The sequence below is a fragment of the Acomys russatus genome, chromosome 19 (assembly GCF_903995435.1).
Source record: "Acomys russatus chromosome 19, mAcoRus1.1, whole genome shotgun sequence".
Classification (NCBI taxonomy): Eukaryota; Metazoa; Chordata; class Mammalia; order Rodentia; family Muridae; genus Acomys; species Acomys russatus.
Genome location: NC_067155.1, coordinates 52,925,459 through 53,160,930, shown reverse-complemented (window position 1 = coordinate 53,160,930; position 235,472 = coordinate 52,925,459). Strand labels below are relative to the sequence as shown.

Below are 235,472 nucleotides of genomic sequence, written 5' to 3'. Positions count from 1 at the left end.
GGAGGGATGAGCTGTGCTGTTGGGGGTTGGCTGGAACCCAGCGATGATGGTAGTGCACGCCTTTAATTCCAGCACCTCGGGAGGCAGAGGCAGGTGGGTCTCTGAGTTCAAGGCCAGCCTGATCTACAGAGTGAGTCCAGGATAGCCAAGACTACACAGAGAAACCCTGTCTTAAAAAACAAAAACAAAAAACAGAAAAACAATGTCTGGAAGCAGATAAGATTCAAGTTTAGAATCAAACAGGCTAGAGTTTGGTTCTCTGTTCCCATCAGCTTGGTGACCTATAAGGCATGTTTGCTCCAACTCCACATCTGTGTGTGTGTGTGTGTATGTGTGTGTGTGTGTGAGTGTGTGTGGTAGTGAGAAGACAACCACAAGTGTTTTTCCTCAGGCACTGTCCATCCTGCTTTTTGAGAATAGAGTCTCTGACTGGCCTGGAATTCTTCCATGTTGACTAGGCTGGTTAGCCAGGGAGCACCAGGGAGCCTCCGCTCTCCATCTTCCCAGTGCTGGGATTAAAAGTGCACACCAGAAAAAAAAAGTACACACCAGGCCAGGCATGGTGGCACATGCCTTTAATCCCAGCACTCGGGAGGCAGAGGCGGGCAGATCACTGTGAGTTCAAGGCCAGCCTGGTCTACAAAGCGAGTCTAGGACAGCTAAGGCTACACAGAGAAATCCTGTCTCAAAAAACAAACAAACAAACAAACAAACAAAAAACAAAAAAAGTGCACCCCAACCGCCGGGCATGGTGGCACATGCCTTTAATCCCAGCACTCAGGAGGCAGAGGCAGGTAGATCACTGTGAGTTCGAGGCCATCCTGGGCTACAAAAGCAAGTCCAGGAGAGCCAGGACTGTTAAACAGAGAAATCTTGTCTCAAAAAAACCTAACAAAAAATAAGTACACACAACCATATACTTGTGGGTTCATGGGTTCAACTCAAGCCCTCATGTTTGCCAGGCAGTCACTTTGCCAACAGTTATCTCCCTGGCTGTCTCCCTGTTTTACTGGCAGGGTAACAGAATACCCCCTTTTATGGGTAGGCAGGTGTTGAGACAGGGTCTCACTATGTAGACCAACCCTCAAACCCACAGAGATCTGCCTACCTCTGTCTCCAGAGTGCTGGGATTAAAGGGAAACCCTCCTGGGGGGTGGTGGAGTGGGGGGAGGAGAAGTAGCCCATTTAAATATTTTCCTAGGCAATACTTCTAGAACCTACACCTTAGCAAAGGTGGCATCAAGAACAGCAATGGTCAAATCCAACCAGGACCAATCTGATGTCCAACTGCGCCCAGCTAGAGCAGTTAGCATGAAGAAGGCATGAGGGGCTCCAGAGTCTGAGTCCTGAGGGTTCCCTCCCAGGGCTCTGCCCAAAGATGGATGAGCATCTATCGTGTCTCTGGAACTAAAGTCCCGAGGGGAGGAGAGATACAGCGTCACCACCTGTGCCCAGCTGAGCCAGACACCTGCCACTCCAGCCTTCTGAGCCCCAAGGCTGCTCATGACGTGCTTGCTGGATTCGGGAAAGGCTGGCCTTATGCTTAGGACCCAGGCCAGGAGCCAGCAGCAGGGGGTTGAGTTGGGTCACAGCAAACAAAGAACAAGATGTTCCTGCTAGCCAGGGCAGCATCAAAGTGGATGGCCTTCTCCTGCAGTGTGACTTTCTGTGGGTAAGGGGAGCAGAGAGCCATCCTGCAGGGGCAGGAATAAGGGAGTGAGACCACCTATCCTGCCTCCATAACTGTCCCAAATACAGAGATTTAACAAAGGAGAAAAAAAAAAAGATGTCTGGGGGGCTGGGCTTGGTGGCGCACGCCTTTAATCCCAGCACTCCGGAGGCAGAGGTAGGCGGATCTCTGGGAGTTCGAGGCCAGCCTGGTCTACAAAGTGAGTCCAGGATAGCCAGGGCTCTGTTAGACAGAGAAACCCTATCTTGAAAAACAAAACAAACAAACAAACAAACAAACACAACACACACACATATATATATATTCACATATATTTATATTTAGGGGTTTTCTAGGGTGATTGTATGCACTGTTTTTTTGTCTTGTTTTTAAAGTGCAAGAAATTGGGGCTGGAGAGAGGGCTCATGGTTAAGAGTACTTACTGCTTTCCAGGTGGTGGTGCACACCTTTAATCCCAGCACTTAGGAGCCAGAGGCAGATGGATCTCTGTGAGTTCGAGGCCAGTCTGGTCTACAGAGTGAGTTCAAGGACAGGCAAGGCTACACAAAGAAACCCTGTCTCAAAACAAAAACAAAAACAACCCCTCCCCGAAAACAAAACAAAACAAAAAAAAAAAAAAAAAAAAAAAAAAAAAAGAGTACTTTCTGCTCTTTCAGAGAACCCTGGTTTGATTCCTCCTGCCTACTTTTTTTTTTGTTTTGTTTTGTTTTGTTTTGTTTTGTGAGACAGGGTTTCTCTGTGTAGCCTTGACTGTCCTAGACTCGCTTTTGTAGAGCAGGCTGGCCTCGAACTCACAGCGATCCGCCTGCCTCTGCCTTCCAAGTGCTGGAATTACAGGCATGCGCCACCACCACCTGGCCCACAACTACTTCTAATTCCAGTTCATAGGGACCTGGCACCATCCATGGCTTCTGAAATCTTCTGTGAGCACATGGTGCACACAGACTCACACTGGCTGACACATATACACATAAACAGAGTGTGAGGGAGAGAAACCAGGGCTTGGTGCCCCCCTGGGCAAGTCTTCCACCATTTTGAAAAACTGCTCATTTTTCCACAGTGGAGGCATTATTCAAAATTCTACCACTGGGCTGATGAGATGGTTTCTGGCTAAAGGAACTTGTCAGCAAACTTAATGACCTGAGTTTAATTTAAGGAAAGCACCTGCACCCACATGTTGTCCACTGACCTCTGCACTCATGCTGTGGCACGTGGGCACCCCCCTCCACACAAATAAGTTAATGAATGTAAGTATGTATGGTTAAAAAGAAAAATAAGGGAGGGAGGATGGGAATGGAAAATAAGAGCAAGGGGATGACAATCGGGATGTAATGCAAATAAATTATAATAAATAAAAAATTTTTTTGAAATAAAAAAAAAAGAAAAATGAGCCGGTCTTGGTGGCATACCTTTGTAATCCCAGCGCTCAGAGAGGCAGAGGCAGGCGGATCTCTGTGAGTTTAAGGCCAGCCTGGACCACAAAGCAAGTCCAGGACAGTGAGGGTTACACAGAGAAACCCTGTCTCGAAACAAATAAACAAACAAACAAAAAGGAAAAGAAGAAAGAAAATAAATTATAGTAATGAATTACATCCTCAGTCCTAATCAATGTTTTCCCTTTCTTCCTCCCTCCCTCCGTCCTCCCCCTCCCTCCCTCCCTCCCTCCCTCCCTCCCTCTCCCTTCATACCTCCCTCCCTCCCCCCCTTTTCATCTTCATGTGTGTGAGTGTGATGTCCCGTGGCTTGTGCATATGGTTAGAGGGTAACTTCTGGTGTTGGTTCTTGCCTTCCATCTTGTTTGGGGAAGACTCCTTTTCTAGGCTGCGTAAGCTGGGCTAGCTGGTCCATGAGTGGCTGTGGACTCTCCTCTCTTGCTGTAGCAGCACTGTGATTGGAGCTCCAAGATGGCTTCCCAGCAGGTGCTTTGCATCTGGAGGATCTCCCCAGCCATTGTCATTTATCTTGCTGAGCTGTCTCATTGCCAGTGCACCAGGGTTTGTAAATAGTGTGGTTCCCTTTTCAAAAATCAGCCTGTGGACACCAAGAAGACTGCATCTCGGGTATGAAATAAAATGTCAAAGCAGGGTTGGCTGGAGGTGGCTTACACCCTTCATCTCAGCACTCGGGAGGCAGAGGCAAGCAGATTTCTGTGAGTTCGAGGCCAGCCTGGTCTACAAAATGAGTCCATGACAGCCAAGGCTACACAGAGAAACCCTATCTCGAAAAACAAACAAACAAACAAACAACAACAACAACAAAATGTCAAAGCAGACTAGTAGACAGCACAGCAGGGAGCCACATCTACTTTAATCTTCATTTTACAAGGAAGAGAATTAGGCCTGGGCATGTGGCTCAGTTGGTAGAAGGCTTGCTTAGGTCGCATGGAGCCCTTGCTTTGAACCCCAGTGCTGCACAGTGATGGAGCATGCCTGTCATCCCAGAAATCCAGAAGCAGAGGCAGGAGGATGGGGGTTAAAGGTTAACTTCAGCCACATGAACCCTATCCCCTCATCCCCCTCGAAACAGGGTGATTGTGTGTCTGCAATCCTAGCTCTTGGGAGGCGAATGCAGGAAGATCTAAGTAAATTTGCAGCCAATCTGGGCCGTAAGATACCAAGATCTTACCTTTAAAAAAGAAATACTTTTATTTGAAGCAACAAAGAGAATCAATCAAAACCCACCTAAGGAATTGGGCATGGTGACATACACCTTTAGTCCCAGCACTCAGGAGGCAAAGGCAGGTGGATCTTTGTGAGTTCAAGGCCAGTCCGGTCTACAGAGTGAATTTCAGGACAGCCGGGACGCTGGAGAGAAACCCTGTCTCAGGAGATTGGGCCTGGGGAGAACCATCTGAGGGGCTAGAGAGATGGCTCTGTCTTCCAGAGGACCCAAGTTCAGTTCCCAGAACCCCTGATCAGCTGGTTCACAACCGCCTGCAACTCAAGCTCCAAGAGGACGGAGCATCTCTGGCCTCTATGAGAACCTGCACATATCCCCTGCATATTTGAAAAAAATTTTAAAAAATTGAAATAGAAACAAAACAAAACCCACTGAGCAGGTTGCATTATTGCAAGAACCAGAACAAGGGCAACAGCCTGCCCAAGGGTCTTTGCGCCTCCTTAACGCACCGCCAGTGAGCGGTTACATCTAGAGAGCAGGTGTGCCTGCCCAAGTGGCTGTGACCTCTAGACTAAGGGCTGTCAGGGTCTAAGTGTGTAGTCCAGGCTGGCTTCAAACTCACGTTCTCTCAGCTTCCTGAGAGCACAGCCCTTGCCCAGGCGGATGCCAGAGTCTCTGTGTCCCTCTCTCAGCAGCTGAGCAGCCGCAAGCCAGTCACTTACCATCCCTGAGCTCCCCTTCATTCCTGTAGAGTGGGAATGCCTACGGTGCCTCCGCCATAGCGTTGGGTTTGGGTATGAAACATCTCCCTGGTATATTCACAGACTGAAGGCTTTGGTCTTTGAGGCAAGCATCGTTCAGAGCTAAGGTTTTAGGGGAAACATTCTGATCACGAAGGAAATATCTTTTGAGTTATTCCCAGTGGATTAACACACTGATAAGAATCCACACCTTTAAAAAAAAAATACTTTATTTATTTGATGTTTATGAGTGCCCTGTCTGCATGTACATCTGCAGGTCAGAAGAGGGCATCAAATCTCATTATAGATGGTTGTGAGCCACCATGTGGTTGGCTGGGAATTGAACTCAGGACCTCTGGAAGAGCAGACAGTGCTCTTAACCTCTGAGCCGTCTCTCCAGGGCCCGCCCACCCCACTTTTTTTTTTTTTTTTTTTTTGAATCCACATCTTTTAAATTCTCTTGTTTTTGTCATAGTGGGTATACAGTACACAAGTACTCTGCCACTGAGCTGTATCCCCAGCTAGGAATTTAAAGTTCTATCTGTCTGTCTGTCTATCTGTGTGTGTGTGTGTGTGTGTGTGTACGTGTGTGTACGTGTGTGTACACAGGCGAGTGAGCGCAGGTATCCTTGGAGATCAGAAGAGGTCGTCAGATCTCCAGGAGCTGGAGCTACAGTCATTTGTGAGGTTCCTATCACAGGCTCTGGGAACAGAACCCCATAGGTAATGCTGCTAACCCCTGAGCCCTTTCTCCAGCCCTGGAATCTAGAATTTTCCTGGACTCAGGTCACAGTTGCAGATAGAGAAGGTGAAGTGTGCCCCGGTACTCAGGTCATCCTGTTATCTGCGCAGGCACAGCTGGGCGGGGCCACTTGGGTGGGGCTGCTTTTTATCTTTTGAGGCATTCAGTGCTTTAAGCCTGAACTTTGGGGTGGCAGACAACTGTATCCCCAAGCATCGGTGAGTTCCTGGAGAGTCCAGAAGGTTGATGGCATTGCGTACAAAAACTCTAGGCACTGTGTTCGGTCATCTTGAGCTGTTCTCAGCTTCTCTCTAGCTTTTAAGGCAGGGAGCCCTTAGATCCAGCAGGCTTGAAGGGTGTGGGGCACTGGGGACACTAAGGAGTCTCCCGGCTGTGTCACTCATGTCCCGGCAGCCTGCTCCCGGTAGCAGCTCCTCACTTTCCAGCCTCTCTGGCTAGTGTGTCACATATCAGATGGGGCTCTGGTGGCCATGTTGAAGTCTGAAGAGGGGAGGTCAGCACAGAGACAGCAGAGCTGAGCGGAGAGGGCTCAGAGTCCCAGTATCTTAGCATCGTGTGGCACGTGCGCCTCTCCCAGAGCCTAATGTTGTATCGTTTGCTTAAGCTTGAGCTGGCTTTCCGGCCTTCACAGCACAGCCCTGGCAAACACAAAGAGAATAACAATTACAGCACAAAGTGTTTCTTCACCTTCCTGGGGGCGGGGAAGAGAATTTGCTCCAGCAAGGAGAAGCATCTTTTTCTGATGATGATGATGATGTTTGATTTGGATTTCTTTCTTTCTTTCTTTCTTTTTGGTTTTTTTAAAGACAGGGTTTCTCTGTGTAGCCTTGGCTGTCCCGGACTCATTTTGTAGACCAGGCTGGCCTCGAACTCACAGTGATCCGCCTGCCTTTAGCCCCTGAATCTGGCTTTATGTGGGTCCTAGAGACCTGACCTCTGACCCTTATGCTTGTTTTGTAAGTGATTCACTCAGTCACCTCCCTGCCTCCCTCCCCCCTTTGTTTTAAAATTGTTTACTCTGTGGGGGGGGAGGGGATGTGTAGTGTGTGCACAAAGTCAACTTTTGGGGGTTGTCCTTCCAACGCAGGTTTGGGGGGATCAAACTTAAATTTCCAGGCTGGTGCAGCAAAAGCTTTTACCCACTTAGCCATCTCTGTGGCCCCTAGGTTTTTCTTTCTTTTTCTTTTTCTTTCTTTTGGTATTTCAAGACAAGGTTTCTCAGTGGACTCTCTTTGTAGACTGGGCTGGCCTTGAACTCAGAGATCTGCCTGCCTCTGCCTCTGCCTCTGGAGTGCTGGGATTAAAGGAGTGTGCCACCATGCCCAGCTTCCTTTTTTTCTTTAAGATTTACTTATTATTATGTAGCAGCGCTGTATCTGCACGTACAGCTGCAGGCCAGAAGAGGGCACCAGATCTCATTGTAGATGGTTGTGAGTCACCATGTGGTTGCTGGGACTTGAACTCAGGACCTCTGGAAGAGCAGACAGTGTGCCCTTAACCACTGAGCCATTTCTCCAGCCCCATTGCTTTTGTTTTTGTTTTGTAAACTTTATTTTATTTTTAAAGATTTATTTATTTATTATGTATACAGTGCTCTGCCTGCATGTGCACCTGCAGGCCAGAAGAGGGTGTCAGATCTCACTATAGATGGTTGTAAGCCAGCATGTGGGTGCCGGGAATTGAACTCAGGACCTCTGGGAAGAGCAGTGAGTGCTCTCAACCTCTGAGCCATTTCTCCAGGCCTGTTTTGTTTGTTTTTTCACCCAGTGTGTCACTATGGCACACAGGCTGGCCTCTAAAGCTTGTGTTCCTCCTATGTCAGTAGAGGCCTGGGATTACAGTTGGAAAACACCTTGCCCAATTTAACAGTGTTTTGTTTTGTATTTGAGAGAGGGCTTTGTAGATCCCAGGCTGCCCTTGAGCTTGTTTTGCCCATGACCTTGAATTTCTGACCCTCCAGCCATTCCCTTGAAGTACCGAGATTGCAGGGTGTTCACCACCAGGCCAGGTTTCCAAGGTAACCAGGATCTTAGAATTCTCCACGGATACCACACCTCATGATGGAGATTGGCTTCCTCAGGGAAGGATTTCCTACCCAATGTGGGGAGATTAGCCTGATGCCATCTTCCATTGGGTCCCTGTGGCCCGTTTTAGGCCGCCAGTGGGAGGCCACTGGACTTGGGATGGGGAAGCACACTTAGAAGGACTCATCACACACAGGTACAGAGGAGGGGACCGCGAGGGTCACACCAACATTAAAATGTTTATGGAGGGCTGAGATTTGAACATTTACTCTATCTATTCTTGTGTGTGTGTGTGTGTGTGTGTGTGTGTGTGTGTGTGTGTGTGTAGACCAAGCTGGCCTTGAACTCACAGAGATCCGCCTGCCTCTGCCTCCCAAGTGCTGGAATTAAAGACGTGTGTGTCACCACCACATAAATATCTCTATTCTGTGTGTGTGTGTGTGTGTGTGTGTGTGTGTGTGTGTGTGTGTCTGTCACAGGACTGGCTCTCTCCTTCCATACTGTGCGTTCTGTGGATTGAGCTCAGGTCATCAGGCTTGGCACCCAGTGCCACAAACCACTGAACCACCTTGCCAGCCCCTGTTAGCCTTGCCACCCAGTGTCCCTAGGCTTGCCAAAAATCTCCTAGGATTCCATCTGGAATGCTGACTTTCAGTTTTGTCAAGGGCAGTGGGGGAATTCAGTGCTGGCCTCTGATTTGCTGGGTTACCTTTAACATGTCGTTTAACCTTCCTTTATTTGCACAGATGCAGGCATTCACTGCTTTTAAACTTTAAAAAAAAAATTATTTATTTTTTTATTTTATGTGTGTTGGTGTTTCGTCTGCATGTATGTCTGTGTGAGGGCGTCAGATCTTGGGAGTTACAGACAGTTGTGAGCTGCCATGTGGGTGCTGGGAATTGAACTCAGGCCCTGACTTCCTTAGGGATCAACAGTGGACTCTGGGAGCCAACAGCACGTGTCCCTTTGCTTTGATTTCAGGGTGGGACACCCCGTGACTGGGGATCAGGCGTAATGAAACTGGTTGGGAAATCGGTCTAGCCTGGGGTACATCAAAGGAATTTTCTCTGCACTCTAACTACCTTGACATCAGTAGCCCCGTTGCTCCCACAAACTGAGGGTGAAGTTACTCAAAACCCAACTATTGATCCTTTCCAGGCTAAACCTGTGTCCTTGCCAGCTGCTGTCCCCAGGCTTGCAAAAATCTATGTTTACATCTGGAACGCTGACTTTCGGTTTTGTCAAGGGCAATGGGTGAGTTCACCGCTGGCCTCTGATTTGCTGTTGTGTTAACACATCGCTTAACCTTTCTTAACCTTTTTTCTTACTTTTGAATTTTCGTTGTTGTTGTTGTTTTTCTGAGCTAGGGTTTCTCTGTGAAACTGTGGCTGTCTTGGACTCTTTGTAGACAAGGCTGGAGTTGAACTCACAGCGAGCCACCTGCCTCTGGGATTCTAGGCATGGCCACCATGCCCTGCTTATTTTTTAATTTTTAAAGAGAACTGTAGGACTCCCTGTTGCCGACAGGGACGGCAGTGGTATGTGTCTAGTGCTCTGCGTTCACATAACATTATACTCACAGCACTGTTTGTCATCAAAGGAAGTCATGACAGGAATTCACACCAGGCAGGAACCTGGAGACAGGAGCTGAGGCCATGGAGGGCTGCTGCTTACTGGCTTGCTCAGCTTTTGCTTCCTTCCTTCCTTCCTTCCTTCCTTTCTTTCTGTGTGTGTGTGTGTGTGTGTGTGTGTGTGTGTGTGTGTGTGTGTTTTGAGACAGAGTTTCTCTTGGACTCACTTTGTAGATCAGGCTGGCCTCGAACTCACAGTGATCCACCTGCCTCTGCCTCCCGAGTGCTGGGATTAAAGGTGTGCGCCACCACGCCCGGCTCTTTCCTTTCTTTCTTAAAGCTTTATTTATTTATTATAATATGTACAGTGCTCTGCCTGTGTGTACACCTGCAGGCCAGAAGAGGGCATCAGATCACATTATAGATGGTTATAAGCCACCATGTAATTGCTGGGAATTGAACTCAGGACCTCTGGAAGAGTGGCCAGTGCTCTTAACCGCTGAGCCATCTCTCTAACCCCAACCTGTTTTTTTGTTTTGTTTTTGTTTTTTTTTTACAGAACTCAGGCCCAACAGCCCAGGGATAGTACCACCCACAATGGGCTGGGCCCTCCTCCATCAATCACTAATTAAGAAAATGGCCTATAGCCACGCCTTATGAAGGCATTTTCTCAATTGAGGCTTCTTTCTCTCTGATGAATCTAGGTTATAACAAGTTGACATAAAACTAGCGTATACACACTCATGCTCTCTACCTATTTTCTCCTCTTTCTAGTGGTCTCATTGCCTTGAGGGCAAAACAGAGAGGAGTATGAGAGGCCAGTACATCTGGATGTGAACTCAAAATACCCACAATGTCCAGAAGGTGACATGGAGGGCAGAGCCACTTGGGACCATGATGAGTTAGTTGTTGCCAACAAAGGCAATGACAGATCTAGCTGTGGGAACCTGGACCAAGCTCGGTTCCAGATGTGCAAGAGAAGATAGGAATGTGAGTGAGCCTATGACATCACTTGGCATAAAGTTACACTGGATTCAGGCATGGTAGCAGTGGCCTGTGGAAGCTGGGGCCGAAGGGTCGAGAGTTCAAAGCCACCTTGGGCTGCATAAACTCCCAAAAAAACAAGTTGCAACATTGTAAAAATCCATGGAATAGTTAAGACTGAAGTCAATAACTCGGGGTCTACAATCGCCCAGGAGACAGGCCTCAGGCATGCCTGACAGCTGTCTAGATTTGGCTGGCCTCTGGGTATATCTGTGAGGGATTACCAAGATTCGGTTTTCTGAGGTCGGAAGACCTGCCCTGCGTGTGGCAGCACCTTTCCATGCACAGAGAAAATAAGTCGAGCTGCAGCATCTGCATCCAGACTGCAGACACACTGTGGACTACAGCGTCTAGTTCTTGCAGCCTTGCCTTCTCTGCCACAGTGGATGCACAGCATCCTGAAACTGTAAGCCAAAGCAAGCCCTTCCTCCTGTAAGCTGCATCTGTTAGGAATTTTGTCGCAGCAATGGGGCAAGTAGCTAACACATTCCATTAAAAACAAAACAAAACAAAACAATCAGCTCGGTGTAGTGGCGCACACCTTTAATCCTAGCACTCAAGAGGCAGAAGCAGGCAGATATCTGTGAGTTCGAGTCCAGGACAGCCAAGGATACACAAAGAAACCCTATCTTGAAAAACCTAAAAAAAAAAAACCAACCAACCAACCAACCAGACAAAAACCAGACCAGACCAAACCAAAACCAGACCAACTATATCTAGAATAGACAAATTCACAGACTCAGGTCCTAGGATAAATGGCAAAGGGGGTCAGGCTTACCCAGGGAATACAGTGTTTCCTTCAGGGATGATGGAAAGAAATATTCTGGAACTAGAGGAAGGCTCTGGTTGCACTATAGTGCGAGCACACTGGATGCACTTACATTGCCCCCCCTCCCTTCCTTCCTTCTTTCTGAGACAGGGTCTCACTATGTGTCCCTGGCTGTCCTGGAACTCACTTTGTAGACCAGGCTGGCCTCAAATTCACAGAGATCTGCCTGTCTCTATCTCCCGAGTGCTGGGATTAATGATACTGTGTATGGCCTGTCCATTTTTAAATATTGGGGGATAGGATGGTATTTTTACTGAAGTTGACTAGACATGGAAAAGCACAAATCAGTATGTAGCCCTGAATTGTCCCTACCTGCTGAATAAGCTCAGAAATGTGTGCTTCCTTTCTCCTTTCCTCCTTTCCCTTCTCTGGTGTGTGTGTGTGTGTGTGAGTGTGTGTGTGTTTTAGACAAGCTGTTACCACATAGAGAAATTGATTTTCTTTTTATTTTGAGAAATGGTGTTTGTTTAAAACACAAATAATAGTTAATTTAAGAGACGAAAGAAAATATATATAATTAAGAGTAAAAGAGGAGGTCGGGTGTGGTGGCACACACCTTTAATCCCAGCACTAGGGAGGCAAAGGCAGGTGGATTGCTGTGAGTTTGAGACCAGTCTAGTCTCCAAAGTGAGTCTAGGACAACCAATGCTAGACAGAGAAACCCTGTCTTGAAAAAAAATAACAAAAAAGGAAAAGAAAACCCTGTGGAGTCAGTTTTCTCCTACTTTTGTTTGGGTTCTGGGGATTGAACTCAGGTTGTCAGGCATTATGTGGCAAGTAGTTTTATCTGCTGTTATTCCCTCTGACTTAGGTTTTTTTGTTTTGTTTGTTTATTTTTTTGTTTTTGTTTTTGTTTTTTGAGACAGAGTGTCTCTATGTTATCTTGGCTGTCCTGGACTGCCTTTGTGGACCAGGCTGGCATCGAACTCACAGCGATCTGCCTGCCTCTGCCTCCCGAGTGCTGGGATTAAAGGCGTGCACCACCACTCCCAGCTTAGCTCTGGTTTTAGATGGCTCCGGTGAGACTCTTCTCTTTGCCCTTGTTATTTGGATACACTCCAAAGCTCAGAAGATTGGCCAGACAGTGTCCATAGACACCAGCATACCTTTCTCCTGATTTACACATTGTGACATTTGCTTCTTCATACCTGCACCCTTTAAAACTCAACACCACTTGCAAGGTAGTTGCAGAAATCATGACACCCTCAATGCTGGGGGATGATTTATCGCTTTTCAGTAAGGAAATTCTCTTATGGAATTACAACACAATTATTTCAGTGAGGAAGCTACATTGACAGACTGTGGTATATATATACACATATATATGTATATGTGTATATACACACACACACACACACACACACACACACTGTGATTTTATTCATACAGGTCGTGTGTGTGTGTGTGTGTGTGTGTGTGTGTGTATGTCAAATAAGTGTTACGCCAACTAAAAAAACCTAAGCTCCCCTTACTTGGTTTTTTTGCTTGTTTGTTTTGTTTTTGTTTGTTTGTTTTTTAAAAGATTTATTTATTATGTATACAGAGTTCTACTTGCATGTGTGCCTGCAGGCCAGAAGAGGGCACCTGATCTCACTATAGATGGCTGTGGTTGCTGGGAATTGAACTCAGGATCTCTGGAAGAGCAGTCAGTGTTCTTAACCGCTGAGCCATCTCTCCAGCCCACTTGTTTGTTTGTTTGTTTGTTTGAGGCAGAATCTCTCACACTACGTAGCTCTGGTTGTCCTGGAGCTTACTATATAGACCAGGCTGGCCCTGAACACACAGAGATCCATCTGCTTCTGGCTCCTGAGTGCTGAGATTGCAGAGGTGTGCACCACCACACCTGGCTCCAATAGCATCTTTTAAAGCTGCTGTTTGAAAAGAGAGACTTTGGGTTTAAAAAGGTTTTTTTAGCTGGGCGTGGTGGCTCAGGCCTTTATTCCCAGCACTCAGGAGGCAGAGGCAGGTGGATCACTGTGATTTCGAGGCCAGCCTGGTCTACAAAGTCAGTCTAGGACAGCCAAGGCTACACAGAGAAACCCTGTCTTGAAAAACCAAACCCAAACCAAAACAAAAAAAACTTTAAAAAAAATTTATTTTGGTTTTTCAAGACAGTTTCTCTGTGTAGCCTTGGCTTTCCTGGACTCACTCTGTAGACCAGGCTGGCCTCGAACTCACAGCGATCCGCCTGCCTCTGCCTTCTGAGTGCTGGGATTAAAGGCATGTGCTACCGCACCCAGGTTATTTTCTTTCTTCTTAATCTAAGCCACTTGCCTAACTGACTCCACTCTGTGTGTGTGTGTGTGTGTGTGTGTTTCACAACACTGACCTGTTGGAAGACTTCAGGCCACCTGTTTTGAAGGACGTGTCTTAATCTGGAGGTGGTGCTGTCTGTGTCCTGAGTTTCAGAGCCTGAACAGCACCTCCATTATGGAGTCAGTTGTACTTGCTGAGGTCTGGGGGCCTCTTACACCGGCACCTCATGGCAGAAGTGAAATCCAACAAACGTTTGTACGCCCTTAAGGGAGCGATTGCTGTCAGTGCCACACAGGGAGGAGGTAAGAGATCAGAGGGTGAGAGTCTTTAAGGTCACATGGGCTACAGGCAGTGGCAGTAGTCCAGCTTTGAACACAGGCTTGCAGGGCCTGTTCCATGAGGGACGAGAAACGGGGGAGTGGCTGGGGAGGCAGCTCGGTTGGCAGAGCACTCCCCAGCATACACGAGACCCTGGCTTTGGTTCCCAATATCGCATAATCCATGCCTGGTGGCACACGCCTGTAATCCTTGCCCGCGGAGGGTGTTGTGGTTAAATAAATGTTTATTATTAGGCCTATAGTTATTATTAAGGCAGTATTTTTTAACCTGCTAGCAATCAATCAAAACACAGACACCTGTTATATTTTAAAATAGTCTTTGATAACCTGGGGCAGGGCAGATATTAATCCTCTAAACTACTTTCCATAGTGGGACACATATGGAATCCTTGCCCCATCCCATGTCATCTGCTTCTAATAATTTCTATCAAGCTACCTCCCATCCATAATCCCAAATACTTGCTAATGTTCTTCATCTGGGCCAAATCCCACATCCCCGCTGGCCATGTGCTTCTTTTCCATCTAACTCATGATGGCAGCCTTCCTTCCTTCTCCTCCAATCTCCCTTCTCCCCCAGATTCTCTCTGTCTACTCAAGCCCTGGAACCTTCCCATGCCTATCCCATTGGCCCTGCCCAGGTGTGATGGCCTTTTATTGGCCACACAGGTTGGGCCCTAAGCAAGGTACTGGTGGGTCAAGAGACAGAAAGCAGTAATTAGCATCAAAACACATCAGACCAACCTCCAACAGGAGGGAGAAGAGGGTCAGATGTTCAAGACCACTAGACTCCATGGTGGCACACGCCTTTAATCCCAGCATTTGGGAGGCAGAGGCAGGCAGGTCTCCGTGAGTTCAAGGCCAGCCTGATCTACAAAGTGAGTCCAGGACAGCCAGGACTACATGTAGGGGACTGGCTACATGGCCAATGTTCAGCCATCTTGTCAGAGCCTAGTTTCCTATTTCTCCAGAAGTCTGCCATTCACCAGAAACCAACTGACCTTGTCATAGGTTGGCAGTTAGGCACCTGTTGTGGTTTATTGTAGGGGCTGGTCATTCCAGACCCCCGAGCTACTCCTTTTCCGGTGGGACTACTGATAAGATCAGATTAAAGGCCAGCTGCCTGCGAGCAGCAGTTCTGGGAGCTTTTTCCTGACTAACCAGATCCTTCACGACTTTCCTGGAATTTCTCTCCTGCAATTATAGCAGCTGTAAAGGTAGATACCTACCTGCTGGAGCATTCCAGAGTTAGGTATTCATAGCAACCCTTGCTTACACAAAAACCCATGCCTCTGTGCCTATATAAGCTCTATGAAATTTTTCAGTAAATGGGGTTTGATCAGAATGCAGACTTGCCCCTTTCTTCGTGTCTTGTATTCTGTCCCTATACAGGAAAATTTTCCTCCCAAGTGTTAGTCGAACCCTGGCGGGCCGGGGCAACTACACAAAGAAACTCTGCCTCGGGGGTAAAAAAGATTACTGGACTCATTAGATTAGGAAAAAAAAAAAAAAAAAAAAAAAAAAAAAAAAAAGAGGATTTGAAGATGTGGGAGGTAGGAACTGGGCAGAATGGGGGGTGTGGGAGGTGAGAACTGGGCATAAGGTGGGGCGGTGAAGGTTGTATGTGATCAAGACACTTATTGGATACATATATGAAATTGTAGAACATTCTAAAAAACTTGAAAAAAAGTTTCAAGGTCATCTTCATCTACATAAAGAATTCCAGGCCAGCCTGAGAAAACACATGATCTTGTCAGAAAAACAGCAAAATGCTTGAAAGCATTTTGTTTAATTTTATTTATTTACTTTCAATGTTCAAGGGTTTCGTAGACATTTAGAATTGAACTGGAGCAGCAGGACAGAATCCTCTCGTATTCACACAGCTGGTGCACAATAAATGCTGAGTGAATAAAAATAAATAAATAAAAGTGTGAACTGGACGTGGTGGCTCCCAGCACTCAGGAGGCAGAGGCAGGTGGATCTCTGTGAGTTCGAGGCCAGCCTGGTCTACAAAGAGATTCCAGGACAGCCACAGCCAAGGCTACACAGAGAAACCCTGTCTCGAAAAACAAAACAAAACAAAACAAAAAAAAAGAAAAGAAAAGAAAAGCAACCAAAAAAAAAAAAAAAAAAAAAAAAGAAAAAAGAAAGAAAGAAAGAAAAAGAAAACAAAAAAAGTGAAAACGAGTCAACTATGAAGTGGGACTAGTAGCCTAGATTGTTTTGGCCTCCATTTATCTCTTCCGGGTCATATTAAAATGACGTTGTCTATCTAGCAGAAGCTTCCGGTGACTTCGCTGCGCTTCCAATGTCCACCCTTTACTGGCCCTCGTGCTCGTAATTTGTCTAGGATATTTTGGCCCTCAGGAGGACCCGTAGCCACACAGTCTCCGCAGGCGTCCGTAGCCGGGAAACCCGGCGTCTAGAGCATCCGCCTGAGATCCGCGATGTCGGGTGAGGAAGCCCGGCACAGGGCAGAGTCCTCCGAGGCCCGTGCGGCCGCGGTCAGCGACATTCAGGAACTGATGCGACGCAAGGAAGAGATCGAGGCGCAGATTAAGGCTAATTATGACGTCCTGGAGAGCGTGAGTGTGGTTAGGGCTCCGGGCGGAGAGGACGGGGAGGCCTTGCTGGTGAGGCTGCGGGGTTCCTGGCTAGCACTCTTCTGGAGTACGCTGATGAGTGCCAGGAGCCGTTTTAAGCGTTTTCCATTCGTTAACCCTCGCTAACCCCTTCACTTGTTTTAATTTTCTGAAGCACTAACTTTGTGTTGTTGTTGTTGTTGTTATTATTATTATTTTGGTTTTGCCTCTTTAACGCAGCCCAAGCTGGCCTCGAACTCGTGATCCTCGTGCCAGCCTTCCGCGTGCAGGAGGAATTCCAGGCCTGTGCCACCATGACAGGCCCGAAGCATTAGTTAAATTGCCTCACAAGGATAGAATATTTGCTGAGGCGCAGTGTTAGTCGCCTCTGTCGCTTTCTATGGTCAACGTGACTAGATTTGGTGAGCGTCTCGTTAGGACTTAATAAACGCCATCTGTGAGAATTAACTGGCCCTCTTGTTGAATGAAATACAGGTTGTGGCTAGGAGAGGCATCTTCACCCAGTTCCAGCACTTGGAAGGTGGAGGCTGGAGTATCAGGGGTTCAGGGTTATTTTTTGGCTACATAGTTAGCTGAGGCCAGCGTGGGCTATGTTAGACTCTATCTCAACAAACCAAAAGTAAAAATAAAATGCTTATTCTAATTGGGGTGGGAGAACAGACTTTGCATTTCAAAGAAACTTCAGCTGCGTTCCTAAGAACTGATTTGAGCCACAGATGGTAAAACGAATTATTCTTACTGTAAAGGGGAGACTGAGGCCCAGCGGAGCAAATGCTTGCCAAATTAGGAGGTGGCAGGCAGTAGTGGCTCAGGTTCGGTGATCTGTCTACCTCCAAAGCAGACATATTTTTCTTAAAACCAGAAGTCAGTGTGTAGAGGAAGGGAGGCTAAATCAATGTCAGATAGGCTGGGTGCAGTGACTTTTAGTTGATGGTTGTAAGATCATGTAGAGGTGGGGCTGGAGACGTGGCTCAGAGGTTGAGAGAGCACTGTCTTGCTCTTCCAGAGGTCCTGAGTTCAACTCCCAGCAACCACATGGTGGCTCACAACCATCTATAACATGATCTGATACCCTCTTCTGGTGTGCAGGTAAAACATTGTATATATAATAATAAATCTTTTAAAAAATCATGTAGAGGTACCACATGCCAGGGACCGTTTTACTAAGTGCTGATCATACCCCTGAAAGGTGCTGGCTTGTATGTGGGCTGTATTAGGAAGCTGTCACAACTACACTGTTTAAGTTGGTGCGGGCCCCTGAAGCTCAAAGAGTCAAAGTCAGGTGCTGGAGAGATGGCTCAGTGGTGGAGAGCACTGGCCCCACACTCATGAGAACTGGCGTTTGGATCCAGCACCTACTGTGTCACAATCCATGTGTCCCACAAGCACCTGTAACCCCACAGCTTGTGGATACATTTAAACAGACACAGTAACACACATCTCTCTAAAAACCCCATCTATATGGCTTAAAACAGATAAAAAGCAATTTTTGTTGTTGTTGTTTTTCTGAGACAGGTTTATCTCTGTGTAGCTCTGGCTGTCCTGGAACTTGATCTGTAGACCAAGCTGGCCTTAAACTCAGAGACCCACCAATGTCTGTCTCCTAGATGCTAGGATTAAAGGCATAAATACATCACCATTGCCCAGCAAAAAGCAGTTTCTTAAGCTGAAGTTACATGCCTACCTCCGGTAGAATCCAATATCTTGTGTACTCTAACTCTGTTGGTATTGGCCTACTATTTCCTATTTAGCTTGGTGTGGTGATACGTACCTGCCATCTCAGCACTTAGGACACAGAGGCATAGGGATGGCCACACATTCAGGACCAGTCTGTCCAACCCAGACAGTTCCAGGACTATATAGTGAAATGCAAAGACCCTGTCTGAAGAAAACAGTGGTCGGGGAGGGAGGAGATGCTGGGGATGTAGCTCAGTTTGTAAAGTGCATCCCTCACAAACCTGAAGACCTGAGTTCACTTCCTAGAACTCTGAGTACAGTGGTCCATGTTTGTAGTCCCAGCTGGACAGGCAGGGACAATAAGATTCATTCCCAGGGTTTCTGGCCAGCCAGTCTATCCTGATTGATGAGCTGGAGGCCAGTGAGACACCCTGTCTCAAAGGAGGTAGATGCTGTTCCTGAGGATGACACCTGTACCCGCCCCCATTATCCTCTGACCTGCATATGCATAGCATGCAAACACACACACACACACAGGTGTACCTGCATACATGTACATGCACACAAACACATGCATTAAAAACCAAATAAAAGCGGGGCACAGTGCCACACGCCTTTAATCCCAGCACTCGGGAGGCAGAGGCAAACACTGTGAGTTCGAGGCCAGCCTGGTCCACAAAGTGAGTCCAGGACGGCCAAGGCTACGCAGAGAGACCCTGTCTGGGAAAATAAAATAAAGAGAGGAGAACGTATGATCTCATTGCACATGGAATGTGAGGCTGTTCTCTCTGACATACAAAGTAATAGTACATGGTAATTGCCTTTGGCTAATTTGCTTCTTTAAACATAAAAGACTGCTCTGGTTTTTTTTTTTTTTTTTTTTGGTTTTTTGAGACAGGGTTTCTCTATGTAGCCTTGGCTGTCCTGGACTCGCTTTGTAGACCAGGCTGGCCTCGAGCTCACAGCGATCCGCCTGCCTCTGCCTCCCGAGTGCTGGGCTTAAAGGTGTGCGCCACCACGCCCGGCTAGATTTTTTATTTTTTTAAGGACAGGTTTTGAGTTGGGCAATACTCAGGAGGCAGAGGCAGGCAGTTCAGGGCCAGCCTGGTCTACAGAATGCATTCTAGGGCAGCCAGAGCTACCCTGAGAAACCCTGTTTCAAAAAAACAAAACACAAAAACAAAAACAAAAAAATGAAAAAACAAACAAATAGACGAGAAGACAGGCTCTGAGTATGCAGCCTGGACTACATAGTGAGACCCTGCCAGAAGAAAAAAAAAAAAAAAGGAAAAAATTATGAAAGGAAAATGATAAATTAGATATTGTATTTAAAAGCTCTCATTTCAAGCTGGGCGGTGGTGGCGCACACCTTTAATCCCAGCACTTGGGATTAAGAGGCAGGCGGATCATTGTGAGTTCGAGGCCAGCCTGGTCTACAAAGCGAGTCCAGGCAAATGTTGGGATTATAAGCGTGTCAGTGTGCCTGGTGTGGCATGGTTTCCTGTGTATGGAATGTCCCCTGAAGGCCTGCATGTTAAAAGTTTGGTGCCCATGGTGATGCTCTTGAGACATGGTGGGACTGGTCAGAGGTGGAGCTCTGCAGGTCATTGGAGGCGTGCCCTTGGTTACATCAGGCATTGGAGGCATGTTCCTGCTGGGGTGGCTACAGAGGGTCATGGAGGAGTGCAGGGGCAGCGAGCTGCAGGCGCCTTCTTGCCTTCTTTTTCTTTTCTTTTTCGTTCCCAGGATCATGATGGAAGCTGCTTCCTTCACCATATGCTTCCACAGTGATGTTCGGCCTCTCCACAGAGCTAAAAACAAAATCTCCGAAATTACATATACAGGCCTGCAGACAGACAGACAGGGAGACAGACAGCAATATGTCTGTCCAGTTCTGTACTGAGACTTCCCAATTATGAGCTCCAATAAACCTCTTGTCTCTATGTTCATTATAATTCTCAGACATATTCTTAAGTGTTTTTAGAACACCTTCAGGATAGGTAGTTTTGGGGTTTGTTTGTTTTGAGTTTTGTTTTTTGCTTGTTTGTTTGATTTTGGTTTTTTGAGACAGGGTTTCTCTATGTAGCCTTGACTGTCCTGAACTCCCTTCTGTAGACCAAGCTGGCCTTGAACTCACAGAGATCCTCCTGCCTCTGCCTCCTGAGTGCTGGGATTACATGTGTGCATTACAAACCTAGCTCGGGATAGGTAGCTTTATATGTAGTCATTAACGGTTGCCAGAGGTTTGTGGGAAAGACGGAAGTGTCCTCATATAGGTCCAAGGCAGGTCAGTTGGTCTCTCGATATCTGCCACACCCCCTTTCTTTAAGAAAAAACTTTTTTGGTTTTTCGAGACAGGGTTTCTCTGTGTAGCCCTGGCTGTCCTGAACTTGCTTTGTAGACCAGGCTGGCCTCGAACTCACAGCCTGCTTCTGCCTCCCGAGTGCTGGGATTAAAGGCGTCCGCCACCTTTCCTGGCTAAGAAAAAACATTTATTTTTGAGACAAGGTCTTGGTATGCAGTCAGATGGGTTTTAAATTCCTTATACCTTCTGCCTCAGCCTCCTGAATGCTGGGATTGTAGGTGCGGGCCTGTCCAGGCTTTCTTTTTTCTTAGGCGTTGTTGATGCAAATGCACTAGAGCTAATTGTGCTGGTGGGTGACTAACTCTTGAACACATTACAGACCCCTGAGCTGTATACTTTCAGTGGCTCAGTCTGTTGCATTACAGCTGTGTTAAACGAAGGGTCCCAGAGTTAGCATGGACCCCAGGCTAGCCCCAAATCAAAGTATTCTCCTTGACTGTTGGATAACTGACACACTCCTCTTGTTTCGACTTTTCTTGAGATACTTGGCTTGACCACATCACAAAGTTACGTCAGGTTCTGGGGAGTAGGATGTGGACATATTTGGGGGCCGTTTTTAGTCCACCATACCACACACATGCTTGGCTCTCCACTGAGCCCTCACTCAAGTTTATGTGTTGGACTTCCGTCAGGTGTGTCCTCTACCCACTGTGCAGTCACACAAGCTGAGGTTTGGGATGTGTCTTGGACAAACATGCCCAGCTTGTGTAAGGCAGAACTGGGATTGAGATAAAAGTCTGAGCAACTGGAGAGCTCCTGCCTGCTCCCTACCCCCCAGGGCCACACACTTTGTCCGCTGATTTATGTAGGAAACTGAAGAAAAAACTTGAAGTATGGTGCCTCAGACCTGTAATCCCAGGACTTGGAAGGCTGAAGCAGGAGGATTGCCATGAGTACAAGATCAGCCCGAGCTACAGTGTGAGAACTGGCCTCAAATAAACAGTTGCTAAGGCAGGCCCTAGCAGAGGTACTTCTAGTGCTAGTGACTCAGGAGGCTGAGGCAGGAGGATTGGTTGATCCAGTTCTCCCAATGTTTAGATTCAGAACCTGCTAAATGGGTATCAAATGCAAAAGCTCCCCCAGCCCTTTCCTTGGTGGTCGCCAGTGCCGTCCAGTGTCGCAAAGAATCTTGGTGTGCCTCTTCTGGCTTGTTATTAGGAGAGCTAACCGCTGGCCACAGCTGGATGCTCCAGCTTACTCCCTCCAGCTTTAGGCAGCCTTGATGTCAAGGCTTCAGCTGTCGGGAGGAGGAGCTGGAGGGTCAGGTCAGGGATGGGGCTGAGAGAGAGTGTCCCAAGGCTCTCTGAGTGTTTTGTTGTTGCTTTAATTAATTGGCTTTGGAGAGAAGATCTCATGTATCCAAGGCTAATCTTGAACTCACTGTGTAACAAGGATGACCTCGAACCTTTGCTCCTGCTGCCGCCAGTGCTGGGATGAGTGCAAGGTGTGCGCACACTAGGCAAGCACTCTACCAACGGCTGTGTCCTATATCTCCAGCCCTACTTGTTACATTTTTTTTATGCTGCAGAGAATAAAATCTACGGTCTTGTATATGCTAATCAAGTGCTCCACCACTGACCTACAGTCTGTTCCCATGCATTGCTTGCATCATCATCATCATCATCATTATTATTTGCTTGCATTATTTTTTAACGACTTCACTTTATTAATGTCTGTGTACTGTGTGTGTGTGTGTTGGAGGTGGGCTTTGGTGCACAGAGTGCATATAGAGATCAGAGGACAACCTTGTGGAGTCTGTGCTCCTTTTCCACTTTCATGTGGGTCCCAGGAATTGAACTCAGGTTGTGAGTCTTGGCGGCATCTTTATTCACTGATCCATCTCTGTGGCTTCATTACCTTCATTATTAACAATTACTTTAGTAAATAGTGCCCACTGCAGAGGGTAGCTGTAAAGACACAGGTGAAGAGCCTGGTGTATACTGAAGAGATCACTAGATAGCCCTTCTGTCACTTTTGTCATGAGTAAGAAGGAAAGGGGTCTAGGGAATTGCATCTTGATGTTCTTCCCATGAGATTTTTAACCACATGTCTTTCTTCCAGCAAAAAGGAATTGGCATGAACGAGCCGCTGGTGGACTGTGAGGGCTATCCCCGGGCAGATGTGGACTTGTACCAGGTCCGAACGGCAAGGCACAACATCATCTGTGAGTGACCATCGCCGGGGCTCTGTCTTAGCTGCGGTGGTGGGGACTGAGACACAGGGGAATGACAGGTGTGGGGGCATTACAAAGCTTTTCTGCTTTGACAGAATTATCTCGTCCCTGTTTTGGACCTGAGGACCAAGGGAGTAAGGTAGTCTGCAGAATGCCAAACCAGTGTCGCTCAGCAGCCCCATGAGTCCATGAAGTAGGTTCAGCTCGTCGGGGTAATGATGTGGCTGCCATTGCGGACAGAAAAGACCTGGCCTGGCTCTCAGCAGGGACCCTGGATGTATGTAGTACAGGGTCAGCAAAAGCCAGGCTCTGCCTCAGCCTTCAGGCTCTCAGTGTCCCACCCTCAATTCACTGTCATGGACATCTTCTTCTCACAGCACAGAGGCTGCCAAGAAGGCTGGGCAAACCTGCTGGCTGTAGGCCATCACTCTCCTAAACAAATCTTACATGTGTTAGTTTGTTTTAATGAAGTAGCCGGCAGAGCATGGCACTCAGAGAGAATAGTAGGTCTGTGTTTCTGCCGTGACAAGCTGCAGACATGTGTTTTCTCTGACGGTTTGGAGGTGAGAAGGCCAGATGGTGTTACTGACAAAATCAAGGTTTCATCAGGGCTGGCCCTCTACAGGGGCTGGTGGGAGGTGTATTATTTGTCTTTCCAGAGGCCACCTGTGTCTCCTGGCTCTTGGCCATCCTCTGTCTTTAGAGTAGTGATCTTATCTTTCTAGCCTTTGATTCTGTTATCGACTCTTCCTCTTGCCCTCAGCTTCCCTCTTTCACTTGTTAAACCCATGTGATGACATCGGGCCCTCCTGCAAAGTCAGGCTCGTCTATCCTCTCAAGGTCCTTAATTATGCCTGACCTGCACAGTCTGTTGTGTTGGGAGGTCACGTATGCACCAGCCTCAGGGGTGAGGGTGTGAGCGTTCTTCACTTAGCCCTGGTAGATAACCAGCCCTCCATCCCCGTTATACTAGGGATCATTCACCCAAGGTTTACATTGGTGATGTCCTCTGAGGATGCCCCAAGCCTGGCTTCATCTGCAGAGCGCATTAGTAATGAGGCTGCTTCTGTAAGTAGGAAGTAAAGTAAGATGCAGGGTCCTGCAGGGCCACGTAACGCCTCAGTGTGACGATAGAGCACCTCAGAGCATCCTCTTTCCCTGAATAGTCTGCATTAAAGTGGTTCAGTTTTACATTACAACAACCACAGGGAAGCAGAGAGTAGGAAAGCCATGTGACGGCAGCTAGGTGTGAGAGAACTTCTGGGCTCTACTCCCAACTCTCTAATCCCAGGGATGTGGTCCTCTCACTCCTGCAGTAGCAGCACCTGGGAAAGCTGGAGGACTGTGGACTTCAGGGTCCAGCACCATTCTTTTCCCACTAATTTGAAATGCAGTGGTATTCCTTTCTTTTTTTTTTTTTTCTTTCTTTCTTTTTTTTTTTCGAGACAGGGTTTCTCTGTGTAGCCTTGGCTATCCTGGATTCACTTTGTAGACCAGGCTGGCCTCAAACTCAACAGCCTGCCTCTGCCTCCGGAGTGCTGGGATTATAGGCGTGCACCACCACGCCCTGCGCCTTTCTCTTTTTTTTTATTTATTCACTTTACGTCTGGAATACATCCCCCTCCTTCTCTCCTCCTCACCGCCCCCATACCAACCTGCCCGAGCATATAAGGGCGCATCAGGACTAAGCACATCCTCTTCCACTGAGGTCAGACAAGGCAGCCCAGCTAGGGGCTAGTGATCTAAAAGTAGGCTACAGAGTCCATGTCAGAGACAGCCCCCTCTCTACTTGCTAGGGCAGCCACATGAAGACCAAGGTGCCCGTCAGTTACATATGTGTCAGGGGCCTAGGTTCAGTCCATGCCTGCTGTGTGCTTGGTGCTTCAGTCTCCGTAAGCCCCTGTGAAATGCAGCAGTATTAAATACTGTGTGTATGTGAGTGAGTGCGTGTGTGTGTGTGTGCGCGCCTCGAACTCACAGCGATCCACCTGCCTCTGCCTCCCAAGTGCTGGGATTAAAGGCGTGCACCACCATGCCCAGCTCGGATTTTTCTTTTCTTTTCTTTTTAAAGATTTATTTATTTATTTTATGTGTATGAGTGCTCTAATTTCATGGCCACCACAAGAGGGAATCAGATTCCATTACCAATGGTTGTGAGCCACCATGTGGTTGCTGGGAATTGAGCTCAGGACCCCTGGAAGAGCAGCCAGTGCTCTTAACCTCTGAGCCATCTCTCCAGCCCCCGCACTTTTCTTAAGAACAGTCCTAGGCTTACATTGAAATTGGGAAGATAACACGGAGAGGTCTCATATGCTGTGTGCTCCGTCTCCCCTAGGCACCAGTATGTAGGGACGGGCTACATGGTCAGTGTTCAGCCATCTTGTCAGAGCCTAGTTTCCTATTTCTCCAGAAGTCTGCCATTCACCAGAAACCAACTGACCTTGTCATAGGTTGGCAGTTAGACACCTGTTGTGGTTTATTGTGGGGCTGGTCATTCCAGACCCCGAGCTATTCCTTTTCCGGTGGGACTACTGATAAGATCAGATTAAGGGCCAGCTGCCTGCAAGCAGCAGTTCTGGGAGCTTTTTCCTGACTAACCAGATCCTTCACGACTTTCCTGGAATTTCTCTCCTGCAATTATAGCAGCTGTAAAGGTAGATACCTACCTGCTGGAGCATTCCAGAGTTAGGTATCCATAGCAACCCTTGCTTACGCAAATACCCATGCCTCTCTGCCTATATAAACTCTGTGAAAATTTTCAGTAAACAGGGTTTGATCAGAATGCAGACTTGCCCCCTTCTTCGTGTCTGGTGTTCTGTCCCTATACAGGAAAATTCTCCCGAGCGTTAGTCGAACCCCAGCGGGCTGGGGCACCAGCAAGTGTTAGCATGGCACATTTGCAACAGCTTAAACTTGGTTTTAAAGGAATTGCAGCAGAAGCCTTTTCCTTTTGAATTCTGATATGGATTTGTAGTGTATTAGCAGCCAGGCCACACCCCCTCTGCCCTACAGCAGTGTGCTGAATATAGGTTATGCAGGCATTTCTGGACGGTCTGGGGCTCCTCGGGGCTTTACCATTTAGGGTGGTTTTTCTAGTCACAGTGACCATATGTAACCTTGACTCTGCTTTAAACCTTCCTGGCCTGGTGTCTGGTTCCCTGCCCCCACCCCCACCCCCCCATCTGCTTCTGTGGGCTGAGTACCCGAGTCCTGTAATGCCTGAGGGCTTCACCTTTGCTCCACAGTGACAGGAATGTCAAACCAAACAGCCCACAGTCAAAGGCTCCTGTAGAGTTAGAGAGTCTGTGACCTATGGGTTTTATGTGGGGTTGGCAAACGGGTGACTGTACCAGGCTGCCTTGGAGACTACAGCTGTGTGATTGACCTGGGTTGAAATAGGAGTGGGATCCAGAGTAGTAGGGAAATCGTTTTTTAGGTTTAAAAAGGACATAAGATGTGAGCTGCTTGCAGGACTGGCCTCCAGACAGGACCCGTTGGACTAGCGTGGTGGTTCATTGTTTTATTTTAACTTTTATTTATGTGTATAGGTGTTTTGCCTGCATATGACATTATGCCTGGTACCTCCAACAAGAAGGCATTAGATCACCTATGACTAGAGTAACAGAAGGCTGTGAGCCCCTATGTGGGTGCTGGGAATCGAACCTGGGTCCTTTGGAAGAGAAGCCATTGCTCTTAACTGCTATCCATCTCTCTCGCCCCTGGTTCAACATTATGAGTTAGCTTTTAGCATTGAAAAATTAGAGGCCGTTCTCTCCTCAAAGCCCTCAGTTTCTAGCCTTTCTAGGAAAATCAAAGATTTGGCAGCACAAGCCAGGCACGGTGGTACATGTCTGTAATCCCAGCACTTGGGAGGCAGAGGCAGGCGGATCTGTGAGTTCGAGGCCAGCCTGGTCTACAGAGCCAGTCCAGGACAGCCAAGGCTATACAGAGAAACCCTGTCTTGAAAACCAAAAGGGAGAGAGCGAGATAGACAGACAAACAAACAGACTGATTTGGCAGCACTAGATGGGTTGGCAGGAGCCTCATAGTAGGGGCCTGTGCTACACTGAGCATTCCCACACACGAGTTTCTAGGCTCTTGTATCATTTTTACCCTGTACAAGAATTTAAGAGAAACAAATTGTTTTTGAGACAGGACCCTAGGCAAGCCTTAAATAAAATGTGTGGCTGAGCATGGCCTTGATCTTTGGTCCTTCTGCTTCCTCCTTCTGAGTGCTGGAATTACATCACCATGCCTGTTTTATGCAGGGCTGGGGATCAAACCCCCGGGTCTCATGGGTACTCAGCAAACACTACCAGTGGGGCTACATCTCCAACCCCAGTGAATCCTTTCAGCAGCCATCCGCCTGACTCTTGCTTTTTGTTTTGTTTTCCTTGAGACAGGGTCTTCTGTACCTTACACTGGCCTCCTGGTCCTCCTCACCTTTCAGGTCTCAGCAGGGCTGTGCTACCTTTGAGGGGCTTTCCTGTCCCGTATTATCCAGTCATCAGATGTGATTGTAGTCACCTGTCCTGTAGCCGCCTTCCTCTCTAGCCAGCTTGCTAACGAGGCGGGCCCTGTGTCTGGCTCACGGGTTTGTCTGTTCCTTGGACTCTGACTTTGTGTCGGGCAGCTAACAAGTGTTCATTAAATATTCTTGTATGACTGGGCGTGGTGGTGCACACCTTTAATCCCAGCACTTGGGAGGCAGAGGCAGGTGGATCTTTGGGAGTTTGTGCTTAGCCTGGTCTACAAAGTGAGTCCAGAACAGCTAAGGCTACACAGAGAAACCCTGTCTCAGAAAAAAAAAAATCTTGTGTGTTAGGTACAGTTTGGCTGCTGTGACAAAATGGCCCATAAGTGAAACTTAAGAAGGAAGGGTTTGCTTTGGTTCCCAGTCGGAGGGTGAGTCATCCTGGTGGAGAAGGCCAGTGGCCAGAGCCCTGGGTGGTGGGGATAGCCTGTCGGCAGCAGGAGGCAGAGGCCCTGTCTCGTGGGAGGGTGCTGCCCGAGGTCAGCGGGATGGTCTTCCCTCCTCAGTTAAACTTGTCTGGAAATGGTCTCAAGTGCACTTCCGGAGGCTTGTCTCGGAAGTTCACAAGATACGCCATGGACATGAGTGAGTTCAGGTGTGTCCTCTCCTCGTCTGTCCTGGGCCTGAGCTGGCTTCCCTTGCCCTGACTGGACGTTCTCCTCCCAGGTCTCCAGAACGATCACAAGGCAGTGATGAAGCAGGTGGAGGAGGCCCTGCACCAGCTACATGCGCGGGACAAGGAGAAGCAGGCCCGGGACATGGCTGAAGCCCAAGAAGAGGCCGTGAGCCGCAGACTGGGCTCCAGCAGCCCCGTCCTACCTCAGGCCTTCGCCAAAGTGAACAGCATCAGCCCTGGCTCCCCAGCCAGTATTGCGGTAATCTTGCCTGCTCCCCTAAACCCACTCCTCGGAGTGCGGGCTGCAGAGGCTTGCCAGGAGCCAAACCCACCCTCTCTTTTTGTGGCTCTGAGTTCCTTTCTGTTCCTTTAACATATGTTGGTCAGAGCTTGGCGTACATGGGTCACCCGCTGGACTAAGGGACAGACCTGTTGAGGGACAACTGGGACACAGTGTAGAAGGTGATGTATGACCCAAAGAGGGAAGGAGATGCTCTTCTTGGACACTGAAGGGCGGGGGGGGGGGGGGGGGGGGGGGGGGGGGGCGGGGGCGGAGACAAGAGCTTGAAATGAGTTCTGCCTTGAGAGAGATTCTAAGCAGATATCTCAGCAGCGTTACTGTGATGGCTCACTGAAGGATACAGGGAAGTCAGTCACAGAGCTGTGCATCCAGCACCACAGCCAATGTTAGGATATTTCCATCGGACCTCAAAAGAAGCTGTAAGGTCCCAGACAAGCCTCTGGGACTTTGTCTGGACAGATCTGCCTGTTCTGTGTGAGGGCAGTTTCACATGAAGGCAGTCATGTGATATGTGCTCTTCTGCTCAGTGCTGTGGTCAGGGTTTCCTCAGGGCTTAGTCAGCTGTCAAGGCTTCAGTACAGCCTATGGCTGAGTGATGCCTCATTGTGTGATAGGTGTGTCTTATTCGTTCTTTGTCAGTTAATGGGTACTTGGATCTCTTCTACTCCGGGGCTATTGTAAATAATGCTGCTGTGAACAGTCATGTGGACAGCATTCCAGGCGAACCCTGCGGCCACTCTCCCGGTAGTTGTGCTCTTCTTCCTATTTGACCCATGAGGAAAAGCCATACAAACTTGCAGCAGTGTGAGCCAGGACACAAAGCTCCTACGGGTCATCTTGTGACCATTAAACCCCAAGACTGGGGGCTGGAGAGAGGGCTCAGTGGTTTAGAGCACTGGCTACTCTTCCAGAGGACCCAGGCTCCATTCCCAGCACCCACATGGAGGCTCACAACCATCTGTAACTGTAGTACTAGGGGATTCCTCTTCTGGCCTCCAGGGGCACCTGGCATACAAGTGGTATAGAGACATACAAGCAGGCAAAACACCAATACACATTAAATAATAATAATAATAATAATAAAATAAAGCTAAAAAACCAAACTTAAAAAAAGAAAAGGTCACAATATTACTGGATGTGGCGGCATATATTCATATACCCGGCTACCCAGGCAGCGGAGGCAGGACTGTCACAAGTTTGGTCAACTTAGCAAAATCCTATTTTGAAATAAAAAATGAAATATGACTGAGAATATAGTTCTTTGGTAGAGCTCTTGCCTATGTTGGATTACCTAGTGCTGCAAACAATTTTTTAAAGCAAAATAAGTCACAAGATTGCAGGCCGCACATGTGCTCTGCTTAGTCACAGCTGGATCCGCAGCCCCTAGCGCCTAACTGCAGTCAGCCTGTGGTAGGTGTTTGCCAAACTGACCAGCAAGTAGATAGATGTCTGAAATAAAAGGACCATGCTGATTCTGGCTGGCCTTGGGCCTGCGGCTGCTCTTTAGAAACTTCTAGAGCAAATGTTTGTCTTGTAAAAATAATAATAATAGGCCTAGACTAGCCTTCCTCTTCTGCACTTGAACCTCCAAAACTCCAGAAAGCAGCTGGAGCTCTTTATGTGTTTCTCAAGGCCGCATTGGGCACACCTGGACAGCGCATTGCTAGCTGTGCCCTAGAAGGAACCTCCAAGATGAGGTGGCCTGCTCACTCACTGACCCTTCCTGCAGAGGAGTGGACTTGACAGCCTTGATGTCTTTGCTCTGAGCCTGCCGTTCCTTCCTTGTGGGAACTAAGCTCTTGACCTTGCCACCGAATTGTGAAGTGAGCAATGAAAATACCAGAAATTCGTTCAACCTCTTGTTGGTTTTTCATTTTCTCCTGTCTTTCAGGGCCTGCAAGTGGACGATGAAATTGTGGAGTTTGGCTCTGTGAACACTCAGAACTTCCAGTCTCTGCAGAATGTCGGCAGCGTGGTCCAGCATAGTGAGGGGGTAAGTTAGGGTGTCCTGGCATCTGGGTGCCTCACAAACCGCAGAGGCATGCTGCTCACAGTTGGGGGTAGGGTGGAAGTCCAGGAGCAGGTACCACAGCTCCAGGGTCTGGCCCATAGATGGCACAGCGTGCACAATGATGGACCGCTAATTCCAACACCAGGGCTCCAACCCCACAAACGACCTCTCTAAAATCCAGCCCCCTCCTCCCTCACACCAGGGTCAGCCTTGCCGTGGGAGAGCTTTCCAGAAAGAAGCAAATGTACAGCCCTTAGCACTGGGATTCTGTCTGGGATTTTTCAGCCCAGAAAGTGTTGGTGGGGTCCTCGCTGATGATTGTGCTGGTCCTTGGAGGAGTGTGTGCTGCGTCCCTCTACCTAGGATGCTTTTCCTCCCAGTGCCATCGTGTCTTTACATGACTGTGTCCCCAGAGTGGCCGTTTCCTGTCACCTGGTCTAAATCTCTTTTCTGTGTCCAGTGCCTGTTTCCAGTACTCTTCTAGAAGATCTCTTCACTTGGGCACGTGCTCTGTTCCCCCACAGCTGTTATTGGGGTACAGTTGTCTATCACTGCCTTCTCAAGACCTTGTGATGTTTCTGTGTGGACCTGTGTGTGCCTCTCTGGTGGGACCCGTAAAGAAGGGCTGCGGGCTCGGAGAGAGCCGCTGGAGACTGCTCCTTCCCCCACGGCACTGGAACTGCAGGCGTGCTCCACCATGCCTGCTTTCATGTAGTACTGAGCCATTGCCGACATGTTGTGATAACTCTGTGTAGTCACATCACAGTAAACACACAGAGCCGTGGACCCCAAGGTGACTCAGTCACTGATTGGTGCTCTGTCCTTAAATCTGTATTTTGCAGAATGTCACTGAACTACACCCACAGTCCAGGTTTTTTCCTCTTCAGGCAGCATCTCACTACATATTTTATGTTGGTCTCAAGCGTGACATACAGATTAGGCAGCTGCCCTTGAATTCATAGACATGCCTCTGCCTCCCAAGTACTAAGATTAAAGGTGTGCACCACTATAGCCAACACTACACCCAGCCTCAGTACTGCCTTCTGCACTTGGTTCCTTGCACTCAGGAGAACACATTAATAGAACACGTTGGGTGGCATGTCTGTTCATGTGTGTCATAGACTGCTTATCCACTTAAGAGTGAGGGACACTTGTGGTGTTTCCTGGTTTGGGTGATGATTGACAGTAGTTACTGGTTTTAATCTGCATTTTTCTAGCTAAATGTAGTTTTGGCTTTTTTTTTTAAATGTTTTGCCTGCATTTATATAATGCATACCACAGGCATTTCTAATACCCACCGAGGTCAGAAGAGGGCATTGGATCGCTGGGACTGGAATTAGAGTTGTGAGCTGCCATGTGGGTGTGGGGAATTGTGAAGCCAGTGCTCTTTTTTTTTTTTTTTTTTTTCCCTGAGACAGAGTTTCTCTGTGTAGCCTTGGCTGTCCTAGACTCACTTTGTAGACCAGGCTGGCCTTGAACTCACAGCAATCCACCTGCTTCTGCCTCCTGAGTGCTGGGATTAAAGGCGTGTGCCACCACACCTGGTGTGCTAGTGCTTTTTTTGTTTTGTTTTGTTTTTGTTTTTCGAGACAGGGTTTCTCTGTGTAGCCTTGGCTGTCCTGGACTCCTTTTGTAGACCAAGCTGGCCTCGAACTCACAGTGATCCGCCTGCCTCTGCCTCCCAAGTGCTGGGATTAAAGGCGTACACCACCACACCTGGCCAACCAGTGCTCTTAACCACTGAACCAAGCAACCCTCCATCCCCATGTCTCAGCTTCTTTGTTAGGACTAAAAATCCTCCTTTTAGAAGCTTTTTTTTTCAAAAGAATATTTTGGGGGAATTCCAATATGTCAAATGTTTTAAAGCCATGCTGCCATGGTTGGTTTGAAAGCCGCATGCCTGGCCTCATTCCTGACCCCCTGGCCCTGCCTGAGAGTCAAGAGTCTGGGTTCTCATCATCTCTTCTGGGATTTAAACAAAACCCCAACTGTGGCTGAGCTGCTAACATTTTGGTAGTTCCCAGTTTTATGAAGATTACGCTCTTTTTTTAAAAAAATATTTTAATTTAATTTTAATTTATGTGCATTGGTGTGAGGGTGTCAGATCTTGGAGTTACAGACAGTTGTGAGCTGCCATGTGGTTGCTGAGAATTGAACCTGGGACCTTTGGAAGAGCAGACAGTGCTCTTAACCACTGAGCCAACTCTCCAGCCCGAAGATTACGCTCTTAAAGAACAAACTCCTGCACCAGCTTTCCTCCCAGAAGTGCAGTGTTTGAATCATACACATATATTTTCAAGGAAAAGTAATCTTTTTTTGGCTTTCGAGACAGGCTTTCTCTGTCTATCCTTACCTGTCCTGGCCTCGCTTTGTGCACCAGGCTGGCCTCAAATTCAAAGAGATCCACCAGCTTCTGCTTCCTTGAGTGCTGGGATTACAGGCATGCACCACTGCACCCAGCTAAGAAAGGAAAAGTAATCTTTTTTGTTTTTGAGACAGGGTTTTTCTGTGTAGCCTTAGCTGTCCTAGACTCACTTTGTCGATCAGGCTGCCTCAAACTCAGAGATCCGCCTGCCTCTGCCTCCTGAGTCCTGGGATCAAGCGTGTGTGCCATCATGCCCGGCTGGAAAAGTAATCTTTTTTTTTTAAAAGATTTATATTTATTTATTATATATTATTATATATATTATATATATCATATATTATTATTTATTTATTATTATTTATTATTTATTTATTATTATGTATACAGTGTTTTACCTGTGTGTTTTGTATAACATGTATATAGACACACATATATTCATGTATATTTTACATATTGTATGTACATATTGCATGTACACCTGTAGGCCAGAAGAGGGCATCAGATCACATTACATATGATTGTGAACCACTGTGTGGTTGCTGGGAATTGAACTTAGGACCTTTGGAAGAGCAGGTGGCACTTCTAACCACTGAGCCATCTCTCCAGCCCCTGGAAAACTAATCTTAATTGAAGAAATTACTGTCTTGAGTGAGGGGTGTGCTGTTCAGTGGTAGATCTCTTTTCAAGTGCAAAGTCCTAATGATCTGCAAAACTGTTCTTGTTGTTTTGTTTCTGAGACAGGGTTTCTCTATGTAGTCCTGGCTGTCCTGGAGCTTATTGTGTAGAGCAGGCTGGCCTGGAACTACGAGAGATCCAATTAACCTCTGCTGTTAGCATTTTTTTTTTTTTTTTTTTTTTTTTTTTTTTTTTTTTTTTTTGCTATTTTATTTTGGTTCTTAAACCTCTACCTTTCAACCCTTATTCATTTCAGCCTCCCCCAACACTAATAAGGAGAAAAAGAAGGTTAAAGGGGAAAGGGGACATAGACCTCTTTAGACTACTTCCTGCCGACTAGGGACGTCAAGTTCCTTGGGGCAAGTTCAGTCTTTACCATCAGCAGATCTCCAGCTTCTTGTCAAACTGCAACAACAGCAGTCAGGAGCAGCAGGTGGGAATCAGCACCTTCTTCTTCAGAGCGTCCCACCCACCTCATTCTCCTTTGGGCTCTGGCATTTATACCCTCTCAAGAGTCCCCAGAATTCTAAATGTAAACTGTCAGCAGCTGGCAAAGATCAGGTCCCTGCCAGTGCACGAGGCAAATTATAATCACCTGCTGTGAAGTAGCCTCTTATTCCACACGTGGGATTAAAACAAAAACATATAGACATACATAACTGGATTTTTTTGGTTTTGTTTTTTCCCCCCCAAGGCAGTTTCTCCGTGTTGCCTCTTTGTAACTCACAGAGATCCGCCTACCTCTGCCTCCCAAGTCCTGGAATTAAAGGTGTGCACCACCACACCAGTGATAACTGGGTGTTTTGTTTTGTTTTCCAGAGCTGAGGACCAAACCCAAGGCCTTGCACTTGCTAGGCAAACACTCTACCACTGAGCTAAATCTCCAACCCCCTATAACTGGGTTTTTAAAGAAACCAAAACTCGATACATTTTGCCTCCTTGAGTGTTGGGATTAAAGGCATGTTCTGTCACCCAGCACACTTTTTTGTGTGTTTTGAATAACATATGTATATAGACACACATATATTCATGTATATTTTACATATTGCATCTATATGCACACAGCCTTTATTATAAAAACATTGCAAAGTTAGTTCATCCATAGGAATGCAGTAAATTCTCCATTACAGCATGGGCAACTAATACAAAGTGAAAGAGACTGAACACAAGGCCATATGATTCCTTAGTGAAGTTGTCTAACAAGCAGATGCAGAAAGATAGGAGGAGTTTGCTTGCTGGTTGCTGGTGCTGCAGGGATGAGGATGGAGACTGGCTGCTGACAGTCTTAGGATGAGGCAAACACTCTGCAGTTAGTAGTGATGACTCTGCGTACAGGAAACCTACTGAGCCTTGTTCTTTATTATATGCAAATTATATCTTAGTGATAAGAATAATGCATATTTATCTTATGCACAAAATCACTCTGCAGAAGTCTTCAAAGAGAATAGAGTCCCATGTCTCTCCCGCCCTAAGCGCGTCTCACTTCCGCTCACTTCTGGATCGGGGGCTGAGGCCCAGCAGGGAACAGAACAAAGAGGGGGTCCTTGCTTTGGGTGCTGTTGTGGCACAGGGGTGGGACGCAGACTAATTCAGTAACTCCAGGCATGCAGTTTCACACCCTGACCAGGGTTATGGAGGGCCTGATTTAGTTTGGGGTTGAAAGAGTGTTCCTAAGGACTGACCCTTGGTATGTATAGCAGTTGATCAGGTGTAGTGGCCACCAGAGAGAGCATTTGGCTGGTTTGCAGGCCTTGGAGGCAGAAGGAGCAAAGCAGCCAAAGGGTGTTGGTAGGAGCTCCGAACCAGGAGAATGGGGAGAAGGGGAGGAGGTGGGGCTGGGAGGTGACCTGGGCCAAGTCACTCAAGGCCAGTCTTAAGAGTCCCTCACAAAAAATTACCTTCTGGGCTGGAGAGATGGCTCAGTGGTTAAGAGCGCCGCCTGCTCTTCCAAAGGTCCTGAGTTCAATTCCCAGCAACCACATGGTGGCTCATAACCATCTGTAATGTGATATGGCGCCCTCTTTTGGCATGCAGGAGTACATGCAAGCAGAGCACTGTATACATGATAATAAATAAAAAATTACCTTCTTTTCCTGGGGAGCAGCAGAGAGCTGCTGTACCCTCCCAAGCTATGGAGAGTTTATCTTAAGAGATCTCACCGGTGCTCTAGAGACAGCAGCAGGTTTGGAGCTCGGTTTCCAGCGTCTGGGTCTATGTCCTAATAGGGTCCCAAATAGGAACCAAATGGTCAGATACCTGAAATGTTCTTCTACCTCACACCATTTTGAAATTTTTCATGGTCCCCAGCTGGGGGCCCAAAGCTCTGTCAATTTCACAGTCATCAGAAAGTGTTATTTCGCCATTTTACTCGAGTCCATTTTGAAAAGAATGTTGAGGCTGGAATGGCCTTGTTTGCCTTTCAGAAGCCGCTGAATGTGACAGTGATCCGCAGAGGGGAGAAACACCAGCTCAGGCTGACTCCAACACGCTGGGCAGGAAAAGGACTGCTGGGGTAATGAGACGGCTTGCTTCCTTTCCTTCTTTCCTCCCTCCTTCCCTCCTTCCCTCCCTCCCTTCCTCCCTTCCCCCCTTCCTTCTTTCCTTCCTTTCTGTGTTCCTTCCTTGACACCATAGTATTGATGGAGTGTTCTTAGAGAGAAGGCTGGGGAATGCTGGCAGGTCCATTAATGGATGGCAGTTTCCAGAGTGTGGAACCTGGTAGTTAAATGCTTTTATGAATGACGCTGCAGGCAAGAGGCCATGATTCCTCAGGTCATCTAGGAGACTCTGGTCTCTTGTTAACTGGGCATTGTCTTTAAGGGAAAGAAAAATGGCCTGTGAGTTGGCTCAGCAAGTAAAGGTGCTGTCTGCCAAACCCTATGCCCTGCGTTAGATCCTAGTGTCCACATGGTGGAACCAGAGAGCTGACTGCTGCAGGTTGTTCAGGGCACACACACATCCAGTCTCCTGGGATGGAGCAGCAGGCTTGAGGTGTCTCTGTTTTCTTTTGCAGCTGCAACATTCTTCCTGTTCAGAGATGACTGTGCCCAGGACCTGCAGGAAGGCTCCTCAGGCGGGCCCTGCCCGTGGGCCTGGGAGGGATTTCCTCGTTCTCTTTGCTCCCTGACGTGTAAGGACCTGAAGAGAGTGGGTGAAACCTGATCAACAAAGTGGAAGAGATGTGTGCTGCTGGTGTAATCTCTCTGCATTGAGGCATTATTAAAAATGTGATTTGTGCCTAGCTATGTCTTGTGCAAATTAGGCCATGGCCCTGTCCGGGAATTCTCTAAATTATGAGCCAGTGAGTGGGAATGGCTGGCAGGCAATGATGTGATGACGTTATTTTCTGTTTTTGAGCCAGGGTCTCAGTGTACCTCTGGCTATCCTGGAACTCACTGTGTAGAGCAGTCTGGCCTTGAGCTGACAGAGAGCCTCCTGCCTCTGCCTCAGGAGCGATGAGATTAGGGGCATTCACTACCATGCCTGGCTAGACTTTAGGGAATATTCGTTATATACTTTTTATTTTATTTTTTTAAATTTATACGTGCATATAAGATATTTCTATCATTAACTCCTACCTCCAGTTCCTCCCAGATCTCCCCTCGTGTCCACTTCCCAGCTTCGTGTCCCCCCCCTTAAATAAATAACCTATTCAGTGCAGTTCATGCTGCCCATATACCATGACTGTGGGGGCTTCACTGGAGGACTGTGGTCAGCCTTCCAGAGACCACACCCCAACAGCCACAGGGACTTGGGGTGTTCTCCTTTCTTTGAAGCTGGGTCTCGTGTAGCCCAGTCCGGCCTCAGATTTGCCATGTGATCAAGGCTAATTTTGAACTTCTCGCCCTTCTCCCTATAACTTCCAAAGGCAGCATCACCTTCTGTCTAGGTGTTTTCCCTTTTGGTGGGTGGGGCTTAGAGACAGCATCTCATGAGTTCAGAGTGGCCTGGAGCCACTGGCCGTAAACTTGGCGTCTTCTTGCCTCAATCTCCTAGCACTGCAGTGTGTCACCAAGCCTGGCTCCTTGTATACACTTCCTCTTTTTAAATAAACCGGTGTTGTGGTGGTGACTGTGACCATTGTGCCCTCCCACCTGGATTCCTTAGAAGCCTCAAACCAAGCGCAGAGGAATGGGATACAAAGTTGGGCAAAGCACAGAAGTTCCAGGCTGAAGTCAAGTTGATTCTTGTTCTGGAAGCTGAAACCTGGACCTCATACTCTAGGCAAGTGTTCCACTGTGGGGCTGCTCACCCTCCAGCCCCTCCAGTCAGCAGCTGATGCTGCCTTCCTGCTCTGAAGCCATGCTGCCTTAGGCAGAGAAGGTGCTAGAGTTTGATGCATCCTCCAAAGTTGGGTCTGTATCGCCACCAGAGCTCTATTAAAAGATCAGCGAAGGCTGGGTGGGGGTACATACCTTTAATCCCAACACTTGGGAGGCAGAGGCAGGTGGATCTCTGAGTTCTGGGCTAGCCTGATCTACAGAGCAAGTTCCAGGATAGCTAGAGCTACACAGAGAAACTCTGTTTAAAAAAAATTTTTGGCCTCACAGACTGCCTGGTGTGAAGTTGACTTCCTCTTCAGTACTGGAAAACTCCTGACTTGGCTTTTATAACTGAGCTTCCTGGCCATGCCCTGGCATCAGCAGCTTGGGCAGTTAACATGTGCTTGGTGATGTGGAGGTGAACATGTTTATGGATGCTGCTTTTACTGTCTGTCTCGTGATTGTAAAATGGGTGTGAGTGACTCCTAGTGACTCTACCTTTCTCCATGTGCCCCAGTTATGGCCCCAGTTGCCACCAGTTTCTGTTATGAAAGTCTGGCACTTTCTGCAGGAAGCCTGTGGCCTTGGATTTGCTCGGAATGGAGGCAGGTCCCTGCTTTCTCTGATGACAGTATTGGCCTTTGCTTCCTGCCTTGAATCCTCACACTGGGCTTGAAGGCCTCCCCCAAACTGCTTCAGCCAAACAGCCTCGTGTATTCCTCTCTTGTAGCCAGACTTGCTGTTTTTACCAGTGTTTGCTATTTAAATTGTAGGTTATAATTCCAAGTGTTTCCCAGCCTCGTTGTAAGCCCCACACTGCAATAAACACAGCTTGCACCGTTAAGTTCATCAGTTTCCAGATATGCATTTGATCACTAGCACTGGGGCATGGTGTGCTTGTCGGGGAGGCATTCATACTCTTCCAAAGTGGCAGCAGCACAGTGTTTTGAATCGGAGCCTTTGGCCGGTTTCCTGCAGGCCTCTCCTTGGACAGCTCAGGACAGCCACCTTTGGGCTCTTCTGTGCATCACTTTGACAAGAGTGGCCTGGATGGATTTAACCAAGCTGGGTTTGCAGAAGTGCTTTGCAATAACAGCAAGATTATGCATTCCACACACCCTCAATCCCAGTCAGCTAAACTGCACACTGTGCCCGAATGAGAAGTGGGCAGTTGTGTGTAACATCCACGAAGCCAGGAAATTGGGCTTAGTGCTGAGAGAATTTTATTAAATGCTGCATACCACGTTTTGCATGACTTCTGGAGAGACGGGAAACACCTACCTGTCCACCTTGCAGACAGCAAACTGAAGGAACAACCCACCCAAGTCAGCCGGGTGAACCAGTAAGCTTTCTGGCCTTAAAGGAGTGTCCAGCTACATCAGTGGTAGTCCCACTGCACTCTGAATACACAACATGCAGGCAGCTCCACGGAGGAGGCGCCTCTCCCCAACTAAAGTCGCTTGTAGCCCAGGCTGATTGTGAACTGCCCCTTCTGTCTTATCTCCCTAGTTCTGGGTTTGCAGGTGTGTGATGTCATACCTGGTTCATCCTCTAGCTTTTTAATTAATTATACTGCTTTTATGACCTCGGAAATGGCCTCCTGACCTTTGGGGTGGTTTTTTTTTCCCCCTTGAATTTAATCAGCACGCCCCCTTTCCCTCCACCAGCCTAATGTCCCAATCTGGAGCAAGTAACTGAAAGCACTTTGGTTTCATTTCGTCCAACTTTGGGAAAGTCAGAATTGCCAGTGTTGGGAGCAGCTCTTGCTAAGGAAAAAAACTAGAGAGTGAGCCATTGGCCCGGCAGGGGGCAGGCTGGTCCTGCCCAGGAGGCCGCTTTGTGGGCACGTGGTTACTATCCTGCTCTCTAGCTTTCCGGCCTGGCGTGCGTAGCAGTTGCCATAGGGACGGAGCTTGGTTGGCAACCGTCACTAGGGAGCGTGGACAGGAGATGCGGGCAGCAGATTGGGATTCCCGGAGGCAGGACGACCCAGGGCTTTTGAGGAAATAAGAACGTCCCTGTAAGTACGAAGTGGAGGGCACGGCTTGGGTAGGGGTCCCAGCCAGGCGAGGCAGGGATGTGGGACCTGGGACATCCAGGAAGAGAAGTGGTGGCTCCTGGACCTAGTACTAGGATAGACCTGCACGCCTGCCGCTGTCCCTGCCCCTGCTCTGCTTGGGTGCAGAGGTCTCCAGGCTAGTGCGCTGGCAAAGCTGACACTGGAATCATAGTGGCGTTTTTTTGTTATTGTTGTGTTTTGTTTTTCAAACAGAAGAATTAAATTCTAGCTCTGTCTTAAGTCACACTTCTCAGAGCCATAAACTTTTTTTTTCTTTTGTCTTAAAGAAAGATAGGAACCAGGTGTGGTGACACACGCCTGGTAATTCCAGCATCCTGGGAAGTAGAGGCAGGTGGATCTCTGTGAGTTCGAGGCCAGCTTGGTCTACAGAGGTGAGTCCAGGCCAGCCAAGGCTACACAGAGAAACCTTGTATCAAAACAAACAAAAAACAAGAGAGAGGTGGGGGGGGCGAGGAGAAAGGGGGGCATTGGGAAATTGGGCTGGCCTAGAAATCACACTGATCTTCCTGCCTCTGCTTCCTGAGTCCTGGGATTACAAACATGGGCCCAGCCCTCCTGCTCCTAAACTCTTGTTTGTTGTAGGTGCAAAATGAAAGAATGTATCAGAGGTATGTACTGGTGGGGCACATACCATGTTGTATGTGTTGAGGTTGCATGACCACCTTTGGGAGTTACTTTTCTTCTTCACCATGTGAGTCGTGAGGGTCTACCTTAGGTAGTCAGACTTGGGGGCCTCACCTACCCCAGAGGACTTTTAAACTATCAAGTTCTTTGCAACAACAGAGTTGCTTTTATCCCCATAATAATACCTGGCTTTATTTTCTGCAAGCTCTGTGGGCTGAATCTGTGTTGAGCCTCTGACACGTGTTGCCCCAGCCTAGAATTTAGGATTACCGTTTTTATTATTGCCTGTGAGCAAATGCGACCCAGAAGGGTAAAGTGACTTGTCTCCAGTCACAGAACAAGGATAATGGAAGTGGGCGGCGTGAGGGACCCTTTAACTGTGAAGTGCACACTTCTGTCACCAGTCTGCCTTGTTCTCCTGTTCCTTTTGTTGGGGTTTTTGATCATGCCTACCTTATACATGTGCTGCCTGTGGGAATATTAATTATTTAAAGTAAGTTGGAAGACTCTAAGATCAGTCCTAGAAAGATGAGGGCCCTGGATTTAAGCTTGGCTTTTCCAAGAAGATGGCATTCTTTTTACCCCCACAGAAAGGAGCCAGAGCTGCTGCTTCTCGCATTTCAGTATGTTAGCACGTGAGGAAGCTCAGGTGGAAAGCAGAGGGACCTGCTGAATCTACGTCAGGCGTTGTCTAGAGAAAACTACGGAAGAATGTCAGATGCAGAAGAAAACCCCCCAGAAGAAACAGGAGAAAATGGAGAAGCAGGAAAAGAAGAGGACGAATATAATCCAAGCAATGAGGAGGGACATGGGCAACAGAGCCTAGCTGAAGACACACTATCAGGGGAGAGGTCTTCGGGGGAGGAAGAGGGGCTGGAAGGAAGATGGGTGGAGGAGGAGGGACAAATAGAGGGAAAGGAAGCAAGAGAAGAAAAAGAAAAAGGGAATGAAGAGGAAAGGAGAGAGGAGGAAGAAGAAATGATAGGGGAGGAAGAAGAAATGATAGGGGAGGAAGAGGAAAGGAGAGAGGAGGAAGAGGAAATGATAGGGGAGGAAGAAGAAAGGAGAGAGGAGGAAGAGGAAATGAGAGGGGAGGAAGAAGAGAGGAGAGAGGAGGAAGAGGAAATGATAGGGAAGGAAGAGGAAAGGAGAGAGAGGACGAGGCACTAAGGGGGAAGAGAAAGGGAGAGGAGGAGAGGATGATAGGGGAAAAGGAGAGAGAGGAGAAGAGGAAATGATAGGGAAGGAAGAGGAAAAGGAAGAGGAGGAGAAGCCGAATGATAGGGGAGACAGGAGAGCGAGGAGGAAGAGGAAAAGAAAGCGGGAGCGAAATGATAGGGGGGGAGGAAAGGAGAGCGGCGGGAGCGGAGTGATACGGGGAGGAAGAAGAAATGAGAGAGGAGGAAGAGGAAATGAGAGGTGAGGAAGAAGAAATGAGAGAGGAGGAAGAAGAGAGGATAGAGGAAGAGAGAGATGAAGAAGGTGAGGAAAACGGAGTTGAGAAAGAGGGAAGTAAGGAAAAGGAAGTCGAGGAAGAGGACAAGGTGAAGGAAGAGGAGGTGAAGGAAGAGGAGGAGCATAAGGGGGAAAGTCAGGAGGGGAAAGAAGAGAAGAGTGGGGAGCAGGAGGCGGGGACAGTGGAAGGTATTGTCGTAAAAGAAACTGAAGAAAAAGTTGGAAAAGCCCAAGAGGAAATGGCAAAGACGCAGAAGAAACCATTCAAAGTGGATGGTATTTTCCTTAACTCTGAGTCGTCCTCATCAAGGTCTTCGCTGGTGAGTCCTAACTGTAATGCACCCTCCAATTCATTCAGAGTCACAGTTGCATGCTAGTGTATGTCAGGCTGCGGGGGTACAAAACCAACGTGAGGCACAGTCCTGAGGCTGGAGAGACAGCTTGGCGGTCAAGAGCCCTTGTGCTTACTGAGGGCATGAGTTGGGTTCCCAGCACTCATGATGAAGTGTCCTTTAACTCCAGGTCCAGGGAATCTGATGCCGCCTTCTGGACTCCTTGGGCACCCACATAATACACCCTCCCACACACACACACAGAACAAAAAGAAAACTATATGCTAAGTACAGTAACTGTGAGATGCCTAGGAGGGCAGTTAATCCAGCTTGGAGGCCAGTCAGTCAGTGCAAGCTCCACAAGCTGCCACCTGACTTGGAAAGGGCCAGCGGGTTAGCTGACAGTGAGACACACTCGTCTTGGGACCAAGTTCCTGTGGTGTAATATTGGTGTGGATTCCCCACAGTCTGCTCCCCAAGAAAGATCTCAGCACTGGTCCAAGGACGAGACTCCTGGTGCTGCTTACAGGGGCTTACTGTGTGGCCCTGTTGGAAGGCCAAGAGTTAACCTGAACGAAGCTATGATCCATTTCCTTAGTACAAGCACCTGATAGTCTGAGGCTGGCTGACTGGGAATAGAAAAAGCCAGTGAATGGGAGGATGTAGGCTTGAGTACCATATGCAGAGTCAGAATCTTGCGTTTCTTTTTAAAGGGGGCCTCAGACAGTAGCAAGCCGTCCTCCCTCTCCCAAAGTCCCGAAGTGAGCGAGATTTTCAAACCCAGCAGTTCAAGAACTGAAATTTCTGAGGCGGCACAGAGAAGACTGGCCAGAAGACAGAGAGGCACAGAACCAAAGCAGGAAGACACTGAAGCAAGATCCCGAGACCCATCCCTCACCCTGGGGGAGGGAGAAAGGCGAAAATCATCCCAGTCCAAAGCAGGGCGTCCCAGGGAGTCCCTGGTGCCCACCTCCTCAGAGGACACCTTGTTCCAGAAGGAAGGCTCCAAGGTATATCCTTTGGTAAGTGTCACAGCATGTCATCCCAGGTTTGGACAGTATTATGTCCGGGAAGTCCCAGTGTGTATGTGCATGAGTGTGTGCATGGTATGTGTGTGTGCACCCATGTGCGTGTGAAGGCCGGAGAATACCTTGGGTGTCTTTCTTCAAATTCTCTTCACCACTATTATTGTTGTTGTTTTGTTTAGTTTTTCAAGATAGGGCTTCTTGGTGTAGCCTTGGCTTTCCTGGAACTCACTTTGTAGGCCAGGCTGGTCTCAAACTCCGAGATCCTCCTGCCTCTGCCTCCCTAAGCGCTAAGATCACTAACAACCACGTCTGTCGTGCCTTTACCATTGTTTGGTTTGGTTTGGTTTTTTTAAACAGGTGTTTTGAGGATCAAACTCATTTCTCTCAATGGCTTCTCTCCAATTCCCTGGGGAGGGGGGCAGGTAATTGGTTTTTTTTTTTTTTTTTTTTTTTTGAGACAGGGTTACTCTGTATAGCCCTGGCTGTCCTAGAACTCTCTTTGTAGACCAGGCTGGCCTCAAACTCATAGCAGTCTGCCTGACTCTGCCTCCTGAGTGCTGGGATCAAAGGGGTGAGCCACCAAACCCGGCTTTAAAAAACAAAAAAACCCAAATCTTTTTTAACCTAAGCCTTTTCAGACAAACTATGTCTTTCAAAGTTCCCTCAAGAGCTGGGATGGGAGGGGGCCCCCACGTGTTAGGCCTAGAACTTGATGGTAACATCTGGGTTCCATAGCACTGTTCAGCAGGCCGGAAATTCCCGGCAGAGCTTGACTTGTTGCGTTCGGGTTCTTTCACGAGGGAGACTGCCAGTCCTCTTTCTCTGTTCCTCTTTCTTCTCCTTCTTTCTCTCCTCCTCCCCTTTTCTCTCTTCCATCCTTCATTTGTATGGCTCCTCCCCTCCCTCTCCTTTCCCGCCTTCAGAGCTCCTCCGACCCCAGTCAGAAAGAGATACAGCTCTGGCCTTGGGCTAGGAACCTGCCCTTGCTGCTGCTGACATGTCTCCCAGGGAGGCACCATCTGTGAGGTGCAAAAATATTGTCATTTACCCAGCGAAGGAAGAAGAGGCCCCTCCCCCAGCTTTTTCCCCATCTGCTGTTTTCTGCAAAGTGTTTACTGGGATATTCTCTCTCTCTCTCTGTCTCTCACTCTCTCTCTCTGTCTCTCTGTCTCTCTCTCTCTCTCTCTCTGTCTCTCGTTGTGGATTCATGCCTTTGGAAGACCAAGTCTATATAAGGAGCTTAGTCCTGACACAGAGTGAGCCTTTGAACACAGCTCACATTAGATTTTGGTTTTTCTGTTTTGTTTTGAGACACGGTTTTGCTCTCTGCAGCCCAGGCTGGCTTGGAAGTTACAAGTCTCTGAGCCCCCTGGATACTAAGTACAACTTTGCCAACATTCAGTGGCTTCCTCCATTACTCTCCACTTTATTTATTTTTATTTTTAAAAAATTATGGTACCTTTATTTGTGAGGGTCACACACGTGCTCCAATGTCCCTGTGAAGGTCAGTCAGAGTACAGCTTTGGGAAGTCAGTTTTTCTCCTTCCCATCATGCAGGTCTAGGGACTGAACAGATGTCCCCAGGCTTGGCAGCATGCGCCTTTACTCACTGAGCTATCTTGCCCAGGTCCCTCTTTAGTGTTTTGAGTCTGTGTGTCTCACAAAGCTGGAAGCTCATCCTTTCATTCAGACAGGCTGGCCAGCAACCCTCTGGGACCCTCCTGTCTCCACTCCCCCCTTTTGCTGAGGTGGCTTAAATGCTGTATTGCTGTGAAGAGACACCATGACCAAGGCAACTCTTGCAAAAATAAGGCATTTTATGGGGGGTTTGCTTACAGTTTCTGAGGGTTACTCTATGACCATCATGGCCAGGAGTATGGTAGGCAGGCAGGTAAGCAGGAAGGCATGTAGGCACAGTGCTGGAGCTAAGACCTCACTCCCAGATCCATCTGCAGGCAGCATATGAAACCGCAAAGCTAAGCAAGAAAATAGATGAAGTTACAGGGACCATTCTTTTTCAAACCACCCAATTGGTGTTACAAACAAGGCTACAGTGTCTGCCTAGCTTTTCTTTCCCTCTTTTTTTTTTTTTTTCCAGACAGGGTCTTACTGTTTATCCCTGGCTGTACTTGAACTCACTCTGTACACCAAGCTGGCCTTGAACTCATAGAGATCTGCCTGCTTCTGCCTCCCAGGTGCCGGGACTAAAGGTATATCTGTATCACACTTACTAATACCTAGATTTTTTTTTAAAAAAAGGCATTTATTTATGATTTATACAGTATCCTGCCTGCATGTACACCTGCATGCCAGAAGAGGGCACCAGATCTCATTATAGATGGTTGTGAGCCACCATTTGGTTGCTGGGAATTGAACTCAGGACCTTTGGGAGAACAGCCAGTGCTCTTAACCTCTGAGCCATCTCTATCTAGATTTTAAATGGGTTTTGGGGATCGGAACTCAGGTCAGTTCTTCCATGGCTTTGTTTTGTTTGTTATTTTTCGATTTAAAGACCACCGAGATATGCCACATTTCTGCAAAATGTGAACATCTGAGTAGGTCTTGGAAGCTCCCCTTTAACACATGCTCCAGCACCTGTGGTGCCTCCGACTCTTCCTCCCTCTCACTAATGGTGCTCTGGTGGGTGCGCTCTTGTGCCCCTCGTACACCCATACTCTCACCCTCTCCTTTGTCTTGGTCCAGCAGCCGTAGGGAAGCCACCGCACCGCTGATGAACAGGCTTCGCCATGGACCCTGTTCTTGTCGGAAACAGGTGGGCGAGAGTCAGGGCTGTGAGCTGTAGGAAACCCTAGACCTGCAGCTTTCATTTTCATGTCACAGTGTTTTAGAAAGATGCAAATGTACAAGGTGACTTATACTCCAGGTTCATTTGCAGAGAATGTTAGAAAGGACAGGAGATAGGAGATACAACTAACGCTTTGTTGGTAGTAACCGTCAGTCTGGTTCCAGAGTGGCCTTAGCATATAAGGGCAACTCTTTCGTTTGTTTGTTTGTTCTTTTTGTTTTATTTATTTTTGTTTGTTTGTTTTTTGTTTCTCAAGACAGGGTTTCTCTGTGTTAGCCTTGGCCGTCCTAGACTCACTTTGTAGACCAGGCTGGCCTCGAACTCACAGCCATCCGCTTGCCTCTGCCTCCCGAGTGCTGGGATTAAAGGTGTGTGCACCACCATGCCTAGTTAGGCAGCCCAGTTTTAATCTTGGAAGAGCATGATTCTTGTTCCCTTAAAAAAAAAAGGGGGGGGGTCTGGAGAGAAGGCTCAGCAGTTAAGAGTAGTTGTTGTTCTTGCAGAGGACCCAAGTTCAATTTCCAGAACCCAATGGCATCTCAGAACCATCTGTAACAACAGTTCTAAGGGATCCAGTGATCTCATCTGGTCTCTGTGGGCACCAGGAATGCATGTGACGCGCGCGCGCGCACACACACACACACACACACACACGCAGTCAACATATTCATATTTGTAAAATAAATCTAAATTTACAAATTAGTTTGTTTGTGTGTACACATGTATGTTATCCACACATATGCATGCATGTAAGAGGACAACTTGAACTCATGTCATTAGGCTTAGTGGCAAGCACCTTTATTGCTGAGCCATCTTGCCAGCCCATCTGTTTTTTTTTTTTAATTAACTGGTTATTATGTGTATATATACATGGTATTCATGTGTGGAAATCAGAGGACAACTCTGTGGAGTTGCTTCTCTTCTCTCTCTCTCTCTTTTTTTTTTTTTTTTTTTGAGATAGTTTCTCTGTGTAGCCCTGGCTGTTCTGTGGACTCCATTTGTAGACCAGTCTCGCCTCAAACTCACAGAGATCCACCTGCCTCTGCCTCCCAAGTGCTGGGATTAAATGTGTGCACCACCCCACAGACTTTCTCTCCACTTTTACATGGGTTCTGGACACTGAGCTCAGGTCACTGGCCTTGCACAGCAAGCTTCTTTACCCTAGGAGCCATTTTTACGACTCCTTGTTTTGTTTAAAAAAAAAAAAAAAAAAAAAAAAAAAACCCAAAGAACAAAAAAACTCCAAAAAACAAAAAACTGGTTCTCATATAGCCCAGGCTGGTTTCAAATGCACTATGTAGCCGAGGCTAATCCACTTACCTGCACTTCTCAAGTGCTGGCATGACAGACATGCACCTCCACATCCAGCTGGAGTCTTTCCTTTCTCATGACGAATTTTAAAATGACAAAATGAAATTTCAAGATGAACACAATGAACCTGTTAGGATTAGCAAATCTCCAAAGGAACAGTTTCATTTGCATAAATCGGCTTTTTTTTTTTTAGATCCAAGCCAAAGTATTTAGTAATTCTGTTCCTAGAAGGTGCATCTTGAGACAATTATGATCCCACAGCCCTACCATTCTTGCCTGCGCAATCCGAGATCTAAATAGAAACACAAATTCCAGGGAGCAGACAGGTGGAAACAGGAAGGGTGTGGAACGAACACTGCAGGAGAAAGAGGGGGGAGGGGGGAGGGAGGGAGGGAAGGAAGGAGGGAGAGAGAGGAGAGAGAGAGAGGAGAGAGTGAGTGTCACCATGCAGTTTACCTGCTGTGTCTGTCTCAGGAAGAAATGCAAGGTGTCTCCATTCAGCTTCCTCAAGTATTGTTCCAAGAAAAGAAAGACAACTTGGTGCTATATTCCAACAGAGTTCATTGATCTTCAGAAGTCTGTTAATCAGCCACCACCTCTTTTTTTTTTTTTTTTTTAGACAGGGTCTCTGTGCAGCCTTGGCTGTCCTGCACTCACTTTGCAGACCAGGCTGGCCTTGAACTCACAGTGATCCACCTGCCTCTGCCTCCCAAGTGCTGGGATTAAAGGCGTGCGCCACCATGCCCCGCTCGCCGCCACCACTTTCAACACTGATTTTAATTGATTGGATTTTGTGTGTGAGAGAGGGCAGCTCCAAGTTCACAGGAAATTTGAGTGGACAGTACATAGAGTTCCCATGGATCCGTTGGTGCCGCCACCTCCGGATTCTCTTCGCGTTACCAGCTTGCTTTATGCGGTGCATTTGCCAGCATCGACACGCCAAGGCCAACGTCACTATTAACAGACTGCATTATCAGGAGGCGCGCTGCACGTTCTGTGGGCTTTGGCAAGAGTGTGACTCTGTGTAGCATGTCGCCTCCCATGCACTCCTCGTCCTCTGGAGCCTGGGCAGCCACTGATCATTTTCAGCATTACGATAGGTTTTTTTTTTTTTTTTTTTTTGCCCTTTCCCAAATGTCTTAGTTTCTTCTCACTTCATAAAATTCTCATTTCGGCATTGCTCCCAGAAATGTAGATTTATTTCTTTCGCATCTGTGTGTGGTGCTGGTATTTGAGCTCAGGGCGTTGCCAATGCTACTGTAGGCAAGTACTCCACCATGGAGCTACATCCCAGCCAGGAACTCCACATAGAGAAACGCTGTCTGGGGGAAAGCAGCTGTGGTAGCAACAACAAAAACACAAGACAAAGCAGAAAAAGCAATGATCCGGGCGGAACACTTGCCTTTCTTATAAGCCTTTTTGGTGAGCTTACTATACCTTCTCCATCCTTCCTTTTCAGGGAGGAAGCACTGGCGTTCATCACATTAGGCGATCGTTCTATATTAGCACTGGGAGGTGGGAGAACAGAAAAGTGTCTTATATGGCATTAACGACCCTCCCGCCCTCTCCTCCCTGCCCTCTCCTTCCCTCCTTCTCTCCTTCCCTCCTTCCTTCCTTCCTTCCTTTCTTTCTTTTTGAGACAGGGTTTCTCTGTGTAGCCTTGGCTGTCCTAGACTCACTTCGTAGACCAGGCTGGCCTCGAACTCACAGTGATCCGCCTGCCTCTGCCTCCCGAGTGCTGGGATTAAAGGCGTGCACCACCACACATGGCATTCTTTCTTTCTTTCTTTTTTTTAAAGGAAAAGCAGGGCACTCAGGAGGACTAGGAGTAAAAGGCCACCCACCCTTTAACTATGGGGTGAGTTTACAGGCAGCCTGGGTTACAAGCCAACAAATAAAAAGGTTTCTTTTCTTTTTTTGTTTTTTTGTTTGTTTGTTTGTTTTTTGTTTTTTGTTTTTCAAGACAGGGTCTCTCTGTGTTAGCTTTGGCTGTCCTGGACTCGCTTTGTAGACCAGGCTGGCCTCGAACTCACAGCGATCCGCCTGCCTCTGCCTCCCGAGTGCTGGGATTAAAGGCGTGGGCCACCATGCCCAGCTCAAAAAGGTTCCTTGGGCTGTCAGAGTCCTTCTCCTCCAGGGACAGGTGGGCGGGGCACACAGGAGCCACAGCCCGGGCTCCCTAGCAGCTCCCAGTGTTTGCCTTTGCCCTGCAGACCATGACCTGGTCCTTTGGATGGAACAGTTTCCTCCCCGTCTGCTACCTCCGGGAGAACCAGAGAGTCCTCCTCTATGCCTGCGGTCACACGGCTGTCATCTACAGCGCCGACAGGAATACCCAGTACCACCTTCAGGTCTGTAGGCTTTGTGGGTTTTGTTTTTGTTGTCATTGGGCTGTTTTGTTTTTTGTTGACAAGGACTCAGATATGACGTCTAGACTGGCCCTGGCCTCTTAAACGTCCTGCCTCAGCCTCTGAAATGGTACAGATGACAGGCATGTGCCATTAGGCCAGGCTGCAAAAAGGCACCTGGAACTTGTATATAGAACTTTGCCTTGGATCCCAGCTTGGCTTCAGTGCCCACTGTCATCCTTGGTGGCATTCCCCTTTTCCTGCAGGTTTTCTCTTTAGAGAACAGTGAGATGGCTCCGTCTGCAAACACCAACCCTGATGGCCTATCTGAGTTTGATTCCCAGGACCTACATGGTGGAAGGAGAGAAACAGCCCCTTAGGCTGTCCTCTGACCTCTACATGTACACTGTGAGTGTGTACTCACACACACACACACACACACACATGCACGTACATACACATGCACTCACATATGCATGCATACATCTGGGGATACACAAATAAATGTAATAAATAAAAAGAAAAGAAAAGAAGCACATCCTGCCGCTGCCCACTGTCTGAGACTAGTCAGTGTCCATTGGAAAACAGTAGTTGATACTAATTTTTTCACTTCAAGAATTGGAAACATCAGCCGGGCATGGTGGCACATGCCTTTAATCCCAGCACTTGGGAGACAGAGGCAGGCAGATGCCTGTGAGTTGGAGGCCAGCCTGGTCTACAAAGGGAGTCCAGGACAGCCAAGGCTAACATAAAGAGACTCTGTCTTGAAAAACAAAAAACAAACAACAACAACAAAAGAATTGTAAACATCTGGATTTTGTATGTTTCTGAAACAAAACAAAACAAAACAACCCCCCCCAAAAAAACAAACCATACCAGAGCCTACCGTGGCAGCACAGATCATGTCCCAGGGTTTTGAAGGGTAGCTCTTCACTGGGCACTCAGACCCACAAACACTTAGAGTCAGGTTTTCGATAGTGTGCTGAGTGGTGGGTCTTAGCATCCCCATGTGACTGAAGAGGAAACTGAGGCTCGGCGTACTACAGTGACTAGCCCAGACTGCATTGCTATTCAGTGACTCTAGGCCTCAGGACTTGGAAGCACTCAGGAGGCATCCCATGCTTCTCTGGCTTTTGCAAAGTTTCTTATTATTTCACCCACTCTGCCCTCCCTGGGCATCCTCTATGCCACTTGCTTCCTCCTTCCCTGATAATTTGACCTCTTTCATTGTCATCAGTTCCTGCTGGAACGTCCTGTTCCTGGGTACCTGCTTTTTACTGCTGACTCAGCTCTGCGCTGCCTTTTTATGATTGTGTGACACTGTAGGACCCCCATTAGTCACCAGAGGACCCCCGTTAGTCACTGACAAGATCAAAAGGATCACAAAGTATTTCCCAAGCACCTAGGTGGTGCTCAGCATGGTACCGGGGATGCATCCAAAGGAGTTTCCTTTCTGAGAAAAGCTTCAACCTGTTGAAGCTGGGCTGAACAGGCATCACCAAGCACAGGAACCACGAAGGGAAGGTGGCCGGGTGGGCAGGCAGCTTGTATGGGTACAGCACAACCCGTAAGAGCCTAGCCATGCCGGTTCACAACTAGGATTGGCCCTGACCTTTTTGTCCACCCCATAACTGCATCCTGCCCATTGCTGAGTTTCAGAGTGTTTGTCAGTGGCCACAGACAAAAACTGATGTAACCCTATCCTCGAGGAATTCCCAGTCTATGATATAAATGATATTAAAGCAGGGAACCTATAGAGGTGAGCACAGAGCAACCAGCCCCCAGAGGTGCGCCAAGGAGGCCATGCTGAGAGAGACCTTAGGCTGGCTGAGCAGGGACCAAAAAGGTCTTGTCTCTGCTAAGACCTGAAGAATGAGAAAATGAGCCAGCAGGACTGCCTGGGGTAGAACCTACCAGATAGAAGCTGCTTCAAGGGCTAAGACCTTGTGTGTGAGGGCCAGAGAAGAGGCCAGTGTGGCCAATAAAGAGCAGATGGCAAGCTGGGCATGGTGGCACACGCCTTTAATCGCAGCACTTGGAGGCGGAGGCAGGTGGATCTCTGTGAGTTCGAGGCCAGCCTGGTCTACAAAGTGAGTCCAGGACAGTCAAAGCTGCTACACAGAGAAGCCTAGAAGAGAGGAATAAGGAGGGAGGGAGGAAAAATTTGGACCATGTCCTGCAAGAATGCTGTCATCTCTGAGAATGGTTCTGGAAGATTCTTCTGCTGTGTGGGTGCTAGGTCAGAGACCAGTGAGCTGCAGAGCTGTTCAGGGATCTAAGGTGAGCAGTGTTTGTGGAGGACAAGGCCAGCAGGGAATGCAGAGGTCCTGGTTGGCTCGGGGACTTCCCTCTATCCCTAGGGAGGCCCCAGTCCCTCAGGAAGTACAACTCCTTCAGGTTTGTGAAGAGAACTCAAGGCACCACCCCAACCCCAACAAGAGACGGGATAACCTCTGGGAGGGCCCATGGAAACCGCTTTCCAGGCATACAAGCTCTGCAGAGAGCTCAAGGCTATGTGGGCTCAGCCCATCCTGGGGTCCACACGCCCCTCCCCCCATCCCTCTATCCTTACTGATTCTAAGCATCTTCTCCATTTCCACAGGGCCACCCCAACGTCATCTCCTGCCTCTGTGTCAGTGAAGACAAGCGGTGGATTGCCACAGCAGACAAAGGGCCGGACTGTCTCATCATTATATGGGACTCCTTCACAGGGTAGGCTGTGGGCGCCCATCCTGCGCACTCTGGTTTCTGTAGAGGATCGGCCACCATGGCCAAGAAAGGGTTAAATAATGTTGTTGCCAAGAAACCTGGTTTGTTGATGGCCCAAAGTAGACTGGACTGAGGGAAGGTCACGAGAACCCAGTTCACCTAAGCATGGAGCATACACTGCGGGTCAAATCTGTCACCACCAGGAACCGGACTTGTACATCAGATTTTCATTAAAGTCTTTTTTTTTTTTTTTTTTCTTTTGAGACAGGGTCCTCTTCAGCCTCTACCTGTAGCCGTGGCACACTTTCACAGTCTGCCACTCTCTTTGTATGTGTGTATAGTTTTATATTTAGTCAACTAATTGATGCGTGTACGTGCACATGTGTGTTTAGTAGGCGTTTACTCTCTCACAGATCTGGAGGCCAGGAGTCTGAAACTGAAGTGTCAGCGGTCTGTTCCTTTGGGGCTCTGAGGGAGGCAGTGTCCCAGGCTGCTCCCTTTGCTTCTGCTGGCTGCCAAGGGTCCTTGGCGGTCTTTGGCATTTGGTCTCTGCCTCCATCTTCTCATGCCGTTCCTCCCCCTACTCCCCTACCCCTACCTCTGTAGAGCCTTCTTAATCCAGTATATGTCACCTTAACCACCAGCACCTGCAAAGACTTGATTTCTTTTTAAAATTACATTTTTACTGTGTGTATGTGTGTGTGTGCGTGTGCACGCACTTTGTGCGTGCGTGCGTGCGTGCGTGCGTGTGTGTGTGTGCGCGTGCATGCCTGCATGTGAGTGATAGGGCACAACTTTCCGAGTGTGTGCGCCTATGCTGTGGGTCCAGGGCATTGAACTCAAGTGGTCAGGCTTGGTGGGCAGCACCTTCACTCACTGAGCCATCGCCCCTTCCCCAAAATCTTTATTTTATTTTAATTTTTAATTTTTTGGTTGTGAGCCTAACCTTTAACGGCTGAGCCATCTCTCCAGCCCAAAGACTCTATTTTTATTTATTTATTTATTTATTTATTAAATTTTATTATGTATACAGTGCTCTGCCTGCATGGCAGAAAAGGGCATTAGATCACATTATGGATGGTTGTGAGCCACCAAGTGGATGCTGGGAATTGAACTCGGGACCTCTGGAAGAACAATCAGTGCTCTTAACCTCTGAGCCATCTCTCCAGCCCAAAGATTCTATTTTTAAATAGCATTACACTTTTAAGTTTTGAGTAGGCATGAATTTTCAGAGACCCTATTCAACCCATTATACCCACCATGGGGACTGACTCTAGACTCTGGTTTGGGGGTAAGATGAGTAAGACTGTTAGGCTGGATTATGAACTCAACTTTGTGTGCATTGCAGTCGCCAGAACCACTTTTTTTTTTTTTTCATTCCAGAAGAATCCAACACTTGCTACTCCTTTGTGATAGTGATTGTGAGTGTTTGGTTTCTCTCTTTCTAATGTTTTATTTTATTTTGCATGTGTGGGAGTGATTTGTCTGAATGTGTGTCTGTTCACCACAAGCATGCACTGCCTGCGAAGGCCAGAAGAGGGCGTCAGATCCTCTGGCTGTGAGCTGCCACATGCTGGGAGCCAAACCCAGGTCCCTCTGCCAGAGCAGCAAGTGCTTTTAACTGTGGAGCCATCTCGCCAGCTTTCTTTCAAATTCCATTGACCATCAATGCAACAGGAATGAGGCATGACTGGTCGCTAAAGACATTTGTCACAATTTTAATGAAAAACTAAATGAATTATTTCAGCTGAAAACTGGAGCCTGCCCTGACCGTCATCTCCAGTTACAGCGCCTTTCCCAGTGACAATCAGTCTGGTGCGCTTCCTTCCAGAGCATCTGCTGCTGATTTAAACACACAGAGGGCCTTCAGCGTGTGGTTTTTCTGCGCGATATTTGGTGCACTCATTTCTCGTTGTAGCTCTCCTACAGAGGTCATCCCCGTCAGCCCGGGTTACAGAGAGCACACACCCTAAAGGCTCTTTCCTCAGAAAGCGAACTGTCTCCACCTTCATGCCTGAGGTCCCTGTGGGCCGCGTGGCACCCCACATTTTCTTGCTACAGAGCCCTTGTTACAGCGACTGTGAACAGCCCTCTGTGTGTCACAGCTGGGTAAGTCTGCGCTCCTGCTGAAGGACGCTGGTTCTCTGTCTTCTGTGGAGCTTCGGCTAAAACGCAGCCACAAACACTCACCTCATGGCAGCCCTCGCATCGCCGGGCATGGCGGCCCGGATTGCAGTGGAAGAGTGAGGCTAGCCCTTGCATGTGATGGAACAACCAACTTGACCCTGAGGGAAAACCGACCCATGCAAGAGGATGTCCACAAAAATCAGAAAAAAAATCACAAAAAGCAGAAGAGGCCTCTTCATCTGTGCCTCTTCTTGGAAGCCACTGTCCACAGTGGCCTCCATGGCTAGACCCAATATAAACAGTATTGGCCCCTTAGTTTTTTTCTTGTTTATGACATGGCCTCCCAGATAGACTCAGAACATTTTTTTTTTTTTTTGAGACAGACTCACCGGGTAGCCCAGCTGGGTGCTTGGTATGAGTCCTATGATAGCCCTCCTGATAACTTATGGTTCATAAAAGATTATTTAGAGGTTTTGGTCTTAGTGACAAAACAGAAAAGAAAATCATTTTTCCTTAAGGTTTTATTCAACTTAAAAAATCCTCCTCAGAGCCAGACACGGTGGCGCACGCCTGTAATCCCAGCACTCATGAGGCAGATGCAGGCGGATCTCTGTGAGTTCGAGGGCAGCCTGGTCTACAAAGTGAGTCCAGGACAGCTAAGGCTACACAGAGAAACTCTGTTTCAAAAAACCAAAACCAAAACCAACCAAACAAACAAACAGCAACCAAAAAAAAAAATTTTTTTTTTCTCCTCAGGCCTAGGGGTGTAGTTCAGGGATGGAGCACCCACGGAACGTGCGTATGGCCCCTGGCTCAATCCCTACCACTGCAGCCACAAGGATAGCAAACGACTAGCTGAGTGTGGTGGCAAACATCTGTAACGCCAGCAGCTGGAGGCTGAGACAGGAGGATTGTGAGTGGCAGGCTAGTCTGGGCTGCATAGTGAATTTCAGGTCCTCCTGGACTAGGAGGTTGCTGTCTCAGACAGATCTTACTCTCTTTAGAAATGTAGCATACGTTTGCAGTCACTTTTGATGAGCCTTTGATTAATCTGTGGCTATGCAAATTTGGCTATTTACCTTAAAAAAAAAACCTGGGTGTAATATATTCAGTTTTATATTTAAGGTTTTTTTTTTTGTGGCCTAACCAAGAAGCAAATCTCTCACCAATACTTAAGTAATTCGTATACATCTAATACACTTGTTCATAAATGTGGTAAACCTTAAGCTTTCTTAAGGAATTCTAACACTGCTTATAAATCTAAAACGATTTCTATTTAAAATTGGAAGTCTAAATCAGCCACACATTTAAAATTAGAATCACAAATCTAATCTGCTAGAGACCCTGATACGTCAGATTCCCTTAAACTTTATATAGCCCTAAAATTACAAACAAGTTTTTTGGGTCATCCATATGTTAATACTACAGATCTGACTGACTTGCCTTCTGTGTATTTATTTGAAACCTCCCCGGAGCTGAGATACATTTTCCTCCCTCTGTGAGCGCCAGGCTACTATCCACAGCAATGCAAGGGCAGCCATGGAGGTGAGTGTTTGGGGTTGCATTTTAGCCGAAGCTCCACAGATGACAGAGAACCAGTGTCCTTCAGCAGACTTACCCAGCCATCTGACACTGCTGTGACACACAGAGGGCTGTTCACAGTCGCTGTAACAGGAACTCTAGACAGAAAATGTGGGGCGCCACACAGCCCACAGTCTCACTGCTACTTGATCTCCACTCCCAGCCTAAGTCAGAGGCCTCCCCACCCCAGGTACTCCCTCCTACAGTCTCCTGCACTCATTGCCTCCCATTGGTGTTGACATGTCAGATTATTGAATTCTCTGTGTGTCAAGGCTTTGAGTGAACTGCACTGTTGGGAAGTCTCAGCAGTGGCACAGAATGGGAGTATGAACATAGACACAGGACTGTGTCTCCTCACCCAAACGCAGTCTCCAACCAACCAGAGCCATCATGTAGGTGGCAATCTGTTCCAGGCTTTGAGTGTCCGAATGAGGTCTCATGCCCACAGGTGGGAGCAACTGTGTTTGCCTGTTTGCACATGTTTTGGTCACTTATTCAGATCAAACCTCATTTTTTTTTTTCTGTTTTGTTTTTTGAGACAGGGTTTCTCTGTGTAGCCTTGGCTGTCCTGGACTCGCTTTGTAGACCAGGAAGGCCTCGAACTCACGGCAATCCACCTGCCTCTGCCTCCCAAGTGCTGGGATTAAAGGCGTGCACCACCACTGCCCAGCCAGACCTCATTCTTTAAGAAGTGTTTTCATTGTGAGGTGGAGAGATGGCCTCTTTCAGAGGACGCAGGTTCGATTCCCGGCACCCTCATGGTGACTCATAATTGTTTGGAACTATAGTTCCAGGGTACCTAATGCTTTGGCCTCTGTGGGTGTCAGGCTCACATGTGGTGCACAGACATACATGCAGGCAAAAGAGCAGTACACATGAAAATAAAATAATTACAGGGGCTGGAGAGATGGCTCAGAGGTTAAGAGCACTATCTGTTTTTCCAAAGGTCCTGAGTTCAATTCCCAGCAACCACAGGGTGGCTCATAGCCATCTATGAGATCTGGTGTCCTCTTCTGGCATGCATGCAGAACACTGTAGACATAATAAATAAATAAATCTTTAAAAAATAAAAAATAAAACGATTACAGAAGCTTTCCTTCCCTCTCTACCAGCAATTGCTTTTTAAAACAGTACTTACTGTTACTACATCCACTTACTGGGGAGGCACACATGTGCCATGACTCAAGTGTGGGGCCAGGGGACAGTTGTGGGAGTCGGTTCTTTTCTTCCACCATATAAGACCCTGGGATCAAACTGGCCTCATCAGGTTTGGCAACAAGCACTCTTTGCCCTGAGCCTGCTGGGAGGCAGAGCATGGTGGCCAGAAGCCATAGTAGGTTCTTTGAAGCTATAGTAGGCTCTTTAAAGTCATAGTAGGCTCTGTAAGTCATAGTAGGCTCTTTAAGTCATAGTAGGCTCTTTAAGTCATAGTAGCCTCTTTGAAGCCATAGTAGGCTCTTTGAAGCCATAGTAGGCTCTTTAAGTCACAGTAGGCTCTTTAAGTCACAGTAGGCTCTTTGAAGCCATAGTAGGCTCTTTAAAGCCATAGTAGGCTTTTGAAGCCATAGTAGGCTCTTTAAAGCCACAGTAGGCTCTTTAAGTCATAGTAGGCTCTTTGAAATAAAACAGCTCACCACACACTAGCCAAGAAGGTCACAGGAAAGAGCTGGGGAAAGCTTTCTTTCCAGGACCATGCCGTCAGTGACTATTTCCTTAAACAGGATCCACTTACTTCCTACTCTTCCATCCCCCCAAATATATGAGAGAGAGAGAGAGAGGTATGTGTGCATGTATGTGGGTGTACATGTATGTGGCCAGAGGTTGATTTTGGGGAGCCATTTTCTACTACTCTACCTTATCCACTGAAAACAGGGGCTACCAGTTGAACCCCAGAGTTTGCCGATATGTCTAGTCTAGCTGGCCAGCGTGCTCTGGGGACCCCCATCTTCCCTTTTCAAGCACTAGATTAACTGGGGGGGGGCACCTCACCCAGCATTTACATGAGTGTTCTGGGGATCTAAGCCCTGGTCCCCCTGCTTGCATGGCATGTGCTGTAACCACTAGGCCATCTCCTTGTCCCCAAGTTCTAGTTTGTACCACCACCCAGTAACACCACCATATTGTGAGTGGATTCAGGGATCCATCCATTGATAGCGTTAAAGCCTTCAGGATTCTGTCACTTCCCCAAAGTCCATCAGCTGACAGCCAAGCCCTCGTGGACATTACAGGTTCGAGCCTTACAGCTGCCTTCATGTCTGGCAGAGTGCCCTGCATAGAATCAGCACCAGACACAAGTGAATGGGCGGCCAGGGGGCCCATGAAGAGCATCGACAGCATGCTTATCCTATGCTTCTAGCTAGCTCTGATGTTATTATTAAGACAAAGCGTGCATAACTTAAGACAGGACATGTGAAAGTGCACACAGAGGTTGGCATTTAGCACAGTGTTGTACAACCGTCACCTTTACCTTGTTCCAAAACATCATTCCCCAGGGAACGGTGGCTCTCTCCCTCCCCCCACCCAACACCCTGCAGTTACCAGTCTGTTCTCTGCTCACAGAATCTGTACGGTTCCTAGCTGTTGGCTCATGTATGTGAGCTTTTGTGTCTGGCTCCTTTCACTAGTGTCAAGTTCTCAGGGTGTGTCTTTGTTGTGGCATGTGTCTGTGACTCTCTTTGTGGAAGAAACAGAATAATAACGATGGTTTGCTCATGTATTATTAATGAATAAAATGAGTTAATTCAGCTGTGCCTACTAGCTCATAGCTGTAACCCCAGCACTCAGGAGGATCATAATTTTTAGGCCAGCCTGGGCTACAGAGCAAGACCCTGACTTAAAAAAAAAAAAAAAAAAAGGAAGCGGGGTTGGCAGCTGGAGCGATGGTTTAGGGTTTAGCAGTTAAGAGACTTGCTATTCTTGCTGAGTTCTATTTATTATTATTTTCTTTTGGTTTTTCGAGACAGGGTTCACTCTGTGTAGCCTTGGCTGTTCTGGACTCACTTTGTAGACCAGGCTGGCCTCGAACTCACAGAGATCCACTTGCCTCTGCCTCCCGAGTGCTGGGATTACAGGCGTGTGCCACCATGCCCGGCCCACTGCTTGTCTGGCGGCTCACCTGCTTGTAACTCCAGCTTCCTGGCTCCATCCATGGCTCTATCCAGCGCCCTCTTCTGGCCGCCACAGGCCCCTTGCATACATATATCTGTGCACACATTCATAATTTTAACGTAAATATTTTTAAAAGGATGAATTATTTGGGTACAAATGTTGATTAGACACAAATATTCCTTTGCGTAAACAGGTCATACTTGGTTATGTTTTCGAAAGGTTTGGCTGAGTTCAGCCTCAGTTGGACGCCAGACGTCTCTCTACAACAGCTGTCTCTCTCTCTCTGTCCTGTTTTCAGAATCCCTGTGCACACCATATTTGACAGCTGTCCAGAAGATAATGGTATAAGGTCGATTGCCATCTCCCGTGATGCCAAGTTCCTGGCCACCATCTCAGACGCTGAAACTCAGGTAAAGGGTCCTTTGGGTAGGCCTCTTGGAGCTGGCCAACGTGCCAGATGCCTCTGCAGCCACCTCTGCACAGATCGCCGGCTGTGTGTGTGATGCTCAGATGTCACAGTGTAGACTTGGGGCCCTGTGCTTAGGTCTTGAATCTAGGCCTCTGCTCAGTTCCATAGCCGTAGGCTCCTCCTGCATCCTCAGGGGCCTCTCATGTCCTTCACTGTGCTCTTCCCTGTAGAAAGTGTGCATCTGGAAGTGGACGTTGGCGGTGGAGACGCCTGCATGCACTCTTGAGCTCCCCAAAGAGTATGGTTTCCAGGTGAGCGCTGTTTACTTTACGCCTGTGAACACTAGCCTGTGCTTACACGACCTAATGGGGGTTCTCTGCTCCAGTGGGTGTTCGGCATGGTGCCGAAGAGCCTTTGAACAACGCTCTCCTGGCTCAGACCTCACTCTATCCTTCCTAATAACAGCTAATGTGTTTGACACACTTGCTACGGCCTAGACTCTGCTCAATTCTTCACTAAAATTATCTCTCATAATCTACACAAACATGCACGTGCAGAGTTATTAATATCTGTGGACTACTGCTATTATTCACTAATCTATCCAAAGTCACCCCCACAGCAGCCCTTCTTATTCTAGAAGCATGCACGTGGCTGCTTCCTACCTTGTGGTGAGCGGGTGAGGTATATGGACACGTTATTGTCAGTTGCGTGAGGAGGCTTGTCTAGAGCACCCTGGATGCTAACATCAGGCTTCTCTGCGCCCCACATCGTTGCTCTCTGCTTCTCCTGTTCTCACATTCTTCCTCTAATTAGTACATAGAGGACTGGTCGATGCCCAGTGCTGTGGTATGTGGGTCACGGGACCCGAGACTTAGAGGATTGAGTAATTAGACTCAGCAAGACCCAGGTCCCGATGCACTCTGCTGTCCAGCCCACCTCCACTACCCTGCCAATCACCCAGAAAAACAAATGGCTCTACTTGAAAAGTTTGCACTGATCCAACAGTCAATCATATGTGGCTATTCAGGGTTGGTGTGTGGATGTGTGCGTGTGCATGTGCGTAAATGTGTGTGTGTGTGTGTGTGTGTGTGTGTGTGTGTGTGAGATGCATATGTGGGCAAGGATGTCAGGAGGCCCCCCCAAGGGTTTATGTCTGGAATTATCCTCCATTGCTCTTCTACCTTACTCATTGGGGCAAGGTTTCTCAATCAAACACAGAGCCAACTGATTTGATTAGTCTTGTTAAGCCATTTTATCTGCGGATCCCCCATCTCTGCTTTGAGAGACTGGGATTACAGGCAAGCCAACCGTGCTCACCCAACATTTACATAGGTCCTAGAGATTCCAACTTCTGTCCTCAAGCTCCCATGGCAAGCGCCTTTAACCACAGAGCCACCTGCCCAGATGTGCTGGCCAGCTTTTGTTACCTTGACTCAAACCTAGGCATGTCTGGGAACACAGATCCTCAGTTGAGGAATCGCCTCCATCACATTGGCCTGTGGATATGCGAGGCATTTTCTTGATTGCTAATTAATGTGGAGGGGCACTCATCCCACTGTGGGCAGTCATCCTTAAAACAGGTATGCCTGGACTGTATAAAAAAGTAAGCTGGAAAGCCAGACATGGTGGCATATTCCTTTAGTCCCAGCACTCGGGAGGCAGAGGCAGGCGATCGCTGTGAGTTCAAGGCCAGCCTGGTTTACAAAGTGAGTCCAGGACAGCCAAGGATACACAGAGAAATCCTGTCTCAAAAAAAACAAAACAAAAAGTAAGCTGAGATGGAGAGATTGCTCAGAGGTTAGGAGCACTGGCTGCTCTTCCAAGGGTCCTGAATTCAATTCCTAGCAACCACATGATGACTCACAACCATCTATAATGAGATATGGTCCCCTCTTCTGGCCTTCAAGTGTACCTGCAGGCAGAACACTATGCATAATACATAAATAAATCTTAAAAAAAAAAACAAAAAGTAAAAGTAAAAGAAAAAGAAAGTAAGCTAAGGCAGCCATGAACAGCGTCCCTCTGTTGTCTTTGTTTGGTTCCTGCCTTGTGCCCCTGCCCTGGCCTTTTGAAACAATGGGCTGTTCCGTGGAAGCCAAACAAACCTCTCCCAGTTGCTTTTGGTCAGTATTTTATTACAGCAATAGAAGGAAAACTAGGACACCAGTCCCAGACTTGACACTTTTGAGGCAGGTCCCGGATATGTAGCCAGGTGGCCTTGAACACAGTGTTTTCCTGTCTTGGCCTCCCAAATGCAGGGATTACAAATATGTGCCACCACAAGTTTGTGCGTGTGTGTGTGTGTGTGTGTGTGTGTGTGTGTGAGTTTAAACTTTACCATACAAAAATGCCTTTAGGAGTTTCCCCCACTGAGTCTGTAGATTACTTTGTGAAATATTGTCATCTTAATTATATTGTTTTCCAGTCCCAGGGCACCAGGTATCTCTCTGCTTTTATGCCATCTTTGGTTCTTTTTTGGGCAGTGTTTTGTATTTTCGAGTGTACAAATCTTTTCGTTTCCCGAGTTAGATTTATTCCTGCAAAATGTTTCCCCCTTTCTGATGCTTCTGAAAGAAGAATTGCTCCTCTAATTCCCGCTTTCAGGTTGTTGACGGCTGCTGTGTAGAAACCCAGCTGGATTCTGCCGTGTGGCTCTGTGTGTCCTGCAACCTTGCCAAATGCACTGTTTAAATTTAAACTGATTACAGTGATGTCAAACGAAGAGTTTGGTTCTGCAGTTTTACAGGCCACGTTATCAGTTCCCCTGCCCCTCGCGGCCTGTAAGTAGGCTACAGCATTTGATACAGCAGAGATGTCAGGCTAGTCATTTCTACCGTCCCCCAGCCCTCCCTCTGGCTGACAAGATTCCTCATGTGTCATTGAGAAAACAGGGGCCACTAGGCTGTCCCACTCCCATGCCTCCAATCTGCCCCCAGCCTCTCTCTCTAACTGTCCCATGGAGGGTGCTAGCTCACTAGACCCACCGGCCTCTTCGGGTTACCTCCCCCTGCGGCCCTGCACCCTGTCTCCCCTTAACCCGGAACTTACAGTACAAAACAGATCTCCATACCACTTGTCTCCATCCAGTCCTGTGGGCCCTACAGCTCCTTCTAGCTTTTGCCCTCTGCGTCTCTTCACATAAAACATCTACAAGGGAGCTGGTGAGATGGCTTAGTAGATAAAAGCAGTTACCATGCAGGCCTCACGGCCTGAGTTCAACCCCTGGAACTCACAGCAGAGAGAGCAATCCAACTTCAGAGGTAGCCCTCTGACCTCCGCGTGAGGGCCTGCACTAACACACATATGCATAGTATTAAAAAAAAAAAATTAAAACCTTCTGGCAGAATTCTTATTACACTTTCCCTTTATTTTGAATTTCACCTTCACTTTCTCTTCTTTCAGACCACCCCTACAGTTCTGGCTGCTTCTTCTTTTTTTTTTTTTTTTCCTTAGTGTTTAATTTCATAATAATTGTCATTGTGCACATATGAGCTTGGGGGGAATCAGAAGAGGGCTCTGTGGGGTCAGTACTCTCATTCCACCTTTACGTGGCTTTCGAGGATCGATCTCGGGTCGTCAGGCTTGCATGCCGAGCACAAGGCATTTTTGCCCGCTGAACCATCTTGCCCACCTTGCTCCTTTCACTCAGTTTACTTTGTGGCACTGGTCACAGATTTCCTTAAGTCTCCTTTTTGGCTGGTGGTGCCTTGGGTGTGTCAGCTGCTTGCTTATTTGCTGTTCATGGGATCTGGAGTAGGGCAGAAACAGCTTGCCTCCGCCTCATCTTGTGCGCAGGCATCGCAGGCATCGCAGGCTGTGGCTCCCACTCCCTGCACAGGCTCATGCGATCCAGCCCCTAGGAGTTTCCATCTTGGTGGCCGTCGTTGCTGTTGCTTAGTTTCTGCAGAGCTGAGTTTTGGGAAGGGCGCCCACGGCTCTCGCCATTCGAGGTCTTGGCAGGAGTCAGAATTCCCTTCCAAAGCCTCATGTTCCAAGATGTCTTGTGGTCCTGTCAGTTTCAGAAGGGTGTGCTCATCAGCCTTTGTGTAAAAGCACACGGAATCAAGATTATCGTGATGGGTTGGGGGTGTTGTCCAAAGGGCGGAGTGCGTGCTTTTGGGTCACAAGGGGTTCATTGCCCAACTGGAAAAAAAAATGAATAACAACTAAGTGGTGAATGTGGTTTATGTTTTACTTGTTGTAGACGACAAGTTGTAATAAAACTTGTAAAATGAACACATTTTATGCTATTTACTTTACGGCCAATATTTAAATGCTATTCTTTTGTTTCCCAAGTTCCAAGTCTTTCTTTTGTCTTGTATGGAACTCTCCTCAGTTATTTATTTTAATTAAACTTACTCTTTAAGCCGAAGCAGTGAGGAACAAGTTTGTTTGTTTGTAACACATTTTCATGCCTTATGCTTCAGAACTACCTCATCTTCAACCCGGAGAACAACAAAGAACTGGTGAGCAACAGCAGCACACAGACCATCTATTACACCTGGGTACGTAGTGGCAGGGTCGTCTCAAAGTTTGGGTGGAAATACCTGTTTAGTTTTTGAATACAGATGTTCTGTAGTAATATTGCATCTATTTAGGAAACAACGGGCATATATTTAAACATTTTGATCTAATTATGATATTTATCTTGGTCTCATTGGAAATTAGCATATTAAATTAGAAGCCGATAATTACACCTCGTTTAAATTTTTTTTAAGTGATGAGACAAATATTTATTAGTCTGTATTTAACAGGCCTAAAAGGTGGATGGTTTTTTGTTTTGTTTTGTCTTGTTTTTAGACTTTGGATTCTATTCCAAATTTCAGAAAGGACTTTTCTTTTTTAAAGATTTATTTATTTATTATTATGTGTACAGTGCCCCTGTCTGCATGTATACCTGCAGGCCAGGAGAGGGCATCAGATCTCATTATGAATGGCTGTGAGCCACCATGTGGTTGCTCGGAATTGATCTTAGGACCTCTGGGAAAACAGACAATGCTCTTAGCCTCTGAGACATCTCTCCAGCCCCCCAAAATTGAAATCTGCTTTTGTTTGTTTGTTTGTTTTTTGAGACAAGGTTTCTCTGTATAGCCCTGGCTGTCTTGGACTCGCTCTCTAGACCAGGCAGTGGTGGCACACACCATTAATCCCAGCACTTGGAGGCAGAGGCGTGTGGATCTCTGTGAGTTCAAGGCCAGCTTGGTCTACAGAGTGATTCCAGGAGAGCCAGGCTACACACATGGAAATCTTGTCTTGAAAAACCACAATAATAATGATAATAAATACATAAACTATTTTCTATATTAAATAGTGAAAGTAGTTTATTTTTTGACAATTTTATACATCTTGATTATATGCACCCCAACTCCTCCCCTCAGTGACCCCCAAACTCCTTCCTCCTCCCTTCAGGAACTTCCAACTTCTTCTCCATCCCTACCCCTAAGTACCATAACAAATTCTCCTTCCCATTTTATCCATCTATCCATCTATCTACCTCCCTATCTATCCATCTCCCTATCTATCCATCTCCCTATCTATCCATCTCCCTATCTATCCATCTCCCTATCTATCCATCTCCCTATCTATCCATCTCCCTATCTATCCATCTCCCTATCTATCCATCTACCTATCTATTCATCTACCTATCTATTTTGTTTTGGTTTTTTTGAGACAGAGTTTCTCAGTGTAGTCCTGGCTGTCCTGGACTCACCCCTACAGACCAGGCTGGCCTCAAACTCAGAGAGATCCCCCTGCCTGTCTCCCGAGTGCTGGGGTTACAGGTGTATCACCACACTTATCTTTCCTTTCTTTGTCTTTTTTGTTGTTGTTTGTTTGTTTTTGTTTTGGTTTGGTTTGGTTTGGTTTTTTCTTTCCTGAGACAAGGTTTCTCTGTGTTACCTTGGCTGTCCTAGACTCACTTCGTAGACTAAGCTGGCGCTCCGCCTGCCTCTGCCTCCCCGGTGCTGGGATTAAAGGCTTGTGCCACCTGGCCCTTTCTTTGTCAATGACCCACTGAGTCCAGTTAGTGATGCCTGTTGGAATACTGACTTGATCTCGTGCAGTTGCCCATAGCTGTGGTGAGTATATGAGGGCAATGACCACACCCCGTGTGGTTTTTTTAAATTTAGATTTATTTTTATTGTTTTATGTGTATGAATGTTTTGCTTTCATGTGTGTCTGTGTACCACAGCATGCCTGGTGCCTTAGGAGATGGTGAGCCTCCAGGTGGGTGCTGGGAATCAACCCTTGGGCTTTAGCAAAAACAACAAGTGCTTTAACCACTGAGCCAACTCTCCAGCCCTCACGCCATATCTTGAAGACAGCATTTCACAGCACTCATCCCAATCCTCAGCTTTTCTTTCTTTCTTTCTTTCTTTCTTTCTTTCTTTCTTTCTTTCTTTCTGCCTCTCTTACAAGATATTCCTTAAGACTTGGTGAGTTGAGGTTGATGTCCATCTCCCATTTAGGGCTGAGAACTTTGGCCAGCTATGAGTCTTTGCTCACTGAAGAGAGAGGTTTCTCTGGCCAACGTTGAGAGCAGCACTAATTTATGGGTGGAAACAAATATTTGGAAGGCAGTTTGATGGCATGTTGTTTAGCAAAACTAGAGTAGCAGGTTCCTCTCTGAATCCCTGTGACCTCCAGAGCCTTGGTTTGTTGTTGTTTGGCTAGATTTTCAGTACCAGGCCTTATTTCCTTCCTGTAGAGCAGGCCTCGAGCTAATCCAAACGTGTTTGGTTTCCCCCATAACCTAGGTGCCACTCTTGCAGCAGTGAGCACATCTTGCCTGGCAGATTGCTATTGTAGCCTGCGAGGCTGGCTGCCAGGACCTCACTGGTATCTCTTCTTTCCCAGGACCATGAATAGCACCTTCTAACACTAGAAAGCCAGGCAGCAGGGAGGTTTTCAGGTCACTCCCAGCTGGATTTCTTTGTCCTATGATCATGGTGGGTGCTGTCTTTGGCAACAGAGTCCTCCTTTCTAGTTCTTGGGGGGTCACAAGAGCAGTAGCAATATCCAGTGTTGTCTTTGGAGCATCTGGGACCTCCCTGACCAACAGCTCATAGGGAGCCATCCTGTACCTGGCACAGAGATTGTCTTTTAACTAGCTGGGTCTCATAGAGGAATCACTGCCCACCTGAGCAGGCAAGGTATCAGTGTTCAAACTCCTTCTATTTTTTAAAATTATATATTTTCAATCAGCCTACAAAGTAGTGGGTGTCTATTAGGGGGTTTTCATAGGTGCTGGTTTTTGTTAACCCACCCTCACTCTTTCCTCTTCCCTTAGTTCCCACCCCATCCCTGCTTAAGCCCTTTCACTCCTGGTATTTTCTTTCACTAACCTCACACCATACAGTGTTCTACTATCCCCTCTCCCCTTAAGACCTCTTCTTTGCTCCTCTGAGAAAGCAATTAGCAAGCAGGTCAGCAATATACAACGTAGGTCAAATGAGCTTAGAGAAACACCCAAACAGCCCCAGCCCAATACAGACTGACCGTGACCCAGAGTTCCGGGGTGTTTGCCTTCACTGAACTGCAAACAGCTGCTCACACAAAGAGTTCTACATAAATATTCATGGCCACAGCACTATTCAAAATGGCCAAAATGCCCAGTATGTGGTGTGCATGTCTTTAATCCCAGCACTAGGGTAGTAAAGGCAAAAGGAGCTCTGTGAGTTCGAGGCCAGCCTGGTCTACATGGCAGGCTGTAGAACAGCCAGGCCCTCATAGAGAGACCCTGTTCCAAAAACAAATAAAGAAATGACAACAAAAAAGAAATGACCAATAGCTAGAACTCAGTGTCTGTGAGCCGATGAACAGATAAACAAAATGTGGTCCGTCCATACCGTGGGTGGTGCAATGAGTGCTCGTGCTTGCTATGATGCAGGTAAGCAATAGAACCTTGGACTTAAAAATAAAACCTAGGGGCCTTGAGAGATGGCTCAGAGGTTAAGAGCACTGCTTGCTCTTCCAAAGATCCTGAGTTCAGTTCCCAGCAACCACATGGTGGCTCACAACCATCTACAATGAGATCTCGTGCCCTCTTCTGGTGTACCTGCAGACAAAGTACTGTGTACATAATAAATAAATAAATCTTAAAAAAAAAAAAAAAAAAAAAAAAAAAAGGAAGAAGCTGGGTAGGTAAGATGGCTCAGTGGGTCACAGGCATGTGCAGCCACATCTGACAGCCTGAGTAAGTTCCGTCTCCAGACCCGTGTAAAGTTGGAAGAAGAGAACCAACTCCATGAAGATGTCCTTTGACTTCCACACGCATGTCATGGCACATGTATCCCTGTACACGCACTCACGCGTGTGTACGCACACACACACACAGACACGAACATGCACAACAAATAGATAAATACATAAAAATTTAAAATGCTATTAAAAAAAAAAAAAAGAATCCTAGTTGTAGTAACAAGGCCAGCCTGGTCAACACAGAAACCCTGCCTCAAAATTAAAAAAAATAAAATAAAAGAAATAAAAAGAAATGGAAAATGAAGAAGAAGCCACACATATTCGGTTATAAAGTGTATGTTTCCGTGTGCATAGACTGTGAGACTAGGCCAGTCCATAGAGACAGGGAGTAGATTCGTGGCCATCAGAGGCTGAGCAGAATGGGAAGGGAGTGATGGAGGTCTCCCTGGGGTGATGGGAATGGTCGCTATGCAGCACTGTGAATACCGGACACACCACAGACATGGACACCTAGCGCGTGGTTAATGGCTGATTTTACGTTAAGTGAAATGCACTTACCTTAAAAAAAAAAAAAAAAGCTGCCCCTCAGTGACATCTTTGGCTTTGGGTGTTTAGCCACCTGCCACATAGAGGCACAATCATGCCTGGCTTTTGAAGAGATTTGCATTTCTTTTCAAATGCTTTTAGATATTCCCTAGGTGACAGGTTTTCTTCCTGCAGGAGCTGCAGCCCTCCGACCCCATCTGGGCACGTTTGCTCTGTTTTAGCTAACACATGGTGCGCCTTGTTGGCAGCTTGGTCTTTAAATAGTAATGTCTTTTTCTGTGCTTTTCAGTTTGAAAAGGAGGGTATACTTGCTCACAGTGCCCCGCTTTTAACCGAGAAAGTGAGTATTCCTGATGTGTTTTTGTATGCTAGACACTGCTAAGGGTAATTACGGATGTGTAGACTTAGTGGGCGAGGGCTGAAGCCACTGGGAACATTTTTGCTTGGATCCTGTATCCATAACATATTGTCTGCTAAAAATAACAGAAATATTGTAAAAATAAAATGTTATGGAAAAGACATGCAGCCTGGCGGTGGTGGCGCACGCCTTTAATCCCAGCACCCGGGAAGCAGAGGCAGGTGGGCATGTCTAAGTTCCAGGCCAGCCTGGTCTACAAAGAGTTCCGAGACAGCTGAGGCTACGCAGAGAAACCCTGTCTTGGAAAACAAATCAAAACAAAAGCCAATAACAAAAAAGATATTATCGGTATGAGGAACTACCCAGAGAGTGGATAGATTTTTGTAATGTGTATGTGTATTGACAAAGAATAAGAGTTAGGTATGAAAGAGGGCATGCCAATGTGAGAAAATAAAGAAGAGATGAGTTTTCCTGGCTTCAACCCCAGGAACAACCAGCCAAACAAACACTTCTTAGGAAATTTTATTGTGTCTGTCTGCAGACCTTGTTTTTGCAAATGAAAATGTAAGAAATAGGGTCAAGGGTCATGACCCCTGGTGGTCAGGCCTTACAAAGTCTCTGTGAACAATGACTTGGGAAACAGTGAACCATTGCTTCTGAGGGGCTCTAAAGGTTGGTTCCAGTGAGCGGCAGCCATATTTGCAGCCATATTTGATGTGGGCTCTTGCTTCAGTGATATTTTTTCCCATGTGACATTGAGGGCCAGGTGTGGTGGTGCACGCCTTTAGTCCCAGCACTTGGGTGACAGAGGCAAGGGGATCTTTACATTCAAGGCCAGCCTGGTCTACAGAGTGAGTTCCAGGCCAGTGAGGGTTGCACAGTGTCTCAGACAAAACTAAACAAAACAAAACAACAACAACAACAACAAAATCCCAACAACATTTAGGGCTCAGGACATAGCTCAGCTGGCGCACTGCTTGTCCGCCAAGCACAAAGCCCTGGGTTCAGTCCCCAGCGACTCATGAAGTGCAAGTGATGGTGATGTATGTAATCCCAGGACAAGGGAGGGGGGGAGGCAGGAGGATCATGAGAGAGAGGGGGCATGGGAGAGGGAGAGAGATCTTATATTTTTTATTTACTCCCCCTCTCCTCTGATTGAGCCCGGGGTCTGGAGCAGCCTAGCACTTTGAGCTGCACATGAAGCTCCATTAATGATGCTCTCGCTCTCACAGCCAGCCGCACCCTGTACAGCTCGCAGGATGCAATAGTTCCTCCATCGGGCAGGTGCTGGCAGTGCCGTGACTGTGAAACCAGACAGCTCTGCTGCACCAGGAGCGGGTGATTTAAGTTAAAATAGAGAAATCCCCAACAAAACACACTGAAGGGGCCACGAAGGACATTCGCTTACAACGGGAGATTAAATAGAGAGGCAAAAACATCATCTTGTCCAATCTCAGCCGGAGAGGCTCACGGCAGCTAAGTGGGAGTGTTTGCCAGTCTACACACCCGCGTTTCCACAGATGACCGTGGTGGTCCTGGCTTGATTTTCAGGCTGCAGAAGGCAGGTAGGGGAACTACAGACACATAATCTGCCAAGAACAGATACCGATTACAGTCTGAAATGGTAAAAGCGCCTTGTGCGGGAACAGGCTGCCCTGAGACACACATGATGCTCTTGCTTGGCCCTCTGGACCCTTTTGTGTTCAAGTTCAGAGACAAACTGTGCTGACTAGTTTTATGTCAACTTGACACAAGCCACAGTTGTCTGAAAGGAGGGAACCTCAACTGAGAAGGTGCCCCCCTGAGATCCAGCTGTAGGGCATTTTCTTAATTAGTGATTGGTGGGGGATGGTCCAGCCCATTGTGGGTGGTGCCATCTCTGGGCTGGTGGTGCCAGGCATTGGTGGCACACGCCTGTAATCCCATCACTCGGGAGGCAGAGCCAGGTGGATCTCTGTGAGTTTGAGGCCAGCCTGGTGGGTTCCAGGACAGCCAAGGCTATACAGAGAAACCCCAACTTGAAGAAAAAAAAAAAAAAGGAAAAGAAAACAGCAAGCCATGAGGAACAAGCAGCAGCCGTCCATGGCCTCTGCATCAGCTCCTGCCCTGCCTCCCTTCAGTGATGGACAGGAGATACAAAAGTAAGCTGAAGAACCCCTTTCCTTCTCAAGTTGCTCTTGGTCATGGTGTTTCATCGCAGCAGTAGAAACCCTATCTGTGACACAAACCTAGGATCCCGTTGCAGAGGGCACTAGGCAGCAGCTTTGTTAAGTTTTCTTCCTTTCCCCTGCCCCCTTCATTTTAGAATTGTCTGTATACATATGTGCATGTATGTGTGTGTGTGTGTCCATTATGTGCCTGTGAGAGCTGGTGTCCTTGGAGGCCAGAGGTATCAGATTCCCTGGAGCTGGAATCACAGATGGTTGTGAGCTGCCCAACATGGGTGTTGGCAACCAAACTCGAGTCCTCTGGGAGAGCAGGATGTGCTCTGACTCACTGAGCCGTCTCTCCGGGCCTCTTTTCCCTATTGCTTCTCTGAAACATTATATAAGAAAGATGGCTGTGGGCTGGAGAGATGGCTCAGAGGGTAAGAGCATTGGCTGTTCTTCCAAGAAGTCCTGAGTTCAATTCCCAGCAACCACAGGTTGGCTCATAACCATCTATAATGAGATCTGGTGCCCTCTTCTGGCCTGCTGGCTCACATGTAGGCAGAACAGTGTATAAATAATAAAGAATAAATCTAAAAAGAAAGATGGCTGAATGCCTTATTCATTTCACAAAGCATATATTGAATAAGGGGAGTTACCAAAATATTTTGTTTGTCTGGGCATTTGTTTTGTTTCTGAGAAGAGGTTTTTCTGTATAACAGCCCTGGCTGTCCTAGACTTGCTTTGTAGACCAGTCTTGAACTCAGAGAGATCCACCTGGTTCAGCCTCCCAAGTGCTGGGATTAGAGTTGTGCACCACAGGCCCAGCCTGGTTTTTGTTTGTTTGTTTGTTTTGTTTTGTTTTGTTTTGTTTTTGAGACAGGGTTTCTCTGTGTAGCCTTGGCTGTCTTAGACTCACTTTGTAGACCAGGCTGGCCTCAAACTCACAGGGATCTGCCTGCCTCTGCCTCCTGAGTGCTGGGATTAAAGGCGTGAGCCACCCTGCCCCGCCTGTTTTTTTTTTTTTTTTTTTTTTTAGAGACAGGGTTTCTTTGTGTAGCCTTGGCTGTTTTGGATTTGCTTTGTTGACCAGGATGGCCTCAAACTTACAGAGATCTGCCTGCCAATGCTGGGATTACATGCATGTGCAACCACACCTGGCTTTACCAAAGTGTTCTTCCCCCCCACCCCCCCCACCCCGAGACAGGGTTTCTCTGTGTGTAGCCTTGACTGTCCTGGACTAGCTTTGTAGACCAGGCTGGCCTCTAACTCACAGAGATCCTCCTGCCTCTGCCTCCCAAATGCTGGGATTAAAAGCGTGCACCACCACTGCCCAGCACCAAAGATTCTTATGTTATGGACTAAAATAATGTCTTGTGATGGGACAGTACCTTACCATCAAAGGACATGAAAGATGTTATTTATAGTTTCACCTGTAGAATGTTCATGACAGACTATGGGTATAAAAGATTCCACGAGAGAATCTGAACAGATACAAGCATTGCTTACCCACCCTTTTGATCATGTTAAACAGTGTAATAGGAGGGCTGGAGAGATGGCTCAATGATTAAGAGCACTGGCTACTGTCTTCCAGGGGACCTGGGTTCAATCCTCAGTACCCACACGGCAGCTCACACCCTCACACAGACATGCATGCAGGCAAGACACATGAAATAAAAATAAGTAAATAATTTAAACAGGGTAGTTAATCACAGCACACAACCCTCGGTGAACCTATGGAGGGCAGGAGCAAACCACCCATGGGCTTTCAGTCATTTCTTTTTTCTGTCCTTTTTGTCTCATTGTATTTCATCCTAATGTAATCAAATGCCACACTGGTACATGCTTTGGCTCTCATCATCATCATGTCATCATCACTGACTGTGACTTATAACCTGTCTTTGAAACACAGACCTTCAACAAACTCGTGGGGAAATTCAGCCAGTCTGTTTTTCACCTGAAGTTAGGACAGATTCTGTCGGCAACGAAGGAAGGGAAGCTGGTTGTCTGGGATATACACTACCCGCCGCAGTCCTCCCCTGGTTTGGCCTTTCCCTTCCTCAAGCCTTGTAAACTGGTCCATTTGCAGAAGGAGGCCATCACGGTGCTCGCCACAGTGGACAGGTAATGAGCCTGATTAGGGAGGATCCCGGGGTGCTCACAAGCATATTTTAGACCTCATATCTATCTCTCTATCTGTCTATCTAAATTAAAATGTAATTACACTGTTTTCTCCATCTAATCCCTCTAACACACACTCCCTCTCAAAATTATGGCCTCTTTTTCTTTAGTTCCTGTTATATATTATGATATATATATATATATTTACATTCCTAAGTGTATAGCTACAACCCACACAGTCTGTATATCATTGCTTGTATCTATATGATTTTGGGGCTGAACACTCGGTGTTGGTCCCCAGGAAGACTCTTTCTCTGTACTCTCAGTGCTTGAGGCTCTTTGCTTAGCCCACTTTTGTGTGCACATTCACAGATGGGGAGAGTTGTAGTTAACCAGGGGCGTTAGCTGCCTTTTAGCAGAAGACCTGAGTGCGGTGACAGTCAGGACAGGCACGGGTTCTTTCTTCTTGCGTTCTTACTTACACAATCTAGATTTTATTTAGTTTATTTTTATTTTTATTTTTTGACAGAGTCTCACTGAGTGGCCCTGGCTATCCTGGAACTCAAAGAGATCTGCCTCTCTCTGCCTCTGCCTCCTGAATTCTGGAATTAAAGGCATGCACCACCATGCCCAAACCCTAACTAGACTTTTTAAACAAAATCTATGGACATACACTGTGTTTTAAAATTTGGGTTTAGGAACTAGAGAGATGACTCAGGGGTTAAGCGCACTGGCTGCTCTTCCGGAGGTCCTGAGTTCAATTTCCAGCAACCACATGGTGGCTCTCAACCATCTATAATGTGATCTGATGCCCTCTTCTGGCCTGCAGGTGTACATGCAGGCAGAGTACTGTATATATAATAAAGAAATAAATCTTTTTTTTTTTTTTGAAGTTGTGTACCACCATTGCCTGGCTTTTTAAAAAAATCTGTTTTAGTGAAACAAAAAGTGAATTTTTTCTTCTGTGCTCCTGAAACCTATTTCATATCCCCCAAATTTCATACTTTAAATCAAAAAAACCAAGAAAAATAAAACAAAACGAAACAAAACAAAAAACCTCAAGAGGCTGCAGAGGGGGCTCAGCTCTTAAGAATACTCACCGCTCTTGCAGAAGACCTAAGTTCAGTTCTCAGCACCCACATGGTAGTTGACAACCATCCATTACTTCATTTCTAGGGGATCCAACACCCTCTTCTGACCTCTGAGGTGCCAGGCATTTATGGGGCGCACATACATATACATGCAGGCACAACACTCGTGCACATAAAATAACTTAAATGTAAAATAATTTTTGAAAAGAGAACTCAGGTAGTTATACAATTTGGCTGCACCATAACATTTACACACCATGTAAAGATCAACTGTGCCGGAACTTTTCGTCTGCCTGGCTTCTGGAGACAAGGTCTCACTATGTGGCCTGGCATGGCCATAAGTATCTCGTCATGCCTCAGCCTTCCACGTGCTATAATTCCTTTAGTTCAGGTTCCACCACCCCAGCATTCCTATTGTGGGAAAATGTGCAGTTCTTCGGTTTGAGTAAAAGCATCTGTCATGAAAACCTGCTGGTTTGAATGCAATCCCTGGGACACCCGTAAAGGAGGAAGGACAGAACTGGCTTCTGAAGTTGTCCTTTGACCTGCACACACGCACTGTGGCACTCGTGCCCACTCCCCAATAACTTTATGATGGTTTCCTGTGCACTGCTTGGCACATGGGGAGCCCTAGGTTAAAACAACAACAACAACAACAACACAGCCATCATCAGTGTGAGAAGAGTGAGTATGTGGCAGCTTTTATCTGCACCAGTTGGCACCCTGGGGTGCCTTTACAAAGAGGTATGCAGTCATTATCTCAGAGCGTGAGGAGGTATGTTGGATTAGACTACAGATGGATGCTGCAGTGGAAGACTAGGCTCCCATACACCAGGCGAGCTTTGCCGCTTCTGCCCAGCAGAGGGCGGTAAAAGCGGACCTAGCCAATTACTCTGCCACCTACCTTGCTTATTAATCAGGAATCTCATTTACTCGCCCTGCATCACATCCGAGAAAATTCACTCTTTCTCCTCCTGTGATTAGAATTTTTTTTTAAGTCTTAAAAAAAAAAAAAAAAATCCAAAACAAAAAGTTCTCTTGGGATGGATTGGAGGCTGGAAATAAAAGCCCTTTTGCCATGGGCACTGCCTTTGCCTGTGGTGACTGGGTGTGGGTTTATGATGATCCTAACAGCAGTATTTTCTTATAAAGCAGCCTGTGTCCCACTGCCCAGCCTATGTGATGTGGAGGGCTGCTCAGTTGCTCTCCATTGTCATCTGTAGTCATATGTCAGAGACTGTAAATCACTGTCACCAAACCATGGTAAGGGGCTGACCTTGGAGCCAGAAGAGTGAGTGAATGAGAGAACATGCCATTTACTTTAGGCACACAGGGCTGCTGCGTCCTCTAGCCATGGAGCACAGATAGGTATAAGTGGTGTGTGTTGTATACTTACTGCAAAAGACTTTCATAGCCCTGGCTGTCCCGGAACTCCCTCTGTAGACCAGGCTGGCCTCAAACTCCTCTGGAGTGCTGGGATTAAAGGTGTCTGCCACCACCGCCGCCATCGCTGCCACCACCACCACCACTGCCACTGGGTTTTAAGCCAATTTTTCTCTATTACAGCTACATTGTCACAGGTGACATTAAGGGTAACATTAAGTTCTACGACCACACCCTGTCCATCATCAACTGGTACAGCAACTTCAAACTGAGCTCCATAAGGACTCTGTCCTTTTCAAAGACCCCAGCAAACCCACCCTCAGAGAAGTCTAACCTCCCCACAGACTGCACTTTAAAAGGCGACCTTTTCGTTGTCAGGTGAGTCACCAATGAATCTAAGTCATCTACAAGGCCAAAAAAATGACTGGTGTCTCCTTTCAGTTTGCGCACAGTGCAATGAGTGCTCCCTGTGATCCTAGGATACAGGACGGAGGGAACTCAGCTTTCTAGTGAGTCTTAAGAGACGGCTCCCTGGCTGGGCTGTGGTGGCACATGCCTTTAATCCCAGCACTCAGGAGGCAGAGGCAGGTGCTGTGAGTTCGAGGCCAGCCTGGTCTACAAAGCAAGTCCAGAACAGCCAAGGCTACACAGAGAGACCCTGTCTCGAAAAACCTAAAAAAAAAAAAAAAAAAAAAAAAAGAGAGAGAGAGAGAGATGGCTCCCTGGCTGGGCTGTGATTGCAATCAGAATTGTGTTTTTTATAATTAGTTGAAGATTTTACTATTTAGAAGCCCCGGGCTGGGCGTGGTGGCGCACGCCTTTAATCCCAGCACTTGGGAGGCAGAGGCAGGTGGATCGCTTTGAGTTCGAGGCCAGCCTGGTCTACAAAGTGAGTCTGGGACAGTCAAGGCTACACAGAGAAACCCTGTCTCAAAAAACCATAAAAAAAAAAAAAAAAAAAAAAAAGCCCCGGGTAACCAGAAGCTGGATGGCCTTTATCTCTGAGTTCCCACCTCCTCTGTGCCTGGAGTTCTTGGCCATGGGCTGGCCCCATCTCTTGAAGCTGAGCTTTTCCTAGCCACTGAGGTTAAAGGCATTGGGTAATTAATAGCCATAACATTTCAAGACTGAATTATCTGTGAGTCTGCTTAATTACCCTTGCAGTCTTTACAGGCACGTCTGTATGTGTGCACCCAACTCCATATTTGCATACACAAATGAATATTTGCATGCGTAGATTAGCTAATTGTGCAACTGACTGTCCATCTGCATACTTAATGGCTCAATTTACATGTGGAAAAGTGGGCTTTTTTTCACTTGCAAATGGAGGCTGCTGGATGTTGGCGGTATATTTTTGGAGATGTTGGGTTAATAATGTCACCAAATTATAGACGACAAAGGCAGTTCATGTGCAATTAGAAGCAGAATGGCTGGTGTGGCCATTCCCTGCAAACACTGATCCTGTTGGGTCTCTCCTCGGCAAACAGGAATTTTCTCATAGGAACGTTTGACGCCACCGTGTACCACATGACAGCAGATGGCACCAAGCTGGAGAAGCTCTTTGTGGAGCCCAGGGATGCTGTTTATGCCATATCCTGCCACCCGTACCAACCCCTCATCGCTGTTGGGAGTGTCTGTGGGATGATCAAGGTGTGGGACTACGAAAAGAAGGTCTATCTGTTCAGCAGGGCCTTTGAGAAGGGGCTCGGCGTCCAGAGTCTGACCTACAACCCTGAAGGTACACGCACCATCCAGTTGCCCCTCTCCCCAGCCGCACACACAGCTGTGCCTTAGCGCCCTGCCCAAGGCGGCTTGCTTGCCATTTCCCATGCGCAGGTCCGTCCATGTCATGCCCCCCCCCCCTGCCCTCCCCCCTCACCCCCCACCCCACCCCCCGCCGCTGCTTGTTGCTGCTGCGGACTCACTCCTAGAATGAAGGAAATCCCTGTCCCCTCCCGTCCCCTCCGGTCATCATTCTTGGGCTTGTCATTTCAGGAGCTCTGCTTGGAGCTGGATTCACCGAGGGGACAGTTTATATTCTTGACGCGATGTCTTTAGAAAATGAAAGTTCAGAGCCCTTCAAATATTCCAGAACCAGCGTGTCTCACGTCAGCTTCTCACACGACTCCAATTACATGGCGACTGCTGTGAGTACTTCCCTCTGCTCACAAAGGGGCAAGGAGCCTGAGGAAAGTGGGGCTCACATCCCAGTCACGCTGTGATACAAAGGGATGGGGAAGGGGTTGGTGAGGTAGGACAGGCAGACAGGAGCGGGGCCTCAGCACACCCCCAGGGGCTGGCTGGGCGTCCTGTTCCTGGAACCCATCGTTCATCCTTGCCATTTTGACAAGGCGGCCTCCTCACTGACCTCAGCGTCCCTCCTCAGGGCTTTGGACTCTTCCTTCTCTCTGTGACGAGGGCTTGTGATCTCAGGGAAGTGGTTCTGGCTGTCTCTTGGTCAGCCCTTCTCTCAGCGGTGGTGGTGTATGGTGGTAGTGGGGTGTGGTAGTGATACATGGTGGTGGTGGTAGGTGGGGTGGTGGGTGGTGGTGGGTGGTGTGGTTGTGCCGGTAGGTGGTGTGGTGGGCAGGGTGGTAGTAGGTGGTAGGGGTGTGGTGGTGGTGTAGGTGGTGTGGTGGGCGGGGTGGTAGTAGGTGGTAGGGGTGTGGTGGTGGTAGGTGGGGTGGTGGTAGCGGTGGTGTTAGGGTGGTGACAGTGTGGTGGTAGTTGTGAGGAAGGTTCTCATTGGTCCGCCCCCCTCTGGCATTTCACCCACATACAGCCTGGCCCCTGGTAAGGGACAGAGCTGTCCTGGCACCCAGCACGGACATCAGCATCCCCTGCAGGCTGCGCTCTGCCACTCTGGCCTGTATCAGACAAAGCGTAGGGAGGGCAAAAGCAAAAAGACTCAGCAGCCTGGGCTCATTGCTGTCCAGATCAACCCTGAGCAGGAGGCTTTCCCTGGGGAAGTGTGTACACACCAGGAAAGAGTGGGGCGGGTGTCACCCTGTGCTCTCTCCCCTTCCTGGTCTGCAGAATGGGCACCGCTTTCCCCACTTGTTCTGCTGTGCTAAGATGTATCTGGGTAACAGATTGTGAAGGCAAGTGAGTCTGAAAACCACCAAGGTGACTTCAGGCCCTAAAGTTAAGGGCACGACTTCTCCTCTTGCTCCCTTAGGATGACAACTTCACTGTGGCCGTGTATATGGTGGTGGTCAAAAATGGACAAAGGGTCTGGGAGTATTTGGCAAGACTTCGTTCCCACCACAACACCATCCGAAGCCTCCTGTTTGGGGTTCACCTGGACAGCAACGAGCCCAGGCTGCTGAGCCTTGGGAAGGACAGGTTCTTGGTGAGCTCTTCAGTTTGGTTTGCCTGACCCACCATCACCATGCCCTACCCCCTCTTTCCATCCCTGGCATCTTGTGAAGTCCCCACCTATAACCTGGAGAACATGAGTGTGTGGTGAGGTAGTCCAGACTGCTCCACATTGGCGCCTCTGAGGTGATACCTCACATGGCTTGTGTCTGGAAGCCGTGTTCCGGCAGGTGTGCAGCAGAGAGCGTGTGTTCCCACACAGCACAGAAGGTGCAGCTGTCTTCCCCTCCCAGAGAGGTCAGGATGAGACTGTGATTTATAATGGGAAAACAGCAGGAAGGTAGAGTAGGGGGCTGGGGGTGGGGAGCGGAAGAGGGTGGACACAGCTAAATGTCCTAGTTCACTCTCCATTGCTGTGATAAAACACTGACCAGAACCAACTTGGAGAGAAGAGAGTTTACTTGGTTTATAGTTTATAATCCAGCACATGGGGAAACTAAGGCAGGAGCTCAAGACAGGAACCCAGAGGCAGGAACTAAAGCAGAGGCCACGGAGGAGTGCTGCTTCCCGGCTTCCTTCCTGTGGCATGCTCAGCTCCTTTCTCATACAGCCCGTGCCATGAGCCCACGGACATGGCCTCAGGCCACTGTGATGGGGGGGGGTGCGATTCCTCCCCAGGTGAGACTATTTCCAATCAAGTTGACAACTAACCTGAGTGGTAGGGACAGTGGGTGGTCTTATCAAGCCTTGCCAACTCAGAAGCCAGCACTCATGGTGTCCCCCACCCACCTTCCCGCTTCCTTCGTCCCACCCTCCTTCCTGTGCTATTCTCCGTGCCGGCCTTCTTCCCTCTGTTTCCTCTGTAGCATCAGGCCAGTCTGAGCAGGCTGCTCATCTGAGACCATCAAGTGCTGAGATTTAGGTTTGAATTTGTTCCTAAAGGAGCTAGACACAGTGGTGCACTGGGAGGCAGGAGCAGGTGGATCTCTGAGTTCAAGGCCAGCCTGGTCTATAAAGCAGGTCTAAGTCTAGGACAGCCAAGGCTACACAGAGAAACCCTGTCTAACAACAACAACAACAACAACAACAACAAAATAATAATAGAGTGTGCAGCAGAAGTTCATTAATTGTCAGAGTTCAGGTTTGGGGTCAGTTAGGCTTAGACTTAAGGGTTTTTTTTGTTTTGTTTTTTGGAGACAGGGTTTCTCTGTGTGGCTTTGGCTGGTGAAATATTTTGATATTGATTCATATAATTATTAAGGTGGTAGTTACTCCTTAACCCACTATTATATAAATAAAAGACACAGAAACCTGTTAGATTTTTGATAAGCCTCAACACACTTGGGCTGGGTATATTAGCCCTCTAAGCCAGCTTATCTACTTTCTAGGCAAAGCCCCTGTAGTACTTGCACATGTACTTACCATCTGGGCTGCTTCTCTCCATCACGTCAATCATCAGAGCAAGCTCCTCCCAGCCACATGCTTCTAGTTCACGCTAACCCATGGTGCCTGCTCCTTTCTTCCTCTAAAAAAATTTTCTTTCCTTCAAAACAGGGTTTCTCTGTGTAACCTTGACTGTCCTGGACTCACTTTGTAGACCAGGCTGCCCTCGAACTCACAGTGATCCGCCTGCCTCTGCCTCTGCTGGGATTAAGGCATGCGCCACCACACCAGGCTCATTCCTTTCTTTCTCCTTCCTCCAGGTCTCTGCCACCCTCAAGCCTACAAACCTTGGCTCCGCCTACCTCTCTGAGGCCCAGTCCCTGCTGTGGGCAGCTTTATCTAACCAATCAGGGATCCTCTTAAGCATTAAGGGTCTTGAGGGGCAAGCAATTAACATTTGAATACATAGTAGCCCCAGACCAACCCTGGCACAGACCTGTAGACCAGGCTGGCTTTAAACTCAGAGATCCACCTGCTTCTGCCTCCCAAGTGCTGGGGTTAAAGGCATGTACCACCACCACCCAGTCTAGACGTAAAAGTTTTTGCTCCACACTTCTTAGCTGTGTGTCCCTGGGCAGGCCCCTCTTAATATCTTTGACACCTGCTCATGAGCCTGTGTGCCCTCGAGACACAGCACTACAGGGACTTGGGGTCCATGAGCACAATGGTTTAGGATGCTGAGCCCACCATCCTGCTCACTGTGAGTGCCTAGAGAAGGTAGCATGTGAGTGTAGGGTCAGGGGACTTCCCTTAGGGACACAGCCAGTTACGGTACAGCTAACACCCAGGCCTTGAAGCTTCTCAGCCAACCTCGTCCTCCAGCAGGGTCCTCACTTGTCCCTGTGCTCCTGTGTAGATAGAGTACAACCTTATCAAGAGCTACAAAGACCACCTGGAAGTCCTGGACATTCACCGGACAGACCAGGGCAACTACCCCACCTGCATGATCTGGTACCCACCGCTGACCAAGGAGCTGTTCCTGCTTATTTGCAACAGTGGCTACAAAGTGAAGCTTTTCAATTCCACCACCAAAATGTGCCGGTGAGCACCAGGGCACCCCGTTAATGCGCTGGCTAATCCATTTCTCACTCCTCCCCCCAGCCCCCAGCTGTTAACAGCTTGCTGGCAGCAGCATCCCTTTCCCTTCTCAGAGGGAGAAACTGAGTCACAGATAACATAAGTCATCTCACCCAAAAGCACACAGCCTGGCCGTGCCTGCAGAAGGATGCCAACCTGAGGTTCTCGCTCTGAGCCAGGTACCAGGGAGGTAAGGGACCCAGAGCTTGGTGTCTGTGAAGAACGCAGCCTGGAACCCAAAACCAGCCATCCTTTTCTATTTCCAAAAACCAGACTCAACCATTTTAAACAAAATACCCCAATTGTTTGATTGATTATTATTGTTGTTTTGGTTTTGAGAGAAGGTCCCGCTCTGCAGTCTGCCTCCTGACACCTGGGATTACAGGCGTGTGCCACCATGCCCAGCATGGTTGGCTCTTTTTACGTTGCTTCTCAGAGGAGTTGTAAGTCTAGCCTCTCACACTCATTTGCTCATTCCTTACATGGGCAGGTGTTGTGGAAGCTTTTAGATCTTTAAAAACTTTAAAGCACAGTAACTGGGCAGGTGTCAACCCTCTACGCTATTTCGCTATTTCCCAGCTCCATGCCCTAAGTTACCTGCCATACCTGTTGCTGCCTGGGCTGCTTCTGCTCCATCAGGCCAGCCCTCGTGGCCACACGCTCATGGTCCATGCTGCCCCATGGCGACCTCCTCCTCTCTGGCTTCCTTTCTTGCTTCGTGGTCCCCATCTGACCCTAAGCCCGGGAACCTAAGCTCCACCTACTTCTCTTCTGCCCAGCTATAGGCTGTCATCTATTTTATTTAACCAGTCAGAGAATATTGGCAAGCAAAGTTTACACATTACTTAGTGTACGTGAGACTGTGCTTGTCGGGACAGCAACCAGATGTTGGGGGCCAGTAATCAGCATTAGAGTACATAGCACCAGGCCAACCCCCCAACAGACCATCATGGGATGGACAACATGCTAGTAAGTAGGTGGGTGTGACAGTGCTGTGCACAGTGACTAGACAGGTGTTGAGAGGGAGTTCCTGGGGGCAAATGGGCTGCTGTCTTCAAAGAGTACCAGGGATGGGGAGGAGAGCTTAGGGAAGGCAGAGTAAACCGAGACATGGGACATGTTGGGGTGGAGGAGCCCGTAGATAGAGCTGAAAAGAACAAGGTGTTCGGGGCCCGAGGAGTTCTAAGAAAGTGGCTTGGTTGGAGTGGAACTGGGGAAAGGTGAGTGGAGAGGGTGGGCAAGGCAACCTGCAGAGGTCCTGGCATCCAGTTGCCATCCCAGGACTGGACTGTGGGCTGCAGAGTAAGGGGAACAGCTAGAGTAGGAGGCTGTTTGCGGAGATGGCAGCCGCCTGAAGGTGGCAGATTTTGGGTGCATTTGGAAATGAGGCCAGCAGTATTTGCTAGGGCGCGCACGCATGCGCACGCGCGGGGGTGGGGTGGGGGGGGAGCAGAGAGAGGGAAATTTCCCTACATACCTGAAGACTGAGGCCCATGTAGGCAGAAAAATGGAATTGGCCTTGAACGAGATGGGAAGATTGGGGAAGGATAGATTTGAGATCCATCATCACACCCAAGTCTGGACAAGGCAAGTTCGAGATCCACTGCATGTGAGAGCAACCACCTGAGTTAGACTCCTACTATGTGTGGAGGCCGAGCTGGGGTCAAGAGCAGAGGATGTTAAAGCCATGAGGCAGGAGACTGAAGAGAGAGTAGTTGGAGGTGGCAGCATATCTGTGGTGGAATGTGAGAGGGTGGTCTTCCTTCCTGCTCAAGTGACCTTTTGTTGAGGATAGCCATGGTTTTTTTTGTTTGTTTGGTTGTTTTTGTTTTTGTTTTTTCTCTCCCCCAAGATACGGTTTCCCTGTGAAGCCTTGGCTGTCCTGGACTCACTCTGTAGACCAGGCTGGCCTCAAACGTACAGAGATCCGCCTGCCTCTGCCTCCTGAGTGCTTAGATGGAAGGCACACGCCGCCGCCGCTACCAGGTTTCTCACCTTGGGCACTGACAATGTGTGCTGTCCCTGCAATCCGGCCACTTTGTCTTCAGCTGCCCACAGCCTTGCAAAGTATTGTCTCTCTGAGTTTTGTGGGGATTTCATGACTTCTGAGGAGCCAGTTAGGCGGGCAGGCCAAGACTCAGCCCTCAGCTCTGGGTCTGCCATCTACAGAGGGTCTGACCAGGCAGTGGCGGCAGCGGCGTGCTCAGGCTGCTGGAGGGGGTTTGAATTGGTTGACTGGTTTTAGTTTGCTGACATGGGGTCTTGCTGTGTAGCTCAGTCTCCCTGAGTGCTGGGTACACAGGCACGCACCATCATGCCTGGCCATGATCATACCTTGGAATGCATCTTAGATGAGATTTCCAAAGGCCCCAGGCCCCCAGGCTTTCCTCCTGTTTGGTTTGGTTTTGTGGGGGTTTGATTTTCTTTTTGAGTCACCATCTCATTCTGTAGCCCAGGCTGGCTTTAAACTTACAGCCAGCCTTCTGCCTTAGCCTCTCAAGCAAGGGATTACAAGCATGAACCATCACACTTGTCCACTCCCCCCAAACGAGTGACCGTTCTTTTCCAGAACGCAGGAGGAAGAATGACGGAGCCCTTACATCTTCTGACAGGAAGTCTGGCACAGTGTTTAAAATCCTTGAGAGACTGGGTAGAGAGCTTCAGGAGGCTCTTCACATGTGTGTGTGTGTGTGTGTGTGTGTGTGTGTGTGTGTGTGTGTGTGTGTTCTGCCTATTAATCATTCATCTGAAGTTAGCTCAAAGCATCTTTTAAATAAATAGTTACAGGGTTGGAGAGATGGCTCAGTGGTTAAGAGCACTGGCTGTTCTTCCAGAGGAAGAGTTTAATTCCCAGCAACCACATGGTGGCTCACAAGTATCTACAACTCCAGCTACAGGGGATCTGACACATAGGCATGCGCTTAGGCTAAACACCAATGTACATAAAATAAAAATAAATAATTTACATAAAAGAAATCTATTCAAAATAAAACAGTGTACATGTCTAAAAGATGCCTCTTCAGGTAAAAAGTACTTGTCCTCTGACTCCACGCCCATGCCACGGGCATGTATGCACCACCCACCCCCATCTACACAGTTACAAAAAGCAAAAATTAAAAAAAAAATTACTATCTCAGCATCTCAGCTAAACTAAAATATAGACAATAACTTAGCAAGGCTGGAAGCCAAAGTCATAAAGCATTCAAATAAAGGGCATATATAACTCTGTATAGCCACCACTCCCCCTCCTGCAGGTCCAGACCATTTCTTTCCTTCCAAAACAAGAGCCCCTTGCTTAAGGTATCTCTTAAGTCAGAGAAACAAGTCCAGTAACCACAGTTCAGTTGGGGAGGAGTCGCCTCTTCATGATGGACCCAAAAGAATTCTAAAGTGCATTTTAAAACGTTTGACAGAATGGAAAGGCGGCTCCTAGAGGAAGACCGGTAACCATAGGAGCAGATGCTCAGCGGCCCCTGCCCGTGATGCAGACGAAAGCAAGACATCGTCTTTTACAGATGGGATTAGTAAAGATAAAAGTGATTGATGGCACTGAGCATTGGCCAGGGTGTGAGGAAGCAGGCTCACCCGTCCAACCACTGTTGGGGGTGTAAATTGGCATAACCTTTGGGGAAAGCAATTTGTCACCCTCTGTTAAATTTTATATCCTCCGACTTCTAGGAATAGAGCCGGCAGAAGTGCCTGTGCGCCTATGCCAAGACATAAGTAAAAGGATCTCTTGTTTGGAAATATGCTGTGAAATGGAAGCAATCCAAATGTCCGTTAATAGGGCATTGGTTAAGGGATGTCTTGTCAGCACACCAGCACACAATGACGCTTTTAGCGAAGGGGAAGAATAAGCAATGAGATAGCTGTCTGCACAGTTACATGGCAGGCAGTACCTCCAAGATATAGTAAGAGACGAAGCAAGTTGCCAAATAAGTGTGAACAGTATCGTCCTCTCTTCATATGAAGTCACGTTCATGTAGTTTCTCGGTGAGTCACATGCACCAAACAATTACCCTTGTCTTTCTTGGGACAGGGTGCAGCACTGCAGAATGTGGGTGTTTTACTCTACACCTGCCTAAAGATTTGAACTTTTTTTTTTTCAATGACTATGAAGCGCCTTTCAGTCAGAATGAAGAAAGGGGAATTCTGTAAAATTGGTAGACAGGTTGACTGTTGCTGGCTGACAGTTACACACTGTGTGCCAGAAACAATTTTGAATGCTTATCGTCATTGTTGTTGTTGTTGTTATTATTATTATTATTATTATTAATATATTCGCTGCATTGTGCAGTTCAAGAAAGCATTCATCACACCCAAAAGGTAGCTGGTTCTTGGGCTGGGGATTTGGCTCCATTTGTAGAATGCCTGCCTACCATGTGTAAAGTCCTGGGTTCAGTCTCTACCAACCCAGTAAGCCAGCTGAAGACAAGAGGACCATTAGTTCAAGGCTATCCTCAGCTACATAGTGAGTCCACCTGGAAAAGCAAAAACCAAATCCAGACTCTGGTTCCCATCAGTGGACACTCCCCAACCCTGCCCCTCAGTGTCCCCAGAAGCTGCTGACCTGCTCCTGCCCAGAACTTACCTATTCAGCACATGTGCAGACAGCGTCATTTTCCTATAGGTGGAGCTCCGCAGCATGTGGCCTTACGTGTCTGGCTTCTTTCACTTAACATGTTCTTGAGCCTTTGTGACATGAGCTGGTGCCTCCTTACAGCCGAGGGTCAGCTCTGTCCTTTTCACCTGTGCATCTGCTGATGGCGCTAGACATTTGCACTGTTTCCATCGTGTAGTGGCCATAAGCACTAGGGTGTAGGGTTTGGTGTAGACAGACATACATATATCCTTGAATGGCCATAGGATTGGCATTTCTGGGTCATTTGAGTGGCTCTAAAACTATTTCCACAGCCCATGCCCTCCACGACTCCCCCAACCAGGGACAAAGATCCCAGTCTTTTCATGTCTTGTCTCTGGGCTCTTAGCTGTGTGCCTCTGCCTCTGTTCACTTGCCAGCATGTGGCAGGGCCTCAGGAAAAGACATTACCTGATTCAATGTGTACCTGGTGGGCACTGCAGTGTTCCAAAATGCTGAGCCTCCCACAGCCCAGCAGACAAAGCTCACCTTGGAAAACCGACCCTGCAGCTGGGTGTGGTGGTGCACACCTATAATCCCAGCACCCAGGGAGGCAGAGGCAGGAGGATCTTTGTGAATTCAAAGCCAGCCTGGTCTACAAAGTGAGTCTAGGACAGAGAAACCTTGACTAGGAGAAAAAAGAAAAAAGCCGGGGGGTGGTGGCACACACCTTTAATCCCAGCACTCAGGAGGCAGAGGCAGGTGGATCACAGTGAGTTTGAGGCCAACCTGGTCTACAAAGTGAGTCCAGGACAGCCAGAGCTACACAGGGAAACCCTGTCTTGAAGAAGAAGAAGAAGGAGAAGAAGGAGGAGGAGGAGAAGGAGAAGAAGAAGGAGGAGGAGGAAGAGGAGGAGGAGGAGGAGGAGAAGAAGAAGGAAAAGAAAAAAACCTGCCCTGCCCCTGTGTCCCTTGCTCTACCTCCCTTCTCTCTCCCATCACTTAGATACATGTCTCTTAGATCCATGTCCTCTGCCTTCTCTGTCTTTTCCTGATGCCCAGTCCTGCTACCCATGCCGTCGGGTCTCTGATCTATCATTCTGAACACAGCTGATCACCCCTTTAGGAATGCTTCACTCTCCAGACCCTGGGGCTCAGCGCCATCTCCGCACTTCTTACTTCATATCAGCTCTGTGTTTCTTGTCCCTGCCAGGCTGTGGCCACAGTAACAGGGGTCACACCATGCACATTTCTGCATCCTGACTGCCTTACCTCAAGCCTGTTATGGGGAGGGACTCTCACAGGCTGGTGTGGTAAATCCAGTGCTTACATCCCGCAAAGGGACCAGGGGTTCAAGGCCAGCAAAACACCAGGATTCTTATTTAAAAAAAAAAAAAAAAAAAAAAAAAAAAAAAAAAGTAGAGCCGGGTGGTGGTGGTGCACACCTGTAATCCCAGCACTCGGGAGGCAGAGGCAGGCAGATCACTCTGAGTTTGAAGCCAGTCTGGTCTACAGAGAGAGACCAGGGTAGTCAAGGCTACACAGAGGAACGATGTTTGGAGGCAGGGCAGGGAGAAAGTGCAGCCAATGAGATATGGTTAATCACTGAGACCCTCAAGATGGAAGGAGAGGACCACCTGCCATAAATTGTCCCCTGATGTCCACCTGCGCATGCCCCCACACATGAACACAAAGATGTAATAAGAAGTCTTAAAGTCAAATTAAAGAGGCCTGGCCAGTGTCATCACAATGTGATGCACCAATGTTTTAGCAACATGCATGTCACACAGACCTGTTGTTAGGGATGTCTGGAACAGAGGGTGGCGTCTCATTCCAGCCTGTGGGCCTCCCATCCCGCCAAAGCATGCCACTCCCTTGCATAGACGAATTCTCTGGCATCAAGAGGGAAAGTCAGCACCAGGCCGCTGTTCTTCACGTCAGAGTCTCCTTCCAGTCCCCCGGAGCATTTGCTGTTGGGAGCCGGCTGGCAGTGCTTGAATGAGAGGCCCTATTGGAGGGATTAGTGGAGCAGCAGGACAGGAAATTCAGAATTACAAATGGATAAGGAGTCCAGTGTCTGTAATCCCAGCACTGTGGAGGCTGGGGCAAGGAGGATGGTCAGTTCTAGGCTGGCCTGGACCTCATAGCAAGCCCCCAAACAACAACAAAAGTATGCCGGTGTCAGTTCCAACCTTAAAAAATACGTTGAAGTTTATGAAGTTTACACACTCTTTTTTTTTTTTTTTCTCTTTCCCCTTTACAGAAAGACGCTTCTTGGACCGGCTTATGGGTCACCTATTGAGCACACCCAAGTGCTCCCGGTAAAATCCACGCTGGAGCTGCAGAAGCGCCACCTGGTGTTTATCAACAAAGACAAGGTATAGCCCGGCCTCCTCTACCCCTGCAAGAAAGTACAGTGAGTCCAAAGAGCACAAGGCCCTGTGCAGGCGAGATGGCTCAGCCAGGAAAGGCACTTACAGGCCTGAGTTAGAGCCCCCCCGGACCCAGTAAGAGGAGAGGCTAGCATGGAAAAGCTGTTCTTTGACTTCCAAACACGCACCGAGCACCAGCGTCCCTTCCCAAACAAATACATTTAATAATAAAACAGACGACAAAACCCCGTGGGCCCTCAGCTTATCTGTGGCACAGAATTACCTCCGTTATGGGCCACTGGCCATACTGGGATTTACCACAGATTAGTGCGAATGGCTTCTGGCTTCTGGCTGGTATTTCTTTCTTTCTGTTTTAATTTTCAAGTGTGTACGTATGTAGATGCACATGTGTCATAGTGTGTTTGGAGGTCAAAGGACAACTTTTAGGAGTCCGCTTTCTCCTTCTACCATGTGGGTCCTTGGGGTAGAACCCAGTCAGGCTTGACAGCAAGCGCCTTACTGAGCCATCTCACCAGTCCCTACAAGACATTTCTGAGCTGAGTTCTCAATGTTTCCCAGGGAAAACTCACAGCCTTCCAAAGGATGCTCTTCTTTCTTTCTTTCTTTCTTTCTTTCTTTCTTTCTTTCTTTCAAAAAGGTTTATTTATTTATTATTTGCAGTGTTCTGCCCACATGTGTGCCTGCATGCCAGAAGAGGGCACCAGATCTTGTTATAGATGGTTGTGAACCACCATGTGGGTGCTGGGAATTGAACTCAGGACCTTTGGAAGAACAGACAGTGCTCTTAACCTCTGAGCCATCTCTCCAGCCCTCTTCTTTCTTTCTTATTGACCTGAAAAAAGTATAGTCTTCATGGAAGATACGCAAACCCATTGCACCTAGTTATATGTTAAACTTGACTCTGACGGATGGCTCCAGCCATGTGCCTGGGGCACAAGGGTCTGGATGTAAGCTGGAGTACGCTAGGCTAGCTTGAGCCTCGGGAAGCCAACTCTGAATATCTAATTGCACTTGCTTCTCTAGGTTGGACTCCAGATCTTACCAATTGACGGCAACCCACACAAAACATGTGCCATCGTTTGCCACCCAAACGGGGTGGCTGGGATGGCTCTTTCCTATGATGGGCGCTATGCCTTCACAGCAGGGGGCCAAGATCACTCCGTGGTGAAGTGGAGAATCAACTTAAGGTACGTGAGGGGACATACATAAGGAAATGTAGACACCTATTTGTTTGTTTGTTTGTTTTGTTCTTTGCTTTTTTGAGACAGGGTTTCTCTGTGTAGCCTTGACTGTCCTGGACTTCTTCTGTAGATCAGGCTGGCCTCCAGCTCACAGAGATCCTCCTGCCTCTGCCTCCTAAGTGCTGAGATTACACATGTGCGCTACTACGCCCGCTCTATGCCTTTTTAAAAGATGTATTTGTATGTGTGTGTGCACACATGTGCATGCATGCTTGCATGTGCACTCACTCTCATGCATGTTAAGTCTATACATATGCATGGGGAGGACAGAAGAGAGCATTGGATCCCCTGGAGATGCAGTAAATGTGGTTGTGAGCCGCCCACTAGAGCGCAAGCACTTCCAACCCCAGAGCCGTTGCTCCAGCCCTTAGATCCTTTCTTTTCATCCAATTACAACAGACACTTGCTAAGTGCCTGCTGCATGTCCCCTGCTGTACTAGGACAAACCATACCTGTCTCTCAGGATGTTTCTTGTTGACAGTGATGTGCAGACCACAGGCCGTGGTGCAGTCTCATGGCCAAGGGGCTACACTTCCATCTTGGGTGGTGAGTGCCCCTGGCTCTACCTAGCTCCCTGAAATGTCTGCACATACTCAATGCTGGCCAGAGAAACCAAGGCCAAGTCTCCAAAGTGGACATTACAGAAACAGTAAGGATGAGTTAAGAGTCAGCTGGGCGGTGGAGGCATACACCTTTAATCCCAGCACTCAAGAGGCAGAGGCAGGTGGATCACTGTGAGTTCGAGGCCAGCGTGGTCTACAAAGGGAGTCCAGGACAGCCAAGACTACACAGAGAAACCCTGCCTCAAAAAACAAAACAAAACAAAACAAAACAAACAAACAAACAAAAAACCATACACAGACACAACCCCCAAGAATCTGTTGTCTGTTGCCACCTCTACCCCTCCCTGCCCTGAGAGGAGACCCACTCTGCCCAAAGTGAGCCTGGAAAATTCTAGAGTTGTACACCAAAGAATATAGGGACTTTGATGTCAGAGAGATAGCTTGTAGTCTCTGCTCTGGAATCTAGGCAGTTTTCTTAGTGTCTCTGATCCTTAGATGCCGTCTGTGAAGTGGGAGTAACAACTCTTACAGGGTCGTGTATGGACCAGGCTGGTTTACGTGTATGAACGTGGTAACCAACCTAGAGTTAAGTCATCTATAAATTCATCCTTCCTGCCTTTTCTTCCTGAAAAGGGCATTTGCGTATGAAATGGGACAGGCACTTCAGGTGACCCTTCGTCCATCCAAATGCAGTGATCTGAGTGAACCAGGGCAGAGCAAATGAGTGGGCAGCAGGGTCCTATTTTGGTGGACCTGTCCACTCGAGCTTTAGGGGCAGACTGAACTCCTCAGAGGCACCTCCCTCCATAGGCAGCCTGATTCATGGCTCCCAGGAACGTCTGCCCCTGCCATCTGCCAAGCGCACATCTTTCTCTTTATGGCAGATGTTCACGCTTTCCTTCTTATCCAGAACTTGAGAGAAAAGAGCTGGCAAAATCTGTTCTGGTGCCATGATGGCTTTAAATCGCAGTTGCAACTCTGCCTTTTGCCTCTGCTGTCCTACATGAGCTGATCTGGGCGGGGGGGGGGGGGGGGGGGAGACACTCAGAAATTGCAAGTGAGCTAGCTCTTCACCCAGAAGCATTTCCCTACCTGGCCCCCAACATAAGCTGTCCAAAGTGTCACCCATTTGCCACCTGCAACCCTTGGGGCCACTGGTAAGGGTTCCCCTTTTTTGTTTTTGTCCCCAGTCATTCTGGGATCTGGTAGGGATTCCCAGGAGCGTCCCTATGCTTTGGCTAGAATCCAGACTTCTAAGAATTTCAATTTAATCTGTTGTAGGGACAAAGGATCATTATAAACTAATTAGCACTTTATTGCTGCTTCTGGTGACTTAATATGTTCAGCATTTCACTAATGGAAAGAAATGTAAAAACCCCAAACAAGTAAACAATAGAATTGTCTACCAGGGACAAGGCTGTAACTCAGTTTGGTAGAGTGCCTGCCTAGCATGTAGGAAGTTCTGGGTTCCATTTCTAGTACCATACAAGCGTGCGTGCGTTTTATATCAGCTTGATAAAGGCATCTGAGAGAAGGGAACCCAGGAAGTTGGGGTGTCCTAGGGAGCCAAGTGTATGTGCAGCCTAACCCTTGGGGGTTCCTAGTGGTGACAGGCTCCCACGTCACTTCCGGCCCTGGCCCCCTGCTCTACAACAGCATGTCTGAAAGTGACTTTGTTACGCCTTGAGTCAGGGTCAGGCAAGTTTTGGCCTGGAGAAACGGCTAGCTGGTCACCTGCCTTCATAGTCTCCTGTCAGTGCCAAGTATGGAGAAGACTGGGCCCTGCTGGAGAGCACCTCAGGCTCACGTGGTGAGCAAATGCATCAGGCCCTCCCCTGGCCCCAGCTACAGGGCAGGGGACATTTTGTGGCTTGGAGTGGTGGAATGGTTCCTGAAGGGGAGAGGGGGAAGGCCTGTGGCAAATCCTTAACACGTGTTCACCTATCTAGTTCTTATGGCAGCCCTGTATGACCCTACCCATTTCGCAGATGAGGAAACTGAGCCGAGGTGGGTGTTTCTCATGGTCACGCAGCTTTTGTGCATGCCCCTGTGTTCTCAGTCCTGGCTGCTTCAGTTCCTCACCACGAGTCTTCACTGAAGTGGGTTCTAATTCACCGAATTAGCAGAAATCCAGTGAATGGTTTTGTTTTGTTTTGTTTTTTATATACAGTGATTTTAGATTATTTGCCTTTTTGTGTGAGGAAAATTTGGTTGGTCTCATGCAAAAGTAGGTTTTCTTCCCATTCAAAGGGCCTATTTTTGGAAAAATCTGACCCTGTGTTAGAGAGCGGAGGGCTATTTTTATCCGCTTGGCATGGGTCCCTGTGATCTCCTGGGCTTTTCTGGAAGCAATTAGCGTTGGTGACAGCGCACCTGCACAGCAGCTCTCAGTTTAAGAGGGTTCAGGTCTCAAACTGGAGCCCCCACCCACCCCCAGGGGAGATGTGGTCCCCAAAGCTTTCAGACAAATTGCCAAGCGTCTGCCCTGTCATCAGAGTGAGAGCATCACCATAATTAAGGTGGTGCCCTGTGCGGCTGCACTCCACACTTGAAATTGAATTTTCTGTCATAGGCTTCATCACCAAGGGGCTTTCCTAGGCAAGTTGCAGAGACCCTGACGACAGACGCCTCAGAGGGCCCTTCAGAGGCCACCATCTGTGCGGGGCCCCACAACTTCGTGCATGAGTACCCCCTAATGGTGATGTTTTCTATTGTTCCAGTGCCCTGGAGGCGGCCGTTTCTCTTGGGGGTGAAGACTTGACCCCATTCTATGGTCTGGTGTCTGGTGGCAGGCAAGGAAAATTCTACAGGGTAATTGCCATCAGGGTAAACACTTCCTGGGAGCCTAGTCAAGGGTGTAGAGCCAGTGCTGGGGATTAACCCTCTATGCTTTCCTACAAAGCTCCCTTAGAATATACTTTCTAGAAAATGTCCCCTTCATGGCCGTTTCTGACATCAGGCGGACTGTGTGCTGTTTCTGTTTCATTTGACACAGGAGCTGGAGGACTATTTTTACTACTCTCAGATCCGCAGTCAAGGGATCGACACAATGGAGACCAGGCAGGTGTCTGAGCATATTTGCCTGTCGGAGCTTCCTTTCGTCATGAGAGCAATTGGCTTTTACCCATCGGAGGAGAAGGTAGGTAGAAGGCAAACGAGAACAGTGCTGAGACGGGCTATTTATAACGAGTGCCTCTGGGAGCAGTCATTGCGGGCCAGCCTGGAAACATGCCATTTTTTTCTGAAGCAAATAGATCAGCAAGAAGGTTCTGAGAACTCGCGATGAACTCCTGAGTAACTGAGTGGAGGTAAAGATGTGTCCTGTTTTCAAAGACGGGTTCCTTGTGAGTACGTGGTCTTAGATGCAGCGAGGCCTCCTAAACATTTGCTGCTGCCTGGTCTCTCTGGCCAGCATGAGTATGTGCAGATAGGGAGCCAGGATCTCTGTGCAGCCCTGGCTGTACTCAAACTCACTCTGTAGACCAGGCTGGCCTCAAACTCACAGAGATCTGCCTGCCACTGCCTCCTGAGTGTTGGGATTAAAGGCGTGCACCACCATCGCCTGGCCTGCAACCCCTTTTTTGTCCAAGAAAGTTTTACACAACCCTGGGTATGTTGGTGTACACAAATCAAAGATTTGCTGATAATAAACTATGAAGAAACCTATTTAAAAAAAAAACAAGTCTTGCTTTTCATACAGTGGTACTATTTGTTAAAGACAAAACAAATTTGCACACCAGTGAGGTGGTTGTGCTTATTTATTTTTACATAAGACTGAAATCTTAGCTGCATGCCTGATGCTGCAGGAGATGAAACACCTTCAGCGGTTTTCAGAGGTGGCCGAGGTTTGGTTTTGTAATCCTTAATACTAAGAATACTGCTTTACCTGTAATCCCAGCACTTCAGACACAGAGGCAGGGGCTTCAGAAGTTCAAGGTCAACTTCAGACACATAACAAATTTGAGGCTAGTCTGTCCTGTCTCAAAAAACAAAACAACAAAATTAGAACCTTGTAGTAGAGATAATCACTTAATATTTTGATGAATTTTGACGAATTCCCTTCTATTGTTTATATGTGATGTAGTCATATCTGTATTTTAAATTATAATTAAATATAAGTATAATTATAATGCCAATAAAGAACTGGCTGGGGCCAGGTGTAGTGGTGTACACTTTTAATCCAAGCACTTGGGAGGCAGAGGCAGGTGGATGTCTGTGAGTTCAAGGCCAGCCTGATCTACAAAATCAAGTCCAGGACAGCCAAGGCTACACCGAGAAACCCTGTCTTGGAAAAAAAAAATTTTTTTTTTTTGGCATTATGGTATATTTACATATACAATATATCAGTGTTAAGCTGTGTGTATACATGTGTATTTTAGTGAGGGTATGTTTGTGAGTATAGCACCAACACCCTAAGTGTCCATTGTTTTGTGAGCTTGATGTGCCTTTAAGAGGCATGAGCCCAACTGACTCCTTCCCTAGCTGACTGATGCCGGGGGTGTCTGGAGCGTCTGGCTGTGTCTCTACAGCTGCACTGAACACCTCTGTTCCCATCGTTCAGAGTCCAAGCAGAACTTGGACCACGTCAGAGAACAGGAGCTTTAAGGCCCTATTGCCAGCCAGGTGTGGTAGCACTCACCTGTGGTCAGTGGCCAAGAAAGCATGCACAGCCCACATGAAGGTGTTCCTTGAGCTGCTGCTGTGTTGTCCTGACAGTCTGGAGCCCGAGCCCAGGAGTTCAGTTCTTTCTCAGAGAAATGTTTGTTTTGTTTTGGCTTTGGTCTTCTGATATAGGGTCACCCCATGTAACCCTGGCCTGGAACTTACTATGTAGACCAGGCCGTATTCAAACCAATAAGCGATCCACCACCTGGTAACAGTGGGCCTGACCTCATCACAGTCTAGAAGCATACACTGCCCAGGCTACCAGGCCTGGCCACCCACCCTTCCTAGCGTCTGAGACAGGCTCAGTCCACCCTCATGGGACGGACTTGAGCCGAGTGGCATGGTTCCCAATTGAGACTGTGCTTGGGCTCTGGATGTGGCTCAGCGGTGGAGCTCTTGCCTAGCTCTGTCTGGGACAGCGGTGGCACCCACCTCCTGGGCTTCTGGGAAGATTTTGTGGGCAGCTAGCTGTTTAGCTTAGTCCATGGGACATGGTAAGTGTCTGAAAAGTACCCAGTGTAGCTGCCTTTTTCATACTTCTGGCCCATGGGTTGCCCATTGCGGGCTCTGACATTCAAGGTTCCACACCCTTCTTTGTGCTGGGGATAGAACCCAGGGCTTGACATATGCTAAGCAAGCACTCTGACACTTAGCTGTCTTTCCAGCCCTCGGAAGTTCAAGGTTATTCTCAGCTGTGCAAGCAAGTCCTAGGCTAGCCTGGGCTACATAAGACCCTGCCTCACCAGACACAGTGCTAGGCATCTGTAATCTCAGAACTTGGAGGGCAGAGACAGGTAGATCTCTGTGAGTTCGAGGCCAGCCTGCTCTATAAAGCAAGTCCAGGACAGCCTGGGCTACACAGAGAAACCCTGTCTTGGGGGGGAAAAAAAGTGAAATAAAACAAAAAAACTCTGCCTCAAAAAACCCCAAATGACAAAAACCATTTACTTGGGCGGGAGTGGCAGTTCTCAACAGTGGATCAAGATCCCGTTGGCAAACCAGTATCTCCAAAAATATTTACACTGTGATTCCTAACAGTAGCAAAACTACACTTATGAAGTAGCAACCAAAATAATGTTATGGTTGTGGTCACCACAGCATGAGGAGCTATGTTAATGGGTCTCGGCATTGGGAAGGCTGAGAACCACTGGGGTAGAAGCATAGCTCAGTATAATGGGTCTTGTCTGACCAAGGTCCAAGTTCCATTGCAGCATCCAACCCCCCACTCCTCACTGTGCACACAAGTGCACTTACTCTTTGGAGATGTTGTCTGAAGTTCCCATGATCCAGTGTGCAGATTTTGTTAACTCATGCACCTGTATGTCAGGAGCTGCACAAGATATTTCTGATCTTCTTCTTCTTCTTCTTCTTCTTCTTCTTCTTCTTCTTCTTCTTCTTCTTCTTCTTCTTCTTCTTCTTCTTCTGTTTGTTTGTTTTCTGAAACTTCTGTGTAGCCTTGACTGTCCCAGAACTCACTCTGTAGACCACCAGGCTGGCCTCAAACTCACAGAGATCTGCCTGCCTCTGCCTCCTGGGATTAAAGTGCTGGGGTTACAGGCATGCAACCCCCATACCTGAATGATCTGTTGTTCTTATGTCAGATTTATAGTAATTAAAAACAAAATCTCTTCAGGGCTTGTAAATCTCTGACCCTGGCTCTGCTGACGTTCATGGAACACTTCCTATGAGAACACAACTGTGCCTCCACCCCTCCACCCGACTTCCCTAAGAAGTTGTGCGGAGAAGTTGGCCTAGCCAGCTTGGGGATACACAAGACTCCAGTGCAGAGCCGATCCAGCCCCGACCCAAAACTATGCAGTGTTCATAATTTTCTTACATCATCACAGCCATCTCTGGATTTGAAGATAATACAGTACATTGAAGTCAAATTTCACAAGAGTACAACCTTCCCCAAAGAATTTCCTAGCCCCCCTTTCTTCTACAGAAAGGTGCACATACACAGAGTGTTGCCTAGGGTGGCTGATTGAAGAGAGGGATTTCCCAAGTCTTCGTGTTGTCCGTTTGTTTGTTTTGAGTCCCTGCGTGGCACAGGCTGGCAGCTCTCCAGCCCCTCCTTGGCGTAGTATAGATAGATGCATGGTAGGCGTGCACCACACCCTATTTTAGATTAACAAGGTGTGTAACGTCATAGAAGGGGCCAGAAGGAAGTGTCCAGTCTCTACCACTGGCAGAGTCAGGAAGTCGCCTCTACTATCCATCTGACTGGGGGGATCGTCTGCGTGCTGCTGGCTCCCTCCTCTCCTGCAGCCCTCATTTGCCTCACACAGCATTGAGTAATCTGGGCTGTTTCGTAGTGACTTAAGATCAGTGCGACCTCTCAGTTCAATAAATCTAAGGCTAATCCTGGTAGAAACATATGTGCCCCCAGCAAGCGCCCCAATAGCAGGCGCTCAGCACATGTTAATCGAATGAGTGAGTAAATGAGCAAATGGCGCCCAGTGGCCTCATTCAACTGCAAGGACGAAGAGAAAAGCAGGAAAGCCTGGCATTACTGTTTGATCTCAGATAATTACCAAGTTCCTTAATGTACTGGCAATCTCGGGAGTGGAAGAGTTCTACCCAAGTATGTGCGCGCTCTCTCTCTCTCTCTGTCTCTCTGTCTCTGTCTCTGTCTCTCCCTGTCTCTCTGTCTCTGTCTGTCTGTCTGTCTGTCTCTGTCTCTCTCTGTCTCTGTCTGTCTGTCTGTCTGTCTGTCTGTCTCTCTCGCTCCATGATGCATATGTGAAGGTCAAAGGGCGAGTTGCTGGAGTTGGTTCTTTCCTACCTACCATGCGGGGCCCAGGAATTGAACCCAGGTTATCACTCCCGGTAGCAAGCACCTTAACCACCTCGTCAGCCCTGACACATCTCATTTTAAGAATATATACTGGAGGCTGGAAAGATGCCTAGAAGGTAAGATCACTGACTACACTTCTTGAATACCTAGGTTCAATTCCGGGCACCCACATGGTAGTTCACAAACATCTGGTAACGCTAACTCCAAGAGATTTGATACCCCTTTCTTCCTCTGCACACACAAAGCATGTGTGTGGTGCACAGACATACATGCTGGGCAAAAACCCATACACATTAAAAATATTTATTTATTTCTATTTTTCTGGTTTTTTTGATAAAAGGTTTCTCTGTGTAGCCTTGGCTCTCCTGGACTCGCTTTGTAGACCAGGCTGGTCTTGAACTTACAGAGGTTCTCCCGCCTCTGCCTCCTAAGTGCTGGGATTACAGGCATGCACCACCACGCCTGGCTTATAATAAGTTTTTTAAAAATTAAGAAAAGGATATATCCTTCAGAGAAAACATCACACATGTAAGATGGTACTCCTAGGGAAAGAACAGTTATTGCAGGATTGTTAACTGTAGCAACAACTGAGGAAACTGGCCCGGAGAGACGCCTCAGCAGTTAAGAGCACTGGCCACTTTTCTGGAGGGCCCAGGCTCAATTCCTAACACCCACATAGCTGCACAGCTGTCTGTAACTTCAGTCCCGGGGGACCTAACACCCTCTCCTGGCCTTTGAGGACACTAGGCACACACGTAAAATACAGATATTCATGCACGCAAAACACCCATACACATAAAACAAAGTTTTAAAAAATTGAAACAGTTCTAACGCCCAATGATGGGAGATAGGATCAATAAAATAAGGCAGGCCTGTACTCAGGAGCCATTGAAAGTGAGATTGACGGGCTAGCCTGGGCTCAGTGGAGTGCTCAGCTCGCCAAAGCTCTGGATTCTCAGTACCCAGCACTACATAAAATCAAGTGCATCTCTGTAACCCCAGCATTTTGTCTTGGGGGAGAGTGAGATCAAGGGTAGAGGTCTCTAGTTACACAGATAATTACTTATACGGCCAGACCTGGTGACGGTGCACGCCTGTCCTCCGACTACTCAGGAGGCTGCGGCGGGCGGGAGAATGACAAGTTTAAGGCCTGTCTGGGCAGCAGTGTAAGACCTTGTCTCAAAACGAACTTAGTGGCATCTCAGTGGTAGTGCGTGTGTGAGGGTCCTGGGTTGCGTCCTCCGTACCACCCAATAATCGTGTGTATTTGTGTGCCTAACCTGAAGGAACAGGTTCCAAGCCTGTAATGACACTCATTCCTGGGGGGCTGCAAGTTGGGCGATCGCTCTCTTCCTACTTCCTACATACAGTCTGAGGTGACCTGGGACCTCCGGGATCAACTGAAATCTGACTGTGGTCTCCTTCAGCAGGCTCAGGCCTGCCCAGTCTCCGCATGTGACATCACCCTGGGCCTGATGTTCATCTCTCCCTCGATTTGCACACAAACACGAAGCCTGCTCCCTCAGGAACATTCTTGAGGTGCCAGAAAGGGTCACACATAACCGTACTTCACTGCATGTGACCACCCTCCATGAGCTTCCTGGCACATTTCCATCCCGCTGGGATCTCTCCTGCTACCACCCCTAGCTCTTCCTACCTCCTGCCTCGGGAGCCCTGGGAACACCCACATTCCCCTTGGCTCTTCTCAGTTTCTATCTCCTGGGCAGGTGTGTCGGCCCATCAAGGGTCTAAAAGTGAAAAGCCTGCTTGCTTGACAGCTTTTCTGTCCCCTCAGCAGGCAGCGTGTTTGTGAAGGGGCAGGGGCTACTACTAGGTTTTCATGCAATTTTTTTAAACTACTAGCATATAGTTTGCATTGCTTTTGTATTCAGAACAACAACAACAAACCAAAAAACAAAAGACAAACACACAAGAGCCTCTCAAAGCTGTCCATGCTAGTCTGTTAGACTGTGGTCCCAGCAGGGCTAGGGATCGTAGCTAATTGGTGCAAGCTCACCCATATAGAGGGGCTGTCATGAGTACAGCTCCACCTCTGGAAAAGCCCCCAGGGCTCCTAGTAGGTTGGAACCTACTCTGAAAAGTAATGCCAGGAGGTTATTTCCACCTTAAGGTAAGAGAAATGGCCCAGTGTTCTAGGGGAGGCCTGACTGGGAGAGGCTTGCAGCAGGACAGTCACCCAGCTAGTTTCCTGCAGAAAGGTGGCAAGGCAAAAGTATTTATCATTAACACTGAAGTAAATCCCAGAATACCCATGAGCCACTGGATAAAGCAAGCAGGAAATGACACTGTTACCACAAGTGTGAAGCAGATGGGACGGTGGGGGGGGGGTGCATGCTTTTCTCTTGCACACTCAGTGTGCACCTGATTCCATGAAGGATGTCCTGGAACTCTCAGTGGCCCCAGGAAGCATGCAGGCCCTTGCTTTCTCTATCCTACTCATTTTATAGGTGGTGAAAGTAAGGCTTGGAGCAGGGAGGGAGTTTGCACTGCCACTCTGTTACTGAGGGCGGAGCCAGAACCCAGGAAGTGCCTGGTGCAAAGAAGGGGAGATGTTGATCCCCACATGTCGCTGGATTTCCGGGGTTTTGTTTGTTTCTGTGCCAGGCAAGCACCTGACCACTGAACTGCACCCTGCCCAAGGCATGTACTCTTTCTTGTGCTCCACTGTTGGGAGCTTTCACAGCAAGTGTGCGCCGATCTCTGCCTTCATGATTATAAAAGACTGGATGGAGAACAGCGATGTTGGGGAAAATATATTTCTTCTTTTTCTCTTCTTTCTCTTTTCTTTTTTTGGTTTTTTGAGACAGGGTCTCTCTGTGTAGCCTTGGCTGTCCTGGACTCACTTTGTAGACCAGGCTGGCCTCGAACTCACAGAGATCCACCTGCCTCTGCCTCCCGAGTGCTGGGATTAAATGCATGCACCACCATGCCTGGCTCTGCCTACTTTCTTAAAAAACTACTATAGAATAACACAAGGCATACAATGTGCCTATTTAGAGAGTGCAGTTCAGTAGGTTTTGGGTTGTTTACAGAACTGTGCAGTCATCAACCCTGTGCATCCCCAGAATATTGTCATCATCCAAAAAAGCCCCATACCCATTATCAGCCACTTTCTGCCCCTCCTCCCCGTGCCTTGGCAACTGCCAATCTGTCCTCTGTCTGTGCAGCCTTGTCTATTTTTGATTGCATAAAAATAGATCATACAGTATGCGATATGTCTGGCTTAGTTCATTCGGCTTGGCGTGTTCAAGATTCATTCAAAATGTAGCATGCATCAGGCCTTCATCTTTTTATTTTTTAATATTTAAGTTTTTAACTTGTTTGTTCTTGTTTGTTTGAGACAAGGTCTTTCTAGATAGCCCTAGCTGTCCTGGAACTCACTATGTAGACCAGGCTGGCCCTGAACTCACAGATATTCACGTGCCTTTGTCCCCCAGTGTGCTGGGATCAAAGCCACCACACCTGGCTAATATTTTTATTCTTTAAATTTTTCATTTTTGACCTATTTTTATGTGTATGAATATTTGCCTGCTACACTAAGAAAATGGGGTCAGATCCCCTGGAACTGGGACTGTGGATGGTTGTGAGTCACTGTGTGGAAGCTGGGAACTGAACCTGGATCCTCTGGAAGAACAAGAAATGTTCTCTCTTTTTTTTTTTTTTTTTTTTTTTACTATTTATTTATTATTATGTACACAGTGTTCTGCCTGCATGTACACCTGCAGGCCAGAAGAGGGCGCCAGATCTCATTGTGGATGACTGTGAGCCACCATATGGTTGCTGGGAATCGAACTCAGGACCTCTGGAAGAGCAGTCAGTGCTCTTAACCGCTGAGCCATCTCTCCAGTCCAAGAAATGTTCTTAACTGCTATTTATTATTTTTTGGTTTTGCTTTTTTTTTTTTCAAGACAGGGTTTCCCTGTGTAGCCTTGGCTGTCCTTTGTAGGCCAGGCTGGCCTCAAATTCACAAAGATATGCCTCCCTCTGAGATTACAGGCATGCGCCACCGCACCCAGCTCACTTTATTATTTTTTAATTATGTACTTGCGTGTGTCTCTGCATATAATTTGAACACAAAAGCACATGTAACACTCTTTCTTTTTAACTCTACTTTATTTGGGGCATTTAGGCCTCAACCTCCCTTCCAACCTCCCAACCTTACCTAGGAGAAAGGTGGTGGGTGTTTTGGTTTTTGTTTTTTTCTTGAGACAGGGTCTCTCTATGTTAGCCTTGTCTGTCCTGGACTCGCTTTGTAGACTGGGTTGGCCTTGAAATCACAGTGATCCACCTGCCTCTGCCTCCCGAGTGCTGGGATTAAAGGTGTGTGCCACCACGCTTGGCCCGAGAGAGACGGTTAGTGGAGAGAGGAGGCCCCTTCACTTCTCCCTGCTATTTAGGGTCAACTGGGTTCTTTTTTTTATTTTTATTTTTTTAAGATTTATTTATTTATACAGTATTCTGCCTATGTGTGTGCCTGCACGCCAGAAGAGGGCACCAGATCTTTTTATAGATGGTTGTGAGCCACCATGTAGTTGCTGGGAATTGAACTCGCAACCTTTGGAAGAACAGACAGTGCTCTTAACCTCTGAGCCATCTCTCCAGCCCCAGCTAGGTTCTTTTACAATATACCTGTCTCTGCCAAGCCACTGCTCTCTGAAGTGTTGCTCTCCATCTGTCTGTTCCAAACCTCGACACTGTCCACCTCTGATCTCTTCCAGCTACTGCAGGAACACACCAACACCACACGCCACACAATGCTCTCTCTGTGTTCTTACTTATAGCCTCAGAGGCCACACCCCTCTCCATGCTGCGTCACCAGCTGGCAAAGGCCACACCCCTCAGGAGACAATTAACAAGTGTGGATAAGCTAAGGCTCAAACTAAAATCCCACATTTGAGATTAGAACAAAAACATATTTACATATCAGAACTGATACAAAAAAACACAAGACTTCCATTACAAGTGCAGTTACTTACAGGGGCCAGAAGAGTACCCCGACAGAGTAGCAACTACTTTTTTTTACGTATACATTGCTCTGCCTGCTTGTACCCTGCAGGCCAGAAGAGGGCACCACATCACATTATAGATGGTTGTGAGCCACCATGTGGTTGCTGGGAATTGAACTCAGGACCTCTGGAAGAGCAGTCAGTGCTTTTAACCACTGAGCCATCTCTCCAGCCCCTGTAGCAACTACTTTTAACTGCAGTGATGAGGATGAGGATGGTGGTGGTGATGATGTCATCATGATGATGATGGAGATATCTCTCTCTCTCTCTCTCTCTCTCTCTCTCTCTCTCTCTCTCTCTCATTTTTTCAAGACAGGTTTCTCTATGTAGCCTTGGCTGTCCTGGGCTCGCTCTGTAGGCCAGGCTAGCCTTGAACTCACAGTGATCTGCCTGCCTCTGCCTCCTAAATGCTAGGATTAATGGCATGTGCCACCACACCTGGCTGATGATGGGCCTTTTTTTTTTTTTTTTACCCAAATGAGTATTTTACCTACATGTATGTTGGTGCACGGAGTCCATGCCTGATGCATGTGGAGGTCAGAAGAGGTTAGACCTGCTGAAGCTGTAGTTCTGCATTAGACCTGCTGAAGCTGTAGTCCTGCATGGTTTTGAGCCATTCACAGGTGCTGGAATCCAGATCCTTCACAAGGGCAGTCAGTGCTCCCAACAGCTGAGTCATCTTTTTGATCCCCTTTCGTTCCTTTTACTGCTGAATAATATTCTATTGGTGAATTTGCCACATTGTATTTGTCTGCACATGGGCTGATGGGCCTTTGGGTTGTTTCTAGCATGGCACTATCATGAGTGATGCTGTCCTGTGCACTGCTTGTGTGGGTGGCTCTCCATTTCTCCTGTGCGTGTGCTAACGAGTGGAATCGCCTCGCCTTGTGGGAATTCTGTGTGTGTCTGTTGGGGGATTTTTATCCATGTTGTTTCTTGACTGGAAACCAGCATGCATCCGGGTGCCTCAGTGTGCCCAGGACCCGATCAGAATTTCTGACAGTGGGTGGGCACCTTGCCAACCTATTCTCGTGGTTTTGGGAAAAGCTACAGGACTTGGCATTCAGAGCAAGACCATCTTTTTTAAAACCTTTAGAAGGACGCATGCTACATACGCTCTCCCATTAGCCACTCACTAGCTGCGTCTGTTGTCTGATAGACTGTTGCAATTCCACAATGTAATCTGTCACTTTCAAGTTACTGAAAGGCCCCATAGGGCAGACATAATGCTGCCAAGAAGTGGCCCTGCCATAGAAGCCATAAAGTGCTCCTTTTAACTGGGAAGGTAAAAGTTCTCTGCTTAAAAAGGAACAAAGGGGGATATGACTTTCTCACATACTCTGGTGCTTCACATTTGACCATGTCCCCTGGAGGGGGAGACCTGGTGGCACTCAGAGGAAGGACAGCAGGTTACCAAGAAGAGACTTGATACCCTATGAGCAGATACAGGGGGAGATAATCCCCCTCAGGAACAGTATAGGGGAGGGGAGTAAGGGAAAAAAGGGAGGGAGGGAAGAATGGGAGGATACAAGGGCTGGGATAGCCATTGAGATGTAACAAGAATTAAAAAAAAAAAAAAAAAAGGAACAAAGGGTCAGGCTGAGTGCTCACTGAGCACATGCAGTTCCATAGGTTCCATACCTAGGACCACAAAACAGTGACAATAACAACAAAGAAAGAAGTGTTCTAATACCTATGGTGAGAACAAAGCAAACCTGTAAGAAAATGCTGGGGTGGGCAACCAGGAGAGGGCAGGAGGAGTGGGCGATGAGCTGCTGCAAAGGACGGACTTGCCATATATCCTTTAATCCCAGCGCTCAGGAGCCAGAGGCCGGCAGATCTCTGTGAGTTCGAGGCCAGCATGGCCTACAAAGTGAGTCAGGGCAGCCAAGGCTACACAGAGAAACCCTGTGAGGCAGGAAGAGGGTGTGGGCAGTGTGGAGAGTCTTCTGTCCCCCTGACCCCATGATAGTCTCATGGAAGGACGCATGCCGGTCCCCCAGAGCCACCTCCTAAAAAGGAAAATGGCCTCGGTTCACGTATATCATGTTGCTCTCCATTTAATAGGGAGCTTATAAAACTTAATTATGAAACGGGATTCAGAAGCCCTCTGTGACTTCCTGTGGCTGACAACAGGGATTGCAAACCAAAAGGCCTTCAGGGTTCAGTAAAGGGCTGAAGGAAAATCGATCTGCGGGAGGGACTCAGGCCACCGGGATCAGCTCACCCTTGTGTCGCAGGGCCTGAGGTGGCAGCGCCAACAAGAGGCAACCTGCTGTATGTCTAAATGTTTAAAATTATTGGTCAGGTAAGAAATCATTCAGTAAATATTCTACCTCAATTAAGCCAGGGCTGAGGCCATTCTAGAAGCCGAGTCACATGAGCTAGGGCAGGAAGTGGTTACTCCAAATAAGGCTTTTGAGGGGATTTTTTTTTTCTTTTTTCTTTTTTTGAGATGGTATCTTACTATCCCTGGCTATTGTGAAACTCATGTAGACCAGGCTGGCCAGAAACTCACAGAGATCCTCCTGCATCTGCCTCCTGAGTGCTGGGATGAAAGGTGTGCACCACCAGGGTCAGTACGGATTTTTGTTTTTGTTTTGTTCCAAAAGGCTTTATCAGTACAGATTTTTTAAAAGAGTTTTTTTGTTTTTGTTTTTTGCTTGCTTATTATTTATCGGAAACAAGGTCTCTCTGTGTGTAGTCCTGGCTGTCCTAGAGCTTGCTGTGAAAGCAGGCTGGCTTCTTCAAACTCAGAGAGAGCCTCCTGTCTCTGCCCTCCCTAGTGCTGGGATTAAAGGCAAGTGCCACCAGGTCAGACTGATCTTTACTTTTAGTTTTGTGTGTGTGAACGCAGGTGCTCCCGGAAGCCAAAAAGGGAGTATCAAGTCCTTTGAGGCTGGAGTGACAGGCGGCTGCGAGCGGCTGAACTTGGGTCCTCCACAAGAGTTCTTTTAACAAGAGCCATCTCTCCAGCCCCGCTCTTGCAAACTTTAAAGAACCCCTCCATGGCCCATCACTGTTCAGTCCCTTCATTCACTCACGTCTTCATTCCTGTTTCTCTGAGCGACTAAGCAGTCAGGCTCTGTGCAGCCCCAGCACAGAGGAAGTAGAGTTGGGAGTAGCTGCTGCAGAGTCCCAGGAGAACAGACCGACCCAAACCGGGAGCTCTCTGCCCGGCAGCTGCCACCTGTCCTAGCTCTGCTGAAAGCCACAGCTTTAGTCTGCATGAATGTTGCCCCTGTGAACCCTCTCCCCTCCCCGAGGCAAGTGTAGAGCCTCCTGAGGACTTGTAAACGAAGCTCGTTTTCGGGCCCCCCCCCACACACACACACTTGTTAAAAAGCCCTCGGGGCCATTTTAGCCTGAACAGTTTGAGAACCGTCGCCTTGAAGCCAGGCTTCTCAACCTCGGCCATGCTTCAAATCACCTGGGGAACTTTTAAATAGTATGATTGACGCTGCGCCCCAAACTAATGAAATCAGGATCGATGGGCAAGGGAGCTGCCCTCAGGACTATGGCATCTCTCCAGGTGGAAGGAACAGACCACGCCTCAGAGGATGACGGCCTAGGATGAGAATACCATAGATAGCTTGGCAGATGACTACCAGAGCATTCTATGCTGGGCATCTGGGCCTCCCGGATCTCCAGAGTCACGGTCACACCAGGGCATTCAGAAGGCACTGGGAGGACCAGGTCCATCACCACAGTTCTCCCCCTAAGAACGAACTTTATCTAGTCATGCGGCAGAACCTGTCTCTTGTCGCTAACACTTGCAGACAGGCTCAAGAGGGGGTTTCCGGGGATGCCAAGCTGCCAACTCATCACTTACCACTATTATTATGGGTGGCCTGTACATGTGGAGGTCAGAGGGCAGCTTTGAGGAGTCCGTCTCTCACCGGGGATGGAACTGAAGTAGCCAGGCTTGTGCGGCAAGCCCTTTTCCCCACTGAGCCATTTTGCCAGTCCCTGCAATGATCTTAGTGAAGAAGAGGCAAATGACCTACTAAGTGGCACTCGCCAAGATCTTGGGACTCTGGGTATGACAAATGCAAGCATTTCAGTTCCCTTTGTCACCACAGCCCCCTACTTAGGAATCTAGTGAAATCACATATTATGTCAGTAACATATATATATATATATATATTATAATTTATATACTTATTACTTATAAATTTGATCATATGTCATTAACACAGAATTATAATTTATATTGTAATTACATGAATTCTAACAATCACAGTATGATTACTGTCGGTTCAGTCCCTACCCTGTGCAGACACTTTACTTGCATGCTTCAAAACAGCCCAGTGCAGGGTGGGGATTGTAGCTAAGATGGCAGAGTACTCACCTAGCGTGCAGGCAGGCCTGGATTCAATCTGCAGCACCACATAAACCAAGCATGCCAGCACACATCTATGAGATCAGAAGTTCAAGGTCATCCTCAGCTGCATAGCAAGTTTGAGGCCAACACGGGCTACATGAGACTCTGTCTCAAAAAGCAATTCACAATAATGGAGCCCAGGGTAAATGCAGCAAAAACCAGCCCAGGGCTTACGCGTTATACTTTGCCCCCCTCTCTCGAGATGAGAAGGCTGAAGATAAGGAATATTAAATAATGCACCGAAGATCCCATACACAGAAAATGGCAGTGTTAGAATTTGAAGAAAAGCCAGATGGTGGTGGCACACCCCTTTAATCCCAACGCGGGAGGCAGAGGCAGGTGGATCCCTGAGTTTGAGGCCAGGCTGGTCTACAGAGTGAGCTCCAGGACAGCCAAGGCCACACAGAGAAAACAAAAACAAAATATTTGAACATGTATATATGCTATCTGAAACTATGACTTTACTAAGTAAGTAATGGTGTGTATATATCTTAAGTGTTACAATTGTCAAATTTTTAAATATTTTTGTCATTTTTAAAAATGTTTAGCTGGGTGGTGGTGACACACATATTTAAGGCAGAGGCAGGTGGATCTCTGTAAGTTTGAGGACAGCCTGGTCTACAAAGAGAGTTCCAGAATAGCCAGGGCTATCCATGGAAAATCCCTGTCTTGAAATAAACCAAAAGAAAAAAAATGTTTGTGTATGGGTGTTTTACACGTATGTGCGTTTGTACACCACCTGTGTGTCTGGGGCCCCCAGAGCTTGGAAAAGGGTATTTAGATCCCCTAGAACTGGAGTTACAGTTGGTAGTGAGCCACCAGGTGGGTGGTAGGAATCAAACCTGGGTCTTCCGCAAGGGCAGCCAGTGCTCTTAGCCACCTAGTCCTCTCTCCAGCCCAATATGATTACAGTTATTAAAACTGGACCCAAGACATGGCTTAGAGGTTAGGAGCTTACAGTGAAAGTTACTATTCTTGAAGAGGATCCAGGCTCAGTTCCCAGCACCCACATGGCAGCTCACAACCATCCAGGGGAATCTAACACCTCTTTCTGGTCCCCTCAGGCACCAGGCACATACATAATGCAAGCAAACACTCATATACATAAACTAAAAAGAAGTCAGTTTTTTGTTATTAAAATTAAAAGTTTCTCTTACGGTATACGCATTTTGCCTTGTACTATTAAAATTATATAGCATAACATGTTACTATTATACCAGTTTTTTTTTTTTTTTTCTAAAGACAGGGTCTCTCTGTGAAGCCTTGACTGTCCTGGACTTGCTTTGTAGACCAGGCTGGCCTCGAACTCACAGCGATCCACCTGCCTCTGCCTCCCCAGTGCTGGGATTAAAGGTGTGCGCCACCACGCCCGGCGATACCAGTTTTTAATGTGCATAAAATTCATCTATAATCTAGTGCACAGTTGTGCAGCTGTGTGGGATGGAAATGCTATGTAGATGCTGACTGTGAAATAGCGTCCTCACACACAGTGTGTACACACTTTTGGTCACAGCTCCTCGTAACCAGCAATGCAATTTCCCAAGAGCTCGGCGGGCTGCCAGCATCTGGCAGTTCTCTTTCACACATGAGGAAAAATGGTCACACCTTCCTTCTCCCTCCAACCTGACACATGTATCTTAATGCAGCACAATTCTGCAAGGGGGAAGAAGGAAAACGAAGGCCCCAGCAGGCTCGAACGCTGCAGGGAACAGCTTGAGAGCAACAGGTTTTAAGCGGTCTCATTTTTTAGTATCTTTAAAGTGAAAGTAAATAATCCCTGGTTTAGAGACACATGCTCAAATAACAGAACCCCATAAGCCAGTGAGGTAGCAAGAAAAGGAAAATTCGTGTAGTGTTTCCATGCAGTGTGGAGGTTTATAGTGTCTCAAGAAAGTGGCACATGAGGAAATAGAGAGGTGGGGGTCTTCTTTTTCTTCTTCCTTCGTTTTTTGTTTTTTTGTTTTTTTGTTTTTTTTTTTTTTTACTTCCTTTTCTTTCTTTTTGTTTGTTTCAAGGCAGGGTTTCTCTGTGTAGCCTGGCTGCCCTGGACTCACTTTGTAAACCAGGCTGGCCTTGAACTCACACAGATCCACCTGCCTCTGCCTCCCAAGTGCTGGGATTAAAGGCATGTGCCACCATAACTGGCTTTTCTCTACAATTTTGTCAGTTCTCACAGTATTAATCTCAGAATCAGCTTGCCAGTTTCCACAATAACAGAAAGGCCAGCTGGGCTTAGGGATTTCATTCTGTTGTTTTCTGGTGGTCCTGAGAGTGGAAACCCTGTCCCCCCCCCCCCCTGGTAACCTTAGTACTCTTTTTTTTTTTTTCCCAAGATAGGGTTTCTCTGTGTAGCCTTGGCTGTCCTGGACTCACATTGTAGACCAGGCTGGCCTCGAATTCACAGGGATCCACCTGCCTCTGCCTCCTGAGTGCTGGGATTAAAGGTGTGCAACACTACTGCCTGGCTGGGAAGGTACTTTTTTGTTTGTTTATTGAAATAGCATCTTGCTGGGCGGTGGTGGCAGAGGCAGGTGGATCTCTGTGAGTTCGAGGCCAGCCTGGTTTACAAGTGAGTCCAGGACAGCCAGGGCTACACAGAAGAAACCCTGTCTTGGGAAAGAAAGAAAAAAAAAAAAAAAAAAAAAAAAAAAAAAAAAGAAAGAAAAGAAAGAAAGAAAATGAAAAAGAAACCACATCTCACTATCTAGCCCTGGCTAACTTAGAACTTCCTATGTCCTACAGATTAACTTGGAATGTAAGACAATATTGGTGCCTGTTTCCTGACCATAAGGAAACCGGCATATACCACTATGCCTGGTGTGTACCACTATGCCTAGCTAGATTCTGCCTTTAAAACAAACTAATGCATATGTCTCAGAGTGAGGAAGTGGCTGATATAGTGTAAGATCCTTAGGGTGAAAAGTGACACAGTAGAATAGTATTTGTGATAGTCTGCATGGTATGGACAGTGTGACAACTATCAAGGCAGAACAAACGCCACAGACTGGGTGGCTTAAGACAAAATAAGTCAGGGCTGCATGGCTCAGGGGTTAAGAGTGCTTGCTGTGCCCGCAGAAGACCACAGTTTGGTTCCTGCACCCACACATTAGGTGGCTCATAACCACCTGTGACTCTAGCTCCAGGGGATTCAACGCCCTCTTCTGGCACACATAGGCACCTACACTCGCATGTGTATATACAGAGAGATGCACATATATAGATGTAATTTTAAAAAATAAGTCTATTAAAAATATTTTATCACCTTTAATCCCAAAACTCTGGAGGCAGAAGCAGGAGGATCACTGTGAGTTCAAGGCCAGCCTGGTCTACAAAGCAAGACCAGGACAGCCAAGGCTGCACAGAGAAACCTTGTCTTAAAAAATATTTTTTATTTTATTTTATTTCAACACTAAGCACTGAATCTTCTGTCCTCTGTCCTCTGACAGAATGCAAAATCGGTGTCAGCAGGGCCATATGCTCCCTGTGTCAGCTGTCAGGTTGGCTCCTTTCGGGCTCCTCCTACATTCTGACATTGCATTCTGTTTCCTGACCAAGAGGAAACAGGTGCACATGGCATCACACTGTGTTCAGCTCTGAGCTGTGATGGTAAAATGATAAACTTATTGGATTAAAAGCCATCCCACTCCAGCATGACCTCATTTTATAATGATATCTGCAGTGACCCCATTTCTAATAAGGTCCCCCCCAAGGTTAGGACTTCACCATTCTTGGGGGCAGGGGACACACAACACAACCCACAAATACATGTGCCTTTCCAGTTTTCACAAGTGCCATCACCAAGATTTTTTTATTATTATTAATTATTATTAATTTATTTATTTTGGATTTTCGAGACACGTCCAGCCTTTATTTTTTTTTTAAACCAACTATCTTTTTATATTGACCATTGTCTTTGCTTTATTTTCTGATCTCTTCCCTAGATTGAGGACATGTTTAATGAAATCAAGTTTAGCGAATATGTGGACACTGGGAAGCTGATCAACAAAATCAACTTACCGGATTTCCTCAAAGTCTATATTAACCACAGGCCACCCTTTGGCAACACGATGGATGGCATCCAGGAGAGCTTTGACGTGCTCGGTTTCACCAATTCTGAAGGGAAGAAGGCTATTCGGAGAGAGGATTTCCTGAACTTGCTCCTCACTAAAGGTAAACTATGAGCCAGGACATCTGGTAACACCCTCATGCCATTCCTAGCAGAAAGAGCCCAGTTAGGGCAGGCTGACACCTGGGATCTCCATCTGTGATGATGAACAGTCATGTGACAGGGCTTCCACCTCAGGGCCATCTTATCGTGTCTCGTGTCTATGACAAGTGCCGATTAACGAAAAGGTCCCTGACCCAAAAATGAGAAACGTGATCCACGGGGCAGCGAGACGACACAGTGGGTAAAAGTGTTTGCCACAAAGCCTGGAGACCCGAGCTCAGCCCCCCAGAATTCACATGGTGGAAGCAGTTGTACTCTGACCTCTAAGCGCCAGCCATGGCACATGCTCACTCCTTCCGCCCACAAAAATAAATATATTAAAATGCAAGAAAATATTTGAAGAAAAGCATGCTTCGGCTCAGCTTCCCGGTCCCTGCAGCATGCTCACTTGCTTTGTTTTGTTTTGTAGCCCAGACTGGTCCTCAGCTGTTGAGCTCTCCATCCTCCTGCCTCAGCCTCCCTCGTGCTGAAATTAGAGGTGTATACCACCACACCCAGCTTGGCATGTGAAACCTGGGAAGCGTTTACCTGTTTATCAGTCTCCTTGGGGTAGAATAAGGTCAGGACAGGTTCGTGAAGCCAAGCCACACTGCAGTGGATGGGTATTCCCATCTGTGATGTGTCTTGCATATCTGACAGGTGTGGGGCTTCTTTCATTGCAGCTAGGATGGCTCTAGAAGAGGAAATAAAGTGAGCAGAGCCTTCATTGCTGTGCCTCTTTCTACAAGCTCCAGCGTCTTCTCCCTAGCTTTATAACACCATATAAGGAAGTATCATGACAGAATAGGACTCTGTAGATCATCTTTCTGTCTAAAGAAATGGTAGATTACTTTTCTTTAAGCTCTCTGGCTATGGGCCAGTGAGATGGCTCATCGGGTAAATGTGCTTACTGCTAAGACCAGAGTTTAGTCTCTAAGACCCACATAGTGGCAGGAGAGAACTCACAGAAGTTGTCCTCTGAACTCTTTCCAACATCCACCACGGCAGACACACACACACACACACACACACTAATAAACAAGCAAATAAATAAATGTGAGAAAAAAAAAATCTCCAACTAGATGTGGTGAAATATGACTGCACCCACAGCACTTGGGAAGTGGAGGAAAAAAGATGAAAACTTCCCAGTCTGGGCTCCAGATGATGCTTGCTAGCAAGCTCAGAGGCCCCGGTTAGCCCTCCAGTACTGCACACCCCAGACCTGGCGGGCCAAATCTGTAATCTCAGCACTTGGGAGGTAGGGGCAAGAGGATCAGGAGTTCAAAGGTCATCCTCAGCCTTACAGTTGAATTTGAGGCCAGGCTGTGATACATGAGACCCAGCCTCAAAACAAACAAACAAAAGACCTTCTCTTGACTCTCTGCCCCAGACGTCAGCTGGAGCCCCAGAGTTAACCAGACTCCTTTTACACTCCAATGCCCAGGTGAGCACATGACAGAGGAGGAGATGAACGACTGTTTCGCGACGCTGTTTGGCCTGAATCCCGAGGGGTGGAAATCGGAGCCTGCGGCCACCGCCAACCAAGGTACTTGGCCTGCCTTTGTCCGGGCTGGTAACCGCCAATTGCTAATTTGTTGTAGACTTAACTGCATTTATTTCTCCCAACTGATGCAAGCCGCTCTCCTTAGACCCTGCACACACCAGCGTCAGTCTGCTGGGAATCCCATGAATAAGTGATGACGGAGCAAGTGAGCCGTGGCTGTGGCTGCCAGAGGAGAGTGTTTGTTCCCACTCTGCCTGCCCTGTAGTGCTTTCTGACCTTGTTCCTTTCTTTATCCCACTGGGCCACTCTTTATCTCTCCAGCTTCGGCAGATGAACACCAGCCATTCCTGGAGGGCACAGTGGGGCAGCCGTGGACAACTGGGTAGGCGTACAAACTCAGCTCCAGGCTGCCAGAACTTTAACGTTTCTTCTCTTCCTCTTCCTCTTCTTCCCTTCTCCCTCTAGTGTTTGTTTTCCTCCCTTCCTCCCTCCCTTCCTTTTCTTTCTTTCTTTTTCTTTTTCTTTTTTTTTCTGAGACAAAGTCTCACTATGTAGCCTTGGCTAGCCTGGGACTCACTATGTAGCCAACGCTGACTTCAAACTCAAAGAGATTCACCTGCTGTCTCCTGAGTGCCAGGATTAAAGGAGTGTGCAACCATGCCTGGCATTGGCTTTTTTTTTTTTTTTTGCTTTGAGATTGTCTTTTTATGTAGCCTGGGCTGGCCTTGGACCCCTGGTCTTCCTGCCTTCACCTCCCAAGTGCCGGGATTACAGGTGTATGTTACCATATCTGGCTTCAAGTTCTTTTTCTTAAAAGCTTTCCCTAGCCAGGCGTAGTGGCGTATGCCTTTAATCTCAGCACTCAGGAGGCAGAAGTAGGCGGATCTCTGTGAGTTCAAGGCTAGCCTGGTCTACAAAGTGAGTCTAGGACAGCCAAGGCTACACAGAGAAACCCTGCCTCAAAAAAAAAAGTTTTTCCTTATGTCTTTCTATTCTGTCTCTGTCTCTCTGTCTGTCTCTGTCTCTGTCTCTCTCCCTCTCCCTCTCTCTCTCTCTCTCTCTCTCTCTCTCTCTCTCTCTGTGTGTGTGTGTGTGTGTGTGTATGTGTGTGTGTGTGTGTGGTCAATTCTCTCCTTCTACCATGTAGGTCCTAAGGATAGAACTCAGGTCTTCTGACTAAGTGACAAATGATTTCACCCACTGAGCCATTTCACCCACCCTTCTAGTTCCTTTATCTTTCTTGAATGTGTACATGTGTATGGTGTGCATGCGTGTGCTCCTGAATAGGTACACATGCATGTGTGTCTGTGAGTAAGCATCGAGGCCAGAGAAGTGAGCACCATGTGTCTTCCTTGACCATTTCCCACTACATTCACGAAGGCAGGGTCTCACCAAATCTGCAGCTTTTCAGTTATGGCAAGTCCACTCAGCTAGCTCCAAGAGGCCCCATCTGCCTGGCAGGTTCTGGCTAGAAGGGGCCTCCCCATTGCTGGGCTTTTATGTGGGTTCCGGGCATTTGAACTCCATCCTCACTGTGTGGCAAGCACTTTGTCCCCCAAGACATTTCCATCAGCTTCAAGTCTTCCTGAGACTATGGAAGCAAAGATTCCTGGCATGTCTCCCTGCCACCTCTCCCTTTTATTGTCTAGCCAGGTTTGTTAGGACCTTGGTTAACAGAACTCTACTCCATAATGCACTAATTTGGATTGTCAAGGGGTGACCCTTAGCACCAAGTACTGCTGCCTACCCCACCCTTCTTTTCTTACAAGGATTTGATTTTATGTGTATGGGTGTTTTGCCTGTGTGTATGTCTGTGTACCATGTGCATGCCTGCCTGGTGCCAGGGAAGTCAAAAGACAGCACCGGATCCCCTGGAACTGGAGTTACAGATGGTTGTGAGCCACCGTACGGTGCTGAGAATACTACCCAGGTGCTTAACTGCTGAGCCATCTTTCCCACCCACCTCCCACTTCTGTTTGGTGCCATTCCCTCGGGGTTTTTGAGACCTCCCTCTTATTAGGAGTCTTATCACTGGAAAGGCATTTGGTTTTCTTTTCTTGTCTGTCTAGATCAAAAAATCTGCCTCGAAAAAATACTTCCAGACGAAATCACTGCAGAAATATTCACGACAGAAATTCTTGGCTTAACCCTTTCCGACAGTCCTGAGCAGTTTGACCAGTGACGTCATGGAGAGTGTTGGCAGCACAAAGGACTTCGTGTGTGTGCTTGCACACCTGTGTGTGCGTTTTTCCCAAGAGGTGTTCATTTTCCTGTACATGCCCAACCCCACCCTACTCCTCAGAGCATTTAGACATTAAAAGCAAATTTCTCTTAGGCAATGGAATTCACAAAGTTGGACATTGCACTGTCTGTGAAAGAAAAGAGTGGGTGGAGGCGAGAACAGGCCTGGCAGCCTGAAGGGGCCTCAGCCAGTGGCAGGCCTTCCCCATGACGTGTGTGCTCCATGGAAGGCAGAGTCAGCCACTCAGGCCCACTCCCTGGAGTGCTGCCTGTACTGTTGGCCCCTGCGACTGGGAGGAGGTGTTCGGGCCTCCTGGGAGTGCCAGACTATTTTCTTTCTCGGCCAAACACCCAGGCAGTAGTGCGTGGCTGTTACAAGGAGCATCACCGGTCATGCTTAACCCTGGTGGCAACTGCCAAAGAAAATGCAGAAGCGACCTGGGTCCCACAGTCTGCATGTGGGCCGGAAGCCACACAGCCCTGCCCCTTCACGATGCAAATGACAAGGGCTGCTTCACCACCTGACCCTCCGCTGGGCCACAGTGCACGCAGTAGGCGAGAAACAGGGGCATTAGGGGACATCTGTACATTTACAGGGACGTTTTGTTCCTGCACTGTGTCATAACAAGTGAAAGCTATGGTCTGCGTTTAGAGTTTTGTCTTCAGTTCTGAGGTCTCATTCCAGCAAGTGTCCCCAGTGGTACCACTCAACACACGCAGTCCAGTGTACCTGCCCACCCCCACCAGGGCCTTCTCAGACAACAGCATTAATGAAGTATTTCTTTGGGGGGGGATAGGGATTAAACATTTCTTAACATCCTTTCTTTCCTTCTTATTTTATATGCACTAGTGTTTTGCCTGCATATATGTCTGTTTAAGGGTGTCAGATCCCCTGGATTTAGAGTTACAGACAGTTGTGAGCTGCCATGTGGGTGCTGGGAATTGAACCTGGGTCCTCTGGAAGAGTAGCCAGTGCTTTTAACCACTGAGCCATCTCTCCAACCCCAAGAAAAATCCTTCTGATCCTTTCCTTCGTGTAGTGTGAGGGAAACAGCATTGCGTATGTGCACATGCACCAAGCCCTCCTCATGGGTGTGTACTTGCAGGTTTGGCACAGTGACAGTCTCTGGAGCTGGCTGGAGTAAGGAACAGAACCATCCATCCCAGACTGTGTCACAGTGACCGTGGGGGCAGGCAGCAGGAGCACCCGCTCATCCAAGTGTGTTCCTGGGACTTGGCAACCAGATTCACACTTTGTTCTTTAAAAAAAAAATCAGGAAAAGAAACACAAGCTTTATGAATTGATTTTGCAGTTGCTAAGGGCCTAGGTGAACTATTACCAAGTTAGCTAAAAAGTTTATAGGGATATTTTAGGGAACAGGGAACAACAAAACTGAAATTGGATGCAGCCTGGACATCGGGCAGCGGTTTCCTTTATCAAGCCTGGCTCCTTTTAATTTTGCAGTTCCTTACTACATATATTGCAGTGGTTGTCATGAGCAAAATTGTCAGTGCTGCCTGAACCCACCAGGGCTGGTGTCACCATCAGAGGCATCTTGGGTGATCTCTCCACACTCATCCAGCCAGAGGGTAGGAAGGCCAAGGTCCTAGTTATGGACCTTCCTCCAGGGAGCCCCAAATAGCCAGGAATAGCAGGACTGAGTGTGATGTCCCACCCCTCCCGTCCCAGCCCGGCCAAGGGGCCCTTCTCCTTCTACCTGGGGACACTTCTAGCACATGACTTGATTTTGTTGTCTCTCCACATATTTGACCAAGGTAGAGTCAGTCAGCATCTCAGGGCATTTGAGAGGTGAGGACAGGACAGCAGCAACACCCTGGTCCAGTGATCCTAGTGATTGGGACAGTGCCGAATGGCTTGGACTCTTCTGCATGGGGAGGCCAAAGTGTGACTGCAGAAAGCCGCAGCAAAGGGCAGAAGACCATGTCACAGAGCTTGTGCACTGAGTTCAAAGGACAAACTCCTAAGTACCAAAAACCTTACCGGAATATTCTTTTGAAAAAATGAGCCGAGTGGTGGTGGCGCATGCCTTTAATCCCAGCACTTGGGAGGCAGAGGCAGGCGGATCTCTGTGAGTTCGAGGCCAGCCTGGTCTACAAAGCAAGTCCCGGACAGCCAGGGATATACAGAGAAACCCTGTCTTAAAAAACCAAAAAGGAGAAGAAGAAGAAGAAGAAGAAGAAGAAGAAAGAAAGAGAAGAAGAAGAAGAAAGAAGAAGAAGAAGAAGAAAGAAGAAGAAGAAGAAGAAGAAGAAGAAGAAGAAGAAGAAGAAGAAGAAGAAGAAGAAAGAGGAAGGGGAGTGGGAGGCAGAGGCAGGCAGATCTCAGTGAGTTCGAGGCCAGCCTGGTCTACAAAGTAAGCCCAAGACAGCCAAGGCTACGCAGAGAAACCCTGTCTCAAAAAATAATTGTGAATTCAAAACTCACAGACAAGTACTTAAGTGGTCTTCCAGAACCACCTCTCCTCTCTGGTACCCATCCCTCCTCTCCTTGCTCTGTCCCTCCTCCCCATCCGGCCACCCATCCCCAGCCCCACTGAGGACTGTGAGTGTCCAGGCTGCACAGTATTTGCCCTGGACACCCAGGAACCGGCCCCTGGTCCTCTTCTGATACTTTGTAGCTACCTGTGTGCCCTGGAGTGTGTCTAAGCCCTTAAGCCTCAGTTTCCTCCTGGAATCGCTCCTGGGGAGGTTGTGAGGAGTAAAAGAGCTAGAACAAGTAAAGCGTTGCTGGCACAGGGCATCACTCCCAGGATGGCAGCAGCTGTTATTACCACAGACAGAGACTAGGGAAAATGGAGAAGTTGCCTGACAAGAATTAACTTCTCCCAGGTTTCAGCATCATAATATACGCGCTGAGAAGGGGGCCTCTGCTAGGATGGAGCCTGGCTCCTCATCATTTGTAGAGCAATTGGTGCATCTGAAACTTCAGTGTCCTTTAGTTTATTTTTAATTAATTTACTTGTTTTTGTTTTTTCCAAAATAGGGTTTCTCTTTATGTAGCCCTAGTTGTCCTGGAACTTGGCTCTGTAGACCAGGCTGACCTCAAACTCACAGAGATCTGCCTGCCTCTGCCTCCCAAGTGCTGGGATCAAAGACATGCGCCACCACACCTTTATTACTTATTTATTTGTGGCTTTCAGTTAGACTTTGATGTAGCTGAGGATGGCTTTTAACTTGTAGCTAAGGATGACCTTGAACTTTTAATTTTTTTATTTTTTGGTTTTTCAAGAAAGGGTTTCTCTGTGTAGCCTTGGCTGTCCTGGACTCCCTGTATAGACCAGGCTGGCCTTGAACTCACAGCGATCCGCCTGCCTCTGCCTCCTGAGTGCTGGGATTAAAGGTGTGCGCCCCCACCTCCCGGCCGACCTTGAACTCTTAATCCTACTGCCTGTCGTGTGACACTACTTCTAGGGAGATGAGAACCAGCCTCTCAGCCCAGATAGGGACCAAAGTCAGGAAAGCACCGAAGTCCAACCTGATGAACCGATGAGTTTTGTTGGGTTATTCGCAGGATATGGGTGATGGGTTGCTTACAGGGATAGAAGTGCCCCAAAGACGTCACCAAAGCCACCCCAGCACAGGTGACAGCTCACAAAACCTGGGAACCTGGGGCCTACTGCACAGCCTACAGGCATCTGGACAGGCTGCATAGCATCTCTTCAAGGCAGGTAAGTTGGTCTAAGTTTCTTTAATGCAGCTCAGTTTGCCTGTAAGCCGTCCTTACTAAAGGGGCCTAATGACTCTTACCAGTTTCAGGGGCTTGCTGATGCCTCTGAGTTGTTTTCTTCCTGAGCCTGAGGAGCTTCCCTGCAGGGCTGATGAAAGTCTCACCTCCCTTTTGTGTTAGAGGAAACTGCTGCATGACAGTGTGCCTCCCAGGTGCTGGGATAACAGTCACGTGCCACCACCCACACCCGTCCTCCCATTCTCCTTGAAGCGTCATTTGAGTTGATGTGAATGAATGCCAGGTCCTCCTCACCCTCCACCTCAGGGTTGGCAAATTCTTCAATGGGATCCCGGGTAAATATCGAGGTCTCTAGTCCCAGCAGTCTCGAGGCCATAGGTTCTGGGGCAAACATAACTGTGGACATTGCAGAAAGAGTGGCCATGCCAGTGAACCAACCCAGCCTTAGTCACAGCCACCAGAATACGGACCCTATAACTCCTATATATGACATCATCTTCTTAATGTTTTTCAACCATTAAGAAAAAAATGTTTCTCAGCTTGCAGACTGTATGAAAGCACACAGTAGCCCTGGTTTGCTCCACAGGCGGCTGTTTTCCCATTTCTGCCCTGCCTCATAGGCCGAGTCACTCACCCTAACAGATTACCACAGCTGTACTGAACCTATCCAAAATAGCTGACTCAGCCTGGCACAGTGGGGCAGGCCTATCATCACAGCACTTCGGAGGTGGAGGCAAGAGGATCAGGAGTTCAAGGTCACTCGGCTACAGAGTGAGTTTGAGGCCAGCCTGGGCTACACAAGACACTGTCTAGCCGGGCGGTGGTGGTGCACACCTTTAATCCCAGCACTCGGGAGGCAGAGGGAGGTGGATCACTGTGAGTTCAAGGCCAGCCTGGTCTATAAAGGGAGTCCAGGATAGCCAAGGCTACACAGACAAACCCTGTCTCAAAAAACCAAAAAACAAACAAAGAAAGAAAAAAAACTTATGTAAAAATGATAGATAGATAGATAGATAGACAGACAGACAGATAGATGCAGTCCTTGCCCATATCCTTCAAAAGATGTTAACGTTGTGACACACAAGGAAAGATTAAGACACGAAGGCCAGTTGTAGCATGGGCACCAGGATCTGTTTGTTCATGTGGCCTGGAAAGCCCATGCGACCAGAAGGGGCTCACTGTTTAATTACTAGTGCTGCACCGACAGTCATTGCGTGGCTCTTATGAACCTACCCTGGTTCTTCCTGCAAGGTGCTCATGTTATGGAAGCTGGCAAGGGGTCTGTGGGGACCCTGTCTACTGTCTTCCATTGCCTCCAAATGTAAAATGATTTTAAAAGGTGTGTGTCTAGGGTTTTAATTTAATTTAATTTTATTTTTCTGTGCTACAAACCAAACTCAGGGTCCTGGGTCTGCTAAGCAATTGCTTTGCCGCTGACACACAACCCGCTTCTACAAAAGACACCTTTTAGAAGGTGGAATCTACGTCACCATCAGCCTTTGCTGCTTGTCTCCTGGTTCACTCCAGGGAACATTTCTGAGACCCCCGGCGACACGCACCACACCAGACACCCCGGCTCTGACTACCCTAACCCACCCTCGGCAGGCTCATGGCGGTGCAAACCGGAACATGTGCATCCTGGGGTTGCAGCTCCAGTCCCAGGTGCTTTTGGAGTAAGCCTGCCCTCTAAGGATTTGGCCAGCACGTCCCTACAGGCAGCAGTTTCACAACTTGCTGCAGTAAACAGAGGCCTTGGGAACCAGTGTCAAGTTGCCACTCTGTGTACATGTCATTGAACTGCCCTCTGCTATCTCTGCATGCAGGAATGTAAAGAAAAAAGAAGGAGGGGTCAGGGAGCTGGCATTGGGGCACACACCTGTAACCCCAGCAGTCAGGAGGCAAAGCCAAACAGACTGCCACAAGGGTACCGCATGTATGCAGCAACCTTCCTAGTGAGAAGAGGGCAGCAGATTTGCCTGGCACTGGAGTTGCAGATGGTTGTGAGTGACCATGTGGGTGCTGGGAACTAAACCCAGGTCCTCTGGAAGAGCAGCCAGTGCTCTTAACTACTGAGCCATCTCTCCAGCCCAAACCTGGGGCTTTTTTATATGCTAGGCAGACTCCTTACTAACAGAACTGCACCCCCAACCCCTTGTGTCTTCATTCATAAACCAACGTCCTTTGTTTATCCAATCCCGGGTTTCCACATATTTACTACACACTAGACTATGCCAGAGGTAGCTGTCCCCTGTGACGTGCCTGTCCCCTATGTATAAGACAGGTGTGGCTCTTGCCTCCGAGGAGCCTGTGCTGAACAAATAGTCCCACTTGTGCTGGGGCACTAAAGGGAAGGAGATGGACATCAGACACAATTATATTTTGGAGAAACTGGTCATGGTGAGCCACGAAGAAATGAAGAGCGTGTCAGTCAGTCAGAGGGGACGGTGGTCCCAAAGCTGGGAGCTTGGGAAGGATGCATGTGTGTGAGTGTGTGTGTGTGTGTGTGTGCGTGCACTCCTGGGATGCTGTGGGCTTGGTGATCTCTGAGTTCCTCTCCTGGTGCCTTGTCCTTTCACATGTGGTTCTTTTTCCTGTGTCTGAACAAGAATGTTTTCATACACACAAGGGCCAAGAAGAACAGACGCCACTAAACGACAGAAGTGGAAGATTCTCTCTCTCTCTTTCTCCCCTCTCTCCCCTCCCTCCTTCCTTCCCTTTCTCTCCTTTCTTTCTTTCTTTCTTTCTTTCTTTCTTTCTCTTTTTTGTTTCTCTGTTTAGCCCTGGCTGTCCTGGACTCAACTCTGTAGACCAGGCTCGCCTGGAACTCTCAGAGATCCGCCTGCCTCTGCCTCCCAAGTGCTGAGATTAAAGGCGTGCGCCACTACCACCCAGCTATTTTTTTTTTTTCTTTTCTTTCTTGTTTTGTTTGGTTTCAGTTTTTGGTTTTTCTAGACAAGGTTTCTCTGTGTAGCCTTGGCTGTCCTGGACTCACTTTGTAGATCAGGCTGGCCTTGAACTCAACAGTGATCCACCTGCCTCTGCCTCCAGGAGTGCCAGGATTATAGGTGTGCTCCACTGCGCCTGGCTGCTTTAGTTTCTTACTTTGTAAGGGAGCGAGACACACAGGCTAGGGTATATGTGCGGGGGTCAGAAGACAACTTGCAGCAGTCCGTTCTCTCCTTCTACCATGTGGACTGTGAGGATGAAACCCAGGCCATCAGGTTTGGGAGCAAATACCTTTACCCGCTGAGCCATCTTGCAGGTCCCATTCTTATTCTTTATAAGCAAAGAGCCTTGCTGTGGGACAAGCTGTTACTCTGAGAGTCTAGAAAAAAAAAAAATGTTGCAAGTGATACTAATCCTGAAGCGATGTGTTCTTACGTGAAACTAAACCAAGGGCAAAACTCACAGAGTATTTCATTTCAACCCCATGGGTCTTGAGTCCTTGAGGAGTACCTAGTCATCCTTTCAGGGTTACCAGGGATACCAGCATTGAGGGTGATGCTGGGGATTGAACCCAGGCCCTTGAACATGCTAAACACATGCCATGCCACTGAACCACACCGCTAGCTGAAAATATTTCCTTTTTGTTGTTCTTTGTTTGTTGGTTCTGTTTTGTTTGCGATGCAGGGGAAGACCCCAGGGCAGAGTTTGCCACCTACAGAAGCCCAAGCTAACAATAACCCAGTGTCAGCCATGTGACAGACTGCTACAATGTATCAGAAAGCCTAGTCCTTAAGAAAGTTACATTACAAAGAAAAAGGCCTATGAGAGAGCTGGGGTCAGGGCAGGGACAGTGAAGAGGAGGGAGGGATCAGAGGGGACAGAGAAATGACATAAATGAAGGACAATATCCCAGGCAGAGAGTGAGCGGGAATAGCAAGAGATGACTGAAGGGGCCCAAGGGTGCAGAAGGTCAGTCCACAGGAGGTAGTGGCTTACAAGTCTGGAGTACCAAACTAAAAAGGCTAAGCTGGGTGGTGGGGGCATTGGGTGGTGGGGGCGCATGCCTTTGATCCCAGAACTAGGGAGGCAGAGGCAGGTGGATCTCTAAGTTCCAGGCCAGACAGACAAGGATGCAGAGAAACCCCATCTTTTTTTGTTGTGGTTGTTTTGTTTTTGGAGGCAGGGTTTCTCTGTGTAGCCTTGGCTGTCCCGGACTTGCTTTGTAGGCAGGCTGGCCTCAAACACACAGAGATCTGCCTGCCTCTGCCTCCCAAATGCTGGAACTAAAGGTGTGTGCCACCACGCCTGGCCAAGAAACCCCATCTTACAAAAATAAAATAAAATCTAGGTTGGGTTAAAATGAAACCGGGAGGGAAGGAGGATCAAATTTGCATCTTGGAGGCAGAGGAATCCATGGTAGCAAGTCAGGGAGAGGGAACAGGGAGGAACTGGTTATATGGTTCAGAAAAGCAAAGCATCTGTTGGAAGTGCTGCTCAGAAAGAATAAACGAGGCCTAATAAGATGAAGGGGCAGCGGAGTGTGTATTGATCACAACCTCTGACTTGTAGTAATAGAAGGTGGCTCTGGTTAGCATAAGTGGAAAGGGACCTTATTGGAAAGCCATTGGGTAATTGAGAGAATCGTGGAGAGGCAAGCTCTGAATGTGGGCCGGACCACCACTGTGCACAGAACCTTCCAGTCCCCCACAGGTTCTCCATAGTCTCCCACATGCCATTTCTCTTCTGCCTCCCTGTATCTTCTAAAGTGAAAATCAAAAGCTGTGTGTGGGCTAGATGATGGCTCAGCAAGTAAAGGTGCCTGGTGACAACCTGAGCCCTGTGACCCACATGGTGGAGAAAGACCTGCTCCTTGGACATTGTCCTTCTGAGCTACACACACAGACACACAGATACACACAGACACACAGACACACATGGACACACACACACACACAGACACACACACATAGAGAGAGAGAGAGAGAGAGAGAGAGAGAGAGAGAGAGAGAAAGAGAGAGAGATGGAGAGATGGAGAGAGGGAATACATGTTTAAAAAACAAAACACAGGGCCTGGAGAGATGGCTCTGTGGTTAAGAGCACTGCCTGCTCTTCCAAAGGACCCGGGTTCAATTCCTAGCATCCACATAGCAGCTCACAACTGTCTGTAACTCCAAGATCTGACACTCTCACACCAAAACACATAAATTAAAGTTAAATAAAATGTTTTAGAAAAAAAAACAAACACAAAGAGCCGAGTATGAGGTACATGCCTATAATCCCAGCCAGCACTCAAAGCAAAGGCAACAGAATTGCCTCGTTTGAGGAGAGCCAGGGCTGCATTCTTAGCAAGACCCTGTGTTAAAAATTAAAAATAAATAAATAAGTAAATAAGCCGAGATGAATCAAAACCACAGTGTGATATCACATCATCAGCCCAGTTGGCAAAATAAAAAGACCCAGCTGAAAATACCAGCTGCAGGAAGGTGGGTCCCTTTAGTGGGTCCTGTCTCCAAAGCCCAAGGGCTCATCCAGAGCTAGGAAGGATGCTCAGATGTGGGATAGCCACACGGGAGAGACTAGGAGAAGGAATTTGGGCAGCTTTCTAGATTCGTGACTTTAGAATATACTGATCCTGGCACAGCTGAGTGGGAGAGCTCTTGCCTAGCATGTGACAGGCCCTGGGTTCAGCCCGGGATCCTGTGAAGCAATACAAAACACTGAGGCCCTTTTGTTTTGGGACGGGGTCTCACCACGTAGATCATGCTGGCCTCAGACTCATAGAGACCCATTTGCTCCTGCCTCTTGAGTACACGGATGGATTCAAGGTGCACACCACCGTGCCTGGCGACGCTGAGTCTATTTGTGCAAGGCTCCACCATTACTAAAGTCACTAGGTCATGAGCAGACTGCCTGGGGTTTAACTCCTCAGTGTTAGAGGAGGATTTGGATATTACCTCACCTTGAACACTTTAATCTCCCCCTTCCCACTTCGTGACGAGCTACCTTGTAGCCCAGGCTAGCCTCTAACTCATTATACAGTCAAGGATGATTTTGAATTTCTGACCCGTCTACCTCCACCCCAAGTGCTAGTATTACAGGCCTGCACCAGCAGGCCCAGCTTAGGTGTTTGCCTTCTGGAAAAGGAGGGAGACGGCTTCATCAGCAGTATATCCTTTCTGTTCCCGGAACTTTCTCCTCAACCCACCCCCACACCCTGCAACACACACACACACACACACACACACACACACACACACACACACACTGCTGGGCCTGGCTAATGCCCTACTCCCCAAACCACAGAGCACCTCTGTCTCTGAAAGCCACACTACTGTGGTGAGTTGCTAGGCTGCAGAGAGCATGGAAGCTCGCGCCGCAGTTCCCTCCCAATTACACATCTCTGTTCCAGAGATGGAAACCCCTCCTCCACCCCGCAGCGGTGAACCAGCCTCCACCCTGGAGGTACGCCTGATGGCAGGCGTGGACTCAGGGTTGAATTTAGCAACCCAGGAAAAGAGGACAGTTTAACTTCAGTCTCCTGGGTGGGGCTTCATGATGCCAGCCATCATATGGGTCCTGTATTTAGCAAATGCTTTCTGGTACACACAGCCCGGAGACAAAACGAAACTGTGTTTCAGCCTCATGAGGACCTGTGAGGTGAGAAGTGTTAGCTGTGTTTTCATTCTAAAGACGAGGCTCAAAATTGTGAAGACGTTGAAGAGTGGCCACGATGAACTCCTGTGTCCCAAGGTCACCTTGTGTTCTTACCCTGTCTGTGAGGCTAATGTTTGCAGAGAACTTGACTTGTAGTTTCCGGTCCACACTGAGTCTAACCCTCAAGCTGAAAGCTTCAAAAGAGGCAAGAGAAGCACCTAGCCAGTGGTCCATACGTGCCACCCCAGGACTCAGTAGACTAAGACAGGGGAGGAAGATCACGAGTTTGAGGGCAGCCTGAACTATATAGTGAGCCCCTGTTTCTAAAAATGGAAAAACGAAAAACTAACCAAATATTGCTGGGCCAGCAAAATGGCTCAGCAAGTAAAGGCACCTGTCACCGGCCTGACGACCTGAGTGTGATTCCCAGAACCCATTTAATAGCAGGGGAGAAGCAACGTGGTATATGTGTATCCCTCTCTAAATAAATAATTTTTTAAAAATTTAAAAGAAAACATTTGGAAACATCATAAAGGCAAGACAAGATAGCTCTTAGGTCGGCGTTCTCAACCTGTGGGTCGCGACCCTTTTTGGGGGCAGAATGACCTTTTCACAGGGGTCACCTAAGACTATCAGAAAGCAGACATTTATATTACAATTCATAACAGTAGCAAAATCGCAGTTGCAAAGTAGAACAAAAGTAATTTTATTATTGGGGGGTCACCACAGCATGAGGAACCGTATTAAAGGGGTGCAGCACTGGGAAGGGTGAGGACCACGGAGTTGGGTAACCTGAACCTGGGAAGATGGTGAACGGTGCTCCTGGGGGAAGCTGACTTCCTACGCTGTGGTAGCTGCTGGCTTTGGCATGTTTCTTTCTTATTTAGAAACTATTACCTTACCGTGGTTTCTATTCTCGAGCCCACATAGGTAAGACCTTACATAGCTAATACCGCCCCTACAAATGGGAGAAAGTTAACTTGAATGTTTGAACACCAACATGGTTGCTCATTTCTGTAATGCCAGCCCAACCCGTAAGCGGGGATACTTTTTCCAAAGTTGGCAGAACAGCTAAAAATATTCAAGAATTCAAATTCAAATATATATTTGAAATTTGTATTGAAGACACACACACACACACACACACACACACACACATATACACACTGTTATTGTGTATATGATATCAGTATGTTAGGCATCAATAGCAGTAACAGCTTTTTCAGGACCTGCAGTCATTTGAACAAAATTGTAGGGTCACCCAGCATACACCATTAAAAGGGGGCAAAAAAAGCAAAATCTCAGATCACCCCACAGTTCTGTTGCTGGTGTGGTACCTTCAGCATATTTGAACTAGACTGTGAATGATTTTGGTGAGGTAAGAGATGAGAGAATTAAATCTAAGCCCTACTGGGTATGGTGGCTCATGCTTACAAGTCCAGTGCGTAAGAGGTGAAGGAGCAAGGAGTTCAAGTCCAACCTCAGCTACTTAGTGAGTTTGAGGCTAACCTGGGCTATATGAAACCCTGTAGCGGGGAAGGAAGAGAAAGAAGGGGAATAAGAGGGGAAAAAGAAGACAGAAGGGAGAAGAAGAAATAACACAGTGTCAAAGATTGCTAGGCATATAACAAGGAAATGTGACACCATGAGCGAGGCCTAGCAGAAACACTCGTTGTCAGACAAACTATAAAACAACTGAGTTTTGTTGAAAGAATGAATCTTAAAAATATCTCCAAGAACAGGAGACTATAAAAAAAATGACATACCAGATTTATAAAGAACATTTGTAGAAAGCTTTATGATTTAATCAGGGATCAAAACCACAAATACCTTCGGGGGCTGGACGGCAAACAGAAGTCAGGTGGCCATGTGAGCAAACTGGTCACCTAAGCAGCGTCCAGGGCAAGGGCTGCTCAGTTCCAGCTAGCGGCTGCTGTGCGGCCCAGGGGTGACTTTGCAGGACTTTGGCTGGTTCCAATGAATTTGGAGTTCGTTTTATAATGGTCACATTCATGTACCATCACACTGACCGGCATGGCCACTTTCCTCCCTTTTCCGTTTTCATGAACGTGTGCGTACGGTCTGCGAGTGTGTATGCATGTTCACATGCATGAGGCGGGTGCACACGAACATGGGTGTGCATGCATGTGGAGGCCATAAGTTGATACTGGGAATCATCCTCTACCTACCTTATTTACTGAGGCAGGCTTTCTCAATCAAACCCAGAGCTTGCCAGTCTCACTAGCCAGCTTGTTCTGGGATCTCCTGTCTTTGCCTTTCAAGAACGGAATTACAGGGCAGTTGCATGCCCACCAGCACGTCAAGTGATGTGACGTGAGTTCTGGGGAGCTGAACTCTAGTCTTGTGTGTGTGTGTGTGTGTGTGTGTGTGTGTGTGTGTGTGTGTGTGTGTGTTGAGACAGGCTTTCTCTGTGTATCCGTGGCTGTCCTGGACTCACTTTGTAGACCAGGCTGGCCTCGAACTCACAGCGATCCGCCTGCCTCTGCCTCCAAAGTGCTGGGATTAAAGGTGCGCGCCACCGCCGCCAGGCTTGAACTCTAGTCTTTATGCTTCCGTGGCAAGCGCTTAGCCACTGGACCATCTGCCTAGCTCACTGTGATCATTTTGAAGTACAATTCAGTGACATGGGACATCCACCTTTATGCAGTTACAGAAAACTTTCTTCATTACAAAGAAAAGCCCATGCCCATTAGCCATCTTTCCCGCCTCCTCTCAGCTCCGCCTAGTCTAGATAGCTCATGTAAGTGGTCTCATACACACGCTGTCCTTATATGCCCATATCTTTCCACTTAGCGTGCTTGCAAGCCTGGTTAGCAGTGTTGGGCGAATACTCCCACTGTTTGAAAAGACATCCATTCATCAGTTGGTATTTGGGTTTTTCATATTTTTACATTTTATTTAATGTGTGTGTAAACGTGACCAGAGGACTTTCAGGAGTCAGTTCTCTCGATTCTACATTGTGGGTGCTGGGAACCGAACTCTGGTCTTCGGGCTTGGCAGCAAGTGCATTTACTTGTACAGCACTTGCCTAGCATGCACAATGCCTGCACTAAACAAAATTAATTCCCTGGCCCAAGCACAGGGTTTCTCTTGTAGTCCTGGCTGTCCTGGACTTGCTTTGCAGACCAGGCTGGTCTTGAACTCTTAGAGATCCATTTGCCTCTGCCTCGCAAATGCTGGGATTAATTAAAGGCGTGCACCACCACTGCCCGGCTCAATTGTTCAAATGTAGTCCTGCCTAGTCTGGAACTACCTACAAAACCAGGCTGGCCTTGAACTCAGAGAGTGCAGGAATTAAAGGAGTGTGCCACCACACCTGACTATTGTTCTTATTTTTCACACTAGGATCATGTGTTTAAAATGGTAAAAAGAAGCAGGGCGTGGTGGCACACGCCTTTAATCTCAGCACTCGGGAGGCAGAGGCAGGCAGATCGATGTGAGTTTGAGGCCAGCCTGGTCTACAAAGCTTGTCCAGGACAGCAGAGAAACTCTGCCCCCCCCCCCAAAAGGTAAAAAGATATACCCGGGGGAAATCCCATAGATTCTCTCTCTCATTTCTTTACAACCCCTGCAACACCCCAAAACTTCAGGGAAGTTGGGAGACATAGATAAAGTTCAAGGCTGCAACCTTGAATTACTCCTTGACTCAGTTTCTCCATGTGTGAAATGACTGGTGTTGGGCTAGTTCCTCTCCAGGCTTGCTCACATTAGGTCATCTCTTTTCCCAGCATCCACCTGGGCAGGCATTCGCTCTGGTCCAGTCTGTTTAGCCGCAGCTGCACACCCACCTGTCCCTATCCCGGTTGACAGCGGTAGATTCTGCCACCCAGCTCTGTCCCAAAAGTCTTTCTGGTTTGGACTAGTCCAGTTTACCTGCGGCTCTCGGTCAGTAGTACACTGCACCTCCAACAGGAACTGTTTAAAATTAAATCATGATCTTCGAACAAACCCCAGGAAGGTTTATCCGTGACTGGGGCAACTTATCTCCGGGGTGGGGGAAAGAAAGCCCTGCGACAATGCCAATTGTCACCGGGCTCCGACACCTTTCCTAAGACACTAGTTTAAGCATGATGAGGCCACGTTCTAGCTCACACATTTCAACAGGGCAGCTGGCCAGAGACAGGCGCCTCAACTCTTTCCAAGATCACCTCGCGTCGCGAACCGCCGCCTCCAACTCTGAGAACTCAAGCGCCCGACAGGAAACTTGCACGATCGCGCTGGCGGCCACCAACCCGAGCCAGGGCACCCACGGCCTGCAGTCTGCCATCCCCAGGGTGTGTGTCTTAGGGGGGGGAGGGGTCCCCACCGCACCTGCGGCCTCTGGGGGAGTCCGCGGGAGGGCCCGTCCCGCGTACTAGGAGATCGGGGTCACTCCTGATAGCTTCTCGAGGAGAGGTCCCCGAAGCTCCCCGGGGAGGGCGGCGGCGCCCGGAGGCCGCACTGCTGGCGGCCGCGCCGCTCCCCCTTTGCTCTGTGCAGCTGCCGCCCGGCGCTTGCGCACTGGGCCCCGGGCGCGCGGCGGCACCAGGCTTTGTGTGTGCGCGTATGTGTGTGAGTGTGTGTCTGTGCGCGAGTGAGAGAGCGGGCGAGTGTGGCGAGCAGGACCCGGCGGGCGCGCTCCCCCAGCCTCTCTCGCTCTCTCTTCTCTCTCTCTCTCCCTCCCCGCCAGAACCATGTCGGGCAGGTCGGTTCGAGCCGAGACCAGGAGCCGGGCCAAAGATGATATCAAGAGGGTCATGGCGGCTATCGAGAAAGTGCGCAAATGGTAAGCCGAGGCGCCTGCTCGCTCTCCTGCTCGCCCCGGCTCGCTGCACCGCGTCGCGGCCGTCAGCAAGCACAGACTCAGCGCGCAGAGCAGCGGGGCGCAGCGCGGCCCCGGGCCCGGAGTTGGTGAGGTCGCGCGGCCCGGGTCACCTGCGCCCGGCGGGGGCTGCGTCCACTGCCCAGGTGTGCTTGGCGCCGGTCGCCCACCTGGCGCGGCGGCGGCGGTGGCGGCAGCGGCGGCGGCTGCAGCCCGGAGCTCCGAGCTCGGCTCTCGGGAGAGGGGGGTTCGCAGCCGGCCCCAGAAGCCATTTCGTTTTTTTGTGCAAGTCACATGAAAGCGGCTTCCCGCGCGCCGGGGCCGTGATGCCGGCGGCGGCGGGCAGAGCGCGAGCTCCATTGTGCAGCGCGGAGCGGGCCGCCGTCTCCTCCCGGGGCGGCGCGGCGCCGGTGTCCCCCCAACATACACACACCCCACGCCCCGACTCGCCCGCATCTCCCCGCCTCCCAGGCCTCGGCGCCCTCGAGTCTGAGGAGTTTGCAGAGCGCGAGCCGTTTAAATTTAGCGCTTTGGGCAGCCTGGAGCGAGGGCTCCGGGCGAGGAAGGAAGATGGGGGCGAGCGCTGGGAAGGCGGTGGCGCGAGCAGGGCGCGGGGCACCCACGGCTCCCACCCGCTTCGCGCGGTACCCGGCGGTCGGGGGACACGATGTTTGCAGCCAGAAGCCAAGTCCTGGGCCGTGTCTGCCTTCTCCTAGCTGGAGCTGGTGTTTGTTTTGCGGAGAGATCGAGCGACCGTTGTTTTGTTCTCTGCACTAGGGGAGGAGGGGACCGCGACATTCGGTGTGGGCCGTGCGTGTTTTTCAAGCTCAAATTAGATCGTGCCCGGCGTGGCCTCGTTATAATTAGTAGGATGGAACATTTTCATGGCCCTTGTAGAGATCTGACTCTGAGGCGGCCCCAGAGGTCAGGCCTGAGGCACTAGTAGTCCACCACCCGGTTGGGTCAGACTTGTTGAAAACTCCCTGCTCCCTGATTTCAACTTTATTACGGTTTTTTTTCCCACGGCTTTATCAGGGTCCGAGAGGGGAATGAGTGGCCGCGAGGGTGTCCCCAAGTGTCAGCGGCCGCGGGCTGGTTCTGCCCTTTATAGGAGGAACTGGCCAGGCCCCACTGCAGGCTGTTTCTTTTGGGGGTGTCATTTCTTGAGTAACGCCTCTGTTGTCTTTTTTTTTTTTTTTTTTTTTTTTTTTTTTAAACACTACGGGGAGGGAGAGCTGTCTCCGGTCTGGTGGTGTCACAAGTTAGCTGTCCTTTCAGAGTGAAACCCAACAAAAAAAGGCAAGGAGAAAAATCAATAAAGTCCACGTGCTCCCGGGCCTCCTATGGAAAGGGCTGTCTGCGGATGGCCGGATGCCCGCCGTGGGCTGGGTTTGGCTCCAATGGGACAAAGAATTTTCACAACCGTGAGAAGGGGAGGCTTTCCAAAGTTGAGCTCGGAGTCCTGGGTGCCGTGAGCTCCCCTGCTGAGCAGGGCGCCGGGTGCCCAACTGGAGCCATTTAAAAATGGCAGAAACAGCTGCAGGCCAAAACGCAGAAGAAAACAACACGGTGCCCCTTCTCCTGTGGGACTCTCAAAGGAAGACTGGGGTGCCCCCCCCTTCCCTGCCTCAGTGCCCGTGCAAAGAAAGAACTGATAGCAGAGTGAGAGTACCTTCTGTCTGCCACCCGCCTGGAGGGTAGAAAGGGGCCGGTGTAAGCTGCCTTTCTGGTCCTGGAGCTGTGACAGCTGCGGCTGGGTCTGCCAGCTGCTCTGCAGGGCGGGCAGATGGAGGGATGGGGCTTTCCACCCTGCGGTCCCCAGAGCTGCAGGCCTGGAGGCTGCTTCTTCCATCCCCGGCCCGGACCCGGTTCACAGCCTGCCAAGCCTGGGATTGCAGCGGGGGATATGGCTGCCTTCTTCCCTGTGTGTTTGGGGAAATAAGTACATTACGACCTCTAAAGACTTCGGGCTGTGGGAATCTCCGGCTTGAGTCTGTACTTAACTTCCTTGCTGTGACCTTGGGCAGAATAGGAAACTCAGTTCTCTAACCCTGGCAACCAGGGGATTTGATGCCCCCACCTCTCCTACAACTATTGGGTCAGGTGGAGTCACCAGAGTACACAGAGGCCCTTGTAAATGCCCTTATGTAAGGTGGACTTGGTAGAAATTTTGGGTTGCTTCCCTCCCTGTTTTAAACAGAAATTGAGGGCGAGGAGAGGTGTGCTTCCTTGAGTCTCTGAATCTGGTCTTGCCCTGTCTGTACAACAAACAGTCTTGCAATCAACCCTGAAGGCTTTGGGGTTGTTTATTAACTGTGACCACCAACCATGCAGTTCACCACTGCCTGAGACGTGGTGTTGCCAAACTTAGTAAGTTAAAATACAGAACACCAGCTGAATTTGAGTTTTACATAAATAGCAAAGTCATTTTAAAAATAATAACTCTTTCTCCCCTGGTATGGTGGTGCGTGCCTGTAATTTCAGCACTTGTGAGGTAGAGGCAGGAGAATCAGGAGTTCAAGGCTAGCCTCAGCTACATAGTGAGTTTAAGGCTAGCTTTACATACAAGCTTGTCTCAAAAAAAAACAAAAAACAAAAAACAAAACAAAACTGAACAAATAAAAATAAAACTTAATCCCCAGCACTCAGGAGGCAGAGGCAGGCGGATCGATGTGAGTTTGAGGTGAGCCTGGTCTACAAAGTGAGTCCAGGACAACCAAGGCTAGCACAGAGAGACCTTCTCTCGAAAAACCAAAAAAAAAAAAAAAAGCAAAATGTAAGTGAAATTTTCTGCTGAAAATATTGCTTTAGTGGTAGAATTTGAGTTTAGTGTGCACAGGGCTCTGAGTTTTGGCCTCGCTCTATGTATACCCTCACCACCACGCCAAGCTTCCCACCCCTCCAACTCCCACCTCCACCCGTACCCCCACCTCAGACAAGGTTTCTCTGTGTAACAGCCCTGGCTGTCCTGGAACTCTTTGTAAACCAGGCTGTCCTCGCAGAGATCTGCCTGCCTCTGCCTCCCAAGGGCTGGGATTAAAGGCGTGCGCCACCACACCTGGATTAGGACAGGTTTCTGAAGGTGACAAAGGCTAGTTATGTAGTTAATATACAAAGAGGGATTTCCAGCTCTTTGGAATCAGCAGGGCCCCCTGGGAAATACCTACCCCCCCCCAGGAGAGCACCGGAAGCTTACCTTGGCCTTGAGCATCTGAGATGGACCCTTGTAGTTCATAAGAGCCAGAGCCAGGCCGTGGTGGCGCACGCCTTTGATCCCAGCACTTGGGAGGCAGAGGGAGGGGGATCTGTGTAAGTTCTCTGGTTTACAGAGAAAGTTCTAGGACAGCCAAGGCTACACAGAGAAACCCTGTCTCCATACCTGCATCTGGGACTTCGTTTAATAATTGTATCTTGGGAACACAATTCTGACAGGCAGAGAAGGTGCTGAGGCCAAGTTGGTTGCCATGGAGGCAAGAGGACTCTAGCTCTGTGCAGAGTAGTTTTGTGGCTAGGCTGAGTGCAACTTTATGGTCAAAGTGAATGCCTCCAGGTGGTGAGATGTGGGGGCTCAGAGCCAGCCAGTGTTTGTCATCTGGAACAAGCTGTGGCTCCCAGGGGCATGTGGGCTACAGACCATATTTTGAGAGTAGCCCAAAATCTGGATTTTTATGCTCCTTCCTTCCTTCTACTTTGGCAATTGTATCAACTTTTTAAAAAGATTTATTTATTTATTACATATACAGTGCTCTGCCTGCATGTACACCTGCACACCAGAAGAGGGCACCAGATCACATTATAGACGGTTGTGAGCTACCATGTGGTTGTTGGGACTTGAACTCAGGACCTCTGGAAGAGCAGATGGTGCTCTTAACCGCTGTGCCATCTCTCTAGCCCCCTGTATCAACTTTTTAAGAGTACTATGTCGGGCAGGCAGATCGCTGTGAGTTCGAGCCTAGCCTGGTCTACAAGGCGAGCCCAGGACAGGCAAGGCTACACAGAGAAACCCTGTCTTGAAAAACAAAAACAAAGAAAGAGCACTATGAAAATAAACAAGGCATGCCTGTCGGCCACTTGCTTGCCATCCTTACTGTAAAATAATGTGTCTAGTTCCCTCCTCGTGGGAGTGGCCAACTGTGTGTGTTCCCTACCCCACCCCACCCCACCCCCGTGATGGGCTGGGCCACTTGTAGGAGGAGATCTCAGCTGCTCCCCTGAGCCAGGTCCTTTGTGGGAGCTCTGTCCCACCTCCTGAGACACCAAGAGCCAGGTCCCAGGTCAGCTTCTACTTAAGTTTTTAAAGTTTATTTTGTGTGTGTACACATATATGAGACACAGAGAGAGAGAGAGCACGCACACTCGTGTGCTATGATGTGCATGCGGAGGTCAAAGGGCAACTTGTGGGAGTAGGTACTGAGGATCTAACCCAGTCATCAAGCACTTTTCCTACCACCTACTGAGCCTTCTCACCAGCCCCTATTATATTGTTGTTGTTATTATTATTATTATTATTATTATTATTATTATTATTATTATTAATCACTGTGTAGCTTAGAGCCACCTGAGACCTAGAATTAGCAATCTTGCCTCCGCCTCCAAGAGGGCAGGGATCTCAAGTTGCTAGAATCACATACCATCATGAGCAGCTCTCAAGGTCAAGTTCATAACTCTTGTCTCTGCCCCAATGCCCCCTCAGTGTCCACGCCTGGTAATAATGCTAAGAATGTTTTCTGTCTCCCGGGGTGACCTGGGCACTCGGTGAGGAGGTCAGCATCGGCTGGCGAAGAAGGAACCAGTAGTGTGCGGCCATAACTCCTGACAGCTTCATTCATCCTGGTCCTGTCATCTTGGGAGGCCCAGAGCTATGGCATGCTTTCCAACCTGAACTGTGGCCTTTATGTAACAAGTTAATTACTTTAAAAAAAAAAAAAAAAAAAACCACACACACACACATACACACACACACTCCAACTTTGAATTGCTTGATTTACTTGGGCTCAGACCAAGGACTTGTGAGCACCAATTGAGTGACCTTGGCCATTTAGATTCTAGAAGTTTCTCTCACCCAGGTACTCTCTAGAATGGACTTTCCCTGTCCATGGACAGCAGAACAGCAGTTGGTGGACTCTGGCATCAAAACATATATTTACTCTTTGTTTTACCATGTACTGTCTATATGGCCATGACCAGGGTAAAAGTTTTTGGACCGCTTGTTTCTTCATCTGTACGACGTGTTCTCTTGGCCTTTTAGTACTCTTAGGGAAAGGAGAGAGGACAGGGGTCATGTAGCTTGGTCCCCTAGTACACAGTGGTCATCAGGATTGTGTCTCTGCTTGTTACTGAGGTTTGTTCCTGGTGATGGCTCTGACCCTGCAGGTACCTTCTGAGTAGTTGGAGAGTGAAAGGTCCGGCCTGTGGCTTGTGCATCCTGCCTCCAGGAAGCAGGAGAAGGATGGCAGATAGATTGACTTCTGTCTTCACTTCTGCTTTCCCCGCTGAAAGGAACGTGGGCGGGGCCTGACAGGTGCTCTGGAAAGTAGTCTGCGCCAAGGGTTTGGACTCTCTCACTATGGGGCTGTGAGTTCACCTCAGGCCTCGCTTCCCTGATCTGTCAGATGGGGAAGGTGACACTTGCTGCCCCACAGGGCTGGTCATGTAAACATCAGAGTGTGTGGGCATAGTGCTCAGCACATGGCGGCAACTAGACATGGTCTCCTTTAACAATACGAGCCAGGCCATCGCTGGCAGCAACATGGAGACTTGAGTGGGCCGAGTTTGTGGATGGAGGTGTGTGGTTTGGTTGGCTGTTTTTGAGTATGCTTGCCACTCCCTCCCCGTCCCCCCAAAAGAAACAGCCTCAGTAGTGACATGGGAGAGTCATGTGTCACAATATACTATGAGGTTAAGTTTGGATGGAAAAGCCAAGGTCCTCACAACTGTAGTGCTAGGTAGCAGTGGGTCCCTTGTCATTGAAACTGAAGCCAGCCCTGCCACTTCCTCTGGCCCTGACATCTCATCTCACTGTGGGTCCCCCGCAGCCATCTGGGTTACTTACTGAACTCAGGTTGCCTCCCTAAAATGGCCAAGTCAGAGCCCAGACTGTTGGGCTTCAAACCCCAGCCCTGCCTCTAGTGAGTCTTCCCCACTTTGTTGCCCACCCCAGCCCAGGTACATGGCCTCTGAATATTTAGAGCAAGAAGTGACACCCTCTGACAGAAGTCGGTGGCCATAGTACTAGTCTAGGAAATGACAGTGGCTCGGACAAGTCATAATTATTGCCCTGGTGGAACCAGTCACCCTTTCTCCTCCTCGTGGCTTGTAATTTTTCTCCTCCTCACCTGCAAACCTGTCTCTCTCAGCTGGGGACTTGGATTCTGTTCTGTGGGAGGTTAGAACCCAGGTGATGGACGGCGGGCGGGGTGGGGTCCATGTGGAGTCTGTCCCCACTAGGCCAGGCTGGCCCTGCCCCTCAACATCCACCCCACCCGCATGCCCCTGCAGTGTTCGGAAGGGAAGCTGCCAGGAGGGTAAGGGCGGTTGCTTGCCTTCTCAGTCCCGAAAGGGTAGGCAGCGAGAGGCTTGTACTGACCAAGTAAGTGGCTTTCCCAGGGGCCCCAGGTGTCAAGGACAGAGCTGGGATTCCAGCCATATCTGTGTGATCAAAGCTTGTTGTCTTAGCCCCTAGGCTACACAGTCATCGCTTTGTAGCTGTGACCTCTGCCGCACACACCCCTCCCTGCTAAGCAGAGTCCTGTACAAAGCCCCCTGGTTATGGGCTTTTCCTCCATGTTCCCTGCAGGGAAAAGAAATGGGTGACCGTTGGCGACACGTCCCTGCGAATCTACAAGTGGGTCCCCGTCACGGAGCCAAAAGTTGATGACGTGAGTATGTAGGGGTGACGTGTCATCATTTCCTACCCAGGGTAGCCTCCCCGCTGTGGGGACAAGAGGTCTGTTGCTGACCACCGGTCTGGGGACCTGAGGCCAATCTGCTCGGAAGGCACAGAGCCCAGCTGAGGCCTGGGAAGGCTGCTGCACCGGTGTCTTGAACCCCCTATAGTCCTACCCCAGAACCTGGCCCTCCGTGCTATGAGGACTGTTCCTTGAAAGTTGCCCTCTGTTTTAAGAGCCCTACAGTCTGCCAGTGGAGACACACTTTTATATGCGCCTTACTCTCCCTTGCATGCTAGGGTGGCAACAGGCAGCGTGGTACCCAGTGATGCCAAGACTCCATCTTCACTATGCCCTGTTCCTGAGCCGCCCTCCATCTGCCAGGCCCCCGGGCTCATGTGTCATACACGGTTACCTACTTCCTGTCTTTTGACATCTCTTTACAAGCCACTCCCCCAGAGTCACGCAGCTGTGTCAGAGCTGAGGCCGGGACTCGGGTCTGATTTTGAGATGCGTGTGTTCTCTGTTCCTGGAGAGCTGTCTGATGGCCCAGGTTGTTGACAGAGCAAGGGTGAGAGAGCCTGGTATGGGGATTCCCGCATCACTCCCTACGGGGGCTACAAGAAGATTAAGGGGGACAGGTGGGGCCAGAAAGGACTGTGGTGACCGTGCCACATCCTAGAGAAGGATGCTATAGAAGTCTCCAGGCCACTTCCTATCTGGAGGCCTTTGCACTACTGGTCCTCTCCCTGCCGGCCCCTGCCCTGGTTCCCCCACACTTGGTCTAAGAAGAGTATGGCCCCAGCTGGGAGGGACATGACCACGATCAGTAAGTGTTGTTAGAGGGCCGCAGCTATCATCTCTGGAAAGACAGAGGCTTAGCTTCTCTTCCAAGGGGCTAGCCTCTCTCTCTGGCTCATCTTCAGTAACCTGCCCCTGAGGGTGGGGACTCCAAGCCAGGCTCAGATCACCTGCTTACCTTGGGAAGGCGATGAACTCAGGTGACTGACGTCCCTTCTCGTTTTGACCTGGGGTTCTGAAGCCGCCACGCCCCCTCTTACTGTAAAGGGACCGAGGCTTGGCCCATACACGCGTGTAACCTGCATGTAACCAGACAAAGCAGGCGGCTCAAGTCCTCGGAGGCAGTTCCTGGCTCCGGCCCTTCCCTTGGCCTTACACATCATTAGGAGGTGTAGAAATGCTGGCTGCATCCGAGGAGACGTGGTCCCCTGCTCTCAAGGAATTTCTAATCTCGTTGGGGGAAGATAATTATAGAATGGCACGAAACAGACATCAGGGAAGTGCCAAGTGGAATATGATCCAGGGGAGCGTGTAATATATGTGCCGAGGGAAGGATGGGGCAGCTCCTGGCTGGGCAAAGAACGCTGGCTATAGACAGAGTGAGACAGACCAACCCTGGCTAGCCCATGAGGCTGGGTACGTCACCCCACTGTGGGGGCCCCTGCCCTTCTCCCTTGTGCGGAGAAGCCATGTCTAGCTCGTGTGGATTCTGTACCCAGAAATGCGCATTGTGTCGCTTGGAGAATACTTAGCGTAGCGTAATGTTCGAGAAATGCTGAGTTCCTGGGCTGTGGCAGGAGTGTACTGTTTCTCTAGGGTTAAGCATCTGGGTAGGATGCAGATGCCTGGGCCCCAGCAGCGTGAGACTCTCGGAAGGTCAGGCCGGGAATCTGCATTTTATTTTTTGAGACAGGATTTCTCTATGTAGTCTTTGCTGTTCACCCCATGCATGCCGTTCAGGTTCCCCAGAGGCTGGAAGAGGGCATTGGATCTCCTAGAAATAGGGTTACAGATGGTTGTGAGCCACTATATGGACGCTGGGAACTGAACCTGGGTCCTCTGCAGGAGCAGCTAGTGTTCCTAGTAGCCAGGCCATCTCTCCAACCATATTTAAATATTAATTTTGCAGTATATCTTTCCCTAAATTTGCCTTTTATCTCTGCGCACACGTACCCCAACTTGAGTTTACCTCCCAGCAGGTCCCAGGATACCCAGTTTGTGTTTACCTGTCCAGAGTGTCTACTCTCACAAGTGCACAATGGACACAATCCCCTGAACACATGAACACACCCCAAAAGTGGTGGCAGCTGCACGCGCTGTTCCTCTTTGTCTTGGATATATTGAAGTATTTTAACATGTTCATGCCTCAAGGAGCTTTCTGATTAAAATCCAAAGAGAGCTGCCTTAGTCTCTTTAATTGTTATATGGCACAATCGGACCATCCATGATTTATTTTTGGAGTCTTTACCATCACTCATAGAAACCAAAACAATTCTGTTCCCTTGGGGGCTGAGGGTGTGGCTCACTGAAGAGCACTCGCGTAGTGCATGTGAGGCCCTGGGTTGGATCCCTACACCCTAAAAGCGCCCCCTCCGTTCCACGCTGCCTCTGGGTTTCCCATCCTTCCTGGCCCAGACTGCCAGAAACGAGTGACCTGTGCCTGCCACGGCTGAACCTGCCCTGGTCAGCAATGACGGTGACCTCGGCCTGTCTCCTAGCTCCTCTCTCTAGAAGAAGAGGGAATTCCCAACAGCCAGGGTGTTTGTCTGTCTGCAGGTAACAGCCCCACAGACAGGTGAGATTATGTCTCAGAATCCTCCCATCGGCGAGACTCTCTGATGCCGAGGTGACAAGGAACACTTTGTGGGCCACATTCAAAAGCAGGCAGAGACAACCTGCCAAGGCTCGGGGGCTCTGACTGTTTGATGGCATTAAATATTCATGCCACTCCCCAGGGCCGCTTATGCGAGCACCGTATGTGATTGACTGACTTGGGTTTCTGTTCCATTTTTTTTCTCCCCCTCTAGAAAAACAAGAATAAGAAGAAAGGCAAGGATGAGAAATGTGGCTCCGAGGTGACCACTCCGGAGAACAGCTCGTCCCCCGGGATGATGGACATACATGGTGAGCCCCGCCCGGCCGGCCTCCCTGCCTGGGCCTCGGGAAGCCCTAGGCTGTGGTTCCATTCCTCTAGCAGGTTTGCTCACATTCCAGGCAAAGGGTAGGAGGGCTGGGCACGGCTGCCGGGCCTCTGTGCCAAGGAGGAGCTCTTCAGCGGAGACGTTTCTTTCCCTGGCACACCTAGCCGAGAAACCAAACAGAAACATAAAAATGACAGCCTCTCCTCACCTAGCAGCAGAGTCTCATAGGAGATGATCCCAGGAGCCCTATGCACTCAGGAAGAAGACCCACAACTGTGCTTTCCAGTCTCTGTTTTGTTTTGTTTGTTTTCTGCTTTGCTTTGCTTTGCTCCTGGGAAACTCCAGAGTGGAGTTCTGAGCAGTTCGTGGTCACCATAGGAACCTGGGCACCGCCCTCTCATGTCAGCCTGACATCCTTAGCTGTCAGATTTTAGAAGTAACATGTATCCCATCCGTTAGGGCGTTAGGGTGAGGCTGGGGCCACAATGTAGCCAGTCTCCTGGTCTCATCTTGTCTGTCTGTCTGTCTCTCTGTCTCTCTCGCCTCATTATTGGGAGGAAAGGCTCAAGTCACACTCCCATGGCTCCATGAAATGTCCATAAAATGCACACACCTTATAGCCAGCCCAGGCCAAAGCATAGGATATACACAGCCTGTCCCACCAGACCTCCCCTCTCCCCTCCCTGTTGCTTTTATGAAAATGATTTAGCTTTCTGTCACTGTAACAGAGTGCTTTTTGCTGATGCTGCGGTTTCAATGAGGAAAGGTTTGTTTGGGCTCACGGCATCAGAGGGCTCAGTCCATTCACTCAATGCCATTGCTTTTGGAGGCCTCTGGTGAGCTAGCACCTCATAGTAGGAGCATCGAGGTAGAGGAAGGTGCCGACCAAAGGGGAAGTGGGCTTTTTGGGGATGCATGCCTGTAATCCCAGTACCAGGGAGGTAGAGACAGGAAGATACAAGTCTAGGGACAGACAGCCTGGGCTACATAGTGAATTCTAGGCCAGCCTGGGCTACAGAGTAAAATGGTGTTTCAAAACCAAGCTGGGGCAGGTGAGAAGGGTACACCTTCAAGGGGACCCCTTCAGTGGCTGGACGACCTCTCCCCCAGGCCCCACCTCTTAAAGTTCCTGCTGCTCCCAACTGCATCAAGCTGGGGATTCAGCCTTTAAACACGTGTGCCCTTAGGGACACTTCAGATTCAAACTACAGCAGCCTGTGACATTTATAAGTCAGAAGACCTGCTTTACCACTGTTGTGTGTGTGTGAGGTCAGGAGTTACTGTGGCAGAAGCAGCTGGCTTGGGCAGGAATGGCTTCCATCCCTTAGGGGAGACGTGGCCGCTCCAGCCTGCCTGGTCACTCACTCTGTCTCCCGTGTGGGCCCCCACCCTTGCAGAATCTGCCACCCTTATTCCCCGCCTCCTGTTCCTTTCTCTCTCCTTCCCTCTGTCCGTCTCTTCCCTTCTCTCCTTAGTTTATTTATTTATTCTTTGTTTGTTTTGTTGTCTTCCTTTTTTTTTTTTTTTTTTTTTTTTGAGATGGGGTCTCTCTGTGTACCCTTGGCTGTCCTGGACTTGCTACGTAGACCAGGCTGGCCTCGAACTCACAGCGATCCAGCTGCCTCTGCCTCCCGAGTGCTGGGATCAAAGGCGTGCACCACCACACAGGCTCGGTTTTCTTTTTCAAGAACAGAGTCTTAATATTTAGCGCCGGCCTGGAACTCACATATCTACCTCCTGGGATTATCAGGATTATTTTATTTGGATTAAAGCCATGTACTATGCACTACCACACCTGGTATATTTATTCATAATATGTACACATGCCATAACACACACATGGAAGTCAGAGGACAAGTTGTGGGAGTCGCCCCTCTCCCTCCACCATGTGGGTCCTGAGGATTGAACTCAGGTCAGGGGCTGATGCAAGGGCCACAGAGGGGTGCCTGCTTTCTTTCTTTCTTTCTTTCTTTCTTCTTTTTCTTCTTCTTCTTCTTCTTCTTTTTCTTCTTCTAGCTTTATTTATTTATGTATATAAGCACTCTAGTGCATGTCTGCCTGCATGACAGGAGAGAGCATCAGACAGAAGAGGGCATCAGATCTCATTATAGATGGTTGTGAGTCACCATGTGGTTGCTGGGAATTGAACTCGGGACCTTTGGATGAGCAGCTAGTGCTCTTAACTGCTGAGCCATCTCTCCAGCCCCATTCCTTGCTTTCTTATAGAACCCAGGACAGCAGCTCAGGGATGACACCCCGTACAGTGGCTGGGTCCTCCCCCACCAATCACTAATTAAGAACATGCTCTACAGGGTTGCATAGAGTCCAATATTATGGGGACATTTTCTCAGTTGAGGGGTTCCCTCCTCTCAAATGACTCTAGCCTGTGTCAAGTTGACATAAAATCATGCAGCACGCCTCATTTACCCAGAGTGACCATTCTGGGTCCCCAGTCCCTGGCACCTAATCAAGGAACCTTGTTTCTCGCCGACGTGGCTTCCTAAAAACACAATGGGATTTTGCTGCTGGTTAATGAGCAAAGAAAGACCTCAGATCCCACTGAGTATAGTGGCGCAGGTCTTTAATTCTAGCCCTCCAGAGATGGAGGCAGAAGGACCTGTAGTTGGAGGGCGATCTGGGCCACACGAGACCTTGTCTCAAAAAGTAAAAACAAGGGGGCTGGAGAGATGGCTAAGAGGCTAAGAGTACTGACTACTCCTCCAGTGGTCCTGAGTTCAATTCCCAGCAACCACATGGTGGCTCACAACCATCTATAATGTGATCTGATGCCTTCTCCTGGCCTGCAGGTGTACATGCAGAACAGGAATACTGTATACATAATAATAAATAAATAAATCTTTTTAAAAAAATGTTTTAAAAAGTGAAAACAAAACAAACAAAAAACTTAGGACAACAAAACAAGCCAGGGTTGAAGGTGCGGTTCCATTGGCAGCGCTCACCTGGCATGCACAAAGCTGTGGGCCCTGTCCTTCTACTGTGTAAGGTGGGTATGGGGGGTCCAGGTCCGTACTGCCTGCAGTTGAGAGAAAAGGGAGCAGGCTGATGGCAAGTTCAAGGTCATCATTTCATAAGTCCCAAGTTTGAGCCTAGAATTCATGAGTCAGAATTCGTTTTCCTTTTCAGGGTGAAATATAGGATATGGCCTGGTTTCCTGGCATCCCGAAGCAGCCATCTCTGACCTCCCTTTCCCAGGAACTCCCTCTGTGTGTCCTCTTGAGTTAGTAATGTAACCACTAGACCTCTGGTTGGTTCTAACCTGTAGAATTTGGTGGCAGTGCCTGCTTCGCGAAGTTCTTGTGGGGATTAGATGAGACAGTCTCTGGAGAGCCTTGGCGTGCTAACAGCTACGTTATGAAGCCGTCACAACATGCCAAGCGTCTGATGACAAGGCCCATTTCACAGATGAAGAACTAAGGCTCGGAGAGGGGGTAATCAAGTTGCCCCATTAGCAGCTGATAACTTCCAGTGCTAGAGTTGACATGTGAGAGCTTTTGCGGGCAGAGTCTAGACTTGCTGCCCGGACTGATGCGGAGAGAGCTGGCCCCTGGACATAAGCAACATATCCGTCTCCCATCGTTTGCATTTTAGCTCATGAGCAACCAAGACCAAGGCAGGGGTGACCAAGCATGAAGGTTCGGGAACAAATGTGGGCCTGGCGAGAGGGTTCCAGAAGGCTGGGGAAGGGGCCCAGCAGGAGCTGTGGAGGTCAGCAGAGCTGCAGTCTGTAGTCCACAACTCTCAGCAGTGTCCGCTGTGGATGACAGTTCCCAGCCCGGGCCCCAGCGTCTGCCTCATCAGACATTAATGCTCATTGTCATTTGTTTACAGAATTTTCACCACATGTGCATTTGGGTCTCGACCTAGGAGAACCCAGACCTTTTTTTTTTTTTTTTAAGGCAAATGAGCAGAGTGGGTAGTTTTCAAGTCAGGAATTCCCAGGAGACTGCTCTTATGTCACTAGCGGTCTAGAGTACGGTCAAATGAGATCAGCCGGGCTGTGTGACTGCCTGCCTGGTGTGCTCAACCAGGGGCTGACAGTTGGTCCAACTCCGATAGGAGGCGCATGCCTGTAATCAGAGCACTGGGGAGATAGAGGGAGGACGGTCAGGAGTTCAAGGTCATCCTCGGTGCTGTAATGAGTTTGAGGCCAACATGAGCTACATGAGACTCTGTCTTAAAAAACAAACAAACAAACAAACAGCAGGGCACGGTGGCTCACACCTGTGTTCCCAGTGCTCAGGGAGGCAGAGTTCAAGGCTGGCCTGGTCTATAAAGTGAGTCCAAGATAGCCAAGGCTACACAGAGAAACCGTGTCTTGAAAAGCCAAACAACAACAACAAAAAACCAAAGCCGACCAAACAAAGCAACACATACACACACACCCCAAAACAAAACCAAAGAAACAACAGAGCGATCTAAGGGATCAGTTCCCTGACTTGTTAAAATTTTGGCGGCAGTACCAGGTAGGTAGGGGCACCCGCAGTAAGTTGTTGGTCAAATGCAGTGTCTGATCATGATAGTCCCCAGTTACTAGGAGGCCAAAGCCAGAGGATTGCTCAAGACCATGAGTTTGGGGCTAGCCTGGGCCACATAGCAAGACCTTGTTTTCAGAACACAGTAGGGTAACTATAAATACTCTTCCTCCGTGCACGACACATAGTAGGTACGCCGAGCTCTTGGAGTGCCTCTGCCCTCCTCATTTTCACAAGGTCCCACAACAGTCTCAGCATGAAGTCCTGGCTGGCCTGAACTCACTATGTAGAGCAGGATGGACCTCCAGGCTCTCCTGAGTGAGTGTTAGGACGGTGAGCATGAGCTGCCATGTGTCTGAAGCTCACCACTCAGGTGACTTTGGTCTAAAAGGATGTGGGTGCTTACCTGGCAGAAGAAAGAGAGACCATGATCCTGAAGGTGGTTTCCAAGGGTGAAGTTTCTCTACTGGACTCAGGACTCAGGATGTGCAGATTCACGTATCAACCCCCCCAATGTGAGGAACTCCACTGTATAACTTGCAGTCGTTTGGGGGTTGTGTTTGTGCTTCTTCCTATAAAGATAAATTGGTTGTACCCAGGAAGGGGGTTCAAGACCAAGGGGAGGTGTTCCCTGGACCCCAGATCTGTCTCCAACGTAACCATCCGTGCCACTGCCCCACTGCCTCTCAGCTCTTCTTCAGTCTCATTGTAGACATGGGATGGGCCCCATCCACTCCTCCCTTCAGTTTTTATCAACACTAGGCCATATTTGCCACATGTTTTTTAACGTATTGTTTGAGATTGACGTGTAATTTGCATAAAACACACACATCTCTTGGGTGTGAAGTCGATGGCGCCCTGTCACTTGTCTGTAGCTTGAGCTACAGTGCACCCCCCCTCGCTCCCCCCTAAGCCCCCCCAGCTTAGTTCAATCTGTGCTTGCCCATTTCAGCATGCACCACCAAAGGGTGACATTTCCCCAGACTCTCTGGGCCATTATAATTCCTTAATAACTTTAAGAGCCCAGACCATACGCAAATTCTCCAATTAGTCCAAAATGTGTTATAGTTGGCACTTAACAAATTCAATCCAAATAATTCACACACATATTTACTGGTTATGGCTCTTACTTTTTTTTTTTTTTTTTTTGTCATGATGAGGATGGAACCTGTGGCCTTGTGGAAGTAGGGAAATATTTTTCCATGAGCCGCATCCTTTTTTTGGTTTTTTGAGACAGGGTTTCTCTGTGTAGCCCTGGTGTCCTGGACTCACTTTGTAAACTAGGCTGGCCTCGAACTCACAGAGATAGATCTGCTTGCCTCTGCCTCCCCAAGTGCTGGGATTACAAGAGTTCACCACAATGCCCAGCTCATCCTTTTTTTTTTCCCCCCAAATAACTTTACTTTTTCTCTTTCTTATTTATTTTTATTTTATGTGCTTTGGTATTTTGCTTGTATGTGTCTGTGTGATGGTGTTAGATCTCCTGGAACTGGAGTTACAGACAGTTGTGAGCTGTCATGTGGGTGCTGGGAATTGAACCCAGGTCCTCTGGAAGAGCAGCCAGTGCTCTTAACCCTAGAGCCATCTTTCCAGGCCCCTAGTCCTTTTTTAAAAAAAATAAAAAGAGATTCCTGGGCCAGGGAAATGGCTCAGTGGATAAACACACTTTGGGGAAAAGCCTGTAGACCCATGGTTGGATTCCTGGAGAATTTATAAATGACAGACTGTTCTCTGCCCTCCACATAAGTGTGTGCCCTTGCACATAAAGTGTATACACCCCAAAATAAATAAGTACATAAATGTGTTTTGTTTGTTTGTTCTTGAGACAGGATCATGCTAGGCAAGCAGCCTTGGCTTGCCTGGAACTCACAAGAGATCCATCTGCCTTCTGCCTCTTGAGTCCCGGGATTAAATGCGTTGCCACCGTGCCTGGTCAAAAGCAATGGTCTTTAAAGATATTGGTAGGCTTAGGGTGGGGGCTGGGGAGATGGCTCAGTGGTTAAGAGTACTTGATGTTCTTCTAGAGGACCCAAGTTCGATTCCTAGCACATGTCAAGTGGTTTATAACTCTAACTCCAGCTCCTAGGGATCCAAAGCCTCCAATGGGCACCTCCACTCATAAGCACATACGTTCCCACACGCACGCACACACTCTTACCACGTAAGTAAAATTAATCTCCTAGGAAATGATTCCCACCGGGCGTGGTGGCGCATGCCTTTAATCCCAGCACTCGGGAGGCAGAGGCAGGCGGATCGCTGTGAGTTCGAGGCCAGCCTGGTCTACAAAGTGAGTCCAGGACGGCCAAGGCTACACAGAGAAACCCTGTCTCGAAAAAACCAAAAAAGAAGAAAAAGAAAAATGATTCAGTTGGAGAGAGAGAGAGATCAGTGGCTGAAAGCACTTCTGTAGAGGACCTGTTTGTGTTTCCAGCACTACATAGTCACCTGCAAGCTCCAGTCTCAGGGAACCTTCCTGCCCTCCACTGCCCCCCCCCCCCCCGTGTGTACACGGGACACACAGTGCATGCAGGCGCGCGCGCGCGCGCACACACACACACACACACACACACACACACACACACACACACGAGTAGTGAATAAATTACTCTTAAAAATAATTAAATAATTTCTGGTGCTCTTGCTGCCTCATCTCACTCAGCCATTTATTCATTTATTTGTAGACTGGTTCTCTCTAGTCCTAGCTGGCCTGGAACCCACAGAGATCTACCTGCCTCCGCCTACCCAGTGCTGGGATTAATGGCGCCACCGGCTCTGCCTTTTATTTTGGATCAATAGTAAGCCAGTCTGGGCCTTCAGGAAATGGGGTGGAATGTTGCAACATTATTTCATGCAGAAATAGGTCTCATGTGACCCAAAAAGGTATTTTTGTTGTTGTTGCTTTTTTACTAATTCTTTGAGGATTTCTAGCCGGGCGTGGTGGCACAAGCCTTTAATCCCAGCACTCGGGAGGCAGAGGCAGGCCGATCGCTGTGAGTTCGAGGCCAGCCTGGTCTACAAAGTGAGTCCAGGATGGCCAAGGCTACACAGAGAAACCCTGTCTCGGAAAAAAAAAAAACAAAAATTCTTTGAGGATTTCATTCATATATGTATACAATGTATTTTAATCACATTCACCCCCTAAGACCTCCCAGATCCACTCCCATCACCCCCCATCTGTCTTCCCCACTCCCATTTAAAAAATATATTATTTTATCTGGGAATGGTGGCACACACCTTTAATCCTAGCATTTGAGGGATGGGGGTGGTAGATGGCATTAGAGGCAGGTGGATCTCTGAGTTTGAGGCCGGCCCGGTCTACAGAGCAAGTTTCAGACCAGCTATGGCTACATAGTGAAACCATGTCTACCAAAAAAGATTTATTTACTTTTATTTCATGTTTGTTTGTCACATTTATGGAGGCCAGTAGAGGGTCAGATCCCCTGGAACAGGAGTTGTGGGTGTTTATGAGCCACCATGTGGACGCTGGGAGCCAAATCCGCATCCTCTATAAGAAAAGCAAGTGTTCACGGCTGAGACAGCTCTCTAGGTTCCTGTGTGTCCTTTTTTAATTTTTGTTTTGTTTTTCCAGACAGAGTTTCTCTGTGTAGGGATCTCCTTAGGTAGCAAGGGCCGGTGGCGAAAGTTATTGAGAGAAAGTAATCGGTAATCAGGCTAGCTCACAGGGTATAAGACTGGGCATAGGAAAGCTGCCCCACGACCCGCCTGCCACTGCCACCGCTGCTCCCCAACCCCACCCTCCCCTGCTGCCACCCAGAGAGCTCACACTTACTTCTCCTCAGCAGCTACAGGATGTCAACCTGTGCTCTGTTCCTGTACAGATGATAACAGCAATCAGAGCTCCATAGCAGACGCCTCCCCCATCAAACAGGAGAACAGCAGCAACTCCAGCCCCGCCCCAGAGCCCAACGCACCTGTGGCCGGTGATGGCACCGAAGCCAAGGCTGATGAGGCGCAGGCCGAAGGAAAGGAGCATCCTGGAGCTGAAGGTACTTACTGCTCAGAGACAGGGCACGGAGGGGCAGCTCAGCCAGACAAGCCACAGGTGTTTAAAGAAGGCCTTGCCATGTGCCAAGCTGAGACCATGACGTAGAAGAAAAATAAGATCTGGTTTAGAGCCATTTAAAAAAAAGAGATGGGGGAGGGGGGGCAGGGAGGGCTGGAGAGATGGCTCAGTGGTTAAGAGCACTGACTACTCTTCCAGAGGTCCTAAGCTCAATTCCCAGTAACCACATGGTGGCTCACAGCCATCTATAATGTGATCTGGTGCATACTGTATACATAATAAACAAATTTTAAAGAGAGAGAGAGAGAGAGAGAGAGAGAGAGAGAGAGATCAGACAACTGGGAGCGGTTCGTTCCCTAGCACCACATAAACTGAGTATGTGGTGCAAGCCTGTGATCCTAACACTTGGAAGGTAGAGACAGAAGGATCAGGAGTTCAGGGTCAGCCTGGGTTTGCCTGAGATCATATTTTTTTAAAAATCAGTCCGGTGTGGTAGTGCAGGGGAAAAAATATCAGCCCACACCTTTGATCCCAGCACTGGGGAGGCAGAGGCAGGCAGATCTCTGCGTTCAAGACCAATCTAGCCTACAGATCGAGTTCCAGGATAGCCAGGGCTACACAGAGGAACACTGTGCTGAAAATTAAAAAATGATTTATTAGCCAGGTGGTGGCAGCACATGCCTTTAATCCCAGCAGAGGCAGGTGGAGCTCTGAGTTTGAGGACAGCCAGGGCTACAGAGTGAGTAGCCAGGGGTACACAGAGAAACCCTGTCTTGAAAAACCAAAATCAAAAAACCAATCACTAGAATTAGGAAAGGGAGTAAAAGTCTTGTGGAATTATGAAGATGGTTAAGAAAGGCTTCCTTAGCAGCCAGGCGTGGTGGCACATGGCTGTAATCCCAGCACTCTGGGAGGCAGAGGCAAAGTGACTTCTGTGAGTTCAAGGCCAGCCTGGTCTACAAAGCGAGTCCAGGGCAGCTAAAGCTACACAGAGAAACCCTGCCTTGGGGGAAAAAAAAAAAAACCGAAAGAAAGAACGGAAAAAAAGAAAGAAAGGCTTCCTTGTGGTGATGTAAAACAGGTAAACAAGTCAGAGAGTGCCGGGCGTGGTGGCGCATGCCTTTAATCCCAGCACTCGGGAGGCAGAGGCAGGCAGATCGCTGTGAGTTCGAGGCCAGCCTGGTCTACAAAGCGAGGCCAGGACATCCAAGGCTACACAGAGAAACCCTGTCTTGGAAAACAAAAACAAGTCAGAGAGCTCTCTAGAAGAAGAACATTGTCGGCAGAAGAGCAGGAGGTCCTGAGGCAGAGGCAAAGTCAGTGTGGCAAGAGAAATGAAGGACCGGAAAAGTCAACTCGGGTCAGAGAGGGTGCTGGCTTCAAGTGTGGTGGGCTCATAAGGCCACCGTGCCCTGGCTCTCTATGGGCTGTGAGACGAGGCATGGGTAGACATGACCCGGAAAACTGAGAAAAGATGATGTAATGCTTAAAGCCGAGGTAGCAAAGCCATTACCAGCCATTGTCTATGTGGGGAAAGGCGGTAGTGAGGCCAGTGTAGGGGCAGAAGACGTGTTGCAGGGCTGATAACTGGTTTGTGGTGACAGAAGCTGTAATTCCAGAGGATGGTACAAGGTGACCAGTTACAAAGTATGAGGCCAGCCTGAGCTACGGAACAATTCTGGGGCCAACATAGAACAAAACAAAGAAATTTGGAGAGATGGTTCAGCAGTTAAGGTCATTGGTTGCTCTTACAGAGGACCCAGGTTTGATTCCCAGCACCCCCAACTGTCTGTAACTCCAGTTCTAGGGGATAAGATCCGGTGGCCTCTTTTGGCCTCCAAGGGCACAGTGTTTATGTGGTGCACTTACGTGTGGTGAAACTACTCATACACATAAAATAAAAATAAACAGATAGGTAAAAAGCTAAAGATGTATTTCTTTTATTTATTTATTTATTTATTTTGGTTTTTTGAGACAAGGTTTCTCTGTGTAGCCTTGGCTGTCCTAGACTCGCTTTGTAGACCAGGCTGGCCTCGAACTCACAGCAATCCGCCTGCCTCTGCCTCCCGAGTGCTGGGATTAAAGGCGTGCGCTACCACGCCTGGTTTTAAAGATGTATTTCAATGGTAGAACTCTTGCTAGGCCTGCAAGGACCCTAGTACTATGTACATTGGGTGTGGTGGTGGTACATACCTGCCATCCTACCACTTGGAAGATGGAGGCAGGTTAACCTTGAACTCAGTATGTGGCCAAGGATGACTCCTTTCTGGACCTCCCGCCTCCATCTTCTTTGAAGAAGAGATTTACTTATTTGTTTACTCATTCACCTGGCTTTCCGCTTGACTCATTCATGTTGATGTCTGGCCCCTAGGCTAGGAGACTTTTGTGGTTATGGTCATAGCAAAGAAGGGGAGTCTGGGGGCTGGAGAGATGGCTCAGAGGTTAAGTGCGCTGGCTGCTCTTCCAAAGGTCATGAGTTCAATTCCCAGCAACTACATGGTGGCTCACAACCATCTACAATGAGATCTGGTGCCCTTTTCTGGCATGTAGGCACACATGCAGGCAGAATACTGTATAAATAATAAATAAATCTTAAAAAAAAAAAGAAAGAAAGAAAAGAAAAAAGAAAGGGAGTCTGGAAGCCTCAGGAAGGCTTCTTGGCAGTGATGCCATCTGAGCCAGACTTAAAGGGTGAGCTGGTACGAGAGGCTAGCTATTCCAGTCAAAGGGATCGAGTCCCAAAGTGGTATAACACGAGTGAACTGTGGAACATGGATGTGACTTGCTGGCCACAGAGCGGTACAGGCAGTGTGGAGCAGAGGCTGGAAGCTGGAATTTAGAAGGTCCACCTGACTGACCGGTAGGGAGAGCTGGAGATTGTGGCAGGATGGCCCGAGAGCAGGTAAAGAGATCCAGCTAGGCTCAAGGGTCTCAGATTTAGTGTGGCCACCACAGTGTGGCATTGAGCATATGAGGGAGTACCCACGTGTGAAGCTGGCCCTTGGGTAGGGAAGAAGTGGACGTGTAGGTCAGTCGGCAGAGGGCCTCGCTTAGGCTTTTTATTGCTGTGATAAAACACCATGACCAAAAACAACTTGGGAAGGGAAGAGGTTTATTTCAGCTGTCGGTTCCCCATCACAGTCCATCATCAAAGGAAGCCAGGGCAGGGACCCGCAGAGGCCATCGAGGAGTGCTGCTTACTGCCTTGCTCTTCAGGCCTTGTTCAGCCTGCTTTCCTTTCTTTTCTTTTTTTAAGATTCATTTATTTATTTATTTAATATACAGTGCTCTGCCTGCATGTGGTTGCTGGGAATTGAACTCAGGACCTCTGGAGGAGCAGTCAGTGCCCTTAACCTCTGAGCCATATCTCCAGCCCCTCTGCCTGCTTTCTTACAGCACCCAGAACCACCTGCCCAGAGGTGGCACTGTGCCCTACATCTTGTCCACAGGCCATCCTGGTGGGGACACCAGCAGTGCCAAGTGGTAGTGGTGCACGCCTTTAATCCTGGCACTTGGGAGGCAGAGGCAGGTGGATCTCTGTGAATCTGAGGGCAGCCTGGTCTACAGAGGGAGTTCCAGGACAGTCAAGGTGTGGCCTTACAGTCAGGGCACACCCACTAGGTGTCCCAGCTTTTTGCCGGTTAGATGATGCTTTAGGCCAGAAAGTGGAGGGATGGGCTGTAGTTCACTACGGTGTGGCCTTGGATGGGCAGCATTGACTCCCCTGCACCTACAGGTTTTCTTGTTTCTAAAATGGCACAGATAAAGTGGCTTCCCGCCGGGCATGGTGGCGCACGCCTTTAATCCCAGCACTCGGGAGGCAGAGGCAGGCGGATCGCTGTGAGTTTGAGGCCAGCCTGGTCTACAAAGTGAGTCCAGGATGGCCAAGGCTACACAGAGAAACCCTGTCTCGAAAAACCAAAAAAAAAAAAAAAAAAAAAAAGTGGCTTCTCTTGTCAGATTGTAGCAAGGGGTGAAGGGACTGGGGTAGAGGAGGGAGCTGGAATGCTATGGAGAGCCCTTCACACCTCCTCCATTGGGGGAGTTGTTCTGAGGTTACCGGGGCAAGCAAGAGTGGTCAAGTCTGGGGCCACCTCGGCTTCTTTCCTATCTTGCCATCCGGTTATGGTCTTACTGCCCACGGATTTGAACCTGGGTCCTCTTTCCCCTAACAGGCCAGTTGTGGCTCAGCTCTAAGAGTCACATTTGCAGTGATGGTTCTGTAACTGCGGCCTTTTATACCCCCACCCCCACCCCAACTGCACCAAAAGCTTTATAGGCCCAGGTGGGGATCATACCAGGGTCCTCTTCCAGTCATCCCATACCATTGGGTTTGTACCCACCTGCCCCAGCTCCCCACAGGAAGGGCACAAGCACAGGACCGGTGTGTCCTCCCCACAGGTGGGTAAACTGGGACAGGGTGGGTTGGCCACCAGCTGTTGACCTTGCTTTGAACTTGTTTACTGCTGAGTGAGCTCAGGGAATGACATAACGTCCAAGCTCCCTGGACTAAATTTAGGCCCCGGGAAAATAATTTCCCCTGGGTGTGTTCCAGAAGCACCAAGACGCTCAGAGAACAGCCTGCTGTCCTGGGAGCCCTGGCATGCCGCAAGCTGCACCATTGGCTCCCTCTGAGCCCGCAGGCCTGGCTCTCAAGGAAGCCTCGAGCCTGGGCATGTCTCTGCCAGCAAACAGGCAGCTTGGATCTCCAAATCTCGGTGACTGGCTGCCTCTTCCCCTCCATCTGCAGAGCCCAATGTATGCAGAAAACAGATTGTGGCCACAGAGGCCATGAGACACCGATAAGGTAGACTTTAGGTCAGTTAAAAATGTGTCTTGTTAAAGCAAACAAATGATTATGGAATAGAGTACAAAATTAATGTGGATTTTTCTCCCTTTGAAAAAAAATTTTTTTTCCTTCTCTCCAAGCAGGCTGGTCTTGAACTCCTGACCTCCACTTCCCAAGTGCTGAGATTGCATAATATGCATGTCCGTGTCCAACTTTTTGTTTTCTCTCTTTCTCTCCCCCTGTCCCCCCCCCCTTTTTTTTTTTTTTTTTTTTTGTAGATAGGGACTTACTATGTAGCCCAGCTGGCCTGGAACTCAGAGAGATCCTTCTGGCTCTGCCTATTGCGTGTTGGGATTAAAAGTGTGCCACCAGGCTTGGCCCTTTAACTTTTCCCATTTAAAAATAATTTTATGCATATAAGTGGTTTTTGCCTATGGGTATGTATGTGCACATGTGTGTGCCTGGTGGCCTCAAAGATCAGAAGAGAGTGTTAGATTTCCTGGAACTGACATTCCCGATGGTTGTGAGCCACCGTGTGGGTACTGGGAACCAAACCATGCCCAACTGAACTAAACCATTTCTAAGTGAAAAACAGTTCACTGGCATCTAGAATATTCTATCACCTCTGTCAAGTCCAGAAGATTTTCCTCAGTACACAGAGAAACTGCATAATCCTTCTCTGTGCCTTATTTCACCATTCCGGTGCCTGCCTGTGTGCGTATGTGCGTGCGTGCGTGTGTGCGTGCGTGTGTGCGTGTGTGCGTGTGTGCGTGCGTGTGTGCGTGTGTGCCTGTGTGGGTTTTGACCTGTTGTGGGCATTTCACATAAAGAACAACATGTCCCTTTTGCCTTCCACCCTGTTGAGACAAGGTCTTTCTTGTTTCTTCCACTGCTGTGCTATAAAATTCAGGCCAGCTGGCCCTTGAGCTTCTGAGCCAGTCTCCTGTCTCCACACCCCCATCTCTCTGCAGCCGTAGGAGTGCTAGGATTACAGATGTGTGCCACCCAATCCTGATTTTTATGTGGGTTCTAGGGAACAAATCTGGGTTTTTAGGCTTCTGTGACTAGTACTTTCACCCCCTGAGCCATCTCCCTGGCTCTCCTTTGATCCTTTTTAGGATTGGGTAATAGTCCGCTATAAAGGAAAACCACATTTTATTTCTCAGGCTGTTCCCACCATTGTGAATAGTTCGGCCGTGGCATTCATATTCAAGACTCTTTGACTCTCTGATTTTTTTAAATTTTTGTTTTTCACGACAGGATCTTTCTGTGTCAGCCTTGGCTATCGCTTTGTAGACTAGTCTGTGACTCTCTGGTTTTCAATTATTTTCCCAGCACTGGGGGGGCAGAGGCAGGCAGATCTCTGAGTTCGAGGCCACCTTGGCTTTGTCAACCTTGTTTTTGTAGAAGTAGCAAAGATTTGGACAGAAAGTACCTGGTCCCATGATTCACCAGGGGCAAAGGCAGTGTTTGAACTTAAATCTCTCAGCAAACTGAGTCTCCTCTGTGTCCCAGGTTGTAAGTGGAGCCCCACCCTGTGGCCATAAGAAGGTCCAGCACACAAACTCTGGCCTGCTGAGTAAAGGCAGACTGCCGGTGTGGGTAGCAACAGGGTGCTAGCAGGGCTCGCTGTAGCTGCCTGCGGCCACACCCACCACAGGCTCTAGACAGCCGCTGGCTGTATGCCCACATTACTTATATAGTTTTTAGCTCATACATGGATTTTTTTTTTCCTTTGCTATTCCTCTGCCTCAGAAAGTAAGATGTGGTTGCTTAGGCTTTCTTCAACATTACTATAATGCTCTTTTTTTAAAAACCAGGGTGAGGGCTGGAGAGATGGATGGCTCAGCAGTTAAGACTGACCGAGTTAGATTCCCAGCACCCATGTTGGGCAGCTTATCACCGCCTTTAACTCTATTTCCCAGGGATCCACCACCTGTAGCCTCTGTGAACTCCCACACTGAGGTGCATATACCCTCCTCCAGTGATTAAAAATAAAATTTAAATGAAGTCAGAGTGACCTGCCACTGGGGCCATGTGCGAGCAGCCGGGGCTCAGGCAGATTTCACAATGTCTCCATTGTGTCCCAGATTCTCGAGGGAAACTTCAGCGGTCCCCTTCCAATGTACACCAACGTACATCTGCCAGAAAATTGTGACAGAGTGAGAGGGAGGCATAACAGATAACCTAAGTGATTGGTGTCATCAGATAAACGGTGGCTTCCCAGACTGCTGGGCAGCCACATTTTAAGCTCTTGTGTGTAGAGAGTTTGTAAAAATGTGCAAAGTCTGGGCCCTCACCATCTTGAGAGATAGAAAAACTATATGCATATGAGGGAACAATCTAGAAAGGCGGGACCAAGTCCTCTAACATACTGGTATATCTATCTTAGATATCAGTTGGTTTTAGCTTTTTTTTTTTTTTTTTTTTTTTTCTTAGTGGTTGGCTTTGGTCACCAAAGCCTCATCCTTACTATTAAGAGAAATGTGGGGCCGGGTGTGGTGGTGCACACCTTTAATCCCAGCACTCGGGAGGCAGAGGCAGGTGGACCACTGTGAGTTGGAGGCCAGCCTGGTTTACAAAGGGAGTACAGGACAGCCAAGGCTACACAGAGAAACCCTGTCTTGAAAAACGAGAGAGAGAGGGGGGGGGGGAGAGAGAGAGAGAGAGAGAGAGAGAGAGAGAGAGAGAGAGAGAGAGAGAGAGAGAGATTAGGCTAGGGATATAGTTCAGTTGGCAGAGTACTCACCAGTTTCTCAAAAGAAAAAGGTGGAGGTAGGAGGGGGACAGCAGCAAGATGGCTCAGCAGGTCAAGGAGCAGCAAGGCAAGTCGCTTTCAATCACCAGAACCCACACGGCAGGAGAGAACTGACTTATCACAGTGTCTGACCTCCATCTATGCGCTGTGGCATGCAAGCACGTATACTAAATGAACAAACATGAGGTTTTTGCTTTCAATTATTAGAGGCTGGAGAGATTTCTCAACCGTTAAGAGCATTTGCTGCTCTTGCAGAGGACCCAGGTTCAGTTCCCAGCAAGCACTTGGTGACTCAGAACTGTCTGTTCCTTCAGTTCCAGGGGATCAGACGTTCTCCGCAGGCAACAGGCATGCGTGTGGTGCACAGGCCTATATGCAGGCACAACACCCATCCACATAAAATAAAAATAGGTAACTCGTGGGAAAGCTTGTTTCCAGCTCCCCCTGGTGAAGTCTCTTTGGCCATAGCTTCCCTGCTGGAGACAGGAGACAGCCGTGATTGCTGTGTAGCTTGTCGTCCAGCAGAGGGCAGCAGACACTGACAGTAGTGCCTACAAAGTAGCATTCTTCCTCCAGGAAGGAGGGTCAGAGACCCACGGAGCCCACTTTGTGGCCTTCTCAAGCTTTAGGCCACCCCTCTCTGGAGGCCCCTGCGCCACAAAACTACCCAGATCCGAGTGTCTTTAGTACTTGGCCCGTCTGCTGCTGCCTCTCATGTGTCTGGGGGAAAAAAAAACAGCATCTGTTGTCTTGCTTTTTGTTCAGATGCTTCCGATGAGCAGAATTCACAGTCTTCGGTGGAAAACTCAGTGAACAGTTCAGAAAAAGCAGAACGGCAGCCATCTGCAGAATCGGGCTTGACAGCGGAAACATCGGCAGTCTCTCAGGTACCTGCAGCCAGGCCTTGGTGGGGTGGGGCTGGGGTTCTCTTCACCGTTGGACCGCGCTGGAACACCGCTCGTCCATTGAGCAGAAGCTGAAGTCTAAGCCTATGTCGCCTGGGGGCCACAGTGGTGGGAGGAATGTGGTCCTGCTTCAAGAAGCCTCTGGGGTTGAAGATGTCTGTCAGTCTAGTCTCAGCTTGGTGATGTTGTTTACTTGGACTCCGTGAAAGCATCCCCCATCCCAGTGACAACCCCCCCCCACCGCCTTTGCCCTTTAAAGTTAAGGAAGACATGACCTCAGGAAACTAAAGGCTAGATTATTCTTTGGAACTTTGCATGTGGTCCAGCCCCCTGCTCAGACCCCCTCTGTGTTGTAACCAAGTATTGGCATCGTTCTTGGATTGTTGGGTGCAAACCTGAGGCCCAGGGGCAGGAAGCAGATGGGATGGAGTCCAGCCCAGGTTCAAATCCAACCCCAGTCAGCTGGAGGTATGTGCCAATAGTCCCAGTTACTTGGGAAGGTTGAGGGAGGAGAATCACAAGTTCAAAGCCAGCCCAGAAGACTTAATGAGAGTCCATCTAGCGGATGCTGCGGTAACCATGGTGAGGAGGCACTAGCCTAGGTGTCAGGAGGGCAGTAGGCCTGGAGAGCAGGCAGCCTCAAATATCACAGGATGGGGGAGGGAGGGGACCAGGGCTGGTCACTTGGCCTCCCCAGCCTTGGTAAGAAGTCCGGCTTGTGTATTCAAGTCAGTGAAGCAAATGTTGGAAGCCTTGTTCTCAGCAGTGGTTTAGAGTTTAAGAAGCAGGCTCAGGTGCTGTTGGATGACACCTGTAGACAGGCCACAGAGACGCAAGTAGTGGCAGCTCAGAGAGATGGGCAGACTCTAACAGTAGGTAGATCTTGCTAAAGGGGGAGTGGGTGGAGAGGGGAAGAGAGGTCTGCAGGGTGCTGCTATCCAGGCACCGCCTGTGCTAACACCTCAGGGAGCCCCTGTTAGCATGGATACTGTCTGGAGTTTGGTCTCAGGTGATAGGCGAGGTCTGAGAGACTGTAGGTGACTGCTGGTGAATGAATTACCTTCTGAGCGGTCATAAGACTTCTTGGGAATTCGGTCACAATAACAGACCACTTTCTCAGAGTGATGTCCGCGTGACCATTCAGTGAATGCTGAGCAGCTATGGCCAAGCCAGGCGCCTGTAGCCTGAGGGACAATAGCCCACACAGCAGAATGGCTTTGGGTTTTCGAGAAACCACCTTAGAGGTAGTGTGAGGATTGCATAAGTCTTCCGCTCAGGTACTTACCTCCACGGTTAATTTCAGACAGGAAGACTAGTCACAAGGGGAACTTGGTCAAGCTTGCAGCTAATCAAAGGCAACGGGACTCAAAAACCCCAGGGAACAGCATGTGTGATGGCTCAGAGTGACAGTAGGATTCGGGCCAGAGTGTTTCGGGTGCTCTCCGATGTGTCAGGCACCCTCCCCTCTTCCCCCACAATTAGTTCTCTCTCTTCCCTCTGGAGGCAACTTGCTGCCCCACCTGTGTCCTGGCTGCCCTCTGTGCTTGCACTGACCCCAGTCGCTTCTCTTCTCTCCCCCAAAGGATTTGGAAGGAGCGCCGCCCTCTAAGAAGATGAAGCTGGAAGCCTCGCAACAGAACTCTGAAGAGATGTAGGTGCCCGGTGGAACTCTTTGCCCATGTCTCATGGCAGGTACATCAGCAGGCTTAACTCTAGACCGTTGCCCAAGCGATCCCTCTTGGGTGTGAACAGAACTAACGTTTCAAGTTTTACTAAGTGCAAATCCAAGAAAAACCTAGAACGGCCGGAACTTCTCAGACACTGACGAACTCTGCTGTGAAGTGAAACGCGCGAACCTTCAAGCGACTGCCCTTGGGGAGGTGGGTCGACAGCTCAGGAGTGTCTGCACACTGTCTCGGAAGCCAAGATTACATTTGCGTTGCTGCTGTGTCCCTCCCCGCCCCCTCCCACCTCTCTAATTAATGATATAAGCTATTTGAGGGTGGTGCCAATCAGGAATTTGCTTTCCATAGGGGCTTTTGAACTTTTCAACCAATTCCTTCCGCTTTCTTTTTTTGTGCCTTGTACCCTAGAGGTGACCTCTGGCATGTTTCCTGGTTTTTGCATCTCTCCTGGCAAAGTGCCCACTTGTTTTGGTTGGCTGCTGCCCCTTACTGCCGCTCTCTCCCCTGCCCCAAGCTGGCAGGGTAGAGCGGGCAGGAGATCAGGCACCTTTCAGTGGCTCCTGGTTCAGGTGAGCAGTGTTGGGGCACACCCTGAGCCCCAACTTCCAGGGCCCCTGGGGCTATAAATGTCGGGCCCCATTTCCCAAGGGCTGGCCTCCCCGGTTCAGGGCATGCCCTCACCTCCTGGAGCCACGGAGGCTGGAGGTTTGCGAGCCACAGTAGCCCAGATTGACATGCAAAGCCTTTAGATTCTTCTGGCACCTTCTACCCTCTCTTGCCCCTACTATAGCCACCACTGGCAACTGCTTTCTCCAGGCCCTCTGAAGACAAAACGACTGTGAGCTAGTCTCCTTAGCACAGGGCTGCGGAGGTTGGGAGCCGGCAGGGCGGCAGGGTTAGCTGGTGCTGAACTCTCCCACGGGACATTGCTTGGATTTCAAATCCATGGAAACCTGCTGCCCTTTGTCCCTGTCTCTCATCCTGACTCCCACCCTCACCCCCACCCCCCAAAAAAAATCCCAGGCAAGATGCTCCTGGCATCGTATTCTGACTCTCAGAGGCAACAGGCGGCTGGAGTCTCATTCCCAGGGCGTGCCATCAGGCAGCACTGGAAAGAGGACCTTAACAATTGGGCCTCAAAGGCCAGAAACAAGGCACCGAGGAACCGGGAAGATTTGCACACACACCCCCAGATAGGAGCCACCAAGGCTCCCCTTCCCCTGATCTCGATTGCACGGAGACAACTTTCTGTCACTCAGCGGAGACATCCCTTGGATGGACTGCCCAACTGTTGAGTTTCTGAGGCCTGGTTTGTTCTTAATTCCTTGACGGGACCCCTCAGACCTTAAAGCTTCCCCTATGCTTTCTTACTGCACTGGAGTTCTAACTCCCTATGAGTCGTATGTTGGGGGGGCGGGCGGGCTGGGTGGTTTTTTTGTTGTTGTTGTTGTTGTCGTCTGTTTGTTTCTGTTTTTGTTTTGTTTGCTAATTGGTGCATATTCAGGTACCACCCTTTTGCCATGTGGATCTTTCTCCCAAACACCATGAGAAGTGTCTGCCAGGCTCCATTTTCTAAGAGTTTCTGAGGTGACAGATACTATTTCTTTTTTTTTTTTTTTTTTTTTTTTTTTTCCGTTTTTAAGGGAGCTGTCTATTTCCTATACTTCAAGAAGAATCAAAATGTTCCTGAATTTTAAATACCTCATGCAAAAATATCTCCTGAAATAAGGGAAGAAAAAAAACTTTGAAAATCTTAATGTTGAAGTTAGCAATGCTAAAATGTTTCTGTCTTTTAAAAAAATTTTTTTTTTCTTGTACTTAGCGATTTTGCCCCTCAGGCAGTCAGTTCTGTGAAGAACTGTCTTCTTGTCTTTGCTGGAAAGCAACCAGGTGTGAGGCCTCCAACACATCTCAAGGTCAAGGCGGCTTTATCTCCAGATTCTAGAGTTAGGGCAACATTTTTTTCTTTTGCAGCAAAACTCCATTTTGGTGAAAGATGAATTTGGATATTTATTTCTTTTTCTGGGAAACGAGAGGTTACAGCTGAGGGAGAACCCAACACTTGGATCCACGGAGCCAGCCGGGGCGGCCAGGGCTGCCTGCACCTCTTCTACCCACTGCGGCCTCTCTGGACAGTCAGGATGACTTGATGCAGTCGAGGATGAAGATGACGATGACGAGGTCCACGGTACTGAGGCTGTCATTAGTTTTTCTCTAAAGTGCCTGAAGGTAGGAATGGGCCGTTGATGGGGACCATTCGGATGTCCCCCAACGGCCGCGCCAGGCAAAGAGCCAGCAGCCCTGCACTCCACGCTGGCCAGGAAAGCCTTCCACGCGGAGCGGTCAGACTGCAAAATCCAATGTGCTTCCTTCCCCACCACGGTCCTCTCTCTGGAGCCGATGGTCCCCGTTCCTGAACCTCTCGCCCGCAACCCCATCACAGAACCTAAGACCTTTCATCTGGCCGAGCCAGGGGCAGGGGATCCTAAGCAAATGCCTTCCGTGGACATCAGGCCCCATGGCCTAAAGGGCTCCCAGGGCAAACTTCCCCCAAAACTTGAAGGCGGGGGAATGGCGGCTACACATTCCACAAAGTGCTGGCACTTACACCCACAACCCGGAAGGCTATTGACCGATTCTTGGAGGGTGGTGACTGCCCATCATCAGGTGGTGTCACGGTTTGGAATGTTACTTATTGCCGAGGACCTGGTTAGAGGTATAAAGACCTTTTTTTCCACTGTTACCTAATTTTTTTTTTTCCTCTTTAAAAAAAAAATTTTTTTTTTGGTGTGTTGTACAGCAGTATAATTTTTCACTTATTTATTCCATCCGTAGGTATTGTTTGTACAATGTACAATGGTTTCATTTCAGAAAATAATAATAAAAAAAATGTTCCGATCATGAGTTTGGTGGCTTAGCCCATTGTAATCAAGAATAAAATCAGGTAGATAGTGGAGATGTTCCTCCCTGGCTCTCGGGCTCCTTTCTACAGATCTGGTTAAGCTCCTTGTAGGAGACCACCAGCGGGCAGGGTATCAAGAGCTGCCATTATTAAACACCAGGCGGGGCCAGGCCAGCCACTAGGCACTCCTTTTTGTGGGTGGGTGTTGTCAATCACTTTGTGCACAAGAGTAAAGAACAAGGTTGTACCCTGTCCAGATTATGCAACCAGGTAGAGCTCAGTCTGGAGACCATGCCTGGGAGCCAGGAGTTGTGGCGCAGACCTTTAATCAGGCAGAGGCAGAAGGATTGCTGCGAGTTCAAGGCCTGGACTACTTAGCAAATAGCAAGCCAGCCAGGGGTACAAGACTTTGTCTCTCAAAAAGAAAAAAAAAGAGCCCTTCCCCAGTGTGCGTGAGGCCTGGCTGGCACGTGCCTATAATCTCAATATTGGGAAAGAGAATTAGAAGCTCAGGGTTTCCCCTAGCTGTATAGCAAGTCCCAGGTCAGCCTGGGATACATGATAGCAGAAGAGGGGAAAAAGAGTCTCTCGTGGTAGCAATTCTGGTCAGCAAATACTGACAAGGATGAGAAGGAAGGATCAAAGGCTTGAGCCAGCTTGGACTACACCTTTAATTTCAGCACTCGGGAGGCAGAGGCAGGTGGATCGCTGTGAGTTCAAGGCCAGCCTGGTCTACAAAGCGAGCCCAGGACAGCTAAGGCTACACAGAGAGAACCTGTCTCACTCCTTACGTTGTGGTGATCCCCTAATATAAAATTATTTTCATTGTCATAACTGTAATTTTGCTATTGTTATGAATCGTAACATAAATGTCTGTTTTCCGATGGTCTTAGGTGGCCCCTGTGAGAGGGACGTTTATCACCCGCCTCAGGGTCATGACCCACAGGTTGAGACTCACTGGTTTAGAAGGGAAAGGTCCTTATCACCAGGCTTAGTGAGCTGAGCTGCTTCCCAGGCCCCACATGACAGAAGGAGAGAACTGACGCCACCAGCTGTCCTGCGACCGTCACACGTCCACCGTGGCACATGCATGTCCGCACACATGCACACAAAATAAATGTAATGAAAATAAAAATCAAAGGGCTGGTAATATGGCTCGGTTGGTAGAATGCTTGCCTAACATGCCTAAAGCTCTGGGTTTGATTTTTCAGAACCATATAGGCAGGTGTGTGTGTGTGTGTGTGTGTGTGTGTGCACACGCACACACACACACACACACACACACACACACACACGGTGCATTCTTTAATTCCAGAGATGGCAGGATCAGAGTACAAGGTCCAGCCTAGGCTAGAGACCCTCTTTCCAAAAAGAAAAGCTGCACCCCAGCATCACAGATAAGCCTTTGCTCTTGAGGGTTGGGGGTAAGGGAGGACAGGGACTGTCTTTTTGGGGGTTTTCTTTCTTTTTTTTTTTTTTTAAGATTTCATTCATTTATTATGTGTACAGTGTTCTGCCTGCGTATTTGCCTGTGGGCCAGAAGAGGGCACCAGTTCTCATTATAGATGGTTATGAGTCACCATGTGGTTTCTGGGAATCGAACTCAGGACCTCTGGAACTTCTGAGCCATCTCTCCAGCCCAGTGTTTGCATTTTTGTTTTTTGGAGTGTTTTGCTTTAGTCTTGTTTTTGTTTTTTTGTTTTGTTTTGTTTTTCAAGTCAGAGTTTCTCTGTGTATCCTTGGCTGCCCTGGACTCACTTTGTAGACCAGGCTGGCCTCAAACTCACAGCGATCCTCCTGCCTCCTGATTGTTTTGGTTTGTTTGCTTTTACTTTTGTTGTTGTTGTTGTTGTTGTTGTTGTTGTTGTTTTGGTTTTTTGTAAGACAGGGTTTCTATGTGTATCCTGGCCTCGCTTGATAGATCAGGCTGGCCTAGAACTTACAGAGACCCACCTGGTTCTGCCTCCCATGTGCTAGGATTAGGGGTGTGTGTCACCATGCCTGGCTGCTTCAGGTTTTTGTTTTTTGTTTTGAAGAATTTATTTATTTATTTATTTATTTATTTATTTATTATGTATGAGTGCTCCATCTGCACATACACCTGCAGGCCAGAAGAGGCATCAGATTCCAGTATAAAGCCGGTTGTGAGCCACCATGTGGTTGCTGGGGATTGAACCCAGGACCTCTGGAAGAGCAGTCAGTGCTCTTAACCACTGAACCATCTCTCCAGCCCTGTTTCTATCACAAGGGGGTGCCCCAAACCTGAAATTTTTGTTTTTGTTTTAAAGCAGGGTCTTGCTAGGTAGCTTAAATTGGTTTAAAGTTTGTGACCCTCCTGTCTCAGCTTCTGAAGGGTTAGGGTTGTAGGTATGTACCACCATGCCTGGCTCAAAAACCAAAACAAAAAAAAACTAAATTAAAAAGCCCCTCCCCTGCATCTGCCTTCCATCACGGAGGTCACAGCTGCGTTCTCCACTGCAGGAGGACTCCAGTAGACACAGGAGAATCACAGCCTTTTCTTGCCTGTAACTGGGCATCTAATCACCAGCGGTCAGGCCCAAACCAGAACCATCTGGCTTGTTCTCAGCAATCCCTCACGGACTTTTTCCTGCCTGTGCAATCTCACTGCAGCTGAAACTTGGCTCTGGTCCCAGGTGGTGAGCTTAGGAAGTTCGTCCAGGAGGTCTGGGAAGGCGAATGTTTTCTCCTCCTATCTACATGTCCTTCCCGCCCCAGCCCACTTCATCATGCACCCGGGCTTTTTGTCGTTGTCGTCGTTGTTTTTAACCAGAATTGGTCGCTCAGCTAAATCAACTCCTGCTGAGAAAGTCCAGCTGTACAAAACACAGATCACATGGACCTTGTTTACTTAACAGGAGAAAAAAAAAAAAACAACAGCACAAAAGAAACCACTGGCACGGCTGGTGCACATTGATGCCTTGCTTGCTCTCACTCTCCCTGGCTCCGCATCGCTCCCATGCTCACTCTCTGAGGATCTGCCCCCCCCCCCTCCTACCCATATTTCTAGTCCCCAGTTCCGTCTGGTCTGTTTCACTTTCTCCATGGCTCTGGATGTCTACTTGACTGTGTGGAGCTGCTTTCTCTGCTGTCTCCCTTCCTGAAGGGTAACTCCTGCACAGAGCAGGCATTTGCTGAGCACTACTGTGAACGGGGTCCTGGATAGCTACGACTCACTCAGCAGAAACGTGAGCCAAAGCCTTAAGAAGGATGCCCAGGCTGGGTCAAGGGGATGTGGAGGATTCCCAGGCTGAGACTGGAAGGAGTAGCTGGTAGTTTCGGATCGAAGGCCCTGCTTGACTAGGGGCAGTGTTGCCAGTGAACAGCGTGGACTGAAAGAGGCTGCACCAGAAGGTAACTGGGACAATAGGCCAAGCATTGCTAAGAGGAGCTGAGGACAGTAAATATTGCAGACAAATAGCAGGGAGAGGTCAGTGGGCTGAGGAAAGCAGACAAAAACAAAAAACAAAAAAACAAAAAAAACCCTCAAGTCCGTGGTACAGTGGTACAGGTGAGGATGGATCTTAGGTTCTATAGGCCAAGTTAAAACTTCCAAGTTTAAGGCTCACAGTAAGACTGCTTTGGGCCGGGCGTGGTGGCGCATGCCTTTAATCCCAGCACTGGGGAGGCAGAGGCAGGCGGATCGCTGTGAGTTCGAGGCCAGCCTGGTCTACAAAGTAAGTCCAGGACAGCCAAGGCTACACAGAGAAACCCTGTCTCGGAAAACCAAAAATAAAAAAAGACTACTTTGTCCAGTTGCATTTCCCTCTGCCTCCACCAGGGGGAGCCTTTCGTCTTTGTCTTTCTAATGGTTAGTCTGGGCTGTCTGGTTGACGTAATCCCTCCTCTGGACTACAACTCTTGGTTCAGGGGTGGATGCGTGGGTTAAAAGAGGTTCAGCGAGAGTCAGCCCTGGGAATTTCGTGGGCACGGGTGAAAAGATGGCCTGTGTACACAGGTTGGTAAATGTGACTGAAGCTAACACAAAGATGCGTTTCAGGAGCACAGAATGTGGGGAGCAGCCCCAGTTGCATGTACCAGTGTATTCCCCGGAAGGGTTAGGCCAGCTTGCATGAGTCTTTCCTCCCTTAAGACCTCAGCCTCCATTCCAGGGCTCAGAGTGTATCTTTGATGACTCCAAGACACGGTTTCTTTTTGTAGCCTTGCCTGTCCGGCTCTTTTCTTTCTTTCTTTCTTTCTTTCTTTCTTTCTTTCTTTCTTTCTTTCTTTTTTTTATGTAGTGTTTGCCTGCATGTACATCTGTAAGCTGGAAGAAGGCACCAGATCTCATTATAGATGGCTGTGAGCCACCATGTGTGGTTGCTGGGAATTGAACTCAGGACCTTTGGAAGAGCAGTCAGTGCTCTTAACCCCTTAGCCACCTCTCCAGCCTGAGGACTCCAGCCTTAGCAGAACCTCCTACTCTTGAGTTCTCTTTACTAAGTGTACAGACCAAGACAATGGAGGGAATGCCAGCCCTTGCTCAAAATCACCCCCTTTTTAGAGCTTCCATGTGACAAGGACTTTTAAGTTTCACAGAGGAGGACAAGAAAATAAACAGAGGCTAGCACGGACCTAATATGTTCCATCCATACAGCCTCTTCTAGAATCTTCAGCACTCTGGTGTTGTGTCACCTCCCTCAGGCAAAGTCTCTTACTTTTTTTCTCATTAGTAAAATGGAGCAAATAATAGGTCCTGCTGCTAATTTTGAAAAATTACGTTTTATTTGGGGGGGGAGGGTAGGGGGCCGGTGCACATGCCACAGCCAGTATGGAGGGCAACTTGTAGGGTGGTTAGCACTGAACTTGCCCAGCCAGTGGACCCAGCCCAGTGCATAGCCTGAGCCAGCCCTTGAGGGATAAGTGGAGCTTCCAGGAAGCAGTCAGGAAAGAAGAAATTCTAGAGCTCAAACACAGGAACTTCCGGCCAGACAACACGGCCCAGACCTAAGCACTAGGCTCACAAAAGCGAGGCCTCACCGACCTCCTCAGTGGAACAGCCTGCTGGAGACCTGTTCTAGTACCCCCCTCCACGCCCCCCCAACCCTGTTCTCTATCTGCTCACTGAAAGGGCCTCCAGGAGGCCACTTGAGGCAGTGGTGTCAGGCACTGGATGCCGGCTCTCCCTGGGATGGATACACCTGGGATACTGGTACCTATGGATACTATTTGGCTTGAGGATATGCCTTTGTCCCTCCAGACCTTGGAGGAGATAACAATCTGTTTTTGCACCAAAGAACGCCCAAGGGGCCCTCGCTCTGCTCAGCTCTCCCTTAGGACTCTCTCAGCGATGAGCTCATCTGACCTCTTTGTAAACTAGAATGACAGTTTAGGACAGAGAATCGGCTGCTCTACTGTACAGCAAGGGAAACTGAGGCCAGGGCCATAACTGAAGAGGTTCTTGTACGGGCTCAGTAAGGTGACCTAGCCTGTTGTCCACTAGATACGAGCCAGCAAATCTAGCCCCTCCCCCTCCTGCCTGCCCTTTTTTTTTTTTTTTTTAAATGAATGAAGTTTTATTAGGCCACAACCCTACTCAGAGTACACTTAGGTCTGTCCCTGCCTGCTTTCACCATGTAGTTGGGAAGCTTAGTCATTGCAGCACAGACTCTGACTTCCAGACTCTCTGAAAATAACCTCTGTCCCTTTACAGAAGTTTGCTAAACCTCAGGCAAAACCACATTTTCTTATTGACATGGTTTGCAGTTGAAAGAATAACAACATTCAAGCTGGGAATACTGGGATATGCCCATGATCCCAGCAGCGGGGGAACGCTGAGGCAGGAGGATTAGGAATTCACGGTCATCCCTCAGCTACACTAAAAGTTGGAGGCCAGCCTAGCCTAAAGGAGATCTTGTCGCAAGGAAAGCAGAAAGAATTTCCTGCTTCCTGTGAGCCCCTGGGCTTGAGGCCTGTAGCCCAGCCAAGACCTCTGGTGTTAAGAGGGCTTCTTTATGTCATTGTTGTCAACGATGGCGAGTCTACAGCCTATTTTGCAGCCTGGCTAAGGTCCAGGCCGACTGAGTATCCCACAGAGCATGAGCTGCAGACTCAGCCCAGTGAAGTCTTCCTAGGATATACCTGCCCCGGGGCTGTCAGTGCAATTCAGGACTTATACTCACTCTAATTTATGTGGTCAGGGTTCTTGAACTCCAATTAAGCATTTACCATTTGCATTGAAAATTCAATCGTGGGGGGCTGGAGAGATGGCTCAGAGGTTAAGAACACTGTCTGCTCTTCCAGTGGTCCTGGGTTCAATTCTCAGCAACCCCATAGTGGCTCACAACCATCTATAATGAGATCTGGTGCCCTCTTCTGGCGTGGAGGCGTACATGGAGGCAGAGCACTGTATACACAATAATAAATAAACAAATCTTTTTAAAAAGAAAATTTAATTGTGTATGACCTGGTGCAGTTAGGTTTCACTGGCCAGATCTCAAGATCATACCACCCTCAGGAAATTTTCCAATTGGTGATGAAAGGGAGAGAGGAAACTAGGCGTGAATCTAAAAGGCCAACGGGACAGAAGTGTCAATGTCAGAGCCCTTGAGTGTGTGGGAAATCCACCAGGAGTTTTACCTAGGACCAGTCTTATTCTTTCTTGTTCAAGGTAAGAATTAAGTTCTACATTCTAGAAGGTGCAGTTACCTAATAATCCTGCTGTGGTGATCGTTCGAGGAGTTTCCAGCCTCTCAGGAGTAAGACTGACAGCTCTAGACATCATCTCAGCATTTTCAGTGGGCTCTTTTGAAATGAAAAACTTACCACGGTGTCCATATTTATGAATGGTTTGGATAGGATCAGGGCTTCCCTAGGTTTTAGATTTGCAGTGGAAGACACTTTTAAATAAAGTTTATAGTTCTTAAAAGAGGTAAACAAAAACAAAACTCTGATTGGATTGTATGCTTGAAATTGGTACACAGCTAGGTATGGAGGCACACTGTTGAGATCGCAGCACTCAGGTACCTGAAGGGGAAGGATTGTTACACATTCACGACCAGGGGCTGGAGAGATGGCTCAGCGGGTAAGAGCCCCGGCTGCTCTTCCAGAAGACACAGGTTCAATTCCCATCACTCACATGGCAGCTCAAACTGTCTGTAACTCCAATTCCAGGGGATCAGGCTCTCATACCAATGCACGCAAAATTAAATAAATTACAAAAACCAACCAAACAAACCAAAAACAAAACAGAAATGTGACAGTCAAAGCTACACAGAGAAACCCTGTTTTAAAAAAATAAAAACAGCCGGGCGGTGGTCGCACAGGCCTTTAATCCCAGCACTTGGGAGGCAGAGGCAGGCGGATCCCTGTGACTTTGAGGCTAGCCTGGTCTACAAAAACGAGTCCAGGACAGCCAAGGCTACCACAGAGAAACCTTGTCTCAAAACAAACAAACAAAAGGCCTACACCTGGGCAGGCCAGAAGTGAGGGGCAGAGCTTTGGGGATGGCTTTGGGAAGAGAAGAATCTTGGGTAGGAGGAGAGAGAGAGATTAGAATTGCTATGGGATAGATGAAGAACCAAGTTGGCGTAGATTTTTCAAAAACCTTTATTTAGCGTTATTAAATGCCTCTACCCGCTTCCAACCCACTGACCCGAGGTAGGGGACAAAGAACAGTTAGTAGGAAGACACCGCAGAGTCAGCAGGAGTCAGGAGGAACCGCAGCACTCAGCCAGGGTTGTCTGTTCACCACTACTCCCCTCTCGGTTTTTCAAGACAGGGTTTCTCTGAGTAGACTCGCTTTATAGACCAGGCTGGCCTCGAACTCACAGAGATCCACCTGCCTCTGCCTCCCGAGTGCTGGGATTAAAGGCGTGTACCACCACGACCTACCGACCTACCAGCTGGAGCCGGTCTATGCAGAACAAAGTGAACTATTGCCAAGGGTAGAGATGCAGAAGTCTTTTCACAGGGTCTGTGGGCTTCTCAGAGTCCACACAAGGATGTTTTCCAGCTGGCAAATCCCCTGCCCCTTGCACGCACGCACGAGACAGCTTCCAGCAAAGCATCACGCAAACGAAGATCAAGAGCCTGTGTTTTCAGCAGTAGAAAAACAGTTCCATATCCCACACTTGGGGCCAAAACAAAAAATTCGCGCATGATACTAGCCGGGCGGTGGTGGCGCACGCCTTTAGTCCCAGCACTCGGGAGGCAGAGGCAGGCAGATCGCTGTGAGTTCGAGGCCAGCCTGGTCTACAAAGTGAGTCCAGGATGGCCAAGGCTACACAGAGAAACCCTGTCTCGAAAAACCAAAAAAAAAAAAAATAAATAAATAAATAAAAAATAAAAAATAAAAAATAAATAAATAAATAAATAAGGCTTATTCCAAAATACAACAGGTGCCTGCGTCTTTTATGATTATGATAGCAGGTACCACCATAATAATTATAGGCTATTTAATATTAAACATTATTGGCTATTTTTTAATTTATTACAACCGGTTTTTATTCTTTTATATGTATGAGTGTTTTGCCTGATATTGTGTATGTGCACCTGTGCGCATGCCTGGTGCCTGCAGAGACCAGAAGAGAGCTTAGCTGCCCTGGGACTGGAATTACAGGCTGTGCTGGCAATGAACAGGAACCTGGTTTTTCTGTGAGAGAGACGTGCTCTTAACTGCTGAGCCATCTCGTCAGCCCTGGATACGCATTTTTTATAAAACTGGAAAGAAATAAACTAGCCCAACCCCACAGTTATTTCTTTCTTCACCCACCTATACGTCTATCTGTAAGACAAAACCCCCTAGAGTTTTGTATGAGGGCACACAAAACGCTAACGCACTTGGTAAGCTATGTAAATGGCTGAGGGTGCCCTGCCACAGAATTCGCGGTGGGGTCTTTCTAAGATTAGGTCCTTGTTTGCAAAGATATCAGTGTCTCTCTGGCCAGAGGTGACAAAGTGAAGGGGGATCCTGTTTGGTTTAGTGATTCCGACGCGCTGCAGGCCTGGGCTGCCCAGCCACGCGCAGCGGATGCACCGGCGCTGAACTCTTTCTCCCGAGTAGTCCCCAGAGGCAACGGCTGCCTTTCAGTTTTCTTCGCTTGTTTATTTTCGAAGGGACGGTGCCAGACCACAAGGCCGTCCCTGCCCTTTCATGGTTTGCTACGGAGATTTCAGGAAGAGAGAGAAGCAGTAAAGCCCCAGAAACAAACCCTTTTGCCAGCAAAAGAACTGCAAGAAGCCGCTGCTGTTAGGCTGCCGGGGCGCATCCGGCAGGTGACTCAATTGCAAAGCGGGACCAGAAAGTCCTCTGAGAACCAGGAACCTGGAGAATACAGACAGACAGCGCTGGTGGCGATTACAAACATCCAATATGTGATGCTTGAAACAACCGGATATCTGTGTACAAAAAGAATGACCCAGAAATAACTCACAGAAGGGGCCAGAGAGATGGCTCAGCAGTTAAGAGCATATACTGGCTGGACATAGTGGCCCATGCTTTTAATCCCAGCCCCTGGGAGGCAAAAGCAGGTGAAATTCCGAGAGTTCAAGACCAGTATGGTCTTCCTAACAAGTTTAGGGATCCCAGGCAAAATAGTAAGAGCACGTTTTAAAAGCAAAAACAGAAACGGAAACAGGGAAAAAAAAAAAAAAAAAAAGAGGAGGAAGAGGGGACTGGATGGGTCAGAGATGATGAAGAGCACTGGGTGTGGGGCTGGAGAGATGGCTCAGAGGTTAAAAGCACTGACTGCGCTTCCAGACGTCCTGAAATCAACTCCTGCTATCCACATGGTGGCTCACAACCATCTATAATTTGATCTGATGCCCTTTACGGGCATACAGGTGCATATTCAGAGCACTCATACATAAATAAAATCTTTAAAAAAAAAGTTGGACGTGATGGCCCACTCCTTTAAATCCCAGCACTTTTGTAGACCAGGCTGGCCTTGAACTCACAGCCATCAGCCTGCCTCTGCCTCCTGAGTGCTGTGGATGTTTAACTGAGGAGGAGAGCACCATTCTCAGTGTGGGACTGAGGACCCAGACTGCATAAGAGAAAAAGGAGAAGATGAACCTAATTGGGTATTTATCGCTGCTTCCTGATTTTAGAGGCAGTGTGACCAGCCTTCTCAGGCTCCCACCAACACAACCCCCTGCCACGAGGGACTGTATCCTTTCAAACCATGATGAACCTTTCCTGCCTTTTTGCTGTTGTTGACACATGGTCTCATATACTTTGGAACACACTACGTTGCCAAGGATGGCTTTGATTTCCTCATCCACCTGCCTCTGCCTCCCAAGTGCTAGGATTACATCCACGTGCCACAATGCCAGGCTTTGGGTCTCTGTCGACCAAGCTGGAAGTAACTTAAGTTGCTCATGCTGGCCACAAACGCAAAGCAATCCTTAACCTCCTGAGTACTAGAATAGTAGAGAGAAAAGCCAGGCTAAGTAAATGTTGGTATGTATGTGTGTGTGTGTGTGTGTGTGTGTGTGTGTGTGTGTGTGTGTGTATTTATGTGTTTATATTGGGGATTGAGTCTAGGACTTTATGTATGATAGGCAAGTGCTCTATACCACTGAACCATATCCCTTCACCCTCTTTTCATCATCAAGTGATATAAATTAGGGGCCTGGGGCCTGGGGGGATGTCTGTGAGTTTATTTTATTATTTTTGGTTTTTTGAGACAGGGTTTCTCTGTGTAACCACTGTCCTGGACTTGCTTTTGTAGACCAGGCTGGCCTCGAACTCACAGTGATCCACCTGCTTCTGCCTCCTGAGTGCTGGGATTAAAGGCGTGCGCCACCACATCTGGCCTATGCCTGTGAGTTTGAAGCTAGTTTGAAGACATACTGGGGTAAGAGTGAGTTACAGGCCAACTTGGGCTACATAACAAGACTCATCTCAAAAGAAAAAGAAGGATCAATGGGGGGAAAAAAAGAGGCCAAGTATGGTGGCACACACCTTTATTCCCAGCACTCAGGAGGCAGAGGCAGGTGGATCGCTGTGAGTTTGATAACAGCTTGGTTTACATAGTAAGTTCTGGGCCAGCCAGCACTAAATAGTTAAACCCTGTCTCAAAAGAAAAAAAGAAAAAAAAAAATAAAGTTGAACTACATTATTCTTGTATAAACTGAGGACATGACCACTCCATGCTATGGTTAAGGGGGGAGGGTTTTATCCTAGATATGAAAGAGAAAACAGCCAGAGGCATCTGGAAGAGTCCAGAGCAGAGAGAGAAATAGACTGAAGATAACACAGACCTGGCCATGAGAGAAGCAGGAGCAGTGTGGAGCAAGACTGAGTGCTCTTTAGCCCCAAAACCCGGTCTTGAAAAAACAAAATGAGGGCCTGGGGAAATGGCTCAGCAGTTAAGAAAGCACGCTGCTTGTGATAACTAATCTTGGTTGTCATCTCTACACACTTGGAAAAGAAGAAATCCCAATTGAGGAATTGTCTTCATCAGATTAGCCTGTGGGCATGTCTGTGGGGCATTTTTTTTTTTTTTCTTGGTTGTTAAGAGATGCAGAAGGGCTCAGCCCACCATGGGCAGTACCATTCCCTAGGCAGGCAGGCAGGGCCTGGGCTGTATCAGAAAGGCAGCTGAGCAAGCCCAGAGAAGCAAGGCAGTAAGTAGTTTTCCTCCCTGGCCTCTGCTTCAGCTCTTGCTTTCTGGTCCACGCCTTAACTTCCCTTAATGATGGGCCTGTAAGCCAAATAAGCCCTCTCCTCCCCAAGCTGCTTTTCATCAGTGCTTTATCACAGCAACAGAAAACAAACCGGAACAGAAATTGGTGCTGAGAATACAGAATATTGCTGTGATGGCCCCAACCCTGTAGCTTTTATGCACTGGGCTATTTTGTGAGAGGAAGGGGCGGGGGTGGGGTAGGGTGGGGATTTTGAAGTTTTGGAGTGGTCATCGGGTGCTAAGAGCTTAGTGAGCCATTGTGGGAAGTTGGAAGATAATGCTGAAAGGAATGGGGACGATGAGGCATGGCTTGGGACGGTTCAGAGGAAAGCAAAGGTTCTACCAGGACTGTTTGTGGGATATTTATTATTAGTGATCTGTGAAAGTGAAAGTGTTTTGGGTTTTTTTGTTTGTTTTGTTTCGTTTTGTTTACTGTAACAATGGATGCTGACTTGCTGGGGCTGAAAAGCCAGCTGTAATCAATGAGAACCCAGCCTCATGGAGGTGAAATCCTGGAAGCATTTCTTCAGGTTCAGAACACAGAAGCTGTGGTCGGGAGGGGACCAAGGCTACATCTCAAGCCGGAGGTTGGACTTGGTAATGTGTAAGAGCCTCCCCAGGGATAATGCTTTTGGCAGCACGTAAGCAGCAAATTTGAAGGGGTCATGGAGAGCATCTGAGGCACCACGTGGCGTGGGCTGGAAGAGGCCAGCAGAGGCCCCTGGTGAAGGTGAAGCCTCTGTTTTAGAGGGGGGATCTCAGGGTGCTGAAGATGTCAGGACTGTGGGATCACTGCCAGAGAGAGTGTCAGGTGTGGAGTGTGTGTACACTGACGTGACCACCCCATGTATGCTTGAGGGGAAGGCTTTCATTGTAGATATTAGGGAGAGAACAGTCAGAGGCATCTGGAAGACTCCAGAACACGGAGATAAGGTAGTAGACTGAATATGGCTATCAGACTGGACCTGGCCATGAGAGAAGCAGGAACAGAGCAGAGAGGTGAGAGGGGGGGAGAGAGAGAGAGAGAGAGAGAGAGAGAGAGAGAGAGAGAGAGAGAGAGAGAGAGAGAGAGAGAGAGAGAAAGACAAAGAGAGTGTGGGTGTGTGGGAGAGAGGGAGGGGGGAGAGGGACAGAGTGCATAGGCAAAATAGTGGGAGAAGGAGTGGCCAGGGGGCAGGAGGCCCGTGAGCTGGGGGAGTTTAGGGTGGGGGATGGGAAGAGCTGAGGATGCCAGCGTGGACTGTGAAATGTACAACAGGTACTTGCGATACTGCGGGAGCCGGGAGACCAGCATGCGCTTTGGTATGCTAATGTGCACCAAGGAGAGCCATTTGTCCCTTCAGCCAGTGATCAAACTGCTTTCATCAGGGCTGCAGTGTAATGGCTGATTTTGGTAGGCGGGAACCAGCTCCACAAGTTTCTAAGGAATACTGGCTTTTGTCTAACTCCCAGAACTTGCGGGAAATGGAATTTCTTTTGGACCTGACACGCTGGAGCCGGCCTGTGCTTATGAGACAAGCTGTGCGTGTTGAGTGGGTCTGCCCAGGCCTTTGGAGCCTTGAAGATCATGAGGTCTGAATGGCAGGTACTGAAAATTTTATACTATTGTACTTTTGGTTTTGCTTTTATATGATCGTAACTGTGCCCTTGTTCATGCCTCTTGGGACAAGAAAACATTTAATTTGTGTTTGTTTGTTTTTTGAGACAGGGTTTCTCTGTGTAGCCCTGGCTGTCCTGGAACTCACCAGGGATCAAACTCAGGTCATCAGGCTTGTTAAACAAATGCCTTCACTTTTTTCCCCCTCTCTTTCCTTCCTTTTCCCCACTCTTCACTCTTCTTTCTTTTGACAGGGTCCCATGCACCCCAGGCAGGTTTAGAACTCAAATTGTAGCTGAGGCTGCCCAAGGGTGTCTGGCCCTCCCACCTCTGCTTCCCGAGTGCTGGGATTATAGAAGTGGCTAAGATTGTCACTCCTCACCCATAAATACACTTTTATAATATTTAATGTGTGGTGTTCCATTATAGAAGTAATTATCTAAAATTCCCTTCTAGCCTGGCTCAGTGGTGCATGCCTGTAAGTCCAGCAGTCAGGAGGCAGAGGCAGGCGGATCTGTGAGTTCGAGGCCAGCCTGGTCTACAGAGCAAGTCCAGGACAGCCAGGGCTACACAGAGACCCTGTCTTGGAAAACCAAAAAGGCAGAATAATCAGAGCAGAGGGGCAAAAGCTATGCCTGATGAAGCAGTCCCTCGAGGAATGGCTTGAGCTTTCTCAGTTCAGGTTTCGCCAGGGGGACTGGAGAGACTGTTAAAACTGCCATCACCTGTGGGGACCAACAATCTGCTCCTAGGTGTAGCCTCACGACCCGAGACTCCTGCACTGGTTTAGAGTGGGTCTTGATTGCTCCAGTCCACTGTGGGCAGTGTTTCCCCCAGGGCTGATGGTCCTGGGTGCTACAAGCAAGCAGGCTGAGCAAGCCATGAGAGAGCCATCCAGTAAACAGCACTCCTCCATGGCCTCGGAGTAGGTCCTGCATCCAGGTTCCCGTCCCGTTGAAGTTGCTACCCTGACTCTCCTCAGTGATGAATTGTGCTATGGGAATGTGAGCTGAAATAAAAACGTTTCCTCTCAAGTAGCTTTTGGTCACAGCGTTTATCACAGCTATAGAAATGCTGAGAGACCTGTGCAAAGCAGAAACCATCAATCATTTATTTATTTATCTTTTGAGACAGGGTCTCACTGTGTAGCTCTGGTTGTCCTAGAACCCACTATGGCCTTTGAGCTCATAGATCCTCCTGCCTCTGCCTCCCAAGTGCTGCCATGAAAGGCGTGCACCACTGTACTGACCCCTAGTCTAGGCTTGCACTCCTGCCTCAGCATTCATGGTAGCTAGGTAACCACCTATACCAGTCATAACTCCCATTACTGTTTTCAGATGGTTGGGTTTTTTTTTTTTTTTTTTTTTTTTTTTTTTGTATGTGTGTGTTTTGGTTTGTTTTTTGTTTTTTGGTCATTTGCTTTTTATGTTTTAAAATATAATTTCATAGCCGGGTGTGGTGGTGCACACCTTTAATCCCAGCACTCGAGAGGCAGAGGCAGGTGGATCACTGTGAATTCAAGGCCAGCCTGGTCTACAAAGTGAGTCCAGGACAGCCAAGGCTACACAGAAAAACCCTGTCTTGAAAAACAAAAAACAAAACAAAATTAAAAATTAAAAATTTTTTCATACAGGAGTACTGTATTTATGTTATTTCCTCCCGGCCCTATTTCCCCCAACTCCTCTCTTGTCCTCTTTTCATTCCCTTTGAAATATGACCTCTTCTTTTTTAATTATTATTTTTAAACATGCAGGCACACACATAAGCATATATAAATATAGCCTGCTGAGTCCATTTAGTGTTGCTGCTATGTGTTTAGTGGTGACTGTTTGGGATTGGCAAACCTATCTTCTTTTTGTTGTTGTTGTTTTTTTTTTTTTTCAAGTAAAAAAGCAAGTGCTTTTACCTGATGAACCATCTCACTGGACTTGAAAAAAAATAATAAAGTTTTGTCTTTTTGTTTTGTTTTGAGACAGGGTCCCATGTAGTCCAAACTAACCTAGGATTTGGGGGGCCTCTGGTCCTCCCTCCTGGCTTCCCTGCAGTTGGGATTGGCGGCCTGCGCATGCATGCACGTTACCATGACTGGCTCACGGCTATTTTTAGGTTGATATAACTTTCTGAGGCCTAGGAATTGCAGTAAAGAAAACTAGGCTCATAACTTCCCCTTTTGGAATTTAGTCTATGGGCCAAACTTCAAAACAATAGCGACAGTAGTTTGATTTGTAGCTGGTGAAGTTAGCTGGGTCTGGAGGCAGACAGCTAGGCTCCTGCAGGGCTCTGCCCTTTAAGAGCTTCGATGCCCAGGGGACATGCCTTAACCCACCAAAGCCAATTTCTCCCCCTATGGATGTGAGGACTCCTTGGTCTCCTTGGAACCTTAGGAACATCCAGAAGAGTTTAGGCGACTCAATCTTTGCATCAACAAAATGGGAACGGCAGTCTTAACATCCTGCAAAACCAGGAAGGCTTTTGAGGACTCAGTTCCGGGAACGGAGGGAGAAAGCTGGCCAGAGGGGGTGAAGGAGCCCCACCCTTACCCACCACGTGGAGTGCCCTCCTGGCCCGCAGAGAAGGCCTCAAGGCGATTCCCAAGCTCCGGGTGTGGCGGAGGCGGGGCAGGGGCTGGGGCCAGGCTCGTTGGAGAGAGAGCCAATGTCTCCCTGAGCTCAGACTCTCTGAGGGGCGCGGCCTGGCTTTCTTGTCCCTTAAGCTCCCCGGCCAGCCCGGAGGGGAAAAGAGGACAACCAGGGGCCGGGCAAGGAGGCGTGGCCTCTGGCTTTTTTTTTTTTTTTTTGTCCGCCCAGATAAGGAAAGGTTCCCCTGCGCCTTTAAGATGTAGACGCGGGCGTCTGATTGGCTGAGACGAGCTGTGACGTCTCGAGCCGGCGCCCTCCCCCTCTGGCGGCGCGTTCCCGGGCAGTCTGCGCGAGGGCCGGGCCGGGCCGGCGGCCCCTCTGTCCCCTCCTGCCTGTCCGCTCCACGTCGTCCGGGCTCCCGGGGCATGCCCCGGACCAGGCTCTTTTCATGGCTGCCGACGTTTTCATGTGTTCGCCGCGTCGGCCCCGCAGTCGGGGCCGCTCGGTGCTGCTCAAACCTCAGGTGCCCGAGGACGACGACGACTCGGACACAGACGAGCCGTCTCCGCCGCCCGCCTCCGGCGTGGCCACTTCAGCCCGGGCCCACGCGAGCGCCGCGCCGCTGCCGTCCCGAGCCGGGCCGGGCCGCGAGGAGCCTCCGCGCCGACAGCAGATCATCCACAGCGGCCACTTCATGGTGTCCTCTCCGCACCGCGAGCACCCGCCCAAGAAGGGCTATGATTTCGACACGGTCAACAAGCAGACGTGCCAGACCTATAGCTTCGGCAAGACCAGCTCCTGCCACCTGTCCATTGATGCGTCGCTCACCAAGCTCTTCGAGTGCATGACCCTGGCCTACAGGTAAGGGACCCGGTGACGCCCCCACCCCGTTCTCGGACCTGGCCGGACCCCATCTTCACTCCAGCCTCCCTTTGACAAAATCAGCGTGGCTCTTTGGCTTCACACTGTCCCTTTAGAGGCTGCTTCTAGGAGGATTTGTGGGTCAGGGGTGGGGGGTGGGGGGTCGCCAAGGTTGAGAGAGGCGCCAGGGTTCCGGCCTGTAGCCCTGTCAGCAGTGTCTGGGTTCTTCCGGCTTCGTGTTCCCCATCCAGGCCCTCCGAGCCTTCTCCAGTGCCCGTGGATCCCTGGTTTTGGACGAGAATTAGGTGTAGCCACAGGCTGTGTGTTGGTTTTTCTTAGCTCTGCGGACCCCGTCTCTCTACTGGCTTTGTGTGTTTTCCAGCAACACCCAACGGTTACGATCACCTGTCCAGGGTGTCTAGGGCGCCGGCTGCACTGTCTAAATGATTGTGTAACGCCTTGGAGCCTGTTTCCTGGTCTATAAAGAGGGGGTGACGGTAGTATTGGCCTCCAGGGGCCTGTTCCAAGGAAGGGTTGAGATAGGTAGAGTGTTTATTAGGCGCTCCTTAAATGTTAGCTACTTTTCCTGATCGCCCAGGCATCTGGAGCCTGGGTTCTCTTACCTCTCACTTACTGAGAAGTTCTGAGGCAGGGCCCTTGATGCACACACATAGACGACTTGTGGAGCCCTGGCTGCTGGAGTGCAGTCTATTTTCCTGACAATCTGGGAGGTGTTTTTTGTTTTGTCTGTTTTTTTTGAGCCGGGGTCTCATGTAGCCCAGACTCTTAAACTTGCTTTTGTAGCAGATGTTGGTCTTGAACGCCTCCTGAACCCTCCTACTTCCATTTCCCAAGTTCTGAGATCACAAACATAGGCCTGCCATACTCAGGTGTGGCTAGAGGGTTTTCTGTGTGAGGTGTCAGTTTGTAGGGCTGACATCCCAGACAGACAGGGATTCAGCTTTGGACAGAGATCCCTTTTTTCATAGAAATGCCTTTCCCTGGAGCGTTAGCCTTTCTTTCCACCCTCTCACTCTTCTCCAGTGTGTCAGGGATTCACTTCAGTTCCTCTGCCTCAGCCACAGACCTTCTCTGAACTCCTGCAAGTGGCAGGAGCAGCCCACTGGTGTAGTAGCTTCTGGTGGGATCCTTGCTAACTGGGTTTCTTGCTTTAGTAACTGTTCCGGCTTTGGCTTCGTGTGCACAGCTGGCACCATAGGAAAAGTTTCCCAGGTGAAGAGCCTGTGGAAAGGAGAGTAGTCCTTTTTGTGTTGAGACCTATGTATCCAGGAACTCGATACATAACCTAGACAGGCCCTGACCTTGTAACCCTCCTATTTTAGCCTCTCAAGGGTTGGGATTACAGGTGCTGCCATGGCCAGACCTATTTTGGTTTTGCTTTTAATTAATTTTTAAGGTTAGCCTGCAAATAGTAAGTTTTAGTATGACATTTTCATTCATGAGTATCACATTTTTTTGTTTTTCTTATTGTTGTTGTTTTGGTTTGTGAGACTGGTCATGCTATTATCCAGGAGGCTGGTCTTAAACTCATGGGTGGGTCTGTCTGTCTGTCTGTCTGTCTGTCTCTCTCAGGTGGATGATAAAGAGCCCTGATAAATCCAAATGAAAAGCATTACTACAGCATTACTCAATTGCCTGAAGTTAAAATACTAGATAGTTGGCTCCGGATGACATTTTCCTTCTCTGGAATAAATGATTAGTCAACTTGTTCCTTTGTTATGTTTCTAAAATGCGCCCTCACCCCTGTCTCCTCTTATGGAGGGTTCCCCGACGGCTTACTCCATAGTGTAGCTCTGCCTTCTGACATCTTTCCGTGGCGTATTCATTCATCTCAGCTCTGAGTCTTAGGTCTCGCGCAGGCGTTGACAACGAAGTTGCAGGCCTGTGCACCCTCTGGTCTCTTACTTTGAGCACATACGTTGGAATCAGATTCAATTAGATTACAGTATAAACTATCCTTTGAGAAGGACTTCTCAAACAAAACCAGAGGTAAAAGACAGGAATGTGTTTCATTAAGGAAGTTAATCCTCTTTTCAGAAATTTAATATAAACTGCTGCATGTATAGGGAGAGAAAGCTGCTTGAGCCATTGGAGGCTCGGGCTAGAAAGGTCTCACTTAGTAAGCTCTGGCAGAGGAAAAACAAGCCAGTCTCCCTTTGTACTCTGTCTGGATAACCTAAAGGGTTATTAAATAACACCAACAGAGCAATCCCACTCCCATTTCTTTCAGAAATATTTTGGCACCTGGCCATTACTGACTTAATTTTCTTGATTGCAAAATGTATCACTAGTTTGGTGCAGGAAGCTTACCTTGCTCTTTGGCATCCCAGCTCCACCCGCTCACTTGCTTTTATTGTCATATTCCCCATGTCTGGTCTAGCCGTGCCCTAGGTTTACCACTGAGGGCTCCTGGGATAGGCATCTGCCATTAGCTTCCTATAAAGATGCTCTTTGTGTCGGTGCGAGGCTGATGCAGCTTAACTGGCAGTGTGGGCATTTGGTGGAGATGAACTGAGACGCTAGAGAAAGATGGGCTTCTGAATTCAGCATACCTGTCATGGCCACCAGCTGCTCTCAGAGAAGTGAGCTCCAAGTGGGGGAGGAAGCCCACCCAGTTCAGAGCGGCTTTAGCTTGCCCTTGCTTGCGCGGGGAGGAAGGCCAGCTGGGTCTTCTGTGTGGCTGTTTTGGCCTAGGTCGGCTCTAACTCCAGCTTCCAGTCTGTTCCATCGGCTCTTGGTTCTAATGCTTGACTCCCTGGTACACTCTGTGCTTTTTTTGTTTGTTTGTTTGCTTGCCTTGTTTTGTTTCCTGTTAACTGCTGTCTCCCAGCTGTTTCCAGATGAGGCTCAATAGCTTTTTGGAGGAGGAATCAAGTACAGGGGACGCTGTAGTTGTTTTTCACCGGATCCTGAGAGATGGTCTAGGAATCTTGAGCAGGACCAAGCAAAGGCTGTTCTTATTTTTATTTTTTATTTTTTCTATTTTGGAGATGGCTTTTGTTCTGAAACGTATTGAAATTCTCCTGCCTCCGCCTCCCCAGTACTGAAACTGCAGAGGCAGCTGAACTATCTGAGTAGACTCTGGCAGTGTAGTAGATTTGGGGGTACTTGGGACTGTGAATATGTCTATTGGGATTCCAGTCTCTTCATGGCTGGCTTTTTAAAGCCCATGTCCTTCCCACTCTGGTAAGTAGCCCCGTGGGAAAGCATCTTGATTTGGTTCTAAAACATGTGCTCATTTCTGGGACCCCCTGGAGGGAAAGAAATTGCCTCTCCTCTCTTCAAGGCAAACTTGTGTGGCAGATGACAGGCACACACAGCCTGGCTCACCTTTCCTAAGCCATCTTGTCACTGCTCGAGGATGAAGAGGATAAAACTTCTTCCCTGAGGGTGGAAATGAGCGTCAACAGCAGTAACGTCTGTGGCTGGCTAGTGCCTGGCAGATTACAGGCAGAAGGACGTTTATAAAGTTGAGTATAAAGGGTAGTCAGTGTAGCTGATGGTTAAGCCAGGCTGGTGGTGCACACCTGCAATCCCAACACGTGAAAGGTGAAAGCAGGAAGTTCATGAGTTCACGGCTAGCCTAGATTTTTCCAGGGCAACCCTATCTCCAAACAAACAAGCAGCACACTCAGACAGCTGTCAAGACTGACGTTTGTCATCTATAAACTGAAGACAAGAGTTGGAGTCTTTCAGTGAAGCTTTCAAATGCCTGCCTGACCAGTCCTGCACAGAAGCATTCTTGACTTGGCAGGGTCTGTGCAAGGCCTCTGCAGTGAAGCTGTGCACTCCAGAACGTAGTTCATGCTTCTTGCCCTCTTAGCATTTTAAGGAATGTCATGCATGTACACCCCCCATACAGATTCTGAACACATTTAATGTGTAGATTTTTGGTTGGTTTTACTTTCACTTCTCTTTTTGTTAACTTCTTTTGGTAAACATCAGAACGTAGCATGTGATCTTTTGAAAACAATAATTTTATTTATGTATTTATTTAGTGTGTGTCTGTGTATGTGTGTACATGTGTATGTGTTGAGATCCAAGGGCAGCTTCTAATTGTTTTCCCTTCCACCATGGAAAGCCCAGAGCATCAAACTTAGATTGTCAGGCTGGGCAGCAAGCATCGCTTATCTGCAAAGCCATTTTGCTGGACTTGGAAATGGCCTTTTAAAAAAATATATAATTAATTTTATTTTATGTGCATTGGTGTGGGTGTGTCAGATTCCTTGGAACTGGAGTTTCAGACAGTTGTGAGCTGCCATGTGGGTGCTGGGAATTGAACCTGGGTCCTTTGGAAGAGCAGACAATGCTCTTAACCACTAAACCATCACTCCAGCCTGAAATGGCCTATTTTGTATTTAGGCATAAGTAGTTTTTTGGGCAAGTGTCTGTTTAAGTTGATTTCTTTTTTCTTCCTTTCTTTCTCTCTTCTTTTCTTTTTCTTTCTTTCTTTCTTTCTTTCTTTTTATTTTCTTGTTATTTGTTTTGTGTTTTTTCCAGACAGCATTTTTTTTTTTTTTTTTTTGTAGCCTTGATTAGAACTAGCTCTGTAGATCCAGATAGCCTTGAACTCACAGAGATCCCTGCCTCTGTCTCCTAAGTGCTGGGATTAAAGATGTGCTACCTTTTTTTCCTTTTCTTCTTCTTCTTTTTTTTTTAGATTTCATTTTAGTCATATGAGTGCTTTGCCTGCCTGGTGCCTGAGGAAGTGGTAAACCTCCATGTGGGTGCTAGTAATTGAACCCAGCTCCTTCTCAAGAAAATGTGTTGTTAACCACTGGGCCAACTTTCCAACCTCCACATGTTTCTTTTTAAACATTTATTTATTTTGTGTGTGTGTGTGTGTGAGAGAGAGAGAGAGAGAGTAGGTCAGATAACAACCTCTGTCTACCGCTTGTCACAGTTGATGGCAAGCACCATTTTTAATCCTCGGAGCCATCTTGCCAGCCCTTGAGATTTTTAAACTAGGGACTGTAAGAGTCCTGGGCTATGTTTTCAGTCTGTAGCTCCCACATGTGTGCCCTGTGTGGTAACTGTTTGCTCACGGCCCACAGTGGAAAGCTATGCCAGATTGAGGTATAGCAGGGACTGAAAACTTAGTCACAGTGTCCTACAGATTTTAAGTGCTCAGTAGACAAATTTTTTCTCTTCTATTTGACGCAAGGGCTCACATATCCCAGGTTGGTTTTGTACTTATTTAGCTGAGGGGAAAAAAAGGAATTGTCATTTTTTTCCTTTATGTAAATATGGTGTGTGTGTGTCTGTGTGTGTGCGTGTGCATGTGAATGTGCAAGTACATGCAAGTGTCTTGTGTACATGTTGATATGTGTGGCTGCCAGTGCACTTGCACCATGGTGCATATGTGCAAGTCAGAGGACAACTTCTGATGTCCATTTGTCACCTATCTTGTTTAAGACACTGTTTCTTTTCTTTTCTTTCTTTCTTTTTTTTTTCTGAGACAGGGTTTCTTTGTGTAGCCTTGGCTGTCTTGGACTCACTTTGTAGACCAGGTTGGCCTCAAATTCATAGAGGCGCCTGCCTTTGCCTCCTGAGTGCTGGGATTAAAGGCATGCACCACAACGCTTGGCCTCAAGACACTGTTTCTTGCTCGCCATAAATACACCAGCCTAGTTGCCCTTTGAGCTACTGGGGCTTTTCCACATTAGGCATAGTGGGATTATTATAGAATATTTTATTTTACATGGGTCCTGGGGAGCAAACTCAGGTTCTCACAGTTGCACACTAAGCTTTATCTCCCGAGCCATCTCTCCAATCCCAGTCTTTAACATCCAATCCTTCTGCCTCCACCTCTGAATGCTGAGCTTACATGTTTGTGCTCCATATCTGGTTTGTTTGTTTGTTTGTTTGTTTGTTTTTGATTTTCTGAGACAGGATCTCTCTGTGGAGCCTTGGTTATCCTGGACTCACTTTGTAGACCAGGCTGGCCTTGAACTCACAGCGATTCACCTGCCTCTGCCTCCCAAGTGCTAAGATTAAAGGTGTGTGCCACCACCACCCAGCCTCAAAATACATTTCTTAACCACATAGTCTGTGTTAGAGATTCTGTTAGGCTCCACATGGAAAGCAAAGATGGAGACAGCAGGTAAATCAGAACTACATAACCACCATATGCAATCAAGTAAGACTGCAGGCTTTCCAAAGGATGAGGTTCCTTCCCTTGGGGAAGGCTCAGACTGAAGGAAGCACAGGATTTAGCCAGTGGGAATAAGTAGCCTAAGACAGTCGTCTTCCCCTCTGGGTTGTCCAGGTGCCTACATCAGTAGAGGAACTGGCACCTTCATTCCCTCTACCAAGCTATTCTAGACTCTTGTGAGCAGATGTGTATGGGGGGGGGCACTTTTCAGCTCAAGAGACTTTTCCTGGTCTGAGGGTGGAGCTTAGCACTATGCACAGTACATATAACTCCCTGTGTATTAAGGCTGGCAAGATAAAGGTGGATAAAGGTGCTTGCTGCCAACCCTGCGGAGCTGAGTCAATTCTTGGCATCCACATGGTAGAAGGGGAGAACATATTCCTACAAGTTGTCCTCTGACCTCTGCAGAGGGAGCAGGGATAGGCACATCCCTTGGGCTCACTGGCCAGCCAAGCTAGCCAGTGCATCTCTGAATTCAGCAAGAAACACTATCTGAAAAAATAAAGTGGGTGTAGGGAGGAATTAAAAAAAAAAAATAGAGAGCAGCAGAGGAAGATAATGGATACTAACTAACCTCTGACCTCTGCATGCCTACACACACATATGTACATTTGTACCTGCATGCACACACACAAATGCTGCATACATGTACACTACACACTCAACCCTTAACCTCTAGGCTCAACTTTATTTCTTTTGTTTTGTTTGGTTTTTTGCTTTTTTGAGACAAGGTCTCGTGGAGGCCAGGCTGGCCTTGAAGTCAGTATGTAGCCGTAGATGTCCTTGATCTTCTGATTCTCCAGCCTCCATTTCCCATGAGTTCTGGGTCTACAGGCATCTGCCATTCACACCTGGCTTATGCCGAGTGAGTTACACCTTCTGTTTTCTTTTCCAATTCTATTAACTCTACCTCACCCTTTACAGGGCTGGCAATTAATGAGTAGATACTACTTAAAATGGAAATTTGGTCCTGTACTACTAAAGAGGAAACGATAAGAGGAACGAAGACTTCTCTTTAGGAAAGAGAATTCCTGATTTCTGATAATTGACTCAGGGGAGAAGGGCTAAACATGGAATCTGATGTCAGCAAAGGCATCTACACATTGCTTATGAACACAGACTGAGAGACACAGACACATAGGGACACATGGACATGGACACACACACACACACACACACACACACACACACACACACACACACTAAATAAATGTAACAACAACAAAAAGATAGCTATTTCTCAGCCCCTGGATCCTGTGAAAATGTTGTAACACAGCAAAGTGGATTTAAGGCTACAGATGGAATTAAGTTTGCTGATCAGCTAAGCTTATCCTGGATTATCTGAGTGGGTCCGTGGTAATGACAAGGTCCTTACCCAGGAGAAGAGAGAGAACAGTCAGAATAAGGCTCATCCTGAAGAAGAGGGAGGAGACTGTGAGCTAAGGAGTGTGGGTAGCCTTAAGAGCTGAGTGGGTAGAGCTGAGAGCCAGGTGTGGTGGTGCACTCCGTTAGTCCCAGCACTTGGGAGGCAGAGGCAGGTGGAGTTAGTTTAAGGCTAGCCTGATCTACAGAGTCAGTCCAGGACAGTCAGGGATTCACAGAGAAACCCTGTCTTGAAAAAGAAAAAAGTCTACCAAGAAGGGACTTGATACCCTATGAGCATATACAGGGGGAGGAAGTCCCCCTCAGTCACAGTCATAGGGGAGGGGAGTAAGGGGAAAATGGGAGGGAGGGAGGAATGGGAGGATACAAGGGAGGGGATAACAATTGAGATGTAATATGAATAAATTAATAAAATATATTAAAAAAGGGAAAAAAGTGTGTAATTATATGTGCATGTGTACGTTGGTGTGAGGAGGCCAGGGAAGCATGTCAGGTGTCCTGCTGTATCACTCTTAATCCCTTGAGACAAAGTCTCTCACTGAACTCCTAAACTGGGGCTAGAAAACCCTAATACCTGTATCTGCGATTCACTGAGTGTGTTCAGCCACACCCAGCTTTTTATGTAGGTGCTGGGACCTGAACTCTCAGGTCCTTATGCCTGCTGTGTAAGTGTTCTTATGCTCTTAGCCACTAAGCCACCTTTCTAACACCTTTCCCCTTCACTGAACTCATGATCTTCTTGTCTTAGCCCCTCAAGTGCAGATGTTACAGCTGTGCAGCACTGACCCTCACGGAAGTTTCTAGAGGAAATGTTTTTAAGCACTTAACCTCTCTTTTTACTCACTGAGCTTGGTGTGAGTGTCTTTCAGCCTTCTGCCTCAGAAGAGCATGCAGCCCACCCTGGAATGACACTGAGTCATGCAGAGTGTATTGCGCCCTGATTCAGGGGCCTCTAGTGATAAGAGAGTCTTTGTCAAAGGAGCAGCCTGTAAAGTGTATTTGGCCCTTGATCTCTGCCTGGTATAATTTCTGTAATACGGTATTGTAGAAAGTCAGGTTGATGTTTTTGTTTGGTACTGGGCATTAAACCTAAGGTTTCAGTACTCTGGGTAAATGCTCTACCCCCAAGCAACACCTCCAACCTTTTTACATTTTGTTTTGAGACAGAGTCTCACTAAGTTGCCCAGACTGACTTAGCCTTCTGGTTCTCCTATCTCAGCTTTCCAGATAACTAGGAGTGTAAGTCCAAGCCACCATGTCTAGCTTTAATTTGACATTTTTGTTTTGTCATTTAAAAAAATTTTTTAAAATGTGCATTGATATTTGCCTGCATTTATGTCTGTGTGAGGGTGTCAGATCCCCTGGAGCAGGAGTTACAGACAGCTGTGAGCTGATATGTGGATGCTGGGAATTGAGCCCGTGTCTTCTGGAAGAGCAGCCAGTGCTCTTAACTGCTGAGCCATCTCTCCAGCCCCTTGTCATTTATTTATTTATTTTGAGGCAGCATCTCATGTAGTCCAGGCTGGCCTCTGAGGATGACCTTGAACAAGGTTTGTGTTTTGTTTTTTAAGCAGGCGTTTGGGGGTGTGTGTGCGCATGTGTGTGGGTGTGGGTGTGTACACACTCAGGCCGTGGGGCAGCCCTCTCTGGATGTTGGTTCTTGTCTTACATCATGTTAGGGACAGGGCTCTTGTCTGCCACGGCACATGCTAGGCTGCCTGACTCTCAAGCTGCTCGGGCTTCTCCATCATGGCCTCATGCCTTGCTGTAGGAGTGCTGGGGTCACAGATGTTGACAGCTGTGCCAGCTTGATGAGATCCTCACATCCGCAGGGCAGGATGTCCACTGAGGCATCCCCAGCCTGGCCTTGAACTCTTCTTTATTTGTGTGCATGGATGTCTGTATACTATGTCTGTGTCTGTGCCTGGTGCCCCTGTATGTCAGAAGACTGTGTCAGATCCCCTGAAACTGTAGTTATGAGCAGTTATGAGTTATTATGTAGGTGCTGGGAATGGAACCTTGATTCCCTGGGAGAACAAGTGCTCTTAAGCACTGAGCATCTCACCAGGCCTCTGACTTTGAACCCCTAATCCTCCTGTTTCCATGTCCCAAGTACTGGGATTATTAGCATGAACCACCATACCCAGTGAATTTGACTTGTTTTGAAGGATTCCTATAATGGCCCATGAAAGATTCAGATTATTTGTTCTCCAGAATCCACTTACCTAATGAGTATAAAATGTGCAATTCCGGCAACTGGTGTCTGTGGTGATCCTCTGACTTCTGTCGAAACTCATTCTAACTCATGTGGTTAGAATTCCAGGTCACAAAGGCTTGTATTTCAGGCTGAACCCTTGGCATCACAAGCTTTAGGGACTCCCTGATGCTAGCCTGAGGAAGGGTGCTGGTTATTCTGCACCGAATCCAGCACGTCCTGGACTGCCAGAGGGCTGTGGAGACTGGAGCTAGAGCCAGGTGGCCCTCATTCTCAGCAGGAGACAGAACCTTCACTGTTCCATCAAGAAGGGACTTCCTTGACAGTCTCACCCCTGCTGTCTTTCTTCTTGTGCTTCTGCATCCTTAAGTTTGTATGGCCAGTGCCCCCACGCAGGTCTTGCTAAGCTTCTTGTCACTATGAATGCTCTTTGGCAGTTGCCTTATTAAATTAACTCTATAGTCTCCAATCTAAATGTTTGAGAAGGAGGTAAGGGGAGGTTCCCCCTCACAGAGCAGGACCTCTCTGGCCACAGAGCTGGGGTCTAGCTGTGATCTTGGTTTGTCTGCTGCTAGATCGAGTGCTTATTTCCCAACCTTTATTCATTTGGATACAGTGGACAAGTTAGCTATCTGTCTCCATCATGAAGGTTCCTTTCTGGCAGGAGTCGGTCAGCATAGTGGATTTTGTATTTAAGTACCACAAAAAATATAAAACAGAATAAAGGACAGTAAGTAAAAGAGGTTTGGGAGGGGTGGGCAGGTACTTTGGGCTGCTCAGAGAAGTGGCCTGAGGAGGTGACATTTCAAATTAACCCAAAACCTGAGTGGAAAATAGAAGCCAGGCGTGGACAGCGGAAGCCAAGGTGGAGTGAGCATGATGCATTTGAGCATTAGAAAGACCAGCAGGACGAGATGTTGGCCATAGAGGGTGGAAAGAGATGAGCTTGATGAAGCAAGCCAGGGTTGAAATGAGCATCCTTTTTTTTTTTTTTTTTTTTTTTGAGACAGGGTCTGTCCATCTAGCCTGTCTGGGTACGTAGAGGATTCACTTAATACATAGACTAGGCTGGCCTCAAACTCACAGAGATCCGCCTGTCTCTGACTCTGCAGTGCTGGGTTTAAAGGCCTGTACTATCAAACTGGAGAGAATCCCTCTTTTGTTGTTGTTGTTTGTTGGTTTGTTTGTTTGTTTTTCGAGACAGGGTTTCTCTGTGTAGCCTTGGCTGTCCTGGACTCACTTTGTAGACTAGGCTGGCCTCGAACTCACAGAGATCCACCTGCCTCTGCCTCCTGGGTGCTGGGATTAAAGGAGTGCGCCACCATGCCCAGCTGAGAGAATCCCTCTTAAAAGCTGTTGAACTCTACCCTCAGACCAGTATTTCCACAGTGGGATAGTGAGAATTGAGTGGATCCAAGATAGTTTTGGACTTGCTAATGAACTAGACATAGGAGGTGGGAAGGGTGCTGGGAGGGAGGCAAAGAACTGACTTTTCAGATGATGGCTGAACCACTGGGACTATTGGTCCCCTGTGTGGCTGGTATCTGTTGTAGACTTCGGCTCCTAGGGTGTGTGTGGACAGCTTCCCAGAGAAGGGATTGCCGGGGGTTGTCAGAATGGTGAGCCTCACGGTCATCCACCGGATCCTGCCCAGTCCAGGAACTTGCATTTGTTCTTTAGGCTACGCTGCCCTGTCTTGTCTCTTTGAGCTCTGTGTACTTACATTCCTAGCTGTCTTCTCTCCCCTCCCCGTTTTGTTTGAGTCATGGTCTCACATCATAGCCCAGGCTGCTCTCACACTCATGATGAGCCTGCTTTTGAGACAGGGTTTCTTCTGTGTAGCCCTGTTTGTTCTGGAACTTGTTTTGTAGACTAGGCTGGTTTTGAACTGAGAGATTCTTTTGCCATCCACGTGCTGAGACTAAAGGTGTATGCCACTACACTGGACTTGGGCTCTGCCTGCTGTGCCTCTTGAGGAGGCTTTAGGGAGGAAAGACTTTGAATTTTGAGGTTGCTTTCTAAGCAGTAGGGCTTTTCCTATTGCCATTAATCCTACATGATACTTTTATTCTTTTTTTTAAACAAATATTTTTTAATTATTTATTTTTATTTTATGTGCATTGTATGTCTACGGGTGTCAGATTTTGGAGTTACAGACAGTTGTGAGCTGCCATGTGGGTGCTGGGAATTGAAGGTGCTCCCAACCGCTGAGCCATCTCTCCAGCCTGATACTTTTATTCTTATGGTTTAGTTACAGAGAGATAACTTTTGATCTCAAATTCTCTAAAGAAGCCTTAGCCTAGTGAGCTTGGTGTGTTTAGACTATACCATCAGAACCATCTAGAAGGAGGCTATTGAGAAGGGTGACATCAGTAGTTCCGGAAGGGAAGCTCAGAGCTGAAAGATAATTCCAGAAGCAGGATTCTTTAGCCTTTGAGCCTTAGACGTGAGCATGAAGATCCTGTTGGGGTAACAGTGGAAAAACTCACTCAGAGGTGGTAAGGGAGTCAGGCTACTGGAATAAATAACAGATTGGGGGACTCTGAATCAGAAAGAGAAAACCATGGAGATTTTTGGTGGCACAGCCTCTCTGTTGAAAGCAAGGGGTTAGAGTTTTAAAAGACAGTCTCCTAATAGCACAGGCTGAAGGGTATTCAGTCCTACTACCTGAACCTCCTGCGTCCGGCATTACATACCCAGCTCCAGCGTGGTGCTGGGGACTAACCCTGTGCATGCACTATATCCTTTAATGACACCCCAGCCCTCACACTGGCTCTTAAAACAGACAATGTTATATTAGTTTGTTGTTTTTCCAGTTCCATAGCAGGGCTTTTAAAATTGCCTCTTTTGTTCTTTAAATTATCAAGCAGATCTCTGCCTTGCGGAACTCTTTCATCAGTCGTCAGACAAGTATTTTGTTGTTGTTGTTGTTGTTTTGTTTGTTTGTTTTATTTTGTTTCCTGAGACAGAGTTTCTCTGTGTAGCCTTTGCTGACCTGGACTTGTTTTGTAGACCAGGCTGGCCTTGAACTCACAGCGATGCACCTGCCTCTGCCTCTGGGATGAAAGGCATGTGCTACCATGCCCAGCTAAGTATTTTGTTTTTTAAGCAATGTTATAGGGTATAATACATAGAATATAACATGTGCCTGTGTTAAGCTTGCACTTTCTTACTAGTAGCACAGTCCAGTTTTAGTTAATCTCATCACTTCAGTATGATCATTCAAGGCCCTTTATATTGAATTCTAGTCTCTACCATAGTCCAGTCTCTACTAGTCTCCAGTCAGTGCTACTCTTTCTCTATAGATTTGTCTTTCCTAGAATTTCATAACTTTATGATCAGATAGTATAGGGCCTTCTGCGTCTGGCTTCTTCTTTGACTTAGTATAATGCTTTCTTTTTCCTTTTATTATTTTTTTCTTTAATTTCTGACATCCTCTCATGTAACCCAGTGTGTCCTCAATCTCAATATCTATGCAGCACCAGTATAATCTTGAACTCCTGATCCTCCTTTATCCACCTACCAGGTGCTGAGATGACAAGGTCTATGCTCATTCCTGGTTTTAACATGTCTTAAAGGTCATCTGTGTTGTAGATGTGCCATATAGTTTATTCTTTCTCATTGCTGAATAGTATTCTGTTCATAGATATACCACTTCTAAAATTATTTTTGTAGGTACGTGTGTTTTGTCTGCATGTCTGTCCATGCACCACGTGTATACCTGGTGCCTGTGGAGGCCAGAAGAGAGTATCAGAGCCCTTGGAATTGGAGTTACAGGGGGTTGTTAGCCACCATGTGGGTGCTGGGATCTAACTCGAGTCTTCTGGAAGAGCAGCTAGTGCTTTTGCCATGCCGTCTCTCTGGCCCATTTGTCTATCTATTCATGGACATACTTCTATCTCTCTTTCTTTCCCCCTTTTCTGAAACAGTGTTTCACTGTGTGGCACAGACTGGCTTGAACTTACACTATTCTTCCTGTCTTAGCCTCCTAAATTCTCGGGTTTAGACATGTGCTGCTGTGTCTGATGATAGACTTGTATGTTGTTGATAGACACACAGGGTCTCAACTGCGCAGCTCTGGCTAGCCTAGAATTTACTGTGTAGATCTGGCTGGCCTCAGACTCAAAGAGATCCTCTGCTTCCTTTCTGCTGATATTAAAGGCATGCCCCACCACACCTGGCTACAGAGTTTTGTTTAAAAAAAATTTTTTTTGTTTGTTTTAGTTTTTTGAGACAGGGTTTCTCTGTGTAGCCTTGGCTGTCCTGGAACTTGCTCTGTAGACCAGACTGGCCTCAAACTCACAGAGATCCACCTGCCTCTGCCTCCTGAGTGCTGGGATTAAAGGTGTGCGCCACCACTGCCTGGCTTGGTTTTAAATTTTATTTTGTGTGTATGCACATGTTTGTACATGCAGGGGTAGGGTGGAAGTCAGAAGTTGATGTCAGGTGTGTGTCTTTATTGTTCTCACCAAATTTTTTGAGGAAGGATGTTTCTCTGAACCTAGAATTTGTTGTTTGGATAGAGTAGGTGGCCTGTAAGCACCAGCGTGCTTGTGGCCACTCCCCAGTGCTACCATTATAGGTGTGTAGTGCCCTGCTCAGACTTTTTATGTGGGTGCTGGGAATCAAACTCAGCTCCTCATGTTTGGTGTGGCAGGCACCTTACCAAATAGACCATCTCTTCAGAGGGCTTGACAAGCATGTTTTTGAAGGGACTTGGAAGTATTTCATTATTTGGATATTGACTTCCATTTCCTGTAACACTGTTGTCTTACGGAATCAGGTAGGGGCCTTCTTACAGGGTGGAGATAAAATGTCTGTAAAGCATGTGGAATGATATGGGACTGGAAGCCGCGGGACAGCGTGGCCCTGGCTAGGGGCGTTTCACTGAGCTCATGTCAGGGCAGAGGAGTGAGCTTGATAGACGAGAGTCATGGTTACTACACTTACTTTTCTTACACACACCTTAGTTTTTGAGTGATATTATTTAGGAACAGATTGCACTCAATAATAAAAAGTAGGGCGCTGGAGAGATGCTTAGTGCTTAAACACTAGCTGTGCTTCCAGAGGACCTACGTTTGATTCCCAGCACCAACTTGGCAGCTTATGTAACTCCAGTTCCAGATGATCTGATGCCCTCTTTTGGCTTCCTTAGGCACCTGCACTCATCTGGGGTACAAGTATAAATACAGGCAAAACACTCATATACACACAATAATAAAATACATATTAAACAAAATAAAGAACTGGGACTGGAGAGATAGCTCAGTGGTTAAAAACACTGGCTACTCTGCCAAAGGCTTGAGATTCAACTTCCAGCTCTGACACAATGGCTCTCAACCTTCTGTTCCAGGAGATCTGACACCTTTCCAGTTAGTATAGGCATGGCATAGTATAGTATAGGCATACACACCCAGTGCAGTTACATACATGCAGGCAAAACACCTCTATACATAAAATAAAAACTAAGTATAATTAAGAAACCTCTAAAAAATAAGAAATAACTACTATGTAGAACACCATGGTTTAATTTACGAAAATGTCAAATAAAACCAGTTTAAAGGTAGAGTGCTTCCAGAGCACTTGTTAAGCTCTTGGGCTGACCTTGAGCCCTGTGTACACTGGACACTGGACACAGGGCAGATGCCTCTAATCCTAGCACTCTGGGGACGGAGGCAGAAGGATCAGAAGTGTAAGGCCATCTATGACCACAGAGCAAGTTTGGGGACAACCTGGGATCCGAGAACCTGCCTTTGTAAAACATTTTAAGGGGCTAGAGAGATGGCTCAGAGATTAAGAACACTAGCTACTCTTCCAGAGGACCCTGGTTCAATTCTCAGTGCCCACAAAGCAGCTCACACTGTCTGTAACTTCAGTTTCAAGAGATCAGACATCCTCACACAGACATATGCAAGCAAAACCACCAATGCACATAAAAAATAAAAAGCAATCATCAAAACAATTTTTAAAGTTTTAAGAATTTGAATATCTGGGGCTGGAAAGATGGCTCAGAGGTTAAGAGCATTGTCTGTTCTTCCAAAGGTCCTGAGTTCAGTTCCCAGCAACCACACGGTGGCTCACAACCATCTATAATGAGATCTGGTGTGCAGGCAGAATACTGTATAATAAAAATTTTTAAATCTAAAAAAAATTTTTTTGAATATCTGATTCCATCTATATACAATTCTAAAATGGGCTAAACTAATTTGGTGAAAAGCAAGGAAGATCAGTGTTGTGAGCCAGGTATGGTAGTATAGGCTGCAATACCTGTAGTCTGGAGGGTCCAGAGTTCAAGGCCAGCTTAAACCACATAGGACATTTGAGGGCAACCTGTGCTATATGATGCTCTCTTAAAGAAAGAAAAAAGAAAAACTACTACTTTGCTTTTGAAGGAACCAGAGACGGACACTGACTGGGAGAAAACATCAGAGGTGTTTCTGGGTGGTGCTGATTTATAGCTTATTTGTTGTTATTGTTTTGATTGTTTTCCACCGTTAGTTTTTTATGCTGTGGGGTGTGTGTGTGTGTGTGTGTGTGTGTGTGTGTGTATGTGTAGGATCTCACACTGTAGCCTAGGCTAGTCTTGAATTCATGAGCCTCCTTCCACCTAACAAGTGCTGGGATATGCTTGACCATGAAGAAGGAAAAGAAAATAGTTCAAACACTTCTTTGTATTTTAATATTATTGATAAGGAATCTTATTTGGAGCATGCAGAACTAGATGTTTTCAATATGATAATAACTAGAAATTCCATAATCCTGTTCTCAGTGTACACAGTAAGTGCAGGCGTAGATGGGATTGACCTTGTCCGAGGCTTCCCTAGTTCAGAGGTGTGGGAATTGGTTTCTACGTCTTGCACAGGAGCTTGCCAAATTACTGTCTGTGAAGTTATCTATTTACAGCCTTTCTCCTCTTAATATTGTTTATTTGGGTCAGAAGTCACAGACTTAAATCTCCACACACCAGGATATAAGCAGGCCATCTCTAAGACCAAGAGGCCCTCTGCTATTTTTTTCTTGTCCTCTTTTGGAAGTCAGTTACAGGGAAATATTTATTAGGAAAACATATAAGCTGCCATAGACTTGGCCTCAGTGATGAGAAGGCAACAGGGAGAGGTGGGAACTGCTGTAATCGAGACTCTCGGCCTAAGAGCAGCAGTTGGCACTCAGTTCCAGATGATCCTAGCTATTTGAGAATGTGAGCGCAGCGTTCCATCAGGCATATTTGAAAAGTTGGTAGAATAAATCTGTATTGCTTTTTCCTTTTAGGTAGAATAAATCTGGATTGCTTTTTCCTTTTAGGTAGAATAAATCTGGATTGCTTTTTCCTTTTAGGATTGAACTCTGTCACTGGACTGCAGGGCTCCCAGGCCCAAAAATCCAGACTTCTATGAGGACTCTACTTTTAACTTTTGATTTTGTTTGTAATTTAAGGTTTAAGTTTAGTTATCAGATATTAGGTACTTGGGGGGACTGAGTTTTATCTAGGCTGAATCAAGGCCGGGTTTAAATTGGGGGAAGGTTTTTCTGTGTAGCCCTGGCTATCCTAAATTTGTTTTGTAGACTAGGCTGGCCTCCAACTCTCAGATTTCTACCTGCCTCTGCCTCCTGAGTAGATTTAAATTTTTGACTCATGACCTAAATGATAAAGCTAGTGTGTAGCTTGCCACTGTTTGGCTTTGGCACAAAGACTGTTCAGTAGGGGTCCTCACTGTTTTATGTCCCTCCTTGCTCTGTTTGAAGTCAGAGGACCATGATCTCCTGATAACAAATCCAAGACTGTCTGGGGGAGCCTGAGGACACCATGCTCCTCAGAGGCCATTCCACTGAGTTAGGGGTGCTGGAGCCATGGCCTTGCCCTAGAGATGCAAGGTTCACCCCTTTGTGTCAAATTCTTGGACTTTGGGTTAATCTTAGCTTTACATTATTTCTCACCCTTATTGCCATCTGTGACCTGGACTTCATTTGGTCACAGTTGAAACAAAACATAACTTTTAAGTTAGGCTGTGATTGTTCTTTTGTTTTTGTTTTTGTTTTGTTTTGCTTTTTGTTTTTTGAGACAGGGTTTCTCTATGTAGCCTTAGCTGTCCTGGACTCGCTTTGTAGACCAGGCTGGCCTCGAACTCAAACAGATCCACCTGCCTCTGCCTCTAGCGTGCTGGGACTAAAGGCGTCTGCCACTACTCCCGGCAGGCTGTGATGGTTCTTAACCCACATATTTTATCATTGTATATGTGCACCTGTGTCTGTGTGTCTATGCAGTTATATTTAAGGTGGTTTACATAGCAGTGTGTATACCCTCCCAGGGCCCCCTTAACCTACACCTCACTATAAATTTACTTGTGCAGCCCACCCAGATAAGTTCCTTAGGCTTTCTAGCTATCTGCTTTTCTCTCTCTCTTTGATCTGACTTATAATGATGTTAGCAAATAGCTTTATGATCTATAAGTGCCCTTACTTTTGCTTCTGAGAAGGTTAAGATAGGATTTGTTTTTATCAGAGATGTAACACTTTCTCTACCGAGACATGTTCACTGAATGCTGGGGAGCCTTTCTGTCAACTTAGACACTTATTTTGGAGTTTGGCTGCACTTCAGGTCTCTTTCCAGACTTAATACATCATCATTTATCTGTGTCCATAGTGTTTTGTTTTTATTATCTTACTCTTTTTAGTGAGATAAGGTCTTAACATTGTATAGCTCATTCTGGTCTAAAATTCCTGTGTAGTTCAGGCCTGTCTTAAACTTAGGGCAATCCTCTTGCCTCGGCCTCCTCACTGAGAACTACCAACCTAACGGCAATTTTTGAACATTAAGATAACATTTTAATTTTAAAGAGATGGCTCAGTGGGTAAATACACTTGCTGCCAAGCCTGATGGCCTGGATTTGATTCCTGGGACCCACATGGTGGGAGAACTGACCTCTGTATGCATGTGAATGAGAGCCTGTATGCATGTGACATACAACACAGACAAAAATGTAAAAGCCCGCCTTTTCATTTTAAACTGCATTTTTCTTTTACTATAGAAAACTAGAAACTATGAATATAGATAAAAGAAAAGCTAGAAATTGGAACACTCGGGGCTAACCTCTCAGCTGCCCTGCGTTTCTCCTACGCCTTGTTTTTAAATTGTTTTTGGCATGCTGAACGTACACTCTTTTTTTCTCTCAGCAGACTGTGAATGCCTCTCCAAGTCCCCAAATGGCCGTCAGCAATGTTTTCAGTGACTCGTAGGATCTCACTGTGGGATGTGTTATTATTTATTTAATCTCTCTGTTGATCTTTGAGAATATTTTCATGGTCATTTTTGTAGTGCCCCGGGGCCCCTGATGTTTTGGTTTGGTTTAGTCTTTTTGTAGAAAGGGTATAATGTAGTCCAGGCTTGCCTTGAACTCGCTATGTAGTCAAGGATGGCCTTGATCCTTCTGCCTGTATCTCCTTAGTGCTGACAGACATTTCCCACCACCCTCAGTTGGGCCCTGTTGTGTTCGTCCCTGTCTTTGTTCTTTCAAATATTCCTCTGCTCCTCCTCCTTCCTGGTAGGATCCTTTACCCTGGGAGCCTTTTTGGCAGTACCCGGTATCACCACATTGTCTCCTTGGTACCCACCCCACCCTCACTTGGGCAGGTGTATGTGGGAAATGGTGGTTTCAGTTGCACAGCCGAACAGTGGCCTCTTCTGTGCCCTAGATTGCTTGTTTGAAAGGTTCTCATATTTTCATGTATGTTCCTGCAGTTGGCAGAGGGCCTGGGAACAGTGGCTGGTCAGCAATTGTCAAGTAGCAGCTTTCATGCCCCTATTGTGCTCTGAAGGCTGACAGACCCCAGAGGCACTGGTGGTCTTGGCCATGAGTGCTGTCCTTGGCTTTTCATTGTTCTAGAGGCAGGGAAGCGGGGCAGGGCTTGATGAAGATGCAGTTGTTCAGTAGGTACCCAGTTGGTAGCTCACCCATGTTGTTGGCTTGCTGTAGATACTTGTTCTGGAGAGTTCAAGAATCTGGCTGATTCAGGGAAGGAAGAGCTGACTGAACTCTGAAGCACTATTTAACATTTTGTCAGGTGTCGTCCTGAAATGTTGACTGGTCTCCAGCTTTGGCGGCCATCGTTACAGCTGCTTAAGGAGCTTCTGTGGTATTGACTGTCCTATCAACAGCACTCTGGGCAGAAGGATCATTGAGCAGGCTTTGGTTGTCTGGCTTGCCCTGTATTGGGGTGGAGATCCAAGGGAAAGGCCCAGAGCCCAGGTGTCTATGACCTCTTGTTCTTGTCCCGACTTCTTGCTGAGGGCTCAGTGAGTGCTCTCTTCACATGGCCCTTGTCCACTAGACAAGTTTTTGTTACCCTTTAGTTTTGGGTGTGAGTGTTGTTTTGTTGATGATGCTGGGGGTTAGACAGCTTCACACACGCGAAGGGCACACTCTTCCGCTGAGCTATCTCCAGTGCCCACTGTTGAAATTCATGGTTTTTCCCAATGAAAAGCTCTAACAGAGATAGGTGGTATCCAGTTTTAATCCCAGCATGGTCTACACAGCAAGCTTCAGGCCATCCAGGATTATATAGTGAGACCCTGTCTCAAGGAAAAGGAAAGAGAAAAAAAAGGGAGGGGGAGGGACAGACACAACTGTGATAGGAAGCTATGCAACAGGTAAACCTGCCTTCACAAAAGCAAAGAACACATTAAAAGTCAGCTGTGTACTGTCCTTGATGTTGTCCTTGCACAGTACCTGAGAGCATACAGGCAGGTGAAGCTTACCTGTGCCATGCACAGTCTCCTCCAGCTACCAGAGACCTGTAGATTGCAGTGGAACAGGTGTGGCCTTCATGTGTGGCCACCTGCGTCTTCCTAGATAAGTTTGTTTGCTTTATCTTTGTTGTGCCCGTTGCTGGCTCCTCGGTGCCCTGGGTGTATGTGAAGTACAGGAGGTGACAATCTCATTGGTAAAGTGGGGACACTGAACAGAACAGGGTGTGGTGTGAGAAATTCTGTAGTCTGCACTCCCCACCCCCAGTCTCCAGAGGGAATGTCCTTCTGTTTTGTGTCTTAGCACATTCCCAGGCAGAGCTTTTAGGGCTTTACAGAGATGGAGAGTAGTCATCCCAGCTTGAGAGCACACATCAGGGTCTTGGACGTGCTTCCCTCCCAGTGCCTGTAATGCAGGTGGCAGCCCTGTGGAGACTATAGTGCATCAGTCCTCTGTCCCCTCTTGGCTAGGAGCATGGAGAATTTATCAGCAAGTCAGATTTAAATGTGTCCTGAGAGCTGAGAAGGGCTTCTGAGGTAGGAGATAGTACTTGACAGCTGATTATATGGTGATGTGCCATCTCCAAAGGGCAGTTAGAGCCTCCTTGTGTGAGTTGGCTAATGTTGGTTTATGTGCATAATTTGTTTTCCTCTTTTTTAGGATGATGTGTCAAAGTCACGGGGACCAGAGGATAGAAATTAGGAGGGGAGGTCAGGTTTTTCAACCAGCTCTTGTTGGCTGTTGCAATCTCCTGACAAAGCCACCATTGTTTTGAGTCAGTTGCCAGTTTGCTTAGTTTGAATTGCTCTGGTGCCCTGAAACTGGCTTTTTTTTTTCTTCCCTCCCCTACCTCTCCTGCCTCTCTTCCTGGGGGCAGGCCTGGAGGAGGGAGGACCACCAGTCCCATGAGGAGAGCACCATTTCCTTTGCCATCCTAGAGCAGACTGTTGTGGCTGGTCCCTGTGGTCATCCCAGTTCCGTCCTGCATCTTGCCTGTAGCCAGCGTTGCCGCTCATTAGTGCCCTTGAAGCATCGAGTTTCCAGGAATCGTGCCGACTGATGGTGGCTTTGGCCTTACTTGGCACTGGCCTGCTTCATGCAAGGACCACCTGCTCTGGTGTGCTGTCTGCTCACTGTTGGCATTGCCACAACTGACCTCCCAACCAGCTTTTGGCCTAATGCCTGTTCCTATCTTGTGTACATGTTTCAAGCTACAGGGGTAATCAGCAAAAGCCAGGAATTCCTCTGGCTGAGCTCCTGAAAGGCAAAGAGTGAACTCCAGAGCCTTACTTGGTTTCTGAGCTAACTTCAGAGTACATTTTCTCACCTCCACCCCTCAGTGCAGTTTTATATCTGAGATCTAACTCCAAACATTTGGGAGCTCCCAGCCCCAAAGGGGGAGAACACCAAGACCTATGCTGGGTGGAGGTAGCCATCTGGGACAGTATTGGTAGTAACCAGGTTAAGATGTTCTTGGTGGAATAGAATTACTAGCCCCCCCTTTTTTTTTAAATAACAAACCACTAGTGTGTGGTGTTCTCCTGTAAGCGTTTTTTAAAAAATACTTTTATTTTAATTTTTAAATTTATGTGCATTGGTGTGAGGGTGTCAGATCTTGGAGTTACAGACAGTTGTGAGCTGCCATGTGGGTGCTGGGAATTGAACCCGGGACCTTTGGAAAAGCAGACAGTGCTCTTAACCACTGAGCCAACTCTCCAGCCCCAGAGTTACTAGCTCTTCAAGTGTGGTATGGTTACACACCGACTTATGAACTGCTAAGAAGGAGAAAGTGCATTGTGGGAAAAATTGTATTTAATTAAGACTTTTGTCTCAGACAGCCAAATTGAAAGTGTTTTGTTTTTTTTTTTTTCAAAGCTCCCCAAAGCCCCAAAGGTAGAATATAAAATTACCTTCTCCACAGGCCTAGCTGTTATTCAGAGAAAGGTTTTGGAATCATCTAAATAGTTTGATGTAAGAGGCAAGGCTATACAGAGAAATCCTGTCTTGAAGGGGGTGGGGGAGAGACGTAGAAAAAAAATCTTACAAATAGATTACAACAACCTAGGTGTGTTGGCACATGCCTGTAGGCCCAAGCTAGTGGGGACATCAATGGGAGGCAGAGGCAGGTGGATCTCCAAGTTCAAGGCCAGCCTGGCCTACAGAGGGAGTTCCAGGACAGCCAGGGCTACATAGAGAAACCCTGTCTTGAAAAAAAAAACACAAAACAAAACTATGAAGCCAGTTTCAGATTACTGTTCTTTCTTTCTTTTTTTTTTTTTTTTTCCTTTTTTTTGGAGACAGGGTTTCTCTGTGTAGCCTTGACTGTCTTAGACTCGCTTTGTAGACCAGGCTAGCCTTGAACTCACAGCAATCCACTTGCTTTTGCCTCCCAAGTGCTGGGGTTAAAGGTGTGCGCCACCATGCTTGGTGTTGTTTATTTCTTTAATTAAAATTATCTCTTTTTGTTTGTTTTTCATTTTGAGATAGGACTTCACTGTGTAACTGAGGCACCTTCAAACTCTGATCCTTTGTAGTGATGATTCTGGAATTTCTTAAAAAAAAAAAAAAAAACAACAAAAAAACCACAAGGGCTGGAGAGATGGCTCAGAGGTTAAAAACACTGTCTGTTCTTCCAAAGGTCCTGAGTTCAATTCCCAGAAAACACATGGTGGCTCACAACCATCTATAATGCGATCTGGTGCCCTCTTCTGGCCTGCAGGCGTACATGCGGGTAGAATACTTAACTGTGCAAATAAAACAAAAAACAAAACCACAGAAATATTATAAGAATATGGGGCTGTTTCACAGCAGCTGACTAGTATTTGCTTTGTGCTGTAGCAGAGGCATGGTTTTGCCGCTGCAGATAGTTTCTGTGATTGTATGACATTTGGAATTCTGGGAACTTTTTCTAGAGTATAAAAATGCTAGGGCCCCAAAGGACAGGGTCCGTGGTGTTGGTTGTTCAGCAGTTTGTTAGAGGTCGTGCTCAAAGAAGAAACAGGAAGAAAGAAATTAGATTTAAGGATCTCTCTCTCCTTTCTCTGTCCTTCTTCTCTATCTATCGATAGGGGGTGAAATTGGGGTGGGGATAAAGGGTGGGAAAAGAAGAACCCACAAAGTAGCAAATCTAGCTGCAGTCCTTCTGCTTCCATCTTTAAAATCTGGGATTACAGGCATGCCTGCCTCACGTTTCACTTGTAACCTTGGCTGGCCTGGAACTCACTATTTAGATCAGTCTCACCTCACACTCAGAGGCCCTCCTGCTTCTGTCACTATACCCGGCTAACTTTATTAATTTTTGAGACAGGGTCTCATGTATCCCAGGCAGATCTTGAACTTACTATGAGGCTGAAGATGATCTTGAATTTATGAACTTCCGATCCCTGCCTCCCAAATGCTGGGGTTATAGATGTGACCACCATGCTGGGGGGAACAAACCTAGAACTCTGTGCACGTTAGGCGAGCACACTACCAGTTGAGCTGCACTCTAACTCACAACCAACCGTTTTTATCGGGACACGGAAGTCTCTCCACTTAACGTTAGGCGTGAAGGTTCCTGCCTGTGTTCCCAGCATCCAGGAAGCAGAAGCAGGAGGCCCACTGCCAGCCTCCACACAGCACATGTGCAGGAGGCCCACTGCCAGCCTCCACACAGCACATGTGCAGGAGGCCCACTGCCAGCCTCCACACAGCACATGTGCAGGAGGCCCACTGCCAGTCTCCACACAGCACATGTGCAGGAGGCCCACTGCCAGTTTCCACACAGCTCATGTGCAGGAGGCCCCCTGCCAGTCTCCACACAGCACATGTGCAGGAAGCCCACTGCAGGCTCCACACAGCTCATGTGCAGGAGGCCCCCTGCCAGTCTCCACACAGCACATGTGCAGGAAGCCCACTGCAGGCTCCACACAGCTCATGTGCAGGAGGCCCACTGCCAGTCTCCACACAGCACATGTCAGTGTAGCCACGTCTACATAGTGAGAACCTGCTAAAAGCAAATTGGTAGGGAGATAGCTTTGTTGGTTAAGTGGTTTTTGGGCAGGCATGGGAATATGAGTTCAGACCCCCTAGCACTCACTTAAAAACTGGGGTCCAGCTGGGAAGGCAGAGACAGGAGGGTCCCTGGAATTCTATTCTGTTCTATTCTAAATTGGTGAACTCCAGGTTCAGTGAGATACCACCTCAAAAAGTAAACCTCTTTTCTTATGTGTTTGCATTAGCTATTAAGATGAGAAATATCTATCATGGTTAATAATATCCAAAGGGCTCAGGTTATAACTGGGATGTGATGATAAACTGCTGTTTGGCATTCATTGAAAAGGAAGCAGTTTAGGATGACAGCCAATTCTCAGAAGTATATAGAAGGGAAGTCATCTGTAGCATGCTATAGAGGACTGATTTGGCGGGAATGGGGTGGGTGGGTGATTTTTGTTTTGTTTTGTTTTTTTTAAGGTTCATTTACTTATTTATTATTATGTATACAGTGCTCTGCCTGCATGCACACCTATAGGCCAAAGAGGGCATCAAATCACATTATAGATGGTTGTGAGCCACCATGTAGTTGCTGGGAATTGAACGCCAGACCTCTGGAAGGAAGAACAGTCAGTGCTCTTAACTTTTGAGCCATCTCTCCAGCCCCAGTGGGTGATGTTTTAAGGAGGTTGCATATCGCCCAGGATGGCCTTGGATGCCTTATCCTCTTGCCTCTACCACCCAAGAGTTGGGATTACAGGTTTGTGCCACTATGCCTGGCTAGTAAAGACAGGTTTTATTGGAATTTTGGATTGTATGAGGAAGGCAGTATAAGGTTACATGGTTGTTTGCTCTGCTGAATTGCTCTCCTCAGAGATAGTCAAAAGGCCGTGGTTAGGATGCCATATACCCATCTAATTCTTTTTTTTTTGCTTAATGTTAGCTGGTATAGCCTACCTAGCCACCCCTACTTTGGGCACCCCTTGCTTGTAAGGGGTTTGTTGTTGTTTTGCAATCTTGCTGTGTAGCTTGGGATGGCCTGGAACTTTCTAAGTAGCCCAGAATGGCTTTGAATTTGTGGCAGTCTGTGCCTCTGCTTTCTGAGGAATGAGGTTACAGGGTGGGCTACTGTGCTTGGCTCATTTGTGTACCTTAAATCCAGCATCTCTCTGTGGAGTATACACTTTCAGATTCTTAAGGCTGGAAAGCAAATTGAATTCTTTCTTGTCTAAAAAGAGAAAAGCCATTAAAAGCCTATTTATAGGTCTTGGTTCCCTGGGGAGTGTTACTTTATCCTTGAGACAGATCAGTCAGCTTCAGGTTTCCCTGACTGCTAAGCAGGTTGTGTAGCTGCAGACAGAGCCTCTGGAGTGACGAGCGAGGACATGCTAGTTTCATAGGAGCTCAGAAACATTTTGTATTAGTCAGAGTCTTCTAGTGGAACAGAACCTATAGAATAAATAATATTAAAATGGCCTAAAGGCTGTGGTCCAGCTAGTCCAACAATGGCTGTCTACCAATGGAAGGTCCAAGAATCCAGTAGTGGATGTCTCATTTAAGTCTTCAGCATATGGCAGAACTGAAGAAGTAAGCTCTAACGCCAGTGAAGGAATGGACTTGCCGGTGAGAGCAGGCAGGCAGAGAGCGAGCTTCCTTCTTCCATGTCCTTCATATAGGCTGCCAGCAGGAGGGGGGGGGGACCAAGATAAAGGTGGATCTTCCCAGATCCAGATTAAAAGTGGATTTAATTCAGGGAGGAAACCTTCACAGGTGTATCCAGCCACTTGGGTTTTAGTTCATTCCAGATGTAGTCAAACTGACAACCAAGAACAGCCATGACGGTTTCCAGGATGACTTCTGTCTGGTTTTGTAGCTACTTTTTCCTCTGTAGTATGCTCTGTTCCTGGATTCACTGCCTCTGTGAGCCAAGTGACTGATACTGGGTGGCAGTTTTCATTTTTACTTAAAATCTTAACTTTTCCCACAGTGGAGAATTCTCTCATGGTCCCGAGTACATAGAACCAGCTCACTTGCACCTGTGGTTCAGCCTTCTTGTTCTCAGGAGGGTGGTGGTTGCCTTATCATCTATGTAAGGTGTACTGAACACAATAAAATGGGGACAGTGCTCCAATTTGCCCACTGTGTGATTTGATTTTTGTTTTTAACTTATTATTTATATTTATTTGTCTGCATCAGTTTATGTGCACCACATATGTGCAGGTACTTGCAGAGGCCAGAAGATGGCATCAGATTCTCAGGAACTGGAGTTCACAGATAGTTGTAAGCTACCTAATGTGATTCTGGGAACTGAATTCAGGTCCTCTGAGAGAGCAGTACAAGTTGTTACCCACTAAGCCATCTCTCCAGTCTCTCAAGGCAACTCTTATAAAAGAAAACATTTAATTGGGACTTGCTTACAGTTTCAGAGTGTTAGTTCATTATCTGCATGGTAGGAAGCATGGCAGCGCCCGGCTTAGCTTAGGGTTCTGAAACAAGGCCACACCTACTCCAACAAGGCCAAGCTCCTAATCCTTCTAAGTAGTGACACTCTCTGATGACTTAAGCATTCAAACGTATATGAACCAACGGGGGCCATTCTTACTTAAACCTCCACAGGCGGTATCTCTAAAAGAGCTTCATATGTGTTTATGGAAGTGCTATGAATTAGTAGAGGTGACTGAGACAGACAGCCACTCGGAATTTATTTTGCGAACTCTATAAAGAACCTGGTTGAAACTGGGCATGTGGTGCATTCCTGTATTTTCAGGCACTCAGAAAACTAAGGCAGTTAGAACAGCCACAAGTTCAAGACCAGCCTAGGCTATTATGGGAGATACGGTCATAAACAAAAAACAGAAAAAAAGAACCACATGGATTTCCCCTTCATTCTATTAATCAGAATTAAATACAAACATTGAAATCATTAGAAACATGTTCTGCAGGGCATGGCAGGTCACACCTGTAGTCCCAGCATTCTGGAGGCAGAGGCAGGAGGATCTCTGTGTTTCAGGCTAGCTTGCTTACATAGTGAGTTCGAGGCTAGCCAAGGCTGCATAGTGAGACCCTGACTCAAACAAAACAACCACAGAAACGACCCATGTGTTCAGTTCTCATAAGCAATTGCGCTCTTCCAGAGTGGGCCAGGTAAGTCTGTGGGAAGGTGGTGTGTGTGAGGACTAAGAGGGGAACCTTGAACGACCTACTCAGTTGCTGGGCGTCACTGATTGAAGCACAATCCCCTCTTAGTCATCCCACCAACTATATTTCACATGTATCCAAGAGTTAATAATAATTTTTTTAAAAGGCTATGAAAACACTAAAAGAAAGCCCCTCACACCTAATGCATACAATCCCAGCACTTGGGAGGAAGATCCAGAGTTTAGAGTCATCTGCAGTTACATAGTGAGTTTGAGGCTAGCCTGAGCTACATGAGATTCTCTCGCAAAACAAAATAAAAAGACAACCAAAAAAAGGAAAGTACTAGAAAGCAGGAAAATGTTTGTTTGTTTTGTTTTTCCAGACAGGGTCTCTCTGTGTAGCTCTTGTTGTTCTGGAATTCACTCTGTAGACCAGCTGGCCTCAGACTCATAGAGATCTACCTGCCTCTGCCTCCCGAGTGCTGGAATTACACGTGTGCGCCACCATAGAAAAGATTTAAAGTATGACCGAAAAAAACCAGAAAAACAATTTATTGTATTTTTGTTTTTCAGCTGCAGTTTTGGCACATTTCTAGGACTTATTAAACTTTAGAGGTAAATCCCACACAGGTATAAATATTGGAGGATTCATCACAGCATTGCTGATAGTAGCAAAATTTGTTTTTATAAATCCCTGTCTATGGGGAAGTTGTTAAATAGACTATGATAGGTAGATAGGAATACTCTATAATCAATAAAAAGACTGTTGACATAGTAAAATATGATATACACATGAAAATTGGGTTATAAAACACATGTCTAAACTGAGCATTATAGTCCTCATCAGGATTGCCAAGATTGAGGCCAGCATGGTCTACATAATGTGTTCTACACCAGTCAGGGCTGCACAGTGGGACTCTGTCCCAAAAAGCCAAAGAAAATAAAAGGACCAAACCAACACACATAGGCACACTAAAAACAGAGCATTATTTCATATGTTTAAGCATGTTTGTTCATATATTGTATCTTTATCTGAATATGTTACCCAATAAATATGCATTATGAGTAGGGTGTGGTGGTACACACTTTTAATCCCAGCACTCAGGAGGCAGAGGCAGGTGGATCGCTGTGAGTTCGAGGCCAGCCTGGTCTACAAAGTGAGTCCAGGACAGCCAAGGCTACACACAGAAACCCTGTCTCGAAAAACCAAAAAAAAAAAAAAAAAAAAGAAAAGAAAAAGCATTATGAATCCACTGCAAAATTAGAGGGAATAGTTTATAAGGCTGACTTTAATAATGCCCAATCTGCATTGTGGAATTTGCAAAACTAGAAGGACCCAGAGAGCATACTGAGAACTCTTATACTCAGTGTTATAGTTTGCTACTGGGGAAAGGACTATTATATTGTTGTTGTTATCATTATATTAATTTATTTTTTGGTGTTTTGAGAGTTTCTCTGTGTAACAGAGCTCTGGCTGCCCTGGCCTTACTTTGTAGACCAGGCTGGCCTTGAGCTCACAGAGATCCACCTGCTTCTGCCTCCTGAGTACTGGGAAGGACTCAGATTATTATCAGACAGTTGAGAAGCTGTGGCAGGAATTCCAGGCTCATCACAATCCGTAGTAATGACCCTGTCCAAAGCACAGCAAAACCCAGAGTCATCCAAGAACAGTTTCTCCTGGGGACGCATCACTGCTACCACTGCCTTTTCACCAGCAGTTCTCCCGGTGCTGTCTAATGCCTTCAGTTACATGCTCCTCTGAAGTGTGGGATTGACTGGCTGTCCTTTGCTCCAAATCCTCTGTGGAAAGTCACTTGCGTTTTCCTGTGCTAAAGCCTTAGGCAAACACAACACTCATATCAACCAGAACATTCCATGAGCCTAGAATCCACTATCCAGAAGCTCAACCTTCTTTACTACACAAGTTTTGTTGTTGTTTCTTTTCTTCTTTTTTTGAGGCTGGAACTTACTAGGTAGCTTAGGTTATCCTAGAACTCACTATGTATCCCAGGCTGTCTTTGAACTCAGATGATTCTTCTGCCTCAGCCTCAAGTACATTCCAGCTCTTTCACCATGCCTGACTCTCTCCCAAAATTTAAACAATGTTATTTCTAGATAGTAACATTGCCCAGTTTTGCTTATATTCCATATAACATTCACAGTTGTTTGATATTTCTTTCTTTTTTTTTTTTTAATTAACAAAATTGAAAAGACGTAAGAGATAGGCTGAGGCCAGTTATGGTGGTGCAGGCCTTTAATGCCTTTAATCCTAGGATAGCCAGAGCCACACACAGAGAAACTCTGTCTGGAAAAGAAACAAAAAAAGAGATTAAGCTGGGCTGTGGTGGGTTCACCTTTAATCCTTGCACTTGGGAGGCAGAGGCAGGCAAATCTCTAAGTTTGAAACCAGCCTCATCTACAAAATGAGCTCCAGGATAACCAGGGCTGCAAAGAGAAACCCTATCTCAAAACAAACAAAACAAAACCAACCAACCAAATAAACAGTAAAAAGAGAAAAAAATGAAAACTAATCTCTGGGCCAACAAAATAGCTCAGTGGACGAAGATGCTTGTTGTACAAGCCAAGTGACCTCAGATTGATTCCTGGAACCCACATAACTGTGGAAGGACAGAACTGAATCTACAAGGTCTTTGAACTCCAGGAGAATGCCATGGCAGTCATACACCCACCCACCCACCACCCCACACCATGTGAACACACAGTAATTAAACTTTATTTAAAAACAAAAAGAGTTGGGCAGTGGTGGTACACACCTTTAGTCCTAGCACTGGGGAGGCAGAGGCAGGCAGATCTGAGTTCGAGGCCAGCCTGGTCTACAGAACTGGTTGCAGGGCAGCCAGAGCTACAGAGGAAACTGTCTCAAGAAAAATAAACAAATAAATAAATAGAGGGCTATGAAGATAGTGTGTATATATAGCAAACAATGAGATCTCTGAATGAGGCAGGTGGGCAGGGAGGGAAGCAATAAAAGAGAGCAGTAGAACTAACTGTACAGTTATGTAGCCTTTTAAAGACTGTTGAAAACAGAGACGATTGATTGCTGGGTGTGGTAGCACACGCCTTTAATCCCAGCACTGGGGGAGACAGACACAGGTGGATATCAGAATTCAAGGCCAGCCTGGTCTACAAAGTGAGTCGAGGACAGCCAAGGCTACAAGAGAAACCTTGTCTTGTGGAGGGGAAGAAAGAAAACAGAAACCCAGGGCTGGTGTGCTCTCTCTCTTCCTCCCCCCCTCTCTTTTTCTCTCCCTCTCTTTTCCTCCCCTCCCCTCTCTTCTCCTCCTCTCCCCTCTCTTCTCCTCTCCTTCCTTCCCCTCCTCCCCTTCCCTCTCCTCCCCTCCCCTCCCCTCCCTGCTCCTCCGTCCCTCCCCTCCCCTCCCCTCCCCTCCCCTCTCCTCTCCTCTCCTCTCCTCTCCTCTCCTCTCCTCTCCTCTCCTCTCTCATGGGAGATTTTTCCTTGTACATGAGGAAATTGTCAGCTTACCAGAAAAGAGGAAATAAAGAAAAAATCTAAGAAGAACATTAGTAGAAACTTCACAAATGGTAATTATTACTATAATTTTACAAATAGAAAAAAGACTAACTTCTCACTGGATGTATATCTCAGTACTATTATGATGGCTCACATACACGCATGCGTGCAAACAAAATAAACATGTTACGCCATCCTCCCCATAAAAAGAAGACAGAGAGCCTGAAAAGGCTGTTCATAAATAAAACAGAAACACAGCTAACCACACAAGGTAGGTTTTAAAACAATTTTTGTAAAGGATTTATTTATTTGCCGGGCATGGAGGCACATACCTGTAATCTCAGCACTCAGGAGACAGAGGCAGGCAGATCTCTGTAAGTTTGAGGCCAGCCTGGTCTACAAAGCCAGTCCAGGACAGCCAAGATAACACAGAGAAGCCCTGTCAAAAACTCCAGAAGAGGGCACCAGATCTCATTATAGATGGTTGTGAGCTACCATGTGGTTGCTGGGAATTGAACTCCGGCATCTTGACCTCTGAGCCATCTCTCTAGCCCATGTTTTTTTTTTTAAATCACATTTGTTTATTTTGTATGTGTGGCCTGGGTATGTGTGCTTGTGTGCTGTGACAAAAGTAGAGTCAGAGAACAACTTTCAGGACTCAGTTCTCTTCCGCTGCTATGTGAGTCCCAGAGATGAAACTCGGGTTCATAGTGGTAGCAAATGTCCTTACCTGCTCAGCCAGCTTTTAAAAAGCCTAAAGGTGAGGGGTTTTGTTTTGTTTTCTGTTTTGAGCCAGGGTCTTACTGTGTACCTGGCTGGCTTGCTATTTGCCATATGTGGCCTATTCTGGCCTCAAACTCGTGATAATCTTCCTGCATGAACCTCTTGAGTGCTTGGTTTACAGGAATTCATGGCACACCCAGTTGTACAGAGATTGTATTAATTTTTAAAATCTTTTTTTTTTTCCTTCTGAGACAGAGTTTCTCTGTGTAGCCTTGGCTGTCCTGGACTAACTTTGTAGACCAGGCTGGTCTCGAATTTACAGCAATCTGCCTACTTCTGCCTCCTGAGTGCTGGGATTAAAATCGTGTCCACCATGCCTGGCTAATTATTAAATTCTTTAACAAATGATGCAAATTAAGTGGGTCCATCACCACCCTCCACCCCACTTCAACCCCAAAAGTCTGGCTCTTCCCTTATTCCAGAGCAATTGGGAGCATCTAGGGGTGTAGGTTTAAATTTATTCTCCTGGCATATAAGCCCCCCACCCTACTCCTTACTAGTACCTGAACCTAGAGTCTTGTATATGCAAAGACATGTGCTATCGCAAAGCTGCACCTCCAGCAAGAACATCTGACTATGGTTTCAAGCGATGCTGAGCTGTGAGTCCAGTTATGGCCAGAATGTAATGCTTTAAAGCCAGACACAGGAATAGCCCTTGCTCTGTGCCAGACCCAGATCCCTGTACTCAGTGGATAGCTTTGCCATTGTTGTTATTGGTGGTGGTGGTGGTGGTTGGTTGGGTTTCATGTTTTTGGGGTTTTTTTGGGGAGCTTGTTTGTTTTGTTTTGGTTTGGTTTTTTGAGACTGGGTTTCTCTGTGTAGTCTTGACTGTCCTGGACTCGCTTTGTAGACCAGGCTGGCCTGGAACTCACAGAGATCCACCTGCCTCTGCCTCCCAAGTACTGTGATTAAAGGTGTGCACCACCACTGCCCTGCTGTTTGTTTGATTTTTTTTTTGAGACAAGTTCCTCTTTGCATTGCCATCTTGTAGAAGGCTGGCAGCTCATGTGATTTGTTCAGAAATGGACCGTTCTGCTTTCTAGTCACATAGTCTATCACTGGCCACATTTTCTGCTCCTCAAGCCACTCTGCTTTCTGCATTTGCTTAGAAGTGGTATGAGTCTGGGATAGTCTGAAGGAATGTAAATGAGACCATACCGTTAGCTAGACAAAATTTGCCTAGCTTTTAGTCAGGTTGCCATACTTTTGTGTTTGTGGAAATGTTGATTTCCTGCTCTTTCTTCACAAATACATTAGCATAGGTGAGCTTGTCTTCACTGGTGTGTTCCAGCACAGCTGTGTACTCTCCCCTTGATGTAGGACAGGTCTCAAGTGTAGGGACCTTAGGCCCATGCTCCTGAGCTCTGCTGTCTCAGTCCTCAAAGCTAACGTCTCCACAGCACTTTCACTTCATTATTAAAAGTAAAGATGGCAAATGGCCTCCACGGGATGTGAGTTTCAGACACAGGAGTAAGTTCTGAACGTCTCCCTGGCTTCTATGGGAGGTGCCTCTGCTGGGGAGGTGGCTCCAGATGCCACCTCTTGCCTTGTACTCATGGTGCTCATCCCCGTGTCCTGGCTCCTCAATGAGCCTTTGTCCCTCTGCAGCCTGTTAGTTTTGGCTCTAATAGTCCTTGGACCAAGCCCAGATCCCAGGGCAAGCCAACAGAAATGACTCTTTGAAGAAAAAGAGTTGGAGTACTGGAGGAGAAACAAGATGGAGCATTATCCTTCTGCTCATGCCTTAAAGGCAGCATTTAATAACCACTATCTGCCTATCTGGGTTTGTGAGCAGAATTGACTCATTCACAAGTTTATATCTCTGTGTGTGGCTAATTGCCTTCTGTGATTAACTAGAAGGCCTTATAAGGCTATGCCTGGACTTTTATCCTTATGTTAAAATAAAGGGCATTTTAAACTTTATTAAAAAAATAATGCATTCCTGTGTTTAATTAGTTAATTGTTATTCCCTACCCCTTTGTATGTATATGGAGACCTAGAGAGATGGCTCAGTGGTTAAGAGTGTTTGCTGCTCTTCCAGAGGACCTGAGTTCAGTTCTTAACACCCACTACAGGCAGCTCTAAGGAATCTACTTTCTAGGCTCTGCAGGCACTCTGTGTTTGTGTGTGTGTGTGTGTGTGTGTGTGTGTGTGTGTGTGTGTGTGTGTGTGTGTGTGTATAGACATATAAACATATACATAATTAAATGTTAAAAACAAAACAAAAAGAAATGGAGCTAAGATAGTTCAGTGGAATTGTACCAGCATTAAGGTCCTGGCATCAATTCCCAGCATGGTTTGAAAAAAAAAGGAAGCCATGCTATATAATTCATTGCTTGTTTTGTTTGGTTAGTTTTGTTAGTTTTTTGAGACAGGATTTCTCTGTGTAACATCTCTAGCTGTCCTGGAACTCGCTCTGTAGACCAGGCTGGTCTCAAACTCACAGAGATCCGCCTGCTTCTGCCTCTCAAGTGCTGGGATTAAAGGTGTGTGCCACCACTGCCCGGCATGGCTTTGTACCATGTTTAAATGGATTTGCAGAACTAATTCCTGCAGAAAAGATTTTGGCTTAAAGGAATATGCATACAAAGTAGGAATAGACAGCTAGTGAGCTTATACTTCAGGAAGATTCCGCCAGCTCAGTGCTAGCCCCTCTTCTGTGTCCTGAGCTGGCTTGGAAAGGCTGCTAGCTACTGTCTTACTGTACCTGAGGGAACAACATAAGGGAAAAAGATTTAATTTGGAATAGGTTTTTCAGAGGTTTGGAAGGATATGGTGGAGCAAAATACACCTCATGGTGGCCATGGAACAGACAGACAAGAAGAGACTGGGAACAAGGTCTTTCTGGAGTGTTTCTCCAGACCTCTTTCCTCCATTTAGTCTACAGGTTCTCAACCTGTGGGTTGTGACCCTATTGGGGGTCAAACAATCCTTTTACAGGGGTCACCTAAGACCACCAGAAAACACAGATACTTACATTACTACTCATAACAGTAGCAATATTACAGATATGAAGTAGCAACGAACATAAATTTTGTGGTTGGGGATCACCACAACATGAGGAACTGCATTAAAGGGTTGTAACACTAGGAAAGTTGAGAACCACTGATCTAGACACTTCTTGAATTTTTAAAATTTATGTGTATGGATGTCTTGCATCGTGCATGTCATGTGTGCCTGGTGCCCAAAAGAGGGCATCAGATCCCTTGGAACTATTGTTATCAATGGTTGTGAGCCATCATGTGTATGCTAGGAACCAGCAGCAAGCGCTCCTAACCTCTGAGCCATCTCTCTAGTCCCTAGACACTCCCTCTTAATTTTCATCATCCCCCAATAATGCCATCAGATTCTAACTCTATCAACAGATTAATCCAGTGATTGATACAGAGTCTTCAAGATCAAGTCACTTGCCCCAAAGCCCAGCTCTGGCCCACTGCTACACTGGGCAGCAAGACTTCAACACTTGAGTTTTCTTGGGAGACATATCGTATCCGTGCCAAAGCACAAATAAAATGAAAGAGTCTGTTTCTGGCAACACTGGTACGACATCTTAAAGGTATTAAGATATCCACTCACACTAGCAGGTAAATGGATAAACAGAATGCAGTCTGCCCATGTATTGCCTGGTTTATCACCTTAGATAGGGCACTGATGACAGCAGAAGATACGGTTTCACTCATGGTTACCTTGGTAAGCCAATGAGTTTAAGTGAGGATATTTAGTGTCCACACCAACAAAAAGTTGTCTGGTTCTCCCACCCCACAAATACAGGATCTATAGTCTCAGGGCTAGAAGGGGCTGTGGGTTTACAGTGCCACCTAGTGAGCCCTGAATGGGCCTTTTGTGCACTGCCTTCTGAGCCTCCCTCCCTTTCCCTTTCTTCAAGGGAATGTTAATGGGCCTAATCTTCTGAGGACCTTGTGCACATAGTCACAGCTACTTGGATTTCAAAATAAAAGGGCCCTCCCAGGCTCAGAGGATAGCATGCTACAACACCAAAGCAGAGACATTTTTCTTTCTCCCTCACCCCACCCCTCACCCCACCCCTTTTTGGGAACCCAGAGGTCTTAGAGTGTACTAAGCAGGTACTCTACCACTAGACTACACCCCTGACACCCCTGTAGGATGGGGTGGGATTCAGCCATGGGGGAAAAAAGGATGTTCTGCATTGCTGCGGTGTGGGTAAACCTTGAGAACAGTATTTAAAGAGAACTCAGACAGTGAGGGCCACATTCTCAATGATCTCGTTCATATGAAATGTCCAGAATAGACAAGTGTGTGGAAGCAGGGACAGATTGGTGAGTACCAGTTGCTGAGAGAAGAGGTAATGGAGACTGTGGTGGGTTGAATGAAAATAGCTCCCATAGGCTCACAGGGAGTGGCACTATTAGGAGGTGTAGTCTTGTTGGAGTAGGTGTGGCCTCATTGGAAGAAGTGTGTCACTGGGGGATAGGCTTTGAGGTATCAGATGCCCAAGACAGCACCATGTCTGCCTGCATGTCACTATGCTTCCCACCATGATGACAATGGACAAAACCTCTGAAGTATAAGCCAGCTCCAGCTAAATGTTTTCCTTTAGAAACCCTGACTAAGACAGGGACTGACTGCTAAGTAGGTGTAGCAGTTTGAGGACGGCAAGAAAGGTTCTGGAACTTCATAATAATGAGGGCCGCACGGGGTGTGAGTGTTATTACTTATTTTAGTTTTTTGAGACAGGGCTTCTCTGTGTAGCCTTGGCTGTCCTGGACTTGCTTTGTGGACCAGACTGGCCTTGATCTGTGAACATTTTTAAATGGTTAAAATTATAAATTTTGTTATTTGTTTTAGCATATGTATAAAAGGAAGAGAAATTAAGGTTAGTTTTTCCTTTACTTATTTTTCACCTATACCCATATGCTACTTTGGAGAATTGTATCTGTTAGTTTTCTTCTGACCTTTTCCACACACTCTGTTTCTGTAAACTTTGAGGAGCCTGTCTTTATTTGTTGTCGTTTAAATTATATCAGTAAGAACATAACAAGGACTTTTACTTTGTTTGTGACACTGTATCTGCATGCGCTGGCGTTTTTGGTGTTGGAGGCTCTTCTGACTTGGTGATTCTCAGCTACACATTGAATAGTTGCTATAAACTAGCCACCCCAGGGCTGGTCAGTAATTAGAGCTTCTGTTTAGGTAACAGGTAGGATAAGCAAGTAACCTATTCCTGGGATTCAGTCAAGTCTCAAAATCTGCAGGACTTGTCCCCTGGAACCACCCACCTTTTTAGAGCACGATCTGTGTTGGTGAAGCCTGCCCATTGCTATGTGGGACAATAGGAAGAGACGGGAACTGGAAATCTCACACTGAGTGTGCAGACTTGTACTTATTCCTCCAGACTTCAAAGATAAACACAAACAATTAGCTATCAGATGATGCTCAAAATATTACCTATATTGCTTGGTTGGTTTTTCCAACACAGGGTTTCCCTGTGTAGCCTTGGCTGCCCTGGATTTGCTTTGTAGACCAGGCTGGCCTCGAACTCACAGCGATCCACCTGCCTCTGCCTCCCTAGTGCTGGGATTACAGGTGTGCGCCACCACACCCAACTGTATTGCTAATAATACTGACTATGAGATTGTATGTGAGTCACTGGCTGGTTTTTGGTTGTTGTGGTTGTCCCATGTCCACGCAGGGTGAGCACGGGCATCTGGCTCCCCAAAGGAAAGGGGAGCAGGACCTGACCATCTGTGCCTGGTTCCCTTTGTTTGTTTGTATGCTTTATTTATTTATTTTATGTATATGAGTGTTCTGTCTGTGTGTACTCCTGCACGCCAGAAGAGGCATCAGATCTCAGTGTACATGGTTGTGAGCCACCATGTGGTTGTTGGGAACTGAACTCAGGTCCTCTGGAAGAGCAGACAGTGTTCTTAACCACGGAGCCATCTCTCCAGCCCCTTCCTGGTTCCCTTTATATTGATGTAGCCTGTTCCTCCTGCCTGTGATGGAGAGGCCAGGGTGGGCCAGGATGTTTTATCAGGGGGCATTTCTCCTGAGAGCATCAGGAACAGCGAAGAGATAAAATTCAGTTAAATTGAAAAGATGAATGGGAACTGTACTTTCTGTTTCCTTTCGGAGAGAAGGAGCAAGAGTCAGTGTCTAATTCTGCCCCAGGGAGCAGGATCCACGACCCACTCCTACCCTCCCTGCTCTCTGGATTAACCAGTGCTTTCTTTTGAGGCTTGCACTTTAATTGTCATTCTAAAGCAGCCTCTTGCCAGACCTCTGAAGAATTCATGGTTTGCTAGCTCCATCTAACAAAATGTTAAGAGGGGCCTTTGTTGTCTTGTGAACTTCCTGTTTTGTGTCAGGAACCCTCCTTCTAGGAAGGGGGGCAGGGGCAGAGTGTGTGAAGAGTTCTTCATGGAAACTTTAAGCATTTGTTTAATAACTGGGCTTAAAAGCACATCCTCTATGCCAGCACTGGGCCAGCAGTCCCAAGATGAGTCAGAGCCAGATGGTGGCCTTCTCATAGGTTGAGGGTGGGGCTAAGTACCTGGTAAGTATTCCTTGGGATCATGGCTGTGACACAAGAAGGACAGAGTTCAGGCGTATGGGGTGGAAGAAACTTCCAGATACTGGGGAGAGGCTAATGATCTTACATATTTCTTTAGTATTTCTGGTTGTGATTTTAAAGAAGGCTTATGGTTGGACAATCTGAAAGATGTATCCTTGTAGGTCAGTGTGGGAAGCAGAAATCTGATCAGAGAGGCCATTGGGTACCCTGCTTTTGATGTTTTGTCACTGAGTGACTGGCCTCTGCAGCTGTGATATGGAGTCTTTTTTTTTTTTTTTTTTTTAATTTTTTTTTTAGCTTTGGCTATCCTGGACTTGCTTTGTATTCCAGTTTTGCCTTCAACTCACAGTGATCCATCTGCCTCTGTCTCCCAAGTGGTGGGATTAAAGATGTGCGCTACCATGCTTGCCTGACAGGGAGTCTTTTAAAGGTAGATTTTCCTAGTTTTGTGGGAAACAGACTTGTGGTATAAGAAGGGCTCTGTATATCTTCCCTCTGTGAGGCACCATAGAGCTCATTAGGAAAGGAACTGACAAAAATTTATAATACTTCCATCACTGATCTATGCTCCCCAGTCTTCTTCACTGTTTGTAACCTTTGACATCATACAACTATGAGCAATGGTGTAGGATTTGTCAGTGTGCCAGACAGATTTGGGATTTGGTTTTGAACTAGTTTCTCTATGTGTGTATAGTGCCACTTGCTGGCTGTAGAGATATTACAGAGCCGTAGGATGCTGGTGGAAAGTTTAGAAATCTGTGTTCCTTCTGAAGTTTGACCGTGTTTGCCATCAGTATTCTAAGTAAGAGAAATGTCTCAGCAAGCAGTTGGGGAGAGCCAAGGAAACTTCATTCTGTTTGTGGCTCGACATTTTTCTCTTCATCTTCTCCTCCCACCATGATCTGATGGAGAAGTTATCGTAGCACACTGCCCCCGCCCTTTCATAGGTGTATAGCGGAGGTACTGCTGGGACAGGTCAGCCTGTTGGTTAACTCTAACAGATCTTGACAGGGCCTTGTGCAGGACAGGAAGGAGGATTGCCTCTGTGGAAGACAGGAGCCAGTAGCCTCTTGTCATCTGTCTGCAGCCTTGTCTGCCTTGGCCCCACAGGATCTTACAACTCCAATTAGCTTCATTCTGTTACCTCAGCAAAGTAGTCACAAGCCAGGCAGGAGCAGTAGACCTTTCCTTTTCTCCTTGGCCTTAGCTTAGTTTTTAGCCCCCTGCATAAGAGTTCTTTCACGCAGGACGTGGGATGGCATGGGCCTGTGTCTCACTTGTATCCTTCCTCAGTTCTTAGATCTTTACTCACAGAGTAGGTGCTTAATGCTTGTTGGGTGAGTAAATGATAAGCCGATGGCTCTGCAGCTGCTTCCGTATCCTCAGGCATCTGTTCCTGGGGTTGAAGTAGGCACAGTGCCTCTTCTTTTTCCGTGTGTGTGTGTGTGTGTGTGTGTGTGTGTGTGTGTGTGTGTGTGTGTGTGTGTGTGTGTACACAGACATACCCGCATCCAACCTTTATTAAGACCACTATAGAGGAGATGGCATTACTGTGATTTTTACCCAGAACACAGAAGCACCAAAATACCCCCTTGCCAACCCCCTTGCACAGCTGAAGCTCCAGGCCCCTCTGCTGTGGCCTTATGATCATGGATGGAACCGATCAGTCACATGGGGTGGGTTAGTCATGCCTTTGGAGTGGCATTTGAAGGAAAAGGAAATTGGGAAACTCTGGAGAGGCTCATGACCCTTTGGGTAGAGACTGTGCTGTCGTGTCTCCCAGTTACTAAGAGGATGTGCTGTAACACTTCCTAGGGGTGGGTCACAGATCTCTTTCTTTTTTCTTTTTTTCAAAAAGGAGTTGTTTCTTTTTATTTTACGTGTAGGAGTGGTTTGCCTGCATGTTTGTAAATGAAGTGCATGCCTGGTGAATGGAAACCAGAAGAAGGCATCTGACGCCCTGGAACTGGAGTTACAGGCTGTTGTGAGGCACCATGTGGGTCCTGTAAACTGAACACCAGCCTTCTCCGAGAGCAGCAGCTATTACTCTTTAATGGCGGAGCTGTCTTTGAGTTGCTGGGGCCACATCCTTCTGTCTGACATAACCCACAGCCTGGGCCATGGTGATGTGGGGGGAAAGAAAGAAGACAGCTGCCAGGGGCTGAGGGGAAGCTCTCCTTACACAGCAAGCTCTCAGGGTCACTTCATGGTGTGCTTCGACACCTCTTTAAATACTTGAGCTTCCATGACTGGGCACATCTCTGCCACTCATGTGGCCTTTCTGAGGAGGTTTGGAGCAGGGGCAGGGCTGCGACCAACCATCAGATGACTGTTCTTCAGCACCCATATGAACCAAAGATAGAGTCTTACTGTCTCAAGCCATCAGGAAAAAGAGTAGCCTAGGGGAGGCCAGCACTGGCCCAGAGCAGACGGTGTTAAAGCAGTGCCTGGAAGGTAGAGCAGTGGCCAGCTAGAAAGAGTAAGGACCATGTGTGTCAGGCAGCGCAGAAGGGGCTTGGGTTTTGTTTTTGGTTTTGTTTTTCAAGACAGGGTTTCACTGTGTAGCCTTGGCTGTCCTAGACTCCGTTGGTAGACCAGGCTGGCCTCCAACTCACAGTAATCCTCCTGCCTGGGATTAAAGGCGTGCGCCACCACACCCAGCTCAGAGGGGGCTTGGATGTCTCAAGACTGGTCTCAAAGCCTCCGTCTTACATCTTAGAGAGATGACTTGGTGGTTAAGAGCACTTGATGATTTTCCAGAGGACCCAAGTTCCCAGCACCCACATCAGATGTTTCATAACCACCTGTAACTCTAACTCCAGAAGACCTAAAACCCTCTTCTGGCCTCCATGGGTACTCACACGTAAGTCTGTCTCTGTCTCTGTCTCTGTCTCTGTCTCTGTCTCTGTCTCTGTCTCTCTCTCTCTCTCTGTCTCTCTCTCTGTCTCTCTCTCTCTCTCTCTCTCTCTCTCTCTCTCTCTCTCTCTCTCTCTCTCTCACACACACACACACACACACACACACACACACTTAAGAGCGCTCACTGACCAGGCTGACAACTGGCAACATGAACTCCCTGGCAACACAGCCGTCTTGGCAGTTCAGTTTCCCAGGTGACGCGCCAGCAGCTACCTCTGAGCAGGTAAAATGAATCACTTCTCACTTCTCAGATGGCTTGAGATTAGCTCATGGTGACTGAGAAGAAAAGAAGTGGGCCAAGACCTGTTTTTTGTTTTTTGTTTTTTAAGTATCAACAGATACTCAATCCATATTGGTCTAGGCTGGCCTTGAATTCAGTCTTCTGGCCCTAGCTTCTGAGTGTTGGGATTGAAGGTGTGTGCCACTACACCTGGTACCATGTCTTTTTAAATGTTAATTATAAGAAACTGTAAAAGAGTAAGCAGGATCCCAAAGAATACAGCAAACCCCATGTCTTAGAGGACTGCAGCACACCCTCTAAGCCTGAATTGTCATGCCCAATTCTCCCGACATGCTCCAAAGAAGTCCCAGAGCGACTGTTCTATCAAGCCAGAGTTCCTGTGTCTAGAATGATTGCGTCTCACTTTTATTCTTTTTTCTGAAGAGCTACTGAGTCTCCCCTCTTTGTCTTGCTTTCCAGTGGGAAATTAGTGTCTCCAAAGTGGAAAAATTTTAAGGGCCTGAAGCTCCAGTGGCGGGACAAGATCCGGCTCAACAACGCCATCTGGAGAGCATGGTATATGCAGTGTAAGTGCTGGGCCATGGGTGTCCTGGGCCACGAGGGCCCCAGTTCTGCGCGTCAGAACTCTGCGTCTTGGAGGCCTGAGCACCTTGGGTCTATAGACTGCTCTTACAGCATGTTTTCAGCAGAATCTTTCTTGAGCAGTCTACACGATGGGACAGCAAGCTATTATGCACTATAGTGCATGCTGGGTACTTGGCCCTAAGGAGTAGGGTTCTTTTTAGGAGAGTTGGGAGAATGTAACCAAGAGGGTCATTGAAGAGCCCAAGAGAAGTTTCTCTTTCATTTTAAGAAGACATAAATACTACTGTGCAGCCCTTGCCCCTGCTAGCTTGAGGATGGAGGATGCGGGTTTGCGGAGCAGGCAGCCTCTTCCTGTCACTGGCCGCTTTGTGTTGATGAGCAGCTTCAGCTCCTCCTCAGATATACTGGCGTTCTTTGCCATGGAGCTGCATGCTTCTATTTCTCAGAACTGTACATTTCTCCAGGGGAAGAAGGGAAGAACACTCCAGGGTGTCGCAGTCTAGGGAGAGTCCTTCAGGGATCTTGGTGCAGTTATGATGTCTCTCTTCTCCTAACCCAGATTTGGAGAAGCGCAAGAATCCCGTGTGCCACTTTGTCACCCCACTAGATGGCTCTGTTGATGTAGATGAACACCGCCGGCCAGAGGTACTTAACCAGCAAGGGACTGAATAGAGGCTAGGAGGGAGGGTGCTGGGAAAGAAAACCTGCCTTCATTTCTGAAGCAACAACTCATCAAAGGGCCACGTTCTATGGGAGAAATGGAAGGGAATAGGGGAGCCTGTGCTGTGCTGTTGGTTGGCCTGACCTTAAGGAGGAGGGGTAGCCTTGAACAGTTTCCAGCTCCAGAGATTCCATCCTTAGACAAACTGACCGTATGGGGCCTCATCCTCTGCTTTCACTTACGATTGGCATTTCCTCAGGAGAGGCTGGTTCTGGAGCACTAGAGAGGTAAAGAGCACATGCGTAGGCTCCTGGTTCCATCCCAGTACCACAAGCAAAACAACCACTCCAGAAAAGTTAGAGAGAACTCGGTGTTCTCCAGGTCAAACAGGGGATACAGCTCAGCTGGCACAGCGCTGTCCTAGCATGCACCAAGCTGGCTTCCATCTTTAGCGCTACATAAACTGGGCTCAGTGTCAAACGCTGCAGTCCCAGCGCTTAGGAGGTGGAGGAGGGAAAATCAGAAGTTTAAGGTCATTCTTAATACATAGAGAGTTTGAGGCCAGCCTGAACTACATGAGACACTATTTTTGTTGTTTTTGTTTTGTTTTCTGTAACAGGGATTCTCTGTGTAGCCTTGGCTGTCTTGGACTCGCTTTGTAGACCAGACTGGCCTTGAACTCAGAGATCCGCCTGCCTCTGTCTCCTCGATGCTGGGATTAAAGGCGTGTGCCATTATGCCCTGCTGAGACACTATCTTAAAAAGATAAAAACAAAAGCAAGCGAACAAACAAACTTAAGATGCGATATGAAAAGAGGTTAAAGAAAGAGTGGCTTATTTTTATACTGTTTTATTATTTTGGTACTATAGGGAGAACCCAGGGCCTCTTACATCCGAAGCAGATTCTATACCATTAAGCTATACCTCTTGTCCCCAAAGAGTAAATTAATTTTTTATATTAGATTTATTTATTTACTTATGTGTGTTAGTGTTTGCATGTGTCACAGCATATATGTGGAAGTCAGAGGACAACTTTTGAGAGTCCTTGCCTTTGACCAGGTGGATGCCAAGGATCAAACTCAGGTTATCAGGCTTGACAGGAGGAAGGTACCTTTTCCCTGTGAGCCATCTCACCAGCTCTCATTGTCACTCTTTGAGAACATGGCAGCTGCCATTGGAAAGGGGCATTTGTGGGCCACCTGTGAATTTCCTTAGCATCCTCGGGCAAGAAGGTCTCTGCCACCTCTGTCTGAGTGCTGTGTGCTCACCCTGAAACCAGCGCAGAGTCACCCTTGGTGCCATGGTGCTGTGTGCTCGCCTGAAACCAGCGCAGAGTCACCCTTGGTGTCATGGTGCTGAAGTGAAGCTAGAGCTGTAGCTCAGACGAGAAGAGGGGTGCTCAGCGAGGGGTGCTCAGCGAGAGGAGCTCAGCGAGGGGAGCTCAGCGAGGGGAGCTCAGCGAGGGGAGCTCAGCGAGGGGTGCTCAGCGAGGGGTGCTCAGCGGGGTGCTCAGCGAGGGATGCTCAGCGAGGGGTGCTCAGGGAGGGATGCTCAGCGAGGGGTGCTCAGCGAGGGGAGCTCAGCGAGGGGAGGGGAGCTCAGCGAGGGGAGCTCAGTGAGGGGAGCACAGGTCATCTGCCGCGTTGGGGCTTTCTCACCAGCAGAGCTGGCTGAGGCCACTTCAGTGTGGACGCTGGGTGCTCCTGGGCTGAGGCCACTTCAGTGTGGACACTGGGTGCTCCTGGGCTGAGGCCACTTCAGTGTGGACGCTGGGTGCTCCTGGGCTGAGGCCACTTCAGTGTGGACGCTGGGTGCTCCTGGGCTGAGGCCACTTCAGTGTGGACGCTGGGTGCTCCTGGGCTGAGGCTTGATCATCATCTAAGACCTGTATTTCATTTTGGCCTCTTGGTTGTAGGCCATCACCACAGAGGGCAAATACTGGAAGAGCCGCATTGAGATTGTGATCCGGGAGTATCACAAATGGAGAACCTACTTCAAGAAAAGGGTATATATTGGCAAGGGCTCTCAAAAGAGCATTCTGGGAGCTTCAGGGAGGGGTTTGGGGTTGGGTAGGTGGGAGATGGACTGTATTCAGAATGTGGCCTAAGGCCCTAAGCCCCACAACTGCCCACAGTCAGCATGATGTGGGAATACTTACTCAGCATTTTAAGCACCAAGTAGTGGCTATGGTTTCCTCAGCCATGAGCAGAACTATTTCCTTCTTTGTGCCCACATCCTTGGGAAGGCAGCCAGCAGGATCCCATTCCCCAACTCGCTACCCAGAGAGTTCACTCACACATAAGGAGGTGAAGTTGGGGCGTCCCAGGGCTCTTGGTAGCTGCCTCATCTTGCTCCCTTTGCCTACAGCTACAGCAGCACAAGGATGAGGACCTCTCTAGCCTGGCCCAGGTAAGTGAGCTCGAGAGCCATGCCTTGGCAAGATGCAGCAATAACTTCTGTGTCCCAAGAGAGTCCTGTAGTGGAAGGCCAGACACAGGACCAGCTCACACGGAGGTCCTGCAAGTGACCAAGGAAGCAGGCACAGTCTGCTCCTGGGTGTGCTAAGGGAATAGCTCTGAATGCTCTACCCTCTTGCCTTTTTTTTTAAATCAAGAAGCAACCCATTAATGCATGCCAGGACTGAAAATAATGACTTTAACTCCCTTTTTGTTCTTCCTCCTCTGTTGGCACTAGGATGATGACATGCTCTACTGGCCTAAGCATGGGGATGGCTGGAAAACCCCAGTCCCAATGGAAGAGGACTCACTGCTGGACACAGACATGCTCATGTCAGAGTTCAGTGATACCCTCTTCTCCACACTGTCTTCACACCAACCGGTGGCCTGGCCCAACCCACGGGAAATAGGTGACTGTAGTCTCCGTCCTTCTCGAGAATTCCTTTAGGCCAGGCTTTGCTTCAGGGTATCTCTGAGCTGCTGCGTGGCACTTAATTATGTGAGGCAAGAAAAGAGAGAAAGACTGCCAAAGCTTTGTATCTGTGGGTCCTTGGCAATTGCATGGGAGGAGACTGGAATTGGAGCCTTACAGGGGTGGCCATGTTCTTTTAGTCCCACTGTGAGAATGCAGCAGGCTCTAATCTAAATCTGTTTTCTATTTCTAATACTGTCGCCTTAGTGTGGGATGTGTGAATGCCTAAGCCTAGGCTATAAGGTGAGCACTGCTGCACATGATATCCCACCTGGAGGCCTTCAGTCTTCTAGTTCCTCAGGGAAGACTACAGATGCAAAGTGAGAACACAGATGCAGGGTTGGGGGGCTGTAGAGTGGCGTGGGTGGTTGGGGCTACTCGTAGCTCCTAGCTTCATGGTGATCCTAGCACTGTCTTTCCTGCCTTCTGAGGGTGGAGAGAACATATCTACCTAAGAATGGCCACAAACCTCTAAGAATGTAAAGGTCCCAGCCAGTTAGCTTCCTACAGTTCTTAGAAGAATCTAGAATGGTATGACCAGGCATATGTTTCAGATCTAACTTTATATGTTCCTTCAGTCTTACTTGAGGTAAAAGTGTTCCCCTTTTTCACTTATAATTCTTGCAGCACATTTAGGAAATGCAGACATGATCCAGCCAGGTCTGATCCCTTTGCAGCCCAACCTGGACTTCATGGACACCTTTGAGCCTTTCCAGGGTGAGAGCAGAGGGTAACATGAGCTTGGATATCCCTTGGCCATCCCATATCAGACTGGGGCCCCTTTTATAGAGAGGACAGTTGGAAATAGGTATAAGGGAGGGCTTAGACTTTTTCAAAACTGAAAATTATTTTGTTAGTAACTACAAAGCCTAGAAAAGTTTCCTGGGACGTTGGAAGGAAGTTGGCATTCTCAGAGTGAGTGCTTTCTTCCTGCTGGGAGCCTTTGGTTGGCCTTGACTGTGAGCAGTTCCTCCTCTCAGCAGCAGAGGGCACTGTGACACAGCCACCTCCCAGTAAAGTTCCTGAATATTAAGTCAGCCCTTTGAGCTCTGCCGTTGTGCAGGCTTGAAACACTTGGTGTTTCAAATGGTCCAACCAGAGTCCTCTTTTATAGAAAAAATTACCTTGGGGAGGTGGGGGTTGGGTTCAGGCCCCTGTTGGTATGTCTACAAACTTCTAAGCTCACGGAGTTCAAAAGACTCCCATGTTCTTTTTCAGATCTCTTCTCTTCCAGTCGATCCATTTTTGGCTCCATGTTGCCTACTCCTGCGTCAGTACCTGCCCCAGATCCTAGCAGCCCACCTTCTCAGGTAGAGGAAGCTGGGGAGCAGGCATGGCAGGTACAGGGCTGCCATCACACTTGACAACCAGGGCTAGGCTTAATGCTGTGACCATGAATTGACAGCATGCTGGGGCCATTGCTGGATCCAGTGCTAAATGCACATGGATGTGCAAAGAAATTATGGAACCCACTTTGAAAACATCCTTAACTCCCCACAAGGTGGGAGACTATGCCAACAAAGTTGTTTTCCTACCTCAGGCCCCACATAAACTTTGTTCAGCCAGCTCTTTTCTAAGACAAGATTAGTTACAGAAGAAAAATAAAAATACATTGTATATCGTTTTTACTTTTTACTTAGTAATTAATAAAAGGTAATTACAGGTGTTCGGGCAACAGCTGAGTGAGGCATAGTTCTCTGCCCTGGGGAAGCTCTGTTAGTCACCCAGTAACCTGGCACCTTCCCACCCAGCTCAGATAACCATTTCTTCTGCAGAGACTGAGAGGTGCACAGGTGATCCCTTATAACTTCTTCACTCAGGAAGAGCTAGTCTGACTGGAAGTCGATACTTGAAGCTGTCCTGGGGGAACTCCTGAGCAGCTGCGGTTTAGGCTGTTTCTGCTCTGTAACAGAGATGCCAGGACTGTGGGTAGATGTAGACCAGACTCTAGAAACCAGATACACCTAGGGTGCTGCCCAGCTTTGTCTGAGCTCTGTGATACCATTAGCTCCTAATGGAAACAAGACCCCTGCTGACACCCAGGGAGCACAGATCCATTTCTCCAGCCTAGCAGTGTGTTTGGTCTAAGAGATAGCACTTCTATCCCTTGGTCCCTCAGTCCCTATACCTACACTTGGGCTTTGTGTTATGTAGTGCTAAACCGTTAAAGCTAATCATCCAATTGTAGCTTTGTTTCTTCATGTCTCTTCCTTCCTCAGGGTAACATCTTGCCAAATACGGCTCTCCCTACTGTGAGCCTGCCCAGTAGCCTCCTAGCATCTTCTACAGCCTCCTCCCTTGGCCCCACAGATGGGCAGGGTAGTGAACGCACTTCCCAAACTGTGGACCCATTTATTCAGCCTGCAGACTTTGCTCCCTCTGAGCCACCGCCAGGTGTTCCACAGCCCTTCCTCCCAGTCTTTACTATGACCTTGCTTTCCCCTGGTCCTGCCCCCACAGCTGTCCCAACTGCACTGCCCTTAGTTCCTCCTCCTGCCACTGCTCTGAACCCTCCAACTCCACCAGCTTTCCTGCAGCCACAGAAGTTTGCAGGAGTCAGCAAATCAACCCCTGTCATTACCCACACAGCCTCTGCCACCCTTACCCATGATGCTTCTGCCACCACCTTCAGCCAGAGCCAGGGCCTTGTTATCACAGCACACCATCCAACCCCCTCGTCATCTCCCTGTGGTCTGGCGCTGTCTCCTGTACCCCAGCCACCAGCCGTGGGACCTCCCCAACCTCATTTAACTTTTATACACCCTAAACCTGTGTCCTTGACTGGAGTGAGACCCAAGCAGCCCCCCAAAATAGTGCCTGCTCCCAAACCTGAGCCTGTGTCCTTGGTGTTGAAGAATGCCTGCATTGCTCCAGGTGAGTTGTGTTGGGGGCATAGCCAGACAGGGTTGCCTAGGGAGCAGTGTTTCCCTTTCTCAAAGGCTGTAAATTAGTGACACCCCCCTATTTAAATAAAACAGTAGTATGGACCATTCGCATGTGCATTTGAGCTTTCTATTCTGCTTGTTTAAAAATTAGTGTAGCCTTGATCTGGATGTGCTGGTGCATACCTGTAAAACCAACACTGAGGAGGCTGAGGCAGGAAGGTCTTGACTCTGAGGCCAGTCTGAGTTGCAGAGAAAGCCCCAGGGCAGCCAAGGCTGTATAGTGAAGCTCTCTTTAAAGAAACTACAGCTGGGATGGCGAGATGTAAAGACTCTTGCTGCTAAGTGTGACAACCTGAGTTTAATCCTCGGGATCCACATGGTAAAAAGTCGAGTCAGTTTCTACAAGTTGTCTTCTGACTTGTACACATGTACACATACATGCTGTACACATATACACATCATACAAAATTAATAAGGTATAATTTAAAAACCAAAGTAAACAAAATAAGAATTAGTCTTGAAAACATGATTTGAGAGTATGTAGTTGTGGACATCTTCCTCCAGGGACTATTGTATGGCTCTTTTAGTTAAAAACTACAAACATATTTCAGACGCCCTGGGGCTTTGTCTCCCTGCCCCCTAGGTGAGGAGCCACATGTTCCACCAGCTGGGTATGTGATGCTCTGGTTTTCCTGGCTGTCTACAGCTTAGTACTTTTGTTAGTAACAGCTAGGCCTCTACAAGGTCAGGCCCTCACCTTCACTTCTCTTCACCCCTACAGCTGCCTTCTCAGGCCAACCACAAAAGGTGATCATGACATCAGCCCCTCTAAAGAGAGAAGGGATTCTGGCATCCACAGTGTCCCCATCGAATGTGGTTATTGCCTCTGCTGCCATTACCAGGGTAAGGAGGACTGGCCTGGACAGGCCTCAAGCATCCTTATCTCCCTGGAGTGGCCTGTGTTTGTGTGGCTCTCAGCCAGTGTAGCTGCTCTGCTGTGCTCTGCATCAGTGGTACATGACCTCTCTCCTGTTGTCTCCACAGGCTTCTGGGGTCACGGAGTTCCTTAGCCACAGCACGAGCAGCCAGCCTACCCCTGTCTCTCGGCTCTTTTCTTCAAGTACAGTGCAAGACTCCCTGGTGAAGGGCGAGCAGCTCCCACTGCATGGGGGCAGTCCCCAGGTCCCTGCCTCAGGTTCTAGTGAGTATTCACCCGAGCGGGGCAGTTGGGGCTTCATGGAGGAAAGAAGCAGCTTGTTCTGGGCTGGGGAGGCCATTATCAGGCTCCCATAATCGAGCCTGGGCCTACAGACCCTTCAGTCTGCTCGTAGCACAGACTGGGGAAATGCCTACTGGGCAGTAGGTAGCTGTAGCCACACCTGCAGAAAAGGAACAGAGTGTGGCAGGCGTGTCACAGCCGGGGAAGCTAGTGCACTCAGGAAACCACACTCAGAAGGCCTGCCTCGGAGCTGCCAGTTCCATCCAGAAAAGGGGCTGAAGAGTTCTTGTCAGCAGTCTGGAAAACTGGAGCCTGAGGTTGCTGTAGCCATGAGCCAGCAGCATGCTTGCCACAGCATTATTCCTCCTAGTCTCTAAACTACTGCAGATCTGTGGCCATTTTCATATTTCCAACTGAGGACAGTCAGGACAATACTGGCTTTGCCTGTTGACTTGTGGACCAGAAGGTCCTGTGACATCAGAAGTGGGCTGCAGGTTGAACATGGTTTCCTTCCAGTGCCACAGTGGGAATGGAACTCGAACCGCTGCAGATCTTGTGCAAGCAGCTCTCTCTGTGCTGCATCTTAAGGCTTCTCCTCTTGGCTAAAGGCAAGGGAAGGTGTGGCCAAGGAGGGCTTCCAGCTGAGAGGGGCGGACTTGTCCAAGGGCAGGGTTTGAAGAGTGGGGTGCTTCAGTCTGGAAAGATACTGACATGAGACATAAGTCAAGTTTCTGAAACTATCCAGGGAAAAGAGGCTGGCCTTGCCTGTGGGACTACAGAGCACAACGTTCAGAGCTGTGCACTGAAGCCTGGTAATCGAGGAGAAGATAGAGTAACTGGATGCATTTGCTAGAATAAAGTGAAGTAGGCTGCAGAAGTTCTAAAGGGACCTAGGGAATGACTCTGAAGAGATATCAGTGAATGGGACAGGCGCCTGTGTGGTTTGCAGTACTCTATTCTATTCTGTATGGGTCAAAAGGTGGCAGCACCTTTTTTTTTTTTTTTTTTAAAGATTTATTTATTTATTTATTCATTCATTCATTCATTCATTCATTCAGTCAGTCAGTCAGTCAGTATTCTGCCCACATGTGTGCTTGTTTGCCAGAAGAGGGCACCAGATCTCGTACATGGTTATGAGCCACCATGTGGTTGCTGAGGATTGCTTTGGAACAGACAGTGCTCTTAACCTCCAGCCCGTACTTATTTACTTAACATTTTCAGAGTGAGTAAGAGATGAGTAAGAAAGTACATATATAGAATTTGAAGAAGAAGAAGAAGAAGAAAAAAAAAGACAGATGCCAGTGTTCTGAGCACGTGAGTTAGGAGTTGTTTGTTGCCTTACAAACCTGTAAGGACCCGTGACTGCCTTGAGGTGGCATTTTAGGGGACTGGTTGTCAGTTTGCCCTTCCCTTTGAGCAGCTTAATACCTGGGATGGGGCAGAATCCAGGCATATTCCTCATCTAACTTGCCTGTCTCAGATGTTGCCTTTGGAACTGGAACTCCCCTTTGGGATGTGGGCAAGGGCTTCTCCGTTGTTCTCTCTAGGGAACCTAGAGGAGATTTTAAATGGACTTCCAGACCAGAGGACTTGCTGAGAGCCCCTTTGGTTGGTGAGGACTGCTATGGAGCCAGGATAGAGTAGCCTCACGCCTTATATTTTACTTCATTCTCAAGTGTTTGCCTGTTAAGAGCATTTTCTTCTCAGGCCGTGACTACCCCAACTCAGGGCAAGCCTCTCCATGCCCGTCAGAACAAAGCCCCAGTCCTCAGTCGCCCCAGAACAGCTGCTCAGGGAAATCCACAGACCCCAAAAATGTGGCTGCATTAAAGGTACGGCTTATTTCTCTTGAGTCTTGATTCCCTTGGTGGGATGGGGAGGAAAGAGAACATCGGGAACAGAGAGCCACAGATCCAGCTCGTGCTGCACCCCAGAAATACTAACATTAAATTCACTCCAACCATTTCCCATTTCACCAACAAGCCCATGCAGTTAGGGCCTGTTCAGACCTCTGGATGGGCTCTGTGGGTCCCAGAGGGGACCAGCACCAGCACTGAGTCTTCATGCCAAGGGAGGGGTGCATGCAACCTTCGCCTCACCAGATGCAGGGAGGATGTGGTACTGGGTTGCAGAAAAGGGGGGAGTCTGGCAGCCAGGGGACAGAGCACATAGTGCTTCCCAGCCATGAGTCCTGCCCACTCCGCCCTGGCTCCGCCACAGCTCTTGAGCCCTTTGCCTCTCCTACATAGTTTGTGGCCCTGGCTTGTCAGTCTTTCTCTAGCTACTCAGCATTGTGTTAGGCAGTAAGGAGGAACAAACTGATTGCCTCAGGCCTGGCCTGTATCTCATTGACCAATTGCTTCCCCGATAGAACCGGCAGAAGCACATCTCGGCTGAACAGAAAAGGCGTTTCAATATCAGGATGGGCTTTAATACCCTGAACAGTTTGATCTCCAATAATTCCAAGCAGGTAAATTGCCTTAGAGTGGCAAGGGAGGTGATAGCACATCTTTCCCGTTGTCCCTGGCCAGCTAAGTACCGCCACCTCTGAGCCACCTGCCCTCCACAGACCAGCCATGCTATCACGCTGCAAAAGACTATGGAGTACATCACCAAGCTGCAACAGGAGCGGATGCAGATGCAAGAGGAGGCCCGGAGGCTGCGGGAGGAAATTGAGGAGCTCAACGCTACCATCATGTGAGGTTCCATCTGAGTGCTCCACCCCACACATTTCTATGTCTCAGAAGCAGAGGGGACACTTTGTGGCCTTTGCTACCGGTATTGCAGCTGTTTAGCGTCTTGTCCTCCTCCCACAGGCCTCTGCCTGTACCTGCCTATATCCTTCCTGTGTGGTTCCCCCAAGGGACCTCTACCATCATCTACCCTAGAGCATTCCTTGACTACTGTTGTTTCAGCTCCTGCCAACAGCTGCTACCGGCCACAGGAGTCCCTGTCAACTGCCGCCAGTTTGACCACATGAAAGACATGTTTGATGAATATGTGAAAAGCAGGATTCTGCAGAATTGGAAATTCTGGATTGTATCTTTGGGTTTTCCTTGTTCTTCCCTTCCCTTCCCCGGGCAACACACTGAAACAGTAGGCAGTGCTCTCAGGCACCTACTGAAGAAAAGTTCTCACACAGTGGTTTAGAGAAGAGAAGGCTCTGGGCTGGCCCTAGGGGCTGGGGAGACCACATCCAGAGGCTTTGCAGGCAGGGGCGGGGAGGCAGGGCCTGCTGTGCCCTGCAGGCTTTGCAGGCAGGGGAAGGGAGGCAGGGAGGCCGTGCCCTGCAGGCTTTGCAGGCAGGGGCAGGGAGGCAGGGAGACTGTGCCCTGCAGGCTTTGCAGGCAGGGGCAGGGAGGCTGTCCTGCAGGCGTTTGGTAAACAAAAGAAGCTGGATGACTGTGGAGGCAGCAGGTGGAGGGCAGACCTGGACAGCCTGGCCAGCTCAGGCCCTTCGGTGAGGAGAGGGTGAGCCCTACCTACTGGGACAGGTGGAAACCAAGGGCTATCAAATTACTGAGTGGCCAAAACCCCAGGTGGTGGAGTGGTTTCCCCCCCTCTGCCTCCTCTTCCTCTGCCTCCTCCTCCTTCTCCTCCTCCCTTTCTTGATTTGTGGAGGTTTTTAGTTATGTTTATATATGTGTTGAGTGCAAATGCCTCCAAAATCTCAAAAGGATGTTGGATCCCTTGGCTCTGGAGTCATCAGCTGTTGTGGGCCTCTTGACACAGGTGTTGGGGACTGGACTTGAGTTCTCTGCAAGAACAGTACACTTGTTCTTAGCTGCCATATAACCCCTTGGTTTTTGGTTTGGTTTGGTTTGGTTTTTTGAGACAGAGTTCCTCTGTGTAACAGCTCTGACTATCCTGGAACTCTCTCTGTAGACCAGGCTGGCCATGAACTCACAGAGATCCTCCTGCCTCTGCCTCCCAAGTGTTGGGATTAAAGGCGTGCGCCACCACCGCCCGGCAGTCCCTTGGTTTTTATGCTTTTTGCTTTGATTTTTTGTATTTCGAGAAGGGTCTTTGTTTGCCCGGGATGGTCATGAACTTCTAAGCTCAAATGATCCTTCTGCTTTAGCCTCCCAAGTAGCTATAGGCAGGATTTGGAACCTGTTCCCTCAGATTTTTCTCTGCCTGAGTGTCCCCTGGTCTTAAGTGTCATAATAAAAGTGTGTCCACCAGGTGCCAAGACCTGTCTTCTGGCCAAGGTTGCTCTGATCTCAGCCTTTGAGATGGCAGCATTCCTGTTAAAGGATGACTCCTGCCTCCCTGCTCTGCATTAACCCCTGTGCTGAGCTGGTATGACAGGTCACCTATAGCATAGGTCATAGGTCAGTCAGCAGGAAAAGACAGTTGTATGGAAAGAAAGGAAGCAAGGTGAAGGGTGTGTGTGTGTGTGTGTGTGTGTGTGTGTGTGTGTGTGTGTGTGTTGTGCACGCATGTGCACATCAGAAGCCAAATTTGTTTTATTTTCTTTGAGTTTTGAGACTGTCTCAATTGTAGGCTGATACACTTTGTAGTGCAATACTACATAGCCTCTTCCTCCTTAAGTGAACCACCATGTCTACCTGTGTATTTATACTTTTATTAATATTGAGGACGAAGCTCAAGGAATCATACATACTATCTAGGTACGAACTCTATCAGTGAGCCTGCCTGACTCAAGATGGCAGGTAGCGTGCCTCATTCCCTCATTTGCTTTGCTATCTTACTTTCTGCCATTAGTAGAATCCTGGTGACACATGGCACATATCAGGACTGCTTCAATAAGATGGCACATTCCTTGTTACCAGGCCTGGGTGGGAACTGTAGGCATCAGAGTTCGAGAGAAACATTTATATCCCCACTGGGCCCATACTAAGACCTTTTGGGAGCTCTGCAGGAAGTGGTGAGCTTGCAGGCTATGCATAACACAGAAGTCAGGCTCCAACTTCAGACAGACACTTCGCCTTTGAGTGTTGGCATGTGCTTCCCGTGTTCTGCCGCCCTACACGTCTGTCTCCTTTCTTTGCACACAACTGTCTATTGTATTTGACCTATGATCCCATGGTCACCTCATTGTGCTAACCCCTGTACCAGGCTGAAGAAACTTGTTTTTCTGTCCTCTGTCTACTCAAAGGTCAGTTGTAGTGAGAGCAAATAGCTTAATCTCATGACAGGCACACTTGCCTGGCAACAACTGATCTATCCCTTCCTCTCTGATCAGTTTTCTGGAGACAATTGTTTGCCATTCTTGAGGGAAGTCACAGGTAAGCCTGGCTTGCCTGGACCTTCTTCCTTTACCTGTATGCCCCTTAGCCCTCCTCAGGGTTCACCTTTTCCTTAACTAAGGTCCTACAGTTCAGTATGATCATCAAGCCGCTGTTTGAGTCCTTCAAGGGCATGGTGTCCACCAGCAGCTTGGAGGAGTTTCACCGGACGGCGCTTTCCTGGCTGGACCAGCACTGCTCTTTGCCTGTCCTCAGGCCAAGTGAGTATGGAATACCAGAGATTGGAACTCCATGCTGGTCCTGGAAGGAGAAAAGCCCTTACCTGGGCAGTGCTTAGGAAAGTTTAGACTCTACTGTTCAAGGCCAGGCCAGCCATGCAAGAGATGTAAGGATAACATTGAAGGGATCCTAGACCCAGAAAAGCTAGAGGGGCCAGCATGAGCTTCCTGCCTATTAGCAAACCTACCAGTCTGACCAAATCCAATGTTCTTACTGAATATTTGCTGCTTGCCAGACTGTTTTAGGTGAATTGGGTATTTTATTATTTAAGTTCTTATTTAGTTCTAAAGCTATAACCATATATAAAAGTTACAATAATTTAGTATTAAAGCAAGTGCATTATCTGGCAGCAGGACTAGCCTAGAATTTTTGGGCTACTTGGCCCTGCTAGGATCTACATAGGCAAGATGTGAGACTGGGTCTCAGAATGGGTCTCCCATTACTCTTCCCTGCCGTTGAGGTCTGGGCATCATGCTTGGAGATCACCACATAGGGCTGCATGTGTGAAGTTTGCATCTTGTCCTTCTGAGTTTCGTGTCCTAGGCTGACTATAGCCTCTTCTGTCTTACAGTGGTACTAAGTACCCTCCGGCAGCTGAGCACCACCACCTCCATCCTGACAGACCCATCCCAGCTGCCAGAGCAGGCATCAGAGGCTGTTACCAGGATTGGGAAACGATTGGGGGAGTCCTAAGCTTAGTTGGCATGTGGGCTGCATGAGATGCCTGGAGATCCCTCCTGTACCTTTCCTGACACACCGCCTCAGGGCTGCCCTTAACTTCAGTGGCCTATTGCACCTGTCAGGATGCTGTGCTCAGGTCTGAAGCAGGCTTGAGGCCTGCCAACAGCAGTATCCCATCTTGGGAACCCTTGCTGTGACCTCTCACTCAGTGACCTCAATCACCAGTCTCCCCTGCATTTGGAGTGGCCCAGACAAAGGGAAACATCAGCTATTCTAGTCCTGACCTCCAGGTGGTCTGTTGGGGTCCAGAGTCAGCAAGTACAAGACAAGGAAACAAAGCCTGTTTTTACAGGTGGGATCATCCTGGCTCCTTCACACTTCCTTTCTTGAGACTAAGAGACTTGGCCCTGTCACATCCTTATCCACCTGTGCTCCTCTGGCAACCCCTGCACACTTTCTGGCCTCTGTAGCAGCAGTGAAGTCTCACCGTCTTCCGTGACGCTGGCAGCACCTGACCCTCTGGGCTACCATTCCAACTTCTGCAGAAAGGAATGTACCTCCTCGCTAGTGTATTCTGTCGAAAGGGGAAATCTTCGCAAACCTCTGAGCACACATGGAAAATAAAGGCTGTGGAGGCCGACTGGATGGGATGAAGGCACAAGCAATGAAACCTGCTGTTCTGGCTCAGAAACCCCACAGGCAGCGTCTTGTCTATGTCTTAGTTCTACCTGGCATTGCAGACACCACGATGTTCCCAACATTGTCAGGAACTTGGCCTAGAGCCTCGCAGGCCTCGCAGCTGAGGCCCTCCCGTGCCTGTTCTCCACCCACTTCCACTCTGCAGTTGTGGAAGAGGCAGATACACTCTCACCTTGGTTTTAGGATTTTGGAAGGTCACAGTCCATGATACTGCTGTCATCCTGGTCATTTTATCTGAAGACTAGCTCGAGTTCCAAACCAGGACAAGTCTCAGACCAAAGATATCACCTTACTAAAGTCTGTGCCATCTTGTATAAGGAGGAAGAAACAAAGTGCTGACAAGCAGGATGCCAAGGAGTTAGCCCTTGCCTTCAGGCTAGATGGTGAAGAGCTGTGCTCAGATTTGGACCAGTGGAGTTTGAGGGTGGCACATGTCTGAAGGTTCAAGTATCCCAACTTGTGTTACAGTTGGTAGAGACAGGGAGAGGTTGGGGGAAGGGGGCACTTGGCCCTCATCCTTCTCTTTGCTCCCTCTGAGATACTGCATGTGGTGAGGCATGCTCTCCAGCACTCAGGGACCCCAGTCAAGGGCACCTCCCAGGAAGAATGTGCTTTTTTGTCCTGCTGTGACACCTAGAGCAGACAACAGGCTTTTTCTTGGACTCTGTCCTCCTGGCCCCTCCTCACCATGCTGCCTGTCCTGAGAGGACCACGTGAAGTGGGGAGCCCAGGATGTCCCCTGAAGTTCTGACCCCTTCAGAAGCCCCTGCTGATTCCTGAGGCCTGCCCTGGACTAAGTAGTTGAAGAACAAAGAAAGAGTAGGAGGTGCGGGCCATGCCGCCATTTATGCTGTGA

General features: G+C 47.9%; 4 protein-coding genes across 5 annotated transcripts; all 4 read left to right on the top strand.

Annotated features, from left to right (window-relative positions):
- The first annotated feature begins 16,183 nt into the window (after positions 1-16,183).
- On the top strand, positions 16,184-36,699 carry Psmd9 (proteasome 26S subunit, non-ATPase 9). Its single transcript, XM_051161538.1, has 6 exons — positions 16,184-16,456; positions 22,578-22,680; positions 27,890-28,098; positions 30,032-30,133; positions 35,615-35,703; positions 36,205-36,699. Exons 1-6 carry the CDS (start codon positions 16,319-16,321, stop codon positions 36,230-36,232), a joined length of 669 nt encoding a protein of 222 aa, XP_051017495.1. The 5' UTR covers positions 16,184-16,318; the 3' UTR covers positions 36,233-36,699.
- A 3,751-nt stretch (positions 36,700-40,450) lies between these two features.
- Positions 40,451-115,018, top strand: Cfap251 (cilia and flagella associated protein 251). The gene is given in 22 exon segments (XM_051161509.1): positions 40,451-41,285; positions 41,288-41,922; positions 42,675-42,966; positions 49,303-49,440; positions 52,040-52,149; positions 59,261-59,372; positions 59,602-59,682; positions 63,799-63,876; positions 68,406-68,456; positions 72,534-72,745; positions 75,400-75,594; positions 76,704-76,954; positions 77,212-77,363; positions 78,395-78,568; positions 80,834-81,018; positions 87,897-88,011; positions 89,050-89,213; positions 92,551-92,641; positions 92,826-92,969; positions 110,645-110,873; positions 112,355-112,456; positions 114,484-115,018. Coding segments are annotated over 22 exon segments (4,041 nt in total). The 5' UTR covers positions 40,451-40,868; the 3' UTR covers positions 114,597-115,018.
- A 14,460-nt stretch (positions 115,019-129,478) lies between these two features.
- Bcl7a (BAF chromatin remodeling complex subunit BCL7A) lies at positions 129,479-161,020 on the top strand. Of its 2 annotated transcripts, XM_051161508.1 has the most exons (7): positions 129,479-129,747; positions 136,580-136,661; positions 139,499-139,595; positions 147,945-148,112; positions 156,442-156,563; positions 158,165-158,273; positions 160,241-161,020. In XM_051161508.1, the coding sequence occupies exons 1-6, from the start codon at positions 129,656-129,658 to the stop codon at positions 158,234-158,236; spliced, it is 633 nt and encodes a 210-aa protein (XP_051017465.1). In that variant the 5' UTR covers positions 129,479-129,655; the 3' UTR covers positions 158,237-158,273; positions 160,241-161,020. The 2 variants fall into 2 exon arrangements, with proteins under 2 accessions (XP_051017465.1, XP_051017464.1); XM_051161507.1 differs by lacking the exon at positions 160,241-161,020 and having other exon boundaries at positions 129,480-129,747; positions 158,165-159,268.
- A 16,286-nt stretch (positions 161,021-177,306) lies between these two features.
- On the top strand, positions 177,307-234,759 carry Mlxip (MLX interacting protein). Its single transcript, XM_051161506.1, has 17 exons — positions 177,307-177,853; positions 219,926-220,032; positions 220,611-220,696; positions 222,628-222,717; positions 223,080-223,121; positions 223,407-223,578; positions 224,268-224,357; positions 224,859-224,950; positions 225,860-226,514; positions 227,307-227,428; positions 227,570-227,726; positions 229,452-229,576; positions 230,116-230,214; positions 230,314-230,441; positions 230,660-230,783; positions 233,088-233,217; positions 233,808-234,759. The coding sequence occupies exons 1-17, from the start codon at positions 177,441-177,443 to the stop codon at positions 233,927-233,929; spliced, it is 2,754 nt and encodes a 917-aa protein (XP_051017463.1). The 5' UTR covers positions 177,307-177,440; the 3' UTR covers positions 233,930-234,759.
- Positions 234,760-235,472: the final 713 nt, after the last annotated feature.

What these genes read in the sequence shown, in the direction of transcription:
- Bcl7a (XM_051161508.1), top strand. Translation starts at nt 129,656, where the DNA reads ATGTCGGGCAGGTCGGTTCGAGCCGAGACCAGGAGCCGGGCCAAAGAT. An exon ending in ATCGAGAAAGTGCGCAAATG is followed by an intron (nt 129,748 to 136,579) that starts GTAAGCCGAGGC and finishes TGTTCCCTGCAG; the next exon opens with GGAAAAGAAATGGGTGACCG. An exon ending in CGGAGCCAAAAGTTGATGAC is followed by an intron (nt 136,662 to 139,498) that starts GTGAGTATGTAG and finishes CTCCCCCTCTAG; the next exon opens with AAAAACAAGAATAAGAAGAA.
- Psmd9 (XM_051161538.1), top strand. Translation starts at nt 16,319, where the DNA reads ATGTCGGGTGAGGAAGCCCGGCACAGGGCAGAGTCCTCCGAGGCCCGT. An exon ending in GGCAAGGCACAACATCATCT is followed by an intron (nt 22,681 to 27,889) that starts GTGAGTGACCAT and finishes TTCTCCTCCCAG; the next exon opens with GTCTCCAGAACGATCACAAG. An exon ending in GCAGGAAAAGGACTGCTGGG is followed by an intron (nt 35,704 to 36,204) that starts GTAATGAGACGG and finishes TTTCTTTTGCAG; the next exon opens with CTGCAACATTCTTCCTGTTC.
- Mlxip (XM_051161506.1), top strand. Translation starts at nt 177,441, where the DNA reads ATGGCTGCCGACGTTTTCATGTGTTCGCCGCGTCGGCCCCGCAGTCGG. An exon ending in TGCATGACCCTGGCCTACAG is followed by an intron (nt 177,854 to 219,925) that starts GTAAGGGACCCG and finishes CTTGCTTTCCAG; the next exon opens with TGGGAAATTAGTGTCTCCAA. An exon ending in GAGAGCATGGTATATGCAGT is followed by an intron (nt 220,033 to 220,610) that starts GTAAGTGCTGGG and finishes CTCCTAACCCAG; the next exon opens with ATTTGGAGAAGCGCAAGAAT.